This window comes from Polypterus senegalus, chromosome 3 (genome assembly GCF_016835505.1).
Source record: "Polypterus senegalus isolate Bchr_013 chromosome 3, ASM1683550v1, whole genome shotgun sequence".
NCBI lineage: Eukaryota > Metazoa > Chordata > Cladistia > Polypteriformes > Polypteridae > Polypterus > Polypterus senegalus.
This window is the reverse complement of record NC_053156.1, coordinates 13997266-14285623: the sequence shown is the minus strand read 5'-3', so window position 1 is coordinate 14285623 and position 288358 is coordinate 13997266. Positions and strand designations below refer to the sequence as shown.

The 288358-nt window shown below is 45.0% G+C and overlaps 4 protein-coding genes across 7 annotated transcripts in view; 2 read left to right on the top strand and 2 right to left on the bottom strand.

The window, feature by feature from the left end:
• The window catches only part of tegt (testis enhanced gene transcript (BAX inhibitor 1)), a 40906-nt gene extending 13804 nt beyond the window's left edge, over nucleotides 1–27102 (bottom strand). Inside the window, exon 1 of the mRNA XM_039746658.1 lies at nucleotides 26978–27102. The gene's annotated coding sequence lies outside the window, so the exon portion shown is untranslated. The remainder of the gene's footprint in view (nucleotides 1–26977) is intronic.
• Nucleotides 27103–68666: 41564 nt separating this feature from the next.
• Nucleotides 68667–129211, top strand: LOC120524857 (formin-like protein 3). Its single transcript, XM_039746653.1, is given in 28 exon segments — nucleotides 68667–69308; nucleotides 107791–107874; nucleotides 107950–108030; nucleotides 108117–108193; nucleotides 110754–110837; nucleotides 111702–111851; nucleotides 113480–113588; nucleotides 113775–113851; nucleotides 113940–114033; nucleotides 114264–114338; nucleotides 114496–114606; nucleotides 114700–114849; nucleotides 117186–117287; nucleotides 117381–117681; nucleotides 120241–120284; nucleotides 120287–120344; nucleotides 120431–120555; nucleotides 120653–120855; nucleotides 121103–121337; nucleotides 121433–121501; nucleotides 121587–121667; nucleotides 122281–122410; nucleotides 122494–122654; nucleotides 122973–123074; nucleotides 123283–123375; nucleotides 125895–126018; nucleotides 126176–126295; nucleotides 126934–129211. Coding segments are annotated over 27 exon segments (3126 nt in total). The 5' UTR covers nucleotides 68667–69194; the 3' UTR covers nucleotides 126268–126295; nucleotides 126934–129211.
• On the bottom strand, nucleotides 129152–253928 carry LOC120524858 (pre-mRNA-processing factor 40 homolog B-like). 4 transcript variants are annotated; one of them, XM_039746654.1, is made up of 27 exons: nucleotides 253844–253928; nucleotides 231926–232000; nucleotides 231630–231776; nucleotides 231401–231463; nucleotides 231287–231320; nucleotides 231157–231179; nucleotides 230981–231055; nucleotides 223166–223276; nucleotides 218312–218432; nucleotides 217904–217931; nucleotides 217594–217803; nucleotides 209576–209690; nucleotides 209416–209480; nucleotides 209098–209262; nucleotides 206647–206755; nucleotides 206408–206558; nucleotides 183164–183297; nucleotides 177444–177558; nucleotides 175506–175597; nucleotides 175306–175422; nucleotides 154700–154837; nucleotides 154525–154620; nucleotides 154349–154435; nucleotides 150036–150138; nucleotides 148805–148863; nucleotides 147038–147145; nucleotides 129152–129761 (listed from the first exon to the last, which is right to left on the bottom strand). In XM_039746654.1, exons 1-27 carry the CDS (start codon nucleotides 253844–253846, stop codon nucleotides 129618–129620), a joined length of 2688 nt encoding a protein of 895 aa, XP_039602588.1. In that variant the 5' UTR covers nucleotides 253847–253928; the 3' UTR covers nucleotides 129152–129617. The 4 variants fall into 4 exon arrangements, with proteins under 4 accessions (XP_039602588.1, XP_039602590.1, XP_039602589.1 ...); XM_039746656.1 differs by having other exon boundaries at nucleotides 154534–154620; XM_039746655.1 differs by having other exon boundaries at nucleotides 231287–231317.
• Nucleotides 253929–263360: 9432 nt separating this feature from the next.
• Nucleotides 263361–285022, top strand: zgc:113184 (uncharacterized protein LOC553745 homolog). Its single transcript, XM_039749599.1, has 5 exons — nucleotides 263361–263509; nucleotides 266415–266463; nucleotides 266590–266761; nucleotides 274771–275183; nucleotides 281890–285022. Exons 1-5 carry the CDS (start codon nucleotides 263361–263363, stop codon nucleotides 282061–282063), a joined length of 957 nt encoding a protein of 318 aa, XP_039605533.1. The 3' UTR covers nucleotides 282064–285022.
• The last annotated feature ends 3336 nt before the right edge of the window (nucleotides 285023–288358 follow it).

Here is a 288358-nt window from a genome sequence, read left to right as displayed (position 1 = left end):
AGAATACTGTAGGAAATGAGGCTTTTGAATAATCTATATTCCTTGTTTGAATATTTGGATAAACATTACAATAAAGTACAAAATAAAACACAGATGCACTAGGCACAAACGGCATCCTGCACTGGTGGACTAGAAAGCAGATCTGTGCATATACATCACTAAAACTACTCCAGTGTGTGTACAAGCACCCCATGGATATAAAGTAGAGTTCAACATTGGAGTGCTGACAAGAAAGGTTGTTTTATTCTCTTAGATAAAGCCCTAATGAGTCTGTCAGTACATGGAGGGCCTTTAACTGCACTCTCCACCAATTACTAGGTTAATCTTAATATCCCCTGCACTCTCACACCTCAATTAAAGCAAAGTCTGTCATTCACCTTTTGTAGCAATGTAAAGTCAAAGAACAAAATCAAGGAACCAAACCTCAAATTAATTTAGAAAAATCTGTTAAATTAAATGGAGCAGCAAGAAATGAAATAGTTGACCATAATTAACCCAGTAAACCTTAGCTACTCCAGAGCACTTGTACCTCAAGTTACTTTGGATTTTTAATCCAACTACACAGTAGGGGTGCTGCAATACTGGCAAAAATATGTATCTTGGTATTTTCTGGGACTTTCAAGATAATGATGATTAGACAAGTGTTTGCATCCTTTAAAAACATGTTTGTAAAAGTCTTATTGATCTTGTGTGGTCTTGTTAATAGGATATTAACTGCAGCTCTCTAATGACACACTATGGGTACTCCAGTCACCATAAAAAAACCTCACACTGTTCCATTCCACCCGAGCTAGTGTGGTGCGGAGGTGTCACCCATTGCAAAGCTGCACTTGGGTCCTAATCTGGGAACCTGAGGTGGTTTATCATGTGGCGAGTGCAGCAACAAGGTGTTATCAGCACCTGCTCCTAACCTCCCTCTCGCTAATGAAGTTAATGGAAACAAGAGTTAAGGGACAGCAGGTCTTATTTACTTAAAACTGAAGTAAAACAAAAAACATTACTGAGATCAAAAGTATGAGTAAAACTTTTCCAAGTGGCCTACAGGATTTACACAAAAGACCAACAAACCTGTTACAATAAGAACATTTTAAAAAGATACTAAATGTAAGCAAGATATGAATCCAAAAGGGAAAAAAATAACTATAATTGAACTACAGGGCATGAACATTACAGTCTAGATCAGGGGTCCTCAATCACGGTCCTGGAGAGCCGCAGTGGCTGCAGGTTTTTGCTCCAACCCAGTTGCTTAATAAAAAGCACTGATTGCTAAAGTAACACTTCTGCTTCACTTTAGTGATTTTGAGCCCTTATTGCTTAATTTTGTCTTAAAACAGCTCTTTTAATTGCTCCTTATTATCAATAACATGCAAATGACAAGAGAGAGCAGCATTTCTCCATTTAGCTTATTACATTTACACTTGTGTGTAATTATCTGCACTATTGGGTTTAATTAAATACTTGGAAGAAAAATGAAGAGAAAAAAGTGGAGGACTGAGAATTACTCGTCCATTTTAGCCTTCAAATCATTTGCATGATAGAAAGGGAAAGAAAATCTAGGATATGAGAATGACCTGACATAGCAGAGTTAATTTAATTTCATAGCTGGTTAGTGCTTTATTGGCAAGAACTGCTTTCTAATTAAGCAACCAGGTCAGAACAAAAACCTGCAGCCACTGCGGCTCTCCAGGACTGGGATTGAGGACCCCTGGTCTAGATAAACAAACTGCTCTGCTGTAAGGTGAATGGTGCGACATATAAGCAAGAACAAAAATTTAACATCCTGCACTATAGTGTACAAATCCAAAGTTCTGTCAAATACTGCATGAGGTAGTGAATGGGGGGGACCTATGGCATTTGTAATCCAGTTCTGTCATATATTGCACAAAGATAAACCTGTAACATTTTTAAACATATTACTAACTTCATGTTTTATCCAGTATTGCACACAGATATTATAAAAAATAAAAATTGTAAAATTCTACTGAGGAAACTGTCCACAGCATCAGGGCTTTAGCTCAGCACGGTTAATAATAATTCTTTGCATTTATATAGCACTTTTTCTCACTACTCAAAGCACTCAGCAAATGCAGGTTAAGGGCCTTGCTTCAAAAGCTCAACAGAGCAGAGTCCCTTTATAGTATTTACATCATTCAAACCCGCAAACTTTCGATTACTGGTGCAGATCCCTTGCCTCAGAGCCACCACTCCGCCATTTATTATGTTATAACATTGCCTCCGGTGCTGAAAGCCCCCTCATAAGGGCAGCTTGAGGCAGGGAAAAACAGGTACTTTTTTTGCAAGTTTCCCCAGTTTGGGGAAATGTACTTCTTTTTTACATTATCCACCACTCAAGTGGTTTACATCACTGTCCACATCAGGTATCACCAAGTTGCTCTTGATTTCTTTTTCATTGCTAGTGTGCAGAAACTCTCCGATTTTTTTTTTTTTTGAAAAAGCTGCTAAGATTTTTTGCTCCCTCCGTTGTATCATCACTTGTTCCAACTTCTGCAGCCAGAGGGGCCGGAATCAACCGAGACAAAGAGGCAGGAGGGATCTGGGAGTGTTTTAAATAAAAAATGGGGAAAAAAAAGTGCTTTGGAATCGTGGACCCCCAACCAAGGCAGCTTGTGAAACAAAAAAATGCCAGACAGGAATATGCTTCTTATGGAAATAAATGTAATCCATTTGAACGAATTACATAATTAGTAAATTTGCTAATTTCACTTAAATTAGCATTTCATAGAAGAAAAACAGTTTTCGCCATGCCAGCTTTGTAAGCCTGGACTAATTTTTCTCTTACTTTATTACCTGCAGCGGTTTCAACTACGTTAAGTTACACTTGTCTCAATAACAGGAAAAAAAAGGTAATTGATCTCGACACAAAAATGAAGGTGATCAAGCAGTATGAGGTAAGAAATAAAGTGAAAGCGATCCCCCATGAATTTAAGTTATTCCATTGTAACTGGTGTTTACTGCATGTGCTGTACTGCTGTGCTTGGGCTTTGAATCTGGTTATCCTCCGGAGCTTCTGCGTTGTGACTCACGATATGCCACTGTGTGCAAACCACCATGAAGGGGTTATGAAACCACACTGAAATGCTTTACATGTTAATGTTTATTATTAACTGGCTAGAATGTTAACACAGAAAACATCTAAGTGCTCAGACTTTGCCAGTAATTCTTCCTCTCGCAGTTAAAACAATTAACATCGGGAGAGGCACACATGGATGATGTAACATTAAACCGAAGAGGTGTGTTTTTGGTTGTTTTTTGCAAAGCAAATGACATACTTGATAATTTCAGTTCGCACTTTGTTGTCGGCGACTATACATAATCGCACAATCCTACTACAAAGACAATGAAACGACTGAAGAAAAGTGAATAACTAGACCTCTTTAAATTATTTATAGATCAGCAAGCTAGAGAGTTCACTCATGTGTTCTGGTGTTTTCAACTGGCACCAACAGCATTATTCACCTCTAAAGAAAGGTCTTCAGTTTGGATGAACCTCAGTAACTGCATGTCCTTGTTCTCAGAAAGTTGACACAAAACAGGATGAAAGCACACTTGCTCTTATCACTTGTAATCCTGCGCAATACATGCTCACCTTAATCAGAAGTCAAATTTACAATGGCAGATCAAGATACAAGTTCACCAGGAGTTAATGTCAGTAAATGTAAAGTATTACACATATGAAATAAAAATGTTAGGTTTGAATACACAATGGCCGGTTTTTTGGAAAAACGAGAGTTCACCTTATGAGAAGGACTTAAGAGTTGTAGTGGACTCTAAGCTATCGACTTCCAGACAGTGTTCAGAAAGAATTAAGGCGGCTAGCAGACTGTCAGGTTATATAGTGCCTTGATGTGTGCAGTACAAGTCACAGGAGGTTCTGCTCAAGCTTTATAACACACTGGTGAGGCGTCATCTGGAGTCCTGTGTGCAGTTTGGGTCTCCAGGCTCAACAAAGGACATAGCAGCACTAAAAAAGGGCTGGAGAAGAGCAAAAAGGCGGAGGTCAGGGCTTTATGGGATGAATTACGGGGATGGATTAAAAGAGCTGAGCCTTTACAGTTTAAGCAAAAGAAGAGGCGACATGACTGAAGCGTTTCAAATTAAGAAGGGAATCCGTCCAGTGGTTTGAGACTTATTTTAAAATGAGTTCATCAAGAACAAGGGGACACAGCTGGAAACTTCTGAAGGGTAAATTTCACACAAACATTAGGAAGTTTTTCTTTACACAAAGAAAGAGAGACACTTGGAATAAGCGACCAAGTAGTGTGGTAGACAGTAAGACTTTAGGGACTTTCAAAACTCGACTTGATGTTTTTCTGGAAGAAATAAGTGGGGGAGGACTGGCGAGCTTTGTTGGGCTGAATGGCCTGTTCTCTTCTAGATTGTTCTAATGCAAGTTTCACTGAAGCTGGAAGACCATACTATGCTGGGCCATGTAGCTAAAATTAAAGGAAGCCTCCATAGACTGGCCAGTAAATCAAAACAGCCGAGCACTTTGGTATCTATCAGGCAACAGCATAACACTTTCTATCTGAAATTAATACAATCATTTGATGTAAATCAATACAGAAATCTTTCCTGCTTGTTTCTTCATTCTTTTGGCAACAAGTTTAGTCAAATAGACTACTATTGAATATGCAAAAACGCATACATACATACATACACTCAAACACACACTCCCCACACGGAGCAGCAGTCCCATCTCCTCTCATTCACTGTGCTTCTTTTCAAAACTTTTCACTTTCAACATAAAACCAAATCGATGAGCTGCTATATTACATAAAAATGAAAGATCAAATAGTAACAATAAAAACAAGTACAAATTGCAGTACATCTGAATGTAACTTAATTGTTTTGAGTGCTTCACGCATGTTCATGCCACACGTGCTTGCTGGCATTGCTTCCTTTTCATATTGGTTTGTTCATGGTACATCTTCAAAAGACTGAACAATTAATGACTCGTGAAAAGACGGCTTAAAGGAAGCAGTCTACAGACTACTGTGGCACCATTCACAAAATTGGCGATTCTCTATGTGCATTAAATAGATACACAAAGTTCACACAAGGTGTTTCTGAAGATATTGGCGCTCAGTAGAATCCAGAGTCCGCTTTGATTAGTGTGGGGACATTATGGTGCGATTGTTTCTTTACCCTTTGTACTTGCATACCTTTGCCTGTTTGTCCGTGCCACAGTCACGCCTGTCATCAATGTGCAAGCGTAGCCACTTCGTCTGCTTTTTGCTTCTGAAGTCTGCATTATTAGCTCACATGTGTATTAAATGTTCTTTTTGTTTTAGCAGGGTTCTTTCTTTTTTGAAAGTGGACAGTAACATTTATTGAAACACTTTCTGAAAGTGTAATTTTTATAATTACCACTCTTATTTAAACTTCACCTGTTTGTTGTCTGGTACAAATCTTGAAATTGATATTTAATCCACTTCCTATTGTCCAAATGACTGGAAATTTTGCATACTTACTTCCGATGACAAAAAATGAATCAATCGGTTTCACTAATTGATCAATTAATCCATGTTAAGAAATGAAATTTTCTTATGAAGAACAGTTAAAGTGTTAAAATATTGATTACAAAATTATACTAAAACAAACCCAAGACTAAAAAGTTGAAAGAAAAAAAAAAAATAATAATTTATATATATACACACACACACACACACACACAGTGGTGTGAAAAACTATTTGCCCCCTTCCTGATTTCTTATTCTTTTGCATGTTTGTCACACAAAATGTTTCTGATCATCAAACACATTTAACCATTAGTCAAATATAACACAAGTAAACACAAAATGCAGTTTTTAAATGATGGTTTTTATTTATTATTTAGGGAGAAAAAAAATCCAAACCTACATGGCCCTGTGTGAAAAGTAATTGCCCCCTGAACCTAATAACTGGTTGGGCCACCCTTAGCAGCAATAACTGCAATCAAGCGTTTGCGATAACTTGCAATGAGTCTTTTACACGCTCTGGAGGAATTTTGGCCCACTCATCTTTGCAGAATTGTTGTAATTCAGCTTTATTTGAGGGTTTTCTAGCATGAACCGCCTTTTTAAGGTCATGCCATAGCATCTCAATTGGATTCAGGTCAGGACTTTGACTAGGCCACTCCAAAGTCTTCATTTAGTTTTTCTTCAGCCATTCAGAGGTGGATTTGCTGGTGTGTTTTGGGTCATTGTCCTGTTGCAGCACCCAAGATCGCTTCAGCTTGAGTTGACGAACAGATGGCGGACATTCTCCTTCAGGATTTTTTGGTAGACAGTAGAATTCATGGTTCCATCTATCACAGCAAGCCTTCCAGGTCCTGAAGCAGCAAAACAACCCCAGATCATCACACTACCACCACCATATTTTACTGTTGGTATGATGTTCTTTTCTGAAATGCTGTGTTCCTTTTACGCCAGATGTAACGGGACATTTGCCTTCCAAAAGTTCAACTTTTGTCTCATCAGTCCACAAGGTATTTTCCCGAAAGTCTTGGCAATCATTGAGATGTTTCTTAGCAAAACTGAGACGAGCCCTAATGTTCTTTTTGCTTAACAGTGGTTTGCGTCTTGGAAATCTGCCATGCAGGCTGTTTTTGCCCAGTCTCTTTCTTATGGTGGAGTCGTGAACACTGACCTTAATTGAGGCAAGTGAGGCCTGCAGTTCTTTAGACGTTGTCCTGGGGTCTTTGTGAGCTCTCGGATGAGTCGTCTCTGCGCTCTTGGGGTAATTTTGGTCGGCCGGCCACTCCTAGGAAGGTTCACCACTGTTCCATGTTTTTGCCATTTGAGGATAATGGCTCTCATTGTGGTTCGCTGGAGTCCCAAAGCTTTAGAAATGGCTTTATAACCTTTACCAGACTGATAGATCTCAATGACTTCTGTTCTCATTTGTTCCTGAATTTCTCTGGATCTTGGCATGATGTCTAGCTTTTGAGGTGCTTTTGGTCTACTTCTCTGTGTCAGGCAGCTCCTATTGAAGTGATTTCTTGATTGAAACAAGTGAGGCAGTAATCAGGCCTGGGGGTGGCTACGGAAATTGAACTCAGGTGTGATACACCACAGTTAGGTTATTTTTAACAAGGGGCAATTACTTTTCACACAGGGCCATGTAGGTTTGGATTTTTTCTCCTAAATAATAAAACCATCATTTAGAAACTGCATTTTGTGCTTACTTGTGTTATATTTGACTAATGGTTAAATGTGTTTGATGATCAGAAACATTTTGTGTGACAAACATGCAAAAGAATAAGAAATCAGGAAGGGGCAAATAGTTTTTCACACCACTGTGTGTGTGTGTGTATATATATATATATATATATATATATATATATATATATACACACACATACATACATACATACATACATACATACACACACACACACTTTAAAAACACGCTTATATTAAGTTAAAAAGTGTACTAAAAGTAAAGAATTAGTCTCTCATACATCACTCAAAAGAAAAGCGTGGGCACTTTTCATCAATCAACATTCAAAAAACATTTCTTAATATCCTATAGAGCTGAAGCTTTGAGTTGCCAAGTGGCAGCCAAGAAACTTGAAGGAATCCCTCCCGAGATGTGGGCAAACCTGGTGATCAACTGCAAGAAACGTCTTACCGCTGTGCTTGCCAACAAGGGTTTCTCCACAACAAGTACAAAGTCATGTATTGCTTGGATATCAAATCCTTATTTTTCTCAATGACATGCAAATCAATTTAAAACTTATGTAATGCGTTTTTTCTTGATTTTTGGTTGATATTCTGTCTCTTTCCATTAAAATGAAACTACCATAAAAATGAACGACTGCTCATTTCTGTGAAGTGAGCAAACATACAAATTCAGCAGAGATCAGGTAATTATTTCCCCCACTGTAAGAACTTTGTACAAAGACATCTGAATGACTATACCACTAAAATAAATGTAATCATCCACACTCGTCTTTGACCTTAAAACATTTACTCAGGCAGTTTCCCCTACCTAATATATTGGGTGTTGCCCTGATAATAAATTTTCATAATTCTGCTCATGTGATGGCGAGTTACCTTTGAAAATGTTTAGAAAGGCCAGTTTGAGGCCACATTAATCTGTGCTACATGTTATTTGATGGTCTTAGGAAAATGCATCAATGGCAGAAGCTTGAGAACAAGCACACTATCTACAAAAAGTGTAATTACTTTTAAACTACTGCGACATTTCAGTGCTTGCACACAGCTGCACTACCCTTAAAGACACACATTTTGACTTTTGAATGGGTGCCAATCTCAGAGGCTATTGAACAAGTGCAAGAAGAGTTATCTTTATATAGTTTACCTCTATTTTGTGTGTATATATAATGCTGTTGAAAAATTCTGTATTTAAGCTAAATATGACTCATAACATTTGTTTTATTTTGCCGGTTTTTATTTTAGAATTAAGATAATGACTCCTAACTTGAGGGCTAACAGTACATGTGGGAAATGTTTTGTAACTGAAAATAGCAGGCAGGTGCAGATGAGCTCATTAGAATAGCTCAGCAGTTAATATTCAGGAGATTGTTCTCCAGGAAGTAGATTCATTTCTGAGGTATATGCAACATAGACATGGAAGAAACGGGAATTATGGGGAAAATAAGAATAAATTGTTAAAGAGTGTCATTGTTTATTAGAATGTGTATGATCAAACTTAGATAAACTACACATTGTGTTTGTACGATTATGTAAAATGGAGGCTTGGGACTTCAATATTATCATGTTTCATGTCTAGCCAAAAGTAACAATGAATTAACAATCAACCAGACCATGGGAACTTACTGGTTGTCCCAAATATTTGACTGCCACAATATTTTACATAAAAGGCAGCCAGTATGGCACTATAAATTCAAAGGATTTTAAAAGAAGCATTAGGATGAGAGAGAAATGACTGCCAAAGAGAAGACCACTCGGTCAGACTTTGCCCCCTCCACTCTCGAGCATCACACCAGTTAAGAAAAAAGTTACAGTCCCTGATGCAAAGCTTGCTGTGCGACACGGATTTAAATCATTCAGGTTGCATACTTTCACATCTAACATTCCTTCAAATAAACATAATGATTGAAATGGTTTTGAGTATTGCTTTACTGAATCTCTTCCAATGTTTACTGAGATTTGGCAATGACCAATGATTGTTAATGAAACAAACAGTGTCCATTTAGGTTACATACTGTCAGGGGTAGCAGTTAACCCTTGGCTTCTGTTAGATCATGTAACCCTTTCAAAGAAGGCCATTGGGATACAAAAATCTGACATCTCGTGGCCTTCAGTGGGATATTCTGAAGTGTAGCTCTTTCAGGTGAAGCAACGTGTAGACGCATAGACACAGAAGCGAATCCCAGCAGGGACGCCTCACGAGCAGAGCAGCTCCTAGTCCTTGGCAAGGCCTTGAAGCGGAGGTAGCCAGCCTGTGCTTGTGTGGAGATATTCCTGCGTTGTATTTATCCATGTGGAGAGAATGTTAAATAGGTAAGTTTGCTTTGCAGTGTGTGAATCTAGGCTAACTATTTAGGCATTTCCAGTAAAGTACCTTTCGTGGACACTTTTACACCACAAAACAGTGTGTCATGTCAGAATGCACACGTCTGACTACCTCTGCTACTAATTGTGTGTGCCTTTAAAATGTCCCACTTCCTCTTTAGTTGTGAGTGTTGACTACTGACAGCAGCTTTCTACAGATGCAGCATTGTGAAAGCAACAGAGCGTAGTTTGTCAGGGCTGTCTATACTTCAGGGTGTTATTTTCCACGATACATTGATCTTATAGCTTGAAACTTGTCTGGCAAAAGGTATGACGTGCAATGTGGAAGACAAACAGTTTCTTTCATGATTTAACATATCAATGAAGCAGCAGCACACACTGCACATGTTCTGCGAGACAATATTTGTTCATACATTATGCAAACAAGGCCTTGAAGTGCTGCCTGGAGCTTCCATAAACACAAGCTGCAAACAGCCTTTTTTTAACAAAGACATGCAAACATTTCATGACGAGTATGCAGGAAGTTTGATAACCAAAGAGAATTTAAGGCGAAATCAAAGGATACGAAGGCATAAAAAAAAAAAATGATTGCATTTGTGAACCAAGGATGCTTTGGTTATTCAATTTTCCGATTGTTTCTCATGGCCTATTCAGCAGGTTCGGGGTTCAGTTCAGGCATGGAAGCATATTCTGCAACACGGCCATTTACAACTTAAAATGGAGCCTTTTGTGTGCTAGTTTGTATTTGTGGTCAGGTGTGCTGTTAGCATGCTTTGCTCTCATGCTGTCTTGGAAGAAAAGATGGTAAGGAACACCAAGGTTTGTAAACCTATCTTGAAAAAGCACTACATCTGACCTTAGAAAAGAGATCCTTGGTTTGAAAATCTGAGAAGACCAATTATGAAAATTCCATTAGTTAACTCAAAAACTTTGGTCCTTTTCCTAGCATTATGACTGCACCCTAGCCAAGGCACGGCATAATAGAAGAGTCTTGAGCACTGAAAGCCCAAAAAGCAAATACATTTTAACCATTACTGGAAATGATGACTGGCACCACATTCACCCTGATAGAGAAAGCAAGACTCATGGTAAGGTTAACAGGGGAGCTTCCATTGTTTGCCCATAATAAAAAGTTTAACACACTGGAACTTGCAAAATCTGCATCTTGACGTTTTTCACCACATAAGGAGGCCAACAGGGCTGCCCACAATAATTAAGCTGAATTTAAGCCTACCTGAAATACTTAAAATTACAATCATGCACAAATGCTAAGAACATCATTAAAGCCCGTTTATACTTAGTGAGGGTCATCTAAGATGCAAATTTCATCAGTCACGGCACGTGGACCCTCGTGTTGGTGACTGTGTGCCTACAGAATTCGTAAAGGTTCTGTGTGAATCGACCGTGCAGGTGTCATTCATTAAAACATGGACTAATTCGAGGAAGAGCTATGTGGAGTACATCCCAACCTTGAAAGCACGGAAAGATGGCTGAATGTGCGCAAATTCATGGCAAGAAAAATCACCTGGACTCTGGGCAAAGACGAGCAGGTGTACAGACAGAAACGGAAAGATCTTCAAGATTAATAAGTAAATAAAGAAATAAACAGAGAAAAGCTGGGAGACTCAGCAACTGCACTATGTTGCACAATGAATACTTGTAGAATAAACAGACCAGAGTGTGCAGCTGTGTGTGCCACAGTATAAATGGGTCTTTAGAGAAGATCTTGGATGAACTGGTTTTAGTTAAGGCTCTGACATTTAATTTGATTTGCTCTTTGTTGCTGAAGTGAGTCTATCACTATGCCTACATTGAAAGAGGCCTTGGAAATTCAAAACGAATGTTCTAGATGCCTAGGAGTCTTGAAAGGGATTTAAAAAGCAGTCTGAACAACTGGAAATGCACCATTCCACTACCCAGGAAGGTTATGTATAAAAGTGGAGAAGATTTCAACTGCCTACTTGTTCAGGTTAGGCAGTCCAGCAAGAGAACAGAATGCAAGATGCTGGGGTTTGGGGGGTCAAATCTCTAAGAAGCCACAGAAGACCTACAGGTATCTCTTGACACATATGATGTCAGAATGTATGAATCTACCATTATCCAAACAATAGGAAACCAACCATTCCACTGTCCAGAGGGTCATCTACAAGTGAAGATTTCAGACAACTGCCAACTTGTTCAGGTGAGCCTACTCCAGCAAGTTCACCCAAGATCAGAATGCGAGATACAGGGAGAAACCCCTACAAAGCACCATAAGACAGGGAGCTCTTTGCCACTTTTGATGTCAGAATGCAAGAATCTATCATTAAAAAGCGGATGCACAAGTGAAATATACATGAGAGGTGTATAAGAAGGAACCAAAAAAAAAAACAAAAAAAAAATCGGGGCAAGTCTAAACTTTAACCATGAACATGTGGACCAAGATCAGGCCTTCTAGAACCACGTGCCCTGGACAGAAGAGGCAAAGATTAGAGTTACTTGGCCACAGAACCAGAAAACAGGTTTGTCAAAAAGCAAACAAAGCACTTGACCAATAATGACCCGATACGAACTGTAGAGCACGGCTGCCGAGATGTTATGATTTGGGCCTGCTTTGCTGCATCAGAGCCTTCACTATTGTCAGTTTTGATTTTAGTAAATACAATTTCACTTGAAGGCCAAAATCAGTATAGTGTGGTCCTGTTATTCCCTGTGGTTTTTTTTAAGTAAACAGGAGAAATACAGTTACCTCATGCTGAAGCAGAATTCCGTCTTCCAGAAGACAAGATTATTTAAAACCACCATGCTACCTAGCTGCTGTAGCATTAAATTCATGGTAATGTTTGCAAAGAAACTAGATCAGTGCTTCCCAAAACTGTCCTGGGAACCCCTGTGAGTGCAGGTTTTTGTTCCAACCAGCTTCTGTTTTTAATTGGACTCCTGAGCTAATTAAGTGAACTGTTATTTCCCAAGTTCTGTGTTTTGGGAACAATAAATAAATAAATTAGAAAACTAAGTCAGGTTAAAAAAAAAATAATAATAATTAAGACAGACAGACAGACAGACACGGGGGCCCTGCCCTGTGCTTGCTTCGCTCTGCCGCTTGCATATGGGGAAACGAATGTACAATTTAAACAGATTGTTATTCTCATCGGAATTGTTACATATGCATAAGAGACTTAATTTTTACATTTAATAGACCTATTTTACATTACAGCGAGTAATTAACCATAGTAAAACATAATAAATTGAAAGAAAATTACGTTTCATGTTGCGTTAGAGGTATTTGTTGAGTTATATGCTTTTGTTCTGTTTGGCTTTGAAGTTAACATGCAAATACTTTTTAAACGTACGTACACTTGTAAAACTTCAGTAAAAACAATATTTGGAATTAACTTTTTGTCAATATCACACTGAATTTTGATTCCGCGTTTGGACTTGCATCGTGACAACGCAACGTATAACTGCCCATGAGTGAGTATTGTTTCTTTCTAATAAACAGACTTTTTCGAATGTTTGTCCCTGTGATGTTAAAAGCTATTTCAACAGGAAACTGTAAATGTTTTAATACAAATGGTATAAAGATCTCCTTTGGTGTCCAATTTTATCCCATTAAAATTTTACATTTCAGAATTTTTCGACCAATTTTGAATACAACTAATCTTGTTATACTGCATAGCCCATCACTCAGACATAAATTACACAATTACATTACTATACATCCTTTTTTCAACAGTATTTTGGCCGGTAGAAAATCGCATCGTGTTAATGGTTGTAGATATTCTACAGGATATTGTAAGTTGATGTTTTAATCTTCCGCACCATCATCACCAACTGTTTCAGCTTAGTCTATTGATACGCATTTAACCAATTTGCCGTGTAACCCATCGACAATTTTCACGTTAATTTTTCTGGCCAGGTGCTAGGATTGCCTGTGTACTCATTTCTTCTGTTGATAACCCTTCTGGAGGAAATTCTTCAATAAGATTTGGACATAATACATCTTCTTTTATTTGAAACTTAAAGTGAGGAAAACGTAAAAATTTATAAGAGCTAAGAGCGCAGAAACTGTGTCTGACAAAAGCATTCACACGAATGAGAGATGACAGGCGAGAGGACCACGGGTGTGCGCCGTTAACCAGAAATGGTTGAGAGGAGGGCGGGACTTGAAAAAAAATCTCTTGGCAATAGTCTTGTTTCTAGATTTTCTTTTATAATTATTATATATATTTTAATGTACTAAGCAGTTATATGGGAATGTATTTTTTGTTTTTAACAATATTTTCATCTTGATTTTATTCTACTTTTCCAGCTATTCTAATTGTTTAATTAAAAGCAGAAATATTTCTGAATGTCTTATAAATGTAAAAATCATGCTGCTGTGCGACTGTAGAATAGAAAAAAAAATAATACCAGGTAATTAAATGAGCGTTCTCAGGTGTTTTCACCGATTATGAATCTGGCAAGAACAAAAACCTGCGGCCACAGGGGGTCCTCAGGACCAACTTTGAAATCCCCTGAACTAGATTATTGTTTTAAGTAGCAACACTGTACACACATACACAACATTTAGATCTTTACAGACATTAATTCCTTTACTTGGAAACTCCATATTACATTTCCTAGTAGGAGGTTTACAAAAAGTAATCATTTTTTCCACTGCGATAACAAATGTGTAAAGCACAATGACCTTTAATAAAGTATATAAACTCAATATAGTGAGAAATATACAGCTTTCAAATGTTCTCCAAAAAGACCATAACAAGTGATGCAAGAACTGTAAAATTCTGCATTACACTGGATTCAATGAAGCGATCATATCAATAACAAACGATGCATTGCTTGTACTTTAAATTCTGCAGGCAGAGGTCATATCACGCTTTTTTTCAGGACTGAATGTGAAACCGGCTGGGTTAGAATTTAAAAAAAAAATAACTGTTTAAACAATCACGTGAGATTTTGTCTGGGTATAATACATGCATTATAGGCAGTGCAAATTGTGCCTGGTTCCTCTTTGTCTGATCATGTTACTTTACACATACAGAGAATCCAGTTTTTGTGAAGGGCTGTTTTTTCGACTGTCACCTTTCTTTGAAGGTTACACATTTCATTTATGTCTTAAAGAACAATGCAGGAGTCATAAGCACTACATGGTTTGTTGACAATACCCACAAAAAGTAAAAATATTAAAAATAATGAAATATAAAACATACATGTAGCAACTAGATCTTTTAACTTGCATTTGAGAATTTTATATATTTTACTTATTTTTAATATGAATATTTGAACCTTAATTCTTTGCTAATCTGTTACAGAATTTGGCATACTAGGTGCCTGTTGAATTATGAGCTTCCTATTCTCCATTTGTAATATTTATAAACCACACTTTGAGTTAATAAGAGTTTAGTAATTTACATCTGGGAGTTTAAGTGGTTTTACTGTTTTTACTTTATTACAGTTGACACATTTCATATTTTAAAGAAATTTATAAGCCTCAGTTTCAGAAACGTGCCATGATAAAGCTGCTGCCAATATCAGTTAGGATTGCTGGCCTGCTGCCATACTGTCACTTCTACTTTCTTTACACAAATGTCTTGCAACAGTATTCTTAGAACAGGAAAGTTTTCCCAGAAAGGCTTTTTAAAATCTATGGGTAGGTTAGTTATTCAGTCCATCTGTGTAATTCTGATGTGCTTTCACAGCACACACTGTGCTACCTGCTACCACTCATACCAAAATAAACATACCTGTAGTATTAACATCACAGAACTTTCCAAGTATCATATTTCACTTCTCTTAATCATGGACACAAGGAGCTAAAGGCATATGATCTCATAGTTCAAATACACTTTTAAAAAGGGAAAGAAAAACCCAAGCTAAAATTATTCAGGGCAGGGTGAAAAATGTGAAATCATGGACAAAAGTGATAAATGAGACTACTAGTCTTCCACTCTTTTTGATCGCATTTGCCTTTATGTATGTAACAATTCTAAGTATGAGGTTAGAAAAGCAATTTTCCTTATTTTGTACCCTGGACAGTAATAATATGCCTGCAGGTATGTTAAGGTGGATGTGTGTGTGTGTGCCAACAACGTTGGGCCCTTGAGAAACGCCCTAGTATGTCCTAATAACCGAGCATGCCCTTTTAATTAGCTTGTTGGTTTGGTGTGCCTCTCTCCTGAAGTGATATTATGAGCCCAGCACACCACACTGGCCATCACAGAGTTACAGAAGATGTGAACAACGTCAGTACCCATATAAATTGAATGCAGTCTCCCAAGAAGAAAAACCCTGCTCTGCCCATTCTTATATGTTCCTCTTTGTTATGAGACCAGTCAAACTTGTCACTAATGTGGATCTGCACACACCGTAGTGTATAACAACTTGGCGTACCATAAAGTATCCAAACAATTTACAGATCTGCACAAGCGAACACATTTCACTTCCTCTGCCCAAAGACATCGCACTATGGCTCAACAATGGTGCAATACCACAGGTGAGTCTCCATGTTCATTTAACCTTGGCTTTAACTAGACTAAGGGCACTGAAATCTGCAATGTGCACTTTAGCCATCTCTGAATTGTTTGATTTGTCATTATAAACCGATCAGCAGAGGGAGAAATCAAAGGAAAATGGTGTTCTTGTACTAATCATCAAGGAGGGCACTGTATTCAAAGAGTCGCATGCAGAATCAGTACAAAAAAAAAAAAAATTAAACAATTCCTTGAATGGTGCAAACATCACATCTCCACTAGCTGGAATTTAGTGAAGCACTAAAGTAGAAGCAAATGAGAGGAAAGGGTAGTCATGGAAAGTCTAAGGCCATGTCATACAACATACAGTATCTCACAAAAGTGAGTGCACCTCTCACATTTTTGTAAATATTTTATTATATCTTTTTATGGGACAACACTGAAGATATGACACTTATATACAATGTAGTCAGTGTACAGCTTGGATAACAGTGTAAATTTGCTGTCCTTTCAAAATAACTCAACACACAGCCATTAATGTCTAAACCGCTGGCAACAAAAGTGAGTACACCCCTAAATGAAAAATGTCCAAATTGTGCCCAAAGTGTCAATATATGTGTGGCCACCATTATTTTCCAGCACTGCCTTCACTCTCTTGGGCATGGAGTTCACACGAGCTTCACAGGTTGCCAGTGGAATCCTCTTCCACTCCTTCATGACGACATCATGGAGCTGGTGGACGTTAGAGACCTTGTGCTCCTCCACCTTCCATTTGAGGATGCCCCACAGATGCTCAGTAGGATTTAGGTCTGGAGACATGCTTGGCCCGTCCAGCACCTTTACACTTCGTTTCTTCAGCAAGGCAGTGGTCGTCTTGGAGGTGTTTTTGGGGTCATCATCAACATTGGAATACTGCCCTGCAGCCCACTTTCTGATTTTGCATGTCACAGTATGTTGGCATTCATGGTTCCCTCAATGAACTGCAGCTCCCCAGTGCCGGTGTTCTGACGATTTGTCCTACTTTGTCAAAGTATCCTACCGTAGTTTATTTGGACAGATATATCTATTATATCCATTTATTGTAAGTCGTAACATTAAACTTATAACGTTATACCATATCATCATTTAACATGTTGTATTTAGAAGTCGTCTATCAAATTTATGGAAATGTTAACATTTCTCAATTTATTCTTTATGCATCATTTAATGCCCGAAAGAGACACAGCCTGATGCAAAGATTTTACAAGACGGTCATCACTCGTGCATGGATACAATGGCCTGTACAAGATTAAAAGTCACACATACAAAATATACAACTTATAAAATGTTGACAGTAAATACCTATGCAGTAAACTGTAATAAATGCATCTGCGCATGCGTAGTATCAGTGAGTAGATCATTTCGATGGGTAGGATGTTTTGTTAGAAGCTGTTGCAGCCCCAAACCATGACAACTCCCACCACCATGTTTGACTGTAGGCAAGACACACTTGTCTTTGTACTGGTCACCTGGTTGCCGCCACACACGCTTGACACCACCTGAACCAAATAAGTTTATCTTGTTCTCATCAGTTCCAGTAATCCATGTCCTTAGTCTGCTTGTCTTTCTTGTGCATCATCTTTAGAGGAGACTTCCTTCTGGGACGAAAGCCATGCAGACCAATTTGACGCAGTGTGTGGTGGGCGTATGGTCTGAGCACTGACAGGCTAAGATCCTCAGAGAGTTCTTTGCCATGAGGTGCCATGTTGAACTTCCAGTGACCAGTATGAGAGAGTGTGGGAGCGATAATACAAAATTTAACAGACCTGAGACCTTGTAACACTAACGGGTCACATGACACCGGGGAGGGAAAATAGCTAATTGGGCACGATTTGGACATTTTTCACTTAGGGGTGTATTCACTTTTATTGCCAGCAGTTTAGACCTTAATGTCTGTGTGTCGAGTTATTTTGAAGGGACAGCAAATTTACACTGTGATACAAGCTGTACACCGACTACTTTACATTGTATCAAAGTGTCATATCTTCAGTGTTGTCCCATGAAAAGATATTGAGAAAATATTTACAAAAATGTGAGGGGTGCACTCACTTTTGTGAGATACTGTATATTGTTTAAAAAGAGTCACTGATGTTAAACTGGGACATTATGTACAGTGCCCTCCATAATGTTTGGGACAAAGACACACGGTGTGATCAAAATGTATGCAAATTCCCTTAAATGGAAATTCTCATTGAATTGTTTGACTTGCAATTTTAAACTGTGGAGCAGGGGCGGAAATCAGTGTGTCTTTGTCTCAGACATAATGGAAGGCACTGTACATAGCTACAAAAAGGAAAGCTTGACATAATAAAAATATCACTGGAGGTTGACAGTAAGTACTCCCTTATTTATAACTAGCTGTCCCCCGTGGCTCCGCCCGCAGAGTGGTGAAACAGGACAAACTTTATAATAAAAAATAAATAAAAAAAACCAAACTGGTATCGCTAGCTAAGTGGAGGCAAGGTACGTTCCAAAACGTGACAACAGATAGACCGATTTGAACGGAGACTTGAGAGTGAGTGAGCGAGGGCCCTGCCCGGCTCCCCACTCCTGACGTGACGTCACGCTGCCCCCTCCCCTCGGCCCACAGCCTGACTCTCGGATTTTTGTGCGAATATATCGCTCCTACAAGTGAACCATGATACTCAGTTTGATAAGAGAAACCACAATATATATATTTTTTTTTTTCCCCAAGAACAGGTCTAAAAATTAGGTACATTATTTTTTTATTTACACCACTATTTTTCATTCCTCTAAAATTCCCCATGTATGCTAAATTTAAAAAGGGAATACCCCCAACCTTATTTCAATCCCTGATTTAGACTTTTATTTTCTTATTATCAATATTCAAAACTAACTCTCAAACTTAGACAACTAACTACCCACCCCCATCGTGGCAGAGGCATCTGAAAGGAAGGTAAAGGATTTAAAACAAGCACATTTTTTGATCTTCGGTGATAATGCAGTGCTAATATGAATCATGTTAAACAATTAAGTACAAGATCAATGGATTTCATTATGTATTTATTTACGTTAGAAGATAGGATAGCTAAACAGAAAAATATAGGAACAAATAAAGGCAACACAATTCCTCCCCCCCCGTAGCCTAAAAGACCATACTTGCTTCATTTAGCTGCCAAAAGCACAACCTGGCTCTTACTTCTTAAGAGTTGGGTGCTGATGGCCATTTAGTAAATTTATTTTGTCTGCAATGAGCCAAGGCCTGGAAATCCATCACACTGACATGATGTTCAGCTGGGCTAGATGAACAAAATGAGTTCTTTGTGAAGAAAACAAGCAACCATGCAGTTAGTCTGGATAGTTAGCTACCACCACTCTAAACAAACACCCCACAGCTGAAATGAAAACAGCAATGCTGGCAATTTGTCAAAAAGTGATATCACAGGTACAAAGAACGAGCAAGACAGGCATCTTTTGTGCTTAAAGAATCTATTTAACTTCTCTAGTTAGGGGACAGTAGAATGATTCAGATTTACATGGATACAAAACATTCTCCAATTAGTTTAAAATATTTTGTTTTATTAACATCAGCTAAAAGTCCATTTGTAAAATAAAATCTGACTTCGAGAGTAAATGGCTGCATAAAAGCAGTTTCACTACTGCTAGGACTCTTTTCTAATGCGTTGCCAACATCAAGGCAGCAGAGAGTATGTTTTGATCTTCAAATATTTTGTTCTGTAAGCTCCTTATGGATCAGCTGGTTCGGACTTCCTTGAATTATTGCCTAGGCCTTCATGGCTGGTTTTACGATCAACGGGCTTTGAGGTTTAAGTTCAGCTCACAGACTACAAGACCTGAGGCTCACATGGGAGAGGTCAGTTCTAAACATAGCTTACAGCCTAATCCTTGCAATTCTAGTTCATTCTTTGGCAGCACTAATTTTGGGGTGAAATTCAGGAAGGCAAGATGCCCACGTCAGAGGGGAGATCAGGCAAACCAGAACTGCAGCCAGAAGCCTTCATTCATTATGGAGGAGAACTTCTTGTTCAAGGTCGGCTCCATCTAAAAGGCTTGCCAATTACAGGTGCTGACATTTATTTTTTTTTTTAAATCCCCCAAAGGAAATGGTCGTTTCACACGACTTTTGGGGGTCACAACACAGGGTAAGGCAGTGTACAGCACCATTGGGGCCATTTTCAGGTTAAGGGCATTGCTCAAGGGCCCAATGGAGAAGGATCCCTTCTGGTAGTAATGGGATTTGAACGGAGAACCTTCCAGATATCAGCGCAGATCCTTAGCTACAGTGCCACTACACCGCCTATAACCTCCAACTCAAGGTTAATCCATTTAGTTATTGAAATAACCACAGGCGCAAATGGCTGCATGGTACAAAAACCTGACTGACATTAAAAGGCGAGCGATTAACATAAAAGGATTGAATTTGGATTTGTCTTTAAGTTTACTCCAAGCATAAATGCAAGCAGATGCATTTCAAAACAACTGAAAATAGTACAGTGCAATTCACTGAATGCTTTCCGGAATATAAAACTATGCAAATTTGATTATCTATAAAGAGACAAACTTGGAGGGGTTGACTCATTTATTAAGCTATGCACAAGCTGCTTATAATGATGGAATAACACAAGAGAAAATATGACAGGTAATTTTTTCAGCAAAAACATGTTAACTGTAATATTATGCATTGCTCAGTGTGAACCCATAATGCCATCTGCACGCTTACTCAGGTTTCGCCTGATAAGGCTTGCATAAATATGTTTTTTGCTGATGGACTTTGTCTTATCAGTTTCAGAATCAAAGTTCAAAATCCAGATTTGTCACACTTCACTCAGTAAAACATGGTAGCCTTGTTAAACAGAGCAAAGAAAGCAGGAATTGTCCGAGCATGTGTCCATCCATTTTCTCAGCACAATCAATGCAGTTCTGCATATTCCAAAAAAACTCTACGCAACTTCCCCTTCCCTGGACAGGGACATAGGAATCCAAAAACATCCACAGCTACTAAAAACATCAAAAGAGGTTATTGAAAAGAAAATGGAGCTCTTACATTTATGCTGACTTTTTATTTTTAAGGATTTGTCAAACAGTAATTGCACCTTCCAATTTTAAAGTACAATTCTCCTTTGAAACTATTTCCTCTGTCACTTGACATTTTCCATTATAAGTAAGAATTCAAGCAAAATGACCCCTTTTATTGACTAACAAAAAAAGATTACAATATGCAAGCTTTCGAGACAACTCGGGCCCCTTCCTCAAGTAAGAAGCAATCAGTATTCTTACACGATGACCCTGTAAGATAATTCATGTAAGAATATGGATGACATCTTGCCCGAACAAGGGGCCCGAGTGGCCTCAAAAGCTTCCATATTGTAATCTTTTTAGTTAGCCAATAAAAGGGGTCATTTTGCTCGACTTCTCACTACATTCATAATGGCTAACACAGTACACCCTAGTACTACATTAGAAGTTAAATATTAAATGACGTGCAATATTTCTCGGATGAAAACTACAGCTAATGAAAATTTTGTACAAAAGAACTAAAGATTGAGGAGCCATTTTAAAGTATTGCTGGTGAGTCCTTACAAAGCATTTTAAGAGAATACAAGTAAAATCAGCTAAAAAAAAAATAAATACTGAAGTAATTAAGATGGACTACTGAGATAGAATGCTTATTACTAATGTGTGCAATCCAAAAACAGCAGTGGTCAAGTCAGAAAGACATGCAGGTTAGGTGAACTGGAGATCCTAAATAGGCCCTAGTGTGTGTATGTGTGTTAGTCCTAGGATGGACTGGTGCCCTGTTCAGAGTGCGTTTCCTGCCTTGCACCCTATGCTAGCCGAGATACACTCCAGCAGACTCCCACACCCCTGATCAGGACTAAGCGGGTTGGAAAATGACTGCCTGCCTGCCTGCGTGATCTTTGAATCTGTTAAGACTACTGGAAAAAGTCAAATATGCAACCATACTACCTTGTAAGCAGAGGTTACTAACAAGAGCAAAAAGTACCAATTAGATAAAAATCAATGTGTTTTTATTATGCCAAATCTTAATAGGGAGAGCTGAAAGTGAAAGCAATGTTTCAGATAGTTAAAATGGCCAAGTTCCCACACACAACCAAAAATCACAGCACTTGTCAGAAATTTTAAAGCCCCGGACAGATTCTTTCCTGCTGCTGGCCAGGCAATGCAAGATAGAAGTTGCCTGGCTGGAAATACGGTACTTGCTACGCTACAAAATGTTATAAAATAAATACAGGCATGCACTGCGGTAGGCTGGCGCCCTGCCCGGGGTTTGTTTCCTGCCTTGAGCCCTGTGTTGCCTTGGTTCGGCTCCAGCAGACCCCCTGTGACCCTGTAGTTAGGATATAGCAGGTTGGATAATGGATGGATGGAAATACAGGCATGCATCATAAAGACTTGTGCAGGCAAGAATAGGCACTCATATACAAACACATAATTTGGAACCATTACATGATATAAATCAAATACATGCATAACACACATACGTACAAGAATTATGACTGGTCTGTAATTTGAGCGGTAATTAATCTAGAACTTTGTCTTTTCTTATGTGGGATTTCTGAGAACCCGCCAGCTGTGCAGTGAATGGAAACTTTGTTAACACAGGTAGGGATCGCTTGTTCGCTGCCAATGCAACCATAGGTTCACAGCATCACCACATAACGCTCCAGTCACCCGATGGTTGATGAGGGGAACAGCCTAACCCGGCCACTGACTTGGCCCCTTCACTCCTCGTTTGCTCTGTCTGTGTGTATGAAAGTGGTAGGTCCAGTTTGAATAAAGAATCTGACTGTTCCTGTTTTAATTGGAACAAACTTGGTTTTCTTGAAGCCTTCGGAGTCCGCACAATCTCTCAGGTGCAAGACAGTGACTAATGTGTCACACTTATTTAAAATAGTCAAACAGAAAGAGAAAGAGTGCATCACATTTACTGACTGGCAGACACGGAGTTCAGCAAGGTAGGCAAGGTGTTGAATGTAATACATACAATGGAAACCCAAAAATATGCAGGGAAGACAAAACAAAAATGGTTGGAAAAAAGGAGAGCTGTTACTTTAAGGTCCCAGCCACACTAGTACAATTCTGTATAAAAACAGACATTTGTCTCAGTTTTCACATTTTGTCAACACTACGTTGGCATTTTCAACCAATGAAAACTTTTGAAACTACTCTCCAGAGAAGGAGACTTTTGAAAACACCAGCACTGCATTTCAGTGTGGATCACTGAAAACAAAGATCTTTGAAAACCCAGAATCCTTTGTGCTTATTGCTTGGGAAACACTGATCGATTTCATGTTACTTGATCAGATAATTCCAATTTTTTCCACATTTATCCCTTTAAAAAACTTTTTGATGGAATCTCCTGTGTAACCGTATGTCCTACATAAAGGTGTATTAAAGTGTATTTTTATAATTAAACTATGGACCAAGGGTGTTAATTGTTCATTATTCATTAACAAAATGAAATTCTGCAGCCTTATTATTCAATGACCATAAAAATACTATAAATAAAAATTTCCTTAAATTACATTTTAATAAGTTTGTGCAAAAATATTTATCAATAACACATATGGCATAAAAAAAGTATATATTTTTCTACAATGTACCTATATGAGACAAGTCTTTCACCATTTCCCTAACAATTTACATATACACAACACACACTTACACAATCATTTAATTGGTATTGTCAATTAAAATGCAGGTATATTTACATTTAAGCAGTGTTTAAAGGTTATAATTTTTAATTAACTGCACTACAACCTTTTTTTACTGATAATGTATACATTTACTGTATTTATACAGGTGTGTTCTTTCTTCAGTGGATCAGTTAGACATAATTCTTAAGGTGGAATTATAAATATGGATTACCATTTTAATAATGCAGTACTTCTTTCTAACCGAAACACATACTGTACGAGACACGGCAACAAATAAGAAGAGTGCCCTCTTCTACGCGGTGGTGTGCTGGGGTGGCAGCATAAAGATGAAAGACACCTCACGCCTGGACAAACTTGTTAAGAAGGCAGGCTCTATTGTAGGATTAAAGTTGGACAGTTTAACATCTGTGGCAGAGTGACGGGCATTAAGCAAACTCCTGTCAATCATGAAGAATCCACTGCATCCACTGAACAGGATCATCTCCAGACAGAGGAGCAGCTTCAGCGACAGACTGAGGAGACCCCACACTATGCGACTCTTCAATTCCACCCGGGGGAGTAAATGCTAACATTAATTTTATTTTAATTTTTTCATTTTTATTACTATTTAATTTAATATTGTTTCCTTGTATCAGTATACTGCTGCTGGATTATGTGAATTTCCCCTTGGGATTAATAAATTATCTATCTATCTATCAAACCAAACGTATCAAATGTTCATAACTGGTTTATCAAGAAGACACCAGAATTAACAAGTGTAACAGGTTGATAAGTAAAAGATTCATTTTTCTGTTAAGCTAACAAGACTATTGTTTAAATAACAAATTTCAAATTAAATGTGTACGTTTTCAATTTAAATGCTGAGGTACTTAAAGCAAGCTTGCGGTCCATACTCAAACGGTATTCATTTTAATTAAAAAGGACAAAGTAAAAAGGTCTGAATTCATTGAAGTAGCTGCTCTTGCCATTTGTTTAACTGCACATGACGTCTTCTCCAATTCCTCTTTCTCAGTTTATTACTCCACTTTTTTTTTTTTTAAACGTAAAGGCTAATGTTCCAATGTATCTGCTCTCCTTAGTGAAACAGGCCTTGACTTGCTTTGTTTTACACTGCAGGAAGATCACTGCAAAGAGACGCGTAACACCTCCTGTAAAGGACCACAACAACTAAAATTACCCTAAAGCCTAGAAAAGCAGGGGCTGAAAAGATTGTTTTTTGTTATTGGGCAATTTAATGATCAAGTCTCTTTTTATTGAAAAACTAGCCTGATTTTGATCTGTGGCTGATCAACTGGAGCAGCTCTAATTGTAGTCAACCGACAACTCCCTTTGCACGATAAGAGTTGCCGGTCACAGGTGTACTCAAACTGCACAAAGACATTTGGTCTGATTGACAGGCCAGGATGTGGGCACCTAGACTATACACGTACAAAGCACGCTCACTCTCTGGAAAATTTAATAGGGACATCAGAAATGGGCTAGAGAGACTGCTCACACTACAAGACAGCCAACTAATATTTCTGATACAACAGAAATTCTTCCGATACTGTTCAGAAACTGCATATAAAATGACAGCCAACAAAGCCAAAATTCGAGCCAAATCGAGTAGGAAATAAAAAAAAAAGTGTGCAACTGCAAATCAGCCTTAAATTGGGTCAAAATCACATGGTTTATGCCCATTTAGGACACCTATGCTGGGTGCATGCCCAGTGTAGGCAGACAATTAAGTTACATGTGTTTTCACTCATTTTGCTATGGACAAGAATATTTTCAGAAACGATGGGAGATTGGTCTTACTATAAAACTCCATTTTAACTGAAAATGTAATAAGTGTGGAATAATAAATAAAAAAAAAAAAAGTTCCTTTGCTAATATTATATACTATTAATGTGAGAAATCATCTCAGGTTTTGGAGTTTGTATATATACCAGTTTTCTATACACTTTCTATACACACACACACACACACACACATCTATATGGTGCAGATCTTCAATCTTTAAGGTGTTCCGAGTACACATTGAGAAAAATCATAATTTAAAGTCCATAATACTCAAAAAACAAAAATTAAGCACAAAGCTACCCAGCACCCCTCCCGAAAAAAAGACTAATTTGAATTCACGGGGAACATTCAATAAGAAAGAAACTCAGATTAAATAAGGAACTTGGTTCTCATTGTAAGGTTTGACTAAATATACTGTGAACAGTACAACACTGCAAGTGGCATCGCTATGTCAGAAAAATGTAAACATCTATAATATATACATTTGGAAGACAACTCCACACAAAAATACATATAGTGAAACATTTCTCAAACATTATCCTTGTGTGTTTCTCTCCAAGGAGCTTATTCGACTACCCTTGCTGTGAAAAACACACTACATCAGTCTTAAACCCGTTTAATCCAGTTTAAAGTGACAACTGGAACATTCAAACTAAAGATCCAGCGAAGTGAACGGAACAGCATTCCATTTGGCACAGACATGTGACACTAATCGGTTTTGCGCGAGTTGGCCTGCTCCTATTCTGCTGCTCGAGGGTCACTATCCACACATGACAGCCTAATTAATAGCCGTCCAGGGGACTCGAAGGCCCCGCCTCCCTTTGGCTCAGGGCCTCTGGTGCAAGGCCTGCATGATGAAACAAATGGAAACACACAATAGCGTGATGCCTACGTCACTGGGGACCGGAGGGGCGGGACGTTGTCAGGGCAGCGGGGACACGTACCGAGTAAAGTGCGTGATCAGAATTTGTGCGACTCCCACGCTTGCAGACAGCAACACTCCCCTCTTCGTCGAGCATTCGAAATCGAAATGTTCAAAATTATACCATCAACCTAGAAATGCTGAGTAACACGATGTCATTTATGAGGGAAACCCCACAAATTAAAAAAGGCCAACGTACACACACCTGAGTGTGACGGACTTGGGCCAGGCACACGCAGACGCCTCCGCCCCCCACCCACTTGATCAAGACAGCTGGACGTGTACACGCCGTCACGACAACCCCATCGTTGTAATGCCTCTCGGTGCACTTTCAGAAAAACACCTACAGCATTCAATTTTGCAATGATTGCGATTTGTCACTCCGTCAACGCGCTCCTTTCGAATTTTATGATCGTTCGAAGAAAGTCGTCAAAGGCCGCATACATACACACTGGCCAGGGAGAGGAGGACGCCAGAAAGGTGTTGCGCAGTTCGCTCCGGGCCAGCAGCGTAGTTACTACAGACAGCTGTAATTTGCCCCCTAATTTATGTACAAACAACCGCGAGTTCCTACGACAGTTTCTCGGGCATTCGGTAACGACACCACGGCTCACTTACTTTCTACTTTTCCGACGTAGACGAGCCTCGAACGCTTCACTCTTTCCGTCTCGAGCTTTCTTTTTTTCTCTCTCGCTCGCTCAACGTTGTACGTGCTTATTGGCACCCTCCCCCCGAACGTCGTGACGTACTGACGTAAGCAGGGATCGCACGGGGCGAAGCGTAAGGTGTCGTTAAATGGGCGGTGCGTGCCGTGTACTTGTGCATCTGTGCAGAAATGATTACGGTTCTTGTAAGGTTTTTTTTGTTTAAACTAATAACAAATAAAATTAGAAAATTGATGTTTAAAATATTGCACCAATATTACTTATTTAATAAAATGTTCCATGATGTAAGTGATGTTTGTATGTTCTGCAAAGGAGTCTACTGAACATTTATTTTTTCATGATTTTATTTGTCAGCTGCTTTTGGTTAGATATTTTCCTAAACCTGATGAAAAGAATTAGTAGAAAGGTAGTCCTTGAACGTTGTTACATACTGTCTCTGAGATAACTTGAAGCTAACCATCATTGTTTATTCTGTATTCGTTAAAAATGAGACTTTCCTTTAGAGCAGGGGTGTCGAATTCCAGGCCTGGAGGGCTGCAGATTTTCATTCTAACCCTTTACCTAATCACTGACCAGTTTTCTCTACTAATTAATTATTTTTTCCCATCATTTTAATAGCCCTGTTTTTAAGGATTCAGTCCTCTGGATTGATTCTTTTCTTCATTAAATAACAGCCAAACAGAAATCAGAGTGAAACGAGCCAACAGATGACCAGCTAAATCGGGGCTTCAAAATCCAACCAATTTCACCCCAATCAGTTTCTTAATGAGACGCTGATTCTTGCTGTTAATTAAACTTGTTACTTAATTCCGTTGCCTGTTGTTGCTCTCATTCTTCTGGTCACTAATGAAGAAGATGGTTAGAATGAACATCTGCAGCCACTGCGGCCCTCCAGGACAGGAGTTTGACACCCGTGCTTTAGAGGTTTGGTTCAATAGAATATTTCAAATAAGAAAACACATGAAAATGGCATGGTTGAAAATAATGGGACCCATAACCAAAAATTTGGTTGCACAACCCTTAAAGTTTGCAGTCACTGCAAACAAGTGATTTCTGCAGCTCTTGATGAGATGTCTGCACCTGTCCACAGGTCATTTGGCCCACTAGCGAGTTACCCGCTCCAGCTGTGTCCAGTTTGAAGAGGTGTCTTATTCAGTCAGCAAGTTTAAGTTCTTTCTATAGATGTTTGATAGACTTCTATAAGCCCTGATTTGAAATCTATCTATCTATCTATCTATCTATCTATCTATCTATCTATCTATCTATCTATCTATCTATCTATCATATAGTACCTTTCATCTATCTATCTATCTATCAGGCCACTTCAGAATAGTTCAATATTTTGTTCTTAGCCATTCTTGGGTGCTTTTAGCTGTGTGTTTTTGACTCATTATCCTATTTGGGAGATCCTTGATTTGTGACCGAGACAGAGCTTTCTGACACTGGGCAGTGTGTTTCCCTCCAGAATTTCATGGTGGTCTTGAAATTTCATTGTTCCCAGTACAGACTCAAGGCACCCTGTGCCAGATGCAGCAAAGCTGCCCCAGACATAACCAATCCTCCTCCATGTTTCATAATAGCTCTGTTGTTCCTTTCTTTGAAAGCTTGGTATTTTCATCTGTGGAAACACACCTGCTGTGACTTGCCAAAAAGCTCTAGTTCTGTCTCATATGTCCAAAGGACATTCTCCCAGAAGTATCATGGCGTGCCACTATGCATTTTGGCAAATTCCAGTCTGGCCTTTTTATGTGGAGTCCTACTGGGTCTTCTTCTATTGAGCCCACTGTCACTCAGAAAGTGATGGATGGTGTGAGCAGATACTGATGGTCCTTGACCTTGGAGTTCAGCTCAGTAGAAGTTGGCTGCCATTCTTGCTGTCCTTCTACCCATTCTGAGGGCAATTTTCCTCTTGCGGTTGCGTCTAGGAAGATTGGCTTCAGTCCCGCAGACCTTAAACTTCATAATATTTGCAACTGTTGTTATGGGAACATCAAGCTGCTTGGAAATTGTGGTCTTCTAGCCTTTGCCTTTGACATGCTGGTCTATAATTTTCTTTCTGATCTCCACAGACAACTCTCTCCTTTTGCTTTCTCTGGTCCATGTGATTTGTGAATGTCACAATCAACCATTGCTCAAGTTTTCAACCAGAATATGTACGGCCTTACTAAGCTTCAAGCTTTTCCATGTGAGGTAACGTTAAAGCAAGCTGCCTTTGTGCAAAACGGCACACACATCCAGATCATTGGCCCAAGTGTTGGATGAGCATGCATATGTGAACTGCAAGCGATAAGACAGTATCAACATAGAAGTGGTCATGGGTGCAAACTCTGCTGAAGTAGCTAGCATATTACCTGGAATTTAGGCAGGGCTGGCTGAGTGATTGATGGTGAAATGTCATGTGGGTACGCTGAGCTCTGCATTTCACGATCCCCCAGAACATTTGCAGGCACAAGAAGGTTTAAGAAGGCAGGCAGATAAATGGAGTCTTGCAGAAAATAAGCGGGGGATCACGGAGAGAGACATGGTGCACGATTGTGGAAAACGACTGGGAGCACTGGAACAATGAACGTGACTTTAGGAACAGCCATGGCTTTTTACAGTAACTGTTCTTTTACAGAGGTGTTTCCCGTGGCCATAACAGTGGGAACGCGATTCTTCTGCATTACGGCTGTGAATCATTCAGTGTTAAATAAACGTGCCGGTTATCGGGTGGCGCAACTGAAGGGCTCACAAAGGGATAATTCCATGCCAGACCAGGGGGTGGCAAGGTGCACTAATCCTCCCTCTTTTTTCATCAACAGACCAATCACGGGAAATTTGACCTGGACTCGAGGATCTCACTTCCGGGTCCATTGACATCACTTCCGGTTTCTGGGCCCGATGACGTCACTTCCCCTGCCTGGGTTTAAAATTGCCATATTTGCCGGTTATGATTGTTCTATGGTTGGAATGAAGTCTGTTGAGACCTGTTCTATGGAACCAACCTTTCAATTTTGGCAGCCTAATTCACGTATGCAGGTGGCTGCCCCCAAAACTCTTTCTGAGTCTGTTCAATCTTTTCACACGGGGTTAACTCTCTGTTTGGTTCTTTCCATCAGTGCTCGTCACAGTCTTATTCTTGATGCTTTTGGGAATTGGCAACAATTACTGGCAGCTTCGTGCAATATCCTACCATATTACAAGTGTTTTACTTCTTCTTCTAGTACTACTTTCAATATCATTATCATTATTATTACTACCTACTTTGTGGTACACCCTTAGTGTTAGTATCAGAAAACAACAAAATGCCTTCATAATTGTGGCCTGGGCTGCCATAAAACCACAACATTATTCATTCTCAAGTATTAAACTCTTCCTACATGCTGGGTGTCGGTGTAGGATACTTCATAACTCTCCTGATTTGGTCAATAGACCCGAGCTGTGGACCTCCAGAGCTGCACTCCATTGAGGAGGTTGTCTCTTTATAATATACTAGCTGTCCCCTACGGCTCTGCCCGTGTAGTACTGAAACAGGACAAACTTTAAAAACCATTAAAATAATATTAAAAAAAGTAACAGTTTTTATTAAGAAGAATTTATATTGATAGCTTTTGTATGCAAGGGCCTCTTGATATACAATATTTTTGGTTTTGCTATCAGGGGTGAGAATGTAGCTGTGATCTTTTTGCCAAAAATGTAAAAAGTTGGCAAGGTATCTCTGGCCAAGCGGAAGGTAGGTACACTCTAATGTCAAACGTTAGCACTGTATCTGATCGTGTTCAGCTCTGACGGGAGAGTGTCACCCGTGTGAGGAGAACAGCACGTGGTCAATGAGCAGGTACTCTCTAAAACACACACAGCTCTGATCTCTCTCTCTCAGAAACGTCAAATGTTGCTCCTTTTACAATCACTAGATGATAATGTCTGCAGAACAAACAGGTATCGCTAGCTAAGTGGAGGCAAGGTATGCTTCAACATGTGGCAAGAGGTAGAGCGACTCAAACGGAGGCTGGCGCGTGAGTGAGTGAGTGAGTGAGAAGGGCCCAGCCCAGGTCCCTACTCCTGAGGTCCTGCCTCCCCCTCCCCTCAGCCCTCAGCCTCTCTTTCTTGGATTCGTGCAAATAAATCGATGCCTTCACACGATAAGAGAAGACGCAAAATCAACTGGAATGTTCGAGCAAATTATAGAAAAAACCCTGATCTAAATCCGTTAAGTAGTTCTCTTGTGAAAAGTGGACAGACAGACGTTAGATTTCTTATATATCTATACTAATAAAAGGAAAAGCCCTCACTCACTCACTCACTGACTCATCACTAATTCTCCAACTTCCCGTGTAGGTAGAAGGCTGAAATTTGGCAGGCTCATTCCTTACAGCTTACTTACAAAAGTTGGGCAGGTTTCATTTCGAGATTCTACGCGTAATGGTCATAACTGGAACCTATTTTTCTCCATATAATGTAATGGACGTTAGCCTGATGGCGGTGGGAGGCGGGGCTGCGTGTGACATCATCACGCCTCCCACGTAATCACGTGAACTGACTGTCAACGCACTACGTAGAAAAGAAGGAAGAGCTCCCAACAATAAAACAGCGGAGAACCCGTGGATTAAATAAAAACTCTGCTTAGTTGGTGAAGCAATGAAAAACGACGGCCTTATATGCCGTTTGTTTATAAAACAGTGGAGAAGCTGTGTAAACGTTGCTTCACAAAAAAACAGCGGAGCGCCTTATATGGGCAGGCAGTCAGCCAAAGAAGGGGATCAATAAATAAACGCCGAATACTTTATTCGTGAGATACAAGTTTCATGAGAAGACACGCGGTATGAACGAGACTTTGGATCACTTTGTATGGAGTTCGAATTGCTGTAGTGAGAAACTTTTAAGTGCCGGGTCTTAGCTAACATTACAACAACAACAACAACATTTATTTCTATAGCACATTTTCATACAAACAGTAGCTCAAAGTGCTTTACATATTAAAGAATAGAAAAATGAAAGACACAATTATAAAACAAAATAAATCAACATTAATTAACATCGAATAAGAGTAAGGTTCAATGGCCAGTGGGGACAGAAAAACAAAAAAACTCCAGACGGCTGGAGAAAAAAATAATTAAATAAAGCCGTGGACATTGCAACATCACAGAAGAGAGCAGCTCACGTGAACTGACTGAAAGCAGTACGAGTGATCACTTCCATGCAGCAAACCTGTTCAAAAAACGCATCACACAATTGACAAGGTAGGAAAAGAATATGCTCCGAGTTGAGCTCCACAGCTAACGCGGTCTTGCGGAAGCAACTTCGTCATGCTGCCACCAAATACTCACAGAACAATCCACAAGTTAATACACACGCTGTCTCTAGAGTTTCTCCACACTCAATGTATTCCTCGCATCCCCGTTACACCCTCTGATCTCCCATTTCAATTCAGATGCCTCCAATTTCCAGTAAGGCTCTGCTTCGCGATGAGAAGTAAGAAGTCTCACAGACAGACCCTACAAAACGATATCATTGATTTCAGGCAAGATTGCTTTTCTCCTGGACAACTATACGTTGCATTCTCAAGAGTTAGCTCGCGCAGCTTCGTCATATTACAACCGGACTGTAGCCAGAAACTTTTAAGTGCCGGGTCTTACTTAACATTAAATTAAGCCTTGGACATCGCAACATCACACAAGATAGCAGCTCACGAGAACTTACTGACCGCAGTATGAGTGATCACTTCCATACATCAAACCTGTTCAAAAAACGCATTACACAATTGACAAGGTGATGGCTTTATATGGCGTTCGTTTATAAAGCAGCGGAGAGGCTGTGTGAAGGCAGCTACACAAAAGAACAGCAGAGCGCCACACACTCTGAATGTATTCCTGGCATCACCGTTATATGATTAAATGAACGGTAAAAAAAGTAAGAGCGAAGCGAGGGTGACTTATTCAGGCAGGCAGGCGACAGTTCAATAGCTCGAATTTGGATATAAGTAGGTTCTATTATAAATATCTTTGGTAGGAATGGAAGTTGAATTTAGTCTTCAAATTTCTATGGTGAAGAAAAAATTATGCAATGATGACTACATTTAACTTACATTCCTACTAAACATATTTCTGTCCACCAAATAAAAATTACTTATATTTAAAATTTAAATAGAACTTGAACAGATACGATAGTTCATAATACCCATGCAACACTAAGTGCATGTAACAGCAGGAGTCATCCGTTTTAACAAGCAGTGTATTGCACTGATACGAAATAGCCTGCCCATTTAATTATTTAGGAATGGATAAATAAATTAAGATTTTGTACAAATATTGTTTTTAATTTTTCTTCCTCGATGGATTCTGGCACCCCCAGAAACAGCTGCTTGCACCCCAAAGGAGAAATATATATATATAGATAAATAGATAGATAGATACTTTATTAATCCCAAGGGGAAATTCACATAATCCAGCAGCAGTATACTGATACAAAGAAATAATATTAAATTAAATAGTAATAAAAATGAAAAAATTAAAATAAAATTAATGTTAACATTTACTCCCCCGGGTGGAATTGAAGAGTCGCATATATATATATATATATATATATATATATATATATATATATATATATATATATATATATATATATACACAGTGGTGTGAAAAACTATTTGCCCCTTCCTGATTTCTTATTCTTTTGCATGTTTGTCACACAAAATGTTTCTGATCATCAAACACATTTAACCATTAGTCAAATATAACACAACATGCAGTTTTTAAATGATGGTTTTTATTATTTAGGGAGAAAAAAAATCCAAACCTACATGGCCCTGTGTGAAAAAGTAATTGCCCCCTTGTTAAAAAATCACCTAACTGTGGTGTATCACACCTGAGTTCAATTTCCTGATTACTGCCTCACCTGTTTCAATCAAGAAATCACTTCAATAGGAGCTGCCTGACATAGAGAAGTAGACCAAAAGCACCTCAAAAGCTAGACATCATGCCAAGATCCAAAGAAATTCAGGAACAAATGAGAACAGAAGTAATTGAGATCTATCAGTCTGGTAAAGGTTATAAAGCCATTTCTAAAGCTTTGGGACTCCAGCGAACCACAGTGAGAGCCATTATCCACAAATGGCAAAAACATGGAACAGTGGTGAACCTTCCCAGGAGTGGCCGGCCGACCAAAATTACCCCAAGAGCGCAGAGACGACTCATCCGAGAGGTCACAAAAGACCCCAGGACAACGTCTAAAGAACTGCAGGCCTCACTTGCCTCAATTAAGGTCAGTGTTCACGACTCCACCATAAGAAAGAGACTGGGCAAAAACGGCCTGCATGGCAGATTTCCAAGACGCAAACCACTGTTAAGCAAAAATCCGTCCATCACCCCTGGTGAGACAAAACCGTGACTTATCAGTGAAGAGCACTTTTTGCCACTCCTGTCTGGTCCAGCGAAGGTGGGTTTGTGCCCATAGGCAGCGTTGTTGCTGGTGATGTCTGGTAAGGACCTGCCTTACAACAGGCCTACAAGCCCTCAGTCCAGCCTCTCTCAGCCTATTGCGGACAGTCTGAGCACTGATGGAGGGATTGTGTGTTCCTGGTGTGACTCTGGCAGTTGTTGGGGCCATCCTGTACCTGTCACGCAGGTGTGATATTCGGATGTACCGATCCTGTGCAGGTGTTGTTACACGTGGTCTTCCACTGCGAGGATGATCAGCTGTCCTTCCTGTCTCCCTGTAGCGCTGTCTTAGGCGTCTCACAGTGCGGACATGGCAATTTATTGCCCTAGCCACATCAGCAGTCCTCATGCCTCCCTGCAGCATGCCTAATGCACGTTCACTCAGATGAGCAGGGACCCTGGGCATCTTTCACAGTCGGTAGACAAGTCTCTTTAGTGTCCTAACGACCATTCCACAGGTGCATGTTAATTAATTGATTAGGGTTAATTGAACAAGCATGGAAAACATTGTTTAAACCCTTGACAATGAAGATCTGTAAAGTTATTTGGATTTTTAAAACATTATTGTTGAAATACACAGTCCTGAAAAAGGGACGTTTCTTTTTTTGCTGAGTATATATAATATATAAACTACTACAACTACTACTTTGGGTGGAGATGTGTGCCTGCTACCTGTTGTGCTTTGTCCCGGTGTTCTTCTGGTGTTAACGTACACTGCTGCAAAGTAAGTGACCAGCTTATGACAAACTCCAGTCACGTGTATGCAGGACAGGCAGGATACAGGGTGCTGCGGAGTGTCGACAACGTAGGGGCGCGTGTGCGGCACAATCAGCAGAGATATCGCTTAGGGTTGGGGCTTGACCCGGGAGAGAGAGAGAGAGCGTGGAGGGCATTAGACCCCGGTCAGGTGATGGCTGACCTGGGATAAAAGCCACTGTTTTCACCAGCCAGTGGGTTAGTTCAGTTCAGACCAGGAGTAGGACAATGCATGAAAAAATGAAGGCGGCCGCAGGGTGATTTACAGGCAGGGGAGTAGGCCGTGTTTGACATCTTAAATATTGCATTGTTTGTGTGCGTTTTTTTTAGATTTTCTCTATTCAATTTTTCGATAAATACTCCTTTCTACTTATTATATCAGCTGTGTCTTCCTCCCTTATAGTCCCACTGATTCCCGGTTCCCGATATTTCATGTCCCTGAGTTCCCGCTAGGACCTCACGTAAGGACAAATGCATTTACATACACTATATTGCCAAAAATATTAATCACCGAATTCAGGTGTTCCAATCGCTTCCATGGCCACAGGTGGCTCTAAGGCTAGGGATCTGCACTGGCAATCGGAAGGTTGCCGATTCGAATCCCGTAAATGCCAAAAGGGACTCTGCTCTGTTGGGCCCTTGAGCAAGGCCCTTAACCTGCAATTGCTGAGCGCTTTGAATAGTGAGAAAATTATTAATTATTATTAACACCGAGCACCTCGGCATGCAGACGGCTTCTACAAACATTTGTGACACAATTGGGTCTCTCTCAGGAGCTCAGCGAGTTCAAGTCTGGTACCCTGATAGGATGCCACCTGTGCAGTAAGTCCATTTGTGAAATGTCCTCGCTACTAAATACTCCACAGTCAGCTGTCAGTGGTATTATAACAAAGAAGTCAGGGGTAGGCCATGTCAAATCACAGAGCGGGGACAGCGCATGCTGAGGTGTGCAGAAGTCGCCAACTTTATAGCTACAGACCCCCAAAAGCTCAAGAACAGTGCAGCGTAGAGAGAGAGAACTTCATGGAATGAATGGATCTCCATTGGCCGAGCAGCTGCAGCCAAGCCTGACGTCACCAAGTGCAATGCAAAGCATCAGACGCAGTGGTGTAAAGCCCACCACCCGCCACTGGGCTCTAGGGCAGTGCAGACATGACCTCTGGAGTGACAAATCACACAATCTGATGGGCGAGTCTGACCAGGAGAACGGGACTCACCTGACTGCATTGTGCCAAGTGTGAAGTTTGGTGGAGTGGGGATTATGGTGCGGGGTTGGCTTGGCACCTTAGTTCCAGTGAAAGGAACTCTTAATGCTTCAGCATACAAAGCCATTTTGGACAACTTTGTGGGCACAGTTTAGGGATGGCAACAGGACTGGGCACACACAGCTGCTGAGCTGGAGTGCGGCGTGTTAGCAGGCTGATGATGCAACTGACTACTTGAGTGTGTCACTGAGTGTCGGGACTCCTGATTGCACACACACGTGTCACCCTCCCCTAGGGGGCACCCTGATGGACTCTCTATGGGGCCCCCAAGGGGGCAAAATGAATGATGACACTATTGAGGGAGTGTTGCACAGGCTGGGCCTGGATGTTGTGGTCCCTCGTGGATCTTCTCAGTGTGTGTGTTACTTAACAAGCAAGAAGAGCAGTGCAATTAACATGTCGAGTGCTTGTGTCATTAGAAGGCCACCCATGGCAGTCCAAAGTCACAGGTGAAAGGCTGCCTTGTGTGTGGCGGGTCAGAGAGTTCTGGAATAAAATACCAGGGGTGGTGAGTTTGCTAACACATTAATATAGTGCCATTAGTACCTGAAAAAAAACTCATTATGGTTTCGCCCTGAGTCCCAGAGAAAAGTCTTGTCTATTTGTTTCTGTTTGTTCATCAAAGGCAGATGGACCCATTTCCATGAAATTTTCCAACACTGAAGCTCTTTTATAGACCAGATAAACAATATCGTTGCTACCCGTGCCTAGAAAATACCCCCAGCACTGCTGAAGTTGCTCTTCCAGGGACCTTCCTTCAGGTTTTTATCTGCAGTGTGAGCCGATGTTAAACAAATCATAAAATTAATACCGCATCACTAGGGAAGGACATAGCATTTTATTTTGTAGTGGGGCAGTATTTGTTTTTGTCTGTGCTGAGTGTGTTTCGTTTCATCATCACGTTTAATGTCCGTTATATGTGCGTCAGTAAATGTTGTCCCTATAAGCGAAGAGGGGAAGGATGATGGAGAGAGACCGCAGGCCCCGAGACAGAAATCACCTGTTAAACTCACCAGATACATCCGGGACATTCTGTATTTAAAAAAGAGGAGCGACGGCGAGGAGGAGAAAGAGAGAGGAGAAAGGAGACAATTTACCCGATCATTTACAGACTCATCACTGCCATTTATTGTATCGTTCTACTGCTTGCTTTTTCAACAACCGATTCAACATCATGACAGCCAGAGCTGAGGAACCCCGGGGCTCGGAATCATCCCAGCCATTGCCAGGATTTTTCACTGTGAGGTTGTTTTGTTTTTGGGAAGGAGCACAATGAAACTACAGCCAGTATCAATACCACCCGACTTTATTTTGGACTCCTTTTTCACCACATTTCAATTGCTGCGTTTAACTAATCTGTGTTTGTGTTGCGTGTTTTTATTTATTGTTTAGGGGCAACAGAGGGTTCAGTGTAAATATTTGTAAATTCGTGTTTTTATATAGTAATTAGTCACTGGTGGTTTTGGGATAGTGGTGTTAGGGTTAGGGTTAGGGTTAGTTTGTGAACACATACACACATATATATATATATATATATATATATATATATATATATATATATATATATATATATATATACCGGTATGTATATATATATATTATTGAATATTTGTTTGCCTTTTCCATAAAGAAGAGGGACGCCTCACGCCTGGACAAACTGGTGAGGAAGGCAGGCTCTATTGTAGGCACGGAGCTGGACAGTTTAACATCCGTGGCAGAGCGACGGGCGCTGAGCAGACTCCTGTCAATCATGGAGAATCCACTGCATCGACTGAACAGGATCATCTCCAGACAGAGGAGCAGCTTCAGTGACAGACTGTTGTCACCGTCCTGCTCCACTGACAGACTGAGGAGACCCCACACTATGCAACTCTTCAATTCCACCCCATAAATGTTAACATTATACAAAGTTATTGTCTGTTATACCTGCATTGTTATCACTCTTTAATTTAATATTGTTCTTTCTCAGTATGCTGCTGCTGTAGTATGGGAATTAATAAAGTATCTATCTATCTATCTATCTATCTATCTATCTATCTATCTATCTATCTATCTATCTATAACATAGTGCCTTTCACATATCTATCTGTCTATCTTTCTATCTATCTATAATATAGTTCCTTATCTATCTATCTATCTATCTACAATACTAGGGGGATCTACCCCCTGCTCGCTTTGTTTGCCCACCCCCGGGTTTGGTTTACCGGATATACAAATTTAAAGAGATTGTTATTTTCATGGGAATTGTTACATATGCATCATTTTCACTTTTACTTTAAAACTTTTAGAAAAACAATACTTGTCCTTTATTTCCGGCCCCGGGCGAGGTTAAATCTCTTTCTCGCAGACGTATAACGCTACTCGCGTTGTGAAGGGCTGAACGCACGCTAAGGAGAAGCGGTCGGATCATCTGCTGGCTAGTTGCTGCTGCTGCTGGCAAGCTGTGTATTTTGCTTGTCGCGCTGCGCGTCGATCATTTCAAAGCCTGTACAGCAGCTGTTCTTTTGTCACTTCGTGTGAAGGGGTGGCAGGTGATAAAAGCATGCTAGGGAGAAGCAGTTGGATCATCTGCTAGCTTGCTGCTTCTGGCGAGCGGCGTATTCTGCTTGTCGTTGTTTTAAGAGCTGGGAGCACATGAAGCGTGTCTGCCAAAAGCAATCCCAACAACTGCTAGGTTAGATATCCATGAACTTGTTTCAAATTTTGTCTCACTGCCTTGTCTCGCGTGACGTTAAAGTGTCGTTCACGGGACGTCAAATTGCCTTCCGAGAAGATCGTGTCTCGTCTCCCTAACCTCCCTCCCAAGATTTTTTTTTTTATAATAGAGAGATATTCGTGTTTGATTTTACATATCTCTTACTGTTTTCTGGTTATTTCATCGTGTCGGGAAAAGTAAGGCAACTTGTAAGGAATACGGCTTGTTATTAGAACACGAAGCCTCAGGTGTGATCCAAGGAATAGTCTTGGTAGTGTAGTGGCCAGTCTGGGTAAAGGGGTCAGCCTTTACAATTTTAGGTATTTCTAAACAAATTTTGGTTAAGTAAAAAGTTGCAGTCACTAGCCTATTCCCGGGGAGCTTGCGCCCCCTGCTGGATACAGTGCCTTGACCTTGGGCCAATTAAAATACTAGCTATATGTTGACAATAAGAGAGGGGGCAACCCAAAAAAATAAACTGATTCAGGGACTACAGTTCCCATCAGGCAGCAGGTGTCACCGGGGTTGATGGGAGGACACCATCATCAGTGCATACAACGTTTTGTAATGGCCAAAGCAGAATCCCAGCAGGCGATTACACTGTTTACTAATCAATTAATTTGGTAACGTCTCACTGGATTACGGTTTTTGTCAGAATGAGCCGTCTTGTCTCATCGCGCCTTATGTTTAGCCAAGCTGAATTCCAAAGGACAATTTTCCTCCCATTTATTGATACCCGGAGAATGTCGGGTACTTTGGCCAATACATTAATATAGTGCCTTCAGTTTCTCAGAAACTTACTAAAACATTAATATAGTGCCTTTAATTCCAGAGACGCTCATTATAATTTGCAAGAACATGAATGAAGTGCCCTGAGTCCCAGAATAACTGATTTGGGAATATATTAATATAGTGTCTTTAGTTCCAGAGAAGCTCACCATGATATTCGAATGCATTAATAGAGCGTCTCTAATTTTTTTTTTTTAATCTCTTATTGATTTTATTAAACGCATGTAACATTCCATACAATCAAGTCAAACTTCACAAAACTAATTTCAAATCAATCCCCACTCATGAGCGTCTCTAATTCTAGAGAAACTAATTAGGATTATTAAAATGTGAATAGGGCGGCATGGTGGCGCAGTGGGTAGCGCTGCTGCCTCGCAGTTAGGAGACCTGGGTTTGCTTCCCGGGTCCTCTCTGCGTGGAGTTTGCATGTTCTCCCCGTGTCTGCGTGGGTTTCCTCCAGGCGCTCTGGTTTCCTTCCACAGTTCACAGACATTCAGGTTAGGTGGATTGGTCCTAGTGTGTGTGTGTGTGTGTGTGTGTGTGTGTGTGTCCGGCGGTGAGTTGGCACCCTGCCCAGGATTGGTTCCTGCCTTGTGCCCAGTGTTGGCTGGGATTGACTCCAGCAGACCCCCGTGACCCTGTGTCCAGATTCAGCGGGTTGGAAAATGGATGGATGGGTGGAAAATGTGAATAAGATCAAGATTTGCTAATTCACTAACTATATATTCCTTCAGTTCCAGAGAAGCTCATTATGATTTGCTAATACATTAATATAGCGCCTATAATTACAAAAAAATCTTTTCATGATTTGGTGCAACATTAGTATTGTGCTTTAATTACAGAGAAAAAAACTAATTACGATTTACTGAAATATGAAAACAGTACTTTAGTTCCAGAGAAACTGATCATGAGCTGCTAATGGAGACCAGAGAAACCCATCATGATTTGAGATAGGGTTAACTTAGGAGATTTTTCAAAGCAAACTGCGCTGCTTTAATGTGATCTATCTAGCATATAGCACCTTTCATATAATAATAATAATTCTTTACATTCATATAGTGCATTTTATTACTACTCAAAGAGCTTTACACACAGAGAGTGTGTGGGGTTTGCACTTCAACCACCACTAATGTGCAAGCAGCCAGCTGGATGATGTGATGGCAGCCATTTGTGTGCTCAGACGCTCACCACACGTGAGCTGTTAGGTGGTGAAGGGATGAGACAGGTAGCCAGTTAGAGACAGGGGGTCATTAGAGGGCCAGTATGACCAGACCATGGTGGCTGATTTAGCCTGGAGATCAGAGGATGCACTACAGAGTGTCAGGACCTTGGGCTTTACACCTCCACTGAAGGTCAGCACCAGTCTTTACCACACAGTGTCACTGTCACTGTCACTGCACGGGGGCATTGGGGTCCACACACAGACCACAGGGTAAGCACCCCCTGCTGGCCTCACCAACACCTCTTGTAGCAGAAACCCAAGCTTTTTCCTGGATGGTCTCCCATCCAAATACTGTCAAGGCCTGAAAATGCTCAGCTTCAGATGGATGACCTGTTATGAATTGCGTGTGGTGTGGGTGCTGGCCATCTATCTGCCTATCTATTAAAAGGGGCCATTAATATCTATCGATCTATCTATTATATAGTGCCTTTCAATTCTATCTATTCATTATAGAGTGCCTTTCATCTATCTATCTGTTATATAGCATCTTTCATATCTATCTATCTATTTATTATAGAGTGCCTTTCTTAGCTTTCTATATATTATATAGTGCCTTTCAACTATCTATCTGTTATATAGTGCCTTTCATTTCTATGTATCAATCTATTATATAGTGCCTTTCATCTATCTATCTATCTTATAGTGCCTTTCATCTATCTGTTATATAGCATCTTTCATATCTATCTATCTATTTATTATAGAGTGCCTTTCTTAGCTATCTATCTGTTATATAGAATCTTTCATATTTATCTATCTATTTATTATAGAGTGCCTTTCCCAGCTTTCTATCTATTATATAGTGCCTTTCGTCTATCTGTTTTATAGCACCATTCATATCTATCTGTCTGTTATACAGGATGGTCCAGATCTAATTATGCAGATCCAGATTGCCTGGTTGACTTTGATTTATGCGGGGACGATTCCAGTTCGTCGCAAAGATGATTCTTCATGTCATCAGTTCGCACACTTAGATAGATAGATAGATAGATAGATAGATAGATAGATAGATAGATAGATAGATAGATAGATAGATAGATAGATACTTTATTAATCCCAAGGTGTTAGAATCAAAGGCTTCTCTTAATTTTTTTTATTGTGGCATTGAGAGAGAGACATCCTCAAATATACCATCACCCCAAACTCAACATACTGTGGCATTGCTGCCCAAATGAAACAGAAAAGGAAATAAAACCAAAATGCTGACCTAAGTGACCCCTGAGGAGGACTTGAGCTGCTGGGCAGACGCCCGCGAGGATCCACGTTAAGCTGTTCAGGGAGAGGCAGCTACCACCGTCTGTATTCCTGCTGGTGTGAGTGGCCAGCAGAGGGCAGCGGTTCCGCGGAAGGCACCTTTCACGACGGTGCGCCTTCAAGCAGGACAAGCTAGCGGAGGACTGCACTCGTGTCGCTTAAATCCTTTGTGAAAGGCGCTATAAAGAAGACGATGTGGACGCTGCTCTGCAGTTCTCAAAGTTAAGCCAAGGCGGAGGACGAGTCTCCAGTCAACAGCCACTGTGCGTCGTGTCGATGACAAACCAAGCAGCCGCAGAGCTTTAGTTCTCGCAAGTTGGAGGGGCAAATCATAGATGACCATTCGGACAGGAGAAGGCGCAAAAACTCGTCAGCAGCAACACTCCTAGAGCTCGGTCAGTTTCTGGTCATTAAGAAGAGTGGCGGTCAGTGAAGAGGCAGGGACTCTCATCCCGTGGCCATCCAGCTGCCAGATGCTGTTCTGGTCAGTTCTGCTGCTTGAAGAACGTCTCGATGTCGGGAGATGATTCTCCAAAAATGTTGGATTACCTGGTGAAATAAAAGAGAAAAAACCCAGCGGTTAGGAAACCCCTGTCATTCCTGTCAGGCGAACCTCAACCCCTCGACTTGGAAAGGCGCAGAAGGCAGGAGTGAAGAAGATGGCACCAAAAAAAGGGGTCATAAAACTAAAAACACACGCAGCACCAGTGCATATTTGTATTTATGGTTTCAAACATGTTGAAAAGGTATACTTAACTACCTTCAACAAGAGGAGTAATTCATTCAAATCAACGTCACATTGTAATAGACCACCACTGAGTATTTGACCCCTTTAGCTTTGAAATGTTTTTCTTTCAGAAGTTAGAGAATTTTTTTTTTTTATTAGCAAATGAAAACACAATACAATACAAAACTCTTGTAGAGGATATAAATTCAACATTCAAAGTCTGGGGGCTACAGCATACAAAATAGTGCGAAGTAACAAATAGGGAGCACAGGCCAAAAGACACTGGAGGCATAAATGAAAACGGTACTAAATGAGACATGTTATCATAAATCCTGACAGATCTGCTGGATTTCAGTTTCTTAAGTGATAGGAAGTATTGTTTCAAATCATTACTGAACCATTTAAAAGATGGTTTGCTATTTCTCCACTTACTACAGTGTATATGGTATTTACCTAAGAGAATGACAATGTTAATCATATCAGAGACAGATGAATATACACTCACCTAAAGGATTATTAGGAACACCTGTTCAATTTCTCATTAATGCAATTATCTAATCAACCAATCGCATGGCAGTTGCTTCACTGCATTTAGGGGTGTGGTCCTGGTCAAGACAATCTCCTGAACTCCAAACTGAATGTCAGAATGGCAAAGAAAGGGGATTTAAGCAATTCTGAGCGTGGCATGGTTGTTGGTGCCAGACGGGCCGGTCTGAGTATTTCACAATCTGCTCAGTTACTGGGATTTTCACGCACAACCATTTCTAGGGTTTACAAAGAATGGTGTGAAAAGGGAAAAACATCCAGTATGCGGCAGTCCTGTGGGTGAAAATGCCTTGTTGATGCTAGAGGTCAGAGGAGAATGAATGGGCCGACTGATTCAAGCTGATAGAAGAGCAACTTTGACTGAAATAACCACTCGTTACAACCGAGGTATGCAGCAAAGCATTTGTGAAGCCACAACACGCACAACCTTGAGGCGGATGGGCTACAACAGCAGAAGACCCCACCGGGTACCACTCATCTCCACTACAAATAGGAAAAAGAGGCTACAATTTGCACGAGCTCACCAAAATTGGACAGTTGAAGACTGGAGAAATGTTGCCTGGTCTGATGAGTCTCGATTTCTGTTGAGACATTCAAATGGTGGAGTCAGAATTTGGTGTAAACAGAATGAGAACATGGATCCATCATGCCTTGTTACCACTGTGCAGGCTGGTGGTGGTGTAGGTGTAATGGTGTGGGGGATGTTTTCTTGGCACACTTTAGGCCCCTTAGTGCCAATTGGGCATCGTTTAAATGCCACGGGCTACCTGAGCATTGTTTCTGACCATGTCCATCCCTTCATGACCACCATGTACCCATCCTCTGATGGCTACTTCCAGCAGGATAATGCACCATGTCACAAAGCTCGAATCATTTCAAATTGGTTTCTTGAACATGACAATGAGTTCACTGTACTAAAATGGCCCCCACAGTCACCAGATCTCAACCCAATAGAGCATCTTTGGGATGTGGTAGAACGGGAGCTTCGTGCCCTGGATGTGCATCCCACAAATCTCCATCAACTGCAAGATGCTATCCTATCAATATGGGCCAACATTTCTAAAGAATGCTTTCAGCACCTTGTTGAGTCAATGCCACGTAGAATGAAGGCAGTTCTGAAGGCGAAAGGGGGTCAAACACCGTATCAGTATGGTGGTCCTAATAATCCTTTAGGTGAGTGTAAGTTATCCATGTAGAACATAATATGAGACAAGTCAAACTATGGGATGTCATTAACCTTGAATGATAACCAGCTGTGTATTTCTAACCAAAAATTAACCCGAAACAGGACATGAAAAGAACAAGTGTTGTAATGTTTCACAAGATGAATCACAAAAAGAACACAGGCCCACCTCAAATTTAAATCTTCTTTTTAGGAAATTTGCCCCTGGGTATATATTATTAATTATCTTGAAATGTGTTTCTTTAATTAATCTTTAATGCCACTTAACAAATTTACAGAAAGCCTTTTCCATAATCGACTGATTCCCAATAAAAATGTGCAAATACTTTCCTGAGCTAAAATCATGGAAAAGAATTGATTTAAAATTTGCACTAATAGCCTTATTATTACATTTACTATCATTTAGATTACAATTTTTAAGTTTGGCAATGCTGGCTTGACTTCTGAATATAACATGATGTTGTAGATTAACTGCCTTAATGCCAATGGGATTGCATGACAAACCTGCCTGTCTTCTTTTTGAGTACAATCTAATTTAAATTTCTTCAAAAAGGACATATAATAGGGCGGCACGGTGGCGCAGTGGTAGCGCTGCTGCCTCGCAGTTAGGAGAGCCTGGTTCTTCCTGTGTGGAGTTTGCATGTTCTCCCCGTGTCTGCGTGGGTTTCCTCCCACAGTCCAAAGACATGCCGGTTAGGTGGATTGGCGATTCGAAATTGCCCGTTGTGTGTGTCCTGCGGTGGGTTGGCACCCTGCCCAGGATTGGTTCCTGCCTTGTGCCCTGTGTTGGCTGGGATTGGCTCCAGCAGACCCCCGTGACCCTGTGTTCAGATTCAGCAGGTTGGAAAATGGATGGATGGATGGAGGACATATAATCTAACAGATTACCGTCTGACAACCTTCTGTTACCTTACAAAAAATATTTCAATCTCAAAACATTCTATTAACTGTTATCACGCTAATTAGCTTTGAAATGTCGCACAGTTGTTGGCTGAGATGGCTGAGTGCGAAGCCAGATGAGTTTAGCAAATTCTAGCAAATTTGCGCAGACTACGTTCCATCCATCTATCTATCTATTGCTATATTCTAACGGAGGTCTGCTGGAGCCAATCTCGGCCAACACAGGGCGCAAGGCAGGAACAAATCCCGGGCAGGGCACCAGCCCACCGCAGGGCACATGCCAAGCACACACCAGGGACAATTTAGAATCGCCAGTGCACTTAACCTGCATGTCTTTGGACTGTGGGAGGAAACCGGAGCACCCGGAGAACATGCAAACTCCACGAAGCGAACCCAGGTCTTCTTACTGCGAGGCAGTCAAACTACCACTGCTCCACCGTGCCGTCCCTGACAAGTTCGGTTTAACACTAATTATCCATCCATCCATTATCCAACCTGCTATATCCTAACTACAGGGTCACGGGGGTCTGCCGGAGCCAATCCCAGCCAACACAGGGCACAAGACAGGAACCAGTCCCGGGCAGGGTGCCAACCCACCGCTGGACACACACAAACACACCCACACACCAAGCACACACTAGGGCTGCATGTCTTTGGACCATCAGGAGGAAACCCACGCAGACACGGGGAGAACATGCAGGCTCCACGAAGTGAACTCAGGTCTTCTTACTGCGAGGCAGTCGAACTACCACTTCTCCACCGTGCCGTCCCTGACAAGTTCGGTTTAACGCTAATTATCCATCCATCCATTTTCCAACCCACTGAATCTGAACACAGGGTCACGGGGGTCTGCCGGAGCCAATCCCAGCCAACACAGGGCACAAGGCAGGAACCAATCCCGGGCAGGGTGCCAACCCACCGCTGGACACACACAAACACACCCACACACCAAGCACACACTAGGGCCAATTTAGAATCGCCAGTCCACCTAACCTGCATGTCTTTGGACCGTCCGGAGGAAACCCACGCAGACATGGGGAAAACATGCAGGCTCCACGAAGCGAACTCAGGTCTTCTTACTGCGTGGCACTCGAACTACCACTTCTCCACCGTGCCGTCCCTGACAAGTTCGGTTTAACGCTAATTATGTTTTGTTTTAAAGCACGCAGAGCGAGTCCAAATCAATGCCCGGTTTACTCGAGTTAGTAGTGAGGACTTCTTTTTTTCCCTTTGTATTTAGTATTGTGGGGCGGCACAGTGGCCCATTGGGTAGCGCAGCTGCCTCGCAGTTAGGAGACCCGAGTTTGCTTCCCGGGTCCTCCCTGCGCGGAGTTTGCATGTTCTCTCCGTGTCTACATGGTGCTCCGGTTTCCTCCCACAGTCCAAAGACATGCAGGTTAGGTGCATTGGCAATTCTAAATTGTCCCTAGTGTGTGCTTGGTGTGTAGGGGTGTGTGTGTGTGTGCGCGTGCACCCTGCGGTAAGCTGGCGCCCTGCTCGGGGTTTGTTTCCTGCCTTGTGCCCTGTATTGTCTGGGTTTGGCTCCAGCAGACCCCGTGACCCTGTAGTTAGGATATAGCGGGTTGGATGATGGATGGATATATTCAGATATGTTTGAGGGCGGCATATTGAAGCTCCGCCCGCCCGCCCCGCCCGCCCCGAGCGGCGCGAACACGAGTTACACCCCTGGCTACAAGTGCTGGAATCCTTTCAGGGGCTCAGTAGCACCAGGGGACTGAAGATAACCAAGTCATGGCAATGACGCAGAAGACAGACGGAGACGCGCAGACCACCACAGCTACGGCAACGGCACTCCACATGTTTGAGAAGTGCCTGTGTGTGCTGTGATATCCTTCTGACATTTTATGTCGCTACAGGGCTGTTCTTAGCAGTTTGGGGACCGGGATGCGTAGTTATGCCTGAGAACGTCCCTGCTCGCTATGTGAGATAAAAACCGCAGATCGAGTTCAGATAAGCATTGTGATCTGTGGGTATTCACGTATTTCCAAATAGACAGTAATGTTCAGTTTATTCAGTTACTCAGAATATGGATGTCGTGCCTCCCTATCTGTGTGTCGTTAGGCAGATTTGTTGATTTGGGTGTTTTGAGTACAGAAATCTGCGTCTCCTGTGGCTTATAAAGTATCTATCTATCTATCTATCTATCTATCTATCTATCTATCTATCTATCTATCTATCTATCTATCTATCTATCTATCTATCTATCTATCTATCTATTATATAGTGCCTTTCACATATCTATCTATCTATCTATCTATCTATCTATCTATCTATCTATCTATCTATCTATCTATCTATCTATCTATCTTCACATTTACACTTCATCTGTCAACGCCGTCCGATGTCAATTTATAATCTGATGCTACAGAAAGGTTTTTCCTTCTCATCGGGTTATGTATATTTCGCTTCGCTCCCCCACCCCGGGTTTGGTTTACCAGATATACAATTTAAAGAGACTGTTATTTTCATGGGAATTGTTACATGTGCATTATTTTCACTTTTACTTTAAAACTTTAGTAAAAACAATATTTGGAATGAACTTTTCTTCAAGATCGCATTGAATTTTGATTCGTATAACTGCCTGTGAGTGAATGTCGTTTCTTTCTCTCAAATAAATAAAATGACTTTTTCAAATGTCTGTCCATGCTCTTTCTTTTTCGCTTTGTTGTTGACGTGTCATCTAGAATGTATAAAATTATTGTCCTGATAAAACTGATAAGAGCTGAGAGAGCAGGAAGTGTGTCTGACGACTGAGGTTAGATGACCGTGGTCTTGTTTGAAAATAGTTGTTAAGTATGGCGTGACTTGAAAGAATCTCATGGTAAAAGTCTCCGTCTTACGGGACTTCATACCGCAACAATGTGTTTGGAATCTTTTAACTCTAACTGGCAACACGAATTAGACAATCTACAAGTGTCCGACTTAAAGTTTAAATCCGAACAATATATTCTATCTCTTGTCGCTATTCCGTTATCTCACCGAGTAATCATTTCCGTTTTTTTGCGCTAATGCGACCTTTCCTATCCTTTTTTGAGACTTTCGAATTTTCGTACTTCCAGTATCTCTAACCTGCTCTGCATGTGTATGGAGCCTCGTCTCGTTGGACGTGTAACTGCCTTTCCGAGAAAATCACATCTCGTCTCCTTCCAAGATTTTTTTTTATAATAATAATAGAGAGATGTAATGTGTTCTCCGCACGCACGACACTCATTTGTATGTTTAATAGGAGTGTTTTTTTAGGAGACTTTTCCACTGTTCTGTGAGCGTGCCTCTGAACTCCGCAGTTCAAAATCTCCGCCCCTTATTTGAGCCCCGCCTTCATGACTCATTGAAATTGGTTCAGAAATGTGACGCTCTCAGTGAGGTGTCAAATTGTTCCCGCCCACTTTTAAACAATTCAGCTGAACCCACCCCTCCATCAATCTGGCTGGTGGCATCAGGCACAAAGCTAAATGAAATGGGCACAACCCTCTGACCGGGCACACTCACGCACACACATAGGCCAGTTCAGCGGCTTGGGATGTGGAAGGAAAATCAGAGTGCCTAAGGAAAAGTGGGTATGACATTAACATGGCAGCCAGCGGGTGGGGGGAGACGAAGACATATCAGAGAATGAAAATGTGGGCACATCTCAGTAGTTGGGATAGGGGGTGAGGCTAGTAGTGTAACCACCAGTGTGACCATCTGTATAACCTCTCCCACCGAGCATGTGAAGGATTAGGTTACTATGTGCAAGTGCAATGGTGGGCAGTAGAGGGCGCCCTTTAGCAGTGTGAGGGTGGGAGCCAACAGAGGGTGCCTTTCAACGGGGCAAAAGTAGGAGACAATGGAGAGCCACCTTGAGCAAAGTGACAATGAAAGCCAACGGAGGATACCCTTCTGCAGAGTGGTAGTCTATGCCAACAGAGGGCACCTTGTAGCAGGGCAAGGCAAGTGTGGGAGTGACCTTTGTGCAGAACAACAACAACATTTATTTCTGTAGCACATTTGCATACAAACAATGTAGCTCAAAGTGCTTTACATGATGAAAAAAAGAGAAAAAAGACAGAATAAATAATTAAAATTAGAGAACACTAATTAACATAGAATAAAAGTAAGGTCCAAAGGCCAGGGAGGACAGAAAAAAACAAACAAAAAAAAAAAAACTCAAAAATAAAATCTGCAGGGGTTCCAGAATGACAATGGAAGCCAACCAAGGGCACCCTTCAGTAGGGTGAGTGTGGCAGCCAATTGAGGGTGCCGTTCGGGAGAGTGATGGTGGAGCCAATAGGGGGTGCCCTTCAGCAGGGCAAGTGTGGGAGGCAATGGATTACGACACTGAGCAGAATGCTAGGAGACAACAGAGGGTGACTTAGCCATGGGTGACCGCAGAGACCACCTTTCAGCACGGCAAATGTAGAAGTCAATGGAGAGCGCCTTTGAGCAGCCAGCAGAGGCCACCCTTCAGTGGGGTCACAGGGAGCAACAACAAAGGGCACCCCGTTAGCCATAGGAACCAATACAGGGCACCCATGAGCAAGGTGAGTATGGGGTGCCCATAGTGGGCGCCTTTAGCCATGGGAGCCAATTTAGAGGGCATCCTTCAGCAGGGTTACAGTGAAAGCCAATGGAGGATACCCTTCAGCATGTGAGAAACAGTAGAGGGCCCCCTTTTGTAGAATGAGTGTGGGAGCCAACGGAGATTACCCTGCAGCCACTGGATCTGAAAGAGGGCACTCTTCAGCTGGGTGACTAATAATAATAATAATAATAATACATTTTATTTATATATCGCCTTTCCCATGCTCAATAGGAGACAACAGCAGGCTGAGTGTGGGGGCCAACGGTGGATGCCCTTCATCAGGGGGGGCAGTGGGAGTCACAAGATGGCACCCTTCAGCAAACTGAGTGTAGAAGCCAACAGAGGTGGGAGCGGAGAAATTAAATGGCTTACAGGCACAAACTGTTGTCCATCCCTTACAACGCCCACCGAGATGATGACGTCACTTCTGTCCGGTTTACCGAAGAGTAAATCGCCGATCACTGAACTCTTGAACTTCGAGGGGCACTGTGGGTGTCGCACGGGGGTCACCGTGTCGCCTGGCGATATCAGATATTAAACAAAATAGCTTCACATGCGCGATTTACTTCAACTAAATAATCGACTGACCTTTATACATTTGAATAATGAAAATGTCAGGCTGATGTACGAAACAATAAACCGCGGGCGGACTTTGGGAACCAAAAACAGACTGTGAGGTAACGTCGGGATTTTAACTAAAAATAGGAGACGATTGTTTGGACGGCAAATAGCATTCTAACGTTAAGGGCTCGAGCTACCTAAGAAAATCATAAAACCTCGAGTATTATTTATCTGATTCAACTCCAACTGAAGTGTTTGTCCTTCTCTTGATCTCCTTACAAGACGAGGAGCAAATGACGCGTTTCTGTTTTTTTCCAGAGAAGCGCAAGTTCGGATTCGAGTTCAGTTTGTTTCTATAGCGCCTCTCACGGAGCGCACGTTCAGAGAGCTGTGCCGAGTTCACAGGTAAATTCAATTACAAACTTTACATAATGCATCTACAAAAAGACTCAAGATTTGTTCACATCGACAAGAAATTCACATCCATCCATTATCCAACCCGCTACATTCTTAAGTACTGTACAGGGTAACGGGGGTCTGTTGGAGCCAACACAGGGCGCAAGGCAGGAAACAAACCCCGGGCAGGGCGCCAGCCCACCGCAGATGCTGCAATATCTGTGCAAAAATTAAGATGTTGAATAAGCATTTTCAAAACTGCCATATCTTATGTACCTATTTTAAATACCATTTTTAAATTAAATGTTGACTACAAATAATAATACATTTCATTTATGTGACATTTTTCCAACATAGAATTATGTCAGAAAATGTCACTTCAGTCTGAGCTGGGCAGCAGATTTAAATTTAAAAAGCACAATCCTGCCATCATGAAAACGCACCTAATAGAAGTATCGTCTTTTTATGCGGTGTCATTAAGTTATAGTTGGACTCGGCGTCATTTAGATTTATTGATTTCATCCGTCCAGATCCAGGCTAGTCTCGCGAGGCCAGACGAGAACGCACTTAAAAAGCGCGTAGTGAGTGGCGGCGCCAGCGCAGGCCCCGCCCACATGGCTTCTTCCTAAAACACCCGCCCACAATCTCTCACCGCTGGTTTTTCGGGGAGGGCGAAAAATAAAGTGAAAAAGAGACCTGATGCTGAGAGAAAGTAAAAAGCTACAAGTACTGGCATCCATTCAGGGGCTCAGTGACACAAGGGGACTAAAGATTAATAATTAATTTGCAAGTTGTAATGACAGACAGAGACGCGCGCACGTAGACCGCCTCGGCTACTGCGCTCCATACGTTTTGGGAAGTGCCCATATGTGCTATGATATCCTTCTGTCATTTTAACTGTCACATCGCTATGGCTCGTCAGGTGTACGCACTTTTCCTTCCACTGGCGGGGACCGAACCTCGGACAGCAGTGCCCGAGACAAACCGTCTGAGGCTGCGTCACGGCGACTGATTTGAGAGGGTGACATTCACAGATACTGTACCACATGTTTATGTGCTGCTACTCAAAACTCTGACTGGCCGAGCAACCACAAGCGTTACCTGGTGGGTAACCACCTAAATAATCTGACTGCAATTTAGAACTAGAAATGTAATACACACACACATATATTAGACATATATAATGCGTCATGTCATTTTCTAAACTGCTTGATCCAAAACCAGGGTCCCGGGGTCAATCGGGGGGTCTATTCCAGCTAGTATAGGGTACAAGGCCAGAACAAACTTTGAACAGGGCACTACTCCATCATAGGGTAAAACCAGACACATACACCACACATACACACACACATGCCAATCCGGCATCGCCAATTTCACAGAACATGCATGGGAGGAAACCAGGGTACCCAGAAGAAGCCCCCACAGACACGCGGAGAACATATGTGCTCCATTAAGGGAGGACCTGGGACGTGAATCTCCTTGTTGAGAGGCAGCAGTGCTATCAATGCCCCACTGTGCCGCCCCCTCATAGAGTGTGTGTGTGTGTACATTAAAGTACTGATTAAGGCCGTTCTGGGTGCATGCCCAGGGGCCTGTGACAGCCCTCCTTGACACAATGAGATACTCAAGTCTCCACATGCCGAAGTAACCAATTTAATGAGATGGTTGAGTCTCCAAACACTTATGAATGCCACGCCAAATTAAACTACCGGGTGACTGCGCTGACTTGTTAAAAGAATGGTTGGCTCTCTGTTAAAAAAGCTAAGTTCCCTTGGGGCGTCACCACCACCTGATCAAAGCACCGTGATGTTTCTACATTGATGGATTAAAGGCCAGAAGTCCACATGACCGTTCTTCCATGAGAGCCCTGAATGCCATGAGGACTGATTGAGATCATTCATGTGAGGTACAATGCCCAGTGGTGGCTGGGTGGTCTCGTGGCCTCAGAACCCCTGCAGATTTTATTTTTTTCTCCAGTCGTCTGGAGGTTTTTTCTGTCCTCCCTGGCCATCGGACCTTACTTTTATTCTATGTCAATTACTGTTCCCTAATTCTATTTTCTTATTTATTTTGTCTTTTTTCTCTTTCTTCATTATCTAAAGCACTTTCAGCTCATCATTTCTATGAAACTGTGCTCTAGAAATAAATATTGTTGTTGTCTCAATCCAGCCTTGATCCTGTCAGTCAGTCAGTCATTACCGAGGGACACTCGGCTCCTTTTCTTCTGTGTTTCAACTTGGAGCACACAGGCAGGTGGTGTGACTTTTTTCAGGGTCACACAGGTGTCAGTAGTGGGATTTGTAGTCACAGCCTCAGGGATTGAAGTCTGAAACCTTAACAGCTACAACATGCCGGCGGCCTTAAGCCGATTTCGTTAAAAAAACATCTAAACATTTTTTTTTATTTGTTTTGAACCATTTTGGGTTTTTTTTCTTTGGAAACCTTGAGTTATGTGTATGGAATGTTATTTGATTTTAATAAAATCAATTCAGTTGGCCAGACGTCTGCTAGTCAAACGCGACTCGCGTGCCACACAAGCGCAGTGCACAATGAAGGCGTCTCAGACCCCCAAAATGGCGCACCATACAGGCACTATTTTCAAGATTTGTATTTTGCCCACAGAGCGATGTTCCTCAGTCAGCAAGGAGCTTTGACATGACACGCTATATAGAGGGTAGTCCATATCTAATTATGCAATGTTCATTACGCTATAACTTTTTAAGTTTATTACATAGAAAATCACCCAAAAATCCCGGACCACCGAGAAGTATGCGAACTGACGACATGAAGAATCGACTTCGCGCCGAACTGGAATCATCCCCGCATAAATCAAAATCATCCAGGAGATCTGGATCTGCATAATTAGATCTGGACCACCCTGTATACAGTCCTGGAGCGCTGTAGTTTAGTCCGTCGCCACCAGGGGGACAGCCGCGGTCAATAAATGACGAGCGAGGCTCTTTACGGGACCCTCATGAAACGCATCCTCTGCTATCTAACCCCTTCTTTATGCAGAGACACAAATGTCCTTAATGCAAGAATATCATGCTTTACCGTATATCCGAAACAAGACAAACAACGGAATCAGGCGCTGTCAGGTCACTATCGGCCGAGCTCGGCTGTGCAAGACTTTTAAAGAGGTGCTGGGCGATTTAGGCAAAGACGGCTGACCGGCACTAAGGTTTGGTACAGCCCGGCCAGGGAGGCCACGCATCGTCTACACCGGAGTTCAAGTAGACCTGCGTGAGGCCGGCAGCAACCAGAAGGAGCGGCGCGACTCGGACTGTACGAATGGTGGCGCCGTTCTCTCTGCGAGGACCATTTCTATTAATCCTTCCGACGAATTAAGCAGTTTAAGTGTGGCAAGAAACGCTACGGGGGCTCCATCGTAACAAAGGTAATACGCTTGTACAGCGCCTTATTGTGAATGGGACTGTCTGAAGTTTTTCTTTTTTTTTTCTTTTTTAATATTTTCTTAATTTGTAGGCATTCGTATCTATCTATCTATCTATCTATCTATCTATCTATCTATCTATCTATCTATCTATCTATCTATCAACTGTATATACTCGCGGATAAGGCGGGACTTGATTTTATCGTATAATTTCTGGTATTTTATAATGTCGGTCGTATAAGTCGAATGCGGATAACTCTATTAACGCTATTAGTCCAAGAGAGTAGGATATGCTAACGCCCACCTGAGAGAGTAACGGAGCGCATGGTCTTATGTGGGTGTGGCAATGCGCTGTATTAGCGCGGGCTCCTAACCTCTCTTTCTCTCTCTCTCTCTCTCTCTCTCTCTCTCTCTCTCTCTCTCTATATATATATATATATATATATATATTGTGCCTATGTGACCACACGGTAATACCCGAACAATTCCGAAGCGACGTTTGCACTGTTTTGAGTTTTTTGGACCTCACACCCTCATACGCCTTTATCGTAAGAGCATCCCTTATCCACGATCAGAAGAAAATATGAAGCTGATCTTAAATGAAAAGTCGTTGAAGTAGCGAAAGAAATTGGTGACTGTGCTGCTGCAACAAAATTCGATGCGTCTGAGAAACTGATGAGAGATTGGAGGAGGCAAGAAGATGTAAAAAATAAATAAAATTAAGTGTCGCGTTGTTGAACGGGCGTATAAATCGGGGTATGATTTTATGATCGATTTTTTGGGTTTCAAGATTTATACTTGAGTATACAGTATCTAATCTACTGCGGTGGGCTGGCGCCCTGCCTGGGGATTCGTTTCCTGCCTTGCGCCCTGCGTTGGCTGGGATTGGCTCCAGCAGACCCGTGACCCTGTAGTTAGGATATAGCGGGTTGGAAAATGGATGGATGGATGAATGGAATCTAATCTAATCTGATCTAATCTATCACCATTGAAAAGCAGACTGTAAGGACAGGGAACACCACAACAACAGGTGCCCATCTCTAGTTGTCTGGCATCACGCTGGGCACACACACTCTTAACAGTCCTGATTTGCACTTTACTAGGTTTGGGGCCCCTTTACCTGACTAGGACCCTTTTTCTTACTAGGCCTTGTTCTTTGCATATGCAGAAGGTTCCTAACAGGTCAGCAAAACCGCATCTTTAATGTCTGGTAGGTGCCTTGGCATGACCTAAACTGAGCCTGTGATTGTCCTTTTGAAATCAGGGACCCACTGGTATTGTTCAGATCGATTGTCACCTGCTCGTATTTATTTATGGAGTCTCTTACAGGTGTAAATAAATGAAAGGTTCTTTCTGGAGCCTTCACGTTGATGCCTCTTTTTGGTTAGACTATGGCGTCGTGCTGGCCCCTTTATTTTAAAGAGTGTCTAATATGTTACATGTGAATAAGCCCCTGGGTGTATGCCAATGATGAGGGCACTTCAGACCACAGTGGTCCCAGAACGGGCACGGCCTCCCCACCCCAATGTGACTGATATGCAGGTTAGAAAATAGATGGATCATCAGCAGGTTGTGTAGTTGCAAGTACAGAACTGACGTGAATGACGCAAACAAGTGGACTTGATGGATTTGGGGTATCCTGAAGTCAATCATAAGAATTCAAATATTGTAACATAACAAACAGGACAATAAATATATAAAGAAAAGTGTATACTTTTATAATACTAGCAAATGTATCCATCCATTTTCTTGAGCAATTTATCCAGGGCAGGGTTGCAGGGCAGCTGCAGCCTATCCAGCAATCATTTGGAACAAGGCAGGAATGGCACTTAGACAGGGTGCCAGTCTATAGGAGGGCACACTGCCACCCAGACCACAATTCAGGACCACTTTGGCATCGCCAGTTCACCTCACCTGCTGGCCTGTGGGAGGAAACTGGAGCATCAGGAAGGAAAACCCACCGGAAAAAAACACACAGGGAGCACAAACCCCAGTCTCCTAACCACTGCGCCACCGTGTCACCTTAGCAATTGCATACTTATACTACAACTGGAAATGAAGTTTAAGGAAACATAATTTATATGAAACAATAAATACAAAACCATGAACGCTTAACATACCAGGGGTATTCAGAAAGTTGACCCAATGTATAAAAGAAAATACGTGTTGAGAAGAAGAACAGAAAACATGGAGTCACTGCAAACTGCTGCGCCGCACAGTATAATAAAAGAGAAGAATCAGGGAGGTGTTGGGAAATGGCAGCAAAGAAACATATGACAAATAAAAGATTTTTTTATTTTATTTCTTATTTTTTGGCGCTAGATGAGGTGACACGTAAGCCATCACGAGCTTCATTGCGGCGAGTCCACATGATAAGAGGCTTCATTTGACTTGTACGCATCCAGCACAGCCGCCGGACAAAACGGTGTGTTAAAAAAAAAAGACCCCGAAATCACCCTCGTACTCCAGCACGCGGTGTTCACCTAACCTGCAGCCAGGTACTCGTGTCTCCTGCTTGACGTGGGGTGTGTCACATCTTCTCGGTTATGACATCACACACGCTGTAAAATTATTCACGCATGCGTAAAACAGATTGGTCCCGCACCGTAACTCCATAAAGAGGACGATGAAGTAGGCTTTCTATACGCATGCGCGCGCTGCTCTCGTACTGACACGCCCCCCTGGTTTGTTCCACCCAAACTTGAGCCGAATTGCGTCTCCGCGCTAAACATTTTGAGCGCCGCTTAGTACGGGTTAGGAAGGAGAGGTGCGCCCCCTGTCGGCTCTTCGTGTCTCAGATGTGATGCGAATGGTGAATTCGTTTTTTTTTTCTTTTTTCATGCAAATCTGTTATCATCTCTTCGTGGTTAAAGGCTCTTTCTGGAGGAGGATCCCCTGAAAAGTATTTGTCATTGGATCTGCAGAAGCTGGGTAATAAAATAGGAACGAAATGCACAGTAAACAGGGACATGCAGTCGGAAATGAATTAGAATTACTCCAGTATTCAATTTTTTTGTCCAAAATATAAAAGCGAAATTGGCAGAATAAAGCAATGCACAAATACCCCAGCAAACCATACTGGCTTTGGGTAAGTGTGGGCAAACATATTGGCCCTATGCAGGCAGCTAAAAAATGTCCCAATTGGAATTTGCACATCGGGGTAACATGGGGCCCCAAAACATTGGCTCAGTGTGGGCAAACAGACAGGGAGTCCAAATTTTGTCATCTATCCATTTTACATATCTGCTTATCTAGGGTGGGGTTGCTGGGTAAGTCCTGGATAAGGTGCCAGCCCCTCACAGGGTGAAAGCACTCACGCACATCATAGCACCTCCAGTCATCTAACCTGCATGATGTTGAACTGTGGGAGGAAACCAACATGAACACGGGGAAAACATGCAAACTCTATGAAGGGAGAACCCAGGATGTGAACCCTGGCCTCCTCTCTGTGAGGCTGAGTTACTTACTCTGCCACAGCATTTAAAAGGGTGGGCAACTTTGAGGTGATGATTACATTGGCCAGCGTTACCAAATCATCTCTGGGTCAAAGAAGGACTCACTGAATTGCACTGCCAGCCATCAGCCCATTACTTTGTTAAAGGGCCCCTTGTAGCAGCACCCACATTGGGCCAGTGTGGTATTAAAATCAGCTTTCCAAAGCCCACACTGCCCAAGGTCTGCCCACAGGGGGCCACTATGTACATGTTTGCTGGGGCCGTGTAGCTTTCTGAACAAATAACAAATCGATAAATCGCCTTGAAGCGCCTGATGAAACACCTTGAGCACTCCCGGGTGAGTGTTGTCCAGCTTCTCCTCCGACTCCGAGTCCCTTGGTTGAGGGCGAGTGGCTTCCTTTATCTTAGACCTGTGAATACTTCTGTTGCTAGAGCTCAGTCCGATGGAAGCACTTCAAGTCCCCCGAGAGTAAGGATTGCAACTCCTCACAGCACACTTTGATGGGACTACAGTTCCCAGCATGCCATGTGGGTGTCTATACTGTGTCACAAAAAAGGTTTGGTCCAGCCACCCATATATTATATCATGGTTACAAAATTCCGTGTGGAATTGAAGAGTCTCATAGTGTGGGGTCTCCTCAGTCTGTCAGTGGAGCAGGATGGTGACAACAGTCTGTCACTGAAGCTGCTCCTCTGTCTGGAGATGATCCTGTTCAATGGATGCAGTGGATTCTCCATGATTGACAGGAGTCTGCTCAGCGCCCGTCGCTCTGCCATGGATGTCAAACTGTTCAGCTCCGTGCCTACAATAGAGCCTGCCTTCCTCACCAGTTTGTCCAGGCGTGAGACGTCCCTCTTCTTTATGCTGCCTCCCCAGCACACCACCGTGTAGAAGAGGGCGCTCACCACAACCGTCTGATGGAACATCTGCAGCATCTTATTACAGATGTTGAAGGACGCCAGCCTTCTAATGAAGTATAGTCGGCTCTGTCCTCTCTTACACAGAGCATCAGTATTGGCAGTCCAGTCCAGTTTATCATCCAGCTGTACTCCCAGGTATTTATAGGTCTGCACCCTCTGCACAGTCACCTCTGATGATCATGGGGTCCATGAGGGGCCTGGTCCTCCTAAAATCCACCACCAGCTCCTTGGTCTTGCTGGTGTTCAGGTGTATGTGGTTTGAGTCGCACCATCTAACAAAGTCCTTGATTCGTTTCCTATACTCCTCCTCCTGCCCACTCCTGATGCAGCCCACCATAGCAGTGTCGTCAGTGAACTTTTGCACGTGGCAGGACTCCGAGTTGTATTGGAAGTCTGATGTATGTTGGCTGAACAGGACCGGAGAAAGTCCAGTCCCCTGCAGCGCTCCTGTGCTGCTGACCACAATGTCAGACCTGCCGTTCCCGAGACGCACATACTGAGATAGATAGATAGATAGATAGATAGATAGATAGATAGATAGATAGTGATGAAAGGCACTATATAATAGATAGATAGATGGATGTGAAAGGCACTATATAATAGATAGATAGATAGAAAAGGCACTATATAATAGATAGATAGATAGATAGATAGATAGATAGATGAAAGGCACTATATAATAAATAGATAGATAGATAGATATGAAAGGCACTATATAATAGATAGATAGATAGATAGATAGATAGATAGATAGATAGATAGATAGATACTTTATTAATCCCAAGGGGAAATTCACATAATCCAGCAGCAGTATACTGATACAAAGAAACAATATTAAATTAAATAGTAATAAAAATGAAAAAAATAAAAATAAAAAACGCAGATAATAACTGAGTAATATTAGCAATACTGAGGTCTGTCTGTAAGATAGTCCACGATCCATGGCACCAGGTGTGAATCTACTGCCATCTCTGTCAGCTTGTCCCTGAGGAGCAGAGGTTGGATGGTGTTGAAGGCGCTAGAGAAGTCCAGGAACACAATTCTTGCAGCACCACTGCCTCTGTCCACTAGTTAACACTCTTTAACACTCTTTAACACTATTTTATCAACAACACTCTGTCAAAAAAGAACTGGACGTCACGATACGGGGATTGTGCGACACAAGTAACGTGAAATGTTTTTCACAGACCTTTTGAAACTGATTGCTGTTGTCCAGCATCGGTCACCGTTGCCAAAACGTTGTCACCTTTGTCCACGGCCATCACTACAAGCTACATGACATTTACGAGACACCAAGTCCTTTCCGGGTGGATTGTGTTCCTTTAAGATTCCGGTCCTCGCTTTCCAATCAAACTTACACTGGCGTATCTCCGTTCTTGGTAGCCCCACGTGTCCGTTCAAGGACCAGGGCTATAAATACCAGAGTGTGTGCTGTGAGGCGCCCAGATTGACCACAAATGACTCATTATGGGATGTCGAGTGAGTCACTTCACTTGTCAGAGCACACATTGGAGAAACAGGCAAACTTTGGGACAGTTCTGGAAACGGGAAGCGCCTTGGGATGGTGAACAATACGCAAATGATTAACCACATGAGGGGCCACTCAGCGAGTCACAATGTGACTGAGCTGCTTCATCTGGGCGGGGGGGCACCTGCAGTGGCAACGTGGAAACTGATGGAGCGTCAGACACCATGAGGCGAAGAACAACATAGAAGGTCAATACACAATAGTTACATTTACACAGCTTACTATGTGACCCAGTCCCAGCTTCAGAGGGTCATTTAGCCCCGCAAAATATCACGTCATGGGTGCCATGGAGGTGCCATGGAGGACAGATGGGCATCCTGGTTGAACAATGGCATGACCGCTTGCCAAGGTGGAAGGTGCCAGGCACCTTCCAGGCCAGGAGCAGTTCCACCCCACATACATTAGGTGGCAGTGGTCTACTGGAGGGGTCCCAGCTTGGACACCGACAGAATCCCCTGGGTGCCACAAGAGGGCACTGTCAGGGGAAGACTGCCCTGATTAAGAAACAACCCAGGAAGTGCTCTCCACAAAGTGATGCCATTGTCACTGGAAGCCATCATAAAAGGAGCCTGCTGCCCCACTTTGAGGAGTCAGAGTCGGGGGGGATTGGGGGGGCAACAGGCCACACCATACTGGAGGTGGAAGGGGAGATAGGAATTTTTCATTGCTTGTGTGATTATTGGCTGTGTTCATTGTAAAAGTACTTGGTGGATTAAAAATCCATTCTTTGTGTGATCGGCAGGTGACCCCACCTCTTTGAGGACCCCCACCCCAAAACTCAAGAAATACAACAGAAGATAAGAAACTGAATGAACAACCATATTAACATAAAAAGGGAACACCCTGACTGAAACATGGCACCACTTGCATTTCGTAGACTGTTAGTTCTCTTCACATTCAATTCTGCGGGGGGTTAACACTGCAGCCCACCAAAGCAAAAGCGTTTGAAAGTCAATGCAGGGATGATTCTCACTCTCATAGTCCTTCATCGATAGTAGCAACTCCATCCTAATGTGTTCCGCCTTTGTTTAGACAGCTTTCATTTAATGCAAAGAAGCATTACAAGAAGTAAAACCTTCTGAACACGTAACCCCTGTCCCCGTGTCGTTGCACTGGCTCCCAGTTAACTTTAGAGATGATTTCATTTTGACTCATGTCTTTATTACAACATTTATGATACAACTGATTTTGTTTGACAGGCAGGTCAAGTGACTTGTTCGCAGTCACACACTGGTGTCAGTAGTTGGATCTGAACCCACAACCTCAAGGTTTGAAGTCCAAAGCCTTAACCACTACACCACACTTTCAACATAAAGACTTCAATGGCTGAGGGCCTGAACTTATCACTACTTACAGTTGTGCTTGAAAGTTTGTGACCCCTTTAGAATTTTCTAGATTTATGCATAAATATGACCTAAAACATCATCAGATTTTCACTCAAGTCCCAAAAGTAGATAAAGAGAAACCAGTTAAACAAATGAGACAAAAATATTATACTTGGTCATTTATTTATTGAGGAAAATGATCGAATATTACATATTTGTGAGTGGCAAAAGTATGTGAACCTTTGCTTTCAGTATCTGCTGTGACCCCCAATAACTACAACTAAACGTTTCCGGTAACTTTTGCTCATTCCTGCACACCGGCTTGGAGGAATTTTCGCCCATTCCTCCGTACAGAACAGCTTCAACTCTGATGTTGGTGGGTTTCCTCACATGAACTGCTCGCTTCAGGTCCTTCCACAACATTTTGATTGGATTAAGGTCAGGACTTTGACTTGGCCATTCCAGAACATTCACTTTATTCTTCTTTAACCATTCTTTGGTAGAACGACTTGTGTGCTTAGGGTCGTTGTCTTGCTGGATGACCCACCTTCTCTTGAGATTCACTTCATGGACAGATGTCCTGACATTTTCCTTTAGAATTCTCTGATATAATTCAGAATTCATTGTTCCATCAATGAAGGCAAGCCGTCCTGGCCCAGATGCAGCAAAACAGGCCCAAACCATGATACTACCACCACCATGTTTCACAGATGGGATGAGGTTCTTATGCTGGAATGCAGTGTTTTCCTTTCTCCAAACATAACGCTTTTCATTTAAACCAAAAAGTTCTATTTTGGTCTCATCTGTCCACAGAACATTCTTCTAATAGCCTTCTGGTTTGTCCACGTGATCTTCAGCAAACTGCAGACGAGCAGCAATGTTTTTTTGGAGAGCCGTGGCTTTCTCCTTGCAACCCTGCCATGCACACCATTGTTGTTCAGTGTTCTCCTGATGGTGGACTCATGAACATGAACATTAGCCAATGTGAGAGAGGCCTTCAGTTGCTTAGAAGTTACCCTGGGGTCCTTTGTGACCTCACTGACTATTACACCTTGCTCTTGGAGTGATCTTTGTTGGTCGACCACTCCTGGGGAGGGTAACAATGGTCTTGAATTTCCTCCATTTGTACCCAATCTGTCTGACTGTGGATTGGTGGAGTCCAAACTCTTTAGAGATGGTTTTGTAACCTTTTCCAGCCTGATAAACATCAACAACTCTTTTTGTGAGGTCCTCAGAAATCTCCTTTGTTCATGCCATGATACACTTCCACAAATACGTGTTGTGAGGAGCAGACTTTGATAGATCCTGTTCTTGAAATAACACAGGGTGCGCACTCACACCTGATTGATTGAAAACACTGGACTCGAATTTCACCTTCAAACTAACTGATCATCCATGAGGTTCACATACGTCTGCCACTCACAAATATGGAATATCCAATCATTTTCCTTAATAAATAAATGACCAAGTATAATATTTTTGTCACATTTGTTTATCTACTTTTAGGACTTGAGTGAAAATCTGATGATGTTTTAGGTCATATTTATGCAGAAATCTAGAAAATTCTAAAGGGTTCACAAACTTTCAAGCACAACTGTACACACCCGAGCGTACATTAAGATCTCAAGATGTCGGCCTACTAAAGATTCAAAGAATAATTAAAATAACAGCGGGAGGTTGAGCTTTTAGTTGCAGGGCCCTGAAGCTGTCGGGTGACCGTCATGCTAATATCAGAGATGCCCCTGAAGGCCGATGACTTTAGTCTGGCCTACCCTGACTAGAGCTGCTGATTAGCTGTGCATGTTGCATTTCTCATTGTTAGCACAATAATGTAAGGAATGCAATATTTAAAAATGATATTGACCAACCCTCTGTGATGTGCTCGAGAGTCCCAACGCAGGTAAGTCCCAAACAGTCCCACTGGAGGGGGAAACACCATCAAAAAAACCCCAGCTAGTAACACAGAGGGCCACGTAGACACTTTACAAATCAAAGAGTTACAATATGAAAACACTCTGTAACACCAAGAAGCACAAGAGGCAAAAAGGAATTGCCTGAAAAACTCCAAGGAAAACAAAATCCCAAAACAGTAATCCAAGGTGAAGCCAAAAACAGGGCCAAGAATAAAGCACAGGAACTCACCACTCCCAAGTGGACTCGAAATGAACCGCAAGGGACTGTGGGTGGCCTCCTGCCTTTGTAAAGCTATGGCCAGTCCCCCTGTGGTGATGGGCAGGTGGCCCCGCCTCCTAGGGGGCCACCCACAAAACACACGGAACATAACACAGGCATGCACTGATATGCAGACAAAATGAATTACAAAGAATAAACACAAATACAATTAAATCAAACGAAAGGAGCACAAGTAAACAAAGAAGACATCAAACAAAGTTTTGAACCCCAGCCTCTTCTCTGCTTCTTCTCAGCTGCTTCTCTTCTTGGTATCCCCTCAGTGCCGCTGCTCTACTGCTGAGCCGTTCTCCTGCCTATGGAAAAGTCACCTCTGATACTGGGAAGCATTGGAATCCTCGGGTGTTAAGACTGGGTCGCCTGATTGGACGGCCAGCACAGACTCCACCATAGAATGACCAGCAGGTTGCCTGAGATCTCCAGGGCTGTCACTGCATGTCGCTTTGTCTCTTACACTTCATCGCGGAGGACTAGATGTTTATTTTCTCCACTGATGCTTCTGTTTCTGTTCTGCTTCGTTCTCCGGTGACCTGAGATAAAGACTCTGACTCCTTCATGTGTGTCTCTTCAGAGAATCCTTGGGTACCGCTGGTGTGACTTTGTGTCGAATGAGGCACATGACCTGAATCGTGAGGGAACGTCAATTACAGTACTACGGCCATGTGACGCGATTACCCGAGGGTGATCATGCTCATTGCTGAGGACCTGAGTGGTTGGACCATGCCAAGCAGATGCCCACGTAACACCTGGCTGCAGCAGATAGATGGGTGGGACTGGACCGTGTGTCTGCCTAAGGGGTTGCCACCTGGGATCCCGAGCCATTTCATTGTGTGGCGGGTGTGACAACGTGCTGTACCAGTGCAGGCTCCCCAACCTGACCTGATGTTTCTGACTGGACATTTGGTTTTCCTCTTCTCCATGGCTCTGTTGTGATACCCAGAAGCTAGGAGGCCTCTGAAACAGGCCCTGCCTGGAAATGGCTTGCCTTCCAGCAGCCCGAGTGACCACACCCGAAAGCCTGGCCTTGGCCCACACCAGGCCAAATGACATCTTGGCTTCAAATATTAAAAAAAAAAATGAAAATAGTCATAAAAGATAATCAAAATGACTCACAAAGGAGAGGAGAACCCTTGACCCATCATTTGCAAAGAGCAGGGCAAAAAGGATTTGAACAGAAGGCAAGCCCCAAAAATCCAGTAAGCATCAGCATAAAATGAACAAAACCAGTAAACACAGAGAACATAAGGAACATCGTACCCACCGGAATGTCATGACCACCTTCACCACAGTGCAGAAGATTGAACCGCAAGGGATTTCAATCCCCAGCCTGCCTTTATTGGCAGGGGGCGGTCCTTTAGCAGTGATGGATGGGTGACCCCACCTCTTAGGGGAACCACCCGTATAATACAAGGAACCGAAGAGAACATCATTTCACACATAGAAACAAAGAGGTTGAGGTTCGGATCAGGCGCACCCACCACATGACAAACCACCTCAGGATCCCAGATTAGGACCCGAGTGCAGCCATTCAACGGGTGACACCTCAGCACCCCACTGGTTCAGGTGGAATGGAACAGGGTGAGGTGTTTTATGGTGGTGCCACCAACTCCCAGTTTTTTCCCTGCAGATACATGCAGGACTGGATGCAGATTAACGTGGTACACAGCACGGAGCAATTGCAGCAAGGCCCAACACTTGGCATTTTACAGGATTCGAACCAGCAACCTTCCGATTGCCAGCACAGATCCCTAGCCTCAGAGCCACCACTCCACCCACAATTTAGAAACTAAATTAACAGAAAAATAGAGGCGGCACGGTGGCCCAGTGGGTAGCGCTGCTGCCTTGAAGTAAGGAGACCCGGGTTCACTTCCTGGGTCCTCCCTGCATGGAGTTTGCATGTTCTCCCCGTGTCTGTGTGGGTTTTCTCCTGCAGTCCAAAGACATGCAGGTTAGGTGCATTGGTGTGTGTGCGTGCTTTGCGGTGGGCTGGCACCCTGCCTTCCAGCAGACCCCCGTGACCCTGTTGTTAGGATATAGCAGATTGGATAATGGATAGATGGATATATCATCAGACAGAAGTTAAATGTAGAAAATGCTAAGGGCACACATTTACATTTCCTTATTTAGGTGACGCCTTAACAAATGGCATCTTACAACATTCAGGGTACAACTGGTTACATTACTTTTTCCTTCCAATTGGAGCTCAGGCAGATGAAGTGACTTGCTCATGGTCACATGGTGTCAGGAGTGGGATTACTCACAAACCATTTGAGCTGAAAGCTTGTGAGCTGACATGTGCTGGCGAGCAGTGGCACCCTGTTTGAAGTTACCGTAGTTCACAGCTTTCTTATAGTAAAATGCCACATGGCAGAAAGAAAAAGAACTGTGGTGACATCTGCTGAGTGTGAAGCTCATTGCTGATGGCTCTCATAAGAAGAAGAAGAAATAGAGCGACGACATCTGCTGAGCATCAAGCGCAGGATACAGAAAGCATGTGTCATGGACTAGGAGTCCTGAGGCAAATAAAACCCAGTAGGTTTGAAAAACACTTCCAATAATGCCCACTAGAGGGGGAGGCATACCGATAAACCCTGGCTTTATATAAGGGAAACTTAGATTCTTTATAAAAATAAAAAGCTTTACTTCCACAAAAAAAAACTTTTAAGAAGAATGAAGCACTGTAGAGCACAAAGACGAAATGGAGTTGTCTAAAATAAAAGGCAATCTGGGTGAATGAGGTCCCAGTACAGAAATCCAGAAACGTCCTGAAGTGGAACAGAGCAGAAGGTCAAATAATCTGTGAAGTTACAACAAAGCACAAGTAAACTCACCAAAAAATGAACCACCAGGAACTGTGGAGGCCCTTCCAGTTTTTATAGTGGCAGTGGGCAGTGATTGGCAAGTGGAACCACCCACAAAACACATGGAACATGACAAACTCAGCTTAAAGACATAGCCAAAACTAAAAAAGAAAGAATGATGCGCAAAAATAACATAAAAATGTATCAAAAAAGACATAAAACATTCATTTGAATGCCAGCTTGTCTGCAGGCGCCTGTGCAAAGTGACTTACAATGCTGCACGCTGTGATGGCATGAAAAAGAATGTGGCATCTCCACTTACAGGGTGACAAGTCTGGATTGAAGGAAGGAGTGCAAAATCTGCATGAAATTGTGGGGGAATACAGGGTAAAGGGGAACGCAGCCAAAGGTGGTCTCGATGTTGTGGTTCAAAGTTTTGTGCAAGACTATCACGGGTGGGCATTACAGGGTAAAGGGGAACGCAGCCAAAGGTGGTCTTGATGTTGTGGTTCAAAGTTTTGTGCAAGACTATCACGGGTGGGCATTACAGGGTAAAGGGGAATGCAGCCAAAGGTGGTCTTGATGTTGTGGTTCACAGTTTTGTGCAAGACTATTACGGGTGGGCATTACAGGGTAAAGGGGAACGCAGCCAAAGGTGGTCTCGATGTTGTGGTTCAAAGTTTTGTGCAAGACTATCACGGGTGGGCATTACAGGGTAAAGGGGAACGCAGCCAAAGGTGGTCTTGATGTTGTGGTTCACAGTTTTGTGCAAGACTATTACGGGTGGGCATTACAGGGTAAAGGGGAACGCAGCCAAAGGTGGTCTCGATGTTGTGGTTCACAGTTTTGTGCAAGACTCACATTTTAACAGTCAGACGAGCGTTTGCGGTCTATGGCATGAAAACCGCTGTGGTGAAGTGAACTGTGATGACGTGGAATATAATAGGCACCATGCCACTTTAAGACACATTGGCACACCTTAAGACACTTTGAGGCACCCTAACAACCGGCAGTTGCGTTTTATGTTCGGTGAGTTTGGCTCAAACACCAGAAGAGACACGCTGGGACACCTTAAGGCTCTTTGGGACACCTCGAGACACTTTGGGGACCCTAAGTGACCGTAGGACACTTTGAGACACCTTAAGGCAATACAAAGAGTTTAACCCAAACACCAGAAAGAAAGGATTTTGGTGAGGGGTACTTGATCAGAATGAGGGGGTCTTGAAAGTGTTGACCACCAGGGTTCAGCGCTAATCACCAACTCAGCTTTTTAATATTGAGCGCCTTCAAAAAGTCTTCAGACCCTTCACGTTTGTCACATTTTGTTACAGCCTTGTGCTAAAATTATTCGAAATCATGTTTTCTATAAAATTAAATATCCCAGATTGACAGAGCGAAAATAGCAGTTTAGAAATTTTGACAAGACATGTTGCTTTTTTCCTTTTTGTTTAAATACACCTGTATCTGTATGTGTAACATTTACACCTGCACTTTACCTGAGAATTTACATACAAAAAGGAACCGAACTGAATTTAACATTGTTAAGGATATAAAGTTCCGGAACTCGACCACCAGGAGGCGACATCTGTCAGATTTTGTTTGTGCAGCCCGAGTATTAGGATGAATGGCGGGCGACTTCGCCAATCACACTCACAGCTGCCGCAGCAGGCCCGTCCCGAAGGCGTGGTCAACTCGAAGAGGCGGGGCCAACCCCTCCGCTTTGAGGTGATGAATGGAACGCCGAGGGCTGAGCTGATGTGCGGTACCGCTCCGTAGCGAAGGTTTAATGCGAGGATCCCATGATTGTAGCCGCTCAGCAGCCACGTCTGTAAAGAAATGGGAAGCGGAGGACTGCGGACACGCGGGGGAATTGAAGGACTAGCCGCTGTCCACGCTCCGGGACGCCTTCCACATTGGATTTTAACGGACTCTTAAAAGTTCCGAAGTTTCTTTTGTCGCTTCGGACGGTCGCCTTCTTTTCCAGTGGAGTATTTTCTTGCGTGCGTGTGGTTATTTTTTTACGGGTTTTTTTTTTTGCTTTTTTTCGAGCCTGCGATCTGTGGAAAGTACTCGCATTCCCCACCGGGGTTTCCAGTGATTCGTATCTTGTAAATCTTTTCATTTTTTTTTATTTGTTTAAAAGTGGAGATCGTGAAAGTTGTGAGGAGCGCAGCATCCGCAGCTGGACTCGCCTTGCGAGGGCCCGTCCCTTCCACGCGCAGGAGCTGTTGATCTTCGAGAGGAAATCGCCGTCCCGGAGGAGAAATGGGGAACGTGGAGAGCGTGGATGGGTCGACGGAGCTCAAGCCGCACATCCTGCCCCTCAAACTGCCCATGCCCGAGCAGTACGAACTGGAGGAGAGGTTCGCGCTAGTGCTGGTAAGCCACACCACCGATGGGGTATGGGTAAATAGGGGGCGTCGCATTCCTGCGTGGGAGCCTTTGTCTGGAGAGACCCGTGGGGAGAGTAATCGGAGCCCCCCAGATTCTATGCCCAGCCCCCGTGGTCACGCCGATTTCTAGCGGAGAATCTTTTTGTAGCGGCTGCGCGTTTCCTTCTGCGCTCGCTGTGTCTGCAAATCTGAAATCCTACGGCGGTTTGGGGGTGTATGGGCTCACGGTCCTCTTCACACTTCAGTTGTGTCGGAATTTACAAAGTTGCGTGCGCGGCGCTATGTGGGGGGATGGGGTCACGCACCCTGTGACTTTTATGAAAGAAAGTAGCCCCCCACAATTACCCCCAAATACATTAACAGCTGGGCGTGTGATCGCAGGGCTGTTCGCACGTTTTCGCCCTCTTTGTTCTCAGGAGGAGTCCGATTCGCGAGCGTAGCTACTGTGCCGCCCGCCGACCCCCTCGGAGCCCACCGTTAGGTGACTCCTTCCCTAAATATGGGGGGGCTTGCTTTGAGTCCGATTTGTTTTTCAGAAGTTGCCGCTTAACTTTTGTGCGCTTCCTCTACTCGTGTGGAATTTGACAGAACCAAAAGTGGGCGGGGGTTGTTTACACTCGGGTGGGGCTCAGTCCCCTCGGTTATGTGGTGTCGGGGGGGCAGTAATGTTGTGGTGGTCATTTTTCTTTCTGTCCAGTGCTGTCCACTTGTCCCCTTCTCTAGTCCTGATGATGTCATTTGGGGGGGCTGCAGTGGGTCCTCACATCGGCGCGGTATGTTTTTTGAAGTTGTGCAGACCATTCCAGATTGCCCCCTTAAGTCCCACATGCGGCTGCAGACCCGGCCGCGTGGCGCCTCCACAGTCGATCATTTCCAAGTGCGACACGTCTGGCTTACGGGATGAAAGGCGAGATCTGCTTGAAGTCGGACGGCGCGGAGAAAAAGGAGAGAGAGAGAGAGAGCAGCCCACCACCTGTCCTCCACGGGGGTCTCGATGGGAAGCCCCACCTCCCTTATAGTCCGGTCATTTTGAAATTCATTGAGCAAAAAACAGGCAAGGTGAGTGTTTGTGGTCAGAGACCTCGCGGCGAACTATGACGGCGTCATACCACCTTAAGAGAAGCTGGGACACCTTAAGACGCGCGGGGACACTTTGAGGGTCCCTAAGAGACCTTCACACAATGCAACCAGTTTAACCCAAGCACCAGAAATGAAGGGCTATGATGAGGGGTACATGATTGGAAGGAAGGGGGTCTTGAAAGCGGTGGCCATCAGGGATCAATATATAGCGTCTTCAGATCCCATCACTTGCTCACATTGTATTCCGTTTCAGCTTTGTGTTTTTAAATTATTTCGATTCATTTTCTCGCTCATCGAGCACCACTCAATACTCCAGAATAGAAAAAGAGAAAACAGGGTTTTCAAATTTTTTCACAGATGTATTAAAACTAATTGAACTCTCCCATTTGCACACATTCGGCCCCTTTACTCAACAACTTTTGATGATCCCAGTCTGATGTGACGAGCTTGCGGCACAACTGGATTTGAGGGACTTTCTGCCGGTTTGGATGGAGACCATCAACCGACGGCCATTTTCTGGTTTCGGTTCAAGTCCGGGCTTTGACTGAGTAACTCCAGCACATTCCCATGGTGGTCCCAACGCCACTTTGCTTAGTGAGCAGTTGGCCCAGTCTGAGGTCCGGAGCGCCCGGAGCAGGTTCTACTTAAGGACCTCTCATGACTTCGATCGGTTCAGGATTTCCTTGACCCAGTCCGTGATGCTGCCACCACCATGCTTTACCAATGGACTGGCATTGGACAGCTGATGAGCGGTGCCAGGTGTGCTCCAGATGTGGCCGGGCAGCTCAGTTGTGGTTTCTTCAGTGCAGAGGATCTTGTTTCTCCCAGTCTGACATTCCTTTAGGTGCCTTCCTACAAACTCCCAACAGAGCCTCCATGTGTCCTCTGTCCACCCACTCTGCCACAAAGCCCAGGTTGAAGTGATGGTTGTCCTTCTGGAAGCTTCTCCTGTCTCCACACTGGTTCTCTTCCAGAGTGCCATTTGTCTTGTTGGTTACCTGTTCCACAGATTGCCCAGTTTGACCTTGCAGCCAACACCAGAAAGAGTCCTACTTGTTCCAAACTTCTTTGACTTAAGAATTATGGATGCCATTGGGCTTTTGGGAATCTTTAATGGTGCAGCCCTCCCCAGAACTGCGTCTCGACACAATCCCGTCTCTTGGACCTCATGGTTTGGGTTGTACTCGGCGGTTGGACCTTCTACGCGCCTTTCCTAATCCCGTCCAGTCATATTTTACATTTACGTTATCAAAGGTGACTTCCTTTAACACTTGACAGGCACAGCTGGTTCAAAGTGATGCGCGTCAGGTGACTGGTGTCAGTAGTGGGATTTGAAGTTCAAAAAATTACCCAGCGTGCCACTACCACCAGTCAATCGGAGTGACCACAGATGGACTCCAACCAAGACGCAGTAACATCTCCATGATGATCAATAGAATGGGGTGGACCTGAGCCAAACTTCAAGTGCCGTAGCAAAGAGTCCCGAATACTTATGTCTAATAAAATAGCAAACCTGTCTACCGTCCCGTTTTCACACTGGGTTATTGAGTGTTGCTTTATATAGCGCCTTTCAGGTCGAGCATACTGCTCTGTGTGTTTCTGATGGCCCTTTACAAGACCCAGCACTGTGAGGACTCGACTGTATACTGAGCAGGGTGAAGCGTTACACTGAGTGAGAGGTTCAGATCTCTTTGGGCAATGCAGAGGAGAGGGCACAGAGGGTTTGCTGTTTGTGATAAATGCCTGTTAGGATAGGGTTAATGATGAAGGCGCTATATGAAACGCAGTTGAGGCCGCGATGAGGAGTGAACAGCTGCTGCCCGAGTGAAGTCTTTTTGGTTTCAACATGAAAGACGCTATATAAAGCCAAGTGGGTAGTTTGAATCCCACCGCTGACACAAGCTGCCCCAACAATGTGGCGTTCTCCTGCTCCTCCTGTGACTTGGACTGTGCTGTCTTGACTTAAATTCTTTGTCATGAAAGGCACTATATGGAGCACTGGATGAGCTTGGTGATGCTTGTTCTCCCCGTGTCCATGTTCTTACTATCGTAGTATTGCACTAATGTGCTTTTTTTTGTACTGTTCACCATGCAAGGCTCTATATTGAGTGAATAATTCAGATCTGTTTATGCAATACAGAGGAGAAGGCACAGAGGGCCTCGCTTTAACTTTCTATCCTTTAGTTGAGGTTAGGATAGGGTTAGTGAGGAAAGGCGCTATATGAAACGCGGTTAAGTCTTCCATTTAAAAACTGCAGTGAATAGTAAATTGTTCCTGTTGATGCAGCTTGCCGTCTGAGTAAAGACCTTTTGGTTTCACCATGAAAGACGCTATATAAAGCCAAGTGGGTAGTTTGAATCCCACCGCTGACACAAGTTGCCCCAACAGTGTGGCGTTCTCCTGCTCCTCCTGTCACTTAGAGTGTACTGTCTGAATTAGCTACTTTGTGAGTGAATAATTCAGATCTGTCAATGCAATACAGAGGAGAAGGCACAGAGGGCCTCGCTTTAACTTTCCATCCTTTTGCTGTGAGCATGTTCTCCCAGTGTCTGCGTGGGTTTCCTCCGGGTGGCAATCCTAAATTGTCCTTGGTGTGTGGGTCTACGTGTGTGTGTGTGCGCCCTGTGGTGAACTGCCGCCCTGCCCGGGGTTTGTTTCCTGCCTTGCACCCTGTGCAGACCCCCGTGACCCTGTAGTTAGGATATAGTAGGTTGGTTAATGGATGCATGTGAGGTTAGGATAGGGTTAATCAGGAAAGGTGCTATATGAAACATGGTTAAGGCTTCCATTTGAAAACTGCAGTGAGGAGTCAATTGCTCCTGTTGATGCAGCTTGCCGTCTGAGTTAAGGCCTTTTGGTTTCACCATGAAAGACGCTATATAAAGCCAAGTGGGTGGTTTGAATCCCACCGCTGACACAAGTTGCCCCGACAGTGTGGCGTTTCCCCTGCTACTCCTGTCACTTGGACTTTGCTGTCTGACTTAAATTCTTTGTCATGAAAGGCACTATATGGAGCACTGGGTGAGCTTGGTGATGGTGATGCTTGTTCTGCCCCTGTCCATGTTCTGACTATCGTAGCACTGCACTAATCTGATATATTTTTTTGTATCGTTCATCATGCAAAGCACTACACTGAGTGAATGATTCAGATCTGTTTGCACAGCGCAGAGGAGAGGACACAGAGGGCCTCACTTTAACTTTCTGTCCTTTTTGCTGTGAGGTTAGGATATGGTTAATGAGGAAAGGCGCTATATGAAACTCTGATAAAGCTTTCATTCGAAAACTGCAGCGAGGAGTAAGCTATGTACACTATATAAAGCCAAGCGGGTGGTTTGAATCCCACCGCTGACACGAGTTACCTCGATAGTTTAGTGTTCTTCTGCTTCTATTACGACTTGCACTGTGCTGCCTGACTCAAATTCTGTCTTTTGAAAGGCACTATATGAAGCATTGAGTGGACTGCTACTGGTCGGCGGCGTAGGACTGACCCTGTGAAATATCGTATGTTTGTACCACCACCTTTGGAATGGCCAGGCATGTAAGATATCATGTGGTTGTACCTTCATCTGTGAAATGGCAGCTCTTATTGGGAGTTCCCTGGTGTTTAGTGGGCTGATCCTGTGAGGTGTTGAATGACTGCACCGCCATCTTCAGGAAGACTGATCTTTCTGGGTCTTTCCATGTTTTTTTAGTTTCATAACTGAGTTAGGGTTGATCCTGTGAGATGTTGCCTGTTTTCTCCAATGATGATGTCCAATATCTTTGGCTGTGTCTGGAATGACCAATCCCGTGAGACTGTGTGTTTTTAATGGCGGATCCCATTAGAGCTCAACAGACTGATCCTGTGAGAAATGCTGTGCCTTTAGCTTCTTCTTTAGGGCGACCGATCCCGTGACAAAGCTGTGGGATGTTTTAGAAGCCACATATTTTCTCAATGCTTTTCAAATTCAAGGGGATGATCCTGTGAGATGCCATGATGCCCAAATGTTCACCTGTGGCATGGCCGACCCTGCTGGATCTGCCCTCCTTTTAGTGTTGTCATTCACTTCTGGTTGATCCTGTGAGCTGGAGTTGGCCCTTTTTCCTTTAGCATCCATCATGAAAGGCGCTATACTGAGCAAATGATTTCAATCTACCTACAGAAGAGAGGGGAAGGAGGGTCTCGCTTTATCTTCTTGCCCTTTTGCTGTCAGGATAGGGCTCACGATGAAGGGCACTATATGAAACCGAGTGACGGTGAGGAGGGATCGGCTCCAGAAACATTTGACTTATTTTGGCCGACGCTTTTATCCAAGGCAGACAACTTACAATATTTATGATGCGATTGGTTCCATTTCCCGTTGGAGCAGAGGCGGCTCGAGTGACTTGCTCCGGGTCACACGGTGTCCGTGTCGGTCGTGGCATTTGAACCCACAACCTCAGGGTTTGGAGTCCGAAAAAAGACAAAAATACATGTGCCATGCTGTCTGAGTAAAGGACTGTAGTTTCACCATGAAAGGCGCTATATAAAATGAGGAGGTGGTGTGAATCCCACTGCTGACACCAGTTCCTCCAGCGGTGTGGCGTTTCTCTGCTTCTGTTGTAACCTTGCGCTGTGCCATGTGACTCCTATTGTGTCCCTTTGCATTTGCCAAGAAAGGACTTTGGCTTAACCCAGAAAGGTACCCTGTGAAAGGTCGTCTGTCAGTGGGGATTTGATGGCTCAGTTTACGCTTCCTGGCGTGTCCAGTGCTCCTTATGGATTGCTTTGTGACTTTAATCCCAATCCGTTTGCTAAGTAAGCCACAGTTAAGAAGCCAACTTGGAGGCCCAACGTGGCCATAACTGAGCAGCTGAATAGGAATCGTCCAATCCAAGGGGTGTGTGTGTGTGTTGGCTGGCATCCTGACTGGCTTTATCGCCTTCCCTTTTCCAGATTCTGGTAAGGTAGTGCCAGGCCTCGGCTGATCCCATACTGAATGGCAGTAAATGGACTGTGGGCTTTAATCCCACCCTGAAAATGGTGGGGCTTTAGGACAGAGTTGGATTCGTGCTTTCGGTTGGACTCCACGTCATAAGGGGCAACCCGTGCTGCTGACCCTCAACTCCTGTTTGTAGTCCAGTGGGTCGACTCTGTGAGACGCTGCGTGTCTGTATCACAACCTTTCAAAATGGCTGACCCTGGTGGATGTTCTCTGATTATTTTTTTTTTTTTCTTCAATTTTATGATCCGCTGGGCTGATCCTGTCAGATGTTGCATGCCAGTATCTTCATCTTTAGCTTGGCCGATCTTGGAAGATGCTTGTATCTTCATACCCAAAGAGCCCAATCCTGTCATTGACTCGGTCGTGTGCCTGCAGCCTTCGTCTTCATTCCTCGAGAGATCATACGGTTGCACTGAGATATCACTTGACCTTAAATTTCATGGGAGATTTCACAAAAGTGGGACCAGCCATTCCAATGGTGGGGCTTGAATAGTCTCACAGGATCAGCCCACTTAATTATGAGGCTAAAAGCGGGAGACATTCCTCCGAGATCTTTGTCTCCAGGAGATCCGCATCCTGGCACATCTCCCAGGATCTCCTGAAGATCTCACGTGTGTACCACCTCCTCTGAAATGGCCCATCCTGCAAGATGTTGCACGTCTGTGTTGCGGTTCTTACAATGGTTCACGCCATGGGCTGATCCTGTGAGATTTGACATGCGTATGCCTACTTCCATGAAATGTCACATGTCTGTGACCCCACAATCTGTCTTGTAGTCTTCTACATTTGTGGGTTAGACCACATTCTTGGAAATGGCCGTTCCCATTGGTTCTCCGCCTGATGATCTGAGATGGGCATCTTTGAGGGCTTTACGGAAGCACCCATTGGCTCTCTCCGGGTTTGAGTTTCATGATTCAGTGGGCCGATCCCGTGCGATGTCCACCATCTTTGTCTTTCGAATGGCTGATCCTGTGAGATGCTTGTAGTTTTTATAGTTGAAGAATCTGATCTTGTCGTGACCCTCTGGTCACCCAAATTGTAACATTTCAGATTGTAATTAGGAGGCCCGACTGCCACTTACCTGGTGTGCCTGTAGCCTTCATCTCCTTTTCCTGTGCGTATGTTGGGGTTGGGCTGCATGGTGGCGCAGTGGGTAGCGCTGCTGCCTCGCATTAAGAAGACCTGGCTTCACTTCCCGGGTCCTCCCTGCGTGGAGTTTGCATGTTCTCCCCTGTCTGCGTGGGTTTCCTCCCACAGTTCAAAGACATGCGGGTTAGGTGGATTGGCGATCCTAAAATTGTCCCTGGTGTGTGTGGGTGTGCGGTGGGCTGCCGCCCTACCCAGGGTTTGTTTCCTGCCTTGCGCCCTGTGTTGGCTGGGATTGGCTCCAGCAGACCCCCGTGACCCTGTAGTTAGGATATAGCGGGTTGGATGATGGATGGATATATTGGCGTTGTCCATTGGCAGGGCTGATCCTGTTAGGCGTCACGTGTGGACCTCCATTATCCCAGATGAAGGTCTAGAGGGACCTCTGCTGCTGCTTGGCTCGTAATGCAGTGGGCTGATCTGGTGACACAGTGTCACCTCCATGGAATTTACAGTCCTATTGCATATTTGTGCTTCAACCTGTGGAATGCTACTGTAGATCTCATTTGAAATTCCTTGGATTTATTTCCACAATTTAATGGATGTCTGCAGGATATCGGACGCGCTTATCCCCTTCTTTGAAATGGCTGATCCTGTGAAATGTCAGCTGCCTGTGCCTCCATTTGTTTTTTTTTTTTAAAACGGCCGAGCTCGCTGGAGTATCCCTGGCTTTAGTTTTATAATTCAGTGGGCTGATCCTGCGAGATGCCACCATCTTTGAAATGGCTGATCCCATTGGATCTCTCATGGGTTCAGCTCATAATGACATGGGGCCCAATCCTTGTTTGTTTATTTATTTTTTTGAAATGTCTGATCCCTTTGGCTCCACTCCTACATCCTATCCTCCGTGTTCCTTTAGCGTTACATTTGGAGCCATTTGTATTTTTGAATCTCCCTTGTTTTAGGTTTGAAATTCGGCGGCCTGATCCCGTGTGCGCTGCCATCTTTGGAGGTGCGGAGCTCCTGCATTACCTCGGTGGGCTCATTTTGCACTTTGACAGAACTGATCCTTTGGCTCTCTCTCGTAGCATAGGATCAAACCCGAAGGCAACGCCATTCTTTGGGAACGTCCCAATTCCACAAGATCTCCTTTGGTTCTCACTTGACCTTCCAATGTCATGTGGTGTCTCCCAGGATGTGACATTCCTAAAGTAGAAGGTCCTCTTCGATTCGGATTCCAGCACTGGAGCAGAGCCAGTGTGACCAGCCGCTCCAAAGATTTTGGATGCCTGAACGGTGTCAGAGCATCAGCCCACTAAAAGCTGGAGATGCCCCCTTCGAAACTGGCATCTCCTTGTGAGATGTGCTCTTCTAGCTTTGTTTACGGAGTGGCTGATCCTGTGAGATGGGGTTGGGACCTTTTTAGAATTGCCATTGCCTGTCCTCCTGGGTTTCGTTTCACGATTCGGTGGACTGGTCCAGTGAGATCTTGCGTGTCTTCTTCTTCTTCTTTAGAATGACTGATCTTGTAAGTTTGCTGGTCGCACAACCACCTGTTCTCCATGGGGGACTCGATGGGAAGCCCCACCACCCGCCCTTCCTCCCGTATGGTCAGGTCTGTCGCATTTTGAAATTCATTGAGAAAAATAACAGGCAAGGTGAGTGTTTGTGGTCAGAGACCTCGTGGCGAAATCGCAGATGAGACGCCAACTGTGACGGCATCATACCATCTTAAGAGAAGCTGGGACACCTTAAGGGGACACTTGGGTCAACTCGACTCAGTGGCTTAACCTCAGGAATGAGTGGGCACCCAAAATTTTAACTTTTTTTCATGTTTTATGGGCACAACCACCACTCCAGAGGCTGGGCTGATCTTTGGAGATGTCACCAGTGTGGATCTCCATGGTCAGAGATGTGGATCTCAAGCTTTGAAGTTTAGAATTCTGGTGGACTCATCAAGTGACACATGTTTGTGCCCACCATCTTTGGAGTGGCTGATCCTGGGAGATGTTGCATGTTTTTTAATGCTCATTCACTCATTGGACCTGCTCTGTTGGTGCTTTTGTGATTTAGTGGACTGACCCTGTGAGATATCGTATGTTTGTACCACCACCTTTGGAATAGCCAGACATGTAAGATATCGTATGGTTGTACCCTCATCTACAAAATGGCAGCTTTAATTGGGTGTTCCCTGGTGTTTAGTGGGCTGATCTTGTGAGATGTTGAGTGACTGCACCACCATCTATAGGAAGGTTGATCTTTCTGGATCTTTCCATGGTTTTTCAGTTTCATAACCGACTTAGGGTTGATCCTGTGAGATGTTGCGTTCTTGTGCCATGTTTTCTGGCGCGTGTGATCCGGGGAGATCACCTTTGGCTCTGTCTGGAATGACCGATTTCCGGTTTTTAAAACGGCCGATCCCATTAGAGCTCAACAGACTGATCCTGTGAGAAATGTCGTGCCTTTAGCTTCTTTTTTAGGGCGACTAATCCTGTGACAAAGCTCTGGGCTGTTTTAGAAACCACATATTTTCTCCCTGCTGTATAATTTTCAAATTCTGTGAGGTGCCGTGATGCCCGAATGCTCACCTGTGGCATGGCCGACCCTGACTGGGTCTGCCCTGGTTTTAGTGTCGTCATTCACTTCTGGGTGATCCTGTGAGTTGGAGTTGGCCCTTTTTCCTTTATCTTTGTTTTTTTATTTTTTGTGGCGTCCATCATGAAAGGCGCTATACTAAGTGAATGATTCCAATCTACCTATAGAAGAGAGGGCAAGGAGGGTCTCACTTTATCTTCTTGCCCCTTTGCTGTTAGGATAGGGCTCATAATGAAAGGCACTATATGAAATCGAGTGACGGTGAGGAGGGATCCGCTCCAGTCGAAACATTTGACTTATTTTGGCCGATGCTTTTATCCAAGGCAGACGACTTACAACGTTTATGATACAGTTGGTTCCATTTCCCATATTTTGTCACTGCTCCTGCTTTTCAGATTCAAGGGGATGATCCTGTGATGTGCCGTGATGCCCGAATTGTCACCTGTGGAATGGTTTTAAGTGTCGTCATTCACTTCTGGTTGACCCTGTGAGATGGAGTTGTCCCTTTCTCCGTTATCTTTGTTTAATGCACCATGTTGAATGTCCTCCGATTTTTAGGCTTGAGGTTCAGTGGGCTGATCCCGCCAGATTTAAGCCCGTATATCTCTGGGGGCTGATCCTTTCTCATCAATGTCATTCCCACCCCGACCTGCAAGACCTTTGGCTGGGTTGATCTTGCCAGATCTTCCGTTTCTGTAGCAGCATTGATGTCGCGCTGTCATTTCCTCCATATGGGCTGATCCAGTCAGATTTCACTTATTTGTGGCTCCATGCCGGCTGACCTTGCCAGTCTGCTTGCCCACATATTTTGATTCATTCCGCTAATTGGCCTTTTTTTCGGTGTCTTCCCTTACTTACCCTGTCATCCATTACCTGGCTCTACGGTTTACCTGGCCGGGGTCTCGTTCCACAGCCCTCTGGTGCCTTGCAGGCCCCGTGTCTTTTGGTCGTCTTTGTGTGCCGCCTGCTCTTCCTCTCGGGGTCGGCCCCCAAACTCGTAACTGCCTCCGGATTGGGTGGCGGGCTCTCTGGAGCCTGTGTCGGGCTGTAATCTGAGCAGGGCTTTTTGAGCCGTTTCTTTGCTCTCTCTGGGCAGCCGCATTTTGGAGGAAAAATATGTCAGCAGCCGCCCAGTTCCTCCATTTCGGCACTCGTTTCCTCTCCCAGCAGCTGGAGGCGGACCAGGAACCTCAGCTCTGCTCCCAGATTGTCGCGCTTCCTCACACTTTGCTCACAAGTCTCCTTTTGTGTGGCTGGCCTGTTGTTGGGCCTGGGGAGAACAGGGCCATCATGACCTCCCCCCCCCCTTCTGTATATAGAATTGTTTGTCAGCCAGATGTGAGAAAGTAATTACCCCCTTCCAAATCTCTCCTATTTTGGATGACGAGTGGCCTCAGACCTTTGGACAAAATGCCATAATAGAGAAAGGGAGCCCGAGTGAACACTCAAGTCTTTACTTTTTTTAATTCGAGGAATTTGTCCGATGTGAAAAAGTAATTGCCCCCCCAGTTTCACTTTTTAATTCGAGGAATTTGTCCGATGTGAAAAAGTAATTGCCCCCCCAGTTTCACTATTTGGTTGCAGCACCTTAAGCAACAGTAATCTCAACTAAACCCTTCCTCTGGTTTGATCCCGGTCTTTCACGCCACAGCTGAGGAATCAGAGTTGACTCTTCATGCCAGAACTGCCACAGTTCAGATGCGCCGGTCACTTGGGTCGATTTGCTCATTTCGGGTCCTCTCCTCTGGCTTGGGCTGGCAGCTGCTGATCTTCTGAGCCATTCAGTTGTTGACTTTATTTTTTTTTTTGGCTGCATATCCCAATGACGTATCGGCATCGGTTCACATGGCCAGATACCCTCCTGAAGAATATTCTGGAACAGTGCAGAATTCCTGGCTTCTGCAATAATGACGGGTCAGCAACACATCTCCACATAAGCAGCTCCGTGTCATCCAAAAAGTATTTGCCCTTTGAAGGTTTTCACTTCCCCGTAGTGCACTGAATTTTTATTTTATTGACCTTGGCATGGGAGACTCTGAAGTTTGCTGGAAGAAGGTTTCGTGTTCTGATGAGACAAACGTTGACCTTCATAACCATCGGGGTGTGCCAGTGTGAGGGTCAAATGAATGAAACAAACTGTGGAGAAATCCTGATGTGGTCCAAAAGGAACCTGCACCTTGAGAAAGGACGATGAGCTCGCCACACAGGAATGGCTACAAAATGGCAAGGTGAACGTCCTGGAGTGGCCGAGTCAGAGTGGAGATCTCAGTCCAGCGGAGAGTTTGTGGCCGGACTTGACAAAGGATGTGCATTCACAGCCACCATGACACCTGATACAGTTTGATAAAGAAGAATGGTCTGTACACACCGGCTGAAGGGTGTCATGGCCGCCATCTCATGAACGCTGACACTTTGAATACTTCTGAGATCGTGTTTGCAACTCCTCTAGACCCCTCTGCAGAGATCTGTTTTCACTTTGACTTTAAAGAGTCTTTCTCTGCTGGTGTTCAAAAAACGCAAAACTCAATCCACTGGGATTCACGGAAGTGCAACCAGAAACGGGCTGTGGGCCTGATGTGCCCACCGTCACCCGCCAGACCTCCAGGGCCTTGTGTCCTCCTGACAGTTTGACTTCTGACTCGTCTGTCGTTATTCCAGAAGGCTCCATCCTTGCCAGTGCCAGCTGGGCATTGATGATGTTCTTGGATACCAAGTGGTGAGCCCGCTGTGCACCCCTCGTCCAGTTTCTTCTCCATCTCTTTAAAGTGTCATTGAGTCCCGAGCACCGGTGTGCGAAATTCTCGAGTTGAGCTTCGCTAAAGTGTGGCTTACCTTTGGGGACAAAGTTGTTTCATCAGCCTATGTCTTTGTCTGCCTGTCTGTCTGTCCTATAGTGCCCTTTGTCTGTCTGTCCTATCGTGCCCTTCGTGTGCGTGTCTCTTGGTCTGTCTGTCTCTCATATAGTGCCTTTCATATCTACAGTATCTATCTGTCTATCTTACCTGGGGCTGGAAAGACCTTCATTTCCTCAGATGTTCTTCTGAGATCCTCTGTGACTTCTTCACTGAGTCGTCTCTGTGCCCCTGGCGTCACTTGAGCAGCCTGACCCATCCCATTCCAAATGTCCTCCGTTTGAGTCACAGTCTCTCACTGTGGTGCCATGGAGTCCCAGAGAATTAGAAATGCCATAGTCACCCTCTTCCGATTGGGACGTTTCAGCCAAGTTCTTCCTCGTCTCATCTCTCATTTCCTTTGATGATGTTGTGGTCTCGTGGTGACGACGTCACTGTCATGGTGAGGGTCAGGACTGAAGTGTTGTCAGCACTGGTGGCGGGAGAGCAGAGGAGACCAGGCAAGAGAAACGGGTGGGAGCGACGGAGTGTTGGTGACGGTGGGACGGTGAGACAGCTGAATGACCGGTGGGGTGGCAGTTATGTTGGTGGATGTGCCCTTCCTTGGTAGTGCGAGATACTGCAGTTTGCCAGCTTTGTGAGTGGAGCTGCATCAGGTTGTAGAGGAAGGCCTGTCCAGGTTGGATGTTCAGGTCCCTGAGGACTGAAGGTGGACTGTCGTCATCTGAAAGAACGCAGAGCAGCCCACCCGGCTTGTTGAGGAAGTTCTACGGTGGGCCTGCAGGGGCGGTTAATGTGATGCCACCATTGCCAGATGGTTCACCTCGGAGGAGGGGCTGAAGACTCGGTTTTTGATTGGAGGCTCCGGACTTGTGGGTTGGGCCACAGAGAAGGTTCATTCACAGGTGCATTGGTTGCCCCTTTCATGGCAAGCCATTGATGTTCGTCTGCCCCGCCAGCCCATAATGCTGCTTGTTTCCTTTTGTTTGAATGAAAGGTGTTGTTGGCGGGGGCGCAGACCTCCATTGACCCCTCGGGTGATGCCATGCTGGATTAGTTGGTCTCACCACTAGCGAGGTTTCCAGAGGGGCGTCACTTGCTGTGCCTTCACGCCGGGTGGCCGCTGAGCTGCAGGGCTAATCTGGGCCTCGGCTTGTGTGGCCCGTCAAAGGCAATTTACTTTGATTGGCGCAGAAGGCAGCTGGGCCCCCTCAGGCAGGAAAGAGTCATCCAGGGGTGAGCAGCAGTGCGGCCTGCCCCATGCCAGCCTGCCTCCTCCACACATCCCACATGGGCATCGGCACATGGAGCTGGACAGCCTGCCACGCTCCCCCAGACGACGGCCAGGTGCATGCAGCTCCACAAACCCCTTCCCGCCCCCTTTCCCACCCATTTCCTTTGATTCTTCGCATCAGGAAGCCCAGCAATTGGATTTTGGCAGCTCGCTCCTTGCCACTCACTGCCCAGCTCAGCGCGTTGTGGCTTGCGTAATGGCCAAATCCCATTTGAGGCTATAAATAAGCCCATCAGTAAGCATATTAACGTGGGGGGCTCGTCCTGCCAGTAAAAGAGCACCGAACTGGCAGCCTCTGTCTGAGTGCCCCCTAGTGGTCATCAGAAGGACTAAATGAGATGGTTGGACTTCTGGGTATCGAAAGGCCCACCCTGTGCAGCACCATGTGAAAGGCGCTATATAATGTAAAAGCCAAGGTTGGGTGTCTCCTGTCATCGAGTTTGTGGGGGTTTTAGAGGGGGACACTAAGGTGTGGGTGGCACAGTGGTGGGTAGTGCTGCAGCCTCATAACAAAGAGACCTGCGTTCACGTGCCCTGTGCAGAGTTGGCATCTTCTCCTCCACATCTGTCCTTGTGAGTATTGGTGCCCCCGGTTTAATTCCACAGTCCAAAGATATGCAGTTTGGGTGGACTGGGGGTGCTGAATTGGGCCGTGTGGTGGGCTGCCACCCCATCCAGGTGTCCTTCCTGCCTTAAGCTCAATGACTCTGCCCTGCGACCCAAACCCTCATGTTAAAGAAAATGGCTGGTGGACCGAGGGGGCATCAATGGAGTGGAAGCTGTACAGTAAAGTGGAAAATGACAGATGATGAAGGTGGGCAGATTGTCTGAGATGGGCTGTCTCGTGTTGGTGCCCTCCAGCTCATATTTTTTTTTTCCGGTTTTGTGGTTAATCGTACACACACACACACACACACAGACAGCACAGCGGCCCCCCTCGTTCCATTTGTTGGCTTCTTTCAGCTCTCGTCATGATGGCAGCAGCACACCGCAGTCTGTGGTTTCCTTTTGGGGTGACGTGTAGCGAGCGGGTATTTTTATCCGTGCGGCTCTCACAACACTTTTTTTTTTTTTTCATTTCTTCTTCTTCTTTTCTGTTGTCTTTCTTTTTAATAGTTTTCTGTTATGTTATGGCAGTGATTTTCAAAATGGTGGGAGGGGTGCAGTGCTTCAGTCTTGGTGAGGCTGACGATCCGTTCAGTTCAGTAAAGGTGGTCTTTAAATTGCCTCACAGACTTTAAATGAATTTCCCTCGCCGCGCTCTGCGCTTGGCCTGTCCTGCTCCCGATTTCAAACTCGCCCTTTTTACTTTCATTTTTCTTGGGTTTCCTGTCGGCCAACACATCATTTTTGCTTATCAGAGATCTAAATCCAGTAACTGTTACTAACAAATACCATCTACTACTGGTGGCGCGGTGGCGCAGTGGCAGTGCTGCTGCCTCACAGAAAGGAGACCAGCGTTCACATCCCGGGCCCTCCCTGCGTGCGTGGAGTCTGCGTGTTCTCCCCATGTCTGTGTGGTCTCCTCACATCGGAGGTGAATTGGCGATCCTAAATTGGCACTGGGGGGTGTGTGATGGTGTGTGTGTGTGCCCTGCAATGGGCTGGCGTCTGGCCAGAGGTTTGCTCCTGTCTTGTGCCTGTGACGATGTGGGTTCTGGCTCCACACTCCCTTTGATGTTTGGGAACCCTTGAACCCAACACCGTCGATAATGTTGCCGAGTGAGCTAGTCAATGGAGGCAAATAAACAATTGAGCAAGGGGTGGTATACAAAAAGTGCAATAGTGCTTTTATTTAAAATCAGTCAACAAAACAAAAACAGTGTTCATAAATAGTGCAGATCTTCATAGTTCATTAAATAAATAACCCATAAAAGAACGTGGGAGTAAAACCAATATATAGAAAAAACAATCCTTAAAAACGAGAGGTTAAAATCTTTTTAGGAAGCAGTCTTAAAACCAATCAACAAATCTGTTAGCGTCTCACCTGCTTATCCCGTTTGGGCATCGCAGCAGGCAAGACGCTCTCTGCAGCTGCCCTCCTGAAACACACGCACGAGACTGGAGACCTCCCGATCCCTGGCTTCGGTATGGCACTCATCCCAGTCCCGGAGAACTTGGTTTCCCACAACGGCCAGGTCGCTCACGTTGGGGATTCCCACCACCAAGTCTCCCGACTTCCGCTGCCTTCATGCGGCCAGTCGCCTTCCCTGGTCACTCCGCTACCTGATCGCCAGCGGAGCGACATCAACACCAACACGAGGGTGTCGGCCTAACACCCAGCTTCCATGCAGCTGTCCACGAGCGCTCGATCGCGCGCTCACCACACTCACGCACCGTCTGCTTCCTCTCCTGCTCCCGGTAACCTCCGTCCTCTCCTTTCCTTCTTTCTCTCTCCATTTCTTTTTTCCTCCGAACGTTTCTTTCTTCCTCTTTAACCGACTCGCGCTTCTTTTTAAAATGACGAGGGCCACAGCAGCTGCAGCATTAGCCGCGAGACAATCATGAATGTGGGCAGTTCCTCACCTGTGCACTAGGTGAGAAACGCCCACACCCTACGGATCGCCCGCGGCTCACTATGGCCCAACGTCCCCTCGCTAAGCCGCGAGCACATTGATTATTTATTTAAAAATGGCCTTTACTCAACGAGCTGTGGACCCATATCACCACAGTGCCCTACGCTAGCTGGGACAGACTGCAGCAGACCCCCCAAGACCCACTTCAGGTCAAAGCAGGTTAGAAAATGGCTGACTGACCGACTGACCCTCTTCTTTATTGTCTTTTCCTTTTTAATCAAGTCACACCCCCCATTTTCTCTAAATTAGGGTTTAATTTTAGGGTTTAGTTAGAATACGGAAAGAAAAAAGGAATGGAAAACTACTGTCCTCAACACCAGTGCAGGACAGGCGCTATATAAATACAATGTAGTATTATTATTTATTGAACACAAGTACAGGACTGTATGAGAAAAGAGCCATATCAATAAAACTTGTTATTATTATTATTATTATTAATATTTAACACCATCACAGGACTGTATGAGGAAGGCACTATATAAATAAGCGTATTATTATTATTATTATTTAACACCAGCACAGGACTGTACAAGTAGGGCAATATTTAAATAAGTCTATTATTACTGTATTTATTATTATGTATTATTGTTATTATTTAGCACTGTCAGAGGACTGTATGAGAAAGGCACTATATAAATAGATGTATTTATTATTGTTATTATTTAACACCAGCACAGGACTGCATGTATGTTTGGGTGATGCCCCTTTTGGGTTTAAGAACGCACCACCAGCTTTTCAGTCATTTGAGATTTAAAGATTTCCGTTCACTTTTATATTGATGACATTCCAATCTTTTTTTACTTCAGCCACGGGCACTCGTGTTTAGCACGTCTGACGTACCGACGCACCTCCCGGCTAATCATCTCTTTCAAAAATGAGAGAAATGTGAATCTCCTGCAGGCCGGTATTATTCTTACAATATGAAATTCTACAAAATTGGGGGTCGGTCTAAGGCCAGTCAATTACTTTCAAACCCGTTCAATCCTGAAGAGGGTCGTGAGAGTCTGCTGGTGCCAATCCCAGCTAGCACAGGGCACAAGGCAGGAACAAACCCTGGACGGGCGCCAGAGTCTAAGGTGCCTGCGATGTTAAAAGTGGAAAATGTCAGAAAGTGTTAAAGTCGATCTAACATTTTGTAGGATCTACAGATCTCTGTGGAAAATTCATAAAGAGTTTTAGTTACGGTAATCGCTCCTAACAAAATTCCCAAAAAAAATTAGCATGGACTCCTGAAGCACAGGAAGTACCCATTTTTTCCTAATGCTCTCAACTGAAGATGGTGTAACACCCCATTGGAATGGTGACAGTATTGGGGTGGAGGCGGCACTGGCACAGAAACCCTCCGCTCGAGACCACGTTCACCCATGCACCTTTTATATTCTACTGCTGAACAAAATTACAGTTTAGGTAAATGTGAGTTTCTGGGCAATAAAACAAGGGCTGGAAGAATTGATAAACTTGGCAGTCCTTGCAAAAGATTTGGTGACTCCGGTGTTGTGATATTAACTCTGACTTGTTTATCGGTGAGCCTTTTGGCTTTGACGATCTTCCTTTTGATCCTTTCTTAGTTTTTTGACCTTATTCTTCCTCCTGGTCCTTGCTTGTAAATTTTATAAATCTCACTGCAGTTTTTCTGCCAGTACAACGGGGTGCCAGAGCTCTTAGTGAGAATCTGGGGGGTTTTCAACCAGTGGGCACCGGTGCACGGCACTGTCCATAATAGGCCTAATAAGTAGGGCTGTTAACACGTACACTTCATCCTCGTTGGTCGGCCACACAATTGGCTGTCTGTTAAGTGGCAGACTTTGTGTGATTGTGAACAAGTGTCCGCCACTTCCCCCAAACCGGCACACCTTTTTCTCAGATTGCGGTGCTGATGTGTTGCCAGTCTCATTTTATTGGATGACCTCTCTGACGGTTCGTGCTGTGCGTATTTCCTAATGGGTTCCTACCATGTCTTGTGATGGCTCCAGCTTGACTTGCTTGTATATTGTTTCGTTTGTGGTATTGCAAACAATCTGATTACATTTGGGAGACGGGCATCATCCCAACTGACTGGTAAACGGGATTTGTAGTCTCTATCTGGAAAGGGAAGGGTGATTGCCTGGATTGGGGCAACTACAGGAGGATAACACTGCTCTCGGTGCCGGGTAAGGTCCTCACTAGGGTGGTCCTCAATAGGATCCGTGATCACTTGCTCACCTACCAGTGACTGGAGCAGTCTGGTTTTACGCCTAAGAAGTCTACCATCGACAGCATCTTGGCACTGAGGGTTCTCATGGAGCGCAAATGTGAATATCGGTAGAGTTTCTTTGCCGCCTTTGTTGATTTTCGTAAAGCGTTCGACTCTGTTGATCAAGCCGCCCTGTGGGACATCCTGAGGGTTCGTGGGATCCCCTCGAGGTTGCTGGATATCACGGCCGGCCTGTCCACTGGTACTGGGAGTGCTCTGAATCCTGAGCTGTTTCGTCGTGTGGTGGGTGTTGTACCAATGTCTGCTTCCCAACCTTCCCCGACTACTGAGATGAGTCCACGATGTTTTATTCCCAGCCAGATTCGGTGGCAGTTTGTTGTGCAGCTCTCTAGCCGCCTTTTGGGTTTGTCCATTGAGGGTCCACACTTCACTGCCGTATCGGAGAATGCTCAAGCACGGGGCATTGCGAGTTCATTCGAAACTCGTACATCTGCACTTACAAACGAGTGTTGCTCCCACTCTGTGCCGCACACGCTCAGTGGAGTTTCCAGTCTCTCCTTCTTTGTCCTCGGCACCGCACTTCCCCATTCGATTTGTCACACAACCTTCCATCTTTACCTCGGCCTTCCCACCCACAACTCTAGGACTTGAACGCCATTGACCAAACAGTTTATTTCGATGTGGGCGGCTCCTGATTAAAGTTTAAATATAAAGCCGGTGTAATAAACTTTGGTTATTTAAATGCTATTAAAAATTTAAAACGAATGTTTTGTTTAGATTTCGGGGGTCTCATTGATAAAACTGTCATGGAATCAAGTGTGAAAATATTCAAATGGCGAAAAATGGGTGCGCATAAAAAAAAATTAAATATTAAACTTGCCGTACTTGCATTTTAATGCAATTTACTTTTGAGAGTCACAATCACCTAATAAATATGCAAATGTGAACATGCCTCCAATGCCACCCTGAAACGCCCATACATGGATTATGCTAATCAGTCTCATACATATGCAATCTCGATGCTGCAAAACTCCTATGCATGCATTGAGACTCCACCCACTGTGCTAAAGAGGCTGCACTCCACAACTGAGAGCGCCAAAATCAGGCTGGGCACTACGGCGCCCTCTCCTCTGTGTTCTGGGGAAAGGGGTAAGGTGCCAGCGTCTGAGCGGGTAGCTGTCATCACCTGGCACATGCAGTCACATGATTGCTGTCCCAATGAATAGTTCGGGCCATATGAAACCTTCAGGGCGGTCAGCCAGTTATCTTGCCAAGAAGCCAGGCCAAGCACCAATGCTTCTTTGCCTCAAAATTAAATGAATCACGGGCTGACCCAGGCTACCGAGTCACAGCCTCATCTTGAGCATGGCAAAGGCGCTATATAATATAGAACTAAAATGTGTTATGTTGGCATCCCAGGTGACTCCTGCGTGAACAGAATGTCGCTGCTCGTGGGTTAAGAAAAGCAGCTTGAACTCCACCGCTCCGTCTCTGCGCCCTGCCGCCTTGTATTGAAGACCAACTGTGGCCAAAATTTGAATGCATTCCAGTGTGTACAATACGGTAATTTTGGCACGATATTCTCATGTCATATTTAAAAATATATATTTTTTTAAAGTGTAATGTAAGTGGCAAAATGTAGAATTTAGTTCACACTGAGCGGATCAGCGAAGGGTCTAACTGCAGCCTGCCAGGTGACAGCGACTACGCCAATCACAAAATGCCCTTCGAGTCGGGTAACCCTCCCACTACCCTAATCTTAAGCACCGTTTAACAGGACCCTAATGTTAACCGTAGTCTTATCGTGTTGGGCCTTTCGTGATGTCGGGGCGTCACATGCGATCTGCAGTTACACTCTGTTGGCAGATCGCGCACGATTGGATAACGGCTACGCTTTAAGTCCCCGTCTGCCTGGCGCACCTGGCATTTCTTTCCATGACGGCTGATTTGTGAACAGTTCGGTTTGACTCTTTGTCGATAACTCATGAAATGATTTGTGAGCACAAATGAATCGATTCAGCGGATTGAAAGGGGTGCGCTGATGTCGCCTGGCATCTTCGTTTCCCGGGTGGGTGTTTAGAGCGCCCGTCTGATTTCCCCCGATTCTCGTTCACTTTTCATTCTTTCGAGTTTCGAATTGAATCCTTACCGGCAAACAAGAACTCTGTCATGGGGGACTCTCTTGTTCGTCAAATGAATACAATATGGTCACGGCACATTTAGATTAGAATTATGAATTGTTTTTTGTACAGTCCCGTTATTGGAATCATTTTTGACAGAAACGTACCCGATTGAACGCTACGTTTTATATATTGTGTCCTTTTGTGGGAACAACTTGTAACAACCCGCAGGGGATGAAATGTAAACGTATTTGACGTTTGATATCTCGGCCTACGTGTACGCTCAGCGTTTCTCCGACGCCTTTCTTCAGCATCCTCGTGTGTCTTGATCTCCCTTACCCGACGCTTCCTCTTTCGATTGTGTTCCCCGTAAAGCCCGCTTGTCACACTCGCTCATTTTGAGGCGCATCGCTCGCCTCCTGTCTAACTCCAGTAGTAGATGGGCCCATTTTACCTGCTGTGTAAGCGTCATTCGTGTTCTTATGAAAAAATTCCCATCTGTGAAGGTGACTCTCAGCAATCCTCCTACGCCTTTCTTCGGTATCCTCGTGTGCCTCCATCTCTCTTAATTGCGTTCCTATAAAGCCTGCTGCTTGGACTCGGTCATTTTTGAGGCGGGTTGCTTCCCGTTTTTATACCACCCCCCAGAAGGTAGACAGGCCCCTCATTTGTATTCTTGTAAATGGCTTCCGTCTTTGAAGGTGACTCTTAGCGTTCCTCCTACGCCTTTCTTTGGTATCCTTGTGTGTCTCCGCCTGTGTTGTCCAACTGTTCCTCTTTCTATAACCCATGATCCTCACCCTCGGTCATTGTAAGATACTTTGCTTGCCTTCTGTCCATTTTTATTCCACCACCAAAGGTCGACAAACCCTCATTTGTATCCTTGTGAATGGCTTCCATCTTTGAAGGTGACTCCCAGTGGTCCTCCAACTCCTTTCTTCGGTATTTTTGTGTGTCTCAACCTGTCTTGCTCGTTGATTCCTCTCTTTCGATTGCATTACCATAGAGCTGCCATTTCACATCCTATCTGTTTTTCTTTAAACTACAGTGGTAGACAGACCCCCCATCACCTGCTGTGTCTACACCATTTGTGTGCCTGCATACTCTTCCCATTACTGAAGGTGACTCCCAGCGTTCCTCCAACTCCTTTCTTTGGTATCCTTGTGTGTCTCGGCCTGTCTTGCCTGTTGCTTCCTTTTTCGATTGCATTACCATAGAGCCGGCATTTCACATCCTATCCGTTTTTTAACTACAGTGGTACGCGGACCCCCGCACTACCTGTTGTGTCAGCACTCTGTGTTCTTGCAGACTCTTCCCATCTCTGATGGCGACTCTCGGCGTTCCTCCTACGCCTTTCTTTGGTATCCTTGTGTGTCTCAGCCTGTCTTGTCCAACTGTTCCTCTTTCTGTAACCCATGATCCTCACCCTCGGTCGTTTTGAGGTACTTTTCTTGCCTTCTGTTCATTTTTTATTCTACCATCAATGGTAGATGAACCCCTCCTTTGTATCTTTGTGAACGGCTTCCATCTTTGAAGGTGACTCTCAGCATTCCTCCTACGCCTTTCTTTCGGTATCTTTGTGTGTCTCAACCTCTTTTTCCTGTTTCTTCCTTTTTTAATTGCATTCCCATAAAGCCTGCATTTCACATCCTGTCTGTTTTTTTAACTACTGTGGTACGCGGACCCCCGCACTACCTGTTGTGTCAGCACTCTGTGTTCTTGCAGACTCTTCCCATCTCTGATGGCGACTCTCGGCGTTCCTCCTACGCCTTTCTTTGGTATCCTTTTGTGTTTCAGCCTGTCATGTCCAACTTTTCCTCTTTCTGTATCCCATGATCCTCACCCTCGGTCATTTTGAGGTACTTTGCTTGCCTTCTGTCCATTTTTTATTCTACCATCAATGGTAGAAGAACCCCTCATTCATATCTTTGGGAACAGTTTCCATCTTTGAAGGTGACTCCCAACGTTCCTCCAACTCCTTTCTTTCGGTATCTTTGTGTGTCTCGGCCCGTCTTGCCTGTTGCTTCCTTTTTCGATTGCATTACCATAGAGCCGGCATTTCACATCCTATCCGTTTTTTAACTACAGTGGTACGCGGACCCCCGCACTACCTGTTGTGTCAGCACTCTGTGTTCTTGCAGACTCTTCCCATCTCTGATGGCGACTCTCGGCGTTCCTCCTACGCCTTTCTTTGGTATCCTTTTGTGTCTCAGCCTGTCATGTCCAACTTTTCCTCTTTCTGTAACCCATGATCCTCACCCTCAGTAATTGTGAGGTACTTTTCTTGCCTTCTGTCCATTTTTTATTCTACCATCAATGGTAGATGAACCCCTCATTTTTATCTTTGTGAACGGCTTCCATCTTTGAAGGTTGACTCTCGGCGTTCCTCCTAGACCATTCATTGCCCGGCGCTTCCAGGCTCAACTGCGTTTGATTGAGGAACCGCCATGAAAGCGGAGAGTCGGAGCAAAGCCAAACTGACCAATCAAACTGCTTTGAGGGACCACACACACAGGCGCACACACGCACCCACCCTAAGCCGACCCCTAATCCTTAGAAATGACAATCTGCTATATAATAACACACCAACAACTATTTGCTTTCCACTTTACTTTAACGCTCACTTCTGTGGCTCATCGATAGAGCGGAGCAGATCTCGTTCACTGATTGAGGCTTCGTGCTTTCAAACATGACAACGTTACACAATATGAATTATCAGCGTTTTTTTTTTTTTCTGCCACCAGTTCCGTACCCTATTGATAAATCGCATCAATCAATTTGGCCAAAATGATTAGGTGGAAAGAATCACATCACGGAAATCAATCGAAATGCCCAATGCTGGCCACGAAAACCCGTTTATTGTTCTCCGGCTCTCTGCTTTACTTTTTATGTTTTCTTTTGATCGTCTGTTTGTCGTTTTTTTTTTTTTTTCAGGCTGTCGTTTTATGAATTTAGATTCCCTATTTTTAGACTCTCGTGTTCTGAGAATTTTCTCATAAAGTAACTTTTTTTACTTTTATTAGCCCAAGACTAATGGAGACCTTTCTCGAGCTTTGAGGATTTCCTCCTGGCACTCATCATGTGTGCAGCCTCAGTGGTTGAAATGCCTGAAGGTCCTGGGATTAAACTCTTGGGTTCTCAGCTCTGCTCTCGCTCTGAACCTCTGAACCTGACTTGGACGCGTTGGCCCTTGTTTGACCATCTTCTGAGCTGTGCGGTGCTTGATGTCCAGTTGTTTGGAGGTCTTTTGAAATCACTCGCAGACTCACTGGCATCCAGAACCTTCCTGTTTTCTGAAGGCCTCAGAGAGCTCGTTAGATCTCAACATGATGGCAGCACACACTTCAAACCAGACGAGAGCGGTGGGCGGTTTCCGGAAAACTGTCGCTTTACGAGGCGTTTTCTGTTGGCATAACAGCAGGGAGGGGACTCATCAGAAAGTAAGGCCGTGGATCCTCCATCTCTTCAGAAACCACTTTATATTGAGCAGGGTGGACAGCAAGCGTAGGGCACAAGGCAGGAGCAGCCACGTGTCCACCATCGGTGTGTCTGTGTGTGTCCCGACAGTCATCATGTGGCAAAGTGGGGCCGCTTAGTGCCATATCCTACATGATTAGGCTCTTCTTCGGCTTCTTCTTCTTGTTCTCGTTCTTGTCATTCTCATCATTCTTCTTCTCATTCTTCTTGTTCTCCTCTTTCTTATTGTTCTTCTCATTCTTGTTGTTCCTGTTGTTGTTGTTCTTCTCGTTCTTCTTATCGTCATTCTTGATCCATTTCCTGTTCTTATTGTTCTTGATCTTCTTGTCATTCTTTATCTTGTGCTTGTTCCTCTTCTTCTTGTTGTTCTTGTTCTCATCGTTCTTCTTCTCTTTCTTGTTCTTCTTCATGTTCTTGTTGTTTCTCATTGTTCTTCTTCTTATTCTACTTGTTTTTCTCGTTCTTATTGTCATTCTTGATCTTGTTCCTGTTCTTCTTCTCGTTCTTATTGTTCTTGATTTTCTTGTCGTTCTTCGTCTTGTTCTTTGTCTTGCGCTTGTTCCTCTTCTTTTTGTTGTTCTTGTTCTCGTCGTTCTTCTTCTTCTTTCTTGTTCTTCATGTTCTTGTCGTTCTTGTTGTTTCTCATTGTTCTTCTTCTTATTCTACTTGTTCTTCTCATTCTTGTTCTTATCGTCATTGTTCTTGATCTTGTTCCTGTTCTTATCATTCTACTTCTTCTTCATCTTCTTGTTGTCCTTCATCTTGTTCTTTGTCTTGCTCTTGTTCCTCTTCTTCTTATTCTTGTTCTTCCCATTCCTGGCTTCATTAGTTTTAGAAACTACAAACCTTATCATAGATGTCAATTTGGGACGCGTGGCGCCATACCATTGTGCCATCTCTCCTTCTCTCCGCTGGCTCTGGGATTGGACCCTCTGTAAGGTCTTCTCGTGTTCTGCTCTGTGGTAGGACGAGCTCTTCTCACAGAGTGACTTTTCCTGGTTTCTTCAGGCTCCATATTTATACGTGTCAGTCCACTCGTGGAGATCTCCTTTGAAGGTTAAACTAGCGCGGAGTCTGCGTCTCCCAGTGAATGTCATTTTTAAAAGTAATTTAGTTTGATTACTCGTTACTGACACACTAGATCAGTTGTATCGTTGATCCTTCTCGAGTGTTACACACACACACAGACCGTGCCTCACGTGTTTATTTTACTTTTTCTTCTTTTGTTTGAAGAGCTGCACACTTGACTGGCCAACAGCCGCCGCACTTCAGATCGGGTCAGACGAGGCCAACCAGGAAAAAGCTGGGGGTGCTGCTGGGTGAGGCCAGTGGGGGGTGGGGGGCACCTACCCTGTGATCTGAATGTGGATGCCAATGCCCCCAGTGCAGTGATGGGGGACACAGTGCTGTAAAAAATGGTGCCATCCTTCAGATGACGTGTAAAGCCCGAGGTCCTGACTCTCTGTGGTCACTAAAGATCCCTGGGTACCCCGATGTCCTGGCTAAATTGCCCACCAGAGTCTGGTTATTATGCCCCCCTAATGATCCCCTGTCTCTAATTAGCCGTTCCTCTTGCAACTTCACCACCTAACAGCTCGTGTGTGGTGAGTGTGCTGGTGCAAAAATGGCTGCCATCGCATCATCTAGGTGGGTGCTACCCATTAGCGGTGGGTGAATGGGCTCCCCACTCTCTGGAGCACTTGGAGTACCCTGGACAGTGCGATAGAAATGTAAAGAATTATTAGGGCATTACACTAAAGTCTCCCTGTGATAAGAGCTTGTCTTACCTCAGTGCAGAACAGAATATTAAGCAATGCAAAGCCTATAAATGACCCCTCATGATGGGATCGTCCTCTTGTCCTTTACAAACGTGTTGAATCCTGCAGACGCCGCCGCCGTTTTCTACCTGTGGCTACTGAATGCTAACCGAGCAGAACAGACGAGCGCAGGCCATGAAATCCTCAACTGTGAGCCGCTTCAGGGTTTACGTGGCCACATACCCGGGTTACTCGCCGAGAAATCGACGTCTGTTGACGCATTTACATAATGGACGAGTCGTCACGTTGTTGAGCTATCAACCTCCAGACAGTGTTCAGAAGGTCATTAAGAAGGCTAACAGAATGTCACGTTATATAGCGCCTTGATGTGTGGAGTACAAGTCACAGGAGGTTCTGCTCAGGCTTTATAACACACTGGTGAGCCCTCATCTGGAGTCCTGTGGCCAGTTTGGGTCTCCAGGCTACAAAAAAGTCACAGCAGAGGCAAGTAACGAGGCTGATCCTGGACCACAGAGACCAGCAACGGAGGGAAGACTGGAGTCACAGAACCAAATGACGATTAATAGGTGACATGATTAAAGTGGACTAAAGTGACCATGGAGGTTATTAGCTTATAAAGCACCCTGATATGTGGAGTTCAAGTCCAAGGAGGTTCTGCTCACGTGTTTATAACACACTGGTGAGGCCTCAGCTGGAGTCCTGGGTGCAGTTGTGGTCTCCAGGTTTAGGTCTGAACACACAATGGGAGGTCTGATCATTGAGAGTCCACCTTAGGACTTAGGAGTCACAGAGGACTCTAAGCTATCGACTTCCCGACAGTGTTGAGAAGCCACTAAGAAGGCTAACAGAATGTCGGGTTATATTGCACCTTGATGTGTGGAGTTCAAGTCCAAGGAGGTTCTGCTCAGTCTTTATAATACACTGGTGAGGCGTCATCTGGAGTCCTGGGGTCAGTTTATGACTCCATAAAGACACAGCAGCACTGGAGAAAGTCCAGAGAAGAGCGACGAGGCTGATTGAGGGCTACAGGGTTTGAGTTATGAAGATGAAAAGAGCTGAGCCTTCACAGTGATGAAGAGGGGACCTGACTGAAGTGTTTAAAATGATGAAGAGAATCAGTGCAGTGGATCAGACGGTGACTTTAAAATGAGTTCATCAAGAACACGGGGACACAGCTGGAAACTTGTGAAGGGGAAACTTGCACAAACATTAAGAGGTTTGTCTTCACTCGGAGAACCACAGACACGTGGAGTAAGAGACCAAGTAGTGTGGTGGACAGGAGGACTTTAGGAACTTGCAAAATTGACTTCATGTTATTTTAGAAGAATGAAATGGACAGGACTGGTGGGCTGACTGGCTGGTTCTCCTCCATTGTTCTAATAGCAGGTTTAGTTATATAGCGCCCTGTTATATGGCGTACAAGTCAGGGGAGTTTATTTAACACGCTGGTGTGGCCTCATCTGGAGTCCTGTGGGCAGTTTTGGTCTCCAGGCTACAAAAAGGACATAACAGCACAAGAAAAGGTCCAGAGAAGAGCAACAAGGCTGATTGAGGGGCTACAGGGGGTGAGTTATGAGGAAAGATTAAAGGATTTAGAAGTCGTAGAGGACTCTAAGCTATCGACTGTCAGTCAGTGTTCAGAATCCATTAAGAAGGCTAACAGAATGTCAGGTTATATAGCGCCTTGACGTGTGGAGTACAAGTCACAGGAGGTTCTGCTCAGGCTTTATAACACACTGGTGAGGCCTCATGTGTTCTGGGTACAGTTGTGGTCTCCAGGCTACAAAAAAGTCACAGCAGAGGCAAGTAACAAGGCTGATCCTGGACCACAGAGACCAACAATGGAGGGAAAACTGGAGTCACAGAACCAAATGGGGATTAATGAGTGACATGATTAAAGTGGACTAAAGTGACCATGGAGGCTATTGTTTATATAGTGCCCTGATATGTGGAGTACAAGTCACAGGAGGTTCTGCTCAGGCTTTATAACACACTGGTGAGGCCTCAGCTGGAGTCCTGGGTGCAGTTGTGGTCTCCAGGTTTAGGTCTGAATACACAATGGGAGTTCTGAACATCGAGAGTCCATCTTATGAGAAGGATTTAGAAGTCGTAGTGGACTCTAAGCTATCGACTGTCAGACAGTGTTCAGAAGCCATTAAGAAGACTAACAGAATGTCAGGTTATATAGCGCCTTGATGTGTGGAGTACAAGTCACAGGAGGTTCTGCTCAGGCTTTATAACACACTGGTGAGGCCTCATCTGGAGTCCTGTGTGCAGTTTACGACTCCATAAAGACACAGCAGCACTGGAGAAAATCCAGAGAAGAGCGATGAGGCTGATTGAGGCTTACAGGGGTGAGTTATGAAGATGAAAAGAGCTGAGCCTTTACAGTGATGAAGAGGAGACCTGACTGAAGAGTTTAAAATGATGAAGGCAATCAGTGAAGTGGATCAGACTGTGACTTTAAAATGAGTTCAATGGGGACACAGCTGGAAACTTGTGGAGGGTGAATGTCACACAAACATCAGGACGTCTCTTTTCACACAGAGAGCCACAGACACTCGGAGTGAGTGACCCAGTAGGGCGGTGGGCCGCAGTGTTGATTAGTGAAGTCTTATTTGTGGTGAACTTGCTGTGTTTGTGTTCACCTTTGCTCGTTGAATTATTTACTGATAGTTTGGTGGGTTTAGGAGAACCCCGGTGCCCCATAAAGCTTTGTGAGGCCAGCATGACATCCCACTTGGAGCTGTAATAGCCAACATTGGACGGGACCCCCAACCCAGGTACAGGGTGCTGTTCATTTAACTCCGTAATGGAGGTTCTCAGATTGTTCTTTTTATGACACCTAAATATCGCGTCACCTCTGCTTGTCACCAAATGTGCAGGTCGATCTCTGAGTGCCACGTCAGTTTGAGAGAAGGAGACGTGTGCCCTCTGCCTGTGTGATGAGCCACATGGAGATCAAAAAAAATGAACCTTGAAAGGAGCCTGATGCACCCCCAGAACACAGGAGACCCTGTCAAGTAATAATAACAATGATGATAATAACAAAAGATGTCTTGCTATTTACAAGATGTTTCTATCTTTTTGATTGAAGAAAAGGTGCCAAGCGTCCGCACAGATGGTTCGGAGAGCCTTCAGTGCGACTTCACAAAACGAAACGGGCCCCCTGGCCTCCGTCGTGACCCGCCACTTTGAATTTTCCGTCTGTGTCGTTGATTTCGACCTTCCCACTTTGTTTCAATGAACTCTATGACTGTGCGTCTCTGACTTCGTTCGTTCTTCTTCTGTGATCTCACACTGGTACAGTGGTTGGCACTGCCGCCATGCTGCTCGGGTTGCCTTTTTTGGCCCCAGTAAGATTGGCAGACATTTCCGTAGCCCGCAGGGTCAATTTAAAGATGGCGGCCCCAGTATTGTTCAGTCGGATCTCCTTCAGGTACTCCTTCCCCGTTGACTTCAATGCACGTTGGCAAGTTTGGCGATTTTTCACAAACCCTTCTGTGATTTCTCCAAAGTCGAGGCGAAGTGAACACCCTGGCATTCGCTCCTCACTGGTAGACAGAAAGACTTCAGGGGCCTTCAGAACTCATCCTGATGTCATTTTAGAAGAGTGAAGTGGACGGGACTGGTGGGTTTTGGTGGGCTGTACGGCCAGTGTGTTCTGATGTTACTGGCATCGGAGAAGCCGTTTTATGCCAGCTTCTCTAACTGGTGTACGGGTTTGCTTAGCACACTTTGGAAGCTCCTAACGTCACGTGAACACACGGAGTGTGACCCGAGGTGTGTGGTGTTGTCACCTTTACCAGCTGGAGGCTGAGTCTCGATGTGTGAAACACACACACACACATCATCTCATGGGGTGCACTTACTTTTTCACACGGCTGTCTGTACACACACCCTGACAGTTATGTTGTTTGACTTGTTTATTTTATTTTTATATATTCATTTTATTTTGCCAACATGCACACATGAAGGTGCATCTGATTGCCCATCAGGGTCCAGTGATTTTTTTTGTTTTTTCTTTCTAAACCCCTATTTTGAAATCCCCCCCCCCAGCCCCCTGTTTAATTGGGGGGAGGGAGGGGGTCTCCTTGTCTCTGTCAGAAGTGAAATTCAAGCCCAACATCTCATATTGTAACCCATCTTGGTGTTGGATTTTGCCATGAATAATAAAATGTGCCATGCTGTGTAAAAGTATTTGCCCCCTTCCAGGTTTGCTCTTATTGTTCCCATCTTTGACACTCCAAACGTGTTCAGGTCTTCAGCCAGAAATGTAACCTTAGATGAGGGAAAATCCTGATTGAACAAATGCTGCTGTCCTGCTTATATCATTTTTTTTTTTGGGGAATGGAAGGAAGTGTGAGAAAGTTAGAAAGGGGGCAAATACTTTTTCACAGCACTTCTGGTCCATCACGTGATGTCTGACCGCTGTGTCCGGCGGGCTTTGTTTAGTTATATATAAAGCTAAAGGCCTCTTTCCATTATGTGACGTTTCAGTCCTTGCCTTAATTTGCATAATCTTAGCAGCTGGCATGGCGCTTTCATGAATTGCAGTCGTGGGGTCCGACACCCCCAGCAACTCGGTCCCACCAGGGTCTGCACCCCTCTGACAGGTTTGATTTTTTTTTTTTTTTTTTTGTGATTTGTCGTAGGTTGGGCTCTGCGAGTGCTGACAATGAATGAATGCTCTTCTAGCCCACTTCAGGGGGAGTGGCGGGGGGGGGGGTTTGGAATCTCGCCGGCATGATGACTTGGGTTTTACGTCCCACGACAGAATGGGCAAAGAGAAAAGGGCATTGAGGCTCCGACTGAACTCCCCATACAACACCAGGACGCCATTGGCTGCCAGGAAGAGGGGCCAGAAGGGCTGTGCTGCAAAGTCGCCAGGCAGTCCCTAAATGTGACCTGCCCGGTGACTGCAGTCCACAAGTCCGAGACCCCCTATGACTAGACGTCACATAATGGGGCGTCCCCTTTAGTTGTCCCAAGGCTGTCACTTTGAAGTCCGGTCTCAGCTATGCTGCGATGGTTTCCTGTATAAAAATACAGAATCGGATTGTCACCCATTCATTCTGTCTCAGTGGCACCCAGTGTGACCCCGAGTGTGTCACTCCACATAACTAATTGCCTTGTGATGATGTTCAGCATGAAAGGCGCTATACACTCAGTGTGTATATCCCTAGGCTTGCTTTCCTCCAAGATCTCTAACAGTCTGGTTGTTAGAAGCGTTCAGTAACAGTGATGGAAAGGCGCTATGTAAGAGAAACGCTTCATGAGATGCTGCTGCTGACTCGGTGGCACTCGAATGCTTTTTTCTCACGCTGTGGTCGGAGAGTCGTCTTTGGATGTCTCCGTGTGTTTGTTGGGGTGGGAGCTGCGGCAGGTTGCCTATTCCGTGCCTTTGCTCTGATAATGGCTTGCTAGTCACACAAAAGCCCCTTTGTGGTTTGCTCTCCTCTCCGGCTCCGGTTTCTCCTCACGGCCCTGATCAGATTCTCAGCTTTGCACTTTGTGTTCTGAAGGCGTGGGTGTCGGCGCGGCCTCCACTGGATACGGAAAAGCAGAGACTGAAGATGAGCTTCATACTCTGAGACTGGTGGGAGGGCTGCCTCAAGGTGGTCTGTGTGATGCTTCTAACCAGCACAGGGGGGCCTCCCGTCACTCCCAGGGTCCGGGCCTCACACCCTGACATTATTGAGCAGGTCTCTTAGATAGCCTTAGGTAGTCAGTGTGAAGCTCCACCCCATTACTGTACACCTAGAGATTAGTGGGCGGGTCACTCATTTGCCCCCCCCCAACAGTGTGAAGCTCCACCCCATTACTGTACACTTAGAGATTAGTGAGCGGGTCACTCATCTGCCCCCCACAGTGTGAAGCTCCACCCCATCATTGTACACCTAGAGATTAGTGGGTGGGTTACTTTGCTGCCCCCCTGAAAGTGTGAAGCTCCACCCCTTCACTGTACACTTAGAGATTAGTGGGCAGGTCACTCATCTGATTGACAGTTTGGAGCCCTGGTGTGGGTGTCTGCATGGCCGTCACTGGTTATGGAGAAGCAGAAAGAAGGTGAGATTCACATCCTGAGATTAGTGGGCGGAGCTTTTGGCTGCCTTCTGGTGGTCAGTGTGAAGCTCCATTATCCCCCCCACCCCCGTACTGCACGCATTTTCATGAGAAGGTAGAATGTCGGTGCCTGATCTGCACGTTTGACGTGCCGTCTTGCATTTTTATAGACCACCACAGCACCAGGCCACATTGTGAACAGTGCCTAGGGGGCTCATGTCCTTGTACTCGATAGCAACTATTTTGCCTCTTGGCCACACACAAACTTGCTGCTCCCCACTGCAGTTTTGTACCTGAAGTCACCAGGCATGTCACAGCGGTCCGCTCATCAAGTGCCATGTCATGTATCAGTTTGTCTGTCTGTGTCTGTGTCACATTGTCATCACTGTCACTTGATTCAACTAAATGCTTCGGTTTCACTTTCTTCTAGAACTCCCTTTACTGCTTTACATGCTGTTGTGGTTTGGTTGAAGGCTCCGCCCCACTCATAAATATTGATGAGTTACCTCACTGTGGCAAAACACACAGAACTATTCTAGCTTTGTTGCAGTGTGATGTTATTTCATCCACAAGATGGCAGCAGTGTACTGACCCGGGCTTTACACCATAAAGCGGACCCTTAACTGTCACCCTGAGTTTGAATTCACTGGAATTATTTAGAATTCCTAGCGCGGGTCACACGCGAGGTTAACAAGGAAGTAAAGAAAAAAAAAAAAGCTACACGTGCTTTGACTGGACGACCAGTTGGAACCATTATACCGTTCAGCACAGTGTGACCAGTAGGGGGTGCTGCAGCCCCACACATTTCAGACACAGCAGCTCACCGACTCCCAAGGGCATTCGAATAAACTGCCCAGAACTGTGGGAAATCCTCCACCTTTATAGGGCTGAGGGCGGTCCCTGGCAGTGAGGTGCAGGTGGCTCCGCCCCCTGGGGAACCTCCCCTAAAACACAAGGCACATAAGAAAGGCTGACATACACAGACAATGCAAAAAAGAAGGAAGACCGCAAACAATCAACAAAAGTCCCAAAGTGAGCAAAAAAAAAAGAATTGTATATAAATATAAAAAATATATTGTGTGCCTTTCTATTTGTCTAGTACAGTAGTCAGATATGAACAGCACCTACCTGTCAGTCTTTCTGTCTTTTTTTATAGCACCTTTCATATCATATAAATAGATAGATGTGAAAGGCACTATATAATAGATAGATAGATAGATAGATGTGAAAGGCTCTACTGTATATAATAGATAAATCTATCTGTCTGTCAGTCAGTCATATAAGGTGTGTTGCCCCCTGAAGTTTATTCTGTTGTCTCCCTCCTCATCCACCCCACATCATGCCCTGGCAGTTGGATGTCCGCCTTATGCCCAATGCTGGCCTAGTCCTCTTTTAAAAATAGGGTCTCTCTCTCTCTCTCTCTCTCTCTCTCTCTCTCAGTTCTGGTCCTCCACCCAACCTACACTAAGCCCCCTGTGCTGTCCCGGTCCCTGTGTGACAGTTGAGTTGTGACAGTGGAGCAGCTCTGGTCCCTGCTTTGTTCAGAGGTCCAAACTTCACCCCAGTACAGGTTTAGAAGTGGGCTGAGTGGGAGGCGTGAGGTCCTCGGTGCTCCATGGTCCAGGCTCGACCACGGTTGGTGTGGGCTTTGCTTGTCCTCGCTGTCTCCATGTGGATTTTTCTTTTTTTCTTCATTTCACATGCCCCCATTCCAATGTGGTGCCCTGTCCAGGATTGGCTCTCAATGAGATAACACAGATTAGCCACAAGGGGGCGCCACTGATTTGGTCATTTTACTTGGAGGTCTGAAGTGGTGACTGTCATATCTTATTAAGCCACTTGTTGAACACGGCCATGAAAGGAGCTATATACCACTATACGGGGTTGACAGCAGCCACTGTGGGACCCCAGACCTGGGTCTCCAAACAGTAGAAGGTACCCTCATACTGGGAGCACTGGGCATGCAGCATCCACCCTGCAGTGGCAGAGGAGAAACAGTAGGAGAGAATACAGCTGGAAAAAGAGGGGGGTGCCCACTGTGCCACCCTGCAGTGGAAGATGAGGGGTTGCCCATTGTGTCAGCCTGGTAGAAAATGAGCATCCATCCTTTGAGAAACTTTGAAATGTTTTTTTTTTTTATGCCCACCCATTACAAAATGAGCAGCTTTGTTTGTACCAGCCTGTTGGAAAACAATGGGTTGCCCGTTACACCCCCCTTTTGAAAAATGAGGGACTGTTGTGCCAACCTATTACAAAATGAGGGACTTTCTGTCATGCCTACCTGATGGAAAATGAGGGGGCTGTGAATAATGCCACCCTATTAACAAAAGTCAGAAAATGAGCAACTGCCCACTGTGCCAGTCTGTCTGTCTGTCTGTGTCACTCAAGTTCAGTTTCTTTGTCTTTTTGTGCCCATCCTGTCCCTTTTTTGGTTTTCTTCTCAGCCAAGCTAAATTTGTTCTCTCTTAGTCAATAATGCCCATTGGCTGTAGTGGGCAGGTGGGCATCTCCCTGACATCTTTCCTGCCCTGTTCATTTGTGCCACACAGGGGGTCCACATTGTTGACATTGGGCTGGACAGCTTACTCCAGCGTCAGTCACAATTGTCATTTGGCCCAAAGCTTGATTGATGGTGGTGCCCTCAAGGCCTGGCACGAGTCAGTGTTGCCATCCTCACTGTTGGGCGGGGGTGTAATGAGAGATCCGAAGATGAAGAGCGCTATAATTAGAGCGGGCTAACCATCAATTAAGCAGCGCTGCCCCTCTTTTACCTTTGGTGAGCTGGAGTGGTTGGGTGGCACTTGGCGCGCAGTGTGGGCACTCATTAGCTTGTCTGTCCAAAGCATTTTCAGAGGTACGTGGCACCAGGGGCCTAATGGCACCCTTGATCTGGGGTGGGATGGTAGGGGAACAAAAAAGGGAAAATTGCCTGTCTGGAGACCACCTGTCCTCAAGCACATGGCACCCCATATTGTAAGACCCCTGCACCTCCAGGTGGTCTGGTCATCGGGGAACCCTCTGGATGACTAGGAAGCATTTGGGGCGTGATGATGGGCATACAAATAGGAGGGCGCCCCCTATCTGCGGACTGAATGCCTGCATCTTGTCCAGCAGAGAGCACCACAGGTACTGTAAGACCCCTGCACGTCCGGGTGGTCCGGTCATGTTGTATCATTAACCCTTCAGCTGCTGTTTTGCACGCTTGGTGCCTTCAGCTCCTCACCCCGCTGTCACGCTTCAGATTTGCTGACTCGTTCGCTCAGCAGGAAGCCATGGGTGGGCGAGTCGCCATTTCTGCTGACAGCTAATGACCGCTCCCGCTGACCACGCTGACCCCTCCTGCTGGCCCACAGCCGGCACAGTGAGTGGGCATGATACTCGGGTGTGGGCACCCCCTCGCTGTGTGTGTCTGCGTCTCAAGAGTTCAAATCAACACTGCCAACAACTAGTCCTGACGTTGGACTTCTTCTATTGAAAGGCGCTATATGCAGCTGAATGAGGTGTGGCACCCTAAATAGGAGGGACTTGGGGGTTTGATTCCCTAAATATAATAAAGTCAGTAGGCACCCTGTGAGAGGCACTAGCCTGAAGGGCGCTATAAAATGTTTTTACAGAAGCCCCCCACCCGCATTAGTATGTCAGGGGAGGCGGGCACCTGTACCTATAAATAAGAGCCTGGGGCCACTAGAGGGACCTCTAATAGGGCAGTTTCAAACTTCATCTTTGGAGTTGGGGGGCCGCCACCCCAGAGAGCAGACGGGGGCTCACCTGGTCAGGTAGACCCAGAGGGAAGTGGCTGCTTGTTGTCTTTGGTTTTTGTTTCTTGCTATTGCCTTTGTTCCCTGTGCTCCTCCCTCCTTCTTATTTCTGGTGTGTGTGACCTCTTGGTTTGAGAGCGCCACCTGTCGCCCACAATGCGTATCACGTTCTGTCTTAATAATTAAATGGTGGGTGGTAACAACACAAGGGGGCCTTCGTAGAATTCAGTGATGAGTCACAGTTTGTCTGGTGCTCTATTAAAAGTGCCAGTGAAAGGCGCTATATGACTTGATACCTGAGGATGCTCAGTAAAGGCAGATAACTCTCATTATTTAGGGCATTCCGTATGAAAGGCACTATATAGGTGGAGGCACCATTTTACTTCATCTGTCTGTGTCTGAATCATTCTGGGTGTGCGCCCATCCGCCCGCCCGACTGGTACCCCTTCAGGTTTGCTGGGACTTTGTATAGGGCTGGTTGTCTTTGTGAAAGGCGCTATATATAGAGCATCCCAAGTAGTAAACGTCGTGTCAAAGGCTGAACTCTAAAATAGCTTTTCATTAAGACACAATCTTATTGACTTGACTGGCTGACTTACGATTCTGCTTTACCTGAAAGGCGCTATATTTTTACTGAAGTGCTCCACGGGGTCTCTTGTACTTGATCCGTACCACTTCCTCGTACCATGGAAGTTCAACCTTAAGGCACGTTATGTGATGGACTAAACAGCCTCTTGGTAAACTGAATGGACTGGGAGGCAGAGTTGTGTAGTGCCTAGTCCCACAATGCACTGGGTGTTGGGAGTATCCACTTTCTATCCCACAATGCACTGGGTGTTGGGAGTATCCACTCTGTTCCACAATGCACTGGGTGTTGAACTGTCTACCCCCCAGTCCCACAATGCGCTTGGTGCTGACCTGTCCACTCTGTCCCACAATGCACTGGGTGTTGGGCTGTCTACTCCCCAGTCCCACAATGCACTTGGTGCTGACCTGTCCACTCTGTCCCACAATGCACTTGGTGCTGCCCTTTGCACTCTGTCCCACAATGCACTGGGTGCCAGGCTGTCCAGTCTCTGTTAGGTATGTCCTCACCCCCCAAAACCCCCCCACTCCCCACATCAGGACGCCCGTACGGTCGCACGCCGCTTTATAGTTTAATGGAATAAATGGCCACCTGGTTAATGGTGAGGAACATCTAACTGAGCCCCTGGGTACAGCTGGGGGGGCTACATGTACTTGGGATGAGTTGGGGGTCTCAAAGGAACATGGGGAGAACATGCAGCACAGTGCTGGTCTGAGTGTGGTCTGTGTGTGCCCCCTGCCATCTTATCTTGTAAGGCATGCAGGCTGGTGTCTGAGAGGTGCCATGTTGTACTGACTGTTATGTTGCTGACTCAATGAGTGCTTCAGGTGCACAGCTCGCTGTTAAAGGCGCTATATAACAGAGCCTTTCAGCTTAGTTTGGAAATGTGCGCATTATTAAAGTCACCTCGGCGCTGCTGGAATCCCCCCTCTGCCCGCCCTCAGCTGACTTCCTGTCCCTGGCGTCACGACCACGAGACTCCGCTGATGTCATCCACAGGAAGTGCGCTGTCCCGTGCAGGGACTTTTATGGCATGTGGGTCAAAGGACGGCAGCCACCTGCGTGCCATTTGCGACGGAGGCCTTGCATCCCACCTCTGAATTCCCGAAGCCCCTTTGAGTGCCACCTGTTCTCCCGGGCAGCTCAATGCCCTTCAGTCAGTTCATCTCACTGATGGCAGGAAGTGACGTCATGGCGGCCACCGCAGTTGCAGGCCACTTTGTGTTCTGCTATCTGGAGAAATGAGGGCAGCTGCTCAGGTGAGGAAGATGAGCAGACCGCCGGCGAGAGAGAGCATCCTGTGGCTTTGAGCAGAGAGACCACAGAGGGCGCTAGCTGCACTCCTGCTCTGCACGCTGGTTTCAAAGCCTCCCAAGATGCATTGCACCTCACTCCACTGTCCCACAATGCACTGTGCATCAGGGTGTCTGCTCCCCTATCCCTAACAACACGCTGGGTGTGGGGCTGTCCACTCTACTACCCACAATGCACTGTACTTCAAGCTGACCACTCCCCTGCAGTCCATTGGGCTGTCCACTTCTCTTTGCATGAAAGCACTGGGTATCAAGCTGCCCACTCCACTGTCCTATAATGCACTGGGCACCAGTCTGTCCAGTCTCTGCCTGACAGTGTAGTGGGTATCAGACTGTCCTGTTATGTCCTAGGTACTGGGTCTCCTGTGTTCTGTCCCACAATGCACTGGTCACCGGGCCGTCTACTCCCCTTGTCCCACAATGCACTGGGCTGTCCTCTCCTCCATCCCACAATGCATTGGGCACTGGGCTGTCCACTCCCCTGTCCCACGATGCACTGCATACTGGGTTGTCCAGTTTCTGTCCCACAATGCCCTGGGTAATTGGACTGGCCAGTCTTTGTCCCACAATGCACTGGACATCAGACAGTGACCTTCCTACCCCATAGTGCCCTGGGTGCCCGGGCTGCAGGCTGGTGGTGTTGTGGTAGCTTGAGCTGGTGGTGCCCGACTTGAGTGTTGGGTGTGACCTGCCACTGTCACTGACTTGTCCCCTGTGTGTCATTTTAGAACTCGATGAACCTCCCGCCAGACAAAGCGAGACTGCTGAGACAATATGACAATGAGAAGAAGTGGGACCTGATCTGTGACCAGGTAGGTGCCAGAGCTGGCGGGCACAATGCCACCATTTTGGCTCCTTGTGCTTTTGGTGACGCCTTTGTGTTGCAGGAGAGATTTCAAGTGAAGAACCCGCCGCACGCATACATTCAGAAGTTACAAGGATTCCTGGACCCCGGAGTCACCCGGAAGGTGGGCACCTTTTCATTCTTCACATACCTGGAGGTAGGGTGCCCTGACCAGTGCCCACTGCTCACCAGGCTTCTCTTTTATTCCAGAAGTTTAGACGGCGAGTCCAGGAGTCAACCAAAGTGCTGCGGGAGCTGGAGATCTCACTGCGGACCAATCACATCGGGTAAGGCTGGCGTGCACTGCAGCCAAACAATAGGGGGCAGCGCCCGCTGGAAATGCGTTTCGGATGTGCCATTGTGCTGCGTGATCCTCCCATTATGTGCTTCCTGGCAGTGGCCACCGCTGCTGCTGACTAAGGTGGTTGCATCGTCCGAGGGGCTGCGGTGGTGCTGAACGTCTGTGGGACGAGCAGGCCGGGGCCTAAACTTGGCAGTGCCCCTCGTGGTCGATGTGAAATGCTAAATTTCTCGAGGGGTCTTTTTCATTTCTTTTCTTTTGGCAACTGCCTTCTGAACTTTGACCCCAAAGTTTGTTATTCCTGCACATGCCAGAAACCCAAAATAGCAGCATCTGCTCAGACAGGAAATGGGGGCAGGAAGCCGGGGGTCGGGTGGTCCCACGAAGGAAATCTGAGTCGGCCGCCTCTGGACTCATTTTTGGTGAATGGAGAGAAAGCAAGGCAGACGGCGGCTCCCCACCCCGCTCGATTTTACTTCGGCCCCTCTGCATGCGCCCCCGCCCCCCCTCCTGACCCAAAAGGTCATGGCCTCTAGCATGTGCCACAAAGACTCAAAGTGCAGACCCCTCAGTACTTAAGAAAAGAGTCGCCAAGGTGTGGCGACCCCTAAGCCCAAAACATTGCCCCCCTGTGGAAGCCTTGTGTGAACCCAACTCACTGAGGCCCAGTGCCAACACTCCAAACATGGTGGGTTGTAACCTGGTATGAAAGGCGCTATATTAAATCAGGTGATGGCTGCTTATGTCCAGTCAGTGAATTGTCCAGGTAAGCCACACCTTCCAATACAGCCGCTCTGCCCTTTATAGCGCCTTGCAAGGCACAGTAAAGCAGAACCCGGGCATCTCGCTGGCATCAAACTTCCTGACAGCTTTAATGTGTGGCGCGTGTGCCACAGCAAAAAGTGAAGGAGTATAAAATGAGTGGAATGCGCCAGTCAAGTGAGTCCATTTACTGCAGCCCACTGAGAGCACCCACATGGGCAGAACGCTGCAATCTGCACATGAGTGGGCATCAGCATGTATAATAGAGTAACAGACTGGGCATTGCCAAGAGAAGAACACAGCCCATGAAGTGCATCTCTACTGGCATAAGGCTGCAGTTTGTTTCTGTACATACAATAGAGTAGCAGGCATCAGTGTGGGCTATTCAATAACAAGCTGGGCATCCACAAGAGAAGGGCACTGACCGTAGCCCTTAAAGTGCCAAAGGCTGCATCTGCACATGCAGTATAGTAGCAGGCATTTGTGCAGACTATAGAATAACAGGCTGGGCATCCACAAAAAAAAGGTAATAAGTGCCACCTATAAAATGCCAAAGGCTTTGCCCATGCAATAGAGCAGTAGGAATTACTGTGAGCTGGAAAATAGACTGGGCATCCACATGGGAAGTGCACTGAGTGCTGCCCATAAAGTGCCAAAGGCTGTATCTACACATCCAGTAGTGCAGTGGGCATCAGCTTAGGCTATAGAATAACAAGCTGGGCATCCACATGGGAAATTCACCGAGTCCTGCCCATGCAATCAGCACCTTCAATGGGCCGCAGGCATCAGGAAGGGTATTAAATAACAGACTGGTAATCCACCGAGGACACAGCCAATAAAATGCTAAAGGCTGCATCTGCACATCCAATAGAGCAGTGGGTATCAATGTGGGCTACAGAATATCAGGCTGGGCATTTACAAGGGAAGGGTACGGAGTGCCACCCATAAAGTAACCAAAGGCTGAAATCTGCATCTGCGCATACAGTAGACCAGAAAGCTGCAAGTCTATGAATGTGACATGGTGCCAGGCTGCACAGCTGAATGCCTGCTAGAGTGCCAGTTTGCATTTTCACCTACATGACAACAGCTTGAAGCTACAAGTCTGCATGTAAAATTGACTGGGGGGCTGCACATCTGCATATGAGTCTGACCCTTCAGTAGAGTGGTAGGCTGGGCAAAGAGAAAGGAATTGAGTGGGGCCCACCCAGGGGCATCGCTATGCACCAAAGGCTGCATACCTGTGGCGCGAGCTGCACGTCTGCACAGTCAGTAGAATGGTGGGCTGCACAACTGCCTGCACCATGGAAGTTCAACCTTAAGATCTGTCTGTGCCAATGAGTGGTGGGCTGCGCATCTGAACGTGCTGTAGGATGGTGGGCTGCTCGTGTATGCAAACACCAGAGCAGCTGTGTGCAGTAGCAGTGGATGGCGGACCTCCAGGCTACACGTCTACACACTTAAATCGAGTAGCAAGTCTTCCTTCACGCTGTTGGTCGTTCCTCTGAGCCCACCTTCCAAGTGCGTTGCAGCACCGTCCTTCTCTGGGGCACATGTCCATGCCAGTTCACGCTTGGCGATGGCACGTGTGCTGCTTGGCCATGTCGTGCACAATCTGAAATCCTTTGGTGGAGGAGCATGAAGGGGGAAAAGAAGCCATTATAAGACTGGCAGATGCAGGGTGGGCTGCCTCTGGTGGTGGGGCAGCCAGGCGGGCATCAGATGCTTTATTCAGTGTGTGTGTGTGTGTGTATATATATATTTTAATCTGTCTGTCTCTGTGGCAGGTGGGTTCGCGAGTTCCTCAACGATGACAACAAGGGTCTGGATGTCCTGGTGGAGTACCTCTCCTTCGCCCAGTGTGCTGTCATGTAAGTAGAGCACTGTGGCTGCTGGGGGGGGGGAGGAGGTGAGGCTGACCAGCATGAGAACCGCTGTGCCCGTCATTGTAGTCGTGTTTCCTCCCAGCCACTAGGTGGAGCTGCGGGCACAACAATAACAAGAGCCTAGACTAGAAAAGGGGACAGGGGAAACAGGGGACACTGAAGAGTGGATTGGGGACACTAAATCAGAGGACTAAGGTGTTGGACAGGATGATGAGGGTGCACATCTGTAGAGCACTGATCACTGGGGACACTGGACTGGCATGGTGGACAGAGGGAGTAGAGTCCACTAAAGCAGTAAGGGACGTTAGACTTTGACCAGCCTGCTGACTGCCCTCCTGTGGACAACATCGTCGTTGTGCATCCAGCACACTCCTCTGGCCAGCATGCCCACATTACTGAGAGTCCCTCTTATCTCGCCATCATGATGCCATCCTGCTGTCTTGACTCCCAAGTGTCCATTCTGGGATAAACAGGAAGGAGGGTCAAATGTGGCAGGCCGAGTACCACTGAGTGCCTTCTGCCTTCACAGCACCATTTACAGTCAAAAGTTTTGGAGCCTGGCATCATGCCAGTCTGCCTATGACACCCAGTAAACTGGCATGAGAAGAAATGGTGCCCTTCATACACAGGATTTTGTGCTTTTGAGTGACTCAGGGATATGCCGGGGCGGGGGGGCTGGTGTAGTGGAGCATGTCCCCTGAGAGAGTCGACCCCATGAATTAGAGGGTGCTATTTTGTGCCACCTTGTCTCTGCTTTTGCCCGCTTGGCCTCCTGTCTGCTTGCTGACGCCGCCGCCGCTTCTTGTTTGTTGCTCTGCTTGTCCATAACCCTGCATTGTTTGTTGTCAGGTTTGACTTTGAGGGTCTCGACCCAGGGGAGGACGCCGGTGCCTTAGACAAGTCCAGATCCTGGAGCAGGTCTATCGAAGATCTGCACCAGAGCAATGGGCAGCCGGTCAGCAGCAGCCTGGCACGCTCTGCCCGCCACTCTGTCCTACGGTACGTAACCTCCAAGAGGCCTGCCAGCCAGAAGGGGGCATTACAGGGTGGGAGTGGGCCAGTCCGTACAAATGTAATGATGACCTCATTGCCCAGTGTGCATTTTGCTATCCTTGCCATCTGGCATCCATTGCATGTCACTACATTAATCATTTGATGCCCACTGTGCATTAGCAGGTGAATGGCACACCCCTCAACAAGTGCTCAGTGCCCATGTATACTTGAATTGCTTATTCTTGAGTACACCTCATGTGGTGCCCAGCCCAGCCTTGTACCATTTCCCCTTGGAATGCGATGCCCAGGGAATGCCTCACGTGGTGTTAAGCACAGCCCTCACCCAGTGCCCATCTGCATTTGAATTGCTCCTTCTTGAACATACATCACCATTCTCATCATGTGGTCCCCAGCACACCCTGGCACGATTTCCTTTGCTTTTCACTATATTAACTACTTGGTGCCCAGTACACCTTGCTACCTGGCATTCCCAGCATTCTGCTAATCACATGATGCACAGAAACCCTTACCAGGTACCCAGTGCCCCTCTGTACTTTGCTCACCTCTTCTTTGCTACACATCACTGTCCTCCGCACCTGGCATCCATCTCACCTTGGTACATTTGCCTTTTTGATATCCACAGTGTGCCCATCACATGGTGTGAAGTTCAGCCCTCAGCCAGTGCCCACCTGTACTTAAATCAGTCATTCCTGAACATGTAATGGCCTTCTCATTATGTAATGCCCAGCATGCATGGGCACTCATGCCTTTTGGCATCCAGTGTTAATCACTTGGTGCCCAATACACCTCTAACTACCCTTGCCACCTGGCCTTCACTACATGCAACTACTGTGATGCCCAGTGCCCATCTACACTTTAGTCACTTGTGCTGTAGCACACATCACTGTTCACATCGCCTGGCATCTTTAATTACCTTTGAATTTTAGTTTTTACCCTCGGTACATTAATGCCCAGTGCACATCATTTGAAGTCTGGCAGTGCCCATCTACACCTTGCTCACTTACTCTACACCACACATCACTTTTCTGATCACCTAGCACTGTAATTGTCTTTGAATATTGCCCATTGGCATCCACTGCATGTCAGTTCATTAAAGACTTTGTGCCTAGCACACCCTGACCATATGATGCCCAGTACAGCCCTCCATTTTTGCACAGTGAATATCTTAATTAATGATCCTTGGCATAAATCACTGCTGTGGCCATCTGGCGCCCAAGGCACCCTACTACCCTGAAACACGTTGTGCCCAACATATACCCTATTCTCCTCGGTACCTTCCCTACTTGCTGCCTTGCACACATCTCACACTATTCTGACTCCCCACTGCCCGGAATGTACCACTGAGCTACCCTTATTGAGATCTTCTTGCCACCCAGTGCCCACACCTGCAGTTTCAGCTGCTTCTGCCCACTGTTGCTGTTGCTGTTCTTGCTTGTGCCCAGCTGATGCTTGCCCGCTTCTTCGACTAATGGATCACCCCCAGACATCAGCCGGCAGGAGTGCAGATGAAGATGTGGGATGTTACATGACCTACAAAGTGGCTCTTTGTGGGCAGTGCCAGTCCCCTGGCGCTATCATTGGAGTAATTCAGGTTGACCCCTGACCTCTTGCAGGTACAGCACCATGTCCGGCAGAAAGACCCTGAAGAACTCAAGGCTGGTCAGCCAGAAGGATGACGTCCACGTCTGCATCATGTGCCTACGGGCCATCATGAATTACCAGGTAGGTGGCACGTGGGTCCGTCTGAGATGGTGGGCACAACTCCACGGATCTGTGGCTCAGTCTTCCCAACGCATCCATTCGGTGGCCTGTACGGTCAGTTCTGGTGATTTGCCCCTATGCCCCAAATGTGCCCCCCAGGACCCCCTGGTACGGCTGAATTTCTTCCTCTCTTCCTTGTCTCCACAGTACGGGTTCAATCTGGTTATGTCGCACCCTCATGCTGTCAATGAAATCGCGCTCAGCTTGAACAACAAGAACGCCAGGTGAGTCAGGGGGCCGCAGCACTGGTGTGCCCCCTTAAAATGGAAGACGCTATATATAACGCATACATTTATATTTTTATTTTTGAAGAACGAAAGCCTTAGTCCTGGAGCTGCTGGCTGCTGTGTGTCTCGTGAGGGGAGGCCATGAGATCATTCTGTCAGCATTTGACAATTTCAAGGAGGTAATAAGGGGGTCCAAGCAACTGACCGGTGGGTGTTTTGTGGGTGTGTGCGGCCTTGTAATGGCTCTGAATGAGGTCTCCTCTCTGACCCTATGTGTGTGTCCAGACCCTCCTGTGTTTGCACATTGGGCCATCTTGGATCCTCCTAGTGTGACCTTGTCATCATATGGTGGTCCTTTATAGCGCCCTACAGTGCTCTGCCCTCACTCGCTACCCACCTTTGTTTGCAGGTCTGTAAGGAGAAGCAGCGATTCGAGAAGCTCATGGACTACTTCCAGAACGAGGACAGCAACATCGACTTCATGGTAGGCTCCCTCTGCTGGACACAAGCGGAAGTGGCTCATTGTGCAGCCTTTATTAGATCTAGTGTGGCTCCTGTTTGGGCTGTGGGCTCCCCCTAGTGGCCGATTCTGGGAATTGGGTAGCACTAGGGTGCTCATCCCAGGGTCTCTCTTTGTGCAGGTGGCCTGCATGCAGTTCATCAACATCGTAGTGCACTCCGTGGAGGACATGAACTTCAGGGTACACCTGCAGTATGAATTCACCAAACTGGGCCTGGACAACTTCCTTGAGGTGAGCCCCCCGCCATTGTCTCCCGGGCAGGTCGACGGTGCCCTGGCAATGCCACACGACAGACTGACCTCACTCTGCTCCTCTCTGCTGCAGAAATCGAAACACACGGAGAGTGACAAGCTGGCCGTGCAGATTCAGGCCTACCTGGACAACGTGTTTGATGTGGGTGGGCTGCTGGAGGACGCTGAGACCAAGAATGTGGCACTGGAGAAGGTTGAGGAGCTGGAGGACCACCTGTCACACGTAAGGCATGGGGAAGGGGGTGATGAGAGTCCTAGAGTGATATGTGAGGACTGAGGAGGTCATTGATGTGCGTGACCAGGACCCTCAACCACTCAATTCATTTGGTTGTGACCCCATCTCTTGACTGGTCATTCATGTGTGACTGAGGCAATGGCTAACAGCTGGTCAGTAGCCTGCCACTCATTAATGGATGTGACTCTCGAGTGGTCATCGGTCTCTGGGGATGGAGGGTCTCGGTTATTATTGAGATGGCCATCGATGTGTGATTGACTCTTGGAAGACCACCCATGTGTGATGGTGGACTTTGGGTGATGTGTGAACAGATGGTCATCCATGCATGTGATTATGGCCTACAACCAGCTGGTCATCAATATCTGACCAGGACCCTTCAGCCACTCATTAATGCATGTGACTCTTGGAAGACCACCCATTTGTGACTGTGGCTCTTGGTTTATGTGTGAGGGCTGAGGTGCTTGGTGGTGGTGGTTCTGATGACCACGGGTCTCAGCCATTGGATGGTCATTCACGTGTAACTGTCATTGGTGTGTGTGTGTGAGACATCCTCTTGGTGGGTTGCTGTGGCCCTCAGGTGACGTGTGACCTCCAGCCAGCCATCAGTGTTTGTGACTCTTGACTGGACACCCATTTGTGTGAATGTGTGACTACTGGTCATGGGTGTGTGAGGACTGACATGGTGGTCACTTGTTCTCAGCTCTGGTCCCAACTCTTAAGATTGGCACTGATGTGTGTGATGGAGGCTCGGCTGGTCACCGTGTGTCACTCTGGCCCTTGGGTGAAATGTGACCAGCTGGTTATTCACATGTGTGATCATGTAGGTCATCCATGTCTGTTACTCTTGGCCATCACCCTGGGGGGTGTGTGCCCACTGGTCATCAGTGTGCCCATCTATCCTTGAACTGTTTATTCTGCAGCCCAAATTACTGTTCTCATCATGTGGTGCCCAGCACACCCTGGCACACATGCCTTTTAGTACCTGCAGCATTTCTATACATTAACTAGTGAGTGCCCAGTAGTGCTCACCGCTGTTGCCACCTGGTGTCCACTGCCTGTAACTGCATTAATCACATTATGCCCGCTGTGTATTTACAACTCGCCCAGTGCCCTATTTAGACTTTTTTGATCACTAATCTTGGTGCCAACTGTATCTCGCTCTGGTGCCCTTGCCTTTTCTGTATCCAGAAGACATCACTACATTAGTCACACCTCACTGCCCTTACCCTCTGGTGTCCAGTGTGTGGTGCCACATTCATGACTTGATGCCCCCCTAAATGTACATCCATCTTACCAGGGTACCTTCAGCCTTTTGGTATCCACCAGTCATCACTGCAGCAGTCATATGGTGCCCAGCCTTGATGCATGTGACACTTCTCTGGTCATCTGGGTGGCCCTTGAGTGATGTGTGACCACCGGGGTCATCAGTGTGAGGAATGAGGAGGTCAGTGATGTGTGTGACTGTGGCCCTCAACCACTCAATGCATTTGGTAGTGAATGGCACTCTTGGCCGGTCACTCGCATGTGAGGAGACTGTGGTCCTCGGGTGATGTGTGACCAACTGGACATCGGCACGTGAGGACTGTGTTGGTCTCTTAGAGCCCTGACTGTCAGTTGGTCATCAATCTTTGACCGTGGCTGCGGTTCAGGACTAGTCATCCTGGCCTGTGACTGTGGCCCATGGCTGGACGGTCATCTATTTGTGGCTTTGGCCGCAACTTGTCTGATGGTTGTTTGTGTGTGACTGTGGCCACTGTTGTCATCTGGTCATTGATGTAGTGGCTGGTCATCAGTGTTTGGCCACACCCTCAGCTGTCATCTGGTCATCGTAGTGGCCAGTCATCTGTGTTTGGCCACGCCCTCAGCTGTCATCTGGTCATTGATGTAGTGGCCGGTCATCTGCGTTTGGCCACGCCCTCAGCTGTCATCTGGTCATCTGCGTTTGGCCACGCCCTCAGCTGCCATCTGGTCATTGATGTGTCACCGGTACCGCGGCCCACCTATGTGACGGCAGCACTGACTGTTCTTCAGTCATCGATGTTTGGTTGTGGCTGTGGTTGAGGGTCAGCCAGCCAGTCATCTGTGTGACCTTGGCCCCCAGCTGTCATCAATTTGTCACTTTGGCCCCAAATGTCAGCTAGTCATCTGTAAACTATTGGGTGGTCCTGTGTGTGTGCAACGGTGGTCTTGGCACTGATGTGTTGTTACCTTCAGACCCAAATGTCAGGTGGTCACCCATATATGACTGCGGCCCCAGGTTAGTCATATGGGGGTGACCGTGGCCCAGGCTGGCCTCCAGACATGTTCTCTTTGGTCTTCTGCAGCTGACCGAGAAGCTTCTGGACCTGGAGAACGAGAACATGATGAGGGTGGCCGAGCTGGAGAAGCAGCTGCTTCACAAGAACAAGGAGCTCGAGGTGGTGCGGGTGAGTGTGTTCGTTAAAGAGGTCCCAAGTCCCCTGGGGAAGGGAGGGGGGGTCAGAGAAAGACGCTAATGGAGAGTTGGTCCCCGCCCACAGGAAACGTACGAAATGACGAGCACGCAGGTGCAGACGCTGCGCCGCGTGATCAAGGAGAAGGACGCCGCCTTCCAGCGACACACCAACCTGGAGAAGAAGCTGCAAGAACTCGAGCAACAGGGGTCTATCCGTGTGCGCAAGCAGGCTGACGGGGACATCGACATCCTGCCAATCGGGGGTGGAGAGGGGCTTGAACTAGTAGGCGTTGTGCCAGCAGAGGTGCCCACTCCTGCACCGGAACTGCTACCACCGCCGCCGCCTCCACCTCCACCACCACCTCCACCATTGCCATCAGCCACAGGTACGAGTCCTACTGATATGTATATATAGTTATTGGGGGTCTGAACAGTAAGGGGGCACCATACGGCCTTAAAAACATGGTGTGGGGAGAAACTATTGAGAGAGAAATTTAGGAGGGTTTGAACAGGACAAGGGGAGGAGCCTGACAAAATATAGGGAGGGGCTGGAGACAGAAGCGTTTGAGGAAGGGGGTGGGTCTTGAATGGACAAATGTGGCTGAGGTAAATATTATAGAGGTGGAGCCTAAAGGGGAGTTGAAAGGGAGGAGCTCAGCAAAGATGTGCAAAGGGGAAAAAGTATGAAAAATGGGGGACCTGAATAAGGGGGAGTTATTGGGGGGAGAAGGAGCCTAAAATATTGGGAGAGCTGAATAAGAAAAGTTTAATGCAGGAGGAATGAGAAAATAGAAAAGAGGATAACTGGGTGGGGGTGGGGCCTAAATAGTGGGTGGAGTTTAAAAAGCAGCAGATCCTGAAAACTAGTGGGGGGGGGGCTGACTTAAGAAAAAATTAAGAAGGGGTGAAGAGAGTTGGAGGGGGTCAGAGTAAGAAGAGGTGACTGGGGGGAGGAGCTGAGAGATCAAAGCCAACTGGGGGCGGTGCCTAAATGAAAGGGTCTAACTAAGATGGAGTAAAAAAGGGGAGGGGCCTGACGAAACCTGTGGAGAACCAAGGGGCAAAATATCACCAGTGGGGAGCGTGAAGAAGAGGGATGTCGAGCTTTTCATTGTTTACCTTTTGTTTAAATAAAAAAAATTCTAAGAAGAGTATTTGTGGGTGGGGGGGTGTCAGAATAAAAATTAAAAAAAAATTGAGTCTAAACACACTAAACAAATGTATGGGGGAACTAAAGAAAAAAGTATATGAGGGGTTCTGAATAAGCAAGGTGGTAGTGAGGGGGGGAGTTGAACATGGGGGGCACGGAGAGAAAACAAATACTGGGGGAGCCTGAAGCAGAGATTGGGTTGAGAAAATAAAGTGGTGACTATGGAAAAAACAGAGGTGGTGCCTAAAGAAGGGCATAATGGGTTAACCTGAACAAATATATGCAGGGTTGAATGGACTAAAGGGGAAAATTTATCACGAACAGGGGACTTGGATAAGAAAAGAGGAGCCTAAATGTCAATGGCCTAAATAAGAAGCTTTATTGGGGGAGGAGCTAAGAGACCTAAGTGGGAGTGTCTTGTTGTGAATAAAAATAGGAATCTGTTAAACATGCAAGTCCGCATTTCACTAGAAGGCATTAATGGATGGGAGGCTCTAAATAAGAAAAACTGTTGGAGGAGGGGCTAAAAGACTAGAGGAGTTTATGGGGGTCTTGAGCTAAGAAATGGGGGTAACTGGTTGGGGAGAAAAGGGGGTCTCGTTTTATGTTGGTTGGACATGCAACTAAGTTACACTGACAAGAATACTAGTACTACTAAAACCACATTATTGGGTGGGGTTAAAAGGGGAGGGGCATAATAAAAAATATAGGGGTAGACACAAAAAAATGAGGGGAGTCCGTGAGGAAAAAGAATCCAGAATGGTGGACATGAATTTAGGGGGTAGATAATGAGGGTGGAGTTTGAAAAGAAAAAGGGAGGGACCTAAACAAAGTTGAAAAACATATGGGAAGGGGGGCTGAATAAGAAAATCTAGTAGACCAAACGTGGGTTTTAAAAGGGAGCATGCAGGGGTCTGCAGCTGACAAGGGGTGGGCTTGAAGTAGGTATTCCTGAATAAGAATTATGATAGTGGGGGAAGTTTTAAAAGAAAAAGGGAGGACCCCTACACTGTGTTAAGGAGAACAAAAAAATGTGAATGTTTTTAAGGGAGGGGGCTTAAGCTGAGAAGGTCGGGTTTGAAGTAGTGGGGGTCTGAGTAAGAAGGGAGATAGTCAGGGAGGGAAAAGACTAAACAGGCTAAAGAATGCAGGGGGCCTGAATAAGAACTACTGGCGAGGGGCTTGAGATACTAAAAAGGGGGCTGAGGTACTAGGGGGTCCGACTGGATTAAAAGATGATTAAACTATAAGGGGGGGTTAAATAAAGTAAATGTACTGATATGTAATAATTGTAATTGGGAGCTAGAGCAAAGGCGCTATATAAATAAAGACTACTATTTGTTGTTGTTGGGGAGGGCTGAGCAGGCCCAGTAAATATAAGGGGCGGCTGAAAAGTGCCAGACATTATAGTTCATGGCGGACTAATGCCCCCCAGAGATTAACTCTTTAACTCTTGATTAACCTTAAAGCCAGAAGCAAACCCATAAACTGCAATGGAGTCTTTCTGTAAATCATGAACTGTTATGTGCTAAAAACGGACACAGAGGGCGCCAATGAGCCAAACAAGGCTGCCTTTTCTGCTGCATGACATCAGTACTGTGGCAGCTGTCTTTTGGTATATAGCGCCTTTTCTACTGAAGCCCAAGCCTGTCTTTAAATCTCGATCTCGACAGTGTGACTGCTGTCTTTTGGTATATAGCGCCTTTTCTAGTGAAGCCCAGAGGTGACTGACATTTTCACAAGGTGGATGCCCGCTGCTGATCCCTTTGCTTTCTCTTCTTTTTTGTCTCCTTAGGTGATTTCCTCCCGGCTTTGGCTCCTCCCCCGCCCCCCCCACCTCCGCAGCCCCGCCCCTTCCTGGAGCATCACCCTCGGTCATCCTCAGCGTCGGCCTGTCTGGTGAGCTTTGGGCCCCAGTGGGTAAGCTCCTGTAGGTTTGGTGCCAGCTGCCTCTAACAGCTCTGCCACCCTTTGTGTGTCCCCAGCCATACGTATCAAGAAGCCCATCAAAACGAAATTCCGGCTGCCCGTCTTCAACTGGACGGCCCTGAAGCCGAACCAGATCAACGGCACTGTGTTTAACGAAATTGATGACGAGCGGATTCTGGAGGTGAGTGGCCTGGTGACGAGACCCTAAGTCGGGGGGAGGGTTTGGGGACGGGAGCCGGTCACACCATAATGGCCTCCACACCATGTGTCGTCCCCAGGAGCTGGATCTGGACCGCTTTGAGGAGCTCTTCAAAACTAAGGCCCAGGGGCCTGTCGTTGACTTGTCCTGCACGAAGGGCAAAGTGACCCAGAAGCCAATCAACAAGGTGACCCTACTGGAAGCCAACCGGTCCAAGAACCTGGCCATAACACTACGAAAGGCGGGCAAGAATACAGAGGAGATCTGCAAAGCCATTCACACGTATGTAAGCCCGGGCATTCTGTCCCCAATATTGAGGTCACCTTAATGTGCCAACCATACCTGTCCACTCTGATGCCACTTATTTATTTGGCTCCTTTCACTTGGGTCAAATTACCAGGGTCCTTATTCAGGTCACAATTCCTGTCTCTTCAAGTTTGGGGGCCCCCCATGTCCTTTCAGTGGTGGGGTCCTCGCCTAGACTTCTCAGGGTCTCATTTAAATGAATGTCCCTTCTCCCTCTTGCCAGGTTTGACCTGAAGGCTTTGCCCATCGACTTCATCGAGTGCCTGATGCGCTTCCTGCCCACCGAAGCAGAGGTGAAGCTACTTCGGCAGTACGAGCGGGACCGCAAGCCCCTCGAGGACCTGGCCGAGGAGGACCGCTTCATGTTGCACTTCAGCAAAATCGAGCGGCTCACGCAGAGGATGAGCATCATCACCTTTGTGGGCAACTTCGAGGACAACCTGAACATGCTGACCCCGGTAGCACATGTCCTGGGGTTCAAGGAGGGACTTGTGTGGTCAATCGAGGAAGCCCACCAACTCTCAAATAATTTTGCCCTTTTATTTTTCTCCAGCAACTCAATGCCATCATTGCGGCATCAGCATCAGTGAAATCCTCTCAGAAGATGAAGCGGATGCTAGAGGTATGGGCATCGTGCCCCTTGGTCTTCACCTGCTGTGGCTGCCCGCCTCTCCGGCTCACCGCTGTGTTTCTGTTTGTCGCCACAGATCATCCTGGCGCTGGGGAACTACATGAATAGCAGCAAGCGAGGCTCTGTCTATGGGTTCAAATTGCAGAGTCTGGACCTGGTAAGGGCACTATGCCCACTTCTTTTTTTTTTGCCAGCTTCTAGTCCTTCTAACTGCCTCCCACTGGGCTAATCACATAAGTGACATTCAGTGCCAGCTCCAGAAATTACACTTTGTGTCAGTGTGACACCTGGTACATCTGTAGAGCTGGCACAGTGTGGCCCCTGGCACTACATGACCCCTGGCACATCTGTAAAACAGGCACCTGATTTCCCAATCCGCCCACTCTGGAAACATGGTTCTGCATATGCTTTAGTAAGTGGCCCTTTTTGCCAACATAATGCTGGCACCACCCTGGTATTGCACACCTTACCCACATGACCAGGGCACCCTCTCTCTAGTTGCCCATTGAGTTTATATACCCTAAATTCCTGCCAAGAGATTTTAACAATGGCAGTCACTCTCGGCTGGCATTTGGTGCCCATGCCAACCATCCTAAGATTTCCTTTGGCACCAACCTTCAGCATCTGCTTCTCTCTGTCATAGGCAATGGTGAGAAGGTCCACAAATCCCAGTTAGACTTGTCAACTGTCCACGCTGTACAAAATGACTTGATGCCCACTCAAGTGCCATCTGAAATAAATACAGACTTTTGTGTTTTCTCCCTCCACAGCTTCTGGACACAAAGTCCACTGACCGGAAACTGACCCTGTTGCACTACATTGCTATCATTGTGAAGGAGAAATATCAGGAAATCGCAACCTTCTGGCACGAACTGCACTTTGTCGACAAGGCGGCAGCTGGTATGGCACCGGGCACAGCGTACGACTGGCCGGGTTGGTAACTCAGTTGGACACTCCCCGCCATGTCCTTTTTTGTCTTGCAGTGTCCCTGGAGAACGTGCTGCTGGACGTGAAGGAGCTGGGCCGAGGAATGGAGCTGATCCGGCGCGAGTGCAGCCTCCACGACCACAGCGTCCTCAAGAACTTCGTCACCAACAATGAGAGCAGGCTGGCCAAGCTGCAGAGGGACGCCAAGACTGCTGAGGTGCGTGGTCACACGGGACGGGATAATTGGGTGCCCTGAGTCATCATGAGCCAGGTCATCAACATGACGGCGCCATCAGGAGGACACCTGCAGGCACTGTCATATTAAAGTGGGTGGGTGGGCACTAAACTTCATCTTGGTAAGCCAGTGAGTGAAGGAGGAGGTCTGTGGATTTTGCCATGGGCACATTATTGGCTGGGCATGGGAGATGGATAACGCAGTTCTGGGGGCATGGACTTGTGGGTAGTGTTGCTGTATGCAGTGCTGGTCAAGATGAAGGTGGACATTATTGGACCTTCTGCTCTGCTTCCCATACAGGAGGCCTTCAATGCTGTGGTGACCTTCTTTGGCGAGAATCCCAAGACGACTCCTCCATCCGTCTTCTTCCCGGTGTTTGTCCGCTTTATTAAGGCCTATAAGGTAAACGTCGTGGGGGGCTGTCAGGGGGGACAACCTATTGGGAATTGGAGGTTATTTCAGGGTGTCTGGATGGTGTGGTGCAGCAAGTCTAATGACCCAGGTCAAAGGTCATCTGCATCTCAACCCACCAACCAGCAGAGCAGAAGGCCACGTCAAAAAACGTAAGAGGTGCCGGCGCCATTTCAGTCTGTCACCTTTTTGGTTAAAGGACGCAGAGGAGGAGAACGAGCAGCGGAAGAAGCAGGAGGCGGCCATGCGGGAGAAGATGCTGGCACAGGAGGCCAAACAGAATGATGCCAAGGTGAGGGGGGGTTACACTGGAGAAATGGAAGGTGGTGAGGGAGAGGGGATAACGGAAGGGGGCGGAGCTACTGAGCAGAATTAAAAATGATGAGAGTGCAGGGGTGGGGCTACAGAGTAGGGTTACAAACTGATAACTGAAGGGAGGGGCTACTCAACAGAAACATAAAGGGTGATAGTGCAGGGGGTGGGGCTACTAAAGAGAACTATGGTGGTAGGGCATGGGGGTGGGAACTACTGAAATAACGGAAAAGGGTGGGGTTACTAACCAGAATGACAAACTGCAATCACAGAGGTGGGGCTACTGAATGTAATAACTGAGGGGGTGGGGCTACTGAATAGAATTTAAGTGAAAACAAAGTGGGTGGGGCTGCTAAACAGAATTGGAAACCCTGATTAATGGGGCGGGGCTACTATATAGGGTTAGTAACCGTTCTAACAGGAGGTGGGGCTAACTGAACAGAATTACAACAAGAACAGGGGCCGAGGCTACTAAACAGGATAACAATCAGTGATAGTGGAGGAGGTGGGGCTACTGAATAGGATTATAAATGGCAATAATGGAGAGGGTGGGGTTACTGACCAGAATGGAACAACAGCAATAACAAAGAAGGGGTGGGGCTCCTATGATACTAGGGGATGGGCTCCTGAATAGAATTAAAAGTGATAATATAGGAGGTGGGGCTACTGAATAGGATTAGAAACTGTGATTAAATGGCAATAAAAGGGGTGGAGCAACTGGATAAAATAACCGTGATAACAGAGTTGGTGGGCTACTACATAGGATTAGAAACTATGATACTGGGGGGTGGGCTTCTGAATAGAATTAAAAGTGATAATAGAGGAGGTGGGGCTACTGAATAGGGGATTATAAATGGCAACAGAGGGAGAGGGTGGTGTTACTGACCAGAATGACAAGCTGAAGTCACAGAAAAGGTGGAGCTATTAAATAAAATAAAAGTAATAACAGAGGGGGTGGGTCTACTGAATAGAATTTAAGTGAAAACAAAGTGGATGGAGCTGCTAAATAGGATTAGAAACACTGATTAATGGGACGGGGCTACTATGTAGGATTAGTAACTGCGATAACAGGAGGCGGGGCTAATTGAACAGAATTACAACAATAATGGCGATGAGACTACTAAATAGGATAACAACTGGTGATAGTGGAGGAGGTGGGGCTACTGAATAGGATTATAAATGGTAATAATGGAGAGGGTGGGGTTACTGACCAGAATAGAATGATAGCAATAACATGGCTGGGGCTACTAAATAGGATTAGAAACTATGATACTGGGGGTGGGCTTCTGAATAGAATTAAAAGTGATAATGGAGGAGGTGGGGCTACTGAATAGGGTAAGAAACTGCCATTAACAGGGGCGGGGCTACTGGATAGAATAACTGCGATAACAAATGAGGTGAGGCTCCTGAGTAGGATTAGAAACAGATAACGCGAGTGACCTACGGAATAGAAGTGCAGTAATAACAGAGGGGGTGGGGCTTCTGAGTAGGATTATGAAGGGCAGTAACTGAGAGGGCGGGGTTACTGACCAGAATGACAAATGGCAAAAACAGAAAAGGTGGGGCTACTGAATAGAATAGCAGACCACAATAATGGGGGTGGTACCATTGTGTACATTTACAAACAGTGATAATCACCAAATATGACTGACAGAGTGTGGGGGGCACTTCTGTCAAGAGCCAAGCTTTCAGGGAGTTGGACCCCCCCCCAGTTGAACTTGTACCTTATTATATTCAAAGGGTTTGCTTCTGCACTCATAAATGTGTTTTTTTTATTCTGGATGAGCGACAAATATTCGGGGGGCGGGGGGTTGGGACAAAGCGCACAGACTGAAAAAATGTTATGGGGGACAACAAGGAAATTAAAGGGCAGCAGTCATATGGGAGGGGGATGTAGAATATTGGACAATAGGGTGGCCTGTGTGTTTGTTAGAAGGGGGGGTATTAGACATAATACATACGGGGGGCTTGTGAAAGTTGTGGGGGATTGGGGGGAGAGAACATTACTTAACTATTCCTAATGGCCGCACATCAACATGCAGATCTTGTTAATTGGCTCTTAATATTCTGAGGGAAGGGCGGGGGTCTCGATACCCCCTAGTATTTACTGTCAGTTCGTACTTTTCCTGCCTTTAGTAAAATTCTTTTACCGTATTTCTGAATATGAAGATTTATTATTATTATGGATTAGCGCAATAGGATGATCTAAATGAACGGTCATTTACTGTTTTGACCACAATATCATTTTGTCTTATTATTGGGGGGGGCATGGATGTGACAGCAGGTTGCTAGGCAACAGTACCAGGAAGTGGCACACTGAAGCCCGCTGCTCGCTTGCATCCACTCGGGTTTCAGATTTCTCGACTTTGATTTCCGTCCACAGGTCGAGTTTTGCCGTTTCTTAGGCTTTTTTTTTTTATTGCGCTCTGTGGGGGGTCGCGGGTACCACTGAAGGGTCCTGTCCGTGACTGCTCACCTGCCCCTGTCCTGTTCTTTTAGGTCCAAAGAAACAACAAGCGACAGCAGCAACACGACCTGATCGCAGAGCTGCGCCGGCGGCAGGCCAAAGAGCACCGGCCCGTGTACGAGGGCAAGGACGGCACCATCGAGGACATCATTACGGGTAAGCCGGTGGGCTTGGTGGCTCTGTTTTTGGGGGGAGGTAGTGGAGGGCCCGGTGCATCCTGTGACTTCGGGAGCCGTGTGCGAGGAGGATGAAGGCCAAGGTCCCCACCAGGAAGTGACCGCTCTTGTCTTGTCTCCCTCTCCGCTCCCTGCAGTGTTGAAGAGCGTGCCATTCACGGCCCGGACCGCCAAGCGGGGCTCACGCTTCTTCTGCGATTCGGCCCTCTGTGACGAGTCCAACTGTTAGCGGTCCCCTTGGTTGCCACCATGACCAGGTTGATCCTCCATTTTTAAACCCCCAACATAACGCATGCCTACCTTGGGGAGGTTCGGACCCCCTGCATGCCGATGGCCTGTAGAGCAGACCCTTTGCATGCTCTCCTCATTTTTACTAACCCCGTTGAATCCCCTCTTCTCCCCTGCTAGTAGTGGACCAGAGCCTGCAGTGACTCAGTGAGGCGTTTTGGGTGGGCGGCTTCACTGGGACTGGGTGGGCTTGTCTTCTCATCCTCTCCCTCCTGACTTGTTTTTTCTCCCTGTAGCTCAAAGGACGGCCGTTGCCTCAATCTGTTAGACCCTCAGGCTGCTGGTAAGGATGGCTGGCTGACTTTGTGCCCACTGCAGCTTGGTGCCGCCTGCTTGAAGCTCCTTTGGCTTGATGCTTTCTCTGGCTGGCTTTGGCGGGGCACACATCTGCTGAATCTCATTTTGTGCCCACTGTCTGAAAAAGGGGGCCTAAAGTCTGCCACCTGATGTGGGCACTAAAAATGAGAAAGCTCAAGCAGCATCTGTGCCCCCTTCACGCTGGCACAGCAGCTCAGTCTGAGTGGCCTGCTTACCTGCCTGCCTCACCTTACCTTAACAGCCCCCTTGAACCCCCCATTAATGGTCTCCTTGCCCCCACCTTTTGCAGATCTGAGGAGTCAGCCCTTCCTGCGAGTCGATGCCGTGCTGCGGAGTGGCTGGAGGAGAGAGTGAGCAGAGGGGAAGCTGGTGGTCCGCAGTAGACGTCGCCCGGCTCCGGGACCAACGAAGATGTACGCAATGGCCCACCCGAAGGTTGCCAGGCTGCTTGGCGCCGTCTTCACCCAAGCCAAATATGCCTTTCTACCGAAGTGCCTCGAGTATTCGCCAGTATTATTGCCACGCTGCGGTGCGTTAGTCTTGACCTTATTTTAAGGTTTTATGTTTGTTTTTAATGTATTTTTATTTTATTTTATGTTTTTAATCTTATGTTTTATATCACAAACTGTAAACTGGACACGCATGGGCTGGTCGGAGTAGGGGGGCTTGGCTTCAATGCGGGGTTTTTAAGCACTGGGCCTCCTGGTTTGCTTATATTACCCTCCTGTGCACATAAAAAGGAGGGGCAGACCCCACAACTGCAGCAGTGCCCCCTAAAAAAAGCAGCTGTGCTGTACCCCCTCTCCTATCCCACCTTTGTAACTTGTGTGACGGTACTGCATCGTCCAAAACTCCCTCCCCAAATTCCTACATATTGATTGATCCCCACTATGTATTACGCCTTGCACCGTTACATTAGACCCCAAAAGTGCAGGGACCCCCAAAACAGAAGGTCCCCATCACCTAGCCTCACATTTACTGTAACTACATGCTGTTGGTGGGCCTCCCGGCTGTATCCCCTCTCCTACTGTTATAAGACCCCAAAATGTCTGGGCCCCTTTGGGACTCCCCCCCTCGGGACTCCCCCTTCACTTAGCCACACATCTGCAGTGACTACAGGGGGTTGATGCTGCCTTGTGGACCTCCCCTCCCTTTACAACTCCGGCCCCACCCCATTCCCTGCCAAAGTCCGCCTCCGTGCCCCAAGCCCCACCCCCAGCATAAAACCGCCTCCCCTCTTCCACTTGTTGACAGCATCATTCAAAGCCCAGGCGGTCCTTCTGCTGCTACACTTTAAGTCTTAAGCCCCAAAGTTATTGGACCGCCAAAAAGAGCCAAAGCGGCCCCTCAGCCTAATAAAGAAGCTGCCCAAACCCATTTACACCCATACCCCATCATACACTGCACACTTACATTACATAAGACCCCATAATTGCAGCTTTTTCCCAAGACTCCTTGTTATAGCCCCCCTCTTTTAATGCAGCATTACCGCATCATCCAAATCCCCCAAACTCTTGTAGACTGATGCCCCCCCCTTTGAAGGTGCCCTTCATCTTTGTAGTAAATATACCTCAAGGTGGTACAGCACTTTTGGGCCCCACCTCCCATTTTGGCTCCACCCCCTCAGCAGTTTGTCCCAGAAACTCACTGCAGTGTCCACTACATCATCAAAAAGACACCAAACTTGACCGTCCCCTATCCCCCTCCATATAAAAACGCACCTCCTTTTCCCCTCCAGGACTGCATTATCCACCAAAAAAACCCAAATGTATCCCCTTGTAGGACAGACCACCTCGTCCAGTTATCTGTTAACCTTTAAACCTCAAATTCAATGCATCAAATAAGACCCCAGCAGCATTTCATTTTAGGGTCAAACATCCTTTCCTTATTTCTTCCTTAACCTAACCCCCATCCTCAACTACTTCATTAGACCCCTAAACTGCAGCAGTTCCACATCAAGTGCAAAAGAAGACCCCAAACCAGCCTCCCTCGACTTTAAATAAAAAAAGCAGCCCCTTCTCCACTTATGGGCTGTATCATCAAATTAGACCCCAAAGCCGCCCCCTCAGCGTAATAAAGAAAGGGGACTTCTTTTTATTTCATCCTTCTCATCTTTCCTTCTCCTATACTTCCTAACCCCCTTGGCAGGATGGGGGTACCCCCTGCCAACCCAACTACATATTCAGCCAAAAACGCCCATACACTGCCCCCCAACCTGGACTATGCCATTCTACAAAACTGCAAAAGTGCAACTGCCCTTCAGGACCCCCCAAACAGGGTACGTGTTTCACTAAGCCCCACCTTTGACGTGCCTACGCTTCAATCTGAGTGGCACATCCTTCTCATTTGGCCCCGCCCACTCAGAACCTGCTGCAGTTGGCCCCGCCCCTCTGCTCCTCCCACATATATATGAAGGCATCTTTTGTAAATGTATAAAGTCGTCCCGTCTTTATTAGTCGAGTACGACGCTTCATTTTGTAAAACTGAACAGAACCATGCCAAACAGATCCTGTACATAATATTATTATAATTATTATTATTAATAAACAACTGCCAAAAAGCCCGTATCCAAGGACTGAGAGTGGTATTCATCAGCTGGTGCTGTCCATTGCAGTGCCCACAGCCTGGCACACTGGGATACTCCTATTAGTAACAGTCAGAAGGGAAGAGGGGTGAAAGCAGGAAGCCGGGGTGCCTGCATCCCACATCTGCTTGGCACCAAAGCAGTGTTGTGCCAGGTGGGCAGCATGCATCCACATGCCAGTGTTGTGCTGCCCTCTATGAAGATGCCAGGGTGAACTGGCAAAATGGTGCCACCAGACTTCAGGATATTAAAAAAAAAATAATGCACCTATGCTCCTGTTCTGTCTGCAGAGTGCTTTCCATTTCTGGTGTCCTCAATATTTTACTGACAAATCAAAATAAATAAATAATTAAATAAAAAGGTGAGTGACTCAACGACAGGCGGGCAGCCTAATGGTTGTCATCGAGCTGCTGCAGGAGGTTCCGTCTCTTCTTCTCCAGCTCAGCCTCGCTCAACTCGTTCTCCATCAGCAGTCGTCTTCTCTTCTCCAGCTCGGCCTCGCTCAGCTCGCTCTCGGAGGTGTCCCATCCTGTCTAGAGAGGAGTGTGGCATTAGTGACCTGCAGGACAAACACTGAGTGGCACAACAGGCCCAGGGATTGTGGGTCAGATACCGTCACCCTGGCGCTAACCTCTGGTGCCCACTAGTGAGCAAGCATGAGCTGTGCACTGTGTAGGACCATGAGGGGATCTACCGCACCCTGCCAAAGTCTTGTCCCCCGTGCAAGAGAGGTTTACAAAAGGTCTTCGCCCCCAGTACAATTCTATACAATGGAACAATGGCTCTTAGCCCCCAACTACAGGTTTATGCAAATGTCCTTGCCCTAATGACTATGGGGCTCTGTATGAAAGTCTTGGCTGCTGAGCTACAGTTCTACACAAGCGTGGCATCGGTGACCCGCAGGACGAACTCTGAGTGGCACAACAGGCCCAGTAATGGTGGGTCAGATACCCTCACCCCAGCGCTGGCCTCTGGTGCCCAGTATTGAACAAGTTTGAGCTGTGCAGTGTGTAGGACCCCGAAAGGATCTACTGCACTGTGTGAAAGTCTGCTCAACTGAGCTAGAGCATTGCGTGAAGGTCTCGGCCCCCCAAATACAATTCGATACAAAAGGTCTTGACCCTCAGAACTACGGCTCTCTGCAAAAGTCTATGGCTCTATGTGAAAGTCTTAGCCCCCAAACTACAGTTTTATACAAAAGTCTTGCCCCCCCCAGCTATGACTGTGTGCAAAAGTCTTGTCCCTGGAGCTAGAGTGTTATGCGAAAGTCTAAGCCCCCGAAGTATAGTCTGATATGAAATTCTTTGCCTCAGAGCTATGGCTCTGTATGAAAGTCTTGGTCCCCAAACTACAGTTCTACACAAGCGTGGCATGAATGGCACAACAGGCCCAGTGATGGTGGGTCAGATACTCTCACTGCCGGTGCTGGCCTCTGGTGCTCACTAGTGAACGAGCATGAGCTGTGCAGTGTGTAGGACCACGAAAGGAACTACCACACTCTGCCAAAGTCTTGTCCCCTGAGCTAGAGAAGTTTACAAAAGTACAATTCTATACAAAAGTCCGTGCCCTCAGAACTATGGAGCTCTGTATGAAAGTCTTGGCTGCTGAGCTACAGTTGTACACAAACGTGGCATCGGTGATCCGCAGGACAAACTCCGCATGGCACAACGGGCCCAGTGATGGTGGCTCAGATACCCTCACCCTGGTGCTATCCTACTGCACCCTGTCAAAGTCTTGTCCCCCGTGCTAGAGAGGTTTACAAAAGGTCTTCGCCCCCCAAATACAATTCTATACAATGAAACAATGGCTCTGTGTGAAAGTCTTAGCCCCCCAAACTACAGTTTTATACGAAGGTCTTTGCCTCAGAGTTATGGCTCTGTATGAAAGTCTTGGCTGCTGAGCTACAGTTCTACACAAACGTGGCATCGGTGATCCGCAGGACAAACTCCGAGTGGCATAACAGGCCCAGTGATGGTGGCTCAATTACCCACACCCTGGTGCTGTCCTCTGGTGCCCACTAGTGAACACGCATGAGCTGTGCAGTGTGTAGGACCACGAAAGGATCTACTGCACTGTGTGAAAGTCTGCTCAAGCGAGCTACAGCATTGCGTGAAGGTCTCGGCCCCCCAAATACAATTCGATACAAAGGTCTTGACCCTCAGAAGTACGGCTGTGTGCAAAATTCATGGCCCCCGAGCTGTGGCTCTGTGTGAAAGACTTGGCCTATGAGCTACAGCTCTGTTTAAAACTCTCAGTGCCGTGAAAAAGTCTTTGCCCCCCCAGGCTATATTTCTTTGCAAAAGTCTTAGCCCCTGAACTACAGTTTTACATGAAGGCGTCAGAGTTATGGCTCAGTATGAAAGTCTTGCTACACAAACGTGGCATCATTGACCCGCAGGACAAACTCTGAGTGGTACAACAGGCCCAGTGATGGTGGGTCAGATACCCACACCCTGGCACAGGCTTTTGGTGCCCACTAGTGAACAAGTATGAGCTGTGCAGTGTGTAGGACCGCGAAAGGATCTACTGCACTGTGTGAAAATCTGCTTAACCGAGAGAGCATTGCGTGAAGGTCTCGGCCCCCAAATACAATTCGATACAAAAGGTCTTGACCCTCAGAACTGTGGCTCTGTGCAAAATTCATGGCCCCCGAGCTGTGGCTGTGTGTGAAAGACTTGGCCTATGAGCTACAGCTCTGTTTAAAACTCTCAGTACCGTGAAAAAGTCTTTGCCCCCCAAATCACAGCTCTTTGTGAAACTCCCGGCCCCCAAGTTAGAGGTCACACCAGGCTTTGTTTTTTTTTTTTTTAACCTCAGATTTGTATTTTTTGTCTTCCGCATTTGTGTGTCCGTAGAACAGAGCTCATTTCTCTTTTTTCTATAAAACATTTTCTAACACAGGATATGTGCTGAAAGCGCTTTGGAAGATGTTAAAGAAATAGTCGCCGGAAAAGAAAAACTAATTAAATTAGGTAAGAATAACAATGAATAAGTACTACAATTCAACAATGGAGCACGCCGTGGGTATGCTGTATATCTGGGGCCAAACAGAGTTGGTCATTTGTTCAGAATGAGGGGATGACTTGGCGCCGAGAAGTACGAGCAGGTCAGCTTCTACCAGCAGTCCCATCAAGCGGAGGTCCGTGTTTCGTTAAAAGAGAAGAGACAGAATGGCCTCCACTAAACCCCTCACTCTGAATGCCGTCATGGCTGTCCGGGATACCCTGGAACGACAGAAGCGAGTGAGACGACAACTGAAATGGAGGAGTATCAAGCTGAGGTCCCAAAGAGCCATGTTTGTTAAAAGAGAAGACGTCAAAGCTCTGCAGCACAGAGAATATGGCCGCCACTGAGTTGTTGAGGCTGTCTGGGATGCCCCGGAACGACAGAAGCGAGTGAGACGACAACTGAAATGGAGGAGTGGGGCGACTGAAAGGAACGACGGCAGGAAGACTGGGAACCAGACATACCAGAAGAGCAAAGGGTGGGGGCACATCGGACATTGCCGGGATGGTTTTTTTGACTTTCTCGTATACGAAGTACAGGAAATGTATTGGAATTGTCCAAAGGTTTCGATATTGAGATTCGTCTTAGACTTCCCTGACTGACTTGTATACAAAGTATTGTAATCGTCCAAAAATTCCATTTCAAGATTTTGATGAATCTCGACGTTTTAGGCCAACCGCCCGAGTCCGAAAATACCACTTTTGGAATTGTGTCTGTGTGTCTGTGTGTCTGTCTGTGTGTCTGTCTGTGTGTGAACCCAATAACCCGATTGCACCGTCACTTGGTGTGGTGTTATGGGTCCACAGCTCGTGGAGAAAAGGCCATTGATTTTAAATAAATAATCATCGCACCCGAGGCGGCTTCGTGAGGGGGGCGTTGTTGTAGCGAGCCGGCAGTCGTCGATGTGGGCGTTTCTCACCGGGTGCACAGGTGAGGAACTGCCCACATTCGTGATTGCTCCCGTGGCTAATGCTGCAGCTGTGATGGCCCCTCACGTTTTTAAAAGAAGCGCAAGTCGGTTGGGGAGAGAGAGAGAGAGAATCGATTGGAGAGAAAGAAACGATCGGAGAAAGGAAAGGAAAGGAGAGGACGGAGGTTACCGGGAGCAGGAGAGGAAGCAGGTTGGTGAGAGGGAGAGAGCCGCGAAGAGCGAGCGGACGCGCGAGCGAATGAGCTCGTGGGCAGCTGCGAGGAAGCTGGGTGTTAGGCCGACACCCACGTGTTTGTGTTGATGTCGCTCCCGCTGAGCGAGCAGGTAGCGGTAGTGACCAAGGTGAAAGCGACGAGCCGCAGAAGGCCGCAGAAAGGCAGCGGAAGTCGGGAGGCTTGGAGTGGCAGTCCTTGGTGTGAGCGTCCTGGAGACCAAGGAGTCCAAGTCTCGAGGCTGGGATGAGAGCCAAACCGAAGCCAGGGATCGGGAGGTCTCCAGTCTTGCGTGTGTTTGAGGAGGGCAGCTGTAGAGAGCGTCTTGCCTGCTGCTTGGCCCATACGGGATAAGCAGGTGAGACGCTAACAGAAAAGCACCGGATTTGTTGATGGTTTTAAGACTGCTTCCACAAGAAGATTTTAACCTTCGATTTTTAAGGATTGTTTTTTCTATTTATTGGTTTTACTCCACGTTCTTTTTATGGATTATTTATTTAATGAACATGGAAGAACTGCACTATTTATGAACACTTGTTTTGTTGATTTTTAATAAAAGCACTATTGCACTTTTTGTATACCACCCCTTGCTCAATTGTTTATTTGCCTCCACTGACTAGCTCACTCGGTTACATTATCGACGGTGTTGGGTTCAAGGGTTCCCAAACATCAAAGGGAGTGTGGAGCCTGAACCCACATCGTCACACTTGGGTCAATGAAATTTTGCATACAAGTATTCGGTACAAAACGTAGATTTCTATCAACTTTTGAGCTATTTCTGCTAAGCGGACGTGGCACTTTACCTTTTATTCATGCAGCTGCAGAGTTCGATTTATTCAAGTTTACTTCTCTAATAATTGTTCAATATATCATTAACTGGATTTGTTGGTGGTGGTTCTTTTAACGTACAGAATAAAAAAATATCATTGTCTTGTGGTTTACTTCCTAAATATTCTTCCCCATATCCGAGTATACGAGAGAGTCGAGGGGAGACCACTCCCGATTTTTAATTTTTACAGTTTTCTGCTCTTTATAGTTTTGATATTTGAGAGTTTTGACAGCACTTTTGCTTCATTGATTTGTTTAGCCGCCCCTACGACTTTTCCACAGTACTTTATCTGATACACAGCGCCAACCACCCAGACCCCTCAGCGCCACACTGAACACTGTGAGGTTTTGTTTTTATTTACTAGGGGCTTCGCTTCGCTGGCCAACCCCTCTGTTTGGTTAATCGGATATACAATTTTAAACCTTTTTTTTTTTTTTTTTCTTTGGAATTGTTTCAATTTCATTATTTGTACATTTACTTTAAAGCTTCACTAAAAACAATATTTGGAATTACCTTTTCTTCAAGATTGCACTGAATTTTGTTTCCGTGTTTGGAGTTACATCGTGACAACACAACGTATAACTGCCCGTGAGTGAATTTCGTTTCTTTCTCTCTAATAAATAAAGTGACTTGTTTGAATGTTTGTCCCTGTGATTTGTTGATTGTCATAGCAAAAGTTATTCTAACGGGAGATTGTAAACGTTTTAATACGAGTGGCGTATCAAGATCTCCTTTGGTGTCTCATGTTAGATGGACTACATTACCTTTCTTGTCGCCTGTTAACATTTGACATGTCAGAATTGTTCAACCAATTTTGAACACAACTAATCTTGTCGTATTGCATAGCTCATCACTCAGACATCAATTACGCAATTACATTACGATACATCTTTTAAACGGTAATTCATGCGGTGGAAGACCAGACGGTGCTAACGGTGGTAGATATTCTTTGTGATATTTTAAGTTGTTGCTTTTCATCTTCCACACCATCACCACCAACTGTTTCAGCAGAGTCTATTGATACGCATTTAACTAATCTGCCGTGTAACCGATCATCGTTTCTCGGTGCTAGGATTGCCCGTGTACTCATTACTTCTGTTGATATCCCTTCCTGATGAAATTCTTCAATAAGATTTGGACATAATACGCCTTCTTTTATTGGGAACTTAAAGTGAGGAAAACGTTAAAATTAATAAGAGCTGAGAGTGCCATCTTTCGGGCTCAACTGAGGTAACCACTCTGGGACAATTGGGCTCTCTGCGGCTAACAGTACCTTCTATTCCCATAGCTCAGAGACGACACCCAGTGAGGGCATGATGCCCGGAGCAGAACCACCAGTCAGGACACCATAACAAGTGTTGTGATGTGAGATTTTGCATATAAGTTGATAAACATTTTGTATGTCTTGTAACTTAGGCAAAGCAATGTAATATTAGTGTTACATTAGTGAGAAGCATTCATGTTTACAAACCCCCCACCAGGACTGGGTCTCTTTGAATTTTACGACAGGATTTGGGGGATATGCCTCAAAGCAGTTTAGCAAGTGTTTCTCTGCTGTTTCTCAGTCAACCCCCATAGGAAAGCCAGGCTGCCTAACTGCCAAGCTTTACCTTAACATATGGTCTTGGGGGGGTTGGCAGGTGTGAAGATGTTCTATTCCCCCATTGGTCTGAAGTATGGCTTTTTGGAACTGGCTTATATCAGAAGCCTTTAAGTACCATGATGTCATATTGGCTCTAGGGGTTGGACAGAACATCTATAAATCTGCTTGCTTAATCTCACTCTCTCTCTCTCTTACCAAACTGATGTGTGAACTGACAACAACACAATGGAGAGCACAGCTCGGCAGCCATTTTGAGACGGGCATGCAGCCTGTTCTGAAGAAAGCTCACCACACATGATGCCTTAAGTAGAGACATTTTAAATAACTAACATGTCTGTGTGCCGCCTGAAACTACACATCACCATTCATCAGGTTGTATGGTTGCCAATATTCAAATGTACTTTGCATATTGTTATTATTTATGAATATTATCAGTAATACATTATCGTATGTGTGACTTAACTCCTGCTTGTCTTTTACTACACCTAATTGAGGTTATAGATGGAGGAGGGAAGGTGGAGAGAAGTTAAATACTATAATGCCTTATAAATGGTGGTAAGTCTGGGAGATCTGAGACATTCTGACAAAGGCTACACATTAATAATACAAAAGGGGAAAGCAGAGGAATATAATAATACTCAACCAAGACAAAAGAAGGGACGACTGCGGAAGGTGGCGTCTTATTCGATGAACGAGCTCCCGTGGCACAGCCGAGACTCTGTAAGGACTCATTTTGGGGTCAGCGTCCTTTATGTTGTACCTAAAAGGGGCTGGCAGGTTGGTAGCCAACGCTTGTTGCAGCTTTGCCCTGGTTCCCTATCAGTCACTGGTCCCAATATCTACGTTATATATAAAGTGTCCAAAACAAATGAAAGGACCACTTTGGAAAAACATCCGATCTCAATGCTGGCTCTCTCCACTGCTATGGACTGATATGGTGATGTGTGAGGAATGAAAGAGCAGGCAGGACAGTCCATTTTCCTGAAATTTAATTGCAGCAACTCCAAATCGTACTCAGCAGTTTGTAATCCCTCCCCACCTGACAACGTCCTAATGAGTAGTGATGGGAAGTTCGGATCATTTTACCAACTCAGGCCTTTGAATCTCGTTCAGCAAAATTAACGAATCATTTTTCAAGTCATTTCGTTCAATTCTGTTTCCGGCTCAGACTGCATAATTTAAGCTTATGGAGCTGTCACGTGATGAACGAGCGACTTGAACCAGAAGACTCGAGAGATGAACTAATCAATTCTGTTTCCGGCTCAAACTGAGTTGGTTAAGCTTATGAGGCTGTCACGTGATGAACGAACGACTCGAAAAACCCGAAGACTCGAAACAGGTGAATCAATTCCAATACAGAAACAATAGGAAGTTGCGCAAATGCGCATGCGCGACTGAACGGCTCGCTCCCACGAGACTCGTTCTTCACGAGTCACATTAAAGATTCGTTTAAAATGAACGAATCGTTCAAGAACGACCCATCACTACTAATAAGACAACAGATGGTGTCCTGGAGGATCTCCACTCAGATCTGAAGCAGGGCATCACTGAGCTCCTGGACAGGCTGAGGGGTCAGATGGACTGTCCCACCCAGAGGTGTTCTATTGGATTGAGGTCAGGCGAGTGAGCTTGGGCACCAGTCAATGGTATCAATTCCTTCATCCTCTCTCCAAATAAGGCCGGGCATTGTGGGGCACCAGGAGGAACCAGCATAGGGTCTGACAATAGGTCCAAGGATTTCATCCCGCTACCTAATGGCAGTCAAGGTGCCCGCCGTTGTCAGGCCTGTAGAGATCTGTGCGTCCCTCCATGGAGATGCCTCCCCAGATATGCCATCACTGACCCACCACCAAACCGGTCATGCTGAACGATGTTACAGGCAGCATAACGTTTTCCATGGCATCTCCAGACCCTTTCACGTCTGTCACATGTGCTCAGGGTGAACCTGCTCTCATCTGGGAAAAGCACAGGGTGCCCGCCAGTGGTGGACCTGCCAATTCTGCTGTTCTATGGCAAATGCAAATCGAGCTCCACAGTGCCCACTATAGGACATTATCGGGCTCCCAGGCCACCCTCATGAAGTCTGTTTCTGATTGTTTGCTCAGAGACATTCACACCAGTGGCCGGCCTGCCTGCTGGAGGTCATTTTGTAGGCTCTGCCAGTGCTCATTCCGTTCCTCCTTGCCCAAAGTAGCATATACTGGTGGGTCCTGCTGATGGGTTAAGGACCTTCTAAGAGGGACCCTGTCCAGCTCTCCTAGAGGAACTGCCTGTCTGTCTCCTGAAATCTCCTCCATGCCCTTGAGACTGTGCTGGGAGACACAGCAAACCTTCTGGCAATGCCACATATTGATGTGCCTGCCATGCTAGAGAAGTTGGACTACCTGTGCCAGCTCTGTAGATAGATAGATAGATAGATAGATAGATAGATACTTTATTAATCCCAAGGGGAAATTCACATAATCCAGCAGCAGTATACTGATACAAAGAAACAATATGAAATTAAATAGAAATAAAAATGCATGTAAAAACAGACAATAGCATTTACTCCCCTGGGTGGAATCGAAGAGTCGCATAGTGTGAGGGAGGAACAATCTCCTCAGTCTGTCAGTGCAGCAGGACGGTGACAGCAGTCTGTCTCTGAAGCTGCTCCTCTGTCTGGAGATGATCCTGTTCAGTGGATGCAGTGGATTCTCCATGATTGACAGGAGTCTGCTCAGCGCCCGTCGCTCTGCCATGGATGTCAGACTGTCCAGCTCTGTGCCTACAACAGAGCCTGCCTTCCTCACCAGTTTGTCAGGCGTGAGGCGTCCCTCTTCTTTATGCTGCCTCCCCAGCACACCACCGTGTAGAAGAGGGCGCTCACCACAACTGTCTGATAGAACATCTGCAGCATCTTATTACAGATGTTGAAGGACGCCAGCCTTGTAATGAAGTATAGTCGGCTCTGTCCTTTCTTACACAGATCATCAGTGTTGGCAGTCCAGTCCAGTTTATCATCCAGCTGCACTCCCAGTATTTATAAGTCTGCACCCTCTGCACAGTCACCTCTGATGATCACGGGGTCCATGAGGGGCTGTAGGGTCCAGGTATGGCCTCATGCTACCAGTAGTGACACTGACTGTAGCCAAATGCAAAAAGTGACAAAACCGAGGAGGAGAGAAAAATGTCAGCGGCCTCCCCCCACCTGTGTTATTTTATTTATATATATATATATATATATATATATATTGGTGTGGATGGCCCAGAGAATGGACAGGCGTCCCACTCAGGATGGTAGAAAATCCCTTCCTCGGCTGAGGGATGGCACACTTACAGACATTACCCAGCTGGGATGCCCTATAATGCCCATCCTGATTGGGATGCCCATAGAGCCAATGGATTGACAAGAACTGAAAAGGCAGGGAGTAGTGCCTCAATACTAGCTGACAGTATCCCTCACATATGGTCCCAGTTTGGACCCCTACAGGTCCAGTGGGGAACGATAGAAGGTGCTGCTAGGGGGAAGGACCTCCATGGCTTCCATATGACCTGGAAATGTTCCCAACAAGCTATGCTACAGTTCTCAAAGTATTGCTAGGTCCACCATGAAAGGAGCCCACTGCAAAGACACGGGGGCAGTCCGAGTCGGGAGGAAGCAGGTAATACCTCATCCTTGGATGAGAAGGAGGAGAAGAAGAAAAGAAAGTGTCTTTGTCTTGGATTGTGATTAATGGGCTGTTTTGTGTATCCTTTGGATGTTCTTTGCCTTTGTAGAGCTGTTGGAAGTAAATATTTGTTTATTTTACCCGAAGTTGTGGTGGGTCATTTGTGTGTGGAAGCTCATTAGCACCCCCAGCTGGTCACACTATATATACAGATAGGTGATGGAAACCGAGTGTCAGAGAGTCCCAAAACCCCGACATGAACACACAAGCACTGTCCCGGATTCAAATAAAGGTCCGTTTATTAACCCGACTCTTCCAATAAGTAACAAAAAGCACGAGGCAATATACATAAAATCTCACTCTCCTTCCAACTCTTCTCACCACCCTGCCCTCCTCCAGTTGAGTGTTACCCTTCTTCTTCTTCCCCGCTCTGACTCTCCTGGGTAAGGGAGTGCGGTCCCTTTTATTAAGGACCGCGGAGTACTTCTGGTGCCAGGGCCACTGCAAGCACTTAAAGTCCATCACAGCAGCACACTCTTGTGGCACCCAGTGTCCCCCCGCAGGGCTGCTCTGCCGGACTACATTTCCCATCATGCCCTGCTGGATTCTCACTGGGCACCAATATCCAGGGCTGCTGCCATCTAGCATGCTAAGTGGTGTAAAAAGCCATCGTTCACTTCCTTTCGGGTCTGATGCCTTTTTCCTCCATGGCCGAGATGCCCATCTGCCTATTAGGTGCCCCTGTCCAGGTAACAAATTATCACTTCTTCTGGCTGGAATGCCCATCTAGCCCATGTGGCATCTACAATAATCCCCCCCTTTGAAATATTCCCATTTTTTAAGTTTTTCTTTACACCCTTCAATGAACACACAAACTAATTTTTCTTCCCAGCTTTACTTACTCAATGCCACCTCTAACATCCACATGAAAGAAATCACAGCTACAGTTCAAAGGAATTATAAAAAATCAAAAATAAGACTTACTGAGATTAATAAAGGATCCCCCCCAATGTCAGTGTCATTTTGTTGACCCCCTTTTGCTTTAATGACAGCCTTGAGTCTGTTGATTCTTCTCTGTCAGCTTTGCCCATCTAGACTGAGCCCACTCAATATTTGCCCCCCACTCTTCTTCACAGTTTAACTGTTCAAGTTCTCTCATAGCAGATGGTGAGTGTTGGTGGTCTGCTATCTTCAGATCTTTCCACAGATTTTCACTGTGATTTAGGTCTGGGCTCTGATTGGCCACACCAGGACATTCACTTTTTTGTCCTTTATTGACTGTGTGGTCCATTTTGCTGTGTTCTTCAGGTCGTTGTCGTGTTGAAAGGTGAACATTCTGCCCATCTTCAACTTTCTGGCAGAGGGTAGCAGGTTTTCCTCAAGAATTTGACGGCATTTTGCCCCATCCATTTTTCCTTCTACCCTAATGAGAGCCCCAGGCCCCCCACAATAGGATGCTGCCCTCTCCATGCTTTACTGTCAGTATGGTGTGTTGTGGACGGTGAGCTGCATTGGTGGACCGTTTGGTGTTGAGGCCAAAGAGTTTGATTTTGGTCTCCTCTGACCAGAAGACTTTTTTCCACTTGGCATCAGAATCTTCAAGGTGCATTCTGGGAAAGCTCAACCGAGCCTCAATGTGGCTTTTCTTGAGAAGTGCGACCCTCCTGAACAAGCCACCATTGTGGAACGCTTGTGAAATTGTTGTCACCTGCACACCATTAATGACCACTCTGTGCCATCAAATCCTGTAACTCCTTCAAAGTGGCCATTGACCTCTTGGTCGCCTCTCCTACCAGTGACCTCCTGGCTCTTCCGTCCAGTTTGGAGGATCCCGTGAGGGTCCTAGTAGTACCAAACACTTCTTTATGATGGACTTTACTGAGCACCTGTGGATTGATGAAGCCTTTGAGAGGTTTTTGGTCTCCATCTCCTGCCTGATGTCCGTCCACAACTCTATCCTTGAGATCTTTTCAAAGTGACTTGTCACCCACAGTCAGTTGCTCTGCCAAGCAAGGCAATGAATGGACCAGGAACAGCGTCACTAATCACACTCCTTACAACTGATCACCGGTGGGAGGAAGACAGTAACCGCAATGGGAATGGTGGGCACTGACACCTGATTGAGTTGGGGGGTCCTTTATTAATCTCAGGATTTCTTGTTTTTTATTTTTTATAATTTTTCTGAACTGTAGCTGTGATATTCACTTGGCTGTTAGAGGTGGCATTGAGTAAGTAAAGCTGGAAAAAATATTAGTTTGTGTGTCTTTATTTAAGGCTGTAAAGCAAACAAATGGGAATATTTCAAAGGGGGGATTCTTTTCTATACCCAGTGTAAATAATAAAAACATAAAACTGAGAACAGGTAACTGGTTCAAACTTTCACCTGTCTTGCTTTGTCCCTCTGCGTGACTGGAGGAACCTAAAAATGACCCCTAAGGCACAGTGACTAGTCCAGCGTCCCGGCACTTGCACCCGAGTTCATTTTCAGGTTGGGGGTCTACTGTGTGAAGCCTGTGTGTTCTCCTTGTGTTTTTATTACATGTGCTTTGAGTGACTGAAGACTCTGCAGGAGGTTGGCCATGTCGGGTTCCACCACCCACCCGTTGCTGCCAGATGAGCTCCTGAAATGGTTTAACGTTTTACCAGTCAAGTCCAAATTCTTTGAAGTCACCGAGTCTATTTTGATGGCGTTATGTTGTGAAATAAATGAATCCGCAGCAGCACACAAATCCGGAATTACCGGGCTAGAACGCAAAGCTGGCAGTAGAAAGTGGATCCATCGACGGCTTTCACCCCCCAAATCTGAAGGCTCTCTGCTTAACCTCTCCTTCCTCTAAGGGTTTTTGGGAGATCAGCTGTGGACCCCAGCCCACTCCTTCACCCCTTTTGGTCTGGTGCCACCTAGCCTGATGGCATCTCAGGTACTCAGTGCCCCCCACCCCATCAGGCCCCTATCGCTTTCTCCTATATATATATATATATATATGAAATAAATGAAGCGGCATCAGTACCCGCCTAGCATTGTCTGGGCAGAAAGCCAAGCTGCCAATATGAAGTAGGGTGACCGTCCAGGTTGGCTCCCCACCACTTGCTTCACCCAGGAGTCTCGTCATCCCGGATCGTCAATAGTCATAACCGAGATGAGCCGGGCAAATGAGGACGCATACATACACCAAGCAATGGGTTGGTGCAAAAGTGTTTTTATTAAAACACCAACAATAAGCAGTGTTCAAATATAAATCTCTAAATCAATCAATAAACCCAAAAACTACCCATGTGCCGGAGGAGGTTAAAAAGCCATTAAATAAATAATATTTCATATAAATGAGGTTAAAACAAAGTTCCTTTGAAACAGCAATGAGCCCCAATGCTGCCTTCTCAATGCCAACTTCTCCTGAGCTTACCAGGCAATCGAGGAGACGCCCAACCGACAGCTGCAGCCAACCATTATAGAATATATCCAGGCTGGGGGTCCCCATTGACAACTGTGGGCACCACACCAAGCCGCACACATCTCCCACTGCGTCAGCGGGTGACACCGCATGTCAGGACGCTTCTACTCCCTGGCGATCGCTCAATAGCAGCAAAAACTCCTCAGACCACCTAATAATAATAATAATAATTCTTTGCATTTATACAGCGCTTTTCTCACTACTCAAAGCGCTCAGCAATTGCAGGTTAAGGGCCTTGTTTAAGGGCCCAACAGAGCAGAGTCCCTATTGGCATTTACGGGATTCGAACCGGCAACCTTCCGATTGCCAGTGCAGATCCCCAGCTTCAAAGCCACCACTCCTTCACTTCCTTCAGCCAGGCTCTCTCTCTTCTGGTACTTTCTCTCTCCTTCATATTTCAACCTCCGTTCCTTCCTTCATCTTTTCTCTCTTTCATTCATTCTCTGACCCCTCTCTGCCACGCAGGCTCCTCTGGTATCGCCTACCTAATTGGGCGCAGGTGTGATGAGCCGCTTCCTCCGTGGCACCTGACTGGTCTGCCCACCTCTGCACGTGTATGTGCACAACCTACACTTGATTGGTGCCTGCACTTCTTGGGGTGCGATTGTTTATTTAAAACTAGCTGTCCCCCCTCAGCTCTGCCCGGGTAGTAGTGAAACAGGACAAACTTTAAAAATCGATAAAAAAAAAAAAATGTAGAATTTGTATTGAGCAGAATTTCTATTGATAGCTTTCATATCTGAGGGCCACTTGATATACAATATTTTTGGTTTTGCTATTGGGGCCGAGAATGTAGCTGTGATCTCTTTGCCAAAAGTGTAAAAAGTTGGCAAGGTATCTCTGGCCAAGCGGAAGGTCGGTAAACTCTAATGTCAAACGTTGGCACCGTATCTGATCGTGTTCAACTACCCTGTAAAACACACTGAGCTCTGATCTCTCTCTCTGTCAAAAACAACAAACGTTACTCGTTAGCAATCTGTAGATGATAACGTCTGCTGAACAAACAGGTAGCGCTAGCCACACAGAGGCAACACGTGGCGAGAGGTTCAGCGACTCGAATGGAGGCTGGCGTGTCAGTGAGTGAGGAGGAGGAGGAGGAGGAGGAGGAGGAGGGGGCCCCACCCACCTCCCTTAAACCTGAGGTCCCGCCCACCTCTCTTAAATCTCAGGTTCCGCCCACCTCCCTACACCTGAGGTCTACGCCCACCTCCCCTAAACCTGAGGTCCCTGCCCACCTCCCTACATCTGAGGTCTACGCCCACCTCCCTACACCTGAGGTCTACACCCACCTCCCCTAAACCTGAGGTTCCTCCCACCTCCCTACACCTGAGGTCTACACCCACCTCCCCTACACCTGAGGTAACGCCCACCTCCCCTAAACCTGAGGTCCCGCCCACCTCACCTACACCTGAGATCTACGCCCACCTCACCTACACCTGAGGTCCTGCCAACATACCGCTCCCCTTAGCCTGTCTATCGAATTCATGTGAATAAATCAATGCCGTAACCAAACTATAATACTTAGTGCAATGAGAAAAGTCGCAAAATCAACCGGAATGTTCAAGCAAATTATATCTATATATATCCCCTATATAGCCCCTCCCTGCAGTCTGCTGCGTCTCTCTCGGATTTGCGCAAATAAATCACTCCTGCAAGTGAACTATGATACACAGTGTGATGAGAGAGTCGCAAAATCAACCAGAATGTTCCAGCAAATTATAGAAAAAATCCCGATCTAAATCTATTAAGTAGTTCTCTCGTGGAAAGCGGACAGACATTGGATTTATAAACCCCGCCCCCCCCATTATTTCCCCCATCACTTTCTCAAATATGTTCCAAAATAAATCCGTCTGCAGCAGAACCCCAAACCTGGAATTGCCCGGGTAGAAAGCCAAGATCCCAATAGAAGAAGACGAAGTTCTACATCAATGGCTTTCATCGTCAAGTCTGCAGGTATGGCAGGGTGCTCTGCTTGCCTTCTCCTTCCTTAAAGGTTTTGGGAGACCAGCTGTGGACCTCAGCCCACCCCCTCTCCTTTATACTTTGGTGCCACCTAGTCTATTCAGCCTCTGGCTTGAGATGGCACTTCAGGTACCGGTTACAACCTCCACCCTTTATAGGGTCCGAATTGTTTTCAGAAATATGTAATGAAATAAGGGCCTGGCATTACCTGTGTAGAGAGTCAAGTTGCCATTATTACAGCAAGATGATATTTTAGAACATTAGAAGAATCTAGACGAGAACAGGCCGTTCAGCCCACCAGTCTACCACGTAATTCTTCTAAAAAAATGTAGTCACGTTTTGAAGGTACCCTAAAGTCCACCAGCCCACCACACTACTTGGTCACTTACTCCACATGTCTATGGTTCTCTGTTTCCTAACGTTTGTGGGACATTCACCCTTTACAAGTTTCTAACTGTGTCCCCGTGTTCTTGATGACCTCATTTTAAAGTCACCGTCTGATCCACTGCACTAATTCCATTCATCATTTTAAACACTTCAGTCAGGTCTCCTCTTCATCACTGTGAAGGCTCAGCTCTTTTCATCTTCATAACTCACCCCCTGTAGCCCTCAATCAGCCTCGTCGCTCTTCTCAGGACTTTCTCCAGGGCTGCTGTGTCTTTATGGAGTCATAAACTGACCACAGGACTCCAGATGAGGCCTCACCAGTGTGTTATAAAGCCTGAGCAGAACCTCCTTGGACTTGAACTCCACATATCAGGGTGCTTTATAAGCTAATAGCCTCCATGGTCACTTTAGTCCACTTTAATCATGTCACCTATTAATCACCATTTGGTTCTGTGACTCCAGTCTTTCCTCCGTTGTTGGTCTCTGTGGTCCAGGATCAGCCTTGTTACTTGCCTCTGCTGTGACTTTTTTGTAGCCTGGAGACCCAAACTGCACACAGGACTCCAGATGAGGCCTCACCAGTGTGTTCTAAAGCCTGAGCAGAACCTCCTGTGACTTGTACTCCACACATCAAGGCGCTATATAACCTGACATTCTGTTAGCCTTCTTAATGGCTTCTGAAAACTGACTGGTAGTTGATAGCTTAGAGTCTACTACGACTCCTAAATCCTTTAATCTTTCTTCATAACTCACCCCCTGTAGCCCCTCAATCTGCCTCGTCGCTCTTCTCAGGACTTTCTCCAGGGCTGCTGTGTCTTTATGGAGTCATAAACTGACCACAGGACTCCAGATGAGGCCTCACCAGTGTGTTATAAAGCCTGAGCAGAACCTCCTGTGACTTGTACTCCACACGTCAAGGCGCTATATAACCTGACATTCTGCTAGCCTTCTTAATGGCTTCTGAACACTGCTGGGCAGTCAATAGCTTAGAGTCCTCTGTGACTCCTAAATCCTTCACATAAGGTGGTCTCTTGATTTCCAGACCTGCCATTTTTACTTCCTATGTGTAATTCTTTACATTTACTGACATTAAATTTCATCTGCCCAAGCCTGTCTGCAGTCCAAGTCCTTCTGTGATGATATAACAGATTCTGAATGACCTGCCAATCCACCTATCTTGGAATCACCTGCACACTTAAGCAGCTTGTTCTTTATATCCTTATCTAAATTATTTCTATTTATTAAAAATAGCAGCGGCCCCATCACTGCCCCCTGCTGGTCATCACACTTAACATCCCCCAATTCTGATTTGGATCCTCACACCATCACACTCTGCTTCCTGTGTCTGAGCCAATTCCTCACCCATCTATACCCCACACCCTGAACTGCCACTTCTTTTAGTTTGATGCCCACCTCTCATGTGGCACCTTATCAAATGCTAACTAACTTATTGAGTATGGTGGGGTGTCTGCTAACCTTCTCCTTCCCCAACGGATGTCAGGAAGATCAGCTGAAGACCTCAGCTCATTCACTTTCCTTTTAGCTTTGGTGCCAACTAGCCTATTCAGACTCTGGTTTGATGGCATTTCAGGTACTAACACCATCAAATTAAGGCCCTAATCCTTTTCTCAGATACGTAATTAAATAAACAAATCTGCAGCACCGCAAACCTGAAATGACCAGGGAAGGAAGTCAAGCTGTCAATACAGCGGCAAGATAAGGTTCTAAGTCAATGGCATTCATTCTGAAGTGCCTGAGAATGGTGGGGCGCTCTGCTTACCTTCTCCTTCCTTGAAGGATTTTTGGGGGACCGGCCATGGCCCTCAGCCCACTCCTTCTCCTTTTTGCCCTTCTCCTTGTTTGCCTCTCTTTCGCTGTCTGGAGAGCCCTATACATAGGATATCAGATTAGAACAGGAGCAGGTGATGGCACGAGGCCTGGCATGTAAGAAATACTGTGGGTATAGAAAAAGAAGCCCCCCCTTTGAAATATTCCCATTTGTTTTGCTTTACACCCTTAAATGAAAACACACACTAAAAATATTTCTGCCCAGCTTTACTTACTCAATGCCACCTCTAACATCCAAGTGAAAGAAATCACAGCTACAGCTCAGAAGAATTTAAAAAAATCAAATACAAGAAATCCTGATATTAATAAAGGACCCCTCAACTCACTCAGGTGTCAGTGCCCACCATTCCCATTGCGGTTACTGTCTTCCTCCCACCGGTGATCAGTTGTAAGGAGTGTGATTAGTGAAGCTGTTCCTGGTCCATTCATTCCCTTGCTTGGTAGAGCAACTGACAGCAAACAACTGACTGTGGGTGACAAGTCACTTTGAAAAGATCTCAGGGTTAGAGTTGTGGACGGACATCAGGCAGGAGATGGAGAACAAAAACCTCTCAAAGGCTTCATCAATCCACAGGTGCTCAGTAAAGTCCATCATAAAGAAGTGTTTGGCACTACTAGGACCCTCACGGGATCCTCCAAACTGGATGGAAGAGCCAGGAGGTCACTGGTAAGAGAGGTGACCAACAGCCCAATGGCCACTTTGAAGGAGTTACAGGATTTGATGGCACAGAGTGGCCATTAATGGTGTGCAGGTGACAACAATTTCACAAGCGTTCCACAATGGTGGCTTGTTCAGGAGGGCCGCACTTCTCAAGAAAGGCCACATTGAGGCTCTTTTGATCTTTCCCAGAATGCACCTTGAAGATTCTGATGCCAAGTGGAAAAAAGTCTTCTGGTCAGAGGAGAGAAAATCAAACCATTTGGCCTTAACACCAAACGGTCCACCAATGCAGCTCACCGTCCACAACACACCATACCTACAGTAAAACATGGAGGGGGCAGCATCTTGTTGTGGGGGGGGCTGAGGCTCTCATTAGGGTAGAAGGAAAAATAGATGGGGCAGAATACCATCAAATTCTGTAGGAAAACCTGCTACCCTCTGCCAGAAAGTTGAAGATGGGCAGAATGTTCACCTTTCAACACGACAACGACCTGAAGAACACAGCAAAATGGACCACCCAGTCAATAAAGGACAAAAAAGTGAATGTCCTGGTGTGGCCAATCAGAGTCCAGACCTAAATCACAGTGAAAATCTGTGGAAAGATCTGAAGATGGCAGACCACCAACACTCACCATCTGATATGAGTGAACTTGAACAGTTAAACTATGAAGAAGAGTGGGGGGCAAACATTGAGTGGGCTCAGTCTAGATGGGCAAAGCTGATAGAGAAGAATCAAAAGACTCAAGCCTGTCATTAAAGCAAAAGGGGGGTCAACAAAATGACATTGACATTGAGGGGTCCTTTATTCATCTCAGTAGGTCTTGTGTTTGATTTTTTAAAATTCTTCTAAACTGTAGCTGTGATTTCTTTCACTTGGATGTTAGAGGTGGCATTGAGTAAGTAAAGCTGGGAAAAAATATTAGTTTGTGTGTTCATCGAAGGGTGTAAAGCAAAACTTAAAAAATGGGAATATTTCAAAAGGGGGGGATTCTTTTCTATACCCACTGTAAACACAGGGAGCAGACTTGGCAGACTTACTGATTTCCGATGCCTTTTCTTGCTCTTTTTCTGCTTCCTGGACTTTCTGGAGCTGCGATCTGAGCAAAGGGGAGAAAAAAAAAACAAGTGAAGAGAGTGTGATAGATAGATAGATAGATAGATAGATAGATAGATAGATAGATATGAAAGGCACTATATAATAGATAGATAGATATGAAAGGCACTATATAATAGATAGATAGATAGATAGATATGAAAGGCACTATATAATAGATAGATAGATAGATAGATAGATAGATATGAAAGGCACTATATAATAGATAGATAGATAGATAGATAGATATGAAAGGCACTATATAATAGATAGATAGATATGAAAGGCACTATATAATAGATAGATAGATAGATAGATAGATAGATAGATAGATAGATAGATAGATAGTGTGGCAGACGGCCAGGGTCCATGCCCAGCCGGGTGACGCCCCTGCCCACTATATTCAGGGGGAGCAGCCCTGGACAGTGCTATACCTCCCAATGGACGCTAGATGGCCGCCCCCCTGGGTTGGAGCAGTGCCTCGGTTTCCCACAGGGCTCCATGGGAATTGGTGTTGGCCACCGCCAGGGGGTGCTGTGTTCGGGACTCCTGAGCCCGTGTGGGCAGCCTATTCATCACACCCGGAAGTGCAGCTGGGACTCGGTGATCAAGCACCTGGAGCACTTCCAGGTGAACTATAATAGGAGCCAGTGGCCACCACTCAGCGGCCACAGTTGGGTGGAGGAGAACAAGGTTGCCTGGGGGGAGTGGTGGTACCAGGAAAAGGAGTGCTTTGTGGTACTTGTGTGTTTCATGGAACTCTGTTATGCCTGTGGGGGTCACGGGGAAGACGTGCCCCACAGGTGAAATAAAATAAATAGTTTATTTTATTTTACCCATGCCTCTGTGTCAATGTGTGTCGAATCGGGCGCAATATAGCGCCTTTCTTACAATAGATAAGGCACTATAGATAGATAGATAGATATGAAAGGCGATATACAATAGACAAACAGACATACAGGTCTTTATTTGTCCCAGGGTAGTAATCTGGCAGAGTACAATTTCAAGGGTGTGTTTCAACCCATTGGGAGTTCGGGATTATTGTAAGCAGGAAAAGACCTGGAGATGATTAGAATTCAGAGAATTGCCATCCAAAAAAGGAAAATGAGTGTCAAAAATAGTGAGGAGAGTGTGGCCTGGGCTTGCTGAGTGAGCAAAAGAGTGTGCGGTTGGTACCTGACTCGGGCGAAGAGGATCTGTCCGATGCCGACTCAGAGAGACTGCGCTTCTTCCTTTTCTGGGAGCGATGGCGATGCTCCTCTTCCTCCGATTCAGAGTCCTGCACAAACACAAGTGACCATTAGTGGACGGACTCTCAAAACAGGAAATGCTGCTGTACTTTGGTGCCAGTCCGTGTGCTTGGTAATGCAGAGAGATGGGCTTTTACTGCTAAGGACTGAGACCTGCAGGGGGCGCACTTGGGTGATCCCCAATCCAGAACAGCACCCAGCTCATTGGAAGTGGTCCTTGGCTTTTTGTCTGCTATTCTTGCTGTCCTTCTGCCTGTTCTGGGGCAATCTTCCACTTGCAGACGCATCCAGGGGTGTTGGCTACAGCCCCATGGACCTTCAACGTCTTCACGATTATTTTTAACCTAAAATATTTTTTAGCCTTTGCTTTGAACATGCCAGTCTATAATCTTCTCTCTGGTCTCCTCAGACAACTCTCTCCTTTGCTTTCTCTGGTCCACGTCCATGTATACTCGGTGACATACTGTTATCCAAAGCATGCGGGCACACACTGGCAGTCAAGAGTTTTACACCTCAGTTTGTCGTATCTCTTCAAATGTCACCAGCTGAAATGCAATGAATGACCTAAAATGGTGACAAGGTAAGCAGTAAACTGCGAGAGGTTTAGATTTAAACTTTAGGTGAGCAAAAAATGACATTTCAGAATATTACAAATGGGCCTTCATCAGGGAACAACTAAAAGGTGACAACCTGCAGATGGTCTGCAGCAATTAAAATAAATGAAGCCTTACAAGTTGAAGCAAACAATTTGCACAGGTGTCCCAACTTGTGTCGATTACTTAAAAACCGTTCTGTGTCTCTTAAAGCAGACTGTGTTACAACACCCTCTGAAAGAGCTACTCGGACAATATTACACTGAAGAAAGTTGTAAATTCCAGTGATAATGTCAAGAAGACGTCCATTAACACATGAAATGAGACAGAGCATCACTACCCTTAGACGTGTAGGGCTGTCATTTAGAGAAAAGTGTCAGTGAGTACAGTGGTGTTCTACACAATCGAAAGGCGATTGGAAACTGGAAGAAACTCTGATAGGAAGACATCTGGCAGACCCAAAGTCACCAGCCAATCAGAAGACACGTTTCTGAGGGTCACCAGCTTGTGTGATCACACGCGCCTCACAGCACACCAGCTTCAAGCTCAGCTTAAAAGTGCAGGCTGAAGAAAGCAAAGAGGTCAGTCTCTACTGTGAAAAGGAGACTTTGTGCTGCAGGTTTGACAGAGTGAGCGGCAGGAAGAAAGCCATTACTTACAGGACAAAATAAGAAAGCGAGGCTTGTCTGAGCATTGAAATACCAGCTGTGGACTACTGCAGACTGGAAGAAAGTCCTATGGACCGATGAATCAAAATCTGAAACCTCTGGTTCACTGTGCAGTGTGTTTGTACGCCACCAAATTGGTGAAAGGATGGTTCCTCAGTGTCAGTGTGTGACACCAACTGTCAAACGTGGAGAAGGAAGTGTGATGGTTGGGGTTCTTTTGCTGTAAGCAGAGTTGGTGACTCATACAGAGTGACTGGCATTCTGAATCAAGAGGGTTACCACAGCATTTTGCAGCACCACGCAATACCTTCTGGTCTGTGTCTAGTAGGTCAGGGGTTCATCCTAAAACAAGACAATGACCCAAAACATTCCTCCAGGACATGTCAGAAATACATTAAAAGAAAAGAACAAGAATGTACACCTGAAAATATGGACTGGCCAGCACAGTCTCTAGAATTAAACCCCATTGAACTAGTTTGGGAAGAACTGGATAGAAGGGTGAAAGGAAAGCAACCTACCACTGCAACTCATTTGTAGGAGTTTCTGAACCAGCGTTGGGAAGATCTTTCTGACTAATATTTGATTTTCCTTATAGAATTGATAGAAAGAATGCCACGTGTGTGTTTGGCTGTTATATCAGCAAAAGGTGGCTACTTTGACGAATCAAAAATGTGAATACAATTTTGTACAGTTAATGATTTCTTGACTTATTGGTTCAATGCTTTGATTTCATGATACATTAAGACATTAAACTGAGTGCATTTCCATAAAAACTGAGGTGTTATAAAACTTCTGACCAGTAGTGTTGATACGAAAGGCACTATATAATAGATAGATAGATAGATATGAAAGGCACTATATAATAGATATATAGATAGATAGATAGATATAAAAATGCACTATAGATAGATACAGTGGTGTGAAAACTATTTGCCCCCTTCCTGATTTCTTATTCTTTTGCATGTTTGCCACACAAAATGTTTCTGATCATCAAACACATTTAACCATTAGTCAAATATAACACAAGTAAACACAAAGTGCAGTTTTTAAATGATGGTTTTTATTATTTAGGGAGAAAAAAAAATCCAAACCTACATGGCCCTGTGTGAAAAAGTAATTGCCCCTTGTTCAAAAATCACCTAACTGTGGTGTATCACACCTGAGTTCAATTTCCTGATTACTGCCACACGTGTTTCAATCAAGAAATCACTTAAATAGGAGCTGCCTGACACAGAGAAGTAGACCAAAAGCACCTCAAAAGCTAGACATCATGCCAAGATCCAAAGAAATTCAGGAACAAATGAGAACAGAAGTCATTGAGATCTATCAGTCTGGTAAAGGTTATAAAGGCATTTCTAAAGCTTTGGGACTCCAGCGAACCACAGTGAGAGCCATTATCCACAAATGGCAAAAACATGGAACAGTGGTGAACCTTCTCAGGAGTGGCCGGCCGACCAAAATTACCCCAAGAGCGCAGAGACAACTCATCCGAGAGGTCACAAAAGACCCCAGGACAACGTCTAAAGAACTGCAGGCCTCACTTGCCTCAATTAAGGTCAGTGTTCACGACTCCACCATAAGAAAGAGACTGGGCAAAAACGGCCTGCATGGCAGATTTCCAAGACGCAAACCACTGTTAAGCAAAAAGAACATTAGGGCTCGTCTCAATTTTGCTAAGAAACATCTCAATGATTGCCAAGACTTTTGGGAAAATACCTTGTGGACTGATGAGACAAAAGTTGAACTTTTGGAAGGCAAATGTCCCGCTACATCTGGCGTAAAAGGAACACAGCATTTCAGAAAAAGAACATCATACCAACAGTAAAATATGGTGGTGGTAGTGTGATGGTCTGGGGTTGTTTTGCTGCTTCAGGACCTGGAAGGCTTGCTGTGATAGATGGAACCATGAATTCTACTGTCTACCAAAAAATCCTGAAGGAGAATGTCCGCCATCTGTTCGTCAACTCAAGCTGAAGCGATCTTGGGTGCTGCAACAGGACAATGACCCAAAACACACCAGCAAATCCACCTCTGAATGGCTGAAGAAAAACAAAATGAAGACTTTGGAGTGGCCTAGTCAAAGTCCTGACCTGAATCCAATTGAGATGCTATGGCATGACCTTAAAAAGGCGGTTCATGCTAGAAAACCCTCAAATAAAGCTGAATTACAACAATTCTGCAAAGATGAGTGGGCCAAAATTCCTCCAGAGTGCTGTAAAAGACTCATTGCAAGTTATCACAAACGCTTGATTGCAGTTATTGCTGCTAAGGGTGGCCCAACCAGTTATTAGGTTCAGGGGCAATTACTTTTTCACACAGGGCCATGTAGGTTTGGATTTTTTCTCCTAAATAATAAAACCATCATTTAAAACTGCATTTTGTGTTTACTTGTGTTATATTTGACTAATGGTTAAATGTGTTTGATGATCAGAAACATTTTGTGTGACAAACATGCAAAAGAATAAGAAATCAGGAAGGGGGCAAATAGTTTTTCACACCACTGTAGATAGATAGATAGATAGATAGATAGATAGATAGAAAGGCACTATATAATAGATAGATAGACAGACAGATAGATAGATAGATAGATAGAAAGGCACTATATGATAGATTGATAGATAGATAGATGTCAAAAGGCACTATATATATAATCCAGTGTCTGTCTGTCTGTCTGTCTGCTTTTCACAAGAGAACTACTGCCATTACACTCTGCCACTCAATCCGCTTTTACAGAGGGGACGAGCCACTTCAGGTGCCCCCGACTTTGAGAACCAAGTTAAACTACAAGTTCCAGACATTTGTATCGGCTTTTTCAAATGAAAGTGCGACACTTCTGTTTTGTTTTTATTTTAAGCACCTGGAAATCTATTATAAAAATGAAGTCACATTTTTCATTTTTGCAATAGCCCTGTGCCAACCACTCTCTTGGGCCCCAGGGTCTAAACCCATGCGTTAATCAGGCCCTGGCAGGCACCTACCGAGTGGGAGTGAGACTTCTTGCGGTGGTGCTTCTTGGTTTTCTTGGAGTGCTTCTTGCTCTTGGAGTGGTAATGCTGGCACTCATTCTAAAGACAAAAGACAGAGAGCACTTCATTTCCAAATCTTTCCTGAACTCGCCCTGCCACCCCACCCAGCATGTCCTCCATGCCCGCACCTCCAGCACCTGGATGAATTCTTTAAAGAGCCGAATTCTTTCCGACTCCAGTGTGATCTGCTCAAAGGCGCCATCGCACAGGAACCGCTCCCGTACCTGCGAGACAGAAGCAGGGATGCCAGTGGTTGTTGGCAGTGTAGTGGGGTGCCCGTTACGGGACAAGTGTGGCACTCACCTCCTCCCAGACAGAACTCGGCTCAAGGGGCGGTGTTGCCTGCTTCAGCATGCTCTTGAAGGCGGCCTCCTTCCTGCGCAGCTTGCGGGACTCCTCCTTCTCCCTCTCCTTCTCTCTGGCCTCAGCCTTCTCAAGCAGCTACAACAGAGACGTTGGCAGAGGTTTGATGTCAAGTCACATTTCGCCCAGTCTCAAAGCCTCCTCACCATTGTGATTTATTTCCCAGTGGACTTTTCCCTTCAATTCATCCTCATATAGCGTGTCTCTATTCCTAAGTCAAAATAGTAAAATTCACTTGTGCCACGACACCTGACAACACATGGCACCCAGTGACAGGGGGCACAGTTAAGCAGATTCTTATTTATGGATAATTATAAGTGGGAGGCCTTAGCACCTGCAGGCCAAGCCCTTCTGGAATGGGCATTTTTGCCACAAAAATCTAGGCTGGCATCTCAAGTGTCTTTTGCCCTGAGGGTGTAGCTGCCAGTGTTGTAGGTGCCACTTTTTATTTTATCTCAGTAACTTCGTCCCAATGTCCCTTTAATGTTACAGGCAAATGCCACTTCGTACAGAGACCACAGTTTCCATCCCGTGTCACTTTTTTACTTTTACCCCAGTACTCTGCTCAGTGTAAAAGGACAACATGTCCGACAGGAAAAAATACCCCAAGTCACGGCACAACTTGGGACAGTTAAAAAAAAAATAAAATTATCACAAATAGAAAGAGAGCCAACACAACTGATGACAAGATGGAGACTCCGCCAGTCAGAAGGGCAGTGGGCACCGAGGCAGAGTATATAAACATCATGGAGGCAATCACATAGAAGAGAAACAACAACAACCATAACTCACTACTAAAGAAAGGAGAATTATGGGATATTGGACATCAGAGTACCATAAACGTCCATCTGCCTGTCTGTCTGTCTGTCCGCTTTTCACGAGAGAACTACTTAACGGATTAAGGTCAGGCTTTTTTCTATAATTTGCTGGAACATTCCGGTTGATTTTGCAACGTCTCTCATCGCACTAAGTATCATAGTTCACTTGCGGGACTGATTTATTTGCGCAAATCCGAGAGAGACGCAGCAGACTGCAGGGAGGGCGGCGGGGCTCTCCTCACTCACTCATGCGCCAGCCTCGGGGCGTGTACCGTACCTCCACTTGGCTAGCGAATGAGAGAACTACTTAGCAGATTTCGATCGTTTTATATTTCTAACTACCCCCGTGTTCGGTTTACCGGATATACAATTTAAAGAGATTGTTATTTTCATGGGAATTGTTACACATGCATTATTTTCACGTTTACTTAAAAAACTTTTGTAAAAACAATTCTTGTCCTTTATTTCCAGCCCCGGGTGTGGTTACATCTCTTTCTCGCAGGACATATAACGCTACTCGCGTTGTCAAGGGGGGGGGGTCAGCGTCGATCATTTTAAAGCCTGTACAGCCGCTGACCTTTTTGCCACATCGTGTCTCTGCTGCTCACGTTGTGAAGAGGAGGGGTTAGGTTGGGTGAACGCACGCAAGGAGATGTGGTCGGATCATCTGCTGCGAGCTGCGTGTTTAGCTTTAAGAGCTGGGAGCAAGTTAAAGTGTCTCTCGCGGGACTTCAAATTGTCTTCTGAGAAAGATCACGTCTCAACTGCCTAGTCTGCCTCCCCACGATTTTTTTTTTTATAATAGAGAGATTTGCTGGAACATTCTGGTTCATTTCGCACTAAGTATCATAGTTCACTTGCAGGAGCGATTTATTTGTGCAAATCCAAGAGACACGAAGCGGGGAAGCCGAAGGGAGGGGACGGGGCAGCCTTGGGACATGTACCATACCTCCGCTTAGCTTTCGAACTACAGTAATCCCTCGCTATATCGCGCTTCGACTTTCGCGGCTTCACTCTATCGCAATTTTTTTCTCATACACCCTTACGTCACTACGCATGCGCTCTCTGAGAATTTTTATCTAAGCCCTACGATGGCTCCTAAACGTGCTGCTTTTTCTAAGCCTTCTGACAATAAAACTAAGCGCCGGAGGAAGATGCTTACTATCCAGATGAAGGTGAAACTCTTGGATATGATTAAAGATGGCAATACCCTACAAAAGCCTCCTCACGCATGTGAAAAGACATCGCCAGCAACTGCCTATCAAGATGTTCTTCAGCCGCGCACCCAGACACCCACTGCCTACTCCTAGTACTCCTTCAGCGGAAGAAGACAACAACGCACCTGCTGAAGATATTCCTACTGAGGTTGTGCCTTCATAGGTTAGTGGTTGTGTGCAATTAAATGTACAGTACAATAATCTACTATAGAAAAGCGGTCAGGATTGTCTTTCCGTCCCATGAGTGCAAAGCGTAGCGGTATTCCGCTTATTACAGCCTTACTACTTGCGGCTTGCATTATGAAGCGACGCGATGTGAGCAGAGTTCTGGTGCTCACATCGTTCCCTTGCTTTTGTGCGCGATGCGCTGGAAAAATAGACAAAAATTATGTCTCTGGAAATAATTAATGTTGATGGAGTACAAATGCCTCACCGCGTAGTAAATATCCGGGGAGATGGTGCTTATTCTCATCTATAGCTTATTTAGTGCGTGAAACTCCATCTTTAGCGGTACAGATTCGGGCTGACATTGTACGACTTTGGACAGGCACTCGAGGGGATAAAAAAAAAAAGATGTTATGAATGGACACTTTGATGTTCTCATTCTCTACACTTACATGCCTGATGTACACATGGAGCGCACAAAAATTGAGGATAAAAGTCGGTCGCCTTAAAAGGCGAGTGCGCCTAGTAATATGATATTTTTAATGTCTAATATGTCTTATTTTCTCTTATTTTGTCTAATATATTGAGTAATATGAGTGTAATGGTGACTAAAGGGTGTTGTTTCATGTCTAGAGGGCTCTAATAATGTTAAACGTATTTAGAAGGTCGTAAACAGGTTTTCTATACTCTAACTGCGAAAATATTTGATTTATAAATAAAGAATCCTACTTCGCGAAAATTCATTTATCACGGTAGAGTTTGGAACGGATTAACCGTGATAAGCGAGGGTTCACTGTACTTTTACGGATTTAGATGGTGTTTTTTTTCTTCTAAAATTTGCTTGAACATTCCCGTTGATTTTGCGACTTCTGTCATTACACTATGTATCATAGTTCATTTGCGGTACTAATTTATTTGTGCAAATCCAAGACAGACACAGCGGGCTGAAACCCACCTCACTCGCGCGCGCGCCAGCCTCAGGGTGTGCCTTACATCCACTTCGCTAGCAAACGAGAGAACTACTTCACGGATTTAGATTGTTTTATTTTTCTAGAATTTGCTGGAACATTCCAGTTGATTTTGTTACTTATCTCATCGCACTAAGTATCATAGTTCACTTGCAGGAGCGATTTATTTGTGCAAATCCAAGAGACACGCAGCGGGGAAGCCGAAAGGAGGGAACGGGCAGCCTTGGGACATGTACCATACCTCCGCTTAGCTATCAAACTACTTTTACGGATTTAGATCTGTTTTTTTTTTTTTTTTTTTTCTAAAATTCGCTGGAACATTCCGGTTGATTTTTTTACTTATCTCATTGCGCTATGTATCGTTCACGATAGTTCACTTGCGGTACTGATTTATTTGCACAAATCCAAGAGAGACACAGCGGCTGAAACCCTCCTCACTCGCGCGCCAGCCTCAGGGTGTGTCTTACATCCACTTCGCTAGCAAACGAGAGAACTACTTCACGGATTTAGATCGTTTTATTTTTCTAGGATTTGCTGGAACATTCCAGTTGATTTTGCTACTTCTCTTATCACAATAAGTATCACAGTTCGCTTGCAGGAGTGATTTAATCGCACTAATCGGAGACAAGAGGCCGAGGGGAGAGGGGAGCTGCTCACCGCCCTGTTTCACTACTACGCGGGCAGAGCCGTAGGTGACGGGTAGTACCCTCTATGGACAAAAGTATTGGGATGCCTGACCATTAGACCAACAGGGAGTTTAATGACACCACATTCAAATCCATAGGCTTTAAAATGGAGTTGACCCACCACCCCCTTTTGCAGCTCTAACAGCTTCTTGGAAGACATTCCAATAGATTTTCCGAGTGTATCTGTGGTAATTTGTGCCCATTCATTCTGTAAAGCATTTATGGGGTCAGGCACTGGATGTTGAATGAGAAGGCCTGCCTCGCAATCTCCATTCCAGTTCATCCCATAGGTCAGGGCTCTGTATGCACCAGTCAAGTTCTTCCACACCAAACCCATCCCACCAGGTCTTTATGGACCTCACTTTGAGCACTGGGGCACAGTCAGGCTGGAATAGAACAGGGGCTTCCCCAAAACTGTTTCTACAAAGTTGGAAGCATAGCGTTGTCCAAAATGTTTTGGTATGCTGAAGCATTAAGATTACCCTTCAACCGGAAGTACAGGATCTACGCCAATCCCTGAAAAAACAGCCCCACACCATTCTCTCTCTAGTTGGCACAATGCAGTCAGGCAGGTGAAGTTCTCCCAGCATCTGCCAAATCCAGACTCGCCCATCTGGCTGCCAACCAGAGAAGTGCGATTCGTCACCCCATAGGACATGTTTCCACTGCTCTGCAGGCCAATAGTGGTGGGCTTTACGCAACTCCATCGGACTCTTGGCATTGGACTTGGTGATGTGAGGTTTGCATGCAGCTGTTCAGCCATGGAAACCCAATCCATGAAGCTCTCAGCACACAATGTGCTTACATTAATGCCAGTGGAAGTTTGGAACACTTCAGCTATGGAATCACCTTAGAAGATATTGACCCCGCTCTGTGACTGTAGGGTGTCTTCTGCTGCTTGCCTCAGTGGCTGTTGTTCCTAAACGGATCCACTTTCCAAAAACACAACGGAATACCCAGCAGGGATGGCATTTCACAAACTGCCATATTGCAAAGGTGGCATCCTATCCCCAGTACCAGGCTTGAAGTCACTGAGGACTACAGAACGACCCATTTTGTTTCGCAGATGTTTGTAAATGGAGACCTGAGTGGCCAGGTACTGATGTTATACACCTGTGACAAAGGGTCTGATGGAAACCCCTGAATAATTCAGTAATTAAAAAGTCTGTCCCGATACGTTTGTCCATATAGCGTAACTATATAGCGGTGTGCATCTCAATAAATGAGAATATCATTGAAAAGTTAATTTATGTCAGTAATTCGATTCAAAAAGTGAAACTCCTATATTCTATCGATTCATTACACACAGAGTGATATATTTCAAGCCTTTATTTCTTTTCATTTTCATTATGGCCTACAGGTAATGAAAACTCAACGTTCAGTATCTCAGAAAATTAGAATATTACATAAGACCAATAACAGCAAATGATTTTTAACGTAGAAGTGTTGGCCTACTGAAGAGTCTGTCCATGTAGGCACTCACTACTCAGTCGGGGTTCCTTCTGTATGAATGACTGGCATGGAGGCGATCAGCCTGTGGCACTGCTGAGGTTTTATGGAAGCCCAGGATGCTTTGATCGCGGCCTTCAGCTCGTCTGCATTGTTGGCTCAGGTGTCTCTCATCTTCCTCTTCCTCACAGATTCTCTATGAGGTTTAGGTCAGGCAGGTTTGCTGGTCAATCAAGCACAGTGATACACACCATGGTCATTAAACCAGGTATTGGTACTTTGGGCAGATGCCAAGTCCTGCTGGAAAATGAAATCCGCATCTCCCTAAAGCTCGTCAGCAGAGGTGTGGATGAAGTGCTCAGAAATGTCCTGGTAGACAGCTGGCTGTGCTGACTTTGGACTTGATAAATAAAACACAGCGGAGCAACACCAGCAGATGACATGGCTACTCAAAATCATCACTGACTGTGGAGACTTCACACAGCAACTTGGATTCTGGGCCTCTCCACTCTTCCTTGTTTTCCAAATGCAATGCAAAATTGACTTTCATCTGAAAAAAGGACTTTGGACCACCAAGCTGTTACAAGTCCAGTCCATTTTCTCCTTAGCCCAGGTAAGACACTTCTGACATGGTCTCTGGTTGACACCAGGAATGCTGCGACAGTTGTAGCCAACGTTCCCGATACACATATCTGTCTGTGTGTGGCATTGACTCCAGCTGCAGTCCACTCCTTGTCAATCCCCCCCAAATTCTTCACAATCCTCTCAAGGCTGCGCTTAGCCCTGTTGCTTGCGTTCCATTTTCTGCTGTCACATTTTTTCCTTCCACTCCACTTTCCATCAATCTGCTTGGATACGTCACTCTGTGAACAGCCAGCGTCTTTAGCAGTGACCTTCTGTGGCGTCCCTTCCTTGTGGAGTGAGGGTCTCAATGATGGCGGTCTTCTGGACAACCGTCAAGTCAGCAGTCTGATTGTGTGGCCTACTGAGCAGACTGAGAGACCATGTCAAGGCTCAGGACCCCTTTGCAGGTGAGTGGAGTGGGACACCAGGTGCCTCATGTATAAGTCTGCAAAAATGTTGCGTAAGCCTGTTTCCACGTTCAAATCGTGATGTATAAAACCTAAACTTGCCGTAAAGCCACACACATTTCCACAGTAGCTCATACCCTGGCATACCGAAGTTCTGCGCTCAGTTTTGCAGACTGATGGCACCCAGCATCAAAGCAGTGCTACTGTTCATGTGTGGTTGCCCTTTCTTTTTTAGATCCACATCCCTGACGTGGCTTTATGAATACACTGAAATTAACCACATTTTGTTTATTAGTGTAATGCATCTGATTGTAATTAACCAGTAACAATATAATGGTCCATGGAATGGTCAAACTATTCTAAATACCATAACTGCTTTAGTGTTGTTGCTCTCACTGTACCTTCTTTTTCTTCTTTCAGCTGCTCCCGTTAGGGGCTGCCACAGCGGATCATCTTTTTCCATATTACTCTGACTGCACCTCTCAGAGTACTTATATCACTGTATCTGAGTGTGAATCACAGCTCTACAGCAGCTGATCGGAAAAAGAATTATCGGTATACAACATCAAGCACACGCTGCACACAGTCTATTTGAACTGCTCTCACACGACAAACACTTCAGAGCCTTTCCTGTACGGACCTCGCGGTTCACAAACAGTTTCATCCCAAGAACTCTAAACGCAGTCAGTCAGTCATCAGGTGCTCCTTGTAGAACTGTTTATACTTATTAGTACAATCACCTCATTGTAAACTTGAGATACAGTTATAATATTGAACCTAAGACACTTTATAAAGCACATATTTACATATGATGACGATATCATTTTTAAGATAAAATGCAGCAAAATATGTTAATTATATTATACAGATAAAACTTTAACTTCATTTACATAATCGATATTGTTAATAATTAAGCATTTGAGGACACGGTGCCGCAGCGCTAGAGAGGAGCTGGGGTCTCATTCACGGATTGTTCCTACCTCGCGTTGTATTCTTGCTGGGGCTGGCACGACACTGGAAGGACAGAATAATTAAACACGTACTAAAAAATATTTCAATGTTCCTTAAAAGTTTTGAAGAATCGCCGTTCTAAGCTTACAGATGCCTTAACGTCTATTACAGAGGTGATTGTGTGGCGATTGGGTATTTGGAGAAAGAAAAGTAAGGACAGGAATCGGAGGTTAGTACATTTGAAAAGGGGACGGTACTGCTGCAATAAATGATTTCATCGAAGGTCGCGCACAATCACTGTGCCACTGTGTCCCCATGTTTAATAACATGCTTTAACTCCTATCATCATGAAAATGATATCAAGTATACATCTCAGTATTTTAATTATTTGAGAGAGCTGTAATATTACAAATGTAATGGATTCTGTGTTCTATCGGAGGAAGAGAAAGCCCAGAAGCACGTAGTGATTCACACATATAGAGCACATAGAAGATCAAACACAAAACAAAGCATTTAACGTGCTACTTTAGTTACGATGGGATCTGAGAAACTAGTAAATTAAACAATTTTAGGATGAAATTTATGATGTTCTACTTTAATGACAAAATAAACTACGTGATTAAAGTGGACGTTTCGAGATTAAAGCTGACATTTCGTGCTTTTTTCCCCCACTGTGTGCCTTTTTTTTCTCTGTACCCTAATAAGCTTTCATATGACACGCAGACGGTGGGCTACGACTCGCCTTTTCACGGTGACTTTGATATGTGCCAACTTCTTTTTTAGTTCTGGCACTGTGCGACTTGGTGAACTTGAACGTTCGAGTTTCTCCGTCACGCCATGTCACTCGATCAACTTCTTTTTGTTGTTTATACCACTTTTTAAACCAGCAAATAGTACGTTTTTCTTTGCCTCCACTTGGTATTCGCTGAAATTCTTCTATTTTCCCCCCATGCTTTTGCCATTGCCTTTTCACAGAACGCTGAGCTTAAGGGCTATTTATATTGATTTGCATATTCAAAGAGGCGTAATTCTGGGAGGAGACAGGGCGGGACAGCATGTGTTACTTTTCACGCTGACCTGGATTTATGGAGCGGAAGAACGTGGAAGTGGGCGAATGCACAGATTTATGCATCTAGATTTTTTTGTGCGTACGCACATTTCTGCTTTTGTGCTTACGCCATGTTATAGTGCGAATTCTATGCATGCCGTTATGCATGAGGCACCAGGAGTCTACAAGATTTAAGTTTTCCACAATATTCTAACTTTCTGAGATACTGAATTTTGAGTTTTCATTATCTATAGGCCATAATCGCCAAAATGAAAAGAAGAACACGGTTGAAATATATCACTCTGTGTGTAATGAATCAATATCATATAGGAGTTTCATTTTTTGAATTGAATTACTGAAATAAATTAACTTTCGATGATATTCTAATTTATTGAGAAGCACCGGCATATGGTTACACTATATGGACAAACATATTGGGACACACTTGCTAATTATTGAATATGGGATATTGGACATCAGAGTATTCAGGTGTTTCAATCAGACCCTTTGTCACAGGTATATTACCTCAAGTGCCTGGCCACACAGGTCTCCATTTACAAACATCTGTGAAACAAAACGGGTCGTTCTGAAGAGCTCAGTGGTACTGGGGATAGGATGCCACCTTTGCAAGAAGATAGTTTGTTAAAGGCCATCCCTGCTGGATTTTCTGTGGTCAACTGTAAGTGGTGTTATTGGAAAGTGGATCCATTTAGGAACAACAGCAACTGAGCCAAGCAACGGAAGACCACCTAAAGTCACAGAGCGGGGTCAACAACTGCTAAGGTTGTAGCGGGGCTACATAGCAATAGCGTTTTCAATGTTTGTACCGAGTGCGTTTTGTTTTCATCGTCCTGTTTGCTGTCTATCATGTGTGTGTCAGTGAATGTCGTCCCCATCGGACTCCAATGAAGCTGCAGAAACATCTCAAGGATGATCAGGGGAAACAGGATGCACCTGAGCTCAATTTGGAGCTTCGCGGCAAAGGCTGGGAATACTTCTGTACATGTGCTTTCTCAATGTTTTTATTTTTAATACATTTGCAAAAACCTCAAGTACACTTTTTTCACGTTGTCATTATGGGGTGTTGTGTGAAGAATTCTGAGGAAAAAAATGAATTTAATCCATTTTAGAATAAGGCTGTGACATAACAAAATGTGGAAAAAGTGATGCGCTGTGAATACTTTCCGGATGCACTGTAAATTATAATATTGTTCTAATAAACTTTTGTCTAGCACATGTAGTGGCAAATGAAAAGCGTATATTTTATTATGAATTGGCTGCAAAGTACACTACAGGTAGGATGTACTTATTGAATTTTTCCACGATATAGCAGGGGTGCGACATCTGAAGCGCGATATATAGCGGGGGATCACTGTATAGAGATTGGTGTGGAAAAATAATAAATAGTTTGATCAGTTTGATCAATCTGGTATACATGATAGAGCCACGCAGAACCTGTCTTTATAGTGCAAGTGCAACTTCTTGTTTCTCCTAACGAACAAAAAACCACAAGTGACCAACTGATGAACTTAAAGGATGTGGTAAATGCTGATCCAAGCAAAATGTTGTAAGATGTAACGGTGTGAAATTCTTGTGCAACCAAAGTCATGAGACAAAGGCCCTATAAAAGATTTGGGATACCGACCCCTCGAGGCAGACGAAGGGCAGGTGTCCTAGGACTGTGCTTCTCTGTCATTTTACCTTTGCCTGGTGTGTATTAATAAAAGATTTTTACTAACTTTAATCACATCTCTCTGTCTTCAGTCACAAGAAACAACACAGAAAAAGTGTCCACATTGGTCTGAATGAAACACAAGATCTCCAGCGTTTTCTTTAAATGTTACGCTATCTTCATAAGAGTCTGCTTGTCGGTCTGGACGTGAGCACGGCTGGGTACTCACCTGGTAGTAAATGAAAGCCGGCCACTTTGTTTTTTTTTTTTTATTAATCACTTATACGTTGTCTTACTGGGGTCCACGTCAATGGCAGGTTGAGCTGGTCACTTAACGTAGGGGAACTCTTCTTTAAGGTGGGAGGTGGCATCATCACTTCAAGAGAGGCCCACCTAATCAATAAGCCAGGGGGTTCTCAAAGTCAGTCCTGGGGACCCCCGGTCACTGCAGGTTTTTGTTCCAGCCAGATTCCTATTCAGTGCCAATAACTGATAGCACTCATCTCTTTACTCTTATTCTACATTCAGAAAAGCACAGTAGCGTGATTTTTACATTTATAAGGCATTTACAAATGTTTCTGCTTTTGCTTTACATTTAAATGCTTAACTCTCTTTTATTGATTTCATTCTATTTTGTCCTTTCTCTCTGCAGTTTTCCCCCTTCGTTGCATCTCAATGACAATTAAAAATGAGCAGAGCAGACCTCCGGGCAAACAGCACTGAATTACGAAAGGCTGCAACTACTCTAACGTCAGAGCCACTAAGTAGTAAATAATGGATTGATTAAACAATTAAAAGCAGTTGGAAAAGTAGAATAAAAACATGAAAATATTGTTAAAAAGAAATATATATATATATTATTCCTGTATAACTGCTCGATACATTTTAATATATATAAACATATACTGTATATATACACGACGGGGGACCCAAAAATAACCGGACTTTTGCTGTTGTTAGGTTGGTACTTGTAGTACGTGGTTGGGCCACTAGGGCGATCGTTACACTCCTCACAAGTCAGTCTGCCAAGTGCCATCAGTCTGGAAGGTTGTGCTTGTGTTCAGTGAATTTTGTGCTTTTCTATGATGGCCGATTATTGTGAGCAACGCGCGGCAGTGAAATTTTGTTTTCTTCTTGAAAAAAAAGTGTTGCAGAAACTATTGTTATTGCAACGGGATGACAACCCTGAACCACCCACCCTACTCGCCGGATTTAGCTCCGTGTGATTTCTGTTTGTTCCCTCGGATGAAAAAAGACTCGAAAGGAAGGCGTTTTGCTGACGTCGAAGAGGTAAAACAAGAAACGACCAGAGCATTAATGGGCATTACTTCAGAGTTTAAAAAATGTTTCCAACAATGGAACAAACGGTTAGATAAGTGTATTTCCGCCAATGGAGAGTACTTTGAAGGAGACTAATTGTAGTTTGTACAGAAAATTAAATTAAACACGTTTTAAAAATATTTCCGGTTATTTTTGGGTCCCCCCTCATATATACAGGGTGGGCCATTTATATGGATACATCTTAATAAAATGGGAATGGTTGGTGATATTAACTTCCTGTTTGTGGTACATTAGTATATGTGAGGGGGGAAACTTTTCAAGATGGATGGTGACCATGGTGGCCATTTTGGATCCAACTTTTGTTTTTTCAATAGGAAGAGGGTCATGTGACACATCAAACTTATTGAGAATTTCACAAGAAAACAAATGGTGTGTTCGGTTTTAACGTAACTTTATTCTTTCATGAATTGTTTACAAGTTTCTCTTTGTTTACAGCCATTGACATGTCGCAGAGGTTAACACGTGAGGAGCGGATAGAAATTGTGTTGATGTCTGGTGAACGCAGTAACCGGGTCATTGCAGCAGATGTCAATGCAAGACACCCTACGAGACCACCCATCTCCCATGCTACAGTTAGCAAACTGCTTGCTAAGTTTCGTGAAACTGGTTCAGTGTTGGGGCGGCACGGTGGCGCAGTGGTAGCACTGCTGCCTCTCAGTTAGGAGACCTGGGTTCGCTTCCCGGGTCCTCCCTGCGTGGAGTTTGCATGTTCTCCCGTGTCTGTGTGGGTTTCCTCCGGGCGCTCCGGGTTCCTCCCACAATCCAAAGACATGCAGGTTAGGTGGATTGGCGATTCTAAATTGGCCCTAGTGGGTGGGTGTGTTTGTGTGTGTCCTGCGGTGGGTTGGCACCCTGCCCAGGATTGGTTCCTGCCTTGTGCCCTGTGTTGGCTGGGATTGGCTCCAGCAGACCCCCGTGACCCTATTCGGATTCAGCGGGTTAGAAAATGGATGGATGGATGGTTCAGTGTTGGATTTGGACGCATGAAAACTGTCACTAATGAAGAAACACCAGTGGCTGTCCTAGCTTCATTCAGCAAGAGCCCACAGCGTAGCACTCGCCGCATGTCACTGGAGAGGGGCATTAGTCGAACATCCCTTCGGCGGATATTAGCTACTCACAAATGGCACCCTTACAAACCCCAGCTACTGCAGCATCTCAACGAGGATGACCCAGATCGGCGCACTGAATTTGCAGAATGGGCAAAACAAAAATTGGAACAGGACCCTCAGTTTACGCAGAAGATTTTGTTCAGTGATGAGGCAAACTTTTATGTGAATGGTGAAGTTAACAAACAAAACCACCGCTATTGGTCTGACACTAACCCACATTGGACAGATCCCTCCAAGACTGTTGGAACAAAAAAATTGATGGTATGGTGTGGTATATGGGGTACAAAGATAGTGGGGCCATTCTTCATCAATGGAAACCAAGGCCACTGTATATGCGAAATTGCTACATGATGATGCGTTTCCCTCTTTATGCACTGAAGCTGGCACGTTCCCTGAGTTTTTCCAGCAAGATGGTGCACCACCACATTATGGGTGTCAGGTCCGAGCATTCCTAGATGAACAGTTTCCCGGAAAGTGGATTGGTCGACGTGGGCCAGTTGAATGGCCCCCAAGGTCTCCCGATCTGACCCCCTTAGACTTTTATCTTTGGGGTCATCTGAAGGCAATTGTCTATGCTGTGAAGATACTAGATGTGCAGCACCTGAAACTACGGATACTGGAAGCCTGTGCTAGCATTTCTCCTGCGGTGTTGCTATCAGTGTGTGAAGAGCGGGAAAAGACGGTTGCATTGACAATCCAACACAATGGGCAGCACATTGAACACATTTTAGAAGTCGTCAGAAACTTGTCAGTAACTCATGAAAGAATAAAGTTACATTAAAACCGAGCACACCATTGTTTTTCTTGTGAAATTCCCAATAAGTTTGATGTGTCACATGACCCTCTTCCTATTGAAAAAACAAAAGTTGGATCCAAAATGGCCGACTTCAAAATGGCCACCATGGTCACCACCCATCTTGAAGTTTCCCCCCTTACATATACTTATGTGCCACAAACAGGAAGTTAATATCACCAACCATTCCCATTTTATTAAGATGTATCCATATAAATGGCCCACCCTGTATATATATATATATAGTATTTTTCAACCAAATTTAGTCTTCTAATTTCTATACTGTTCCCAAAACACGGAACTTGGGAAATAACACATAACCTAATTAGCCAAGGAGTCCAATTAAAAACAGAAGCTTGAAGCAGTGTGCCCCCAAGGACAGATGTTGGCAAACACTGCAATAAGATAATTAAAGGATGTGTTTTCACTGTTATTATGGGATACTGAGTGTAAACTGTGGGGTCAAATGTCATATTGTTTCAATTTCAGATGAAATCCAAAGCATTAAAAAGTGTACAGAAAGTGAGGGCATCTGAACACTTACTGAATCCACCGTACAGGAAATAAAGCAGCAGCCCAGCACTGACCCCTGCTGGACACCCCTTATAACAGGGGTGCCCACACTTTTCGGCTTGCGAGCTACTTTTAAAATGACCAGGTCAAAATGATCTACCTACACTAAAAATGCTATATATATTCAGGCGAGTGAAAAATGACGGCTGTCCGATTAACTGCGATTTTTAGTTCCCTCTCCTTTCTCTTTCTCTGATCGCTTTTCAGAAGGGAGTCAGTGTCGTAGTTTTTATGAACAGTTTGAAAGTGCCTTTCCACATTTTCTTTCTTTGGAATAGCAATGATAGATTGACAGATCAGACAAACGCACTTCGATTGTGAGAGAAAAAAATCCTCTTCTAATTCCATATCCAGCCCATACCCTCCCCAAACATTTTTTTTAAAATTCCTTCTTTAGTCGATGTAAATTGGAAGGCTCACTAGATCACTTAGATAGCGGGGTTTTGCAGTAGCTAACGTTTGATTGTACGTGCGGGATGACGAGTGTGGACATGTACAGGTATATGGATCATCTCTCGGTAGTTGATCCCTTTTGAAAGGCGCTACACGACGGCTGTGGTATAGAAATTACATTTTCTAAGTGAACGTTCAAATTTGTGCCTCTGGTAATGTGCCTTACCGGCAATTAAAGAAAATTATTTTTGTGTCCTCTGCCGTGTTAAGAGAGAAAGGCTTTGGTTTGGGATAAAAGGAAAAAAGGTGTAAAGAAAGGAAAGTTGCCTTTTTCTTTTATATATATACTAGCAAAATACCCGCGGTTCGCAGCGGAGAAGTAGTGTGTTAAAGAAGCAATGAAAAGAAAAGGAAACATTTTGAAAATAACGTAACCTGATTGTCAATGTAATTGTTTTGTCACTGTTGTGAGTGATGAGTGTTGTTGTCATATATATATATTTATATATATATATATATATATATATATATATTTACACACACACACATAAACATATATATATATATATATACACATATCTATACATATCCACATATATACATACATATATATCTACATATATATACACACACATATATACACACAAATACATATATATATATATATACACACATACACATACATACACACACACATATATAAACATATATATACATATACATACATATCTACATATATACACACACACAGCTATTTCAGTATCAGTGCAATACGCTGTTTGTTAAAACGGTTGACTCCGCCTTACGCAATAACAAATCAAATCATTCAGTTGTCTTTGCTCAGATGTCATTTTAGAGCTGGACGCCTGGCATCTTTTTTGGCCACAGGTTCGTTTATGTTTGGTGTGAAGTTCTGTGTTGTGGAGATTCTCAGGATGGACTGCAGGTGGTCATCAGTGAGGCGACTCCTGTGTGCTGTTAGTTAGTCTTTATCACTGAGAAGAGCTTCTCACACAGATATGTGCTACCAAACATGCACAAGGTTCGAGCCGCATGTAGACGGACTTTTTTTGTTCTTCAAAGTCACCAAAGCGCCGTGCAAACTCAGTGCGCAATAACTCTAGCTTCGCGAAGCGCTGCATTATGGGATCTGTAGTTTATTGTGTTACCAGCGCTTCATATACCCGGCTTTAATAACAATAATACAGTATATAAAATGATCTCGCGGCCGGATATAATTACACGCCGGGCGGATGTGGCCCGCGCCCTTGAGTTTGACACATATGGACTAAATAGAACTTGAAAAGATGTATTTTTTCGTACATCGAGCCCGTATGCTATTGTGGTTTTGCCTCCGTGCCTCAATAAGTCATCCTCCCCTCGCTCTTACTTTTTTACCGTTCATCTAATGAATACACTGAGTATGGCTTTACCAAAACAATCATTGATGGCGAATAAAGTATCCATTATTCGAGTATATAGATCGGGCTATATATATACATATATATATATACCCGCGTATCGCAGCGGAGAAGTAGTGTGTTAAAAAAGCTAGAAAAAGAAAAGGGAACATTTTAAAAATAACGTAACATGACTGTCAATATACAGTATTTGTTTTGTGAGTGTTACTGAGTGTTGCTGTCATCAAGGATTTGATTCTCATTATTTCTTTCAATCAGGTTCGTATTTGTAGGATGTGTTGTGTTCAAGTTACATTCCGTGTTTGTCAATCGTTGTAAAGATGACAGGTTTCATTCATCGATTCGTTTCTTACTGCATCAATAAACAGCTCGCTCTTCTTCTTTATCTGAGACCTGACACACTGCATGCACGGGTTTTTTTTTTACACTGTCTTCCTTTAGCGGGACATTGACTTTTTCCAACGTGTGCTTTGTTTCCGCAGCAGCTGCATTTATGAATATGCTTATGAGATGCTTCATATTTTTTGCTGCCTTTTCAATTGTGTAATTCGGTTTTTGTTCAGCGCTTTGGAACTGTTGCCTTTATCTGTGCACTGCGTCAGTTCACGTGAGCCGCTCGTGTACATGCATCGGTTCCCAGCTGTGCTGGTGCCATGTCGTGCTATGTCCATGGCTGTATTTAATGTTACCTTAGTCCTGGCACTTAAAACTTTCTCTCGCAGTTTCGCTGAGTTTGTGTCAAACACCACCCTGACCATCTCATCTTCCTCTCCATAAGCACAGTCCTTCACCCATGAATATTTACCCGTGGCAGTTTGCTATTGGATTGCCGCTGACGGACGGCCTTATATGGGCAGGCACTAAATTACAAACGCCAGCGGCAGCCTGTCTATGAACTTAATTTAAAGTGTAGGTTTACATCGTGCTTTGTTTCCGAAGTAGCAGAACTCATGAATATGGTTGTATATGTCACTCGCTCGCTTCTTATTGTTTCGCTGCCATCTCAATTATATAATGCATGTTTTCTTCAGCGCTTTTTGGAGGTCTTCCTGGTTTTCTATGTACTGCGTGATTACGTGGGAGGCGTGATGATGTCACACGAAACTCTTTGGTAAGGAAGCTGTAAGGAATGAACCTGCCAAATTTTAGCCTTCCACCCACACGGGAAGTTGGAGAATTAGTGATGAGTGAGTGAGTGAGTGAGTGAGTGAGTGAGTGAGGGCTTTGCCTTTTATTAGTATAGCTAGAGAGATGTGTTCGCTGACGTTATGATCGCCTTTTGGGGACAGTCGCGGTGTGTCTTGTGTAGACTGGTGAGACGTCCCCGCCATTAATCGGCTGTGATGGCACTGTCAGTCCTCCACTCGTGCGTGTCTTCATAATCCGAGCTGAGGACCTCATAATCGTGATACGCAAAAGAAAGTGTGAATTGCCTTAATATTATTTTGCCGTGGTGTAGAAAAGGGGTCCCGTGTTTGCACTTGTCTGGGCTATAGCGCAGGGGAGGATGAAAAAAATTAAAAGTGCTCACTTTGACTTAAGGCAGAAGCGCAGTCAGCGTCTCAAAGGCCGGCACAGCTATGCACGCGCGCTGGCTGCTCGACTTTCGCTGGGCAGGAGACCACAGTTTTTCAGACTCGTTCACGTGATCAAAAGTCTCAGTGCTCTTTGGAGGTCATTCATATATTATATATATATCAAAATACCTGCGCCTCGCAGCGGAGAAGTAGTGTGTTGAAGAAGTTAATGAAAAAGAAAAGGAAAAATTTTAATAATAACGTAACATGATTGACATTGTCATGAGTGTTGCTGTCATACACAGTGATCCCTCGCTATATCGCGCTTCGACTTTCGCGGCTTCACTCCATCGCGATTTTAAATGTAAGCACATCTAAATATATATCACAGATTTTTCGCTGGTTCGCGGATTTCTGCAGACAATGGGTCTTTTAATTTATGGTACATGCTTCCTCAGTTTGTTTGCCCAGTTGATTTCATACAAGGGACGCTATTGGCGGATGGCTTAGAAGCTACCCAATCAGAGCATGTATTCCTATTAACTAAAACTCCTCAATGACATAAGATATGCTTCCCGCGCGGTGCTTGAGATTGTTTGCTTCTCTCTATCTTTCTCACTCTCACTGCCTGACGGAGGGGCTGTTTGGACAGAGGACACGGACGCTCCTCTACAAAATGCCGCTTTATCGCGGTGCTTCTGTATACGTGTACTTAAAAGCACGTATTGATTTTTTGATCGTTTGCTTTTCTGTTGCGCTCTCTCTCTCTCTCTGACATTCTCTGCTCCTGACGGCGCTCCATTGAAGAGAAGATCTGTTTGTATTCTTTTAATTGTGAGAAAGAACTGCAATCTCTGTCTTGTCATGGAGCACAGTTTAAACGTTTGATTAAAGGGTGTTATTTCATGTCTAGAGGGCTCTAATAATGTTAACAGTGTGGGAGAGTTTATAAGGGCTTAAAATATATAAAAATAACCATACAAACATATGGTTTCTACTTCGTGGATTTTCACCTATCGCGGGGGGGGTCTGGAACGCAACCCCCGCGATCGAGGAGGGATTACTTGTATATGCCTGCCTGAATAAGTCACCCTCGCTTCGCTCTTACTTTTTTTACCGTTCATTTAATCCTGGCTAGTGCCGGAAAAATTATTAAATGGAAGGAGGATTACACTGAGGATGGCTTTACCAAAACAATTATTGATGGCGAATCGATTATTCATGAAGCTTGAATTGGTGATCTGTTTTTCTGTGTTAACCTCAGATTTTTTCATACTTCTTCTAAAACCAAGGGGGTGCGAGGGTAAAATGAATCGAGAAGAAAAGGAAAGATTTTAAACATAACGTAACACGATTGTTAATGTAACCTTTTGTAAGTAGTGCCTGGAGGATTCAGTGTGGAGAAACTCAAAGAGACAGCGTGTGTATTAACTTGTGGATATTTCTGTGAGTATTTGGTGGCAGTCTGACGAAGTTGCTTCGAAAGATGGCGTTAGCCGCAGAGCTCAGCTCAGAGCGAAATGAGGTGAATGGGAGGGGAGATGATGACGTGACTCCCCCACCCGCCTTTAACTGTCAATCCCCACAAACACAGTCTCGGAATTTGCATAAGCACAGACCTTCACCAGCAATTTTAACTTAGTTACAAAGTGATCAAAACTCGTTTATATCCTGCGTCCTCTCATTAAACTTGTATCCCGCATTACCTGTGGGCATGATAAACACCAGCGGTGGCCTGTCTATGAACTTAATTTAAACTTTAGGTTTACACCTTGCTTTGTTTCCGAAGTAGCAGAACTCATGAATATGGTTGTATATGTCACTCGCTCGCTTCTTATTGTTTCACTGCCTTCTCAATTATATAATGCATGTTTTCTTCAGCGCTTTTTGGAGCTCTTCCTGGTTTTCTACGTAGTGCATTGGCAGTCAGTTCACGTGATTACGTGGGAGGCGTGATGATGTCACACAAAACTACGCCCCCTACGACCATCGAGCTAACGTCCATTACAGTATATGGAGAAAAACAGGTTCCAGTTATGACCATTATGCGTAGAATTTCGAAATGAATCCTGCCTAACTTTTGTAAGTAAGCTGTAAGGAATGAGCCTGCCAAATGTCAGCCTTCTACCTACATAGGAAGGAAGGAAGGGGAGAGAGAGAGAGAGAGAGAGAGAGAGAGAGAGAGAGAGAGAGAGAGAGAGAGAGAGAGAGAGAGAGAGAGAGAGAGAGAGAGAGAGAGAGAGAGAGAGAGAGAGAGAGAGAGAGAGAGAGAGAGAGAGAGAGAGAGAGAGAGAGAGAGTGAGTGAGTGAGTGAGTGAGTGAGTGAGTGAGTGAGGGCTTTGCCTTTTATTAGGATAGATTCCTGGCTGTCTTCTGAGCCCTGCACTGACATGGCTGACATGACTGGTCTCAGGATGCTTTACTGTTGGCCTGACACAGGACTGATGGTAGCGCCGCTCACCTTTTCTTTATTCCAGATGCCCCAAACAATCAGAAAGGGGATTCATCAGAGACAATGACTTGACCCCAGCAGTCCAATCCCAGAACATCAGTCTGTCCCTGATGGCCTCTTTGCTGCCCTTCTTGACACCCACCAGGCCATCCTCCACAAATCATCGCCTCACTCCCACCTGCCCGCTGCCATTCCTGAGCACTGGTGGTGCCGCGATCCTGAGCCCCGAATAAAGAATGGGACCATAACATCCTCCAAGAGAAACTTCTCCCAACCATCCAAAAACAGTTTGGTGACCAACATGATGGAGCACCAGGCCATAAGGCAAAAGTGACAACTGAGTGGCTCAGGGAATAAAACATCAAAATTTGGGGTCCAAGGCCAGGAAACTCCACACTGAGAACTTGTGGTCAAGAGGCGGGTGGACAAACAAAAACCCACCAATTCTGATTGTACAAGAATGGGCGGTGGCCGTCAGTCAGGATTGGGCTCAGAAGTTGATTGACAGCCTGCCAGGGCGAATCACAGAGGTCTTGAAAAACAAAGAAGGGCCAACACTGCAAATATGGACTCTTTGTATAAACTTCATGTCATTGTCAATTGCCTCGGCCCAGAAATACGGTGGCTTGATCGACTTAAAGAAGACATGTGACTCGCCAACATCGCCCCCGATCAAAAGAAGTGGAAATCGACATGCAGAAATGCGGATCATGCACCAACGTGGGATAAACGCTAAGAAAGAAGAAGAAAAAGAAGTGGGAGAGCCACCATGAACGATTTCTTGTTGGTGACAAAAAGCATTTAGCCCATCGCCATAAAGGTGACACATTAAAAAACATAACAAGACGCCAACTGGGCCTACTGTGGAATCCTTAGAAGTGAGCAGATGGACCAAACACGAGCACATGCAGGACACAGGTGCCTACTGAAACTACTCACACTGTTAAAGGTCAGCTTGATGTTTCCCGCGTCCAAGGTGGCTGCCCGCTTGTCAAAGCTAATGATGTGGGCAAAGTCCTCAAAGGTTGTCTTGATTTCCACTCCAAAGTTACGGTCCTGGAAAGAAAAAGTAAAAGGCTACAAATATTAGATGGCAGCCACTGGACAGCATACAACAGACAGGCCGACAGTGAACGTACCCTCAAGATGTCTTTGATGATCTTCTTCTCATCGTGGAAGCGGGCTTTCAGATCTTCAACGTAAAACTTGAACAAGTCCAGTGGAGTGGAACCTGAAAAAAAAAAACAAAACAAAAACCACCGCACTTGAAATGAGCAAATCCCCTACCAGCAGGGGGCACAAGTCTGCTGGGGGGACTGGTGGGGATGCAGAGTGAGCACAACTTATAGTGCTGGGAAAAAATATTTGTCCCCTTCCTGATACCAGACCTTTAGACAAAAAGCCATATTAAAGAAAGGAAACCTAAAGCTGACGTCACTTGGCATGACTTCTAGTCGTGGGGTATGCCAGACTTATCAACTGCGCCTGCCAAAATCATCCCCACCCTGCCATACCAGCACCCCCAAGTTTTATTGTAGAGCTGAGTGTTCTTACTGGCCAAAAGTCAGACAAAGAGTTCTGTCATAGGACATTACTCCAAAAGGCTTAGGGATCACTCTGTCTCTTTGTACAGAGGTTCCTCTTGGAAAGCACCAGTTTCTCCCTCGCAAGTGTCCCATAAATCCCACTCTTCATCAGTTTCTTTGTCATCGTGAAGTCCTAAACACTGACTTTAGCTCAGGCTCCTGTTCTTTGAATGTTCTTCTCGGATCCTCAGCGACTTCATAAATCATTTCAAGTGGGGGCCCACCGAATCAACAGGCAAATTAAAAGGGCAGGCTCGGTTAAAGGACACCCTGAGAGAATGAAGACAAACCTGAGGGCCATTAAGAACAAAGGTACACACCCCAACACTGAGCACTTGCAGCCAACGAATTAATCAGCAGAAGTGTGTCAAGAAATGCATTGCGGGACTTTTATACCAACAGCAAAACGTCTGTATAGCGCCTCACTGGGACTGGGACCGCCAAGTCAGAACTTGTTCTTCTTATGAATTTTCTTGCTTTACAGACATACTGGTGTGTGTGTGTGTGTATTTATTTACCTATTTATGCATTTATTTATTTAAAGAGCTCCTGGAAAATGTGAAAGTTCCCCCAGGTGACCAAGAAAGAAAGAAAGTTTTATCTATCTATTATAGTGCCCTCCTTATCTGTCTATTGTATAGTGCCTTTTCCTCTCTATCTGTCTGTTATATAGTGTCTTTCCTATCTATCTACAGCATCTATCTATTATAGTGCGCCTTTCCTATCTGTCTACTATATAGCGTCTTTCCTATCCTATCTGTTTTTTATATAGTGCATTTTCTTTCCTATCTATCTATTATATAGTGCCTTTCCTACCTATTATATAGTGCCTTCTCTATGTATTTATCATAACTTTCCTATCTATCTCTTATATAGTACCTTTCCTATTCTATCCATCCATCTATTTACCTACCTACCTATTATATAGTGTCTTTCCTATCTATCTCTTATATAGTACCTTTCCTATTCTATCCATCCATCTATTTACCTACCTACCTATTATATAGTGCCTTTCCTATCTATCTATCCGTCTATTATATGGTGCTTTTCAGATCCATCTATCATCTAGCGCCCTTCATATCTATCTATCTATCTAAATGAGTGGTTGCTGTGCCCTTGGGCGTCATTTTGGCAGGCCTGCCTTTCCTGTTCCAAATGTTCTCCCTTTGAGGCAATGGCTGTCACTGTAGTGCCTCAGAAATGGTTTTGTCACCTTTTCCTGATTAGGAAGTTTCAGCATCTTCCTCCTCAAGTTTTTTTGGGACTTCCTTTGATTAAGGCCTCGGTGTCTCCTAGAAATCTTGTGGCCACGGCTTCACTCTACCGGTGAATATCAATATGTGGGTAGGTTTAGATTCCACAGTGTTCACTTAGTGCTGTGAAATTAGCAGTGGACTTTGGTCAGCAAGTTTGAGGGATTAACTTGTCCGCAGACCCCACTGAACAGGAGGTCCTGTATTCACACAAGGTACGGAGACGAGAGCTTCTTACCTGGCTGACCCAACATGTTGGAGAAGCGGATGTCAATGCTCACAGATGGGTACAGCTCCATCCAGGTGGACATGGAATGCAGCTGGCCGGTCTCATGGAGCTCATCCAAAAAAGCCTGTTTAGAAAATAGAGAAGAAAAAAAAAACAAATACCATAAGCAATTTGGGCTTGTGCAGTGGTGCATTTACAGGTCCTGGGACCCCTATATGTAGTCCTTGTGGGTGTCCTACTCTTTTACCACAAAAAAAAATGATTTTAACAAACTTGATAAATCAATGCACAGTTCACATTAGAACGATGCAGACGAGAACAAGCCGTTCAGCCCGTCAAAGCGCGCCAGTCCGACCCACTTCACTCATCTATGCCCAGAGGGGACTGGGTGGTCTCGTGGTCTGGAGTCCCTGCAGATTTTATTTCTCCAGCCGTCTGGAGTTTTTTGTTTTGTCTGTCCACCCTGGCCATCGGACCTTACTCTTATTCTATGTTAATTAATGTTGACAATTTTTTATTGTGTCTTCTATTTTTCTATTCTTCATTTTGTAAAGCACTTTGAGCTACTGTTTGTATGAAAATGTGCTCTATAAATAAATGATGTTGTTGTCGTTATCTAAAATAAAATCTCTTCTTTAGTGGATAGGACTGTAGTACTAGGGTGTTGTGCCATGTTGACCATTATGAATTTAGTGAGAAGTCGAGCAAAATGACCCCTTTTGTTGGCTAACTGAACAGATTACAATATGATGTCTTCTTCTTGCCTGAACAAGGGGCCTGAGTCACCTCGAAAACCTGCATATTGTAATCTGCTCAGGTAGCCAATTAAAGGGGTCATTTTGCTCGACTTCTCACTACGTGGATAGGACTGGTGAGCTTTGTTGGGCTGAATGGCCTGTGCACGTCACTATAGTAAAACATCCATCCATCCATTTTCCAACCCGCTGAATCCAAACACAGGGTCACGGGGGTCTGCTGGAGCCAATCCCAGCCAACACAGGGCACAAGGCAGGAACCAATCCTGGGCAGGGTGCCAATCCACCACAGACTGTAGTAAGACACTCGATCCTAATTCAACAGTTAAGTGACTGGCCACTGAGCTGCCCACCATTCAAAAGTCACAAAGCGTTCCGATGACTTCCTTCATTTGTGTCGTAGCTGACCTCTGATTTTAGAGCCCTCTGCGCTCCAGGACCTCCAAAATGTGCTCTGGGACCCCAACATCCACATAAAATACAGGGGGAGTCAAACTGATGTTAACATTTGAATGGCGGAAACAATTCATTCCCAAAACATACTTTAATATGTGCAAGATGATTTCCAGGAACTTCTCAACTTGTTCGCCATCATGTTCAACACATGGACCATATGTGGCACGTACATTGTATACAAGTCTATACAGAGCAGTACCACTAACATAACTCTGACTAACCCCGTATTTGTAATTTTTTATAATGTTTAGATAAACCAGGTTTATTACACAGGCTGTATTTAAACTTTAAACAAGTGGCCTAGTTAATGCTACGCCCATCAGTTTCTTGATTGTCTGATGTGAAAAAGAACACAGCGTGGAAAAAACAAACACGGGAAGCCTCACAAATCAAAATAAATCGTAATTTCCGGCGCATTGGGTGTGGATGCTGACATAAAAGCTGAGAGGTAAACAGGACAGGAGCACGGCGATGAGGTTGAGGAGAGCAAAAACATCCATCTATCTATCATAGTGGTGTGAAAAACTATTTGCCCCCTTCCTGATTTCGTATTCTTTTGCATGTTTGTCACACAAAATGTTTCTGATCATCAAACACATGTAACCATTAGTCAAATATAACACAAGTAAACACAAAATGCAGTTTTTAAATGATGGTTTTTATTATTTAGGAGAAAAAAAAATCCAAACCTACATGGCCCTGTGTGAAAAAGTAACTGCCCCTTGTTAAAAAATCACCTAACTGTGGTGTATCACACCTGAGTTCAATTTCCTGATTACTGCCACACCTGTTTCAATCAAGAAATCACTTCAATAGGAGCTGCCTGACACAGAGAAGTAGACCAAAAGCACCTCAAAAGCTAGACATCATGCCAAGATCCAAAGAAATTCAGGAACAAATGAGAACAGAAGTCATTGAGATCTATCAGTCTGGTAAAGGTTATAAAGCCATTTCTAAAGCTTTGGGACTCCAGCGAACCACAGTGAGAGCCATTATCCACAAATGGCAAAACATGGAACATTGGTGAACCTTCCCAGGAGTGGCCGGCCGACCAAAATGACCCCAAGAGCGCAGAGACGACTCATCCGAGAGGTCACAAAAGACCCCAGGACAACGCCTAAAGAACTGCAGGCCTCACTTGCCTCAATTAAGGTCAGTGTTCACGACTCCACCATAAGAAAGAGACTGGGCAAAAACGGCCTGCATGGCAGATTTCCAAGATGCAAACCACTGTTAAGCAAAAGAACATTAGGGCTCGTCTCAATTTTGCTAAGAAACATCTCAATGATTGCCAAGACTTTTGGGAAAATACCTTGTGGACTGATGAGACAAAAGGTGAACTTTTTGGAAGGCAAATGTCCGTTACATCTGGCGTAAAAGGAACACAGCATTTCAGAAAAGAACATCATACCAACAGTAAAATATGGTGGTGGTAGTGTGATGGTCTGGGGTTGTTTTGCTGCTTCAGGACCTGGAAGGCTTGCTGTGATAGATGGAACCATGAATTCTACTGTCTACCAAAAAATCCTGAAGGAGAATGTCCGGCCATCTGTTCGTCAACTCAAGCTGAAGCGATCTTGGGTGCTGCAACAGGACAATGACCCAAAACACACCAGCAAATCCACCTCTGAATGGCTGAAGAAAAACAAAATGAAGACTTTGGAGTGGCCTAGTCAAAGTCCTGACCTGAATCCAATTGAGATGCTATGGCATGACCTTAAAAAGGCGGTTCATGCTAGAAAACCCTCAAATAAAGCTGAATGACAACAATTCTGCAAAGATGAGTAGGCCAAAATTCCTCCAGAGCGCTGTAAAAGACTCATTGCAAGTTATCGCAAACGCTTGATTGCAGTTATTGCTGCTAAGGGTGGCCCAACCAGTTATTAGGATCAGGGGGCAATTACTTTTTCACACAGGGCCATGTAGGTTTGGATTTTTTTTTCCCTAAATAATAAAAACCATCATTTAGAAACTGCATTTTGTGTTTACTTGTGTTATATTTGACTAATGGTTAAATGTGTTTGATGATCAGAAACATTTTGTGTGACAAACATGCAAAAGAATAAGAAATCAGGAAGGGGGCAAATAGTTTTTCACACCACTGTATATAGTGCCTTTCATATCTATCTATCAATCATATACTGCCTTTCATATCTATCTATCATATAGTGCTTTTCCTATCTATTATATAGTGCCTTTCATATCTATCTATCTATTATATAGTACCTTTCATATCTATCTATCATATAGTGCCTTTCCTCTCCATTATATACTGCCTTTCATATCTATCATATAGTGCCTTTCCTCTCCATTATATAATACCTTTCATATCTATCATATAGTGCCTTTCATATATATTTATCTATAATATATTGCCTTTCCTATCTATTATATAGTACCCTTCATATCCATCTATTTATCTATTATATAGTGCCTTTCATATCTATTATATAGTCCCTTTCACTCATATCTATCTATCTATCTATCGATCGATCGAAGACTCAAGCCCAAGCTTCTTTTCCACGTTGTTCCCCTGTATCTCGAGAGACATTTTCAATTATTGGGATTTCTTAGTGTTTTTGAATTTTGCGGTTTAAAGCCAATTTTAGCTCGGAGCAGGTCGACACCAGCCAATTTAGTGGAAGTTAGGCTGCTTTCTTGCGCAGCTCCTCAGGCCTACTTCTGTTCTGTTTCACCAAAAGACAGGGACCAAGATTTTTTAATCCAGAATCAGGAGGATGAAATGAGGTAGAAAAAAGAGGAGCAGGGAGTCGATACCCAAAAAGACAAACCAATCTTTCACCAAGCCAGAAACCGAAGACGCAAATCAGAAACCGCTGAACAAAAAGAAAAACAGATCAACGAGATAAGAAAGACGAGGAGAATCGCATTCAAAATCATTTTAACGAAATGCGGACAAATGAGAATGACATGCCCCAAAGCTTACAGGGCGTGCTGATGGCGTCGCGTGGCGCATGTTCCCACAGAACTCTGGGAGCGCTGTCTTGGCAATGGCTGAAGCGTATGCCGCAAAATAGTCAAATCCAAATTGGAGACGTGGGAAGATGATAAAAATTATTACAATTAAGGAACTCCAAAAGAGAAAATCTAATATAAAAATTGGATTGCCAGGATATAAAAACTCCAGTTTAGCCACACAGATCATAGAAAAATACCAAGTGAAAGGAGAATAAAATGTACCAATCTTAACAGCTCCCCTGGCTATTGTTGAAGGCCTTAGGTCAATTTATGTGAGGTCATCGTAACATTATCATTGTATATCGGTCTCAGCGTTAAGGCAGGTATCTCAGAAAACCGTTTGATCTAAATTTTGGTTATCTTTGCTTGAATGCAGTCATTCTGGAGCTCTAAACCAGGGGGTCTCAAACTCCGGTCCTGGAGGGCCGCAGTGGCTGCAGCTTTTCATTCTAACCCTTTTCTTAATTAGTGACCTGTTTGTGCTGCTAATTAACTTCTTTTCCTTTCATTTTGATTGACTTGTTTTTAAAGATTTGTTCCTCTGAATTTCTTCATCATTTTCCTTAAACAGAAATGAAACGTGAAGTGAGGGAGCCAACAGCAGACTAACTAAGTCAGGGCCTCAAACTCCAACCAGTTGCTTAATGAGGCGCCAGGTCTTGTCGTTAATTAAACTCGTTCTTTAATTTCGTGGCTCGTTGCTGCTCTTGTGGTGCATTAGCAGACATTTCAGAAATTGTTGGAGTTTCTCTTTTCTAAGAGCTCTGGTCAAATGTTTTGGGGATCTGAGCAGATCAGCATTCCTGAGACCTTCACCTTTCTTTATTTTCATATATTGTGTGATGGATACCAGTTGGTTTGGCTCATTTTGTAACTCATTATTGTTTGGCAGCTAATTAGGGAAAAAGAAACAATTGAGGGGTCTGACTCAATGAAAAAATGAATGCAAAAGAAGCGAATTAGCAGCAAAAACATGACACCGATTAAGGAAAGGGTTAGAATGAAATCCTGCAGCCATTGTGGCCCTCCAGGACCGGAGTTTGAGACCACTGCTCTAAGCAATGCAAAATAACACACATTTCCACTGAAAATTGTCATTTTAAGATGTGGAAATCAACTCCGCTTTTCCACAGACACAGTGCCCTGCAGATCAAGCAGCCCGGCTCACTCACATTACGATACCTTTATGTTCCTGAGCCGCCATGGGACAGCCTGAAATTTTCCAGTCTGAAATTATTTTGCCGTTCTCTTCTGCACAGAGATGTGATCAGCACATTTCCATGACAATCTACAGAACTGAAATGTTGTCATTTGTTTAAAAACAAATGACAGAAAATGAAGACTAGAAGATGTTTAGTACGTCGGCGTTTAGTAGTTTTGCTGGATTTGGAGCTGGGGCCCTTCTTCTGCGTATGCTACATGCACCTCTAAATCCACCTCTGGGTCTGCGGGTCAGGATAAGGAGGCAGACGCCCCGACAGAGATCCAGGAGACGGCCCTCCACGGGACAGAGTCAGCGGCCCCTGCCCTGATGCTCACCTGAAAGGCCTCCCTGTTCTTCCGCTGCTGGCGCTTCTCTCGCAGACGACACTTCTCCTTCTCTTCCTCCTCCTCCTTTTCCAGGGCTCGTATGTGCTCTTCAAAGCAGACGAGGGCGTCCTGCTTGTCCATATCTGAAATCAGAAGAGGAGACTCAAGTCAAGTCAAGTCAAGTGAACCCATGGAGCGGCAGCCGTTAAAAATCTCCTTACCCCAGTGACTTGAATCTCAGGGGCGCATTGGATTTGAGAGACAAAGCTCTGCCTAGCCTTGTTATGTCAAAGCCGTCCATTTTGCACTCGGAGCGGAGTTTTGGAACGTTCTAGAACAGGGGTGTCGAACTCCTGGCCTGGAGTGCCGCAGTGGGTGTAGGTTTTCATTCTAACCCTTTCCTTAATCGGTGACATGTTTTTGCTGCTAATTAGCTTCTTTAGCCTTAGCTTTAATCAGCTTGACTCTAATCTTTCTAACCCTTTTCCTAATCAGTGACCAGTTTTCACTGCTTTTTCCCTTCATTTTTAAACCCCCTGTTTTTAAGGATTCAGCCCCCTGAATTGATTCTTTTCTTCATTAAACGACAGCCAATCAGAAATGAGATGTGAAACGAGCCAACAGATGGCCAATTAAACTGGGGATTCCAACCAATTTCACTCCAACTAATCTCTTAATGAGAAGCTGATTCTTGCTGTTAATTGACCCTGCTATTTAATTCCTTCTGCCACAGCACACGTTTCTAAAGCTGTTGATTTTCTGTTTTACTGAGACTTTCGCCTTTATTTTTCAGCTATTGTGTGATGGGCACAGGTGAACTGGTCATGTGGCGGCTCGTTGTGCATCTCATTATTGTTTGGCTGCTAGTTAAGGAAAACGAAACAACTAAGGGGTCTGAGTCACGTCAACTAAAACGAAGGCAAAAGAAGTTAATTAATTAGCAGCAAAAACTGATCACTAATTAAGGAGATGGTTGGAATGAAAACCTGCACCCACTGCAGCCCTCCCGGACCGGAGTTCGACACCCCTGTTCTAGAAAACATGTGTCAAACTCCAGGCCTGGAGGGCCGCAGTGGGTGTAGGTTTTCATTCTAACCCTTTCCTTAATCGGTGACATGTTTTTGCTGCTAATTAGCTTCTTTAGCCTTAGCATTAATCAGCTTGACTCTAATCTTTCTAACCCTTTTCCTAATCAGTGACCAGTTTTCACTGCTTTTTCCCTTCATTTTTAAACCCCCTGTTTTTAAGGATTCAGTCCCCTGAACTGATTCTTTTCTTCATTAAACGACAGCCAATCAGAAATGAGATGTGAAACGAGCCAACAGATGGCCAATTAAACTGGGGATTCAAACTCCAACCAATTTCACTCCAACTAATCTCTTAATGAGAAGCTGATTCTTGCTGTTAATTGACCCTGCTATTTAATTCCTTCTGCCACAGCACACGTTTCTAAAGCTGTTGATTTTCTGTTTTACTGAGACTTTCGCCTTTCTTTATTTTTCAGCTATTGTGTGATGGGCACAGGTGAACTGGTCATGTGGCGGCTCGTTGTGCGTCTCATTATTGTTTGGCTGCTAGTTAAAGAAAACGAAACAACTAAGGGGTCTGAGTCACGTCAACTAAAACGAAGGCAAAAGAAGTTAATTAATTAGCAGCAAAAACTGATCACTAATTAAGGAGATGGTTGGAATGAAAACCTGCACCCACTGCAGCCCTCCCGGACCGGAGTTCGACACCCCTGTTCTAGAAAACATGTGTCAAACTCCAGGCCTGGAGGGCCGCAGTGGGTGCAGGTTTTCATTCTCACCATCTCCTTAATTAGTGATCAGTTTTTGCTGCTAATTAACTTCTTTTCCCTCTATTTTAATAGCCCTGTTTTTAAGGATTAAGTCTTCTGAATTGATTCTTTTCTTCATTAAATGACAGCCAAACAGAAATGAGATGTGAAACGAGCCAACAGATGACCAGCTAAACTGGGATTTCAAACTCCAACCAGTTCCTTAACGAGAAGCTGATTCTTGCTGTTAATTAAACCCGTTAGTCAATTCCATGGCTTGTTGCTGCTCTCGTTTTGCCACAGCAGACATTTCCAAACCTGTTTTTTTTTTCTAAGAACTCCTAAAATGTTTTTGGTAACCTGAGGGATCAACCTTACCGAGACCTTCATCTTTATTTTCAGATTTTGTCTGATGGGTACAGGTCAGCTGGTCATGTCCTGCTTGATTTATGTCTCATTACTGTCCGGCTGCTAATTAAGGAAAAAACAACTAAGGCGCCCGAGTCAAGCGAATTAAAGCTAAGGCTAAAGAAGTGAATTAGCATCAAGAACTGGTCACTAATTAAGAAGACGGTTAGAATGAAAACCTGCAGCCACTGCGGCCCACCAGGACTGGAGTTTGACACCCCTGTTCTAGAACATAAGAGGTCACCACCAAAGAGGTTAAGGCTTTACACTAGTGTTTCCCAAACTCGGACCCCCTGTCACTGTTCCAACCAGCTCCTGTTTTTAATTGAACTCCTGGGCTAATTAAGGGAACTGATATTTCCCTAGTTCTGTATTTAGGGAACAATATAGAAATTAGAAAATTAAGTTTGCTAAAAAGAAAAAAATTAAAATGTACCAAGCAGTTATATAGGAATAATGTATTTTGTTTTTTAAACAGTATTTTCATCTTGACTTTTCATTCTACTTTGCAAGGTGTTCTAATTGTTTAATTAATCCATTATTTGCTAATTAGTGGGTCAGGCTCTAAAGTACTTGCAGCCTTTGATTATTCCGTGTGTCTGCTCTGCTCGTTTTAAATTGTCATTAAGATACAATGAAGGGGGAAAAACTGCACAGAGAAAGAGCAAAGTGGAAAGTCCTGCAGAAGAGAAAGCAAGGGAGGCCAAAGCGGAGGTGGACGGATAAAGTAAAATTATTTACTTTACTGCAAAACTAGCAGGAGTACCCGGCGTTGCCCGGGAATCTATAACCGGCAAATTTCCCAAATGAAAGAAACAGAACATAGAAAAAGAACAAACAGTTTTCGGATTCAGCGACCTGAAGGAATAGGGCCTGAGTGAGGATGAGGTGCAGGGCCAAGCTGTTGGCAACAAGCTGATCAAACACCTCAATCCCACATAGAACTTGGAAAAGAGAAAGAGAAAGATGAAGAAGAAATCAGACAGTGGCAGGAAAGAAGGAGGTCTCCACAAAGGTAAAATGTCGCTAAGGTGGATGAAGTTTTCAGTGGCCTTAAGCTAGGCATGGGCTTGGCATCAGGGGTCCAAAAAGAGGGCATCACCCCCTCACCTGGGGCCTCATGTATAATGCTGTGCGTAGAACTCGCACTATAACATGGCGTAAGTACAAAAGCCGAAATGTGCTTACGCACAGAAAAATCCAGATGCAGGAATCTGTGCGTACTCCAACTTCCGCGTTCTTCCGCTCCATAAATCCCGATCAGCGTGAAAACTAACGCTCGTGCACGCGCATTATGTAACGCCCCAACTCCTCCCAGAATTACGCCTCTTTGAATATGCAAATCAATATAAATCGCTCTTAAACTCGGCCTTCTGTGAAAAGACAATGGGAAAAGCACGGGGAAAATATAAGAATTTCAGGCGAATACCAAGTGGAGGCAAAGGAAAAACATACTATTTGTTCAAATAAACCGTGGAGTAATCAACAAAAGGAAGTTGATCGAGTGACATAGCGTGTTGGAGAAACTTGAAAGCTCACATTCACAAAATCGCACAGTGCCGGAAATAAAAACGAAGTCGCATATCAAAGTCGCTGTGAAAAGAAGAGTTGTAAGCCCACTGTCTGAGTGTCATATGAAAGTTTATTAGGGTACAGAGAAAAAAGGCACACGGTGGGGAAAAGCACGAAATGTCAACTTCAATCTCGACATTTCCACTTTAATCACGTAGTTTATTTTGTCATTAAGTAGAACATCATAAACTTCATCTTAAAATCGTTTAATTAACCAGTTTCTCAAATCACATCGTAATTAAAGTAGCACGTTAAATGCTTTGTTTTGTATTTGATCTTCTATGTGCTCTGTGTGTGTGAATCACTACTTGCTTCTTAAACTGGCTCTCTTCCTCCGACTGGACACAGAGTCCATTACATTTGTAATATTACAGCTCTCTGAATAACTAAAATACTGAGATGTATACGTGATGTCATTTTCATGATGATAGGAGTTAAAGCACGTTATTAAACATGTGTTTCACTTCGATGAAATAATTTATTGCAGCAGTACTCAGGGCGGCTCTAGGCTTGTGGTGGCACTGGGCAGAGGAAGAATCGGTGGCTCCTTCGCCCGCCAATGTCAGATAAGTAGCTTATCATGGTGGATGGCCTCGTGCGTTGTAGACACTCCATAGCCGCCTCGTGCTCATGACACAAGCGTTTAACTTTTGTCGAAATTTGTCGCTGCGTTTTTAGCTGTGTTGTTATTTTCTCTTTCTGTTTTATATTCAATATATATTAGCGTAGCTGTCGCTGCAGTCAGTGCTTTTCTTTCCCCAAGTAACCGATCGCCACACAATCAGCTCTGTAATAGACGTTAAGCCATCTGTACGCTTAGCGCCGATTCTTCAAAACGTTTAAAGAACATTGAAATATCTTCGTAGTACATGTTTAATTATTCTATCCTTAACGACACTCCCAGTGAAGAATATAGATTATTTAAATGAAGTTAAAGTTTTATCTGTATAATTTAATAAACATATTTTGCTGCATTTCACCTTATAAATGATATCGTCATCATATGTAAATACGCGCTTTATAAAGTGGCTCAGGTTGTGTGATATTATAACTGTAGTGCAAGTTTACAGTGAGGTGATTGTACTTATAAGTACAAACAGTTCTACAAGGTGCAATTGATTGAGTGCATTTAAAGTTCTTGGGATGAAACTGTTTCTGAACCGCGAGGTCCGTACAGGAAAGGCTTTAAAACGTTTTGCAGTGGCTGAGACAGCGTGTGCTTAATGCCGTATACCGATAATTCCTTTCCGATCAGCTGCTGCTGTGATTCCCACTCAGATACAGTGATATAAATACTCTGAGTCGTGCAGTGAGAGAAATATGGAAAAAGATGATCCGCTGTGGCAACTCCTAACGGGAGCAGCTGAAAGAAGAAGAACAAGAAGTGAGAGTAACAACGCTAAAGCAGTTCTGGTATTTGGAATACTATGGCTGTTCCCTGGACCATTATATTGTTACAAGTTAATTACAATCAGATGCATTACACTAATAAACAATATGCGGTTAGTTTCTGTGTATTTATAAAGCCGCGTCATGAAAATAATGAGTAACCACACAAGAACAGTAGCACTGCTTTGACGCTGGGTGCCGCCAGTCTGCAAAACCGAGCAGAGAACTTGCTTACGACAAGGTATGAGGTACCGTGGAAAAGTGCGTGGCTTTACGGCAAGTGTAGGTTTAATACATCGTGATTTGAACGTGGAAAAGTTCTTACGCAACATCTCTGTGCGTACGCACCGTTTATACATGAGGCCCCTGAACCCTGTGACCTCCTCAGATTTTCGAACACTGTACTGTCAAGAGGTACAGGGTGGAGCAGGGAAACGGGCAATTTTGGAACTAGGTGTTGGCGACCCTCGGGCGTTGGCAGTTGTTTGGGACCAATGCAGCCTCGTTTAGAACCCCTTGTCATTAGTAATAATGGAGTAGTGGAGTGGTGCACAACGAGCGTTCACTGTGAAACCATCAATGGTGATAATGTGAAGGGAATTTTGGCGTCATTACCAGTTAGGTTGTCACAATGGTGTCCCCGTCTGCTCCCGCGATTACAACATGTGTGTGTAATTTCGAAGAAACGGGTTCAGGCCTGACGATCGATGGCAGCTCTTCGACGATTGTTTGGCAGGCACATCGTTTCACGCAACAGTGACATTCCATGGCCTCCGACATCTACCGATCTCACCATTTGTGATTTTTGTTTTCTGTGGGGACGTTTTAAAATGACAAGTGCACCGCACACGTCCTGCAACCACTGCTGAACTAAAAAGGAGGATGGAAGAGAACATCGCTGGCCAGTGCTGTGCATGCGCTAATTCAAAAGAGCGCCTTCATTGAACAAGCTCATTTCTTCAAGAACGGTGAACGTAGCGTGAAGAACTTGAACGTGAGCTCGCTCAGTTTTACGTGACATTCTCGATCTGCTGCAGGTCCAGCTGAAAGGTTTTGCCTTACCCTGTAATGTCGGGGTGGAGCCGAATCCGAATCCGATATTTGGATAAGCAAAAATTGTGGATTTTTACAAGTATTTATTTCGTACGAATGTTTTGCCATTTGTTTGCATTCAGAAAAAAAATAACGTCAAATCACAAAGGCGCCGTCTGTGTCTGCCTGTTTGTGCTTAAGCTGCACCCCTGCTGATACGAGCACGCGGTAAAGTTCCGCTTTCGCTTTTAGGAAAACATTGGACCTCACGAGGCCATTTTATATTTTTCCCCGTTGGACATGCAATATGTGACGCCATTTTTGACCAACAGTGTAACGGGCTAGTTCACCTACACGCTGGCGCCACAGTCACCATTTGTGTCACAGGGTTGGAAATAGAGCGGTCATTTATATGGATACTTGCATCTATTTCATTTCTTTTTTGACTGGGAGGATATTAGCATATATGGTCATACGTGTTTGTTGCTGGGTATAACTCACTAAAGTGTATTTAAATAAAAAACGTCTTCCTAATTATTGTAATTTATTCAACAAGACTGCAATAGCCCAATATAAGGCATGCAAAACTGAAAAAAGTTAACTCATGGGTCATTTATTCTCACTCCTTAAAAAATACAAAATGAACTGAACATGAGCTATAGTTGAAAATTGAAATGGCGAGCTGTGAACGTGAATGTATTCATCTGAATCTGTGTGAACCGAACTTGGAGCGAGTTCTTGTGAGGTGTGAACTGTCACTGTCACTGTCACTCCTCTTGACAGGTTACATTGAGCAATGCGGGCTGTCAGAATGTGTACGGAGAAATGGATAACACCGTCATGATATCCGCAAGACCTAAAATGAAGATTGATTACCATCATTAATGGCATATCCTGTACAATACATTTCATCATTAAATGTATTTTGTGATGTGTTTATTCGCGCATTGAACGACAATTGAAAGTTCCCTGCACCGCCCTGTACATGGTGGCAGACCACAACAGCAGAAAATGAAGTGCAAGTTCATAAATGCAACAGCCGTTAGCAGAAAAATCAATCCTGTAAACCAAAACGTAACCCAAATGTCAACATTACACCCCCAGTTGTTATTTTGTTTGGTTTAATAATGTGAAGAAAAAAAAAACCACATGAAATTTTGAGAGAAAGTATCCACAATCTTGGACAACAGGCTTAAAAGGCTACGTCCACACTATTACATTTAACTTTGAAAAATAGAGACAGTAGTGTTCGTTTCCGCCCTTCGTCCACAATACTCTGATGTTTTTATTTAACCCTTGAACAAGGAGACTTTGGAAAACATACCCCAGAGGTGTATAACTCTCTATTATAAAAGGAAATCCTGGGACGAGAGTTTCTCGGAGATAATTTCAACTCCCGTGAGATGAGACTTTCTGCCAAGAGATTTTGACAAATCCTGCCCTCCTCTGAAACATTTACAGCCGGGCCCACGAATGAGACACAGTTCCTGCGCTCTCAGCTCCAAGCGCAGTTGGAAATAAAAGACAAAGAGTAGAAGACAAAGTAGAATGTAGTAAAGGATTCAAAAATGTTTAAGAGGGGGTTTTGGAGGAGTGACTGCGTCTCCTTGGGGGGCATTCAGCCCCCTTTCACAACACAAGCGGCAGACACGCAAAGTGGCTGGCATGTAGCACGGGCTGGGGGTGTTGGCAATTAAAGAAACGTCCCTTTTCCAGGACTGTGTATTTCAACAATAATGTTTTAAAAATCCAAATAACTTTACAGATCTTCATTGTAAAGGGTTTAAACAATGTTTTCCATGCATGTTCAATTAACCCTAATCAATTAATTAACATGCACCTGTGGAATGGTCGTTAAGACCTTAACAGCTTACAGAAAGTAGGCATTTAAGGTCACAGTTCTAAAACGCTGGACACTAAAGAGACTTGTCTACCGACTGTGAAAGATGCCCAGGGTCCCTGCTCATCTGCGTGAACGTGCATTAGGCCTGCTGCAGGGAGGCATGAGGACTGCTGATGTGGCTAGGGTAATAAATTGCCATGTCCGCACTGTGAGACGCCTAAGACAGCGCTACAGGGAGACAGGAAGGACAGCTGATCATCCTCGCAGTGGAAGACCACGTGTAACAACACCTGCACAGGATCGGTACATCCGAATATCACACCTGCGTGACAGGTGGTACAGGATGGCCACAACAACTGCAGGACAATGCCACCAGCCATACTGCTTGTTCTGTGCGTGAGTTTCTGCATGACAGCAATGTCAGTGTTCTGCCATGGCCAGCGAAGAGCCCGGATCTCAATCCCATTGAGCACGTCTGGGACCTGTTGGATCGCGGGGTGAGGGCTAGGGCCATTCCCCCCCAGAAATGTCCAGGAACTTGCAGGTGCCTTGGTGGAAGAGTGGGGTAACATCTCACAGCAAGAACTGACAAATCTGGTCCAGTCCACGAGGAGGAGATGCACTGCAGTACTTCAAGCAGCTGGTGGCCACACCACACACTGACTGGTACTTTGGATTTTGAGCCTCCCTTCATTCAGGGACACATTGTGAAACATTTTTAGTTTATGTCTTATGGTGTTGACTCTTTTAGTGTTCATACAAATATTTACACATTAAGTTTACTGAAAGTAAAAACAGTTGAAAGTCAGAGGACGTTTCTTTTTTTGCTGAGTATATATATATATATATATATATATATATATATATATATATATATATATATATATATATATATATATATACTATATACATACTGTGGCAAATGCACCCCCAGACACAGACAGACCGACACCAGGATGTACAAAACACACTCCTTTATTTATTTTCCTCACTGCACCACAATGCCTTCTCTCACCAACTCTTTCCTTTCTTCTTCTTTTCTTTCTCTTTTCTCTCTCGATCTCCTTCCTCCTCCTCACAAGCTTTGTCTCCTTCCTCCCAACTCTGGCTCAATGTCTGGAAGTAGACGGCCGCTTATATCATGACCTGGATGAGCCCCTGGTGCTCCCCTTGACGTCAGTTCCTGGTGTGGCGGAAGTCTCAGGAAAGCACCTGGAAGCACTCTGGGTCTTCTTGGAATTATCTCCGGCAGCACCTCCTGGTGTGGCGGAAGTGCTGCCATCCAGGATTCCCTCACTGTCCGGCGCCCCCTGGCGGTGGGCACGTCCTGTCACGAGTGTCCCAGGCTACTCCTTATGGCCCCCAAATAGGCCCAGGCGGCTGCCCTCTCGTGGCCGAGGAGTAACAGCGTCCACGTCGGGGACTATCCAGGCGTCCCGGCGTGACAAGGCGTTTCCTCGAGGAAAGCAATGTTGCCTCAAATCAATGGCAACCTTTTGTAGGTCTGTCCCTGAGACTTATTAATGGTCATCACGAAGCAGAGCCTTACTGGAAATTGGAGGCATTTGAATTGAAATGGGAGATCAGAGGGTGTAACGGTGATGCGAGGAATACATTCAGAGTGTGGCGCTCTGCTGTTTTTTTGTGTAGCTGCCTTCACACAACTTCTCCGCTGCTTTATAAACGAACGCCATATAAGGCCGTCGTTTCTCCTCGCTTCGCGGTTCTGTACTGTTTTATTGTTCGTTTATTACGATTCTTATAGTTATTGTGTAGCTATTCACGACTTACTGTACTGTTCAGGTACCCATTTCCTTTATTTAATCCGCGGCTTGTACGCTATTTTTTGTTCGTTTATCACGATTAGAGATATTTATTGATTCCCTTCTTTAGCTGACTGCCTGCTCATATAAGGCGCTCCGCTGGCTTTTTGTGAAGCAGCCTTTACACAGCTTCTCCGCTTTTTTATAAATGAAAGACATATAAAGCCATCCTCTTTCCTTGCTTTGGCAAGGAAGCTGCATTTTTATTTAATTCACGTGTTCTCCGCTATTTTATTGTTCATTTATTACGATTATTATAGTTCTCTTTATATATCACGTTGTCAGTTCAGCACTCTGGTTGTAATATGACGAAGCTGCGTGAGCTAACTCTTGAGAATGCAACGTATAGTTGTCCAGGAGAAAAGCAATCTTGCCTGAAATCAATGATATCCTTTTGTTGGGTCTGTTTGTGAGACTTATTAATTGTCATCGCGCAGCAGAGCCTTACTGGAAATTGGAGGCATCTGAATTGAAATGGGAGATCAGAGGGTGTAACGGGGATGCAAGGAATACATTGAGTGTTGGAGAAACTCTAGAGACAGCGTGTGTATTAACTTGTGGATTGTTCTGTGAGTATTTGGTGGCAGCGTGACGAAGTCGCTTCCGCAAGACCGCCTTAGCTGTGGAGCTCAGATCAGAGCACATTCTTTTCCCACCTTGTCAATTGTGTAATGCGTTTTTTGAACAGGTTTGATGCATGGAAGTGATCACTCGTACTGCGGTCAGTCAGTTCACATGAGCCGCTCTCTTGTGTGATCTTGCGATGTCCACGGCTTTATTTAATGTTAGCTAAGACCCGGCACTTAAAAGTTTCTCGCTACAGCAATTTGAACTCCATTACAAAGTGATCCAAAGTCTCGTTCATACCGTGTGTCTTCTCATTAAACTTGTATCTGGCGAATAAAGTATTCGGCGTTTTTCTTCAGCGCTTTGGGAGCTCTTCCTTCTTTTCCATGTACTGCGGTCACAGTCAGTTCACGTGATTACGTGGGAGGCGTGATGATGTCACACGCAGCTCTGCCCCCCACGTCCATCAAGCTAAAGTCCATTACAGTATATGGAGAAAAATAGGTTCCAGTTATGACCATTACGTGTAGAATTTCGAAAGGAAACCTGCCCAACTTTTGTAAGTAAGCTGTAAGGAATGAGCCTGCCAAATGTCAGCCTTCTACCTACACGGGAAGTTGGAGAATTAGTGATGAGTTAGTGAGTGAGTCAGTGAGTGAGTGAATGAGTGAGTGAATGAGTCAGTCAGTCAGTGAGTGAGGGCTTTGCCTTTTATTAGTATAGATAAGAAAATCTTGGGAAGAGTGACGAAACATGACTTTCTCAGAGAGGCACTTTCACGTCCTGCAAGATGAGACTTTGTGCCAAGAGATTTAACCAGGCCCAGGGCCGGCAATAAAAGACAAAGAGTAGATGACAAAGTAGAAAGTCATAAAGAATTCAAAAACTTTGGCGCGATACACATGCAGAGCAGGTTAGAGATTATGAAAGGAGTAAAATTCGAATGTCTCAAAAAACTGATAGTAAAGATCGCATAGCACAAACAAACAGAAATTATTACTGGATAAAATAACGGAAGAGCGAAAGGAGATCGAATATATGGACACAGGTGATATGACAGAATTATGTACATATTGTTCGGCTTTAAACTTTAAGTGGGAGACTTGTAAATCGTCTAATTCGTGTTGCCATCCGGGAAAAGTTGTGTTTCTTCACAATCCAGAGACGCGAAGTGGCTGGCATGCAGCGCAGGCAGGGGGGGTTGACGAGCAAAGCCCCCTAGCATTTTATATTTTACTGAAAATGGCTCAGTGTTGCAGTGTGGGCGGGTCAAAATAAAGAGCTTTGACTCTAATCGCGCTCTGATTGGTTTGTTCTTATTATGCTGCCCTTCTCTGATTGGAAGATAATGGAGAGTGCACCTTATAGTGCTATAAAATATCACTGCACTCACACTGACGTGACTCCCGGTCCGCATTCTCAGTTGCTTTGCTCGCCTTTCACTCGTGCGTTACTCTCAGCAACAATTCCATGTCATCATCAGTACAAACAAAACAAATCTGGTTTTTAATTTTCCCCAATCACTACGGACACACAAGCTACAAATGACTGTCTAGAGTGGAGGACCCTTACTCTTCCTGATTCTGCCAATGCATGCATGCCCTATGTGGGCAAACACTTGACGTCGTAAGTATTTTCAGTTGTTTCAGTGTAGGCAGTGTCAGATTCAGATCACGGAGCCAGACCGGGGTGAGATGAACACCTTTACTGACACTTGGGTGGAGCGACTCAGGACACGGAAAGAGAAGGCTGACTTATACAGTGGGGGAAATAAGTGTCCAATCCCGTGCTGAACTTGTAAGTTTGCTCACTTTCAAAGAAATGAACAGCCTCTCATGTTTATGGTCGTTTTATTTTAATGGAGAGAGAGAATATCAACCACAAATCCAGAAAAAAAACAGATCACATAAAGGTTATCAATTGATTTGTCACTAAGAGAAATAAGGAATTGATCAACTACAAACCAGCCAGAATTCTGGCTCCCACAGATTGGCTGTGTGCCCACGTGGCACACAGATTACAATCAATAAATCAATCACAGACACTCCTGATCTCAACTCGTGATGTGTATAAAGCACACCTGTCCACAAAGTCCATTTCTTCCATTCCAACCTCTCCACCACCATAGGCAAAGACACCAAAGAGCTGTCAAAGGACGTCGGGGACAAAGTTGGGATGGGCTACAAGACCACCAGCAAGAAGCTTGGTGAGAAGGTGACAACTGTTGGTGCGATTATTCAGAAATGGAAGATAAATATAAAAGGACCATTAATCATCATCTTTAGTTTACCAATGAACAACCGGGTCTGTCCATGTGCCTACTTGAGCAGGGTGATCGTGTGGGTGCTGAAAGATGTCAATCCATTATAGTGTAGTGCGTTACCAGTGGTATTCTTGGTGACTGTGGTGGTCCCAACTGCCTTCAGATCATTAACAAGCTCCTCCTGTGTAGTTTTAACCTGATACCTCACCTTTCTCATGATCATCTTCACTTCATGAGGAAAGATCTCGCATGGAGCTCCAGACCGAGGGCGACTGATGATCATTTTAGATTTATCTTCCATTTCTGAATAATCACGTCAACAGTTGTCACCTTCTCACCAAGCTTCTTGCTGATGGTCTTGCAGACCATCCCAGCCTTGTCCCTGACGTTCTTTGACATCTCTTTGGTTTTGCCCATGCTGGTGGAGAGATTGGAATGGAAGAAATGGATTCTGTGGACAGGTGTGCTTTATACACATCATGAGTTGAGATCAGGAGGACCTGTGATTGATTGATTGTAATCTGAGTCTCACATGGCCACACAGTCAATCTGTAGGAGCCAGAAGTCTGCCTGGGTTGTAGGGATCAAATCCTAATTTCCCCCGCTGGAGATGGTGGTAACGCTTCCAGTTTACAATTACAGAAGCGTCTGATTAGTTTCATTTCTCGTGTCCTTGCTAGTAACTGATAAACAGGATACTTGGAGCCAGCATTCTGCTCCACTCGATTACACTGCTTCTCTTATCAATACTTGTCTTTGTGCTAAAGTAGCAGCGGGACAGGGTCACAGGTCAAGAGGCTTTAATTAAAATGACTTAAGAATGCTGAAGGCAAAAGCTAATAGTGAACAACAGCACAAGTCATTCAATGCAATCAAATTGTGAAAAATCATATTTATCAGTCGTTTGAACAGAGATGGTTTTGTTTAAAAACATTTTAAAAAAAAAAACATAGCAGTGTGTATGTAGCCAAAGTTGACGTCACTTGGCATGACTTGCAGAAGGCGTAACTGAATGCATCCTTAACTGTAAGTGCCCAAAATGGCAGTGCGCATAAGAAAAACAAAATAGCACTATAATTAATAATTTCTATAACATTCGAACCAATGGGCGGCATGGTAGCGCAGTGATAGCGCTGCTGTCTCGCAGTTAGGAGACCTGGGTTCGCTTCCCAGGTCCTCCCTTAGTGGAGTTTGCATGTTCTCCCCGTGTCTGCGTTGGTTTCCTCCCACAGTCCAAAGACATGCCAGTTAGGTGGATTGGCGTTTCTAAATTGGCCCTAGTGTGTGCTTGGTGTGTTTGCGTGTGTCCTGCGGTGGGTTGGCACCCTGCCCAGGATTGTTTCCTGCCTTGTGCCCTGTGTTGGCTGGGATTGGCTCCAGCAGACCCCCCGTGCTTGGATTCAGCGGGTTGGAAAATGGATGGATGGATGGATTCTAATCTCCATCTCTACATATATAAAAACCAATGTCTGTCTGTCTGTCAACTTTTCACAGCAGGACTGCTGTATGGATTTAGATTGAGTTTTATTTCTATAATTGCTTGAACATTCTGGTTGATTTTACGACTTCTCTCATCGTGCTAAGTATCAAAGTTCGCTTGCCGCACCAATTTATTTGCGTGAATCTGAGAAACGCACAGTGGGCTGGGTTCCTCACTGACTCGCCAGCCTCGAACGATAGAACTACTTAATAGATTGAGATCGGGCTTTTCTCTAGAATTTGCTTGAACATTCCGGTTGATTTTGCGAGCTCTCTCATTGCACTAAGAATCAGAGTTCATTGCAGAAACGATATATTCGCGGTAATCCGAGAGGCTGCAGGCTGAGGGGAGGGGGAATTGGTTGGGGCCTCAGGAGTAGGGAGCCGGACGGGGCCCTCCTCTCTGTCCTGTTTCACTTCTGCGTTGGTGGAACCATGGGGGACAGCCAACATATACAGTGGGTACCATCTCGCCCTCGCAGGTCACCAGACAAGAGGCATTTACTTGATCCTAAGACACGATGCAAACTTAAGAGGTGATCGGGCTTTTTCAGTCGCAGCTCCAAAACTCTGGGAACGATTTGCTGTTGCACGTCAGGCAGGCTCCTTCACTTGCTGTCTTTAAATCTTATTTAAAAACACACTTTGACTCCCCGGCCTTCGACCCAGTGTGAGATGTTGACTATCTGTGTACTTTTTTTAACTTTCTTCAGCTCTTATGTGTTTCTGTTTCTTTTATCCTGTTGGTTATTGTGTGTTTTACATGCTGGGTTTTATTGTACAGCACTTTGGTCAGCCCCGATGTTTTTAAAGTGCTTTATAAATAAATCTCTCTATTATACAAAAAAAAATCCTTGGACGTGACGAGACTATTTTGCTAAGAGATTTTTTCAAGCCCCGCCCTCCTCTCCACCATTTCCGGTTCATGGCCCACGCCCGCGGTCCTCTCACCTCTCATTCATGTGAATGATTTTGCCATCACAGTTCCTGCTCTCTCAGCTCTTATAAATTGTAATGTTTTCCTCACTTTAAGTTCCCAATTAAAGAAGACGTATTATGTCCAAATCGTATTGAAGAATTTCATCAGGAAGGGTTATCAACAGAAGAAATGAGTACACGGGTAATCCTAGCACGAGAAATGAAGTCAAAAGAATTAACGTAAAAATTGTCGATCGGTCACACGGCAAATTGGTTAAATGCATATCGATAGACTCTGCTGAAACAGTTGGTGGTGAAGGTGCGGAAGATGAAAACATCAACTTACAATATCCTGTAGAATATCGACATCCATTAACACCGTGCGGTCTTCCACTGGCTGAATTACTGTTTAAAGAAGGACGTATCGTAATGTAATTGCGTAATTGATGTCTGAGTGATGGGCTATGCAATACGACAAGATTAGTTGTATTGAAAATTGGTCGAACAATTTTGACATGTCAAATTTTAACAGGCAACTGTAATAAGAAGTTTAATGTCACTGTGCTCTGTACAATAATTATTTTATAAATCCACTCACATGTACAGGCCAAGCCAAAGTTAGCACACAGGGACTCTCAACATTTAGAACTGTTAGGCAAGCATTTGAAGAGAGAAGGTACAACTTCGAAAATGGGCAACGTGTACTATTTGTGTATGTTAGAGATGAAATGGAATCCTCTCCTCAGGCCCGGTCTTAGGTATTATGGGGCCCTAGGCGAAAGAGGGGTACAGGAGCCCCCCTGGAAGCTCTGCGAAATGCGTGAAAATTAGACCAAGGAGACGTTTTCTTGTAACGTTACGAGGTCATCACCCTGCGCCCTTTTTCGCCCGTTGACCCATAGAGATCTTGACTCAAACCGCTCCGCTTTTATAGACAGCCGTCCACGCGGACACGCCCGCTGGACCACGTGATTTAAACATGCGAGGGGAGGGGCGAGCCGGGGGCCTGGCCGTCGTCGATCTGGGGCCCCCCAGAGGCCGGGGCCCTAGGCGGTCGCCTACTTCGCCTATGCCTAAGGCCGGGCCTGCTCCCCTTGCCTTGTTTGTAACCTAAGTAAGAGCCTGCACATGGAGAAGACAGTATAGAAAGACTTGGACAGCATCCGACGGACGGATGGATGGGTGATAGCGTCATCCATCCTGAAAACCCTTCCAGCGCAGAGACGAAAAATGGCAGACTGTATAGATCAAGATCCCATCTTGCTAATGTCTTGCTATGGCTTCCCATCTGTAATGCCGCGTAAATCGTCATTAAAGAAAGATAAGGTATTTTCTCTTATGTGATTTTTACCGCCGTATCACTATGGGAGATGTATCGCCTTTTAATATTAAATCTATATCGTTTTCGTGTTGCTTAAAATGCCACAATTACAAAAGAACTTATTCCAACTAGGAAGCTATCACTGCCTAAAGGAACAGCAACAAGAAAGGTAATGTAGTAGATCTAACATGAGACACCAAAGGAGATCGTGATACGCCATTCGCATTAAAACGTTTACAGTTTCCTGTTAGAATAGCTTTTGCTATGACAATTAACAAATCACAGGGAGAAACATTCAGAAAAGTTGGTTTATTTATTAGAGAGAAAGACACGAAATTCACTCATGGGCAGTTATACGTTGCGTTGTCACGATGCAAGTCCAAACACAGAATCAAAATTCAATGCAATATTGACAACAAGTTAATTCCAAATACTGTTTTTCCTGAAGTTTAAAAAGTATTTGTGTGTTAATTTCAAAGCCAAACAGAACGAAAATCGTATAACGCAACAAATGCCTCTAACGCAACATGAAACATCATTTCTTTCAATTTATTACTATAGTTTATTACTCGCTGAAATATAAAATAGTTCTATTATGCATATGTAATTCATGAAAATAACAATCTGTTTAAATTCTATGTTCGCTTCCCCATACGCGAGCGGCAGAGCTGCGAAATGGCTAGCGAATAGCTCCCACCTGGGGGTTGCCATGCGAAGTTGAGCGCAAATAAATAAATATCCACAGTGTAAGAGCCAATTTTACAACGTTAAAAGTTTTGAGTTAAACTCATATTAATGTTTGCTTAATTTGTATATATAATCTCTCTATATAATCTTCATTTGGATCTTGATCTTTGTTTGTCCACGAAAGAATTAGAAGAAGAAGCACTAGATGGCAGTAGAGAGACAGCTAAAACATAGACATTGCATTAAGAATCTCCTCCAGGCTTATACTACTGAAGACTGCAGTACGCCAGTCACACCTCAAAACACAGACATTCAAACTAAACAAATTGTTGTGCTTTAAATTAACTACAGAGATCTTCATTTAGATCTTGATATTTGTTTGTCCGCGAATTCCACGCATGCGTAGACCACCGTCCAGTTTAGTACGTTGTTGTTACTCACGGATGTCAACAATGTGCCAGAATAACGAAAGGGGTGGTGGACAGTGTTACGCTGGTTAGCTCCTGAGGCCTGGTTAGGGAATGAGATTGCCGAAGATAAAAGGTACGTGCCTACGTAACATATGAATGAAAGAAAGACAGTGGGCAAAATGAATGACAACGTAACAGCACGTTCTGGAAATTATTATTGTTACGTTGTAGCTGGCGAGTGCTGCGCGTCTCACAGTTGTACCGTGGCTTGCTCACATGTCAGTGAAGTGATCCCTATTTATGCTTTAAAGAGCCTGGATACCTATGTCTCCCCCTTTTATAACCATTGCTCCGTGTATATTGCCTGCGAGACTGGAGAAAGGATGAGAAGACATCGTGAGAGGAAACGATAGCGTCGTGAAATATGAGACGGAGTGTGAACGGACAGAAGCAGAAATGCTCCTACACCACCACATAATTACCATTCGGACAGTGATTAAGAGTAGGCCTGTCCTATCGAATCAATATCCAAGGGTTTTCTTTTGTAATTTTGTTTCCCTTATAAAAAATCATAATGCTGTGCGACGAAGGGCCCAGTTCACGACTGGCAGCGTTTAAACAGGGAGCCCTTCACAGACAACTTTAACACGCGCAACGCAGTTAGGCGCACATGGCTAGTAGAATATAAATTTCTTCCATAGTCATAGACAATGGTATAGTCTTTTCCCCCTATAAGTTAGTAAGAGATAGCACCTTCTTACAATAACTGAGATGCAGTGTGATAACACAGTAGATTCAGTTGTGTTTAGAACAGGTCCTAGTAAAGAGGGACTTAAGAGACCCATTTTCAACTCAGAGATGGGATACGCATACAGGTTTCTGACCGTTTTGAAATGCTAATAGTAACGATTTGAGATGTAACAAGACTTAAGCTTAGAACTGAACTTTTCTTAACATGATTTTTTTCCCTTTTTTTGCTATTTTAATTTTCGATTTTGTGTGAACTGTTTTTACTATGAAACTTAACTAAACTTTTAAAAACGAAGATATTTTGTCTGTGGAATCATTTCTGCGCGTCAGGTCTTTGTTGAACCCCATTTTTTGAGTTAGAGTTGCTGAACTTTGGTAACTTTGGAAAAACGCAGCTAAACAAAGTGTGAATCTTAGCTGGGTTTTTTAGTCCGCTACAGAGTGAAGACTGAAGCCCAAATATCCAATAAACACTTTCACAAAAGGCGTAACAAATTAAGTAAGTAAAACCGAAGAAAAAGGAATTGCTCAAGTGACATGTTGCTGAAGCCCAACTATCAGTCGCTACAAAGTACAAGACGCTCGCACACGTGTGCTTTTCTGCTTTTCATGTCAACCAGTTTGTCAGACGGAAAATGCTGTTCTGTCTCAGATGGCGAAGTGGAAAAACCAACGCTTGGTAACCTCGAGTCACGCGTTCGAATCTCGCATTTCGGGCGTCGAGTAGTGAGCCGATATTATTATTATTATCACGTAATAAAAGTGTATATTGGATGTGAGTCTGTAACATCCTATGTAAACTTATGGTGCTTGTAAAAAGTTATCGCTGAAGGGATTAGAGCAGATCCACAAACACAGCTCAGTCGTTTTTTCCTGGTATCCCCGCACACGGACGGACGTTCACATCAACATGTCATTTGAACATTTTTTTTTTAATTTAGTTTTATTCAAGAATCCAAAAATTAAACAATAGTGTTACAGACTCGCATCATATGTGAAGATAATAATAATAATAGCAGCTCACTACAAGGACGACGAGGAGTTGCGAACTCGGGACTTCGACGTGGCTACACTACTACGCCATCCGTATAACTCAAAAACAAAGCAGCTAGAAATGTGACGACTGGCCGCACATGAAACGCACAAACACACACGGATGTGATCGTCTGTTACTTTGTAGCGACTGATAGCTGGGCTTCAGCAATGGTTTTACTTACCTATGTTGCTACGCCTTTTGTGAAAGTGTTTGTTGTGATGTAAGATTTGGCATATAACCTGATAAGTATTTTGTATGTCTTTATTTGTAATTTAGGCAAAGCAATTTAATTTAGTGTTACATTAGTGAGAAGCATTCATGTTTAACCGCCCTTAACGACTGAGACCCTTTGAATTTTATGACAGAGTTGGGGGACGTGCTTGACACAAATGTTAATGTTTCTCTGCTAGAGTCTCTCTCTCGTCCCCCACAAAAAGCCAGGCTGCCTAACTGCCAAGCTTTACCTTAACATATGGTCTTGGGGGGGTGGCAGGTGTGAAGATGTTCTATTCCCCCCCATTGGTCTGAGGTATGGCTGTTTGGAACTGGCTTGTCTCAGAAGCCCTTAAGTACCATGACGTCATATTGGCTCTAGGGGTTGGACAGAACATCTATAAATTTACTTGTTTAACCTCACACTTTCTCTCTCTTACTAACCTCTGATGATGAAGAAGCATCTCTCTCTTACTAACATCTGATGAAGGAAAGGACGACACAATGGACATCACAGCTCAGCAGCCATATTGAGACAGGCATAAGGCCTGTTCTGAAGCTGACCACAAACGATGCCTTAACTAGAGACATTTTAAATAACTGACAAGTCTGTGTGACGCCTGAAACTACACATCACCATTTATCAGGTTGTATGGTTGCCAATATTCAAATGTACTTTGCATATTGTTATTATTTATAAATATTATCAGTAATACATTATCGTATGTGTGACTTAACTCCTGCTTGTCTTTTACTACACCTAATTGCCTGAGGTTATAGTTGTAGGAGGGAAGGTGGGGAGAAGTTACACACGTGGACAAAATTGTTGGTACCCTTCAGTCAATGAAAGAAAAACTCCCAATGGTCACAGAAATAACTTTAATCTGACAAAAGTAATAATAAATAAAAATTCTATGAAATTTAACTAATAAAAGTCAGGCATTGATTTTCAACCATGCTTCAACAGAATTATTTAAAAAAAATAAACTCATGAAACAGGCCTGGACAAAAATGATGGTACCCCTAGAAAAGACTGAAAATAATGTGACCAAAGGGACATGTTAATCCAAGGTGTGTCCACTAATTAGCATCACAGGTGTCTACAATCTTGTAATCAGTCAGTGGACCTATATATAGGGCTCCAGGTAGTCACTGTGTTGTTTGGTGACATGGTGTGTACCACACTCAACATGGACCTGAGGAAGCGAAGGAAAGAGTTGTCTCAGGAGATTAGAAAGAAAATTATAGACAAGCATGTCAAAGGTAAAGGCTATAAGACCATCTCGAAGCAGCTTGATGTTCCTGTGACTACAGTTGCACATATTATTCAGAAATTTAAGATCCATGGGACTGTAGCCAACCTCCCTGGATGTGGCTGCAGGAGGAAAATTGATGACAAATCAAAGAGACGGATAATACGAATGGTAACAAAAGTGTCCAGAAAAACTTCTAAAGAGATCCAAGGTGAACTTCAAGCTCAAGGAACATCAGTGTCAGATCGCACCATCCGTCGTTGTTTGAGCCAAAGTGGACTTCATGGGAGACGACCAAGGAGGACACCATTGTTGAAAACAAATCATAAAAAGCCAGACTGGAATTTGCCAAACTACATGTGGACAAGCCACAAAGATTCTGGGAGAATGTCTTATGGACAGATGAGACAAAAATTGAACTTTTTTGCCAAGACACATCAGCTATATGTTCACAGACGGAAAAATGAAGCATTTCGAGAAAAGAACACTGTCCCTTCTGTGAAACATGGAGGAGGCTCTGTTATGTTCTGGGGCTGCTTTGCTGCATCTGGCACAGGGTGTCTTGAATCTGTGCAGGGTACAATGAAATCTCAAGACTATCAAGGGATTCTAGAGAGAAATGTGCTGGCCAGTGTCAGAAAGCTTGGTCTCAGTCGCAGGTCATGGGTCTTGCAACAGGACAATGACCCAAAACACACAGCTAAAACACCCAAGAATGGCTAAGAGGAAAACATTGGACTATTCTAAAGTGGCCTTCTATGAGCCCTGACCTCAATCCTATTGAGCATCTTTGGAAAGAGCTGAAACATGCCGTCTGGAAAAGGCACCCTTCAAACCTGAGACCACTGGAGCAGTTTGCTCATGAGGAGTGGGCCAAAATACCTGCTGAGAAGTGCAGAAGTCTCATTGACAGTTACAGGAATCGTTTGATTGCAGTGATTGCCTCAAAAGGTTGTGCAACAAAATATTAAGTTAGGGGTACCATCATTTTTGTCCAGGCTGTTTCATGAGTTTATTTTTTTAAATAATTCTGTTGAAGCCTGGTTGAAAATCAATGTCTGACTTTCATTGGTTAAATTTCATAGAATTATTATTTATTATTACTTTTGTCAGATTAAAGTTATTTCTGTGACCATTGTGAGTTTTTCTTTCATTGACTGAAGGGTACCAACAATTTTGTCCAGTTATGAGTCTGGGAGATTTGAGGCATTCTGACAAAGGCTACTTATTAATAATACAAAAGGGGAAAGTAGAGCAATATATTACTCTACCAGGACAAAACAGTGTTTATTGGATATTTGGACTTCACTCGTCACACATCATACTGTAACATATGAAAACATTTTCTGTTTTAGCCGTGTGTTCGCGATCTCTTGCCTTGCATTTCCTCCGTCATTCTATATTTACGCAGGTCATTGTAGACACGGAACACACACGTATTTCAAATCACGATATTTCATTACCTATATGATTCCATACAAACGCATCACCAGATAAACACTTCAGCCCGGGCGTGAACTGTGTGGATTGCAGCGGAGCGACGCCTTCATCTCACTGAATGAGGGGTGCCGCAGGATGCATTCTACTAAAGCACACATTTGTGGGCAAACAGCGCAGTGATAAAGAATGGCGTATGATAGGAAAATTTAAGGAGGTCAGGGGCAACAAAAAAAAAAAAAATCGTAAACTTCTAGTGCTAATCTAAACTGTGCCATGCGTTTTGTCCTCACTGCAAGGTTTCTAGAAGAACACCAGACCTCGATTATCAGAAATTCCAGAAGAGAGGCAGGAAGAAAAAAAAGTGGTTGAAACTTACCAATGGGCAAAGGACAGGATGACAGAGCCATCGGTACGGCCGTGGGATGCCAACGCACAACGATGAGAACCGTAACCTTAACTGGAGGACGTTCAGAACACGAAAGAGTGGCCTGCCAAAATGACTCCAAGGGTACGGTGACAGGTCATTCAAGGAGTCGCAGAGGAATTTCCAGAAGAACATTCCAAAGAACTGCAGGATTCCTGGCAGAGGAGTAAAGTGGAAACCTCTGCTATCCCATCAGTGCTCATGTCTCATTTGCACAGAAACATCTGAATGGGGGGGTGGTAGCCGGCTGCGTTCTGCTAAACCACACATTTGCAAAACAAAAGCGCAGCGATAAGGAGCTACGAGCTTCTTGGCGTACGTCAGGAACATTTAAGGAGGTCCGGGCGACGAAAAAAGAATCGTAAGCTTCAGGGATTCTAGTGTTGACAGGGCTGGCTGTGCTGTCAGTGAAGTGAGCAAATAAGGGGGCAAATACTTTTTCACATGGGCGCTTCAGATTTTGAGTATATTAGAAATGGTGTTCCATTTTTTTACTACACATCTCTTTATGTAATGTTATATTTTGTCTAAAGATCTGAGGCCGTTCATTATGACATATCTACAAAAAGAGGGACGGCCAATACTCTTGCACAGGACGTACATGACATGAACTTTCAAACCCTGCCCACCCCGCAGCACTCAGCTCACTCTGCAAGTCTTCATCCTCGGAGAAAGTGGGATTGTCCATCAGGAACTGCTGGGCCTCGGACCAACTCGTCTGGTACGTCACATTCGTCATGTTGTCCAGGATGACTTTCAGCTCCTGAATGTTCCTCTTTCTCAGTTGCTTGGCCTCCTCCTAAACGTTGGGGGGTAAGGGTAAAGGCACCATGGATAATATCACACCAGGCCAGACTGGCATGCACACATCTTTGCTGCTGCCCTACCTTTTCTTTGCGGGCCAGGAAAAAGAGGACATCATCGTAGATCTCCTTCCGGTCCCTTTCTGGCACTACTGACCACACTTCTAAATCCCCAAACATATGCTCAGCTTTTCTGGACAGACACAAAGAAGATGGCTTGCTAGTCTAGTGACCCCAACCCCTGCCACTTTTGACAGTCTCATCATGGCACAGTTTCACTGAGCCACTTTATTGTACCAGCAGACTCTTGATCCCCCCATCCCCACCCCCTGACCCCATCCCACCAGAATGACGTGCCCACCCTTCAGTGCTCCCCTTCCCAGTCTTCATTCACCACACACTGTTCTCATGGATTGTCTCCCCATAGTGACCGAATGCACCTGCAAATGTCACTCAAAAGATGTCAATCCATCCTCTTTTGCCACAGGCTAGTGGTCAACACACCAAGGGGTGTATCCTTGTAAATGCCAGCAGAAGGCACTAAATACGCAGCACAGGACCCTCCACTGCCAGCTCTTGTCACTTACACTACTTGCCAAGAGAGGACACCCTGAGACAACTTATTCACAGGATATACCTACAGACAGGGCCGTCTTAACAGCACCATAGGCCCCTCGGGCAAAGCAGTGCACTGGGGTCCCTACCTACACAACCACTCAGTAAGTCACAGCATACACAGATTACTGCCCAGCGTGCCCATGCGTTAAGACGGCCATGCCTACAGAGGGCAGCGTTGTACAAGTCACTGCAGTGCACAGTCTAGTAGCAGAGTTCTGTCACTTTCAGGATTTACCAGAAGAGGGCACTTTCTCACAATGAGGTCCCACCACTAGGGACGACTCCTGTGCACCCGCTGAATACTCCTAGGACACGCCAGTAGGGTGCACTCCTGTAACAAAATCATCTTACTCCAAGGGTCTACTAGCGGAGGGCAGTCTTGTACAAATTATCCCCATTATCAGAAAAGGCTGGTAGAGTGTACCCCAGAGCAAATCCTTCCTACAACCAGTAAATGGCAGCAGAGGTCACTCTGGTACCGGCTCTTGTCACTCCCACTACCTGCCTATAGAAGACACACTGGTATCATTTATTCTCTCTCACGAGGCGAATCAGCAGAAGGCCGACATATCCTCAGTATATGATAGCAGGGGGCAACTTTCACATAAGCTATTGGGATCGGCAAGACATGTCAGCAGAGGGCACTCATGTAGAAGTTACTGTCATCCTCTGGAAATCTCAGCCGAGGTCACTGCTGTTGAGATTATTGACATTACCAGTGCTTAAGAACAGAGGACACTCTTGTACAATTTATTCTCATATTCTCATCGCCCTGTACATGCCAGCAGGGGGCACTCGGATATAAGGTATTGTCGCTACTGGTACTTGACAACAGAAGGCACTCTTAGTAAAGTTATTGTCATCTCCAGTAAATGCCAGCAGAGGGCACTCTCAGTAAAGTTATTGTCATCTCTAGTAAATGCCAGCAGAGGGCACTCTTGTACAAGTTATCGTCATCTCCAGTGAAGGCCAGCAGAGGGCACTCTGGTAGAAGTTATTGTCACAGCCAGTGCTTGACAGCAGAGGTCACTCTCATTGAAGTTATTGTCATTCCTAGTACATGCCAGTAGATGAGACTCTGGTAACAGATTATGCCAGCAGAGAGTAATCTTACAGAAATCAGTCCCAACACCAGTAAATAGAGGGCACCCTAAAACAAACCATTCTCACCTCCTATAAATGGCAGCACAAGGACCTCTGGCTTAAATTATTGTCATCCCTGGTACATGCAACGACAGCACGCTCTGAATAAAGTTATTGTCACTACCAGTGCTTGACAGTAGAAGACAGCGTTATTCCTGCTACATGCCAGCAGAGGACACTCTGGTGACAATTTACAGCAGCAGAGGACTGTCTTGCACAAATCAGTGTAATTACCAATACATGATAGGAGAGGGCACCCTCTCACGTGTCATTCAATCTACCAATAAACAGCAGAGAGCACGTCGTTTGTCACTTCCAGTACACTCCATCGGCGCCCACTCTAGTACGGGTTACTCTCACTGACCAGATACCCCAGCAGGGGGCACTCTCGCACAACTGGTAAACAGAGCGGTGTAAGAATTTCAATGGTCCCTGCACACATGACCATACGACTGCTAGCAGAGGGCACTCTGGTGCAGGTTATTGTCACAACCAGTGCATGGCAGTAAGACTGCACTCGAATCACACCCAGGTTATACCACAAGAGGGTACACACCTGCTCAAATTATTACTCCCAAACGTAAGTGCCAACATAGGGCATGCTGCAAATAGTTATCATCTCTCATCAAACACTGTATGCCAGTAGAGGGCACTACTGTACCAAGATATCGTCATTCCCAGGATTTACCGGCCTGCACAAACGTTTCTCACTCCTGTGGTTATGTGCGTCTTGTGGTCATCCTCCCTATCCCAGCAGTGACCTGTGCAGCTCACCTGTACCTGGTGGTAGATGTCATTTTTTCGTTCTGCTCCAGGTACCTCTGCAACCTCTCTTTCGCCTCCTTCGCTTTCAGCCTGGTCTCCTCCTTCTCTTCCTTGTCCCGTTGGGCTTTGTAGGCGTTGAAGGTTTGCTTCTTCTCGCTCAGTTTGGGCAGCGCGCTGTGCAACAAGAAGGAAGCAGCAGCACCTGTAAGCTTGGATAGCGAAAAAAAAAATCTTCTCCTTGTGTCCCACCCCAGGCCATCCAACAACCATTACTGCTTCACTTACCTCCCTACTGCTGTATGAGGGGGCGCCATGACGGATACATACCTGTACCTCAGGTCATTTATGATCATCTTCATTGCCTGCTCCCAAGAAGCATTGGCAGGAACACCCTTGGGGGCAAAAAAAAAAAAAGATGAATGAGACCCCCACTGGAGCAGGTTAATGGAAACTAGAAGAAGAAGAAACTGGTAAGCCGGGCCTGCACCTTGTCTTTCAGAAGATCCTTGAAGGCCTGTTTGGCCTCTTCCTTGGTGCTCCAGGTAATGATCTTCTTTTCGATGTCCTGATGCTCTTCCTCCTCCTCTTCTTTCCTGGACTCACTGTGGAGAAGACACATGTGTGAATTAAACTTACATAAAATCCAACGTCTGCATGTCTGTCCACTTTTCACGAGAGAACTACTTTACAGATTTAGATCAGGTTTTTGTCTAGAATTTGCTTGAATATTCCGGTTGATTTTGCAAATTCTCTCATTGCAATCAGAGTTCGCTTGTAGGAGCGACAGACTCGCGCTAATCCGACAGAGACACAGCAGGCCGAGGGGAAGATGGCGGGACCTCAGGAATGGAGAGTTGGGCGGGTCCCTCCTCACTTACGCGCCAACCTCGGAGTGTACCTTACATCCAACTTAGCTAGCGAACGAGAGAACTACTTCACAGATTTAGATAAATAGATAGATAGATAGATATGAAAGGCACTATATAATAGATAGATAGATAGATAGATAGATAGATAGATAGATAGATAGATAGATATGAAAGGCACTATAAAATAGATAACTAGATTGATTGATAGATAGATCTGAAGGCACCATGATAGATATAGATAGATAGATAGATAGATACTTTAATAATTCCAAGGGGAAATTTTATTTTAATTTAAGGAGTTATTTTCTAGAATTTGCTTGAACATTCCAGTTGATTTTGCAAATTCTCTCATCGCACTAAGAATCAGAGTTTACTTGCAGGAGCGATACATTCGTGCTAATCCGGGACACAGGCTGCAGGCCAAGGGGAAGGGGAAGCGTGACATCAGGAGTGGGGAGTCGCTCTACCTCTGTGTTTTGCCTCCGCTTAGCCAGAGATAACTTTTTTTTAATTATTGATCTTTAAAGTTTGTCCTGTTTCACTACTACGCGGGCAAAGCCACCTACCTACCCGTATACGTTAAATTTTGTTTTGCTTTCGATTTCACAATCTTAACATTTTTTAGGATAGAAAACATTAGAAGACTCTGGATGAGAACAGGCCATTCAGCCCAACAAAGCTCGCCAGTCCTCCCCACATCAAGTCGAGTTTTGAAAGTCCCCAACGTCTTACTGTTCACCACACTACTTGGTCTCTTATTCCAAGTGTCTATCGTTCTTTGTGTAAAGAAAAACTTCCTAATGTTTGTGCAAAATTTACCCTTAACAAGTTTGCAACTGTGTCCCCGTGTTCTTCATAAACTCATTTTAAAATACAAGTCTCAATCCACTGTACTAATTCCCTTCATAATTTTAAACACTTCAGTCAGGTCACCTCTTAATCTCCTTCTCCTTAAACTGTGAAGGCTCAGCTCTTTTAATCTTTCCTCATAACTCATCCCCTGTAGCCCTGGACTCAGCCTTGTTGCTCTTCTCTGGATCTTCTCTTGTGCTCTTATGTCCTTTTTGTAGCCTGGAGACCAAAACTGCACACAGTACTCAAGATGAGGCCTCACCAGTTGAGCAGAACCTCCTGTGACTTGTACTGCACACATCAAGGCGCTATATAACATCACATTCTGTTAGTCTTCTTAATGACTTCTGAACACTGTGTGGCAGTTGACAGTGCCAAGACCTCTGTGACTCCTAAATCCTTCTCATAAGGTGGACTTTTGATTTTTAGATCTCCCATTGTGTATTCAAACTTAAACCTGGAGACCACAACTGACCACAGGACTCCAGATGAGGCCTCACCAGTGTGTTATAAAGGTTAAGCATAACCTCCTTGGACTTGTACTCCACACATCAAGGCGCTATATAACCTGAAAATCTGTTAGCCTTCTTAATGGCTTCTGAACACTGTCGGGAAGTCGATAGCTTAGAGTCCACTATGACTCCTAAATCCTTCTCATAAGGTGTACTCTCTATTTTCTGACCGGCCGTTGTGTATTCAAACCACACATTTTTCCTTCCTACGTGTAACTCTTTACATTTACTGACTAAATTTCATCTGCCCAAGCCCGTCTGCTATCCAAGTCCTTCTGTAATGATATAACGGATTCCTAATTATCTGCTAATCCACCTATCTTGGTGTCATCTGCAAACGTAACCAGCTTGTTCCTTATATTCCTATCTAAATCATTTATATATATTAAAAATAGCAGCGGCCCCAGCACTACCCCCTGCTGGTCACCACTCTTAACATCACCCAATTCTGATGAGGTTCCTCACCCCATCACCCTCTGCTTCCTGTGTCTGAGCCAATTCTGCACCCATCTAAAAACATCACCCTGAACTGGCACTTCTTTTAGTTTGATGCCCACCCTCTCATGTGGCACCTCATCAAATGCTCTCTGACAGTCCTGATCAATAACATCATCTGCTCTTCTCTGGTCGTATCCTTTTGTTGCCTCCTCATAGAATTCCAGCCTGTTAGTAAAACACGACCTCCCTCTTCTGACCCCACGCTGACTGTTCCTCCTGTCCTTGCCAGGTGTTGCTCAATCTTATCCTTAATAATTCCGTCCATTAATTTTCCTGTGATGCATGTTAAGCTTACTGGCCTCTAGTTGCTTGGCTCTGCCCTGTCACCCTGTCAATGAGGAGTACTGCTCCCTAAAGCCTTGTTCACACTTCTGTGTTGGCCTGTGTTTTTCGACAGCTGAATAATTAACATTAGAAATACCAGGGGGCTTTACCCCCTGCTCGCTTCACTCGCCAACCCACCTGGCCTGTGCTACACGCCAGCTACTTCGTGTCTCCGCCCCTCACATATGTGGATTTCACTTTCACCAAACAACAAAACTTTTAATTCTCACGGATACGGCTCTTCATTGGGAAGAAACACTACATTTCCTTGATGGCAACTCAAATTAGATGATCTACAAGTCTCCGAACAATATATGCAATCTCTTTTTGCTGTTCTGTGATTTCACCGAGTAATAATTTCTGTTTGTTTGCACTAATGTGATCTTTACTTTCATTTTTTTTTTTTTTTGGAGACTTGCTAATTTTCATACATTCATTATCTCTAACCTGCTCTGTATGTGTATCGCGCCAACATTTTTGAATTCTTTACGACTTTCTACTTTGTCATCTACTCTTTGTCTTTTATTTCCGGCCCTGAGCGTGGTTAAATCTCTTGGCACAAAGTCTCATCTCGGGGGACGTGAAAGTGTCTCTCTGAAAAAGTCACGTCTCGTCCCAGGATTTTTATTCTTATAATAGAGAGATAACACATTTGACAAACGAGAGGTGACAAGGCCCGTCTGTTTAGCTAATAGCTAAGCTGTCCCCTGTAGCTCATCCAGATCCTTCTTAAATTTGTAGCACCGCAGTCATATCAATTCTAATTTATCACTCTTGGAGCGCAGTTTGTTTTTAAAAAATATGTGATATGCTGCAGATTTAAAAGGTCACACCTATACTTTACTATGTCTCTGCAGAAAAACAGAGTACAGTAATCCCTCCTCGATCGCGGGGGTTGCGTTCCAGAATACCCCGCGATAGATGAAAATCCGCGAAGTAGAAACTATATGTTTGTATGGTTATTTTTATATATTTTAAGCCCTTATAAACTCTCCCACACTGTTAACATTATTAGAGCCCTCTAGACATGAAATAACACCCTTTAGTCAAACGTTTAAACTGTGCTCCATGACAAATCAGAGATGGCAGTTCTTTCTCACAATTAAAAGAATGCAAACATATCTTCTTCTCTTCAGGAGCAGAGAATTTCAGAGAGAGAGCGAGCGCTCGCAAAGAAAAGCAAACAATCAAAAAATCAATACTTGTGCTTTTAAGTTTGCCGTGGCATTTTTTAGAGGAGCGTTAGTATCTTCTAAGCAAACAGCCTCTGTGCAAACAGCACCTCTGCTCACATCTCCTCCGTCAGGCGCAGAGAACCTCAGAGATAAGAGAGAGAGCGAGAGCGAGATTAAAGCAAACCATCAAAAAATCAATAAGTGTGCTTCTGGAAGCACCGCGATAAAGCGGCATTTCTTAGAGGTGCGTCCGTATCCACTAGGCAAACAGATTCTGTGCAAACAGCACCTCTGCTCACAGCCCCTCCGTCAGGCGCAGAGAATGTCAGAGAGGGTGAGAGAGAGGCAGAGACAAGCAAACAATCAAGCATATCTTATAGCATTGAGGAGTTTTAGTTAATATGTAATACATGCTCTGATTGGGTAGCTTCTAAGCCATCCGCCAATAGCGTCCCTTGTATGAAATCAACTGGGCAAACAAACTAAGGAAGTATGTACCATAAATTAAAAGACCCATTGTCCGCAGAAATCCGTGATATATATTTAGATGTGCTTACATTTAAAATCCGCGATAGAGTGAAGCCGCGAAAGTCGAAGCGCGATATAGCGAGGGATTACTGTATAGGGAAAGTGTTGCCCACCTCCGTTACCTACCACCCGGTTTCTTGAGAAGGGTGAGGATATTCCCCTGCTGCAAACACTAAGGAGCTTTGAGCATTTTTTCTGTCAAGAATGCACTGTAGAACTGTGATCGCCAAGGATGAAATGATAATTGGCAAAGCTGGCATCAGAATACCAGAACAACCACAACACAGCGACTCCCACCTCAATCTGAAAGGAAACGATTCTGGTGGATTTTTTTTTTTTTTGAGTAGAGAACTTCATTTAAACATTACGAGACAGACACAGACATGGAATTAGCATTTGAAAACGCTTCCAATCGGGGACTAAACACATTTACGCCTACCTCAATGGCTCGAATTTGGCTGGTCGTGAAACACCATTTATGTTGGATATTTTTTTGAACAACAAAACTCTCAAGATTCCTGTGTTATCGTCTCACTCATCACTATCCCTAACTATGGCCAGGTTTATATTTCACGTGATGAGACGTGACATATGCTCCAGCGGACGCTCCTGATACGTAAGCGTTGTACTGTTTATACTTGCGTGCGCACTTTACGTAAATCTGGAAGAATCTACCAGGTGGCAGTGAGAAATATCATCAGGGTGAGAAGACGTTCGGCTTCGCTGTGTTGTGAATTGCGTGAAACATCCATTAAATTCCGAGGACACCTTACCGCAATATCTGTGAAAAGGACATTTAATGATTAAATCCATCAATTCAGGGAGGTGTCCATTCCAGCTAGCATTGGGCACGAGGCAGAAACAATCCCTGGACGGGCATCAGCTCATCGCAAGGTGAATACACGCAGTCACATACACCGGCGTCATTTTAGTGTCACCAAATCTGCATGACTTTGGAAGGAAACTGGAGCTCAGTGTGGAAACCCAGCAGGAAAACATGGAAACTCCAGGCAGGGAATACCAGCGACGTGACTCCCTGCGAGACAGCAGTGCGAGTGCTCCACCACCGTGTGTAATTATTAACAGTGTTTAAATGAAATTAACGATTTATCTGTAAAATGTAACATATATACTTTAATGCATTTCATCATGACAGTGATATCAAGTATAAATCTAAGGATTCTAAATGAGCAGAGAGTTGGAATATCAAACATTTAATGTGCTCAGTGTGGTGATCTACTGCTGTATGCCGTTGCCGTCAGGTCAGGAGGAAGCCCCAGAAAAAAAAGACGGCACAGAAGATGGTATGTGAGACTTTTAAAATGTGTCGTGTCATTACGATGGGGAATATGCAACGCTTAAATATCAAAATACCACAAATGCATTTGTACACATGTGGACAAAATTGTTGGTACCCTTCAGTCAATGAAAGAAAAACTCCCAATGGTCACAGAAATAACTTTAATCTGACAAAAGTAATAATAAATAAAAATTCTATGAAATTTAACTAATAAAAGTCAGACATTGATTTTCAACCATGCTTCAACAGAATTATTTAAAAAAAATAAACTCATGAAACAGGCCTGGACAAAAATGATGGTACCCCTAGAAAAGACTGAGAATAATGTGACCAAAGGGACATGTTAATCCAAGGTGTGTCCACTAATTAGCATCACAGGCAGGTGTCTACAATCTTGTAATCAGTCAGTGGACCTATATATAGGGCTCCAGGTAGTCACTGTGTTGTTTGGTGACATGGTGTGTACCACACTCAACATGGACCTGAGGAAGCGAAGGAAAGAGTTGTCTCAGGAGATTAGAAAGAAAATTATAGACAAGCATGTCAAAGGTAAAGGCTATAAGACCATCTCGAAGCAGCTTGATGTTCCTCCTGACTACAGTTGCACATATTATTCAGAAATTTAAGATCCATGGGACTGTAGCCAACCTCCCTGGACGTGGCCGCAGGAGGAAAATTGATGACAAATCAAAGAACGGATAATACTGAATGGTAACAAAAGAGCCCAGAAAAACTTCTAAAGAGATCCAAGGTGAACTTCAAGCTCAAGGAACATCAGTGTCAGATCGCACCATCCGTCGTCGTTTGAGCCAAAGTGGACTTCATAGGAGACGACCAAGGAGGACACCATTGTTGAAAACAAATCATAAAAAAGCCAGACTGGAATTTGCCAAACTACATGTGGACAATCCACAAAGATTCTGGGAGAATGTCCTATGGACAGATGAGACAAAAATTGAACTTTTTTGCCAAGACACATCAGCTCTATGTTCACAGACGGAAAAATGAAGCATATCAAGAAAAGAACACTGTCCCTTCTGTGAAACATGGAGGAGGCTCTGTTATGTTCTGGGGCTGCTTTGCTGCATCTGGCACAGGGTGTCTTGAATCTGTGCAGGGTACAATGAAATCTCAAGACTATCAAGGGATTCTAGAGAGAAATGTGTTGGCCAGTGTCAGAAAGCTTGGTCTCAGTCGCAGGTCATGGGTCTTGCAACAGGACAATGACCCAAAACACACAGCTAAAAACACCCAAGAGTGGCTAAGAGGAAAACATAACATTGGACTGTTCTAAAGTGGCCTTCTATGAGCGCTGACCTCAATCCTATTGAGCATCTTTGGAAAGAGCTGAAACATGCCGTCTGGAAAAGGCACCACCCTTCAAACCTGAGACCACTGGAGCAGTTTGCTCATGAGGAGTGGGCCAAAATACCTGCTGAGAAGTGCAGAAGTCTCATTGACAGTTACAGGAATCGTTTGATTGCAGTGATTGCCTCAAAAGGTTGTGCAACAAAATATTAAGTTAGGGGTACCATCATTTTGTCCAGGCCTGTTTCATGAGTTTATTTTTTTTAAATAATTCTGTTGAAGCCTGGTTGAAAATCAATGTCTGACTTTCATTGGTTAAATTTCATAGAATTTTTATTTATTATTACTTTTGTCAGATTAAAGTTATTTCTGTGAAAATTGTGAGTTTTTCTTTCATTGACTGAAGGGTACCAACAATTTTGTCCACGTGTGTATGCCTGCATTTTGCTTCACCACGAAGCGCGCACATCGATCTTGTAGGATCTGCAAAGCAGCTTTCTGTCACCTGTCGATAGTAAATGGAGACTCTGACGTCACGTTCCGACTTGATCACACTGCGCCCCCCGACTTTTTGCCGAATCTGCAACTCGCGCATGCGTCGCGTTAATTTCTGAGGAGGCGTCAAATGAATGCTGGGAACGCGTGGCAGCCATGATGAGTGCGCATACGCGTTCTGAGCGTGAAGTATAAACGAGCCCTAAGTCCTCCTATTTTCCCTGAACCACATTCCCTCTGTTCAGATGCGGACTCATTCCAGTTCCTCCACTGACTCCAAGTCTCGCTTAGGTTACTTGCATCTCTGACTTCCGATATCCCCAAACAAACTTTTCCTTAATTTCGTTCCATCTAAGTCTGTTTCTCTTGCTCGATGGCATCCCAGATTCTGGATATATTTAGGTTTAATTACTGTGCGATTTTTGTGTGATTTATGGTTAAAGAGTGACAGCAATCCTTCTTTTGTCTTTGAATCAGGTTTAGTGTTTTAGTTTTGGCGACAGATGTTCAGTCTCTTCTGGTTTTGAAGACTTACAGTTCATCTCCTGGTCCATCCATTCATTGTGACTGCTCTGCTGCTGACAGTTCACGACTCTAAACCCTACCAGATTGCCAATTCTGCCTTCCTTCTTTACTTCTAGTACCTTTCGTTTTCATTGAACGGCAACACGTTCTCCTCTGGTTCCTTGTCTGGCACTTCATCCTGTGAGTGGTCCACTCCCTGGCCAGCAGGCAAGATGGGTTGGGCGAGGGAAGGAGGGTTCTCCTTGTCCTGTGAGATGTGGCTCTCCGATTCGGTGTTGGTCGCCACTTGACAGCTAGGATCCGTGGAGTCCGACTCCTGGGATGTTCTCCTGGACACATGAGGATTTAAGAGGAAACTCAATGCAGGAACAGACACCGGGGTGGGCAGCATGGCACACAAAATAGCAGAAGTCCAGCAGCTATACTCACCCTCCCGTTTCCTCCTCCTTGATTAATTCTGCAGAATGAGAAAGAGAGAAAGAGAGAAAGAGGACCCACCCAGAGCCACAAGCACTTCTGTGCTATGTTCCATCCCAAATCCCATCAGGCAGAAGAAGAAGAAACACGTGAGCAGAATGTGGCTGCCATGATGCCACCTTGGCTGAGAGAGAGAGAGAGAGTGGCACCAGGACCTTCTGCCTATCTGCTTTAACATGCCAGTCACACACCACAGGTGGGACATGAAGAGCAGACGCTCAGATAATTCCAAGGAAAGGGACTCAGGAGTTTGATAGCCCAAACGCCTGAGCCTCACAGGGCCACACAGTACGGGGCTAAACAGAAATCGGCCTAGCGCTGCCAGGGAACGAATGGCACCTTACTTACAAGAGTGCTCACCTTCCAGCTCCTCCAGCTCCTTAGGCCGCGTCCAGCGGGACTCCCGCGTCTGAGAGTTGTAGTAGTAGGGCTTGCCAGTGTCGGACTTGTATTCCTTCCAGGGGCACTGGGACAGCAGGAGCTATGAAAACAAAAAATAACCAACACTGAACGCATGAGAAATGCGACTGTCATATGCCCGTCCATTAACCAACGATGGCCTGGACAGCTGACTAGAAGATGACCACATTAGAAATAGCGTGCAGCATTTTGACATCAACACCAAGGAATACTCGGGCAGACCAGGAGGGGGAAAGGAGGTCAAGGTAGCAAATATGGACACTTTGAATGTCAAGCAGAGGATCTACTTGACCAGATGGCCATTAGAAAAAATGAACACTCGCTGACCAAATGGTCTGCCACCAAGAACAAGGGCTGAGGAAGAAACAAGTAAACACCAGGACCACCAGTTGATAGGAAAAATGCACTTTCAGGAACGGATGTCAAAAAAAGTCGCCTTCAAGGAGCACAGTGGTGGCCAAAGGTTTGGAGAACGACCCAAGTGTTGGTTTTGACAAAGTTTGCTGCTTCAGTGTTGTTAGATCTTTGTGTCAGATGTTTCTATGGAATACCGAAGTAGAAGTTTCAAAGGTTTCGATTGACAATGACATGAAGTTTATACAAATATTTGCAGGGTTGGCCCTTCTTCCTTTTTCTGCAATTCGCCCTGGCAGGCTGTCAATCAACTTCTGGGCTCAATCCTGACTGATGGCACCCGCCCATTCTTGTATAATCAGAATTGGTGGGTTTTTGTTTGCCCACCCGCCTCTTGACCACAAGTTCTCATTGGGGAGTTTCCTGACCATGGACCCCAAATGTTGATGTTTTATTCCCAGAGTCACTCAGTTCTCACTTTTTCCTTATGGCCTGGTGCGCCATCATGCTGGTCACCAAACTGTTCTTGGATGGTTGGGAGAAGTTTCTCTCGGGGGATGATTTGGTCCCATTCTTTACTTATTGGCTGTGTTCTTAGGCCAAATTGGCTGACATGAATGGTGCTTTACTGTTGGCCTGACACAGGACTGATGGCAGTGCCGCTCACCTTTTCTTTTTTCCCAGATTCCCCAAACAATCAAAAAGGGGATTCATCAGAGAAAACGACTTGACCCCAGCAGTCCAATCCCAGAATATCAGTCTGTCCATGATGGCTTCTTTGCTGCCCTTCTTGACACCCACCAGGCCATCCTCCACAAGTCTTCGCCTCACTCCCACCTGCCTGCTGCCATTCCTGAGCCAGCTCTACCTTGGTGGTGCCCGTAGCTGAATCCACTTTGGCGCTTGCTGGACTCTCTTGGGAACTCTGGAGCCTTCTTCACCGCTCTATTGTAACTCAATCAGCGTGACAAAGTGACCTCCAGCCTTGTGCCTTTGACACATTGACCTGAGTTAATGTGAGGAGCACTGAGGTGACCGTCAGCAGGTCCTTTTCTGGCAGGGCTGCTATGTAGGTTTTTTTTTTTTTGGGATCAAGCTTATTTTCATGGCAGAGAGGGACTTTACAATTAATTGCCATTCATCTGATCCCTTGTCAGAACATTTCGGAGTCGAAGCACATTGCCATCGTAAAAACTGAAGCAGCAAACTTGGTGAAAATTCATATGTGTGTCATTCGCAAAACTTTTGGCCACAACTGTAGAAGAGGTTGCAAGTGTGTATATGGGGAGCATCTATGAGGCTCACAGAAGGTAAGCCTACCAACCCAAGCACATCAAAGACCACGGTCACTAATGGCCGTCTCTCTTTCATCCCCAGATCAGAGGATGATTCCCAAGGTGAATCCTGATGTCCTTTCTGGTTTCACCTGAAGGTCCAGAAGATATTTAAGGGGTGCTCAGTCAGAAACCCATATCCAATGTGCATTGAGCTTCATGGACGAAAATCACCCAGAGTCAGAGATCAACTGGCTAGGATAAGGTTCACATAGCCAGCAGAGGAGCAAGACGTCCAGCACATGTTGTTTAAACTTTTCTTGTAATCCTGCTTTTCTTTATATTAAATGTTGATTATATGTTGACTTTATTCTCGTAGTTTATTTTATGATTAAAGCAGAATGTCGTAAAACATCATTTTAAAATCATTGTTTAATTTACTAGATTTTCTCAAACCCTGTCATAAGTTAATGTAGCACATTAAATGCTTTGTGTTAAGTGTTTCCCTGACCCAGTTGTTAATCGCTACGCGCTTCTTAAACGGACTTCCTCCCTTCGACTTTATTCTCGGCATATACTTTTGTTTTTCTCTACTGTGTCCGTATTTTTTTTTTTTTTCTTGAGTACTCAGGTGGACGTTAGCATATTATAATCTCTTGAACCAATAGCGTGAGTTTTCCACATTCAACTTACACGAGGACGTTATAAAATACTGGAAATTATATGGCAAAATCAAGCCCCGACTTATCCACGGGAGAACTTAAAACGCGAGTAGATACGGTAATAAAAATGTGTGAAAACTGTCCTAGGGTGTGCTTTGGTGACCATCGTAGCAAGAAGATTATTTGTGCCAATGTAACGTTATTTCACAAATCCATGCAATTCAGCTGAGAGAGAGCGACTGCCAGGGAGACTGACAAATGACAGCTGTAAGTCCGGTTAGGACGACTGGCACAAGCAGGTAGTTTTGAGAAGTACTGATGTCTGCTTAACCAATATGCTTACAAAACCCAGAATTTGTGAAGGTATTAATAACCAGCCAGTTCTGACATGAATTCTATGAATGTGAGTGTTCATAATGACGAGGGGGTCCTGGAATGCAACCCCCGCGATCGAGGAGGGATCACTGTATACACTTTTGTTCTGTTCGGCTTTGAAACTGACATGCAAATTCTTTTTAAACTTACACTTTTACTGCAAAACTTCAGTACAAACAATATTTTGAATTAACTTTTCGTCAATATCGCATTGAATTTGGATTCCGTGTTTGTAGTTTTTATCGTGACAACGCAACGGTATAACTGCCCGTGAGAGGATTTTGTTTCTTTCTCTATAATAAGCAAACCAACTTTTTCGAATGTTTCGCTCTGAGATTTGTTAATTGTCTTTCTAACGGGAAACTGTAAACGTTTTAATACGAATGGCATATCGAGATCTCCTTTGGTGTCTCATGTTAGATGGACTACATGACCTTTCTTGTCGCCTGTTAAAATTTGACAGGTCAGAATTGTTTGACCGATTTTCAGTACAACTAATCTTGTCCTGTTGCATAGCCCATCACTCAGACATAAATTAAGAAAGACCGCACGGTGTTAACAGTTGCAGATATTCTACAGGATATTGTAAGTTGACGTTGTGGTCCCCGGCCGGGACGCCCAGGAGGACGTGAGGAGGGCTTGTGCCTCCTCCAGACCGCGAGGGGGCGTCTGTCCTGGTTCTGTTGGGAGCCACGGGTCAAGGGCATGGAAGCCCTACCCTGTAGGGGCCCGTGGTCACCGCCAGGCGGCGCCCCGATGCCGGTTTATCCCGTGTGGTCCTCGGCCGGGGCTGGAGCCCGGCCGGGGCGCCTTAGAGGACCAGAGGAGGACGTGTGCCTCCTCCAGACCGAGTGGGGGCGTCCGTCCTGGTTATGCAGGGGCCTCGGGTAGGGGGCTTTGAAGCCCAGCCCTGTAGGGACCCGTGGCCACTGCCAGGCGGCGCCCCAGTGCCTGTTTATCCCGGGAGCCTGGCACTTCCGCCACACCAGGAAGTGCCGGGGAAGACTACCGGGGAGACACGGATGGTTTCCGGGGGTGTGGCCACCGTTAAGTGCCGGGAAGCAGCTGGAGCCCATCCGGCTTCCCATAAAAGGGGCCGCCTCCCTCCAGTCAGTGGTGGAAGTCGGGAGGCAGTATGACGGAGCTGGAGAGAGGACAGGAGGCGGCCAGGAACAAAGGCACAGAGACTGTGGGCTCTGGACTTTGGGGGATTCAGTGCCAAGGGCACTGGGGTTGTGAGTGCACGTGATTTGGACTACTTTGTAAATAGTGTAAATAAAGAGTGTGTTGGGTGCAAAAATGTTGTCCGTCTGTCTGTGCCGGGGCCAGCGTTCACAACGTTTTCATCTTCCTCACCATCGCCACCAACTGATACGCATTTAACCAATTGTGCCGTGTAATCGATCCAACAATTTTCACGTTCATTCGTTTGACTTCATTGTTTCCCGGTGCTAGGATTGCCCGCGTACTCATTTCTTCTGTTGATAACCTTTGGGATGAAATTCTTCAGTAAGATTTGGACATAATACGTCTTCTTTTATTGGGAAAATGTAAAAATTTATAAGCGCTGTGAGAGCAGAAACTGTGACTGACGAAAGCATTCACACGAATGAGAGGTGGAATTACTGTGGGCGTGGTTGAATATGGTTGAGAGGAGGGCGGGGCTTGAAAAAATCTCATGGCCAAAGTCTCATCTCGGGACTTGAAAAAATCTTCCAAAAAGTCTCGTCTAGTCGCAGGATTTTTTTTATATAATAGAGAGATAAGATTCCTGTGGACTATTTTGTGTTCAAGTCAAAATTTTTCTCCCACAATGTTTACCCTTTTCCTCAAGAAATTCTGAACCGTTGAGATTTCAAAGCATAGATTTGAGTTTTTGAAGCACAAAGCACCACCAGCCAGTATAGCGGCTGCTCTGGCCATTTTGCGCGAGTAATCACAAGACGATGTGGCTGTATTTCAGCGGCCTCACACTCATTTTGTTACACGTACTCCACACCACGACCACCAATACCGAAAGGTTTTTGCCAGGTGGACGATACTGCCCCTCTAAGAACCAGCTCAGCATTCCAGTAAAGTAACGGACATTGCGACTCAAGGCCGGACAGACAACAAGACGCAGCACATACCTCCACTTTGGATTTCAGCTCATCTGGCTTCTCCCAGGTGGACTGCTTTGTCTCCGAGTTGTAGAAGTACGTCCTGCCGTCTGGCGCCTTGTGCTCTGTCCACAGGCATGTCTGCATTCGAGAACGGAGACGAGACGTAAATGAAAACAAGGTCCCGTCGCACCAAGGTTATTACCGTGAACAGAAAATGAAATTAAAACTACTATCGAAAGATTACGGTTGTGAGACTTAAACAATCCTAAGTGCTGTCAAGTGATACAGAAAATGCAGAGAGACGTCTTACAGTACAGGCAAGATCAGGGAAAAAAAAAAACGCAAATGGCATCGCACTTTCAAATAGTGATGTTTTCATGTATGAATGTGCGTGTGTGCGTGCGATTCGATCTCATTCAAGTGAATACTGGAATATAAAATAAATACTTTAACTCTTTTAGGCCGGATGTCGACTTTTGTCGACATCCAGGGATAGAGGGCGATAATCAGCTGTTAATGGCGACAAATCTCACTGTCACGTCACAGACATTCCCTCTGTGCTTGGAGGAATGCTAGACTCGTTGACTCGGCAACTAATCCTAGCGTGTGGGTGAGTTGCAAAATGTAAACCATGGCAAGATGGCATCGACATGTGACAAGGGAGCGAAGCGAGTGCAGAAAAGGAAACACTCGGCAGACAATGTTTTGCGCATTATCGCGGAGTCGGACTCTGATTTTTCAGAATCAGATTTTATTGACAGTGATCAGGAGATCGAGCAAGAGAGTGAGAAGCCAGCATCAGCTGATCAAACACCAGCCGATGGCGTGCCAGCAGATCTGCTGCCAGTTGAGCGCCTTCACGCAGCCGATGCATCTACGGCAAGGTTCGCGTGGGATAAATACACAGACGTTGATCCGTTGAGAGCCGATCTGGGTACTGGACTTCACAAGACGGCATGGCTTGCTGTTGGAAACGACAGATCACCAGCTGCTGTACTTCAGGCTGCTCTCTCCTGATGCTGCTTTTCAGCTACCGTCAGACGAGACAAACAGGTAGGGTGACTTGTCTCTCTACAGTACACACTAACAATATGTGTGAGAAAGTGAAGAAACAGACAATTGAAAAGTAGGCACCAAAGCAACACGTATTGTAAGCAGTGCAATGTGGCAATGACTGAAACTGGCTGCTTTGAGCGACATCAGACTTTGCTGTGTAAAATTTATGTGAAATCATAGAGTATGCAGGCTCATACAACATGCAAGACAGTAATATTTGTCAAAAGTGAATATTTGTTGTTGATTTGATATGTTAAACAATTGCTTTGTGTTCTTTTTTAAAAAATGTTAGTTTTTGGAAAAATATTCAGCCCTGGGAGATAAGAAAAAAAAAATTAGCCCTAAAAGAGTTAATTCAAGAATAAAACTGAATAACAAAAAATTCAAGTGACAACAAGATACCAGGAAGACATGATTCACCAGCGTTTGTGTGTCTGCTTATAGATCGACATCTTTTACAGGTAGCAAAACTTTACACCGGCTGTCACAGACTGAAATCAGAGGCTTCTTCTTTTTGGGCGCATACACCGTCAGCACGACGCTGCCAGATCTAAACAATAGCGTGGCGAATTGCTCGCGTACTTCTGCTGCAGGTGGAAGTCCTATTTTACGTTATGGTGCCAAGCACAGTTGTGTTTCAGCGAAAGCGCTGTGAAGAATCCGGTCCCGCCTTTGTCCAGACACAACTCCTTAAGCTTTATGACCACAGTCTCGGAAAGTCTTTGTCCTTGGGTTGGAACTTAAAATGCAGTTCTCAACAAAACGCTGCAGATGTCCTAAATCGCATCAAATGTGTCGTTTTCCACACGTGTTGTTAAAACGCAAATGCCGCATGGTAGACTGATAGCGGTTAATGAAACATCGTATATTTGATTGGCAGTACAGCAAATAGTTCTGAGCAGACGTCAGCCACAATACCAACTGTGGGCATCGCTGCTCTCGTGAAAAGAATGGAGATAAATCGCCATCAACTCAGAGAGGGAGAGGCAAGTTCGTTGTACCACGCGAACGTCACTAACAGAATAAAACTGAATAATGTAAAAAGCGGTAACTTTTACAAGTAGCCAAAATTTACAGCGGGTGTTACCGACTCAAATCAATTATATTATAGTAATAGTAATAATAGCAGCTCACTGATCAAAACGCGGAGCACTGTGACGATGCGGGTTCAGCTCCATGCTCCCATCTGCTGTTCGGGAGCACTTGAACACAACACCGTCGATAGTTATAACCAAGATGAGCTAGACAGTGAGGCAACAACATAGCGAGGGGATGATGTAAAAAGTGCAAAGTGCTTTTATTTAAAACAACAAAACAAAACAGTGTTCAAAGTTAAGTATAGTGCAGTGGTTCAATGTCTTCATTAAATAAATAATCCAATAAAACGAAAAGTGACAATCATGGAGGTTAAAACAATGCTGGAAGCAGTCCTTAAAATCAATAAGCCTGGTGCTTCTTCCACACTAGCGTCTCACCTGCTTCTCCCGTTTGGGCCTTGCAACAGGCGAGACGCTCTCTCTGCAGCTGACCTTCTCAGTGCCTGCTCCTGCTGTCAGTTGCCTTCCCGATCCTTGGCTCCGGTCGGCTCCTTCTGACAGTGACTTGGGAATTCCCCCGTGAACAAGGCTCTCACGCTGGGGACACCACGTCCCAAGTCCCGACTCTCCCACGGAGAGTCACCCCACCTGCCGGTCACTCCCGTCCTTCATCTAGCGACCACATCTACTACTCCCCCGGGTGTCGGCCAAACACCCAGGCTGCCTGTTTAGCTGCCATGAGCCTGCTCTCGCTCGCTTCCTGCTTCCTCCTGCAACCTCCGTTTGCTTCTCTTCTTTTTCTCTTTCCTTTTTTCTTCCTCCTCTTCTATCTAACTCACGCTTCTATATATTGAGAGGGCATAGCAGCTACAGCACATTAGCAGCCTCAGGAACAATCACAGATGTGGGGACTCTCTCACCTGTGCACTTAGGTGAGAAACGCCCACATCGCAGATCGCCCTGAGATCCGCTACAGCCACCACGTCCCCCCGCTAATCCGCGAGCGGGGTGGTTATTCATTTAACTAAAACTGGCCTTTGCTGAGAGAGCTGTGGACCCATAACACCACAAGCCCCCGTACTCAATCCTGGAACCTTTGGGTTAAAAAGCGGCAGTTCTTATCTCTGCACCATTCAAGACGACACATCAACTTTCTGTCGATTGACATTTGAGCTTGGGATTGTAACTCATTGACCGCAACATGTACATCAAATTATTTTTTTTCTTTGGTTATGTTCTTGAATAAAAGCGCACATTTGGACTAAAGTCTTCACACCTTAACCGTAACCCCAAGGAGACTCGGTCGCTACTCCGACACCCCATCTTAAACGGTGATAGAATTGGAAACAAATGGTTTTTTGGGTTTTTACCTCCTCTTTGCTCAGTCAGCTGCTGGCTTGCTGCTGCCGTGCCACATGATCTACATCTCACTCGGCACACTTCTGTCATACACTCAGTCTCTTCCTGCTTTTACCTTTTCATCAATATCGCATTGAATTTTGATTCCATGTTTGGAAATTACATCACGACAACGCAACGTATAACTGCTCGTGACAAAATCTCATTTCTTTGCCTCTACAAGAAATGTGTCTGACAATAGCATTCACACAAATGAGAAATGACTGAACCGTGTGCGTGCTTGAAATTTTCTCTCGCGGGATTTCACTTTCACCAAACAACAAATCTTTTAATTCTCACAGATACACCTCTTCATTGGGAAAAAACACAACTTTTCCCTGATGGCAACACAAATTAGATGATCTACAAGTCTCCGACCTAAAGTTTAAATCCGAACAATATATTCGATCTCTTATTGCTGATCCGTTATTTCACAGAGTAATAATTTCCGTTTGTTTGCGCTAATGCAATTCTTACTATCATTTTTTTTTGAGAGTTTCGAATTTTAGTACTTTCATTATCTCTAACCTGCTCTGCATGTGTATCACACCAACGTTTTTGAATTCTTTACGACGTTCTACTTTGTCATCTACTCTTTTGTCTTTTATTTCCGGCCCAGGGTGTGGCTAAATCTCTTGACACACAGACTCATCTCGCGGGATGTGACCGTGTCTCTCTGAGAAGATCACGTCTCGTCTCCGTCCAACCTTCCAAGATATTTTCTATAATAGTGAGATTGAAAAATTTTCTGTTTTAGCTATGTGCTCCGTAGTACCTGTCATCCTACACTTACACAGATTGTTGTAGACATGGAACACACATGAAATGCATGTATTCCAAACAACGAGATATTATTTAACCTATACAACTCCAGACACCTCAAACGCAGATAAACAGACTTGAGTTGTGAGAATTTTCCGATGGACTCAGCTCCGGCGGTGGGGAGGATGGGATAGCAGGCTGCTTGCTGCTTGTGCTGATCGATGCATTTGCAAAACAAAACACGCTAATGGAGAGAAGCGAAAGAATTTAAGGTGGGCCGGGATTACGAGTTTTTTCATAGGCTTCAGGGATCTGAGTGATCATCAAACCATCAGGAACAGCAGCGGGACGGCGCAGACACAGGTGAATCTTCGAAGGCAAGGTTTTTAAAGGGTGAGTGATAATGGTACATATTTTAGAAGATGTTGGCCACTTTTTTGTTTTTGTTTTTTCTGGCCATCGGACCTTACTTATTCTATGTTAATTAATGCTGACTTATGTTTATTTTTTATCGTGTCTTCTATTTTTCTATTCATTTTGTAAAGCACTTTGAGCTACATTTTTTTGTATGAATATGTGCTATATAAATAAATGTTGATTGATTGATTGATAGAAATCCATCCATCCATTATCCAACCCGCTATATCCTAACTACAGGGTCAAGGGGGTCTGCTGGAGCCAATCCCAGCCAACACAGGGCGCAAGGCAGGAAACAAACCCCGGGCAGGGCGCCAGCCCACCATAGAGTACTAGAAATCAAAATAAACAAAAACATGCAACGCTAGGATGTAGGTGGCACTGTGGCAGAGCTGCGGCCTGCCACTCTGGAGAAGATGGGTTCCTGTCCTGTGTCCTCCCTGCATGGAGTTGAGTAGTGAGAAAAACGCAATATAAATTGAAAGTGTTATTATTATTATTACTAGGGCGCTCTGCCCCCTACTCGCTTGGCAGGCGCTATGCGCTAGTCACTTCGCGGCTCTGCCACGTAATCGGGAAGCGGATGCTGTGGTCGAAATTTAACATCTTATTAAAAAAAATTAACATCCTCTAATAGGACAATTCAGTAATCAGGCTGGAGTAAAGCTGTTCATTGCATCTTTTAATGACTCCTCACACAAATGCCTTGGAGGCAGCATTCTTCAAAAGCAATCTGTTACAGCCTGGTCAGAATGGTCAGAGAAACAAAGGATAGAGGTTCATTTTAGAAACTGCTGAATTTACAAACAGTGGCAATCAATGCATACATTTTACTCTGGTTGGTTCGTTGGTTTATACCCAAATATTTATATAGAATGAAAGTATATTATATTATATTCTGGTTCTTCTTATACCTTTTGAGATGAGCCACCACCCTTGAAATTTCTGTGCATATAACAAGTGTCCATTCTAATCTGCTGATTTCTTAGTCATGTCTTAGTCATCCTTCAGTACATTTTGTATGTTACATCAACCTTTCTTCTGGTCCATTCTTTATTTACTTGACCATCTCAGTAGTTTTCCTAAACCAAAGCTTATATCTCAGTGTACTTTTTGTTGTTCACTTGACCACATTTATTAACCCTTTATGCTATTTCTTTAAGATGAATGCTACGTTACCCTAAAATTGTCCAATTTAAACAGATTGTTATTTTCATGGGAATTGTTCCATATACATAATAGAAGTAACTTTATTTACATTATTATTTTTTTTCTCCAGCCTTTGGAGTTTGTTTTTTTTTTTGCTTTTTCTGTCCACCCTGGCCATCGGACCTCACTTATTCTATGTTAATTAATGTGGACTTATGTTTATTTTTTATTGTGTCTTCTATTTTTCTATTCATTTTGTAAAGCACTTTTTTGTATGAATATGTGCTATATAAATAAATGTTGGTTGATTGATTGATATATATAATTTACCATAGTAAAAAATAGTAAAACGTAATAAATTGAAAGAGAATTACATTTCACGTTGCGTTCGAGGTATTTGTTGCATTATACGTTTTTGTTCTGTTTGGCTTTGAAATGAACACGCACATACTTTTTAAACTTACGCTTTTACTGTAAAACTTCAGGATAACAATATTTGGAATGAACTTTGTCAGTATCGCAGTAAATTTTGATTCAGTGTTTGTAGTTACATCGTGACAACACAACGTATAACTACATGTGAGTGAATATCATTTCCTTCTCTCTAATAAATAAAACGACCTTTTCGATCGTTTGTCCCTGTGATTTGTAATTTTGTCACACCAAAAGCTATTCTAACGGGCGACTGTAAACGTTTTAATACAAATGGCATATCAAGATCTCCTTTGGTGTCTCATGTTAGATGTACTACTGTACATTACCTTTCTTGTCGCCTGTTAAAATTTGACATGTCAGAAACTTTTGACCAATTTTCAATACAACTAATCTTATCTTATTGCATAGCCCAGTGGTTCTCAATCTGTGGGGGCCCGAAGATGTGAAAAAAAGAAAACAAGAATCGAAAATATGAAAAATACAATCTATTGAAACCAAAACAAATGAACTTAAACTACATTTTGATACTAGAACAATAAATATAGAGTTAGATAAATGTCAATAAAAGTTAAGTAGGTATAATAAAATACGCATCTATGATATATCATTAATTAAAACAGAACAAATTGGTATTAGTGGGCTCCTTTCAAAAAAACGTTAGGGGGGCACGATTAAAACTGTTATGGAAACTCGGGTCACAAATACGTAAAGGTTGAGAAATGCTGGCATAGCCCCTCATTCAGACATAAATTACGCAATTACATTACGATACGTCCTTCTTTCAACAGTAATTCGGCCGGTGGAAGACCGTACTGTGTTAACGGTTGTAGATATTCTTCATGATATTGTAAGTTGATGTTTTCATCTTCCGCACCTTCACCACCAACTGTTTCAGCAGAGTCTATTGATACACATTTAACTAATTTGCCGTGTAACCGATCGACAATTTTCCCGTTAATTCGTTTGACTTCATCGTTTCTCGGTGCTAGGATTGCCCGTGTACTCATTTCTTCTGTTGATAACCCTTCGTGATGAAATTCGTCAATAAGATTTGGACATAATACGTCTTCTTTAATTGGGAACTTCAAGTGAGGAAAACGTAAAAATTTATAAGAGCTGAGAGTGCAGGAACTGTGTCTGACAAAATCATTCACACAAATGAGAGGTGAGAGGACCGCGGGCGTGGGCCGTGAACCGGAAATGGTGGAGAGGAGGGCGGGGCTTGAAAAAATCTCTTAGCAATAGTATAGTCTCGTCTCGAGATTATTATTATTACGTTTGTCGGCCGTTATATACCTTCAGAGTACCTCAAAGTTGATCCAAACCCAACATATATGTACCGTCACCTTTCTGTTTACAAAATAAATACTGGTTCTCTAATCAATACTTAACCTTGTGCTAAGTAGCAGCGGGACTGGGGCACAGATCAACAGGTTTTATTTAAAATGCCTTCTATGAGCGCTAAAGCTAACAGTTAACAAGGACAGAAGTCATTCAATATAATCAACTTGTGAACATCTTATTTATCAGTAAAAATCACCTCTCTCGCTCTCTGTGGTGCCTGATCCTGGCCCAACCAGAAACTCACCTTTCTTTGGGTGTCCAGGACAGAAGGGTCACTACCGGCTGCCGTCTGCTGGACTATGAGTGCCGGACTGGAGATCTGAAAAAAAGAAACTGGAAAGATCAACACTGAATGTGAAGCAAAGACGAATAAATACAAGAATGGAGGATCCTGGGACTTTATTACAGTTATTAACTTACTGGAGCAGCTTGGCCAGGAGGTGCTGGGAAGAAGACAGGATGCAGAAAAGTTATTGGTCACATTAGAAGAACAAGACCCCTAAAACCCAAGCTCCCGATACGCGTTTAAGAAGACCAAAGTGGCACTCACATGTCACAGTGTCACTGCCAGAAGCCGATCCCTGCTGTGAAGAAAAAGGGCAACGTTATCTCAACAGCTTACAGGTTGCAGGAAGGACTTGGAGAGGTGTGGGGTCTGGCTTACCGTTGAAGGTGGGAGACCTGGCACAACCATCCCAGGAATCATAGGGGGAAGCATGCTTGGCATCTAAGAGGAGATACAAGGACACAAACATCAACAGGCATGGCAGGCAGGCATGAAACAAACATCAGGCATGCCACCTTGCAAAATGAACAAGGACAACAAACAACAACTGGCGCCATGCTGGCAGAGTAATAACGGCATGGAGGATTCAGTGCATCCCCTCTCTTACCTGTCCTATTGGTGGAGGGCTGTTCATTGGGGGTATCATTCCAGGAGGCATTATTCCAGGGGGAACTGGTGGAAGCGCAGGAGATCGCTGACCCAATGGGGGCATAGCCATTGGTGGGAAGGGTGGGGGTATACCAGGAGGGGGCATCTGTCCGAAAGGCAGAAAAGGATATTCACTGTTAAGCTATGTATGGTACTAAAGCAGGTAAAGTAAAAAAAAACTAAAAACCAGAATCCCCTGGCCCACCCAAATCCACTTGACATCGCGGCAGAATAAAAGAACCTTGGGAGCCTTACAAATGGAGGTGGCATCAGTGGAGGAGCGCCGGGGAAAGGTGAGGGCTGACCAGGTGGTCCACTTCCAGACTCTGACTGCAAAGGTACAGAGAAGAAAAAAAAAAAAATAAAGAATTAAAATCAAACACTGCAAACTGTGAGCTGAGGCGAGACGCCCTGTAAACCAGGCAAACAGGCAGGCCACATTCCGAGGGTCCGCGGGGGGCTCAGTAAGATGACAGTCATTCACATAAACTCTCACTTTTCGAGTGCGTTCAAGACAAAGATCTTCGAGGAAAGCAAACAAGAATAAAACAGATAACAGTTGAGGCCAAAGGTTTCCATCTTCCCAGCTGCACACATGTTGTCCGATGTTACCATACGTTCCCTTTGTTAAGCACATCAGAACTTTTTGATGTAGTCACCCACTTTTTACTCCCCCCAAGTGAGTGTCTTTGTGACGATGCCAGTCCCCTACAGACTCCCTCTTCCCACATGGGAGTCTGCTGAACCCACACCGTCGATAGTTATGACCGAGATGAGCTGACAAATGAGGACAATTCTCAAATGATGCCAGAGGATGGTGTCAAAAACAAAGGTAAAACCAAAAAAACAGTACATAAATAAATCCATAAAATCATTGTGGAAAGTGGGGATAAAAATCAATAAATAAATCTGTTAAAAAGCAGACTAACTCCTCCCGATCTCAGCCCATCTCCTTCGCTTTCTCATTGCTCACGTAGCCGGCGGAGACTCGGCAGCCACAAACTCCTTTCTGCCGACCCCCATCTTGGCTGCCCCCGGACATCGCAACCAGACCGTCCGAGGTCGGCTCTCCTCCCTTCTTCCTTTGCACTCGTGTTGTCACACCTCGGACGCCTAGGGAGGGCACCTGCCTTGCTTGCCACACTCTACTCGAATATTCAGTGGGACGAACCAGACCCTAGAGCGCCACAGCTAACGCTCCTTCACGGGGCCCCAGATCGTCCTTCCAAGACTGCCTTTCACGTCTTTTAACCTCTTTCTTTCCTTTCAATCTTTTTCCAATTCTTTGATTCCTCCCCTCTCCTTTTGTGCCGGCCAGTATATATACTCACGTCTCCGTGGGCGCAGTGCCTTAATCACACGGCGCAGGAAGCCAATGAAGCAATTGAGAACGACTCACCCCAACTACCTCACTAACTCCCCGCTGTCGTGCAATCGCACCCACGGAGAGTGACACGGCTTTATGGATTTCATTTTGGCCCGATTTTTTTATTTTTGAAGCCATGGACCCGCCATACCACAGTCTTCACAAGAGGATTTGGTGTCTTCCTTGGTGACTGAAGCACAACCACTACAGACGTCCCCCACCTTGGTGACTGCAGCATGATTATCAGCGCAGGGGGACTGAGAGGGCAATCGACCGACCCCAACCCACTGCCATTATAAAGAACAGCAACCTGCAACACACCGGCGGGAGCATGCGACCCAAAAGAGTAGAGAAACACTGCTTTAGGGTATCCACTTCATTTATTTAGTGGTAATGTTGGATAGAAGTTAACAGAAAGCACCAAGGGGCACAAAAAAAACAAATTACAGTGGTACCTCGGTATACGTCCAACCTCTTAACGCGCACACGTGCCGATCCCGGGACATAACAGCGTTTTAAAAACGTTACAGTAATGTGTGCATGCCCATCTGCCATGCATCTCGACACCCTACCCATCAAATGAAACTTCAAAGTCTCGTCTTTCCGATGATATAAACCATTTTGACACACAACAACCACAGCACTGACACTAAAGCCTTTTTTACAGAGAAGTACATACTTTTAAGAGTTGACTTTCCCTACCTTTGAAGACCCCCTGCAAGTCAAACATCAATATTTCCGAGCAGTATTGATCCCATTCTGTCCGTAAGGCTCCAGCGAATATAATCCAGTAAAACGATTTAGGTCCAAAACGCACGATATATTCTCAAAGGGACAAAAACTCCAGAAAACGTTTCATAACTTGAGACTAGCTGCGTAATTTTTTTTCATTTCTATTGCTCATATCAGACGTAATTTGTTTCTGTCGGCGATAACCATGCTACCGCATGAAACACGGAAGTGTTAGCTTCTGATCGACACCTAAGTTGGCCAATTACGACGGGTCTGGGGTTGACTGGCACCTCGTATAGCCAACCAGTGTCACAGCCAGCTTGAAGGATGACGTATAGCTCCAAACTCTGGTAGAATCTACCAGTTTGATTGGACACTGTGACTGACACTCAAAACTTACAGCCAATGAGCAGCCGAGCATTTTGATATGTAACTTGCCATACTAACTTGTAAACAAAACGATCGGAGCTGCGTGAAGGTGGCATTTGTGCCAGTCTGCAGAGTTGGTGCGTGGTTGTTTATTGTGATTTTGCCAAGTTTTTTCGCATTTTAAATATGAATAAAAGTAGAAGTTTAAACGTAAATAAACGCTCGATTAAATAATAGATGCATGTACGCGTTGAAAGTATTCAACCGCCCAGGAGACGTCTAATGGCAGAGAGCGACATGTGCCACGCCTTTGTGCTTTCTGCTTGCTAGTGATTGCTGCCATCAAGTGGCACATGGAAAAACGCTGAGCTGTGTTGTAACAGTTTGTAAAAGAAATATATATAGTTTGTGTGCATTTTATAAAAAAAAAAGTAAAAAATATAAATATATTTTTGGCCCATAAGACTTGTATTGACTATTTTTACATAGAAATGTGTATTTTTTATTGTTTTTATTATGGAACATGAATTTCCATAACTAATAGAGTGACACTGTGTGTAGATATAGATTCCTTTAGGTGTAAGCTTTCAGTAGAGCCCTCATTGATATCTGTGGGTTGAAGCATTCAAAAGTTATTACACTTTTCACATACGTTCCAAAATGTGGATAATGGTCCCTCTAAAAAGCACCTGGACATGCCCACATAAAAACTGGTGTAAAAAATGTCATTTTACAGGTATTCTTTTCAAATTTGAAATGTGAGTAGTCAACAAGTTATTCTGTTGGTACATAGTGTGTTTCTGTCCCCACCTACCTACTGCAGCTTTATTTTCCTTTATTTTCATAAAAAAACTTAGGCGAGAACAAAAAAAATTCGTTTTTTTTGTGAGTTCTAATGTGCATAACTTTTGATCAGTCACACCTACAGTGATTCTGACTACTAAGGGTGAAACTAGAGAATGTTACCTTTACAAAGAGACCAAACATGTGTTTATACTCCAGATAGTTCAATAACAGCAATGATTCTAATTTGGAGAGGTCGAATTACAAGCGATTTAGCAAAAATGACCCCGCTTGATAAGGGGTTTTTAATTAATCCTTTCCAGGGGCCTCATGTATAACGCCATGCTTAGAACTCACATTAGAACATGATGTAAGCACAAAAGCAGGAATGTGCGTATGCACAGAAAAATCCAGATGCAGGAATCTGTGCGTACGCAAACTTCCACGTTCTTTCGCTCCTCAAATCTTGATCAGCGTGAAAAGTAACGCTCGTGCACGCGCCTCCTGTCCCGCCCCAACTCCTCTCAGAATTACACCTCTACGAATATGCAAATCAATATAAATCGCCCTTAAGCTCAGCCTTCTGTGAAAAGATAATGGAAAAGGCACGGGGGAAAATAGAAGAATTTCAGCGATTACCAAGTGGAGGCAAAGAAAAACGTACTATTTGTTGGTTTAAACCGTGGTATAATCAACAAAAGGAAGTTGATTGAGTGACATAGCGTGTTGGAGAAACTCGAAAGCTCAAGTTCAAAGTCGCACAGTGATTGAAATAAAAAAAGAAGCTGTCACATATCAAAGTCGGCGTGAAAAGGCGAGTCGTAGCCCACCGTCTGAGTTTCATATGAAAGCTTATTAGGGTACAGAGAAAAAAAAAAGGCACACGGTGGGGAAAAAGCTCGAAAATGTCAACTTTAATCTCGACATTTCCACTTTAATCACGTAGTTTATATTGTCATTAAAGTAGAACATCATAAACTTCATCTTAAAATCGTTTAATTAACCAGTTTCTCAAATCACATCGTAATTAAAGTAGCACGTTAAATGCTTTGTTTTGTATTTGATCGTCTGTGTGCTCTGTGTGTGTGAATCACTACTTGCTTCTTAAACCGGCTCTCTTCCTCCGACTGGACACACAGAGTCCATTACATTTGTGATATTACAGCTCTCTGAATAACTAAAATACTGAGATGTATACGTGATGTATTTTTCATGACGATAGGAGTTAAAGCACGTTATTAACTTGATGGCGCAGTGATTGTGCGCGACCTTCGATGAAATTATTGCAGCAGTCCTGTCTCTTTCAAACGTACTAACCTCCAATTCCTGTCCTTCCTTTTCTGTCTTCAAATACCCAATCGCCAAACAATCAGCTCTGTAATAGACGTTAAGCCATCTGTAAGCTTACGACGACGATTCTTCAAAATTTTCAATCTTCAAAACATTGAAATACCTTCGTAGTACGTGTTTAATTATTCTATCCGTCTATCCTTCCAGTGTCACGCCAGTCCCAGTAAGAATACAGCACGAGGTAGAAACAATCCGTGAACTTGCTAGGACTGCGGCAACGTGTCCTCATATGTTTAATTATTAACAATACAGATTATTTAAATGAAGTTAAAGTTTTATCTGTATAATATAACCAACATATTTTGCTGCATTTCATCTTAAAAATGATATCGTCATCACATGTAAATACGCGCTTTATAAAGTGGCGCAGGTTTGTAATATTATAACTGTAGTGGAAGTTCACAGTGAGGTGATTGTACTTATAAGTCCTAACAGATCTACAAGGAGCACCTGATGGACTGACTGACTGCGTTTAGAGTTCTTGGGAAGAAACTCTTTGTGAACCACAAGGTCCGTACGGGAAAGGCTCTGAAGCGTTTGTCATATGAGAGCAGTTCAATAGACATCATGGCTGAGGCAGCGTGTGCTTGATGTTGTATACTGATAATTCTCTTTCTCAGCTTCTGTAGATCTTTGATTCCCCACTCAGATACAGCGATATAAATACTCCGAGTGGTGCAGTGAGAGGAATATGGAAAAAGATGATCTGCTGTGGCAACTCCTAACACGGGAGGAGCTGAAAGAAGAAGAAGTAGAAGAAGAAGGAGAAGGAGAAGTGAGAGTAACAACGCTAAAGCAGTTATGGTATTTGGAATAGTTTGGCCATTCTGTGGACCATTATATTGTTACAAGTTAATAACAATCAGATGCATTAAACTAATAAACAATATGTGGTTAGTTTCAGTGTATTTATAAAGCAGCGTCAGGAAAGTAAAGAGTAACCACACAGGAACAGTAGCACTGCTTTGACGCTGGGTGCCGCCAGTCTGCAAAACTGAGCACAGAACTTGCGTACGACAAGGCATGAGGTACCGTGGAAATGTGCGTGGCTTTACGCCAAGTGTAGGTTTTATACATCGCGATTTGAACGTGAAAACGGGCTTACGTGACATTTCTGTGTGTGCGCACCGTTTATACATGAGGCCGCAGATCCTTTGACTTATACCAAACAGGACGTATACCAAACAAATTTTTCCCATAAGAAATAAAGGCAAAATGATTAATCCGTCCCCATGAAAAAAAAAACTATTGTTACTGGCATATTATACATTGATGGGGTTGTATAAAATAATTTAAACACTGCTTAATACTGAAATACATAAATGCAAAAGCAATTAGATGAAATAAATGAAAATTTAACCTCACTTTACTTTTTAATAACGTCTTTGTTTTTCACAATCGTAGATACCGTCGTTCTCGGCATACAGTATGCAGCAGCCAAGTCCCGGATACGCATGCCAGCTTCATACTTTTCAACAACCAATTCAAATTTACGCAAAAAAACACAAAATTACGTGAAAATTGACAGAGAGTTATAACGTATACAGACGCTTGTGGGCAGTCGTGGTTTTGTTTCGAGAGAGGTAAACAAGGGTAGCGCACGGTGTTCTAGCACGTGAGTCGTATCTCAAACAAAGGTCGTATACCAAGCAAAATGTTTCACGTCCAAACGGGATGTATACCAGGTTGGACTTATTCCAAAGCGGACGTATACCAAGGTATCAATGTAAACATAAAAGGCAATCCCAACCAATCGGAGTCCCAAAAGAGGTGAAGTCAAACAACAAAGCAAAAGGGTCACAAAAAGCCAGAAAATCAGAATCAGCAAAAAAGCACCAGACATGGGAGAGCTCACCAGCACGGGCGCATTCAATGAACCGCAAGGGACTGCAGCTGTGGTCACTACATGATAGAATACACCGTGACACAAGAAAACAAAATAATCCACACGGACAATGGAACAAATAAACTCGACTTTAAAGTTATAAAGCCTTCAATAATCTTCTCCATCTTATATCCCAGAATGCCTCTCACCTTACACTCCAAATCGTAACCTCTGATCTTCAAATGAGGGTCAAAAGCTAAACTTAAAAGAAGTGGTTAGTCGGGTGGCCTTCTGCTGTTAGGCACCTGAAATCTGAATAGCTGACCAATAAAAATTCACCAGGCTGATACGGTAGTCACTTTAACAAACTGATAAAAACTCTTTATTGTAACGTGGCGTACTCAGAGCTTCATTTTAGTGTATCTCTAATATTCTGGATATGCATTAAATTATCATTTCTTTCATGGCTCCACACTCCATACGCACCCCTACTTTTTCTGCTGAGAAGTTAGTAAATGGGTGTGTCTGAGAGGGTCATGTGACTAGTGCTGGTTGGCAGGCCAGCTGCCCTTGCAGTTTAGTATCAGAGTTTTCACCCTGTGCTGAAGATGGCTATGAATCTTATCAAATTACACCAACAACGTTCTGACATACGCTTCATGTGGGCAGAAGGTGTGCTGGGACTCCACACGTGTGCTCAGTACGGGGATAAAGTTCTCTCTCGTAGACACGTCTATGAGTGGATTGATATGTTCGAAAATGGCCGTACTAGCGTGAGGGAAGCAGAGCGCTCCGGACGTCCAGCGACAGCCATGTGATGATGATGTGAAATCAGCGGTGCATCAGTGGCTACGCGGCTCAACCAAAAACATTTTTTTCTGATGGCATTAAAAAATGGGTACGACGCTGGGAAAATTGCATCACAAAAGGAAGGCGACTATGTGGAAAGTGACGTCATTTGTTTTTGAAATCTAATATATAAATCAGAGTCGATGTATGTATGTGTGTGTACGTATGTATGTTTGTTTGTCCGCCATACAAATCTGCACCAGGCGTCCGATCGCCACCAGACTTGGGCATGGGGCTCCTTTGTGACCAGGAGGAGGTCATGGGGTATGTTTGGTTGGGAAAAATGTTCGTGGTGAAGCACAGGGCACCTTTTAACCGACACAACTTCGGCACACCCGTGGCAAAAGACGTTCATCGCGGCGCCATCTAGCAGCATGTTTGGTCCCGTGCGTCGCTCTTTACCCATGTTTATTTAAACTGCCAAGAGATGGCGCAAGAGTCCAAGTACGAGAAGGCCAAGAGCTTTGATTGGGTGAAGGCGAACTGCCGTATGGATGTAAAACGTGAACGACCCAGAAGGTGTGACCGGCTGACACACCTGCGTTTCTGCACGTCACACTCCCACACGCACCGATAGTGCTGTATTTCATTCGCCAACGTCCGTTATATGCAAGCACGTTTGAATAGGCACTCGCCTTAAAAACACACCATCCTTCCCCCACGCAGCAGCGGTTGTATGTCACTTCTCTCTGTAGTTACCATCGCCAACGTCCATTAGATGGCAGCACGGTTCAACACAGACGCTCCTTAGGAACACAGCACCCCTCCCCACCATTTTTCCCAGTACGGTTTAAGTGTTACTCTTTCTCACTGGCTTTCCGACTCACAGTACGATTTCAGTGTTACTCTTTCTGCCTGACTGGTACTATTTGTTCGCTTTCCGACGTATTGTAAATAACGTAAATTCATCCCACTGTGGTGCTTATTCCGTACGTAACACATTATAATTGTCCTACTTTTCGCTAATATGCCCATGCCACCGAAAAAAAGACGTAGAATTGGCAGGTCCACTTCAGATGCTACAAAAAAAAGTCTATTTCAAGGGCGTCTGAAACGCCACAGCAGAGTGGAGGAACTTACAGTAAAATGTGAATCACAAAACTGTTTGTTCTTTTTCTATGTTCTGTTTCTTTCATTTGGGAAATTGTAGGTTAAAGATTCCCGGGCAACGCCGGGCACTCCTGCTAGTTCTTAATAAACAGAATTTAACAAAACATGTGCGGAAACTTTTTGAACGTCCCTCGTATTTTGGAGAAATTAGGTGAGGTAGGATTGTTGAACTTGTTGGGATCAAAGGCCTGTACTCATCGTAAACGTTCTAATGTAAGATAACGGACATGGAGGGGTGTAACGGGTACATCAGGCGAGCTGATTTGTGTTTTCTAAAAAACTAGGGGGCTTCGCTTTGCTTGCCACGAAACCCCCCACCCAAGCGGTACACGGCAAACCAATTGGCGTCTCTGCCGGTGGCGTTGTGAAGAGGGTGGCTGAACGCACCCCAAGGAGACACGGTCGCTCCTTCGAAACCCTTCGAAATAGTTTTTTGTTTTTACCTCCTCTTGCCATCCACGTGATCTGCATCTCGCATGGCGCACTTCTGTCATATCACCTATGTCCATATATTCAATCTCTTTTCGCTTTTCACTTTTCATCAATATCGCATTGAATTTTGATTCCGTGTTTGGACTTTCATCGTGACAACACAACGTAGAACTGCCCGTGAGTGAGTATCGCTTCTTTCTCTCTACATGAACTGTGTCGGACAACAGCAATCGCATAAATGACAAATGGTTGGACCGTGTGCGTGGTTATGTAGGCAGGACTTTTCCAAAACTCTTTGCATAAAGTCTTGTTTGGTGGTGGGTCTTGAAATTTTCTCGTGCGGGATTTCACTTTCCCCAAACAACAAATCTTTTTAATTCTCGCGGATACGCCTCTTCATTGGGAGGCAACACGAATTCGACGACCTACAAGTCTCGGACTTAAAGTTTGAAGATATTGTTCAGATTTAATCTCTATTCACTGTTCTGTTTTTTCACCGAGTAATAATTTCTGTTTGCTTGTGCTAATGCGATCTTTACTATCAGTTTTTTGAGACTTTCGAATTTTCATACTTTCACGCACTGCATGTGTATCATTTTTTAATTCTTTACGACGTTCTACTTTGTCATCTGCTCTTTGTCTTTTATTTCCGGCCCCAGGCGTGGTTACATCTCTTGGTCGCGCAGGATGTGTCTCTCTGAAAAAATCCCATCCCATCTCATCTCCTTCCATCCTTACAAGGTTTATTTTTTTTTATAATAGAGATAACATGGAGTTCAGTATTCAAATCCACGGTGTGGCCTTGAAGAACAGCAATGCGTTGCACGTTTAGACATGCAAGTAAGGATTTTACTACCTCCTGTACGTGTGACGATACAACTGCTGCTAACTGGCAGCACCACAGAGTACTTGGTCGTCTGTTACGGGGGTCTCGAGTCCAGACCCACTGCTCCGTCGGTCGCTTATCTAAAAACACCGGGTGAACTACCAGTTATGCAGATGACATGCAGCTTTACTTATCTACAGTATCTTAGGACCCTCTCATCCAAGGCTGCCATGTCCTAAAAACATTCACAGCATTTCAAAAACCCCATAGTGTCACAAGAAACTTGCCCAATATCTGACACAGCAGAGGGCAGGGGGCTGGGACCCCCCTCGGAGACTCGAGAGTGACTGAATCAGTGTGTACCTTCTAAAGAGATTTGTGAGTACGTACAGGACCGTCTTAACAGCATTATAGGCCCCCCGGGCAAAGCAGTGCAGCTGCACAACCAGTCAGCAAGTCACAACATACATAGATTAGCATGGCGGCCCCCAGCTAACTGCCCAGCATGCCCATGCGTTAAGATGGCCCTGAGTACATATTAAGGTCCAAACTGCAGGAAAGGGGGGACCCCCTTCCAATGGGTGAAAAGCATGCCAGAGAGAGAGAAGCGATTTCGAAAAAGAGCCCAAAATACCACACTTTACTTGAAAAAAATCCCATGAAATTCCTTTTTTTTTCCCCCCAACAAACACAATAAAAAAAAAAAAAAGATTCCAACTGGGCATTAAAACTACGGACCTGCCAACACTGCGCTGATCCAATGTCGTGTATTTCTAAATGAATGACTAGGAATTCAGTCATTGTGCTAACACAGGGGTCTGCTGGAGCCAATCCCAGGAAGCACAGGGCGCAGGGCAGGAACAAACCCCAGGCTGGGTGCCAACCCACCGAAGGGCACATACACACACCGAGCACACACTAGGGACAATGTAGAATCGCCAATGCACATAACCTGCATGTCTTTGGACTGTGGGAGGAAACCCACGCAGACACGGGGAGAACATGCAAACTCCACGCAGGGAGGAGGACCCAAGACTCCTTACTGCGAGGCAGCAGCGCTACCCACTGCGCCACCGTGCCGCCATGACTAGGAATTCCCTCAAGGTAAAGAAAGGCAAAACAGAAATCTTCGTTGTTGGCAAAAATGCAAATAGCAAAGGTCTTAGAAATAAACTTGATCTCTTAGCAATACAAGTCATGGCACAAATAAAGAATTTAGGGGTATTCGTGGAGTCAGACCTCAATTTTAAAATTGCACATTAACCAGATTACTAGGATTGCATTTTTTTTTTTTTACTTAGGGAACACGGCAAATGTTCGACCTGCCATAACACTGCAAGATGCCGAGAAATTCATTCCCGTTCAACAGAGGGCGACGCCTCAGTGTGGTCAGACTCGACATTTCTTCAACCTTCTTTTTTGGCATCACAGCCTTTCCAATGACTATTAAGCCTGCTTATTTGCGCTCTTTCTCTCTATTTTTTTTTTTTTTACTAGGCGGCAAAGCCCCCTGCTCACTTCCGCTTGCCAACCTCCGGTCAGGTGCTTATGCGCCAGCCATTTCACGACTTTGCCGCTCGCGTATGGGTAAGCCGATGTACAATTTTAACAGATTGTTATTTTCATGGGAACTGAACTTCTAATACGTCCAATCTACAAACTACTGCAACAATGTATTATGATACTAGGGGGCTTCACCCCCCTGCTCACTTCGCTCGCCAACCCCCCAGCCTGTGCTACGTGCCAGCACCTTCACATCTCTGTTGTTCACGTATGTGGATTTCACTTTCACCAAACTACAAATCTTTTCATTCTCGCGGAAGAAACACTACTTTGATGGCAACACGAATTAGATGATCTACACGTCTCCGACTTCAAAAGTTTAAATTTGAACAATATATTCGATCTCTTTTCGCCGTTCCGTCATTTCACCGAGTAATAATTTTAATCTGTTTGTGCTAATGTGATTTTTACTATCAGGTTTTTGAGACTTTCGAATTTTACTGCTTCCATAATCTCTAACCTGCTCTGCGTGTGTACCGCGCCAACGTTTTTGAACCTCTTAACAACGTTCTACTTTGTCTTCTACTCTTTGTCTTTTATTTCCAACCCCGCTTGGACCAGCTAGATTTTCAACTCCACTTGGTCTGTGCGGATTACCACTTTCCTTTTTTTCCAAATTTGCACTCAGATTATTATTGTTCTTTTCTGAATTCATTTCTCGCCAATATTTTTGGGTCTCTTTTCGACCTGCTGCCCTTTCTTCTTCGTTTAGTCGTTTTTCGTGTCATCTAGAACATATAAAATTATTCTCCAGAAAAGTTTCTTTAAAGGATGCAACTGGGGACTTTTCATAAACAACTTAAAATGAGGGAAGCGTAAAAATGTATAAGAGCTGAGAGCGCAGGAAGCGTGTCTGACAAAAAGCATTCACACCATTGAGAGGTGAGAGGACCGCGGGCGTGGGCCGCGAACCGGAAACGGTGGAGAGGAGGGCGGGACTTCAAAAAGTCTCTTGGCAGTAGTCTCGTCTCGTCTCAAGATTTTCTTTTATAATAGAGAGACAAGCCTTATCCGGTATTCTTTCTTGCCTTCTGCAAGTAGGCCTTCCAACCTGCAGGGAAAAACTTAGGGGTTGGTGGCAGAATTGGCACTCCAGCCACCATAAAAACACCTCACACTGTCCCACTCCATCTGAACTGGTGTGGTGCTGAGGTGTCACCCGTTGCATGGCTGCACTCGGGTCCTAATCTGGATCCCGAGTTGGTTTGCCGTGTGGTGGGTGCGACAATGCGTTATATCAGTGCCAGCTACTAACCTCTCTCTCCTTCTCTCTCTTCTGCACAGTGCCAGGCTCTGCGAGTCTGGATCGGATTAAGTGGGATGTAATGTGTACGTTACCGGCATGCCAAGGATGTAGCAAATCCAGTTTCAACTGGTTACTTGTGTACATACGAGGGGGGACGTAAAAATAATGAGAATTTATTTTTTTGGAGGCTGGAGGGGCGTCAGTTACGACGTTTGCCACTTGGTGCGTGTACTAGTCTACCCACTGCATCGTATGGACAAGCGGCGTCCTTGAAATTGCTCGAGCGATTGCACAATGCAGTACGGGTGATTCAATTTTGGAAATGTTCTGAGAAACATACGATTTAATAAAAAAAAAAAAAATTAATCGAATCACCCTTAAAATTCTCTCCCTGAGACGCAATGCACTTGTCCCACCGCTTGTGAAACTGTTCAAAACTGTTCTGAAACAAAGTGGTAGCCTTCCGTGCCTCCATCGTTTGCTTCTTGACCTCCTCTACATCCCGAAAATACTTTCCTCTTCATTCTTGGGAATAACAAAAAATTGCAGGGTGCAAAGTCCAGGGGGTTTTGGGAGACCATTGTCAAGGCTGTGTGTGGTGGGAGTGTTGTCGTGATGCAGAAGCCACGATCGCCACAATTTGGGTCGTTTTCTCCGCACTGCATTGTGTAATCGCTCGAGCAATTTCTTGGCCATATGATGCAGTGGGCAGTCTAGTACACGCACCTAGTGGCAAACGTCGTAACTAACGCCCCTTCAGCCTCCAAAAAAAAAAAACTCTCATTATTTTTGGGTCCCCCATAAGCTACGATGTCTTCAAGGTGTTGACCACTCTCCCATATACCTTCATATACACAAATACTTACACGCAGTGTCCACACAGCTCAGCTCCAAATGCGCTGCGCTGATCTCTGCTTTTCATCTAGGCCAGCCTCAATCAGCTGGGACTTCTGGTTGACTCTGCCCGTTTCTCGGCCCACCCGCTTGTTTCAGAATAACGCACTGACTTGCTCTACAGCTTCATTACCTCATGAACCTAAAATGGTCGTCCAGGGCTAAGATGGAATGAAGACATCCTCTCTCATTTCTCCAGTGTCGCTCAGTGCAGGTTAACCTATCTGGCAACACAGATGGTGACGCCCACTTAGCATGCCACGCTCTACATGCCCCTCACACCGTTAAGAACCCACTTGCCTTCTCCGGTGCCGGCACAGAAGATGTGGAGGAAATGAGAACGGCATCAAGGTGGCCGTGGGGTTAATCTGATGCGACCCTTAATTGACATTGCAAGTGAAGTGACGACAAGAGGACGAGGACTCACCGGGGGGTTGGGGGTCTTGGGGTTCAAAATAAAAAGGCGGAAGCCATCAGGAACTGAATATCACAAAAGGAAACAAACATTCTGTCAACTGTGTGCACTTTATCGTCACAGTGTGACGGCGTCACCAACACTGTAAGCACAAACAAGCCGGCTACGCCAAATGTGGCAATGTAGCCTGCAGGCTGTTAACCACCTGCTTGTGCAGAGCTACCTGTTCATTTATATGTTCTTCATATGCGCAACGACGCATCACCAAGTTCTGTGGGGTCAGAAACGTTTTAAGGGAAAACGCACACGTTCAGCGTGAAGTTACTGTAATGTCACAATAATTACCTAATGAATCACGCTCCCTAAACCTGTCTGCATTGTCAAATTACGTCAACCGAGGATACGCCCCAGGATCTGACTGCGTTTATATCCCTGATTATTTAAGAGCTGCAATCGGCGACACGGGTCAGTAATACCAGAATAACACATCACGGGAGGCAACTGCTTGGGTGTATTTAACTCTTTTGAGGGCAGAATATTTTTTTGGCTGCTTTCATGCAGGCGCCAGCCGAAAGAGCTAAAGGAAGATCTGATGAGAGAGCGAAGCGAATGCGCAAAGCAAAATACTCCACAGACAAGGTTATGCATATAGTTGCTGAATCGGACACCGACGTACCACAATTCAAATGAGAGATTAAAAATGAAAGTGATGTACCAGCATCAGCTCATCAGTCCCTAGCTGAAGGCAGCGGCGTGAAGATACTACTGTACGTTATTATATGCCGACACCAACCTCGAAAGAGTTAATAGCACTGCCAGTTACGCCAAACATCAGTCATGAAAGCTCTGCAGCTATTGTGTTACGTTTAAGTGATATCGACTGTATAGAGGGTGGTCCAGATCTAATTATGCAATCTTCATTACGCTATAACTTATTAAGTTTATTACATAGAAAATCATCCAAAAAATCCCGGGCCATCGAGAAGTGTGCAAACTGACGACATGAAGAATCGTCTTCGCGCCAAACTGGAATCGTCCCCACATGAATCAAAGTCATCCAGACGATCTGAATCTGCATAATTAGATTGGGACCACCCTATAGATTGGACCGGGGGTATTAACTCCCCCATGGCGCTAGGAGGCAGTCCCCACCCTGTGTTGCAGCGATTCCTCAGATTCCCACAGGGCATCATGGGAATTGGACTTCAGCACAGCCCTATTGGGTTCCGTGGGTGCTGTGGAGTTCTATTTTGTCGGGCTACTGCCTCACCAGGAAGTACCCCCCGGGTTCAGGATAAAAGAAACCCGCTGCTACCACTCCAGGAGCCTGAGCCAGGAGGAATGGAGACGGACGGAGACAGAGAAGGGAAAGAGGAGGACAGGAGGAGAAGAAAAAAGGCATTGCTCTGCTTACTTATTGTGCTTTATACTGTGCCGTGAGAAACCAGGGAAGACTTTCCCACTGAATAAAAGCTGTGTGTGTTGCTGAACTCGTGTCTGTGTCTGTCTGTATAGGGGTTTAGGGAGCTGGAGCGCCCTCTGCAGGCCACTATATATATATATATATATATATATATATATACAGTAATCCCTCCTCAATCGCGGGGGTTGCGTTCCAGACCCCCCCGTGATAGATGAAAATCCACGAAGTAGAAACCATATGTTTGTATGGTTATTTTTATATATTTTAAGCCCTTATTAACTCTCCCACACTGTTAACATTATTAGAGCCCTCTAGACATGAAATAACACCCTTTAGTCAAAAGTTTAAACTGTGCTCCATGACAAGACAGAGATGACAGGTCTTTTACACAATTAAAAGAATGCAAACATATCTTCCTCTTCAAAGGAGCGCCGTCAGGAGCAGAGAATGTCAGAGAGAGAAAAGCAAACAATCAAAAAATCAATACGTGCTTTTAAGTATGCAGAAACACCGCGATAAAGCGGCATTTTGTAGAGGAGCGTCCGTATCCCCTAGGCAAACAGCCTCTGTGCAAACAGCCCCTCTGCTCACACCCCCTCCGCCAGGCAGAGAGAGTGAGAAAGATAGAGAAAAGCAAACAATCAAGCACCGTGCGGGAAGCACATCGTATATCATTGAGGAGTTTTATTTAATTTGTAATACGTGCTCTGATTGGGTAGCTTCTCAGCCATCCGCCAATAGCGTCCCTTGTATGAAATCAACTGGGCAAACAAACTGAGGAAGCATGTACCATAAATTAAAGACCCATTGTCCGCAGAAATCCGCGAACCAGCGAAAAATCTGTGATACATATCTAGATGTGCTTACATTTTAAATCTGCGATGGAGTGAAGCTGCGAAAGTCGATATAGCGAGGGATTACTGTATATATTATATATATATTATATATATATATATATATATATATATATTGTGGTCCCCAGCCGGGACGCCCAGGAGGACCAGAGGAGGGCTTGTGCCTCCTCCAGACCGGAGGGGCGTCCGCCCTGGTTATGTGGGGGGCCTCGGGTAAAAGGGCTTGGAAGCCCAGCCCTGTAGGGACCCGTGGCCACCGCCAGGCGGCGCCCCCCCGGTGCCTGAGGAATCCTGGAGCCCAGCACTTCTGCCACACCAGGAAGTGCTGGGGAGAAGAAGACAGGAGACACCCGGACGGCTTCCGGGCGCACAGCCGGCACTTCTGTCACACAGGGGTGTGTCCAAGAGGGAGTGCCAGGAAGCAGCTGGAGCCCATCCGGGTTCCCCGCCTCCCTCCAGTCAGCAGTGGATGTTGGGTGGAAGAGGACGGAGCTGGAGAGAGGACGGGAGGCGGCCAAGAGAAAGGCACTAGAAGACATTGGGGGAACGGTGCTGGAGGCACTGGGGTGTGTGAGTGCACAAAAAAAGCCTGTAAATATTGTAAATAAAAGTGTGTTGGGTGAACATAAGATGTCCGTCTGCCTGTGTCCGGGTCCCAGTCCACAGTGGCGTAGTCGTGCGGATGGTCCGTCTGGTACAAGACGGGGACCTGTTTTAAAAACAATTATTACTGTGGACTGGGACTCGGACATATATATATACATACAGTGGAACCTCGGTTTACGAGTAATTTGGTTTACGAGTGTTTTGCAAGACGAGCTAAATTTTTTAATAAAATTTGACTTGATAAACGAGCGATGTCTTGCACTACGAGTAGTATGGATACACTTTGTCTGCTGAGCGTCATGTGATCACAACTGAGCTGATGGTGGTTCTCTCGCTTGCGTGCGTCTCTCTCTCTCTCCTCCTCTTCCTCTCTCTCTCTTCTGTTGAAGGCAATCGTCTACTATTCTCCGTCTGAGTCTGTGTGCCTCACTCATATAGTCAACATCCGTACGAACGTATACCGTTTACTACAGCATTGTGACTCTGTGTGTGTGTGCGTGCTGTGAAGTGCGAGTCCCCATCTTGCGCCCCAAAACACTAAGCTGAGTCTCAGTACTTTAACACCACCAGCTTTATTCAGCTTGAAGCAGCAATAGCGCTGTTATTTATTGTAGCGGGATCTTTATAATGTTCCTCGTATCACCCATCGACGGCAGGCGCTTATAGCATGTCTGCGATCTTTTTGGATGCGCTTATACGGCAAACTGCTACAGCGCTGGGAGACTGTGATTGCTTTGGGACACTCTTACGCGTGTCGTCCCGCTGGGTGGAATCCCACATGACTTTAGAAACTCACTCACACCAGCCATGATTCTTTTTAAAGGTAAAATGCAGGTTAATTTGTTTTATGTATCTTTACTTTATATTTTGTATTAATCATTTTTATATGAATAGTTTTGGGTCGTGGAACGAATCATCTGAGTTTCCATTATTTTTTATGGGGAAATTCACTTTGATATACAAGTGCTTTGGACTGCGAGCACGTTTCTGCAACGAATTATGTTGGCAAACCGAGGCACCACTGTATACTGTATCGCCAACAGAATGTCTGTCCTCTATGCTACACCATTTGACTGATTTGAACCAAACTGTGCCTAGTTGCTCTCTAGGTCCATACGGGGAAGATAAACTAATTTGGAACACAAAATTTTGACCCTCAGGGCTCCCAGTGTTTTGCTTTTTTTTTTTCTCTCTCCCCTATACGCAGTGCCAGCTGCTGGCACAGAGCAAATGAAACATCCAAACAAACTAAAACCAAAGCAGCAGACAAAACAACCAGAAGCTTAACATCACCTCCCCGGGCAGTGCCACGTGCTACTTCTATCTACTGTAACATACAAAGGAGCATCGGGCACTTCTGCTGCTTTGTTAGGTGGGGTCTGATCAAGAGTGGAAGTGCAGCACAACACAAAGGAGAACTAAAGGGATGTCGTTTTAACTTCTGCTTTGCTGGCTTTTCTTTACAATTTAAACACTACGAAGTGTCCACCCTGAATGAAGAGGACGACTGAGACATGACAGCATTGAAGCTGACAACCCAGCAAGGAGTTACAGCAATTCTGAAATCAAATCAGACCCAAAAAGAACAAACTGTCGACTCACAAGAGCAGAGATGTTGACCGAAAGGCAGTGTGGGTAACGGACGGGACCGCTAGCAACAACAAGAACAGGATCTCAATTTAAAAATCACTTTTGCTTTCTTTCCTTAACCCACTCAATAAATAAATACTCTGGCATCGCTGGGTAATTTGATTAGTAATGTATAAAGTACACGGCTCCAGAGATGACTGTGTTCTTTCATTTATTCTTACACTCAAATCCAGTATTTTCAATTGTGCACCCGTTTAAGATATTTACTATCATTTATGTGTTCATAAGGCCGGGTTTATACTTCACGCTCCTGCTACGCCAGCGTTTCACTGTTTATACCTGCGCGCGTACTTCACGTAAATCTGGAGGAATCCAGCAGGTGGCAGTGCGAGATATCATCACGGTGAGAACAGGTTCGACTTCGCTGTGTTGTAAATTGCCCGAAACATCCATTAAATTCCGATGACACCTTACCGCAATATCTCTGAAAAGGATGTTTAATGATTAAATCCATCAATCCAGGGATGTGTCCATTCCAGCTAGGATTGGGCACGAGGCAGAAACATTCCCTGGACGGGCATCAGCTCATCGCAAGGTGAATACAAGCAGTCATATACACTGGCGTCATCTTAACATCAGCAAATCCCCAAATCTGCATGTCTTTTAAAGGAAACCGGAGCCCAGTGTGGTAGTGATGGGAAGTTCGGATCATTTTACCGACTCGGACCTTTGAGTCTCGTTCAGCAAAATGAACGAATCATTTTTCTTCGCTCAATTCTGTTTCCGGCTCAGGCTGCATACTAGGTTAAGCTTATGAGGCTGTCACGTGATGAACGAACGACTCCTACCCGAAGACTCGAGAGATGAACTAATCAATTCTGTTTCCGGCTCAGACTGAGTTGGTTAAGCGTATGGGGCTGTCACGTGATGAACGAACGACTCGAAAAAAACGAAGACTCGAAACAGGTGAATCAATTCCAATACAGAAACTATAGGGAGTTGCGCAAATGCGCATGCGCGACTGAACGAATCACTCCCACGAGACGACTCGTTCTTCCCGAGTCACATTAAAGATTCGTTTCAAAAGGAACGAATCGTTCAAGAACGACCCATCACTACAGTGTGGAAACCCAGCAGGAAAACAGGAGAAGTCTAAGCAGGAAACACAAAGGACGCGGCTCCCTGCGAGACAGCAGTGCCACCCCCATATGTGTAATTATTAACAGTATTTGTTAATTAAATGAAGTTAACGATTTATCTGTAAAATGTAACATACATGCGCTAATGCATTTCATCAAATGAATGCTGGGAACGCGTGGCAGCCATGATGTGTGCGCGTCTGCGTTCCGAGCGTGAAGTATAAACCAGCCCTAAGAATTCCTAAAAATCACTTGAGTTTGGTTTGGCTGGCGCCTCCCGACTCTCCAGTCCTAGAAATCCCCCACATATCAAATATAAATGTAAGGATTCTAAATGTGCAGAGAGCTGGAATATCAAACATGTAACGTGTTCGGTGTGGCGATTGCTGCTGTCAATGCCGGAGGAAGACCCAGAAGCGCTTAGTGATTAACAACTCGGTCAGATTTAAGAGGACGTTTACGACGGTCTGCTTTAATGATAAAGTAAACTACGAGGTTAAAGCGGACATTTCGAGATTTAAGCTTAATCACAAAATACACCTTTCCGCTGTGTCCCAAATACATTCTGATGAAAATAAAGACGGCACAGAAGAGGGTATGTGAGACTTTTAAAATGTATCGTGTCATCGATCGGGAATATGCGACGCTTGAATATAAGAGCATAACGAATGCATCTGTATGTCAGCATTTGGCTTCACCAAATCAAACATCGAAGCAGGCACATCAATCCCGTAGGGTCACCAAAGCTGTCACATGTCGATAGTAAACAGACACTCTGACGTCACATTCCGACTTTTTACTGGTACTGCAATTCATGCACGCGTCACGTTAATTTCTGAGGACCTGCGTAGCGATGGGAAGTTCGGATCATTTTACTGACTCGGATCTTTGAGTCTCGTTCAGCAAAATGAACGAATCATTTTTCGAGTCATTTCGTTCAATTCTCTTTCCGGCTCAGGCTGCATAGGTTAAGCTTATGGGGCTGTCACGTGATGAACGAACGACTCAAACCCGAAGACTCGAGAGATGAACTAATCAATTCTGTTTCCGGCTCAGACTGAGTTGGTTAAGCTTATGGGGCTGTCACGTGATGAACGAACGACTCGAAAAACCTGAAGACTCGAAACAGGTGAATCAATTCCAATACAGAAACTATAGGAAGTTGCGCAAATGCGCTTGCGCGACTGAACGAATCACTCCCACGAGACGACTCGTTCTTCCCAAGTCACATTAAAGATTTGTTTAAAATGAACGAATCGTTCAAGAACGACCCATCACTGGCTCAGAGTCAAATGAATGCTGGGAACGCGTGGCAGCCATTATGTGTGCGCGTCTGCGTTCCGAGCGTGAAGGATAAACCGGCCCGAAGAATTCCTAAAAATCACTTGAGTTTGGTTTGGCTGGCGCCTCCCGACTCTCCAGTCCTAGAAATCCCCCACATATCTATCACATGCCGTTCGACTCATCCCAAGGTCTACTTATGGAAGACATTGAGCGTTTTTGACTTTCCTTTATTTCTGTCACCCTTGACCCGAAAACCTCTCATTTTGGGGCTTTTTTGGACCATGTCTTGTGCAGGAGATTACACCTTTATGATAAAGAGCAAACTAATAGGCATCTACAAAAATGATCAGAAGGAGTTGGAAGTTGTGTGTGCCACTTCAAATAGACCCCTTAATGGGCTACAAGGGGTCAACGTTACTCCTTTTTACAAAGCTTGGAAAAAATGAGGATCGGTAATATAGGCATGCAGAGTGTTGTTTTATGCTAGTTGAAGGCTGCCGACCCCAAAAGTGTTATTTTTGATATCTGATTCTTTACCGGTGGTCCTAGCCCTCTAAGAGTTACTCCAAGAAGGTTTAAAATGCCAGATTTCAAACAAGCATGTGGGGTATCATTTAAACTGTTTCAAGGTTAATGAGTCCGAGTGTGATGTTATTTTTGATCCTTTAGTAAAGATCAAGCCCTCTACGGACCTCAGAGGATGAAAATCGACAAATGTCGATTACAATAAAGAATATTTTGTCATTCAACATTTCAACTGAACCATTTGATTTTTTTCAAATATTTGATGTAACTGTTCATGTTTATGTTGTACGTCTACCCCATGAAGCAAATCATCACATTTCTTATGCACACCTCGAAATTGTGCTGCTTACACTTTGCACTATCGTAATTAAACGAAGGCATCGGGTTTTTTTTTACATCCACTGTTTTGGCACGAGGGGGGCTCCATATACCCGACACTGGCGCCCAGACTGTAATCTGGCCATTTTCGGGTCGCTTAAAATATCCCGCGTACTCCTGACGTCCCGTTCTCAGTAACAGCAGCTGGTTGAGGTCGGGGGTCGCCTTCAAACCTAAGTGTCACTCAAGACTATAATGCAAAGGAAGTGGGGGGCGTAAATCGTCTCCAGCCTGTAGGTGGCCTTTGAGAAATAAAAGGCTGCGTTTACGGGGTTTTCTAAAATCCAAATTCCTCTTCCGCCCCAATCGAGACGGTATCCTTTCATTTCACCTGTAAACCCCTAACCCCCCCCCATAACACAGCTTCGCGACGTGCGTATCTGAGGGGAAAACTGACACGAACAAATGTCCCCTTGCAGAAAAGCGAAGCTCCGTTGTCCGTATCAGCCGAAGGATAAGTAAACCAACCCCGGCCCAATCCCGCCCCGTCCAGCGCAGCGGTTCTCCAGGTAGGTCAAAACCTCAAGCAGCCCTGACTCTACGAGACCTGCAATAACGACTGCTGAACCGAGAATAGCGGCACGACACGAACAGCATCGGCGACAGAGCGTTACCATCTTGCGTCGTCTGCAGCGGCTCCCAGTCCCGCCCCGCTGGCAGTAACGACTCACTCCATTGGCTGACCCGGCACGCGCCTACAAGGGGCGGGCTTAAGCGATTTGTGATAGTCGCTTCAATCCCGTGTAGCTTTATTAAAACATATGGTGTGGACTAATTTAACTGTGACGTCATTGTTCCAGTCATCAGTTGACAGGCGATATGCAAACAAAAGACGCACACTTGCCATGACAGAAACACACTCTAGCACGCGTGCAAAAGATGCACACACGTAAACACAACTTACACAATACAAACGTTCTGACATGCGCAAAGGCACACAAACGTGCAGGAGGACGTACGCCTCTCCAGCCACTGGACATTCCAGAGAGAGCAAAGCCTCTCAGTCCGTTAAGTACGGAAAACACACACACGGGGATCACTACATAGCTTACAACATAGGGGGCCGTGTAACACACTCTCATACACTGCCTTTGTCACTTAACAGCACACCCTCACTCTTTGACACGCACACACGTACATACACACACACTCTCAAATATAGAACCCACCCCACGACACACTCAGGCATGGCAAACAACAGCTCCACGTGCGCTAACACACAGTGGCTCTCTGACATGCGCGTAACCAATGAAAATGTATCCTGAAAGGCACTATATAAAACAAAATAATGGGACATACACTCTGAAACATTCTATAAAATTTGCGGAGGCGTGACCACCCCAGAGACAAGCCGTGCCCACCCTGCGAAATGCTCTGTCTGTCCAATGAAAACTCTGGAGAAGAATAACATTTTATTTTCAAAGTTCACTTTGCTGCACGTTTTGAACCTATTGACCACATTCCTTAATTAAAACTGCGTATTCTTTTATTTTCCGGTTGGTAACACCAAAGTCTATGCATAGGTGGCTTATTTTAAAGTTGACATCTTCAACCTCTGTCCCTCCGCAAGCTGCTGGCTCCACGGTTGAGCCCAGCACCGCTGCTACCAGCACGCAGCACAGCGTACCCACGTCGGGAACTGAAACTCCCAAAGATGTAGATAAGCCTACACAATCCTCCAGCTCTGCGCCCGTGTCGGGTACTCCAAACCTCTGCCTTCAACAAAATATACAGTCCGGTCTGCCTGACTTAAATATGGATAGCCCGTCCCAGGCCATTTTAATTAATACTCCCAAGCGCGCATTCGGAAAGACACTCCTATGTTTTAGTGCAAGCTGGTATCAGTAGTATATTGTAAGTCTGGACTTTTGGGGATTCCGTAGTAATAAGGGATTATGGGTATTAGAGAGTTATTAGGAAGTAGAAACTAATAAAAAAGTTGTGTATCGTGTACTCTGGGAACGATCTTAGTAAAGGACCGGTTAGTTACTACTTTGAACCTGTGTCCGTCTTCTTCCTTTAAGGATTACAATATTAGTGCCCATAGACATAACAGTATCAGTCTCGACCATGGCTTGAATATCCTGTTGTCCGTGATGCCAGCCTTTGCTTTGCCTGCCGCAAATTTAGTATTTCCAATTCGGACCGCGAGGACATATTCACCAAACACGGCTACGCTAATTGGAAAAAAAGCTCTAGAAAGAGACGGTGGCGTCTTCCACAAACACGCGTCTAGTATCCCGCACGCCAGAGCCAGGTCTGCATGTCAAGAGTATCGGCGCCGGGCAGAGACGGGTGAAAGCATAATTCAACTTCTGGGTCCAACCAAAAGATAGAAAAGAATAGATATTGTGTGAAAAAGCATTGGGGAAGACGTTCAGTTCCTTGCAGTCAATGAACTGGCTTTGCGTGGTCACAATCACGAAGGTGGGGTGGAAGGACTTTTCCATAAGTTCTTTGATTACACAATCAAAAAAGATGGCAAACTTGCAGAAATTGTAAAATACATCCCAGACAATGCAAAATACACATCCAATGTAATTCAAAATGAAATAATTGAGGCTCTTGCCAAAATGGTGGTAACAGATATCAGGACCAAATATGAAAAAGCAGACTCTCCTGGACTTTGCATTAAAAGTGACGGTACCAGGGATCACTGTGACATTGAGAGTGTGTCTGTAGTGATTAGATTTGTCCAGAACTCCATCCCTGAAGAACACCTGATTGGCTCAATTGAACTGAATCAGCTTGATGCTGAATATATTTGTAACCAAATTCTGTCACATCTCTCTGAGCTAGGTCACATCCCAGACAATTTAGTGTGTCAGTGTTTTGATGTCATGTCTGGGGCAAAGGCATGGTGTCCAGGCTTAGTAACAAAACAAAGTTGGTAAGTACATCCCATATGTACACTGCTACAACCACCAGCTCCATTTAGCAGTGATACATGCCATGGAATCAGAACCTCTGGCTAAGAAGTTCTTTGACTGGTCAAATTCATTGAACACATTTTGTCACAGACATTATGTTTCACACACATACAACGCACCCACACTGAAAAGACTTCTAGAAATACGATGGGCCAGTCATTACGATGTCACAAAGTCCATTGTCAGCAATGAGGAAGCTATAAGGGGGCTTCTCTCGGAGGTAGCATAGGCTGGCACTGCCCCTTCTGACATTTGCATAGTGGTCTTTTGACCCAATGAAAAAAGCAGAATTTCTTCAATACAGGAAACTTCCTCCTTCATGTGCTTGGTGTGCTGAAACGAGCCAATGCAATTCTACAGGCACATGCAGTGGATTTGTGCACGGCTGGGGAGGTGGTGACAGCGTCACTGGCCACACTGAAGGAGATGAGATGCGACTCATTCTGGGAGGATCATTTCTCTCAGTGTGAAAGTAGGCCTACCAATTCGCTCAAAAGGAAACGGAAAGTTAATTCACAGCTTGATGATAGTATTGTTGAGTGTGATGATGCGGGTTCTCTTCCATGCTCTCATCGTCTGTTGGGGAACCCTGAACCCAACACCGTCGATAATGTCACCGAGATGAGCTGACAAATAGGGACAAATCTATTGTGAACGCTGGCCCCGACACAGACAGACGGACAACATATTTTGCACCCACACACTGTTTATTCACAATACTATTTACACAACTATAAAAGTCTTGTGCACTCACGAACCCCAGTGCTGCTAGCACTGAATCCCCCAAAGTCCAGGGCCCACAGTTTCTTGTGCCTTCCTGGCCGCCTCCAGTCCTTCCTGAAGCTCAGTCCTTCTGCCTCCCGACTTCCACCACCGACTGGAGGGAGGCGGCCCCTTTTATGGGAACCCGGAGGGGTTCCAGCTGTTTCCCGGCACTTAGCGGTGGCCACACCCCTGTGTGGCGGAAGTGCCGGCTGCGCACTCGGAAGCCGTCCGTTCTTCCCCCCCGGCACTTCCTGGTGTGGCGGAAGTGCCGGGCTCCCGGGATAAACAGGCACTGGGGCGCCGCCTGGCGGTGGCCACGGGTCCCTACAGGGCTGGGCTTCAAAGCCTCCTACCCGAGGCCCCCTGCATAACCAGGACGGACGCCCCCACTCGGTCTAGAGGAGGCACATGCCCTCCTCTGGCCCTCCAAGGCGTCCCGGCCAGGCTCCATCCCGGCCAAAGACCACACGGGGTAAACCGGCATCGGGGCGCCGCCTGGCGGTGGCCACGGGCCCCTACAGGGTAGGGCTTCCATGCCCTCGACCCGTGGCTCCCAACAGAACCAGGACGGACGCCCCCTCACGGTCTGGAGGAGGCACAAACCCTCCCCACGTCCTCCTGGGCGTCCCGGCCGGGGACCACACTATCAAGGCCAGGGGATATATTCCATAAAGTGCTTTTATTTAAAACAATAATCAAATCAGAAAAATGCAAAAGTGCAGTGTCAAAGTTCAGTAAATAAATCCATAACATCAAGTGTCCAGTGGGGTTAAAGCCATCAACAATAAATAAATCCTTTAAAATCTGAGGTTAAAAAGGCAGAAGTTAAAAATGCAGCCTCTCCGTCCCTTGTTGTTCTCTGGCCCACCTCCATCACTCTCTCCCCGGCTCACCATTACTCGCAGTCGTGGAGACCCAACAGTGACGAGCTCCTTCTGTCAACCTCCGTCTTGGCCTCCAAACGGACGTCACTGCCAGACCGACGAGGTTGGCTCTCCTCCCGTGATCTTTCGCGCACCCGTAGTCGCTCCTCAGATCCGACGGGATGACACGTCTCCTGCTCACCCCACACGCTAATTGTCAGTGGGGCGAGCTAGCCCCCTAGAGCGCCTCCATCTAACACTCCTTCGTGGGGCCCCCGCTCGTTCTGTCTCTCTCTTTTAAGGTGGCCAGATCATCCAGCCTAGACTGCCATTGCCGTCCTTTAACCTCCTTCTCCTCCATACATCTTTCAACCTCCTTCCATTTCTCTCTTTTTTCCACGATTTATCCCCCTCTCTGGTGTACCTTCGTTTATATATACACATATACACCTCTGCCTCCATGGGCACAGCGTCTTAATTACACACCGCAGGAAGCCAATGAGGCAAACAAGAATGACCGCACCCACACGTGCTGGTGCCACTCGCTCCAATCACCTCATTAACTCCAATCGCGCCCACGGAGAATGCCACGGCTATACGGATTTTAAAAAACCTGACTTTTTTTCCAAGCCGCGGACCTGCTATACCACATTGTGTCTACGCTTGGGCATGATGACTCTGATGAACAAATTGCTCCTAATCAGACTTTTAAAAGGGCTACGTTTAGCATTCTTGATAGAACTATTGTGGGAATGGAGACAAGATTCTCTCAGAGAAATGTTGAATTATTGAGGGCCACATCGCTTCTCCTGCCAAAATCAGAATTATTTCTTGATCATTCTCTCCTGAAACCTCTTCAGGCACTTGCAGTCACAGAGCAAAACAACATGAACTTGCAAAATGAAATTGCTGTGGTAAAAACAATGTTGATTAATAAACTGCCAGCTGATGCTAACCTCTCTGAAGCATGCAAATGAATTCAGCAGTGCAAAGAGGCCTTCCCTATGTTGCATTCACTATGTGTCACAGCACTCATCATTGGTGTGTCTTCAGCTGCATGCGAAAGCTCTTTCTCTACTTTGAACCGCATTCTCACTCCACTCCGCCGAACAATGCTGCATTCAAGGAAAAGAAATTTAGTCATCCTGGCACATGAGAAAAACATCACAGAACATCTAGACATGAATGAATTTATTTCAGAATTTGCCAAGAGTAACCGCAGACCAGTCTTGTAGATAATATCCAGCTTAAACACTGGAAACTGATATCCTATAGCCTCCCTAATGACTACAATGAGCCACGTTTCTGTTCTTGCTCTCATATGTTATATACATTTGACTTTATTGATATTTACCTTGTAGATGTAATTCTATATTTGTTCACAAAAAGTAATAATACAAGTTCTATTGCCTCTGTTAATTTTATTGAACAATAGGTTATGATTTATGCCACAATTTTTGCTTTTATATGTTATATAAAACTATGTTGTTATTATTATTTGACCCCCCTACAAAAATGGGGATGGTGGATGGATGCATAGTTTTTGCCCCCCCAGACAAGCCAAATGCCCACCCACACGTGATGTTATGGTCACATCTCTGATAAAAAGGCACTATAGATTAAAATTATGGACATGTACCTTGAAATGCACTATAAAACAACATGATGAACTTCAAACATCAATCATCGATCAAAACATCTATCAGCTGTTAAAAATATATTTGCAGCTTATCTGTTATATAGTGCCTTTCATATCTATCTATTTATTATATAGTGCATTTCACTTCTATCTATCTATCTATCTATCTATTATATAATGCCTTTCATATCTATCATATATTATATATAATCTATTTATTATATAGTGTCTTTCTTATCTATCTATCTATCATATAGTGCCTATCATATGTATCTATCTATCCATCTATCTATCTATCATATAGTGCCTTTCATATCTATCTCTATCTATCTATCTATCATATAGTGCCTATCATATCTATCTATCTATCTATCAATCATATAGTGCCTTTCATATCTATCTATCATATATTATTATATATAATCTATATTATTATATAGTGTCTTTCTTATCTATCTATCCATCTATCTATCTATTATATAGTGCCTTTCTTATCTATCCATCTATCTATCTATCTATCTATTGTCGAGGATGCCAGGGGCTACGACCCGGCTGGGACGCCTTGAAGAACCGGAAGTGGGCGTGCGCCCATCTGGGATCACGTAGGGGCCGCCATCCTGGTTGCTTTGGGGGCCACGGGTAGAGGGCTTGGAAGCCCAACCCTGTAGGGACCTGTGGTCACTGCCAGGGGGCGTCCCAATGCCTTGGGGGACCGTGGACCTCAGCACTTCCGCCACACCAGGAAGTGCTGGGGGGAAGAAGAAGAGGGACACCCGGAGAGCTTCTGGGAGAACAGCCGGCATTTCTGCCACACTGGGGCGTGTCCTGGGGGGAATGCCGGGAAGCACCTGGAGCTCATCCGGGACCAGATAAAAGGGGCCGTCTCCCTTCATTCAGGGCTGGAGTCGGGTGGAAGCAGGACGAGGCAGAAGAGAGTGTGGAGGCGGCCCGAAGAGAAGGCATTGGTTGGCCAGGACTGTATTGGGGTTTGTGTGGCACTTGAACTTGTGTAAATATTATTGTAAATAAACGTGTGGTGGTGGAAAACAACATGTCCGCCTGTCTGTGTCCGACTCCACACTATCTATCTATCTGTCTATCTATCTATCTATAGTGCCTTTCATATCTATCTATCATATATTATTATATATAATCTATATTATTATATAGTTTCTTTCTTATCTATCTATCTATCTATCTATCTATCTATCTATCTATCTATCTATCTATCTATCTATCTATCTATCTATCTATCTATCTATCTATCTATCTATCTATCTATCATTAGTGCCTTTCCTATCTATCTGAAAAGGGCTTATGGATTTATGTTGACACAACATTTTTATCAAGTTATTAAAAAGGCAAATAAAATATTAGGCGATATCATAAAAACTTTTAATTTAAGTTGATGAGCATTATGTTCCAACAATATAATGTTCTTGTAAGACTATATCTGGAGTGCTGTGTCCAGTTCTGGTCACTACACTACAACAAAGACACAGCAGCACTTGAGGCTGTGCAGATGAGAGCAACCAGATGCATCATGGGACTGAAAGACATGTCCTACTGTGACAGACTCAGAGGATTAAAGCTGCTCAGTCTGAGCAGACGAGACCACATGTGGACCTCATCCAGGTATTTAAAATCCTTAAAGGCTTTGATGAAGGAGATCAGCAGAATTCCTTCATCTTAACCGTGAATTGCGTACTCCAGGACACCTAGTGGGGATTAAGGGGAAGTGCATACAGGACTGAGGCCAGGAAGCACTGCTTTACACAATGAGTTGTGGAACTTGGAAACACAATCCTGAAACTTCCAGAAACCTGAAGGGCCTTTAAAAAGAATCTGAAGGAGACATTGGGACAGCTGAGTGCTGAGCTAAAGAAACAAGTGACAAATGGACTGAGTGGTGTCCTGTCATTTGTCACATTTCTTATGTTCTTATGTTTCACAATCCAAAGCCATGCTGGTTAGGTGGAGCGACAGTGCTAAAGTGGCCCTGATGTGTGTGTGTACAGTATGTGTGTCTGTTTATGTGTGTGTGGTGTGTGTGTGCTGACCCTGTGATCCAGGGTTTGTTCCTGCCTTGTGCCCCTTGCCCGCTGAGGTAGCCTTCAGATCCCCTACATCTCTATTCATTCTAAGTGGGTTTGAAAAGCGGATGTTATGTTAAAGGGGGTCTAAACTGGGGGTCACTGCTGGTCATATGTAAAATGTTTAAAATATTGACGATGCAGGGGTCTTTTAAAGGGTCAAAGGGCTGGATCCGGCCCACGCACCTTGAGCTGAAGTAATCAGCCTGTGAATGAAGTCTGCTCTTGTCTCGTCACCCGGGGGGCCGACGGCCTTCCTTTTTTTCTGCACGCCAAACCCCCCTTGGGGCGTCCTGCCGCGTTAGTCATTTCCTTGTTCTTTACTCGACGTGGCTTGGCTGCTCTTCCTCTTCTCCTTCTCACTTCTAGCCACCACTTTGTTTTTCTGTTCCTGACTTCTTCCTCCATGACCAGAGCTCGTACACACGGATGCCACTTTTATTTTACTTTTTTGAAACTTTTGTGAAGTGCTTGGACAGAGCAGACATATAAAACTGAATCTTCCAGGTGGTCCTGAACACCTCCAGTTTGCAAGTCATCCCAACTGGTCCACAGACGATGCCACAGTCTTTACCTTTCATACCATCCTGTCACACGTGAGTGACAGATGTGGCCATGCCAGGCCTGATTGGAGATGACAGCTCAGCATTGGACCAGCCAGGCTCAGTTTAGGACTCAGTACCACTCTTTGTCACGGAATTACGGACTCCGTAGCCAACTTTGATGAGGTGGCTTATAGAGAAGCGGTGTAGTGGTGCCAGGGCAACAATCTGACCCTGGAAAAATCAAGGAGCTGGGTACGGACTTTAGGAAGAAATGTACCTGCTGACTCAGTGGTGCCAGGGCATCTCACCTTAATGTCAGCAAAAGGAGGAGGGCAAGGGGGTAGGCAGAGACTTCAGGAAGAAATGTACCTACTGATTCAGTGATGCCAGGACAACCAACTCACCTTAATGCCATTAAAAAACAAGGAGCTGGGCACAGACTTCATGTAGACGCCTACCTGCTGACTCAGTTGTGCCAAGACATCTCACCTTAATGTCAGCAAAAGGCAAATAGGTGGGCAGAGACTTCAGGAAGCAGATGGCAGACCACCCTGCTCATTGCCACCCCGTGTAATATAATTTTGGACTTTCTAAGTAACAGACCTCAGCATGTGTAGACTGGCAAAGTGAAGTCACATCATCTGTGGTGACCCTTAACATTGGCACTCCACGGGGTGGTGTGCTGAGCCCTCTGCCAAGACTGTGTGGCCAAGAACTCCATTATGTAGTTTGTTGAGGACACTACCATCACAGGCCTGATCACCAACTTTGATGAGATGGCTTACAGAGGAGAGATGCAATGGTGCCAGGGCAACAATTTGACCTAGAAAAACCAAGGAGCTGGGCACGAACTTCAGGTGGAAACCTACCTGCTGACTCAGTGGTGCCAAGACATCTTACCTTAATGTCAGCTAAAGGAGGAGGGCAAGGGGGTAGGCAGAGACTTCAGGAAGAAGTGTACCTACTGATTCAGTGATGCCAGGACAACCAACTCATATTAATGCCAGCAAAAAACAAGGAGCTGGGCACAGACTTCTGGTGGAAGCCTACCTGCTGACTCAGTGGTGCCAAGATTTCTCACCTTAATGTCAGCAAAAGGCAAGGAGGCGGGCAGAGACTTCAGGAAGCAGATGGCAGATCACCCTGCTCATTGCCACCACCTGTAATAGAATTTTGGACAGCATGTGTAGACTGGCAAAGAAAAGTAACATCATCTGCGTTGACTCTTAACACTGGCACTCCACGGGGTGGTGTGCTGAGCCCTCCGCTGGGGGATGTGTGGCCTGGAACTCCATTATGTGGTTTGTTGAGGACACTACCATCACAGGTCTGATCACCAACTTTGACAAGATGGCTTACAGAGGAGAGATGCAGTGGTGCCAGGACATCAATCTGACCAAAAAAGACCAAGTAGCTGGGCACGGACTTCAGGAAACAGATGACAGGTAACACTGCTCATTGCCACTCTCTGTTAATGCATTTTTGGACTTTCTAAGCAACACACCTCAGCACGTGCAGACTGGCAAAGCAAAGTCCCATCCTCCACGCCGTTCTTGATATCCAGTGTGAGTGCCACAGCTGTTGGATGGGCATCAAGACTAAACAGAATGGTGATTGCTTGCCCGATTGTGATGCCATGGAGAAAAAAAATGGATGGACAGGCTTTCCAGCCGGGTTGGTTGTCAGTAACTTCCCCATAAAGGAAGGAGAGAGGATGTCTGCTTCCTGGGGTCATATAACGATAGGAGGGGTGGCAGCATTCCCTAGGTGGAGCTCCCTTTTGTACACAGGCATGCTGGAAGTTGAGGTGCTTGGGTGCCATCAGGGGGAGCAGCCAGCTACCAACTTTGGTGGGGGGGAGATTTCTGCTTGGCCCAGAAGTGCTTTAAAAAGTGCAATGTTGTGCTGCCAGGTGTAAAAGAAGCCACCTCACTTTCATCAGGGAGTCGGAGTTGGGAGGAAGAGGATGACGCTCAATGTGGAGTAAGAGGAAGGAGACAGGAAGGCATTTGATTTATTTGATTCCACTGGGTGAACTGACCTATAAGCCCGTCGAGGTTTAGTTATGAAGTGAATTGACTTCGGTTCAAACTTGGAGTTGTGCCCTTGGCAGTTCAGGGCTCCCTGGCACTCCCTAGTGTCTACACCAGCCTCATCCAGTCCATCTGGGATAAACATCAAAATTACCCTGGCTGGGTTGTACCTCCATCCATACTGACCTTCCATTATGGCCTCCTTGGTGGGCAAGGAATCCCCTCACCATCCTAGTCGGGGTGCCCATCCATTACCCTCTATGGTGCTTTCAATACATAGAGTCCTGTGAAAAAGTAAGTGCACCCAGTAAACAGCAGAGGGTGCCCACAGATAAAGGTAATCTGCTTGAATGAAGCACAAGGACAAAGTGTCTTTTCAATCATTTTGTCCCTCTCAATGGTCAGTCGATGTAACATCACACATCAGTCCTTCCTTCATTCTCCCCCATCTCCTCCACTCCACCAAGGCGAGTGTTGCCCGTCTCCTGTCCCGACTCCAACCCAAAAGTGCCAGTCCAGTGTTCAGTCTGTTGCTTCTGAGAAGCACTTCCAGGTCAGGTGGGACCACGCAGGTCATGGTGCAGTTGGTATATGATGTCTCCCCCTGGTGGTCACAACGGGATGTCACCCACCTAGTGTACAGTTATGGGCTCTGCATCTGTTGTGCTGTCCTTCCAGCCTCCCAAGACCCGGGTCACTGTGTTCCGTCATGGCAGCCGAGCCCCTCACCCTGGTGTAGTCCACATGTGGTCCACGGCCTGGCATCACAACTCTTTCGCTGACCTTTTCGTCTAGACGATCCTTCTATCCGGGGGTCCATCCTGGCTGGGACGCTGGTTCACCCCTCACAACACGCAATGTTGCGGTGTCCTCTCGGATGCTACCCACGTAGATGCAGCGGTCACGTAGCGTATAAACTTTGTGACGACTTTTATTCCATCTCTGTCACGTTGATGTCTTTTTTATTTATCAATTCATGGCTGTCCAGCGTCCCCAGCACTTTTCCAGTGGAAGTGCGTGCTGATTTCAGATTTGAGCGCCATCTTGTGGTAGCTCCTAGCGAGTCACGACGTGTAATAGACATCATAGGATGACTGGCATCCAAGCCGGGATGGATGGCCCCTTATATCTGGAAGGAAGGGTGTGGGTGGACGGGCATACTGACCATGGAGGGCTACCACTAACATTACGATGGATGGACAGTCGGGATGGGGGGACTGCTTCCCAGGGCCATGTGCTTCCCCAGAACACTGGGTGGTGACATCCCTGTGGCATGCATCCCAGAGCATGCTGGGAACTGGAGTCCCGGAGTACAGCCCTGTGGGTACAGCTGAGGAGGGGTTGGTGCTGCAGAGGTTTACAATACCATCCTCGTGCTTCCAGGCTTAAAAGAAGCACCTTCGCTTTCATCGGGGAGTCAGAGTCGAGAGGAAGAGGATGAAGCTCACGGTGGAGGAAGAGGAAGGAGACCGAAAAGCGTTTGATTTATTTGATTCTGCTGGGTGGGCTGACCTATAAGCCAGTTAAATTAATTGACTTCGGTTTAAACTTGGAGTTGTGCCCGTGGCAGTTGCGTCTGGTGTCCAGGGCTCCCTGGCGCCCCCTAGTGTCCACACCAGCCTCGCCCAGTCCATCCCACTGACTGGGATAAACATCAAAATCACCCCAGCTGGGTTGCACCGCCAACCATGCCCTCCTTCCATTACAGCCTCCTGGGTGGGTCAAGGAATCCCCCCAACCATCCCAGTCAGGGTGCCCATCCATCTTCTATGACCCGGAAGTGCTTCCAAATGGACCGTGTCCTAGCACCTGATCTGAAGCCGCTCCACCCCCACCTCGGGGAGTCAGAGTCGGGGGGCCGACACTCAGCTATCTTGTGGTTATAATTGTGCATTTTCAGTTGTGTGCTTTATTTGAACCCGGAAATGTGTTGGATGGCATTTTGACAGGGGTTTGGAGCTCAGTGGCACCCCCTTGTGCCCACAGACGGCTCTCTCCTAAATCCTGGTGAAGCTTTCACTGTTTCGCTCCATCATGGGACACTTGGAGACGTTTGGGCCGTGAGAGCCACTGTGCCACTCTGAGGCACTGATGTCCAATCACAAGCCAAACCAGACTCGCCGCATCGCATGAAGGATCTTATAGGCCAGCCAGCTCAGATCTACCCTGAGGAGCGTCCGGAATATACAAGCGACATTTCTGTCCCATCACCTTGAAGATGCAAACCCCCCCGGGACCCAGGACCATCAGTTTAGTGGAGTCATGGATCACGTAGAAAGGTTTTGTGCCCTCCCAGTGCCCCTCATGTTCTGCACAGAGATCTGCAGGGGGTGCCACTGCCTTGCAAGATTGCTGCAGATGGGGAAGTACGTGACGCTTGTCGAAAAGGGAAATAAAAGCAGATGTCAGCCAGCGTTGTGGTTAACGGGGCAGTCGGTGTGTCTAAAAAAAACAGCAAAAGATCCCCAACGTTCTTCCTCTTTCTGCTTCAGTGTGCTGAGCTGAGACGGGCGAGCAGCGAGGAGGAAGAAGAAGCAGCAGGGAAGGACGCCATGGAGGAGGCGTTCATGCAGCTCTATGACCAGTACGTCCAGCTCCGGGCACTGTGCCTGCGACAGGCCGAGTTGCTGAGTCGGTTCTCCGCCAGCCGGGATCTGCACAACGGTACCCGCCGTCTTCTTTGTGGGCGTCACACGGTGAGGGTGTCACGGGCTTTACAATGGGTGGGGGGGTAATTTGGGCATGGTTGCCATATCTAAAGTCTCACAGCTCCTTGCTGTTTTTGATTTACACGGGCAGCTGCGCTCCTGCCCTGGTGGTGATGGGGCAAACTGGGAAGTAAAGCTGCTCCACAATGGAGAAATGGGAGTACAGAAACCCACCGGTGACATCAGACGGTAGCAGCTATGGGCCAAACTGGGCAAGCTGAAGGGTTAAAGAGCGCCCGCCTCAACTTGTGGCAACCTTGGTGGGTTGTTGGAGGCTCTCGGTCGTGGGCAGCCCTGACTAGGCGGGCAGTGCCACTTCTGTATCTCCATCTCGTGTCGGTTGTCTGTTGTCATCTCGGCTTACGTTTCTATTTTCACAGCCTCTTTCTTGTCCTCCAAAGGTTACGGTTTGGAAATCTGTGCCCGTTTTTTATGTCTTTCTCTCTCGTTATTTATTATTTTTTATTTTTATGCTTTAGCACCGGGCCAGCCATCCATTTTCTGCCACTTATGCCAGTCCAAGTCACAGTCGACAACAGTCTCAGCAGAGATGTACCTGATGTCCCCTGTCACCTCCTCCAACTCCTCCTGAGGTGTTCCCAGTCCAGCTGAGTGGGGGTCCTGGGGTCTTCCCCGGGCCTGAAACATCTCTCTTTAGGGGGGCATCTAACCAGATGCCCCAGCCACCTTGATGGGCTCCTTGTGATGTGGGCTGTGAGCTCCTCGCCTCTTCTGTATGGCTGAGCCCAGACACCCTGCAAAAGATCCGCCATTTATGTCCGCGCTCCAGTTCTTTGGGCCGCTAGATGTAATAATGATATCATTAGCAATACATTTTATTTATATAGCGCCTTTCCCACACTCCAGGAGCCTGTGGAGGAGCCACGGCTCCACTGTTAGCTCCTCACAAATGTCTCCTCACCCTCACCTTTATGGCTGAGCCCAGACAACCCTACAAAGGAAGCTCATCTCTGCCACTTGTATCCACAGCCGAGTTCTTTTGGTCAACAGTGCTACCCACAGCTCGTGGCCATCGGAGAAGGTAGGATCAGTAAATTGAGAGCTTCACCGTTCAGCTCTACTCTTTCTTCACCACAATATGACCGGCTCAACGTCCACATAGCTGCTGAGGCTGCTCCTCTGATCCACCTGCTGATCTCCAGCTGAAAACCAAGAATTCAGGTTTGGCTGGGTCATACTGACCGGCTCAACGTTCACCTAGCTGCTGATGGTGCTCCACTCCACCTGCTCCCTTCTTCCATCACTTGTGATTAAGACCCCCAATTGAGGTAGCACCTCATCCTCAGTCTGGAGACAGGACTCTGCCCTCTTCTGGTTGAGAGTCATGACCTTCAATGTTTAATGTCTGCACTACTGCTGATGCTCCAGTCCACCTATTGATCTCTTGCTCCATTCTCCCCTCACTTGTGATCAAGACCCCCAAGATACCTAAACTCCTCCACTTGAGATAGCACCTTATCCCCAACCTGGAGACAGGACTCTGACCTCTTCTGGCTGACAATCATGCCCTCAGGTTTGGATGGGTTGTACTGACCAGTTCAATGTCCACATAGCTGCTGATGCTGCTCCACTCCACCTGCTCCCTTCTTCCCTCATTCGTGATTAAGACCCCGAATTGAGGTAGCACCTCATCCTCAGTCTGGAGACAGGACTCCGCCCTCTTCTGGTTGAGAGTCATGACCTTCAATGTTCAATGTCCGCACTACTGCTGATGCTGCTCCACTCCACCTGTTGATCTCTCGCTCCCTTCATCCTTCACTTGTGACCAAGACCCCCTAAGATACCTAAACTCCTCCACTTGAAGTAACACCTCATCCCCAACATGGAGACAGGACTTTGCCCTCTTCTGGCTGAGAGTCATGACCTCGAGTTTGGACGGGTTGTACTGACCGGCTCAACGTCCACATAGCTGCTGATGCTGCTCCACTCCACCTGCTCCCTTCTTCTCTCATTCGTGATTAAGACCCCTGATTGAGGTAGCACCTCATCCTCAGTCTGGAGACAGGACTCCACCCTCTTCTTGCTGAGAGTCATGACCTCGGGTTTGGACTATTTGTATTGACTGGTATAATGTCCACACTACTGCTGATGGTGGTCTTCTCATCCACGTATTGATCTCCCACTGAGAGTCATGACCTCAGGTTTGGACGGGTTGTACTGACCAGTTCAATGTCCACATAGCTGCTGATTCTGCTCCAGTGCACCTGCTGATCTTTCGCTCCCTTCATCCTTCACTTGTGATCAAGACCCCCGAGATACTTAACCTTCTCTGATTGAGGTAGCACCTCATCCCCAGCATGGGGACAGGACTCTGCCCTCTTCTGGCTGAGAACCATTAACTCAGGTTTGGACGGCTTGTACTGACCATTATAATGTCCACACTGTTGCTGATGCTGCTCCTCTGATCCGCGTGTTGATCTCCCGCTGAGGACTACGGCCTCTGACTTGGAGATTCTGACCCTCACACTCGGCTACAGGCCATCCCAGAGTCTGCTCCAGTCAAGTTTGCTGTCGTGTGTCCACAGTAGAGTGAAATTCAAACTTCCAAGGCTCATCAGAAGAGTTGGCTGAAATGCGATTAAAACATTTAAGAAATAAATAAAGAGATCAATACTTCACATGTGACATACGCTGATGAGCCAGAACATCCCGAGCACTCCGACATGAGGAGCTCATAGTCCACGGAGTGGGAAGGTGGACAGATCTGCCCGTCTTTGACGGGGGCCAAAACGTTACGGGCAAGCGACTCGGGCACAGCATTTCCAAAACGTCAAGACATGTTGGGTACTCAGGATCAGGTCTACAGGCAGCAGTTCGAGGGGAGAGAGACCACCACAAACCCACCAACAGCTCATTGATGGCAAGAGGTCAATGAAGGCTGTCCTGCCAGGCGCAAAACCAACAGAAGGGCAGGGAAGGGTAGGAACGAAGCTTGACCAGTGGTTCCAGATTTCTATGTGAATCTATAAACGTCCACCTTACTTTAGCAAAGCCCTTAACCTGAAGGTTGCTGCAGGGGGCGCTGTACAATGACCGACCCTACACTTTGACCCCGACCAATGGTCAGGTGACAAAACAATTTCCCCTCGGGGATGAATAAAGTCTACCAAATCAAAAATCAAATAATAGGATTAGTGTCAGGTTACTACATTTCTGGCACTCCAACAGATGGCGCATCACAAGCATTTCTAGTAATGAAAGCGTTACTACAAATGTTTGTGATGCACCATCTGTTGGAATAACAAATCCAATGCATTTATTACAATTTATGTCTCAGTTACGGTTCCTCCCCTGGCACGGGTTCAAATTCGTGTTTTATGTCGCCTTTTTTCATGTTTGCCTCTTTTGCATGAATTCATGTTACTTATGTTTATTTACTATTGATTGTGCTTTTGCTTCAGTGGTATGTTGAGGGTGGTCCCCCAAGAGGTGGGGTTGGGGGTCACCTGCTGATCACCACCAGGAGCTGCCCTCTGCCTATAAATTAGGAGGATCTCGCACAGTTCTTAGTGGTCCATTGTAGTTGTGTTTAGGAGTGGGTGAGATTACTTCTGTTTACTGTTCTTCTGTTGGATTTGGATTTCTGTTGGAGTTTTGACATCCGTATTTGGACTTTCTTGGACTTGAATTGTCTTTGTTACAGGAAATTTACCTTTGTCCTCCATGGAGCTTTTTGATGATTGCTATTCTTTTTTTTTAATAAAGACTCCATGTTTGCCCTATTAAAAGCCAGGGTTTGAGGGTGATATCCCCCTCTAGTGGGCATTTTTGGAAATGCATGACAATTACTACTTGCATTACTACATGCATTTCAATAGATGGTGCCCTGCTAACACTGAGGACACTGAGGTCTCTGTTGACTACTTAGATTTCCACACACTTTAGACGAGTGGCACAGCAAGTGTGTGTGTGTGTGTGTGTGTGTGTGTATATAAATATACTGCTCAAAAAAATGAAAGGACCACTTTTAATGAGAGTGTAGCATCACGTCAGTGACACTGGTGGGCTATTGATCTGCTCAGTTAAGTAGCAGGGGGGCCTGTTCATCAGTTTCAGCTGCTTTGGTGTACTAGAGGGGCCACAATGAGAAGACCCCCCCAAAACGGGAATGAATGCTTTAACAGGTGGAGGGAGGCCACTGACATTTTTCCCTCCTCACCTGTTTTGTCACTCGTTTTGTATTTGTCTATGGTCAGTGTCACTACTGGTAGCACAAGGCCATACCTGGACCCTACAGAGCTGGCACAGCTCTGGCACAGCTGCCAGAAGGTTTGCTGTGTCTCCCAGTACAGTTTCAAGGGCATGGAGGAGATTCCAGGAGACAGACAGGCAGTTACTCCAGGAGAGCTGGACAGGGCCCCTCGTAGAAGGTCTTTAACCCATCAGCAGGACCAACTGGTATCTGCTCCTTTGGGCGAGGAGGAATAGGATGAGCACTGGCAGAGCCTAGAAAATGACCTCCAGCAGGCAGGCCGGCCACTGGTGTGATTGTCTCTGAGCAAACAATCAGAAGCAGACTAAACTCTTTCAGGGCTAAATAGTTTTTCATTTTCTCCCAGGTCTGAATATGTTTCCCCAAAAACTTAGTTTTCTAAAAAGCATACAAAGGAAACAGTAAATGCATTTAACATTAAACATCAGATCGGCTGTAACACGGCTTACATACTTACTACAGAGCTGCTTGTCTAACCATTTATATTCTGAAAGGCACTTTCTGGAAAGGAAACGGCTGCCTGCCTTTCATTTTTGATTTCCAGATCCCTTGCATCAAAATCAGAGTTTGTTAAGTAACACCTGAAGCATTCTTCTTCTTCTTCTTCTTCTTCTGTTAGGTGCTGCCACAGTGGGTCACCATCTTCCATATCTCCCTGTCCTTGTCATCTTGTTCCATATCTCCCTGTCCTTGTCATCTTGCTCTGTCACACCCATCTCCTGCATGTCCTCTCTCACCACATCCATAAACCTTCTCTCAGGCCTTCCTCTTCTCCTCTTCCCTGTCAGCTCTATCCTTAGCACCCTTCTCTCAATATACCCCTCATCTCTCCTCTGCTCAGGTCCAAACCAACACAATCTCGCCTCTCTGACTTTGTCTCCCACTCGTCCCACCTGAGCTGACCCTCTAATGTCCTCATTTCTAATCCTGTCCATCCTCGTCACACCCTATGCCAATCTCAACATCTTTAACTCTGCCACCTCCAGCTCTGTCTCCTGTGCCACCGTCTCCAGCCCATATAACACAGCTGGTCTCACTGCCGTCCTGTAGACCTTCCCTTTCACTCTTGCTGATACCCATCTGTCACCAATCACTCCTGACACTCTTCTCCACCCACTCCACCCTGTCTGCACTCTCTTCTTCACTTCTCTCCCACACTCCCCATTACTGTTGATCCCAGGTATTTAAACTCCTCCACCTTCATCAACTCTACTCCTCATCCTCACCATTCCACTGACCGCCCTCTCATTCACACACATGTATTCTGTCTTGGTGGTCCTACTGACCTTCATTCCTCTCCTCTCATATCTCCACCTCTCCAGGGTCTCCTCATCCTGCTCCCTACTCTCACTACAGATCACAATGTCATCAGCAAACATCACAGTCCACGGGGACTCCTGTCTAATCTCGTCTGTCAGCCTGTCCATCACCATTACCAATAAGAAAGGGCTCAGAGCCGATCCCTGATGTAATCCCACCTCCGTCACTCCTACCGCAGACCTCACCACGGTCACACGTCCCTCGTACATATCCTGTACAACTCTTACGTACTTCTCTGCCACTCCCGACTTCCTCATACAATACCACAGCTACTCTCAGTCACCCTGTCATTTGCTTTCTCCAGGTCCACAAAGACGCAATGCAACTCCTTCTGTTCTTCTCTAAACTTCTCCATCAACACCCTCAGAGCAAACATCACATCTTGACATTAAACCATCCTGCTGCTCACTAATCTTCACCTCACTTCATATCTCAGTTTCCACTGCTGTTTCCCATAACTTCATGCTGTGGCTCATCAATTTTATCCCCCTGTAGTTACTGCAGTCCTGCACATCCCCCTTATTCTTAAATATCGGCCCACCAGTACACTTCTTCTCCACTCCTCATCATCCTCTCACTTTCCAAGATTCCATTCAACAATCTGGTTAAAAACTCCACTGCCATCTCTCCTAAACACCTCCATGCTTCCTCAGGTATGTCATCTGGACCAACGGCCTTTCCGTTCTTCATCCCCTTCATCACTGTCTTTACTTCCTCCTTGCTAATCCATTGCACTTCCTGATTCAATTGCTTTGCTTTTTTGCCCGATGTCAGTGCCATTCTAGACATTGTTTACCTTACACACACACACACACACACACACACACTCACACACACACACACACACACAGGGATTCAATGTCAAGTCAATGAGCCTAACAGTCCTCCTAGCAAAGAGGGTCTACTGTAACGTGATGGAGAGTTTTGTCGACATCTACAGCTGATTATTACCCTCTACCCCTGGTTGTTAACTAAAGTCAACATCCAAACTTGAACCCTGCTGTTGACAAAAGTCGACATTGGCCCTAAAAGAGTTAAGGAGGGTGGGTTGACGGCCTGCCGTCCTCTAGTGGGCACCGTGGAGCTTGATTGGCATTTGCAATACTTGAATTAGCACCCAGGGCTTTTTACAGATGAGAGCAGGTTCACCCTGAGAAGAAGTTGTGGAGAAGCCGTGGAGAACGTTATGCTGCCTGTGACATTGTTCAGCATGACCGGTTTGGTGGTGGGTCAATGATGGTATATCTGGGGAGCGACGCACAGACCTCTACAGGCCTGACAATGGCGGGCTCCTTGACTGCCATTAGGTATCGGGATGAAATCTTTGGACCCACTGTCAGACCCTAAGCTGGTGCACCACAATGCCCGGCCTCATGTGGCGAGAGGATGAAGGAACTGATCCCATTGACTGGCCCCCCCACCCCCTTACTCGCCTGACCTCAATCCAATAGAACACCTCTGGGTGGGACGTTATGTTTGGGTCCATCCGACACCTCAGCCTGTCCAGGAGCTCAGTGATGCCCTGGTCCAGATCTGAGAGGAAATCCCCCAGGACACCATCTGTTGTCTCATTAGGACGTCGTCAGGCCTTGGCATCCAAACTACTAAGTACGATTTGGAGTTCCTGCAATGGCATTTTGGCCAAATGGACTCGTCTGCATGCCTGCCTGCCTGCCTGCCTGCCCCATCATTTTTCCCCCCTTTGATGTTCGGGGTGTCCCTCTGTAGGTTCATCATTTTCATTTCCATCCTTTCGTTCCTCACACATCACCATATCAGTCCATAGCAGTAGAGAGAGCCAGCATTGAGATCGGATGGGTTTTCAAAGCGGTCCTTTCATTTTTTTGAGCACTATATATATATATATATTTATATAATATATTGTAATGGATGGCATTCCCTGACAGGTTGGACTCCCTTCCTTCAACTTGCTGGATGACTTGGGTAGCAAATGGACAGGACGTCGGTTTGATGTCCCTTATGTGTGCCCCCCAGTGTCTGCCCAAGTTGAAAACAGGGCGTTCCCTGCTTTAGTTAGGGGGGTGTCAGGAGATGCCAGTGCAGCAGTGGGTACACTGGCAACTCAGTGGGGTTGGACTGATGAACAAAAACCGGCCAGGATACCACCGTGGTGGAAGGACATGGTGTGGGGGGAGACAATCTGGCAATGGCTACATGCTCCCCCTACACACTAGGTGGCGGCCTCCCTGGGTGCCACTCCATGTGCTGACACTGGAAAGGCATGCTGGGAACTGTAGTCCCATAGAGCAGCATTGCTAGGGCTGTGTTGGGGGTCGCCTTGGGGGTGCTGCAGATTGTGTCCCTGTTTTTAAACCCAACTAAAGCCACCAGTCTGCCCCTTAGTCCGCTTCACCCTCTCATTTTCTTTCTCCCATTTCTGCCATCTCCAGGGTTGCTCACTAAGGGTGCTGACGTCAAGACCCTGACTTCTCTGCCCGTCCAGTGCTCAGATGTGGGCCACAGTTGCTCCAAGCGGGCTTTTCCGCAACCTGGAGCCCCACCTTCCCGAAGTCCCGCTCCTGGATTTGGTGGCGCTGCCCCTCCCTATGCCCAACACTCCCCAGCAGTGGCAGAGTGCAGTACCCTGACCAATGGTGTGAAGGCGCTGGAGTTACACCCACCAGAAAGAAAGGGACACCCCACCTTTGCAGGACCCTGCTGCATGTGTGAGAGAAGCAGGACACAAGAGCCACTCCACTGCCCTGGAGGTGGTGGCACATGGCAGAGCGCTCCAGAAAAACCAAGCGAGGACCACCTGATCCAAATGGAGGCAGAGAAGACTCAGCATGGGGCTCCAAACCAGGTGAGTACACTGGGGTAGACCCCACCACTGGGGAGAACTCTGGGATTTCACAAGTTGTGAAATTATTTCTTCGCACTCATGGAATAAATTAATGACAGCTTCGACTTTATGTAGAAAACAGAGGTCTTTGTAAGTTTGTGCAGTGTCCCTTGGCAGCACCCAGTAGGGTGGCGATACCAAACTCCAAAGTCCATAGTGCCCTGCAGGAGTTTGGGGCACCATTATCCTGTAGGGACGTTGCCATCTATCATCTTAGGGGAAGCAGGGTCTCAAGTTAGTTGCCTTCCACCATCCTTCCACTCTTGGGGTGTCCCGGTTGGGTTGAACTGTCGGTCGTCCCTCACAATATATAAAACGATAAGACGTCCGAAAGTCCGGCATCCGTGCCCTTGCCAGGTGTAATGTCACCTGGAATCCACAAGAGGGCAGGAATGCCCAATAAACAAAGGCAAGTGGCTATAAGACAGTAAATCGTGTTTGTGTATCTGGGCATCACACCATCCATAACTGGGCTGCAATGTCCGATGAAGAAAGGCCATAAGTGGCACAAAGAAACAGAGGATGCCATTGAAACAGATGGACTTACCATTGAACCCTTAAACCCGTTTCAATAAATGGGCCTTTCACTTTGCTAGTAATGAGAATATTATGAAAACACTTTGTTGTTCTGCATAGATTGATTGATTGATTGATTGATTGATTGATTGATTGCATCTTGTGCTCCCTGCTGTGGAGCGCAGATCAGGTAGTGACAATAGTAAGAGGGACAGCCACCGCCAGACTCTGTGAGTGTTAGTTAGTCGTAGTGATTGGAGCTCAGGAGACACAGACAGAGATAAAGGTCACTGTGGATTGTAGATGCGGAGGGAGGCACGGTGGCACAGTAATCAGCACCGATGCTTCACATCTCAGGTGACATTTTAGGCAACGGTCATCGGTCTAGCAGAGCTGGCAGACACTTCCCTAGCCTCCAGGCATTGCACCATAAAATTCCACTCCAAACAAATTCAGTCTCTCACATTGCAACAATCATAAAGATGTAACGATGGTCTGGGGTAATTGTGCCGAGTACAAGACTATGACTGTGTAATTACAGTACACCATTACAAAATTCACAGGAGGGTTCTGTTCCTAGAGCACCCACGAATTGAGGAAAAAATGCAAATTTTGGATGTGGCTAAAAAATGCCTATTTTTATTGTTTAATCCCTAAATATGCCCCCAAAACACTTTAATTTAATTTCAAACTCAGCTTAATACCTTACCAAAAATAAAGAGTGTAAAGATAAACCTGTATAATGTACAGGTGCCGGTCATAAAATTAGAATATCATGACAAAGTTGATTTATTTCAGTAATTCCATTCAAAAAGTGAAACTTGTATATTAGATTCATTCATTACACACAGACTGATGTATTTCAAATGTTTATTTCTTTTAATTTTGATGATTATAACTGACAACTAATGAAAGTCCCAAATTCAGTATCTCAGAAAATTAGAATATTGTGAAAAGGTTCAATATTGAAGACACCTGGTGCCACACTCACTCTAATCAGCTCATTAACTCAAATGCCTTTAAATGGTCTCTCAGTCGAGTTCTGTAGGCTACACAATCATGGGGAAGACTGCTGACTTGACAGTTGTCCAAAAGACGACCATTGACACCTCACAAGGAGGGCAAGACACAGAAGGTCATTGCTAAAGAGGCTGGCTGTTCACAGAGCTCTGTGTCCAAGCACATTAATAGAGAGGCGAAGGGAAGGACAAGATGTGGTAGAAAAAAAGTGTACAAGCAATAGGGATAACCGCTTGTACCCTGGAGAGGATTGTGAAACAAAACTGTGGGGGAGATTCACAAAGAGTGGACTGCAGCTGGAGTCAGTGCTTCAAGAACCACCACACACAGACGTATGCAAGACATGGGCTTCAGCTGTCGCATTCCTCGTGTCAAGCCCCTCTTGAACAAGAGACAGCATCAGAAGTGTCTCGACTGGACTGCTGCTGTGTGGTCCAAAGTTATGTTCTCTGATGAAAGTAAATTTTGCATTTCCTTTGGAAATCAAGGTCCCAGAGTCTGGAGGAAGAGAGGAGAGGCACAGAATCCACGTTGCTTGAGGTCCAGTGTAAAGTTTCCACAGTCAGTGATGGTTTGGGGTGCCATGTCATCTGCTGGTGTTGGTCCATTGTGTTTTCTGAGGTCCAAGGTCAACGCAGCCGTCTACCAGGAAGTTTTAGAGCACTTCATGCTTCCTGCTGCTGACGAACTTTATGGAGATGCAGATTTCATTTTCCAACAGGACCTGGCACCTGCACACAGTGCCAAAGCTACCAGTACCTGGTTTAAGGACCATGGCATCCCTGTTCTTGATTGGCTAGCAAACTCGCCTGACCTTAACCCCATAGAATTTTCTGTGAAGAGGAAGATGCAATACGCCAGACCCAACAATTCAGAAGAGCTGAAGGCCACTATCAGAGCAACATGGGCTCTCCTAACACCTGAGCAGTGCCACAGACTGATCGACTCCATGCCACGCCGCATTGCTGCAGTAATCCAGGCCAAAGGAGCCCCAACTAAATATTGAGTGCTGTACATGCTCATACTTTTCATGTTCATACCTTTCAGTTGGCCAACATTTCTAAAAATCCTTTTTTTTGCATTGGTCTTAATTGATATTCTAATTTTATGAGATACTGAATTTGGGACTTTCATTAGTTGTCAGTTATAATCATCAAAATTAAAACAAATAAACATTTGAAATACATCAGTCTGTGTGTAATGAATGAATCTAATATACAAGTTTCACTTTTTGAATGGAATTACTGAAATACATCAACTTTGTCATGATATTCTAATTTTATGACCGGCGCCTGTACTGCTACTGTATGTCTCCCGCAGTGCTGGAATGTAAAATACTGTGCTGATGTTACCGCCATACGTACTGTAATTCACGCAAGCGCGTTTTCATTGCCAGAAGCCTTAGAAGGTGCAGGACGTTTCAGTGGCATCTTGTGGCTTTAACCCTTAAACTGCCACATACTTGGGGTTAATGCATCCCTGGACGCCAAATACTTTTTTGCTGCACTTTAAGTAAACATCACAATTCACAAAGAAAAAGTGAAATTTTAACAGAAGACACTTTTTTTTCATGCAAAGAGCATCACTATTACTGCAACACTGTTGATTTATTTTTTTTTTTACACACTGCAAATGAACTGTAAAAACTATTTAAAAAACGACTGGAACAATATGTACAAAGTGCAACTGACACTACTGACGGAAATCACTGAGCCAACTGCACTTAAACTGGCTGCACACGGAGGTAAACGCTGACGCTGGCAGGCTAGTCTTAGTGCAGCTTGGGTCACAGAATTGCACGCAAACACTTCAAACAAACATGTCTCTATCCGAAGTTAAAGGTGCTCAGCATGCAGTTTGTTATCGATTAAACAATAGACAAACATCATAGTAGCAGAGAATGTCTGGAGGAGGAGAGAGAAACAAAGCAATCAGCCAAAAAGGACAGGTACTGTTCAGGCTTTTAAGCAAGCTGTAGCAGTAGTGGGCGCTACCGCGCCCTTGAACCCTCAGGTACCACGCCAAACACCAGGTAAAAGTCCAATAATTATTATTTTTATTATAACAGTTACGTGCACCAAGCACCTTCCACTCCACACTACTCATACAATAATTAATTAATGAATTCACAATCCTCCTCTCCCAGACACTTAGCCGTCCGTCCTCCCAGCTCAGCTCACTCGTCTGGGGTTTCCCATCGTCTTTTATAGTCCGTGACCCGGACCTTGTCCACGTGACTCCTTAGCACTTCCGGGTCGGATGAAAACTCTCCTTCTTTATCCCGGAAGTACGTCATTTCCTCTGTCGCGGTAATTAAGACGCACTTCCGGGTTATTGGTCACATGTAAGTCCCTGAGCCTCCCTGCAGTGTCCTCTGGTGGGACCCACGGTATCCAGCAGGGTCGGGAATAAAAACTCCACGCTACTGGGAGGGCCCCATCTAGCAGCCTGGGGGTATTGACCGGGATGAACAGCCGGCCATCTCCCACAAAGCGTAGCGAAGACGGTGATTTATTTATTGTTATGGTGGAGATTCCAGCCTTGACCCGACCCGCGCACGCACACACACAAACAGGGACAAAAGCAAAGCAACTCGGTAATCAAGCAGCAAATAAAGAATGTAAGGAAAACGAATGAAATAAAATGATACCACCCCTGTTCCCCCTACGGCGATTACGCATTTGATACAACAAAGCACAAACCAAACACACACAGTAAATCATGAAAGAGTTCATGAAAAACGGCAGCTGATGAAATGTAATGATGAAAATAGAGAGTCCAGAGATCCGCACGTTGAATGGGAATGTACCGGTAGTTCCTGAAATGGTGAGGATAGGTGGACGGGCCTCAGGAGCGCGCCTTTATTCGCAGGATGGCCATGAATCCACTTACAGTCCTCATGTACACAGGCAGACAATCCAGACGCACGAAACGTTCCAAGGACAACACGAATAAGTGCGGGTAAAGCAGGCGGAGAGACAGGAACTTGAAACACAAATTACAAAGCCGCGCTGGCACCCTTTGACCCCAACAGCCTCAGCACCCTCAGCAGAAGACCAATCAGAGCCACTGCAGGGACTGCTGGGAGTTGCAGTTTCCAATTCTATTGGCTACTTTCACCATCCCAAGTCGCGTTTTTTCTCAGCATTACCACGAAAAAAGCCATAAAACACTGCAGAGGATGTTTGCGGTTTCCGCTAACAATTATTGGTTAGGTTCTAAGGAAAAATCCACAAATGACTGAGGCCGCGAATTCTGAACCGTGACTTCACGGGGTTCTACCGTATATACAAATATTGAAAATGAAAAGTAATTAAGTGTTAGAAACGAGTTGAAAAAGAAGTGACGTGTTCAGGGAAGAGGCTCCAATAAAGGTTATGGTGATGTGTGACTTGGTTCATATATAAATATCTGTCAAGTCTCTAAAGACCCCAGCTATGTAATAGTGTTTGTTCAAAGGGTTCTTGCTCTTTTGATGCGGACCACTGCTTTATAACACCACCTCACGTTCATCTTCTGGTCCTACCTGTTCTCCCTTCTACCACCAATTGCCTCAACTTGTGCTCCTCAGATCTCATCTTTCTTCTCATCATCTCCTCCACCGTACTCTCTTCTATACCTATCCTTACAATGGGCTACAAAATGTAAATGTGGCGCAATGTTTATTTTATATAGATGCAGGTGACAGAAATCGTGATGTATCCACATGTTAAAAAAGATTAAAAAAAAAAAAAGATCACCAAACACTGTTCTCCATACGTTTCGGGACAGCCGTCAAGTTTCTACTTTTTAGATCCGTCTGTCTAGTATTTGTTTTGTCCATATTGCCCCTTTTGCCTCATATATTTCTCCACCTGGACTGCTCTCCTCTTACCTTAACTTCTATCCACCAGAGGTTATTCTGTTTGGGTTCCATCTCTACAAAGCTCATTTTAGCCTCTCGCAAAATGGTGGTGCCCATAACAAAACATACAGGACTCATTTTTTAATCAAAGTTTAAAAAGTTCTTTTGTTCAAAATTAAAACAGATATTTGGACTCTTCATAGTCAAAAACACATGATAGACTTGTTCAGATTAGAAGAAACTCTCATAACAGTGATGATGAATTTGGGGCTGGGGATGGCAGGAGAAGACCACCTGCCTGAATGCATAGTGCCTGCCTCAAAGTTTGATGGAGGAGGAGTAATGGCCAGGGGCTGTTTGTAGTGGCTTGGGAGAGACCCCCTTAATTGTACTGAAGGGCAGCCTTAGAGCGTCAGCATAGAAGGAGGTCCTAGGACTTTCTGGTGTCATGAGACACTTTTTCGCATGTAGGGTCCTTTGTGACCCATGAGAGTTGAAATCGAGCATGGTCCTCCTTGGTGAACTGAGCATGCTTGTTATAAGCTGGTGGGGGCTTTTCACCTCTTTGGTGAACTGAGTACTGGGGTCCCAGTTTGGTGAATTGAGCAGACTTTAAACTTTTGTCTAACTCCTAATGAACGTTTGGCAGCGCAAATCAGTGGATCATCTAGCACCAAAATAGAAAAGAGGCAAATTGCTGTGTGTTTGGTGCGGAGCAGGCTGGTGAGGGGTCCATAATTTTGCCCCTTTTTTAATTCCTTTTACATTGCTGGGGCTACCAGTTATATATCAATCAGTTTTATATAGCGCCTTTCATATCTATCTACCTACATATGTATTATATAGTGCCTTTCACATCCATCTATCTATATAGTGCCTTTCATATTTATCTATCTATATATCTATATAGTGCCTTTCACATCCATCTATCTATCTATTATATAGTGCCTTTCACATCCAACTATCTTTTATATAGTGCCTTTCCTATCTATCTATCTATTATATAGTGCCTTTCATCTATCTGTTATATAGTGCCTTTCACACCTATCAGTAATACAGCACCTTTCATATCTTTCTATCACTACTTGTATTATATAATGCCTTTCACATCCATCTATCTATCTATCTATCTATCTATTATATAGTGCCTTTCAGATCTATCTATATAGTGCCTTTCACACCCATCTATCTCTCTATTATATAGCACTTTTCATATCTGTCCATCTATCTATCTTGTCTTGATCTTCAGATATATTCATGTCTCCCTTTTTGGTCCTCTTCCCCCAGACTCACTGGACCCCCGGATACCACCTGGACAGTGACCTCTTGAGCCGTGGAGGCCTCCTGCTGTCAGACATCACCTTGAACTCTCAAGTCTGCGAGTTCTGCCAGGCTGTGTTCCCAAGTGACACGACAACACGCGGAGAGTACCTGCGTCACATCACGGCCCACATCACTTAGGGGCTGCGGTGGGCTTGTGCTGGCATCAGGGAGGCAGGTGGGTGGGTGTCTTCCAGGTCAGCATTAGCTTGTTTATAAGTGTTTTAGAAAGGGTGGGGGTGGGGCAAAAACATTAATTCTGGAAGACCAACCCATTGTGGGCGGGGCCTACTAAACACAGAGACTCTGTCACGCGCCGGATCACAACAGTTGGTCCTCAGCAAATAACTGACCAAAGACTTGAGAAGCTCCAGCCCTGCTTGGTGGCCTATGGTCCGTGTAAACTCCATGTCAGGGTCACTTGTGAGATGGTGAAAGATCCAAACACAGAGGACCTCACAGACATTGCTCTTCCATTTGTCCTGAATAGGGAGAACATGAACCAAGTTTTGGCACCACATTTTAGGTCAAGTGGCGCATCTTCTAAAGATTTTATTCTCAAGAGGAACAGGAATGTGGAATAAGTTACCAGGTAGCCTGGCCAAAAGTATGTGGACCCTCATTGTGGTTGATGGATTTGGCTATTTGAGCCTCACTTAATGGCCCCTGAGATTGAGCAGACAGCCCAGCAATCTCCATAGACAAGCCCTGGCAGCAGAACAGGGGCACTGAAGAGCTCCGTGACTTTCAACGTGCCACCTTCACAAGAAGTCTATGGTCCAACAAGGCCAACAGTCTGTCAAACGTCTGCCCTGGTCTTACTGGGAAGTGGTGGGCTACACAAACTCACAGAACGGGACCTCCAAGAGTTCCAAATCTTCCAATAACTCGCCCGTCCTCGGGTTACGACTCTCGTTCCACGGTACAAGAACTGATCATCGGGAGCTTCATCAAGTGGGCTTGCATGGCCAAGAAGATGTAAACAAAACTCCACCATATGCAATGCCAACTTTCTGCTGCAGGGTTGGAAAACACACCGCCATTGTACCCTGGTGCAGTGGAGACACAGCGAGGACGGTGACAAAGTGTATTGAGAGAGATGGACCAGAAGAGGAGACGTCGTGAAAAATACACACGGAGATCAAAGCCACAGGTCACTTTGGCCAAACTGAAAAACGAAACCCGCACACCTGATGGAAAGGGGGGTCTTCTTTAGGAAGTTACCCAAAAACTCAGATACGAAATGGTGGCTAGAGCTGAGCATCCTGTTATCACGTTAGTGACGTCAGACACCCCAAAACCAACTCTGAAAACCTTACACGGCCACCGGGGTTCACAAAATGGTGGTGCCCATAACAAAACTAAAACCGAGTCTTCATAGCAAAACCCTGTGACAGACACGTCCATATCAGAAGAAACCCTAAATGACGGCTGGGCAGCAGTGAGGGTGACTAATGCAACACCATCATGGACAAATTCAGATTTGGGGATGCCAGGAGAAGATTACCAACCTGAGCGCACAGTGCCAACTGTAAGGATTAATGGAGGAGGAGGCTGTTTGTGAGGGCTTGAGAGACCCCCTTAGTTCTACTGAAGTGCAACCTCAGAGCTACAGCAGACCAGGACATTCTAGAGCCACCGTTCTCAACCATTCTGGTGCCGTGACCCACGTTTTCTCCATGTAAGCGTCCTCGAAACCCACCAAGAGAGATGCCCCTCGAGTTCTAGGGAGGTTCCTCTCAGTGAATTGAGTGTGATCATTCGAGCAGAGGTTGGGGGGGTTTGTGGTCTTCTTTAGTGAACTGAGCGCGTGTGTGAGAGCACCAGAAGGGGGGCTTTAAACCCCCTGAGAGAACTGAGCACTACTGACAGAACATGAGGTGGGGTTTATTTGAGTACTATTGTTAGAGCGTTCCCCATGGTGAGTCGAGTGTGATCATTGGAGCTTTGGGGGAGGAGGGGGGGTTTGTGGTCCACCAGCATGAGAGCACCAGATGGGGGGCTTTTAACCTCCTTTTGTGAACTGAGCATGACTGTCACATTGTGAGGGGAGGGGGGTTTATTCTAGCACTATTGTTAAAACAAGGGGGGGGGTCCCCATGGTGAAGTGAGTGTGATTGTTAAAGTCATTTGTGGTCCACTTTAGTGAACTGAGCACGTGCGTGAGAGCACCAGATGGGGGGCTTTAAACCCCCTGAGTGAACTGAGAATGGCCGTTAGATTGGGGGAGGGGGGCAGGGTTAATTCTAGTACTATTGTTAGAGTGGGGGGGTCCCATTAATGAATTGAGTGTGATCATTGGAGCAGGTGTGGGGGTCTGTGGTCTACTTTACTGAACTGAGCGCGTGCATGAGAGCACCAGGTGGGGGGCTGAGTGAACTGAGTGTGATTGTCAGATTGGGGGGGGGTAGGGTTAATTCTAGTATTGTTAGAGCTCCCCATGGTGAAGTGAATGTGATTGTTAAAGTCATTTGTGGTTCACTTTAGTGAACTGAGCACGTGCGTGAGAGCACTAGATGGGGGGCTGTACACCCCCTGAGTGAACTGAGCATGGCCATTAGATTGTGAGGGGAGGGGGTTTTATTCAATCACCATTGTTCAAGGGGGGGCGGTGTTCCCATTAGTGAATTGAGTGTGATCATTGGAGCAGGTGTGGGGGGTCTGTGGTCTACTTTACTGAAGTGAGTGTGAGTGTGAGAGCACCAGGTGAGGGGGCTTTTAACCCCCTGAGTGAACTGAGCGTGACTGTCAGATTGGTTTTATTCTAGCACAATTGTTAAAGCTGGGGGGGGGGTCCCATGGTGAGTCGAGTGCGACTGTTAAAGTCATTTGTGGTCCACCTTGGTGAACTGAGCGCGGGTATGAGAGCAGATGACCCCCACTGTCAGCTGAGTGTGATTGTTAGAGCACTGGATGGGGGTCTTTTTACCCCCTAAGACACGGGTGTCGAACTCCAGGCCTGCAGGTTTTCATTCTACCCCTTTTGCTAATCAGTGACCACTGATTATTAACTCCTTTACCCTTTCATTTTAACAACCCTGTTTTTAAGGATTCAGTCCCTTGAATTGATTCATTCCTTCATTAAATGGCAGCCAATCAGAAATGAGACGTGAAACGAGCCAACAGATGACCAGCTAAACTGGGGCTTCAAACTCCAGCCAATTTCACTCCAACTAATCTCTTAATAAGAAGCTGTTAATTAAACCCGTCATTTAATTCCACAGCTTGTTGCCGCTCTCATTCTGCCACAGCACACATTTCTAAAGCTGTTGTTTTTCTGCTTTTTTCTAAGAACGCCGTCATAATGCTTTGGTGACCTCGGAAATCAGCCCTACTGAGACCTTCACCTTTCTTAATTTTTAAATATTTTGTGATGGGCACAGGTGAGCTGGTCATATGGCGGCCTGTTTTGTGTCTCACTGCTGCAAATTAAGGAAAAAGAAATAATGATTTATTTTTATATTAACTAACTGAGTCAAGCTAATTAAAAGAAGTAATCGGCACTAATTAAAAAGTTGGTAAGAATGAAAACGTTCAGCCACTGCGGCCCTCCGGGACTGGAGTTCGACACCCCTGGCCTAAGTGAACTGAGCACAATCATCAGTGAGGGAGGACAGATCACTAGAGTAAGGCGCGGGGGTCCCAGTCACGTGTGATCCTTTGAACTGGAGTTTTTTATGGTCCACCTTGGTGAACTGGGCACATTCTTTATAACAAGGGGAGGGGTCCGCCATGATGAACTGATCACAGATGTCTGAGGGCATCTCACGACCATAAAAAGTCTCGAACCCACTGGTTGAGAAGGGCTGTTCTGGGCGATTGTGTACATCAAAAACACACTTGAGTGGCCTGCGCAGACCGTGGAGCTCAAACCACAACTGACCACTTCACAATGAACTGGAAGAGCAGCCGCCAGCTCAAAGACAGCGGCCCACCTCGCCGCCGCGCTTATGGCGGAATGGAAGAGAATCACCGTGGTGGGCCTCTGAGATCGAGTGGGAACGAAGAGTGGGAGTAACAGCAAGCCGCTCCTCTCAAAAACGACACGTCAAGTCACTCATCCCGTGTAGAGAAACACTCGGGGACCCGCTTAAAAAACACCAAGGACATCTGCGGAGACAAACGCTGAACGACAGCAAACGACGTCAAAAATGAAGAAAACGTGAAAATTCTCGGGCCGCTCGTGTCGCACACGTGAAGTCATCCAGCCGTGTGCTCACAGCATCCCAGACACATTTACTTTTACTAAGACTAGGGGGGCACTGCCACCTGCTCGCTTCGCTCGCCCACCCCGCGGGTTTGGTTTACCGGATATATAATTTAAAGAGATTTGTTATCTTTGCAGGTATTGTTACATGTGCATTATTTTCACTTTTACTTTAAGACTTCAGTTAAAACAATAGATTTGGAATGAACTTTTCTTCAAGATCGCATTGAATTTTGATTCCATGTTTGGACTTGCAACGCGACAACGCAACGTATAACTTCCTGTGTGAGTGAATATCGTTTCTTTCTCTCTAATAAATAAAATGACTTTCTCAAACGTTCGTCCCTGCTCTTTCTTCTTTGCTTAGTCGTCGACGTGTCATCTAGAACGCATATAACTAGTGTCTTAATAAGAGCTGAGAGCACAGGAAGTGTGTCTGCCAAAAGCATCCCAGCGACTGAGAGGCGAGATGTCCGAGGTCTTCATTTCAATTGTTTGTAAGTATGGCGTGATGTGCAAAATTCACCGTCTTCACGGTTCCTGCTCCCAAAGGTTGTAAAGCCTAGTCCCGCCGGACGTCAAAGATCACGACTCGACCCAAGACTTTTTTACATAATAGAGAGACATCGTTGAGTAAGTCATTTTACGCTCTCATGGACTAAAAGAGAATTCGGTGAGATACGCCGAGCACTTGAACTGTAAACCTGCCTCCTGTTTCCATGTTGGCGAGACGTGGACGCTTATCCAGTGACCCGAGATGAAGACTCAACTCCTTCATGTGTGTCTCTTCGGAGGGTCCTTGGGTCCCGCTGGTGTGACTTTGTGTTGCTCACAGAGTCCCGAATGAGGCACATGACCTGCATTGTGAGGTGTAGCAGTAGGGGGGCGCCACCGCTCCCTTGAACCCTCAGGTACCACGCCAAACACCAGGTAAAAGTCCAATAATTCTTCTTTATTATAATAACTATGTGCACTAAGCACCCTTCACTCCACACTACTTATTAATAAACAATTCCCAATAATCAAGTAAACCAATCCTCCAACTCCCAGACACTTAGCCACCCTTCCTGCCAGCTCAGCTCAGCGTCTGGGACGTCCCATGGGCCTTTTACATCTCCTGACCCGGAAGTGAATCCACCCTACAGTCCATGAGATTCCTTATCACTTCCGGGTCGGATACAAAGTCTTTATCTTCACCCCGGAAGTACGTCGTTCCTACTGTTCACGTGATCAGGACGTATGTCCGGGTTCTAGGGCACGTAGCACTCCCCAAGCCTCCCCTATAGCGGCTCCTGGTGGCCCCCCATGGTATCCAGCAGGTCTGTCCATTAAAACTACAACGTCCATGAGGCTCTGCTGGAATTCGGGGAACTTCCATGCCACCGGGAGGGCTCCATCTGGCGGCTTGGAGGTGTGGTCCGGAATATACAGTGGTGTGATAAAACTATTTGCCCCCTTCCTGATTTCGTATTCTTTTGCATGTTTGTCACACAAAATGTTTCTGATCATCAAACACATTTAACCATTAGTCAAATATAACACAAGTAAACACAAAATGCAGTTTTAAATGATGGTTTTATTATTTAGGGAAAAAAAAAATCCAAACCTACATGGCCCTGTGTGAAAAAGTAATTGCCCCCTTGTTCAAAAATCACCTAACTGTGGTGTATCACACCTGAGTTCAATTTCCTGATTACTGCCACACCTGTTTCAATCAAGAAATCACTTAAATAGGAGCTGCCTGACACAGAGAAGTCGACCAAAAGCACCTCAAAAGCTAGACATCATGCCAAGATCCAAAGAAATTCAGGAACAAATGAGAACAGAAGTCATTGAGATCTATCAGTCTGGTAAAGGTTATAAAGCCATTTCTAAAGCTTTGGGACTCCAGCGAACCACAGTGAGAGCCATTATCCACAAATGGCAAAAACATGGAACAGTGGTGAACCTTCCCAGGAGTGGCGGCCGACCAAAATGACCCCAAGAGCGCAGAGACGACTCATCCGAGAGGTCACAAAAGACCCCAGGACAACGTCTAAAGAACTGCAGGCCTCACTTGCCTCAATTAAGGTCAGTGTTCACGACTCCACCATAAGAAAGAGACTGGGCAAAACGGCCTGCATGGCAGATTTCCAAGACGCAAACCACTGTTAAGCAAAAGAACATTAGGGCTCGTCTCAATTTTGCTAAGAAACATCTCAATGATTGCCAAGACTTTTGGGAAAATAC

Excerpts from the sequence above, each read along its gene's own strand:
- LOC120524858 (XM_039746654.1), bottom strand. Across the intron at positions 218,433-223,165 it reads AGCTGAAATCCAAAGTGGAG|CTCCTGCTGTCCCAGTGCCC; the intron begins GTATGTGCTGCG and ends TTGTTTTCATAG. Across the intron at positions 183,298-206,407 it reads CGAGGATGAAGACTTGCAGA|ATATGGACAAGCAGGACGCC; the intron begins GTGAGCTGAGTG and ends TTCTGATTTCAG.
- zgc:113184 (XM_039749599.1), top strand. The coding sequence starts at position 263,361 with ATGTGGTTTGTTGAGGACACTACCATCACAGGTCTGATCACCAACTTT. Across the intron at positions 263,510-266,414 it reads CTTCAGGAAACAGATGACAG|AGATCTGCAGGGGGTGCCAC; the intron begins GTAACACTGCTC and ends TGTTCTGCACAG. Across the intron at positions 266,762-274,770 it reads CAGCCGGGATCTGCACAACG|GGTTGCTCACTAAGGGTGCT; the intron begins GTACCCGCCGTC and ends TGCCATCTCCAG.